This window comes from Stomoxys calcitrans, chromosome 1, assembly GCF_963082655.1.
Source record: "Stomoxys calcitrans chromosome 1, idStoCalc2.1, whole genome shotgun sequence".
Lineage (NCBI taxonomy): Eukaryota > Metazoa > Arthropoda > Insecta > Diptera > Muscidae > Stomoxys > Stomoxys calcitrans.
The window spans coordinates 253694314-253982671 of NC_081552.1; the positions used below are offsets into that span (position 1 = coordinate 253694314).

General features: G+C 39.6%; 5 protein-coding genes and 1 long non-coding RNA gene across 6 annotated transcripts; 4 read left to right on the top strand and 2 right to left on the bottom strand.

The window, feature by feature from the left end:
- The first annotated feature begins 5009 nt into the window (after positions 1-5009).
- On the top strand, positions 5010-10518 carry LOC106084658 (dynein regulatory complex subunit 2). The gene is made up of 5 exons (XM_013248520.2): positions 5010-5235; positions 5301-5414; positions 5475-5613; positions 5669-6291; positions 10014-10518. The coding sequence occupies exons 1-5, from the start codon at positions 5104-5106 to the stop codon at positions 10455-10457; spliced, it is 1452 nt and encodes a 483-aa protein (XP_013103974.2). The 5' UTR covers positions 5010-5103; the 3' UTR covers positions 10458-10518.
- Positions 10448-16668, bottom strand: LOC106084659 (uncharacterized). The gene is made up of 3 exons (XM_013248521.2): positions 16286-16668; positions 10899-11097; positions 10448-10838 (listed from the first exon to the last, which is right to left on the bottom strand). Exons 1-3 carry the CDS (start codon positions 16613-16615, stop codon positions 10516-10518), a joined length of 852 nt encoding a protein of 283 aa, XP_013103975.2. The 5' UTR covers positions 16616-16668; the 3' UTR covers positions 10448-10515.
- A 29669-nt stretch (positions 16669-46337) lies between these two features.
- Positions 46338-220779, top strand: LOC106084663 (probable serine/threonine-protein kinase DDB_G0282963). The gene is made up of 8 exons (XM_059370834.1): positions 46338-47141; positions 172996-174014; positions 201204-201399; positions 214359-214617; positions 214695-214906; positions 214976-215200; positions 217949-218100; positions 218170-220779. Exons 2-8 carry the CDS (start codon positions 173880-173882, stop codon positions 220225-220227), a joined length of 3237 nt encoding a protein of 1078 aa, XP_059226817.1. The 5' UTR covers positions 46338-47141; positions 172996-173879; the 3' UTR covers positions 220228-220779.
- LOC106084665 (uncharacterized) lies at positions 61389-107976 on the bottom strand. The gene is made up of 3 exons (XR_001220850.2): positions 107604-107976; positions 80354-80505; positions 61389-61556 (listed from the first exon to the last, which is right to left on the bottom strand). It is a non-coding gene; the product is annotated as an uncharacterized LOC106084665 (long non-coding RNA).
- LOC131998515 (uncharacterized) lies at positions 208242-210140 on the top strand. The gene has a single exon (XM_059370835.1). It carries the CDS (start codon positions 208388-208390, stop codon positions 209858-209860), a length of 1473 nt encoding a protein of 490 aa, XP_059226818.1. The 5' UTR covers positions 208242-208387; the 3' UTR covers positions 209861-210140.
- A 42049-nt stretch (positions 220780-262828) lies between the features above and the next one.
- On the top strand, positions 262829-264533 carry LOC106084660 (uncharacterized). The gene has a single exon (XM_013248522.2). The coding sequence runs from the start codon at positions 262975-262977 to the stop codon at positions 264358-264360; it is 1386 nt and encodes a 461-aa protein (XP_013103976.2). The 5' UTR covers positions 262829-262974; the 3' UTR covers positions 264361-264533.
- The last annotated feature ends 23825 nt before the right edge of the window (positions 264534-288358 follow it).

Below are 288358 nucleotides of genomic sequence, written 5' to 3' on the forward strand. Positions count from 1 at the left end.
GACAACTCACTGTCCCAAATTTCAGCAAAATCGGATAATAAATGTGGCTTTTATGGGCCTAAGACCCTAAATCGGCGGATGGGTCTATATGACAGCTATATCCAAATCTGGACCGATCTGGGCCAAATTGATGAAGAATGTCGAAGGGCCTAACATAACTCACTGTCCCAAATTTCACCAAGATTGGATAATAAATGTGGCTTTTATGGGCCTAAGACCCTAAATCGGAGGATCGGTCTACATGGGGGCTATATCAAGATTTTGTTCAATATAGCCCATCTTCGAACTTAACTTGCTTATGGACAAGAAAAGAATGTCTGCAAAGTTTCAGCTCGATATCTCTATTTTTGAAGACTGTAGCGTGACAGACGGACGGACGGGCATGTCTAGATCGTCTTAGATTTTTACGCTGATCAAGAATATGCATACTTTATAGGGTCGGAAATGGATATTTCGATGTGTTGCAAACGGAATGACAAAATGAATATACCCCATCCATCGGTGGTGAGTATAAAAAAGTACCAAAAATGTACGAAATAGGAGAACTTTGAGCAGATCGTATGAATAGATCTACAATTTTGAAATTTTACCACATCTCCTGCAAAATAATATGGGTGAAAAGAAAAAAAATGAAAAATAGTACTGGTAACTGGTAAAAAAACGTACGTTTAGTACCGCAACTGGTACCATTTGGTACTTTCTTTACAGTTTGAGCTAGGGACCTACAATTTGGCTTGTGGGTACAATTAGAAAATATATGATGGATGTTTAAATGATCTTTTCACACTTCGTACATTTTGAACCAATATTGGTACCATTTGGTACTTTCTTTACAGATGCTGCTAGAGGTCTGAAATTTGGCATGTAGGTACAACTAGGAAATATACAATGGGTGACTAAATGATTTTTTCGGAATTCCTGCATTTTGGTACCAAAATTGCAAATTGCAAATTTTGCCCATGAACATTCCACTAAGGAACAGGGGCAAACTTCTCACATATCAATGAGGGCAGTCCGATTCAAGTTTTAAGCTCAATGATAAGGGGCCTCCTTTTTATAGCCGAGTCCGAACGGCGTGCCGCAGTGCGACAGCTCTTTGGAGAGAAGTTTTACATGGCATAGTACCTCACAAATGTTGCCAGCATTAGGAGGGGAAAACCAACGCTGAAAATTTTTTTCTGATGGTCTCGCCAGGATTTGAACCCAGGCGTTCGGCGTCATAGGCGGACATGCTAACCTCTACGGTGGCCTCCAAAATTGGTACTTCCTTCTTTTCAGATGGAGCTAGAGGTCTGAAATTTGGTATGTAGATACAACTTCAAAACAAATGATGGGCGACTAAATGATATATTCACAATTTGTACATTTTGGTACTGAAATTGGTACCATTTGGTACATTCCTTGCAGATGGAGCTAGAGATTTGGTATGTAGATACAACTTCAAAACGAATGATGGGCGACTAAATGATCTATTCACAATTTGTACATTTTGGTACCGAAATTGGTACCATTTGGTACATTCATTACAGATGGAACTAGAGATGTGAAATTTGGTACGTAGATACAACTTAGAAACAAATGATGGGTTACTAAATGTTCCACGCACAATTCTTTCATTTTGGTATCAAAATTGGTATCATTTGGTACTTTCTTCCCCCCAACCCCAAAACTCCTCCAAACAGATATATTCGAAGTTCATGCCAATATGGGACTCAAATGAAAAGCAGATTACAAATATGACATAAAAAATTAGATCCATGTAACGGGAGGTCGCCAAATACCCCCAAATGGGCATATAAGACGACCACGGCTATATGGGACTCAAATGAAAGGTATTACGGAGTGTATTACGGATATGACATTAAAGTTTGCGTTTAAGTCTAGGTGGCGCTTTTCCTCCTAAAGATACGTCAAATGGGTTATTTGACCCATTACGACAATATGGAACTCAAATTAAAGGTATTTGAGAGTTGAAAATGAATTTGATATCCAATTTTGGAGCCAAGTGTTTTGGGATACGCCCTAAAGCACTTCACTAATTGAACTTTATTTCCGTTGAGAATATAGAACGAATTTGATATCTATTTTCAGTGCAAACTGCCGGTGGCAGCCCCAGCCCCAAAAACACCCTCCAAACGATTCATATTCACCGGCCATGGCAATATGGGTCTCAAATTAAAGGGCAAAGTGCAGCACGAATTTGATATCCATATTTGAGTTGAAATGTCTGAGGTACCATCCCTCCCCCAATGAGAACATTACCACCTGGAATAGAGAAGGGGCAAATTCTCACACATCAATGAGTGTTTTCCGATTCAAGTTTAAACTCAAAGATAAGGGACCTTTCTTTATAGCCGAGTCCGAACGGCGTACCGCAGTGCGACATCTCTTTGGGGAACATTTTTTTAATGACCATGCACGACATTATACCACGCAAATGTCGCCAACATTAAGAGGGGATAAACACCGCTTTGTCCAATGTTCTCGCCAGGATTCGAACGTGTTCAGCTTCATAGGCTACAATGGCACGAATTCGATATCCCCATTCAGGGCGAAGTATCCCCACCCTAGAAAGATATTAGAGAGTTAAAGAAGACGCAGCTGAGCGGGCCCGGTTCGGCTAGTATTTTTTATACCCTCCACCATAAGATGGGGGTTATACTAATTTCGTCATTCTGTTTGTAATTACTCGAAATATTCGTCTGAGACACCATAAATTATATATATTCTTGATCGTCGCGACATTTTATGTCGATCTAGCCATGTCCGTCCGTCTGTCCGTCCGTCCGTCTGTCCGTCCGTCCGTCTGTCTGTCGAAAGCACGCTAACTTCCGAAGGAGTAAAGCTAGCCGCTTGGAATTTTTCACAAATACTTATTATTAGTGTAGGTCGGTTGGTATTGTAAATGGGCCATATCGGTCCATGTTTTGATATAGCGGCCATATAAACCGATCTTGGGTCTTGACTTCTTGAGCCTCTAGAGTGCGCAATTCTTATCCAATTGGAATGAAATCTTGCACTACGTCTTTTGTTCTGATATCCAACAACTTTGCCAAGTATGGTTCAAATCGGTCCATGTTTTGATATAGCTGCCTTATAAACCGATCTTGGGTCTTGACTTCTTGAGCCTCTAGAGTGCGCAATTCTTATCCAATTGGAATGAAATCTTGCACTACGTATTTTGTTATGATATCCAATAAATGTGCCAAGTATGGTTCAAATCGGTTCATTACCTGATATAGCTGCCATATAAACCGATCTGGGGTCTTGACTTCTTGAGCCTCTAGAGTGCGCAATTCTTATCCGATTGGAATGAAATTTTGCACGACGTGTTTTGTTATGATATCCAATAAATGTGCCAAGTATGGTTTAAATCGGTTCATAACCTGATATATCTGTCATATAAACCGATCTGGGGTCTTGACTTCTTGAGCCTCTAGAGAGCGCAATTCTTATCCAATTGGAATGAAATTTTGTACGACGTGTTTTGTTATGATATCCAATAAATGTGCCAAGTATGGTTCAAATCGGTCCATAACCTGATATAGCTGCCATATAAACCGATCTTGGGACTTGACTTCTTGAGCCTCTAGAGTGCGCAATTCTTATCCGATTGGAATGAAATTTTGCACTACGTGTTTTGTTATAATATCCAATAAATGTGCCAAGTATGATTCAAATCGGCCCATAACCTGATATAGCTGCCATATAAACCGATCTAGGGTCTTGACTTCTTGAGCCTCTAGAGTGCGCAATTCTTATCCGATTGGAATGAAATTTTGCACGACGTGTTTTATTATGATATCCAACAACCTTGCCAAATATGGTTCAAATCGGTCCATAACCTTATATAGCTGTCATATAAACCGATCTTGGGTCTTGACTTCTTGAGCCTCTAGAGTGCGCAATTCTTATCCGATTGGAATGAAATTTTGCACTACGTGTTTTATTATAATATCCAACAACCTTGCCAAGTATGGTTCAAATCGGTCCATGTTTTGATATAGTTGCCATATAAACCGATCTTGGGTCTTGACTTCTTGAGCCTCTAGAGTGCGCAATTCTTATCCGATTGGAATTAAATTTTGCACGACATGTTTTGTTATGATATCCAACAACTGTGCCAAGTATGGTTTAAATCGGTTCATAACCTGATATAGCTGTCATATAAACCGATCTGGGGTCTTGACTTCTTGAGCCTCTAGAGTGCGCAATTCTTATCCGATTGGAATGAAATTTTGCACGACGTGTTTTGTTATGATATCCAACAACTGTGCCAAGTATGGTTCAAATCGGTCCATAACCTGATATATCTGCCATATAAACCGATCTGGGGTCTTGACTTCTTGAGCCTCTAGAGTACGCAATTCTTATCCGATTGGAATGAGATTTTGCACGACGTGTTTTGTTATGATATCCAACCACTGTGCCAAGTATGGTTCAAATCGGTCCATAACCTGATATATCTGCCATATAAACCGATCTTGGGTCTTGACTTCTTGAGCCTCTACAGGTCGCAATTATTATCCGATTTGCCTGAAATTATGTACTACGGATCCTCTCAGGACCATCAACATACGTGTTTATTATGATCTGAATGGGTCTATAGCCCGATACAGCTCCCATATAAATCGATCTGTCTATTTTACTTCTTGAGCACCCAAAGGACGCAATTCTTATTCGAATTGGCTGACATTTTACACAGGTCTCCAACATGTAATAATATGATAATAGCAGAGCAAATCTTTTCGTATATCCTTTTTTGCCTAAGAAGAGATGCCGGGAGAAGAACTCGGCAAATGCGATCCATGGTGGAGGGTATGTAAGATTCCGGCCCGGCCGAACTTAGCACGCTTTTACTTGTTTAAAACTAGGGATTTAGTAGAGTTATAAAATAGGACAATAAATTCATGTTGGTGGATGTCCAAAGTTCGGCACACCCCAACTAATACTTTTTTTACAAGTGGAATATACCTTACCATGTATAAAAAAATTTTATCTTATTTTTTTCTCAAAATCCTGTCAAATTTTTGAAGAAATATTTTATTTCTTATTCTCGAAACGATTTATTTAAATATTTTTCCTCTCCTTCTTTTGATCAAAATGAACCACTTGGCTGATGAAGTGCCCAAAGAAGATGCAACTGTCAAAAAGCAGAAGAAGAAGCTCAGCAAGAAAGAACGAAAAGGGGTTAAGCGCGGAGAGGATACGGAGTTTCATAAGCTAAAACTTTATGTAAGTCGCTGAAAGTAGATGAAACAACAACAACAACCGTGCGTTATTTCCATTTCTATTTAAAGGATGAATTACGGCGGGAATCGGCATTGGCCAAAAAGACATCCATACGCAATGAAGAAAAATGGTTGGAGATGTGTCCAGAAATCAAATTGGCTGAAATGAGAGAAGAATTGACAGTAAGTTGAGGAAAATTTTTATGCTTTATAAAAAATGTTCAGCAAGATATCTCCTTTTAGTCCTGGCAGGACAAAACCAATCGTATTTTAGTTCAAAAAGATGAAAAGATTCAATTGATTTTGGAAGAAATCAAGGAGACCGAAGAAATGCAAAAACGTAACTTTGGCATGCAGTTACAGATTATGGACTATTTAAGTGGTAAGCTATGGACTATTGACTAAAGTATTCCTTTGTTGAAGAATTCTCTTCCCAGACACCTTCAAACTATTTCAAGAAGTTGCCCGTCAACGCTACGAAGAGCAGGCTCAAGAAATGATTCATGACTTTTTTCACCAATTTTTCGAAAGAAAGGCCATTGACGCTGGTTGTCAAAGGAAATGCGAAAATGTTATGCATGCCACAAATTTAATAGTGGCCCATACTCTTAGAGAAGATTATGACATATATCTGGATAAACGTGAAGATCGTGTTAGTACAGAAATTGTTAAACGTTACGAGTTGCGTGATGCAGTTGCTAAAAAAATGCAAAAGCTTCAAAGCCAATTGGTGGAGTTTGTAGAACGTTTGCGAAATACCTCCTTGGATGATCATAAATATAAACGCTTCAAAGGTTTAATGCAACGCCAGCGTACTTTCGTAATAAAATCACGGAGACTAAGCAACACTGAAGCGCATCACACACGCCTCTATAAGGAATTGCAGAAAGAGTTGAATCGTGTGGAAATTGAAGATGGACGCAAAATTCAATATTTAAAATTGCAGCAGACATACTTTGTGAATCTGCGCCGGAACATTGAGGAGCAAATGAGTATGCATGGAGAGTTGACGCATGAGAAGTTGAAAATCTTGACCTTAGAGTGTTATCGTCTGAGCAAGGTATGAAGTGACAAGTAACAGGTAAAAGCGTGCCAAGTTCAGCCGGGCCGAATCTTATATACCCTCCATCATGGGTCGCATTTGTCGAGTTCTTTTTCCGGTGTCTTTTTTTAGGCAAACAAAGGAAAGGAAAGGATACAAGAAAATAATTGCTATGCTATTTGAGCTATATCCGATTCGGACCACAGTAGAAGACTTGTGTAAATTTTCAGCCAAATCGAATAAGCATTTCGCCCTTTGCGGGCTCAATAAGTAAAATAGGGAGATCGTTTTATAGGGGAGTTGTATGAGGTTATAGACCGATTCAGACCATATTTGACATGTATTTTGAAGGTCACGGGAGAAATTTCATCCAAATCAGATAATAATTGCGCCCTATAGAGGCTCAAGAAGTCAAGACCCCAGATGGGTTTATATGGAAGCTATATCACCCGTACTTGGCACAGATGCTGAAAGTCATAACAAAACACCTCATGCAAAATTTCAGCGAAATCGGATGAGAATTGCGCACTCTAGAGGCTCAAGAAGTCAAGACCCAAGATCGGTTTATATGGCAGCTATATCTGGTTATGGACCGATTTCAGCCATACTCAGCACAGTTGTTGGAAGTTATAACAAAACACGTCGTGCCAAATTTCAGCCAAATCGGATAGGTATTGCGCCCTCTATAGGCTCAAGAAGTCGAGACCCCAGATTCGTTTATATGGCAACTATATTAGGTTATGGACCGATTTGAACCATTCTTAGCACAACAGTTGGAATTCACAACAAAACACCACGTGCAAAATTTTAGCTAAATCGGATAAAAATTGCGCCCTCTAAAGGCTGAAGAAGTCAAGATCCCAGATCGGTTTATATGACAGCTATATCAGGTTATGGATCGATTTTAACCATACTTAGTACACTTATTGGAAATTACAACGGAAAACTTCATGCAAAACTTCAGCAAATTGGATGAGCATTGCGCCCTCTAGTGGCTCAAGAAGTCAAGTTGCAAGATCGGTTTATATGGCAGCTATATCGGGTTTTGAACCGATTTGAACCATACTTAGCACAGCTGTTGAAAGTCATAACAACACACGTTGTGCAAAATTTCAGCCAAATCGGATAAGAATTGCGTCCTCTAGTGGCTCCAAATTTTCCAAAATTGCTCCCTGTAGTGAAGTACTATGCCATGTAAAAACTTCTCCCCAAAAAAGGTGTCGCACAGCGGCACGTCGTTCGGACTCGGCTACAAAAATAAAGCCCCTTCTCATTGAGCTTAAAACTTGAATTGGACAGCACTCAGTGATATATAAAAAGTTTGCCCCTGTTTCTAAATGGAATTTTCATGGGCATATTTGCAGTTGCATATATGAAATAGACAGATTATTGGATATGAGGGCTGATTTAATATAACAAGGCTACGTCAATATTTGGGGGATTTTTCAAGATATGATCCGATGTAGTACATCTTCAAATTTTCCCTGCCTATGGGTAAAACAAATTATCTGGGCAAAGTTTCAGGCGAAAATCGTTTTTAAGGGCTATTCTACACTTTTATACCCACCACCGTAGGATGGGGGTATATTCATTTAGTCATTCCGTTTGCAATACATCGAAATATCAATTTCCGACCCTACAAAATATTTATATTTCGGATCGTCGTAAAATTCTAAGACGATGACCGTGTGTCTGTCCATCCGTCTTTTGTAATCACTCTACGGGCTTCAAAAATTGAGATATTGAGCTAAAATTTGGCACAGATGCGTTTTTTTGATGCACGATGGTTAAGTTATTGAATGGATCAAATCGAACTATATTTGGATATAGCTGCTATATAGACCGATCTCCCGATAAAGGATCTGAAGCCCATAAAAGTTTTATTTCTCGCCCGATTTCGCTGAAATTTGCAACAGCGGGTTATTTTAAGCCTCCCGACATCTGACCTAAATATGCATTAGATCGGTTCATATTTATATATAGCTGCCATATAGACCGATCTCCCGATAAAGGGTCGGAAGGCCATAAAAGCTTTAATTATTACCCGATTCCGCTGAAATTTGCAACAGTGGGTTATTGTGAGCCTTCCGACATCTGATCTAATTATGGACTAAATCGGTCCATATTTAGATATAGCTGCCATATAGACAGATCTCCTGATAAAGGGTCTGAAGGCCATAAAAGCTATAATTATTAACCGATTTCGTTGAAATTTGTAACAGTGGGTTATTTTAAGCCTCCCGACATTTAACCTAAATATAGATTAGATCGGTTAATATTTAGATATAGCTGTCATATAGACCGATCTCCCGATAAAGGGTCTGAAGACCATAAAAGCTTTATTTCTCGCCCGATTTCGCTGAAATTTAAAACAGTGGGTTATTTTAAGCCTCCCGATATCTGACTTAATTATGAATTAGATCGGTCCATATTTAGATATAGCAACCATATAGACCGATCTCCCGATAAAGGTTCTGAGGGCCATAAAAGCTTTAACTATTACCCGATTTCGCTGAAATTTGCAACGGCGGGTTATTGTAAGCCACCCGACATCTTACCCAATTGTGGATTAGATCGGTCCATATTTAAATATAGCTGTCATATAGACCGATCTCCCGATAAAGGGTCTGAAGGTCATATAAGAATTAATTATTACTTGATTTCGCTGAAATTTGCAACAGTGGGTTATTTTAAGCCTCCCGACATCTGACTTAAATATGGATTAGATCGGTCCATATTTAGATATAGCTGCCATATAGACCGATCTCCCGATAAAGGGTCTGAAGGCCATAAAAGCTATAATTATTACCCGATTTCGCTGAAATTTACAACAGTGGGTTAATTTAAGCCTCCCGACATCTGAACTAAATATGGTTCAGATCGGACAATATTTAGATATAGCTGTCATATAGACCGATCTCCCGAAAAAGGGTCTGAAGGCCAAAAAGCTTTAATTATTACCCGATTTCGCTGAAATTTGCAACAGCGGGTTATTGTAAGCCACCCGACATCTTACCTAATTATGGATTAGATCGGTCCATATTTAAATATAGCTGTCATATAGACCGATCTCCCGATAAAGGGTCTAAAGGTCATAAAAGATTTAATTATTACTTGGTTTCGCTGAAATTTGCAACAGTGGGTTATTTTAAGCCTCCCAACATTTGACCTGAATATGGTTCAGATCGGACTATGTTTAGATATAGACCGATCTTATAAACCAATCTCTCGATAAAGGGTCTGAAGCTCATAAAAGCTTTATTTCTTACCCGATTTCGCTGAAATTTGAAACACTGAGTAGGTTAAGACCTCTTAACATCTCACGCAAATATGATTCTGATCGGACTATATTTAGATATAGCTGTCTTATAGACCGATCTGCCGATAAAGAGTCTGAAGCTCATAAAAGCTTTATTTATTACCCGATTTCGCGGAAATTTTGAAACAGTGGGTTTTTCTGAGCCTTAATATGGTTCAGATCGGTTTATAATTGGATATATCTGCCATAGATCACGATATTTTGTTCTACAAAATTGAATAGTGACATATATATTAGACCACCCAATGTCCATGCCGAATTTGGGTGCTTAAGTTATCCAATTTTCACCGCATTGTGACAAAATGGGGTTTACATGCATACTCGAGGTGGAGGGTATCCAAAGTTCGTCCCGGCCGAACTTAATGCCTTTTTACTTGATTGTTCTCTTTAAATACTTTTTTTATAATCTTTCTCCTTGTAGCATTTTAATAAACTGGAAAAATATGGTGAGCTTTTGCTCTCTCTTGTGGCAAATTGTCGAAAACTGCAGACGGAATCTGAGAAAGTTGTGCCATGGGGTGATTTTAGTGAACCCATTAACTATGAGAATTCAGATGAAAAAGACGATTTCACCCTAAAAGTTTTAGATCTAGAATCCCATGTCGATCAAAGTGAAAAACAGCTTAAATCACAAATGGAGCTAATGAAAAACTTTTGGCGTCGCCAAGCCTTGGCAGAAGCCCAAATTGTGTTGTTAGAAGAGAGGAAAAGAAAATTATTGGAAGAAAAAGAGAGTTACATTAACAAAATTAAATCACTAAGTAAAGCTGATGATGTCAATGAAGTTCGAGAGACCTTACAAGTTAAAGGCGTTTTGGATGAAAAGCCCTTCAACGGTTATTTGAAACCTAAATGTCATTTGTAAGAAATGTTTTTTATTTGATTGCCATTTTTAATTTTTTTGAGAATATACATCAAATTTCCTATTTTTCTCTCTGATTATAATTGAAAACATCAAAGGAAAGTATTTTATAGAAACCCACAGCCCAATCCTTATCATTGGCCTGTCCCTGACTTTCAATCTGGTCATCTTTGCCGCCATTAGTGGTGCATTCCCTTCGAAATCGTATGAAAATCTCAGCAAATACTATGCGATGAGATATCGAGGATACTTCATGAGTCATGTTAAGATCCGCTTGCAGATTATTTAGGATGCTTTTTATCTCCAGAATCTCTTCAATGGTTTCAAAGTCTTTGGTATTACGTAGACCCACAAATAAGACATCAATCAAACAATATTTGCGTCCTTAAACGAAATGTTTTTAAATATCTTGTATATGTGTGTGTTTTTAAAGTGAAAACTCACCATTATTGAATTTCGTCACTACTTTTATGGGTATGGTCCGCCTAAAGTGTTCAACTTCGAAACGCACCAACTTTAATCGCGTATCCTCGCGGGAGAGCAGCATATCTTGGGTGATTTGTTTATAGCCTCTAGGGGTGGTGAATTTACTGATGCCATCGATATTTTGATTTCGAATGGTGTTTGTAACCACCACGGCGGCCTGCAAGAATATACGAAAGTTTTGACTTTAAGTAAATCAAATGAAAACAAGTAAAAAGGCACTAAGTACGGCCGGGCCGAACTTTGGATACCCATCACCTCGGGTATATATGTAAAACCCCTTTCGTCACAATCCGGTGAAAATTGGGTTGTTTATGCACCCAAATTCGACACGGACATTGAGTGGTCCAATATATATATGACACTACTCAATTTTGGAGAACAAAGTATTGGTCTTTTGGCAGATATATCCAATTAAAAACCGATCTGAACCATATTAAGGTTGGATATCTTGAGGCCCAGAAAAACTCACTGCTTCACATTTCAGCAAAATCGGATAGAAAATAAAGTTTTTATGGGCATTAGACCCTTTTATCGGATAATCGGTCTAATGACAGCTATATCTAAATATAGTCCGATCTGCACCATATTTGGATCGGATGTTGGGAGGCTTAATACTGCGCATTATTCTAAATTTCAGCGGAATAGGGTAATAAATAAAGCTTTTATGGGCATTAGACCCTTTTATCGGATAATCGGTCTAATGACAGCTATATCTAAATATATTCCGATCTGCACCATATTTGGATCGGATGTTGGGAGGCTTAATACTGCGCATTATTCTAAATTTCAGCCAAATAGGGTAATAAATAAAGCTTTTATGGCTTTCAGACCTTTTATCGTGAGATCGGTCTATATGACAACTATATCTAAATATTGTCCGATCTGAACCATACTTAAGTCCAATGTCAGGAGGCTTAAAATAACCCACTGTTTCAAATTTCAACGAAATCGGGTAATAAATAAAGCTTTTATGGCCTCCAGACCCTTTATCGGGAGATCGGTCTATATGGCAGCTATATCTAAATATAGTCCCATCTGAACCATATTTAAGTCAGATGCAAGGAGGCTTAAAATAACCCACTGTTTTAAATTTCAGCAAAATCGGGTAATAAATAAAGCTTTTATGGTCTTCAGACCCTTTATCGGCAGATCAGTTTATGTGGCAGCTATATCTAAATATAGTCCGATCTGAACCATACTTAGGTCAGATGTCGGGAGGCTTAAAATAACCCACTGTTTTAAATTTCAGCGAAATCGGATAAAAAAATAAAGCCTTTATGGCCTCCAGACCCTTTATCGGGAGATCGGTCTATATGGCAGCTATATCTAAATATAGTCCCATCTGAACCATATTTAAGTCAGATGCAAGGAGGCTTAAAATAACCCACTGTTTTAAATTTCAGCAAAATCGGGTAATAAATAAAGCTTTTATGGTCTTCAGACCCTTTATCGACAGATCAGTTTATGTGGCAGCTATATCTAAATATAGTCCGATCTGAACCATACTTAGGTCCGATGTCGGGAGGCTTAAAATAACCCACTGTTTTAAATTTCAGCGAAATCGGATAAAAAATAAAGCCTTTATGACCTTCAGACCCTTTATCGGGAGATCGGTCTATATGACAGCTATATATAAATGTAGCCCGTTCTGAACAATATTTACGTACGATGTTGGGTGGGTTAAAATAACTTGCTGTTCCAAATTTCAGAGAAATCGGATAAAATTTAAAGCTTTTATGGGCTTCAGACCCATTATAGGGAGATCGGTTTATATGGCAGCTATATCTAAATATATTCCTATCTGAACCATATTAAAGTCAGAAGTCGGGAAGCTTAAAATAACCCACTGTTGCAAATTTCAGCAAAATCGGGTAATAAATAAAGCTTTTATGGCCTTCAGACCCTTTATCGGGAAATCGGTCCATATGGTAGCTATATCTAAATACATGCCGATCTGAACCATATTTGGATCAGTTCTTGGAAAGCCTTAAACTACTCACTTTTTCAAATTTTAGCAAAATCGGATGAAAAATAAAGTTTTGTGGGCATTAGACCCTTTATCGGAATATCGGTCTATATAGCACATATATCAAAATATGATCCGATTTGCCCTGTTCAAGAACTTAACCAGCGTGCATCAAAAAGACATATCTGTGCCAAATTTCAGCACAAAATCTCAATTTTTGAAGGCTCTAGAGTTATTACAACAGATGGATAGAGAGACAGACGGACATCGTTAAATCGTCCTAGAATTTTACGACGATCCAAAATATATATACCTTGTAGGGTCGTATATTGAAATTTCGATGTGTTGCAAACGAAATGACTAAATGAATATACCCCCTATCCTACAGTGGTGGGTATAAAAAAAGTAAAAAAACGGAGGCGATAACAAGTAAAAGCGTGCTAAATTCGGCCGGGCCGAATCTTATATACCCTCCATTATGGATCGCATTTGTCGATTTCTTTTCCCAGCATCTCTTTTTAGGCAAACAAAGGTTAAAAGAAAAGAATTGCTATGCTATTGGAGCTATATCAAGTTATGGTCCGATTCTCACCATAGTTGAGTTGAAAGTTAGAGACCATAGAAGAAGTCATTGTGTAAAATTTCAGCCAAATTGAATTTGCGTCCCTAGCTCAAGAAGTAAAATAGGGAGATTGTTTTATAGGGGAGGTGTATCAGACTATAGACCGATTCAGACCATATTTCACACGTATGTTGAAGGTCATGGGAGAAGCCGTTGTACAAAATTTCAGCCAAATCGGAAAATTATTGCGCCCTCTAGAAGCTGAAGAAGTCAAGATCCAAGATCAGTTTACAGCTATGTCAGGTTATGGACCGTTATTGGAAGTCGTAACAAAACACGTCATGAAAAATTTCAGCTAAATCGGATGGGAATTGCGCCATCTAGAGGCTCCAGAAGTCAAGACCCCAGAACGGTTTATATGATAGCTATATCAGGTTATGAACCGATTTGAATCATATTTAGCACAGTTGTTGGCAGTCACAACAAAACACGTCATGCAAAATTTCATACAAATCGGGTGGGAATTTCGCCATCTAGAGCCTCAAGAAGTCAAAACCCGAGATCGGTAAATATGACAGCCATACCAGGTTATGGACCAATTGTAACCAAAATTAGCACATTTGTTTGATGTCATACTAGAACGATTTGTGCAAAATTTCAGCCAAATCGGATAAGAATTGCGCCCTCTAGTGGCTCAAGAAGTCAAGACCCCAGATCAGTTTAAAGGGCAGCTTTATCAGGTTATAGACCGATTTAAACCATACTTAGCACAGTTGTTGAAAATCATAACAAAACTCCTAATGCAAAATTTCAGCTAAATCGGATAAGAATTGCGCCATCTAGAGGCTCAAGAAATCAAGACCCCAGATCGGTTTATAGGGCAGCTCTATCAGGTTATGGACCAATTTTAACCAAAATAAGCACATTTGTTTGATGTCATACTGAAACGATTTGAGCAAAATTTCAGCCAAATCGGATAAGAATTCCGCCCTCAAGTGGCTCAAGAAGTCAAAACCCCAGATCAGTTTATAGGGCAGCTATATCAGGTTATGGACCGATTTCAACCATAATTGGCGCAGTTGTTGGAAATCATAACGAAACACGTCATGCAAAATTTCAGCTAAGTCGGATAAGAATTCCGCCCTCTAGTGGCTTAAGAAGTCAAGACCCCGATCAGTTTATAGGTCAGCTCTATCCGAAAGGACCGAATTCAAATCGTAAGATCGGTTCATATGGGAGCTATATCATGTTATAGCCCGATTCGTACTTAACATAGTTTTTAGGAGACTTAACAGAACACCACGTGCAAAATTTCAGCCAAGATGTCAAATCTGGCGATCGATTTATATGGGAGCTTTACTACTTTATGGACCGATTTGGGCCGTACTTGGCACAGTTAATGGAAGTCAAAGCAGAGCACTACGTGCAAAATTTCAGCCAAATCGGAAAAAATTGCGGCTTCCAGGCGCTCAAGAAGTCAAATCGGAAAGTTTTTACATGGCAAAGTACTTCACAAATGTCACCAGCGTTACGAGGGTTGACCACCGCTGAAAAATTTTCTGATGGTCCTGCCAGAATTCAAACCCAGAGGTTCAGCGTCATAGGCGGTCATGCTATCCTCTGCGTTGTTATGGCCTCCTGCCACTCTAACCTAACCTTTATCCGAATATGAACCGATTTTTCCCATTTGCAATCCCTGACAACCTACACTAATAAAAAGTATCTCTGCTAAATTTCAAGCGCACATCTTTATTCGTGCGGGCGCTATTGTGTTTTTAACAGACGGACGGACGGTCAAGTCCAAATTGACTAACAAAGTCAAGATTATCAAGAATACACATAAATATATACTTTATTGGGCTATAATATTGGGTTGCCCAAAAAGTAATTGCGGATTTTTCATATAGTCGGCGTTGACAAATTTTTTCACAGCTTGTGACTCTGTAATTGCATTCTTTCTTCTGTCAGTTATCAGCTGTTACTTTTAGCTTGCTTTAGAAAAAAAGTGTAAAAAAATTATATTTGATTAAAGTTCATTCTAAGTTTTATTAAAAATGCATTTACTTTCTTTTAAAAATCCGCAATTACTTTTTGGGCAACCCAATATAATAGTAATAATAATAATATTTTCAAATTATTACAATCGGAATGATGAAATTAGTATGCTTCAACATTTTCATAAATTAAATGGAGTCTCTACATTTTAAATTTGATAAAAAATATATTTGGCTGGTTATTTGAAAGACTTGTTGTCATTGGTGGTATGGCCCATACACGGCAAAACCACACAATTAAATGTTTTAGACGAACAACCGAATATAATATATTCGGCTAGCAGTATTACAATTGTGATTTGAAATGGGTTTGATTCATGCTAAGAAATTACTTAGCAAGTAACACAACCATGGTAAATTGTATAACTATTGTGAATGATTGATTAATGATTCAGCATTCCAAACTGTTATAAATACAGGGTGGCTGATGAAAGCCGCTACCAAAAAAAAATGTAATAACTTTTTTTCTATTTAATAATAATAATTTAATAATTAATTTAATTAATTAATTAATTAATTTAATTAATAATAATTTAATAATTAATTTAATAATTTAATTTAACATGAATAAAAGAAAAATGTATTCCATACACCGAAAAAAAAATGTAGCAATATTCATCATTGTAGCAATATTCATCAGCCACCCTGTATAACACTTTGTCGCTGTGTCATATTTTAGAGAAAATGCAGCCTATTTTTTTCTTTTTTCCGCGAAATAAGATTTATCCTAATCTCGAATTCTGACACCAAATTTAAAATTTACCTGTTTGGCTCCTCTAATAAATTCGGAAGGACTAAAATTTCTATCCCAGAACAGCTGATAACGCAACAGATTGAATTGTGTAACTAAATAAATCCAAGGATTATGCAGATACACCAACTTGGGAATAACTTTTCGACGTCTATTGCTATACTCCATGTGACGTTTCCAATTGTGATTTTGTCGAAAGCTCAAGAGGACAGTTGATGGAATTGGTTGATTTGTGGTAGTAAATCGCTTGCAAACAGAGAGTAATTTGAAAGTTTGTATGAGAAATGATGAGGGGAGTTTCCGAAAGGTCGAATAGAAGTTACTTGGAATTTTTATTAACATTTTTTAATTTTTCAATGTTTTTTTTTTAATAATATTGTGAAATGTTTGTAAGAAATAATTGATAAATCAAAGAATACTTGTCAACATTTTATTTTAAGAAATCTTGAAAGCAAAAAGAACAAGTAAAAGCGTGCTAAAGTTCGGCCAGGCCGAATCTTATATACCCTCCACCATGGATGGCATTTGTCGAGTTCTTTGTGCGGTATCCCTTTTTAGGCAAACAGAGAATATTGAATAAAAACTGTTATGCTATTGGAGCAATATCAAGATATAGCCCGATTTGGACCATAAATGAATTGAATGCTAAACACCGTAGAAACCATTGTGTAATATTTCAGTTTATTCGGATAAGAATTGCGCCTTGTAGGGTCTCAAGAAGCAAAATCGGGAGATCGGTTTATATGGGAGCTGTATCAAGCTATGGATCGATTCGGACCATATTAGACACATATATGGAAGGTCATGGGAGAAGCTGTTGTACAAAATTTCTGCCAAATCAGATGAGAATTGCGCCCTCTAGAGGCTCAAGATACAAGATCGGTTTATATGGCAGCTGCATCAGGTTATGTACAGTTGTTGAAAGACATAACAAAACACCTCATGCAAAATTTCAGCTTGGAATTGAATGGGAATCGCGCCCTCTAGCGGCTCAAGAAGTCAAGATCCAAGATCGGTTTATATGGCAGCTATATCAGGTTATGAATCAATTTCAACCATACTTAGCACAGTTGTTGGAAGTTATACCAAAACTTCACGTGCAAAATTTCAGTTAAATCGGATGAGAATCGCGCCCTCTAGCGGCTCAAGAAGTCAAGATCTAAGATCGGTTTATATGGCAGCTATACCAGGTTATGAAACGATTAGAACCATACTTAGCACAGTTGTTGGAAGTGATATTAAAACACTATGTGCAAAATTTCAGTCAAATCATAAGAGAATTTCGCCCTCTAGAGGCTCAAGAAGTCATGATCCAAGATCGGTTTATATGGCAGCTATATCAGGTTATAAACCGATTTTAACCATACTTAGCACAGTTGTTGGAAGTGATATTAAAACACCACGTGCAAAATTTCAATCAAATCGGATGAGAATTGCGCCCTCCAGAGGCTCAAGAAGTCAAGCTCCAAGATCGGTTTATATGGCAGCTATACCAGGTTATGAACCGATGTGAACCATACTTGGCACAGTTGTTGGAAGTGATACCAAAACACCACATGCAAAATTTCAGTCAAATCGGATGAGAATTGCGCCCTCTAGAGGCTCAAGAAGTCAAGATCCAAGATCGGTTTATATGGCAGCTATACCAGGTTATGAACCGATGTGAACCATACTTAGCACAGTTGTAGAAAGTGATACCAAAACACCACGTGCAAAATTTCAGTAAAATCGGACGAAAAATGCGCCCTCTAGAGGCTCAAGAAGTCAAGATCCAAGATCGGTTTATATGGCAGCTATACTAGGTTATGAACCGAACCATACTTAGCACAGTTGTTGGAAATGATATTAAAACACTATGTGAATGTCATGCAATGCAGCAGAACTATTAACGTGGATTTGGAGATAATTCCCTCGAAGGAGTGTTCTCGCGGATTTTGTGCAACCTTGGTAAATGAAGTTCTATTGGATTTATCGAGATTATCGTATATGCTGACGATAACGTGCTACTGATCCAAGGAAAGTTTCTGCAGACGATGAGAGGCAAGTTTCTGCAGACGATCAGAGAGATAATGGATGACTTTCAAGAAGGGTTAAGAGAAAGACGAAGCTGGCGTTGTTCCCTCAGAGATATTCGATATCGGATTTCAGACTACTGCAATTGGACGGGACTACTATTCAAAGGAGACGTTATACTAATAGGCATTGTCCTCGTTTCGAAACTGCCCTTGAATACGAAAAGAAGCCCGAAAATATTGAACGCTTTCTTCTCTAGCATGAGAATTTTGGTACTATGTGGGGAATCTACCCGCAGATGATTTATTGGATGTTCACGTCTAACGTATGGGGTCAGGCAGTTCGAGAAGCTTCAAAATCTGGCTTGCTTTGGTATCATGGAAGAGTTGATATTCACACCGCTTCAGGACGATGATAGATATTCAACCCATTCTCTAGTCGGAACTGTGCCACCAAGGTTGCACTTATAATGAGGGAACTCGGCATGCTGAGGACGACAGGTACATCTCTGGTTGCACCGTCCCTGATTCACGACAGGATCTTCAGCATTTGAAGGGAAGGAAAGATTAAAAGACTGGTGTTGCGTTTTAGGAATATGAGATAACTGTCTTCACTCTCAGCCACTCGATGTCGGTAAGTCGCTGAGATTGTTTGTTCGACATTTTAGGCAGATATCTAAGCCTTCGAAGCTCCGGATTTATGTGGACAGAATGGAGGTTTTGAATTCGAGGACGGTGAGGTCGAGGTGCGTGGCGAAATGTTTGGAATCCCTGAATGAACTCTGGGCTCATGACATAACGCTTGATTGGGTTTCCGATAACGATGGTAATTTTGGGAATAAGACGAAGGGCTAGTCCACGGCGCAAACCTGAACAGCCTTCGGAGCAAACCTGAAAAACCTTGAAAGCTCAGGATTTATGTGGACAGAATCGAGGTTTTGAATTCAAGGACGGTGAGGTCGAGGTGCGTGGCGGAATGTTTGGAATCCCTGAATGAACTCTGTGCTCATGACATAGCGCAGACTTGGGCTACCGATCACGATGGTAATTATGGGAATAAGACGAAGGGCTAGTCCACGGCACAAACCTAAACAGCCTTCGGCGCAAACCTGAAAAGTCTTCGAAGTTCAGGATTTATGTGGACAGAATGGAGGTTTTGAATTCGAGGACTGTAAGGTCGAGGTGCGAGGCGGAATGTTTGGAATCCCTGAATGAACTCTGGGCTCATGACATAGCGCTGACTTGGGCTACCGATCACGATGGTAATTATGGGAATAAGACGAAGGGCTAGTCCACGGCGCAAACCTGAACAGCCTTCGAAGCTCAAGATTTATGTGGCCAGAATGGAGGTTTTGAATTTGAGGACCGTTTATAATCCCTGTATGAACTCTGGGCTCATGACATAGCGCTGACTTGGGTTTCCGATCAAGATGGTAATTCTCGAAATAAGACGAAGGGCTAGTCCACGGCGCAGACCTGAACATAAAGAGTGAATTTTTAATTTTTTTACCGATCTCCCGATTTGACTTCTTGAGCGCCTGGAAGTCACAATTTTTGTCCGATTTGGCTGAAATTTTGCACATATTGTTCAGTTGTGACTTCTAATAACTGTGTCAAGTACAGTTCAAATCGGTCAAGAACCTGATATAGCTCCCATATTAATCGATCTCCCGATTTGACTTCTTGAGCCCATTTTTTGTCCGATTTGTCTGAAATTTTGCACATAGTGTTCTGTTATGACCACCAATAAATGTGTCCAGTCTGGTCCAAATCGGTCAAGAACCTGATATAGCTCCCATATAAACCGATCTCCCGATTTGACTTCTTGAGCCCCTGGAATTTTTTGTTCGATTTGGCTGAAATTTTGCATATAGTTTTCTGTTATGACTTCCAGTAACTGTGCCTAATATGGTCCAAATCGGTCAAGAACCTGATATAGCTCCCATATAAACCGATCTTCCGATTTGACTTCTTAAGCCCCTGTATACCTCAATTTTAGTCCCATTTGGCTGAAATTTTGCACATAGTAATCTGTTATGACTTCCAATAAATGTGTCTAGTATGGTCCAAATCGGTCAAGAACCTGATATAGCTCCCATATAAATCGATCACCCGATTTGACTTCTTGAGCCCCTGAAAGCCGTAATTTTTGTCCGATTTCGCTGAAATTTTGCACATACTAATCTGTTATGACTCTCTACAACTGCGCCAAGTACGGTCCAAATCGGTCTGTAACCTGATATAGCTCCCATATAAACCGATCTTCCGGTTTGACTTCTTGAGCCCCTGTATACCTCAATTTTAGTCCCATTTGGCTGAAATTTTGCACATAGTATTCCGCTATGACTCTCAACAACTGCGCCGAGTACGGTCCAATTCGGCCTATAACTAGTCTTACATAAACTTTTTGCAGAATCCATGGTGGTGGGTTCCCAAGAGTTGGCCCGGCCGAACTTAACATAATTTTTCTTGCTTTTATACCCACCACCGTAGGATAGGGGGTATATTCATTTAGTCATTCCGTTTGTAACACATCGAAATATCAATTTCCGACCCCACAAAGTATATATATTTCGGATCATTGTAAAATTCTAAGGCGATGTAACGATGTCCCTGTGCCTGTCCGTCTGTCATTCCGTCTGTTATAATCACTCTAGAGTCTTCAAAAATTGCGATATTGAGCTTAAACTTAGCACAGATACTTTTTTTTTGTTGCACGTTGGTTAAGTTCTTGAACGGGCCAAATTGGACCCTATTTAGATATAGCTGCTATATAGACCGATTTTCCGGTAAAGGGTCTAATGTCCATAAATACTTTATTTTTCATCCGATTTTGCTGAAATTTGAAACAGTGAGTAGCTTAAGGCTTTCCGACAACAGACTCAAATATGGTTCAGATGGGACTATATTTAGATATAGCTGCCATATAGACCGATCTGCCGATAAAGGGTCTGAAGCCCATAAAAGCTTTATTTATTACCCGATATCGATGAAATTTAAAACAGTCGGTTATCTCATGCCTCCCGATATCTGATCCAAATATGATTCAGATCGGACTATATTTAGATATAGCTGCCATATAGACCGATCTCCCAAAAAAGGGTTTGAAGGCCAAAAAAGCTTTATTTATTACCCGATTTCGCTGAGAATTGGAGTAGTGCGAAATTTTAGGCCTCCCAATATCCGACCCAAATATGGTTCTGATCAGACTATATTTAGATATAGCTGCCATATAGACCGATCTGTCGATAAAGGGTCTGAAGGCCATAAAAGCTTTACTTATTACCCGCTATCGCTGAAATTTAAAACAGTCGGTTTTCTCATACCTCCCGATGTCTGATCCAAATATGGTTCAGATCGGACTATATTTAGACATAGCTGCCATATAGACCGATCTGTCGATAAAGGGTCTGAAGGCCATAAAAGCTTTACTTATTACCCGCTATCGCAGAAATTTAAAACAGTCGGTTTTCTCATACCTCCCGATGTCTGATCCAAATATGGTTCAGATCGGACTATATTTAGATATAGCTGCCATATAGACCGATCTGTCGATAAAGGGTCTGAAGGCCATAAAAGCTTTACTTATTACCCGCTATCGCTGAAATTTAAAACAGTCGGTTTTCTCATACCTCCCGATGTCTGATCCAAATATGGTTCAGATCGGACTATATTTAGATATAGCTGCCATATAGACCGATCTGCCGATAAAGGGTCTGAAGCCCATAAAAGCTTTATTTATTACCCGATATCGCTGAAATTTAAAGCAGTCGGTTATTTCATGCCTCTCGATATCTGACCCAAATATGATTCAGATCGGACTATATTTAGATATAGCTGTCATATAGACCGATCTGCCGATAAAGGGTCTGAAGCCCATAAAAGCTGTATTTTGTAGCCGATTTCGCTGAAATTTGCAACAGTGGGTTATCTTAAGCCTCCTGACACCCGAGTTACATATGGTTCAGATCGAACTATATTTAGATGTAGCTACCATATAGACCGATCTCCCGATAAAGGGTCTGAAGCCCATAAAAGCTTTATTTATTATCCGATTTCGCTGAAATTTTAAATAATGCGCAGTTTTAGGCCTCCCAATATCCGATTCAAATATGGTACAGATCGGACTATATTTAGATATAGCAGCCATATAGACCGATCTGCCGATAAAGGGTCTGAAGCCCATAAAAGCTTTATTTATTAACCAATTTCGCTGAAATTTGAAAAAGTGAATTTTTCTGAGCCTCACGATATCCGACAATAATATGGTTCAGATCGGTTTATAATTGGATATATCTGCCATAGAGACTGATATTTTGTTCTACAAAATTGAATTGTGACATATATATTAGACCACTCAATGTCCTTGCCGAATTTGGGTGCTTAAGTTATCCAATTTTCACTGGATTGTAACGAAATGGGGTTTACATATATACCCGAGGTGGTGGGTATCCAAAGTTCGGTCCGGCCGAACTTAATGCCTTTTTACCTGTTATCTAACAAAACACTGACATTTGCATCATACATATATTCAAATTTTTTTGTTTAGATAGAAGAAATACCAAATTTTTATAAAAATTTAAGATCAGCTCATCTTTATTTCGCATGAAGTTAAACAAAATAATCAATTATTTATGCATATCGATTTCAAGGCGCAACGAAATGATTCACTTCTTTAAAAACGCAATCACTGAAACTCTAAAAGTCCTATCAAATTTAAAGCCTTCATCAAAAGATTACTAAGCCTAAGGCAAAGTGAGTAACCACCTTCAAAAGAATGAATAGAAGGAGAATAATCTCAGAAAAAAGTTCACACATTCACACAGACATACACAATTGCACTTTGATCCTAGTATCCTATAGGAATTTCGTTTCATTTTCTTGTTTTTGTCCGTCTGTCTATCTTCATTCCCATCATGAGTCATGGATAGCCTTGAATGGTTATATTTTTAGAGACGCCACATTGAGCGCTTATTACACGACTAAACGCTAAGGCTGCTGCCAACTTCATTGACTACGATGATGATGATGATGATGGTGGGGATATTGGTTATGGTGGTGGACAAGACCTAGTCCATGTTGTTGGCACTCTCTTACAGTTCCCACCACTGCCTCACTGGAATTGGGAGCATCAACACGCCTCAGAGTCAGAGTCACAGTCAAAGTCACAGCCCGATCTTAACTCAAACCCAGAAGATGACATCCAAGAAGAAGAGAAGGAAGAGCAACCAAACAAGTTTGTCTTAGGTTTTTTGTTTTTACCCCGCGGAGAAGTTTTTGTCTGTCTTTGGGTTTTTAAGGTGGCCAAATGGTTAAGCATGGCCAACAGGATCCTTTTCGACAACCGAGCTTATATGGATGGCGTTGCACAGATTAGCTTTAAGAACAAAACTCTCACAGCAAGGCAATTGAAGAGGCAGAGAGGCAGCTGAAGGCGTAACAACGTCACTGAGACAAGTTTGGCCGGACCAGCCATGGCTAAAACTCAAATTCAAAAACAACAAGTAAGAAGGCGTTAAGTTCGGCCGGGCCGAACTTTGGATACCCACCACCTCGGGTATATATGTGAACCACATTTCGTCAAAATCCAGTGAAAAATGCATACCTTATGCCACATAGCAGCTCTATAGATATCATCCGATTTAGCCAAATGCTTATAAGTACAAGTCATTGTTCAACCGAGAGATCGGTCTATATGGCAGCTATATCCAAATCTGGACCGATCTGAGCCAAATTGAAGACAAATATCGAAGGGCCCAACACAAGTCATTGTCCCAAATTTCGGCGACATCGGACAATAAATGCGCTTTTTATGGGCCCAAAACCTTAAATCGAGAGATCGGTCTATATGGCAGCTATATCCAAATTTGGACCGATCTGGGCCAAATTGACGAAGGATGTTGAAGGGCTCAACGCAACTCACTGTCCCAAATTTTAGCAAAATCGGATAATAAATGTGGCTTTTATGGGCCTAAGACCATAAATCGGAGGATCGGTCTATATGGCAGCTATATCCAAATTTGGACCGATCTGGGCCAAATTGACGAAGGATGTCGAAGGACTCAACGCAACTCACTCTCCAAAATTTTAGCAAAATCGGATAATAAATGTGGCTTTTATGGGCCTAAGACCATAAATCGGAGGATCGGTGTATATGGCAGCTATATCCAAATTTGCACCGATCTGAGCCAAATTGACGAAGGATATCGAAGGGCTCAACGCAACTCACTGTCCCAAATTTCAGCGAAATCGGATTATAAATGTGGCTTTTATGGGCCTAAGACCATAAATTGGAGGATCGGTCTATATGGCAGCTATATCCAAATCTGGACCGATCTGGGCCAAATTGACGAAGAATGTTGAAGGGCCTAACACAACTCACTGTGTCAATTTTCATCCAAATCGGTTATAAAATGTGGCTTTTATGGGCCTAAGACCCTAAATCTGAGGATCGGTCTATATGGCAGCTATATCCAAATCTGGACCGATCTGAGCCAAATTGACGAAAGATGTCGAGGGGCCTAACACAACTCACCGTCCCAAATTTCAGCAAAATCGGATAATAAATGTGGATTTTATGGGCCTAAGACCCCAAATCGGCGGATCGGTCTATATGGGGGCTATATCAAGATATAGTCCGATATAGCCCATCTTCGAACTTAACCTGCTTATGGACAAAAAAAGAACCTGTGCAAAATTTCAGCTCAATATCTCTATTTTTAAAGGCTGTAGCGTGATTTCAACAGACAGACGGACAGACGGACGGACATGTCTAGATCGTCTTAGATTTTCACGCTGATCAAGAATATATATACTTTATAGGGTCGGAAATGGATATTTCGATGTGTTGCAAACGGAATGACAAAATGAATATACCCCCATCCTTCGGTGGTGGGTATAAAAATCCAGTTTGTCCACCAGACGCGAGTAACTCTTCTCTGTCGTTCGCGACTTTGTTCTGTTATATGGAAGTTTCCTTTTTTTTCTTCACTTGAATTTGAATCCAAAAATAACGCAAATATTTATTCATGCAAGAGCCTTTGTTTTATGGCCTCTTCTTCTAAATTCAACACACGTGTAGCTTGCTGGATGCCGTGTTCGATTAAAATGATTCGAAAGCAATAGATGACAATTGATAATTTTTATAGAAAAGAGAAATGAAGTCCTCAATGAAATTTTTATAGAAAAATTTGAGAAAAAAATTTTTTTTTTCAAAAATTTTTTATCCTCAGAAAAAGTTGATAAAGTTCTAATGCCATCGAAACTTAATTTTTTCTTCTCATTAAAATTTTTTTGAGTTTTTATTTAAATTTTGTCTCTATGTAGAATTTCGACCAAAATCCCTAGAGGTTTAAGGAGTCATAGAGGATATAGTTGTGTTGACAAGATCGGCTGATAAATGCGCTTGCAAAGGCACCAGAAATGAAAATCGGGCGACACATATACAGGGGAGCTAATATTGGGTTGCCCAAAAAGTAATTGCGGATTTTTCATATAGTCGGTGTTGACAAATTTTTTCACAGCTTGTGACTCTGTAATTTCATTCTTTCTTCTGTCAGTTATCAGCTGTTACTTTTAGCTTGCTTTTAGAAAAAAAGTGTAAAAAAAGTATATTTGATTAAAGCTCATTCTAAGTTTTATTAAAAATTCATTTACTTTCTTTTAAAAAAACCGCAATTACTTTTTGGGCAACCCAATACAATACCCTACACTTACCTTATAAATACAATGTGGGACCTATATGCAATTCTGAACCAGTTTTGATGGACCTCTGTGAGTAAATATGTTCAAGCTGTAAAAACTAAGGTTGAAAAATGACAACATTATGGCAAATTACCCAAAATCTGACGAACGTATATATGGGAGCTATATCTAATTCTCAACCGATTCCGAGCAAACTTCTCAGACAATATGGCAGTCGTCGAGAAAAGCGTTGTGCAAAATTTTGGCAAGATTGATCAATAAATGCGCTTGCTGTGACTCTAAAAGTGAAAATCTGGCGATATACATATATGAGAGCTATATCTAAATCTGAACCGATTTTCATGAAATTCACCAGTAATATTGAGAGTCAAGAGAAAATCCTTTCTGCTAAATTTCAAGAAAATCGGTTAAAAAAAGACCAATATTACTGCAAATCGGACGAACACTTATATGGGAGCTATATCTAAATCTGCACCGATTTTGAGCAAACTCTATGTATTTTGTGGTAGTCGTCAAAGAAAGCGTTGTGCAAAATTTTGCCAAGATTGGGCAATAAATGTGCTTGCAGTGGTTCTAGGAGTGAAAATAGGGCGATATATATATATATATATATGAGAGCTATATCTAAATCGGAATCGATTTCCATAAAATTCACCAGTAATGTCGAGAGTCGTAAAAATCTTTCTCCCAAATTCCGAGAAAATCGGTTAAAAAATGACCATTTTATTGCATTATTACTGAAAATCGGACGAACATATATATGGGAGCTACAACCAGATTTAAACCGATTTTTTTCCAATTTCAATAGACTTCGTCTCTAGGCCGAAAAACATGCATATACCAAATCGGACAATAAATGCGCCCCTTAAGGCCCCAAAACCTCACAACGAGAGATCGCTCCATATGGCAGCTATATCCGATCTGGGCCAAATTGAAGAAGGATATCGAAGGGCCTAACACAACTCACTGTGCTAAATTTCAGCAAAATTGTATAATAAATGCGCCTTTTATGGCTCCAAAACCTTAAATCGAGAGATCGGTCTATATGGCAGCTATATTAAAATCGAGACCGATCTTCGCTAAATTGCAGAAATATGTCAAGAGGCTTAACTTAACTCACTGTCCCAAATTTTGGCGAAATCAGGCAATAAATGGGCCATTTATGGGCGCAAGATCTTAAATCGAAAGATCGGTCTATATGGCAGCTATATCCAAATCTAAACCGATCTAGGCCAAATTGAAGAAGAATGTCGAAAGCCCTTACGCAACTCACTATACCAAATTTCGTCGATATCGGACAATAAATGCGCCTTTTATGGACGCAAGACCTTAAATCGAGAGATTGGTCTATATGGCAGCTATTTCCAAATCTAAACCGATCTGGGTCAAATTGAACAAGAATGTCGAAAGCCCTTACGCAACTCACTGTACCAAGTTTCGGCGACATCGGACAATAAATGCGCCTTTTATGGGCGCAAGACCTTAAATTGAGGGATCGGTCTATATGGCAGCTATATCCAAATCTGGACCGATCAGGGCCAAATTAAAGAAGGATGTCGAAGGGCCTAACACAACTCACTGTGCCAAATTTCAGCGAAATTGGATAATAAATGTGGCTTTTATGGGTCTAAGACCCTAAATCGGAGGATCGGTCTATATGGCAGCTACATCCAAATCTGGACCGATCTGGGCCAAATTAAAGAAGGATGTCGAAGGGCCTAACACAACTCACTGTGCCAAATTTCAGCGAAATTGGACAATAAATGGGCCTTTTATGGACCTAAGACCCTAAATCAGCGGATTGGTCTATAGGCAGCTATATCCAAATGTGGACCGATCTAAGCCAAATTGAGTAGGAATGCGAAGGACCCAACACAACTCACTGTCTCAAATTTCAGCAAAATCCCATAATAAATGTGGCTTTTATGGGCGTAAGACTCTAAATCGGCGGAACGGTCTTTATGGGGGCTATATCAAGGTATAGTCCGATTCAGCCCATCTTCGAACTTAATCTGCTTATGGACAAAAAAAAAGAATCTGTGCAAAGTTTCAGCTCAACATCTCTATTTGTAAAGACTGTATAGTGATTACAACAGACAGACGGACGGACATGGCAAGATCGTCTTAGATTTTTACGCTGATCAAGAATATATATACTTTATAGGTCGGAAATGGATATTTCGATGTGTGGCAAACGGAATGACAAAATGAATATACCCCCATCCTTCGGTGGTGGGTATAAAATGTTCAAATTCAATTAAAAATACCCACCATATTTCGGTGGTGGGTATTAAAAATAATTGAATCAATAAATATTTTAATTGAAAATTTCAATCACGATCGTAATTGTACAAAAAATGTTCCGATTCGATAAAGAAAATGATTGAATCAATGAATGTTTTAATCGAAAATTTCAATCACAATCGTAGTTGAAAAAAAAAGTTCAGATTCAATTAAAAAATGATTGAATCAATTGATTTTTCAATTGAATAATGGCAAAATTTAAATCACGATCTTTATTGAAAAAAAAACCGGATTCAATTAAAAAATGATTGAATCAAATAATTTTTTATTGAAAAATTTAGTATTTTCAATTAAAAAATTAATTGAAAAAATGTTCGTGATATTTTTTTCTGTGTAGGATCGCAACTGGATATTTCCATGTGTTGCAAACGGAATCACTAAATGAATATGACCCCTATCCTATGATTGTGGGTATAAAAATACAATTTCGATTAAAGGCTACCAAAATCGCCGTTCATTCGTCTTAACCGTTAAAATTCAAAGTAAATCCTACCAAATTTGGCAGAAGAAGCCCAAAACGGCAATGGGGTAAAAATAGCTCGACTACGCAGCCCTGATAAAAACTCAGGCTGGTGGGTATCCAAAGTTCCTAATAGATATCCAAAGAACGTAATGTCGCTGTATTTGTTCTTTTTTAGAGATCCTAGACGTTTAGAGATCTTAGGCGTTTTCGTCCACTGTGATACCACAGGAACAGAAGAAGAAAAATACCTTCTAGTTACTACCGTTGAACCCTCCAGATCGCTTTAAAAAACCCAATAACTTGTGAATGTTCACATCCGCTAAATCAGATAGGTTCTCAAAGAAATGAGAACTTAACGTGGAACTCCTTCTAACTGCTAGTGCGGGACAAACACACAGAAGGTGTTCTTCTTCTTAATCGATGTCCTCACAGCTTCTGCAAAAGTCGTTGCTGACAACCTTCAGTATGCCAGCATGTTTTCCGATTAGACAGTGGCCTGTCATGAGGGACACAATGAATGAGACGTCTGTTCTAGCCATAGACAGCAAAGCAGTAGACCTCTTCAAGTCTAGATTAGACCACATAGTATAGGAATGCTCACAACTCCCTCTTTGTGACTATCTATTATTCGTTGCCCTTCGGACCTGGCGCTGAAAACTTAGCTTACATGTCGGTAGAGGCATTACCACAGATTCCAGTATCCTTGTTATCAAAATCATAATCTTCAACGGATTCTAAGAGCTTTTGCATGATTCTAAAATCAATCATATGTCATATTTTCAAGCATGTTCTGAACTGAACACTGCTCAGCTACTGAACCCAAATCAGAGGCGTTGTCTAAGATCATCATTCATCGCCAAAGTCACTCTAAGCCAGCTGCGAGCTGTCTTCATTCAACTTTAACTGTGAGTTGCCTTTTATATAATAGATGTATTATTTATTTTATTACCTTATGACGAATACTTTTGCATTTCACTGTTGCAGTGAATGCTAATCCATTTCCGTGAACCACATACATACATAAATAAGTTTTTAGTTCGGGCGCATATTTCACTATCCAATGTGATATGGGATTCAAATGGGACAGAGCTAATGCAATGCGGCGCATGAACGGACAGACAGACAGACAGACATACATATGTATATAGACAATAAAAATGGAACTGCAATTGAAATGAAGTTGTGTCTGATTTGGGATTGTTCGCAAATAGGAATGGGGTTAATGGGTGTATGAGATTGCCGGCATGGCAAAGGGAGTTCAGTTGGGGGTGGATGAATGAATGAATGATGAGGATGAGCTAGCTGTACTCATTGGAATTGGAGATGACCCATTGATTACCGGCTGTGTGGGCCATTGTTGTTGTTAATAAAATTATTTGGCACATTGTTAAATAAACACAATGAACAAATGAATTTTTATCGTCTCATCGAGTCAGGCTGATGATGCTAAGCCGCCAGCGTTGTTGTTAGTGTTGTTGTTATAATTACTCCCTCCCCTCTCCTTGGCTATTGTTTGTTTGGTAAGTAATGCAAGCACATAGCATGCCATACAAGAGTACAGAAGTATGTTGAATTGTATCCTCTCAATGAAAACCGACAGTACAACATACGAGACTTAGTAGTTTGTTCATTCTATTGTTTATTTGTTTTCATCTCATGTCGATGATATAATATGGGAAACGTGTACACCACTTACCACCGTCACCGTCACCGCCACCACCACCCGCACCCTAGCACATGCCACCGGTTAGACACCCCAGCCAACTCTTAAAATGCATTCCTAAGTTATTCTTGCTGCGACTACGGCTGTTGATGTTATTGTTATTGTTTCTCTTCGTCTTCTTCTTCTTCTTTCTTGCTCATCTTGTTGTAATGCAGATATGTGTGGTGGTGTTGTGCGGTGGTTTGTGTGGTGGTGTTCTGTGGTAGATAAATAAAACGATGCTCACTCATTCTAATGGTGAGTAGGAGCAAATGGAATTTCTAAATGGATTCTTTTGTGTATTCCAAACGTAAGAACAAATGAATTTCCATTCTTGTAATTGTAATTGAAGAGTATAAATGGTTATATTTAGTATTCTATTTATGTAGAGTAAGTAACAATGCCATACAGTTCATCAAACTCTAGCATGATAGAATTAATTCGTACAAAATTTAGTAGGTACCATAATTAACAAATTTGTTGTTCTCCACATTCATTGATGTTCAGAAAGGCGGGAACAAAGTTTCAAAAAAAGTAAAAAGGCGTTAAGTTCGGCTGGGCCGAACTTTGCATACCCACCACCTCGGGTATCTATGTGTAAACAAACCACCTTTCGTCAAAATCCGGTGAAAAATGCATACCTTATGCCCCCATAGCAGCTATATCGCAATATTTTCCGATTTGGACCGGTGTATATGGCAGCTATATCCAAATTTAGACCGATCTGAGCTAAACTGAAAAAGGATGTCGAGGGGCCTAGCGCAACTCTCTGTCCCAAATTTCAGCAAAATCGGATAATAAATGTGGCTTTTATGGACCTAAGACCATAATCGGCTAAGCGGTCTATATAGCAGCTATATCCAAATCTGGTCAATATTAAAAAAGGATGTCGAAGGGCTTAGCACAACTCACTGTCCCAAATTTCAGCAAAATCGGATAATAAATGTGGCTTTTATGGGCCCAAGACCCTAAATCGGCGGATCGATCTGTATGACAGCTATATCCAAATCTGGGTGGAGATATCGAATTCGTGTCATTGTAGCCTATGACGCTGAACGCGTTCGAATCCTGGCGAGAACATTATACAAAGCGGTGTTTATCTCCTCTTAATGTTGCGACATTTTTGAGGTACAATGCATGGTCATTCAAAAAATTTTCCCCAAAGAGGTTTCGCACTGCGGGACGCCGTTCGGACTCGGCTATAAAAAAGGTCCCTTATCATTGAGTTTAATCTTGAATCGGAAAGCACACATTGATGTGTGACAAGTTTACCCCTGCTAGGTTCCTTGTGTTTTTATAAATTAGAGTAATGAGAATTGCCTTTTAGGGGAGGTATGACACCTCAGACATTTCGACTCAAATATGGATATCAAATTCGTGCTGCACTTCCAAATCCCTTTCATTTGAGCCCTATATTGGCCGGTAAATATGAACCGTTTGGATGGTGTTTTGGGGCTGGGGCGGCCACCGGCACTTTGCACTGACAATAAATATTAAAATCGTTCTTTATTCCCAACGGAAATAAAGTTCAGTTTAGGGGGTGCTTTAGGGCGTACCCCATAACACTTGACGCCAAAATTGGATATCAAATTCGTTTTCTACTCTCAAATACCTTTCAACATAACCCATTTGTCGTACATTTAGGAGGAAAAGCGCCACCTTGACTTGAACGTCATATTCGTAATCTACTCCCAAATATCTTTCATTTGAGTCCCATATTGAAATGAACGTCCAATATGTCGGTTTGGGGAGTTTTGGGATAAGGCGGCCCGATGGGTAGTTACACTCAAATTTTAATACCATATTCGTATTCTACTCTTCAATACCTTTCATTTGATACCTATATTGTCACGCTCGGTCTACTTTTGATTTTGGGTTGTGTTTTTGGCATATAGGGGAAGGTCCGTCCCCCTTCCAATGTCAAAAAATTATAAAGCCTATGTTTCCTTCCAGACCAACCTACACAATATGCGAACATTTCGATAACAACGGTTCGCCCGTTTTGCAGTCTATACGGAACAAACAAACCACGTCCCATATATCCGTGATTGGCTAATGTGCCCACTATGGGCGTTTTGTGGGGGTGGGGTGACCCCCTATACTTCGACATGAATTTGTATGCCAGATTCGTTATCTATTTCCGCATACTTTTCGTTTGACCATATTCGTAATCTACTCCCGAATACTTTTCATTTGAGTCCCATATTGTCATGATCGTCAAATAAATCTATTTTAAGGGGTTGGGGCGGCCCCCCAGGCACTTGAGCCAAACTTTTATTATGAAATTCGTACTCTACTCTTGAATACCTTTCATTTGAATCCCATATTATCCCTATCGATTCACTTTTATTTTTGGGTTGTACAATACTTTTGGGGTAAGGGGAGGGTCCGCCCCCCTGCCGATATCAAAAAGTTATATAGCCTATATTTCCTTCCAGACCAACCTACATAATCTGTGAAAATTTTAAGGTAATCGGTTTAGTTTTTGAGTCTATACCGAACAAACAAACAAACTCAAATTGAATTTTATATACAAGATGTGGTCTTAGACCAATATTTCGATGGGTTGCAAAAGGAATGACTAAATGAATATACCCCCTATCCTAAGGTGGTGGGTATAATAACACAACTCCCCTTCTAACATATGCTTACATTTTCCATGCTAAATTTGACAAATATTATCTGGCATCTCTGTAATAAAATATGAACTCTTCCCACTACTCTCGAATGCCGGCAAAACACTTGTGTAACTACACACATCCATGGGTATGAGTTACATATGAACATGCATTCTACCAACTCCATACAAATGGGAGTGAACCATGAAAACGAATATACAGACTCGGCCAAGTTCAAACAATATATCTTCGGTTGAACTCAAAAGGCCAATTCTCATTTTGGGGGAGTTCTGAGTCACAATGCAATGAGATTACAATTGTTGAGATTACGATGAGGTCAATGAGAGTAAAAAGTGTGAGAGAAATAGAACTGAGAAACTTCATTTGTAGCTATGAATTTGATTTGTACTGTGAACGATGGATAGATGGAATGTTGTGTGTGAGATGAAACATATGATTTCAAACATATGAGACATTTTAATTAAAAGATAGAAAGAATTGTTGCTGAACAGATGTTATCTTACAATTAGTAGAATGCATATATGTATATTAGACAATGGTATTGCCTTTTGGAAAAAAAACAAGTAAAAAGGCGTTAAGTTCGGCCGGGCCGATACCCACCACCACGGTCGGTTACCCACCACCTCGGGTCGATACCCACCACAAAACGAGATATCGGTCTACATGGCAGTTATATCAAATCTCGACCGATTTCGTCCAAGTTGAAGAAATGCAAAGCAAAGAGGAGGATCTTCGACTACCTGGCACCAGTGCTGACTCGGGTGAGGCCATTCGCGATTCGTTTCCCTGAGAGGGACGAATAAAGGGCGGATGGTGTACTTGAGGAAGATGGACCTTGATCTACACAGATGGTTCCAAGATGGAGTCAGGGACTGAATTAGGGGTCTACTCTGATGCATTCAATATCAGTATGTCTCTGAGACTGCCGGACGAGTCTACGGTCTTTCAGGCAGAGGTCTGTGCCATTGCAGTGACAGCAAGAGAAATTCTGGCAAGGTGCTTACCGCCCTCGAAACTCAGAATTTATGGGGACAGTATGGCGGAGCTCAATGCCATGGGGTCGAGGATGGTGAGGTCGAGATGCGTGGTGGACTGTTTAAAATCCCTGAATAAGCTCCGGGCCCACGATGTGACGCTGACATGGGTTCCTGGGCATGGGGGGATTCCAGGGAATGAGAAAACGGACGAGTGCGCCAGGGGTCTTGTCTGCGCCGAGCGGACCAGTCATCGGTCTTGCCTACGTGCCATTTGTCGAGCTACTGAACACAGTAGATGGAATAGCCAGGGCGGCGTCGGTGGCGAGTTGGGACTCGATAGATGGTTGCCGGACTGCGAAGGCGCTATGGCCGGTCATCGACCGAAGGAGGACGAGGGAATTGCTGGCGTTTGATAAAAGGTCGATGAGTACTTTGACAGGGTTCATAACCGGACACTTTGCCAAAGGAACAATGACTTCTGTAGGAGTTGCCTAGGTGAGGATGAGGAGGATACTATTGAGAACTTGCTGTGTTCCTCTCCGGGTCTGCTGAGACGTAGGCTCTTCTTTCTGGGGAGCCGTTTCTTCTGTGGTCTGGGTGAACTTGCAAATGCACCTCTGGTATCTCTCCTGAGGTTTGTTGAGGGAACAGCATGGATCTCTCCTGAGGTTTGTTGAGGGGTAGTAGAGATGGGCGGTTCTTCACCCCCCGCTCGGGTTTCCCCACTCCTCCAGTCTTTTTCTTTTATTCGTGTATAACCTCTAATACGAGGTCTCACGTTTTATTTTTCTTTCCTTTCTCTTTCTACCACAATGGGCCAAACTGGCCTCCAAGTGAACTCACCTTTGGTGAGCTACCCATTCAACCTAACCTAACCACTATGAGAGGAATCTTCGCGCTGTTTTTATACCCTCCACCATAGGATGGGGGTATACTAATTTCGTCATTCTGTTTGTAACTACTCGAAATATTCGTCTGAGACCCCATTAAGTATATATATTCTTAATCGTCGTGACATTTTAAGTCGAACTAGCCATGTCCATCCGTCTGTCCGCCCGTCCGTCCATCGGTCTGTTTGTCGAAAGCAAGCTAACTTTCGAAGGAGAAAAGCCAGCCGCTTTAAATTTTGCGCAAATACTCTTTATTAGTGTAGGTAAGTTGGGATTGGAAATGGGCTATATCGGACCATGTTTTCATATAGCTGTCATATAAACCGATCTTGGGTCTTGACTTCTTGAGCCTCTAGAGGGCGCAATTCTCATCCAATTTGACTGAAATTTTCCACATAGTGTTTTTATATTACTTCCAACAACTGGGCGATGTATGGTTTAAATCGGTCCATAACCTGATATTGCTGCCATATAAACCGATCTTGGATCTTGACTTCTTGAGCCTCTAGAAGGCGGAATTCTTATCCGATTTGGCTGTAATTTTGCTCGTGGTGTTGTGGTATCACTTCCAACAACTGTGCGAAGTATGGTTAAAATCGGTATATAACCTGATATAGCTGCCATACGGCAGCTATATCAGCCGATGTTGGGTCTTGATTTCTTGAGCCTCTAGAGGGCGCAATTCTCACTCAATTTGACTGAAATTTTGCACATAGTGTTTTGATATCACTTTCAACAACTGTGCGAAGTATAAACCGAATAAACCGATATAAACCGATCTTGGGTCTTGATTTCTTGAGCCTCTAGAAGGCGGAATTCTTATCCGATTGGAATGAAATTTTGCACGACGTATTTTGTTGTGATATCCAACAACTATGCCAGGTATGGCTCAAATCGGTTCATTACCTGATATAGCTGTCATATAAACAGATCTGGGGACTTGACTGCTTGAGCTTTTAGAAGGCGCAATTCTCATCCAATTTTTGATATCACTTCCAACAACTGTGTGAAGTATGGTTTAAATTGGTTCATAACCCCATATATCTGCCATATAAACCGATCTTGGGTCTTGACTTCTTGAGCCTCTAGAAGGCGCAATTCTTATCCGATTTGAATGAATTTTTGCACGAAGTATTTTGTTATGATATCCAACAACTATGCCAAGTATGGCTCAGTCAATCGGTTCATTACCTGATATAGCTGTCATATAAACAGATCTGGGGACTTGACTTCTTGAGCTTTTAGAGGGCGCAATTCTCATCCAATTTGACTGAAATTTTACACATAGTATTTTGATATCACTTCCAACAACTGTGTGAAGTATGGTTTAAATTGGTATATAACCTGATATAGCTGCTATATAAACCGATCTTGGGTCTTGACTTCTTAAGCCTCTAAAGGGCGCAATTCTTATCCGATTGGAGTGAAATTTTGCACGACGTATTTTGTAGTGATATCCAACAACTGTGCGAAGTATGGTCCAAATCGCTCCATAACGTGATAAAGCTGCCATATAAACCGATAGGGGATCTTGATTTCTTAAGCCTCTAGAGGGCACAATTCTCATCCGATTTGAATGAATTTTTGAGCGAGGTATTTCGTTATGATATCCAACAACTATGCAAAGTATGGCTCATATCGGTTCATAGCCTGATATAGCTGCCATAAAAACCGTTCGGGGATCTTGACTTCTTTAGCCTCTAGAGGGCGCAATTCTCATCCGATTTGACTGAAACTTTGTACGACGGATCCTCTCATGACCATCAAAATACTTGTTTATTATGGTCTGAATCAGTCTATAGCCTGATACAGCTCCCTTACAAATCGATCTGTATATTTTACTTCTTGAGCCCCCAAAGGGCGCAGTTCTTATTCGAATTGACTGACATTTCACACAGGTCTCGAACATATAATTTAATTGTGGTCCGAACCGGACCATATCTTGATATCGCTCTAATAGCAGAGCAAATCTTTTCTTTTAACCTTTTCTTGCCTTAGAGATGCCGGCAAAAGAACTCGACTAATGAGATCCATGGTGGAGGGTATATAAGATTCAGCCGGCCGGATTTAGCACGCTTTTACTTGTTTTGAGTAAATTTTATTTGATTTTTTTTTTACCCCGAATATCAGTATACACTCGAATTTTTGTGAAGAAGTTATATCTCTTTTCGAGCAAAAACAGAAGGAGTTATTATTGTACAATATTATACATCAGATACATGTTATTTTGTGACACATTTCATGTAAATTGTGTGCACACAAGTAGTATGATATTGCTAAAAATATTTGTGTATAGAAACCGCAGAGATGTATATCGCATTAATTTTTTTCAATGCAGTAGCAGAAAACTAATACATCATCAATGTATATTTTGCAATAAACTGATAAAATTAATACCAGAATTTAACCACTGAATCAATCAATTTTCCAACCATAACGTGGTCAGAGTGTTTTTTGCATTATGCTTAAACTTGTAAATGCCAACAATTGGAATGATTGATGATACATAGGGAATAAATAGCTTTGACATGTTTCTAATGGGATTTGCATTAGAGAAAGCTGATTTGGATAATTTGCATATGATTTGAACTAGGAGATTAAAAAAAAAACATAATTTAATATTGCTAGCGAAATTTAATCTTTTAAAAATTATTTTCTATGATGAGTTTCATTAAGATTGCTTCATTTTTAATGCGATTAACTATAAGCAAAGATTTTTTTTTTTCAAAAAATATGTTGTTGACCAAATTTTTCCTTTATTTTATTCACAATTCTTCTACCTTTAAAAAACTTGTTCTTAGTTTTTGTTGCTGTCATGAAGCCATTCAGAGATTTCTTCCATTCTTTCCTTTCATCTTAATGTGATTTTTCTCTAATTATGGAAATTTACATCGTAAACGTCAATCTACAAATGCGTATTCAATTATAAATTGAAATGTTTTTATGTCATTACCCTCGCTATGTTAATTACATTGCAATGAATGGTACAAAAAAAATCGAAAAAAAATAATGCCTGCATGAATATGTATTAGCAATCAATTATCGTTTTCAGTTGAATCTGGTTAGCTTCTCGCTAAGAGAGATTTGGTCAAACAAGTGCTACTCTGGGTAAACACAGTGGCAGATATGACATTATTTGTCGCAGTGTCCTATTAATATGTCATAGCATGTTGTAGCTAACGAAGTTATACCAAGTTTACACTGATATACCTGTCAAAGAGAGGTATATGATCATGGTGAAATCAAATAGAAGGTAGCGTCACTAACCCTGCCGAATAAAAAAATTTAGGAATTTCAGAGTTGTATTGTCCACTGAGTTGTCGCATACATTTAAAATAAATGACATATGAATGACAAACTGTACTTAAAATTAAAATCAAAATTGAAGACATTTAAAGAATTGAAACAAGTAAAGAGGTGTTAAGTTCTATGGAGCCAAACTTTCGATACCCACCACCTCGGTTATTTATGTAAACCACCTTTCGTCAAAATCCTGTGAAAAATGTCTACCTTATGCCCCACAGAAGCTGTATAGAATTATATTTCGATTTGGACCAAATACTAATAAGTACAAGTCAAACAAAATATTGATCTTTCTAATAGATAGTATATCTAAAAATAAACCCATCTGAACCATATACGACACGGATGTCTAAAAGCCTAACATAAGTCACTGTGTCAAATTTCACTGAAATCGAATTATAAATGCTCCTTTTATGGGCCCAAGACCTTAAATCGAGATATCGGTCTATATGGCAGCTATATCTAAATCTAGACCTCAAATCAAGAGATCGCTCTATATGACAGCTATATGCAAATCTGGACCAATTTGGGCCATATTGCGGAAATATATCGAAGAGTCTGACACAACTAACTGTTCCAAATTTCGGAGAAATCGGTCAATAAATGGGCTTTTTTGGGCCCAAAACTTTAAATCGAGAGATCGGTCTATATGGCAGCTATATCCAAATCTGGACCGATCTGGGCCATATTTCAGAAGTATGTCGAGGGGCTTATTTTAATTTACGTTCCAAATTTCGGCGACAGTGGACAATAAATGTGCCTTTTAGAGGCCCAAAACCTTAAATCGAGAGGTAAGTCTATATGGCAGCCATATCCAAATCTAATCCGAACTGTACCATATTGCAGAAGTATGTCAAGGGGCTTAACTTAACTCACTGCCCCAAATTTCGGCGAAATCGGACAATAAATTTACCTTTTATGGGCCCAAAACCTTAAATCGAGAGATCGGTCTATATAACAGCTATATGCAAATCTGAACTGATTTGGGCCAAATTGAAGAAGGAAGTCGAAGAGCCTAACACAATTCACTGTCCCAAATTTCGGCGGCATCGAATAATAAATGCGCCAATTATGGACCCAAAACTTTCCATCGAGAAATTGGTCTATATGACAGCTATATCTGTCGAAGATGTATCGAAGATGTAGCCCTTCTTCGAACTTAACCTGCTTGTGGACAAAAAAAGAATCTGTGAAAAGTTTCAGCTCAATATCTCTACTTTTATACCCATCACCGAAGGATGGGGGTATATTCATTTTGTCATTCCGTTTGCAACACACCGAAATATCCATTTCCGACCCTATAAAGTATATATATTCTTGATCAGCGTAAAAATCTAAGACGATCTAGTCATGTCCGTCCGTCTGTCTGTTGAAATCACGCTACAGTCTTTAAAAATAGAGATATTGAGCTGAAACTTTGCACAGATTCTGTTTTTTTGTCCATAAGCAGGTTAAGTTCGAAGATGGGCTATATCAGACTATATCTCGATATAGCCCCCATGTAGACCGATCCTCCGATTTAGTGTCTTAGGCCCATTAAAGCCACATTTATTATCCGATTTTGGTGAAATTTGGGACATTGAGCTGTGTTAGGCCCTTCGATATCCTTCGTCGATTTGGCCCAGTTCGGTACAAATTTGGATATAGCTGCCATATAAACCGATCCTCCGATTTAGAGTCTTAGGCCCATAAAAGTCAAATTTACTATCCGATTTTGCTGAAATTTGGGACAGTGTGTTGTGTTAGGCCCTTCGACATCCTTCTTAAATTTAGCCCAGATCGGTTTGGGTTTAGATATAGCTGCCCTTGACCGATCTCTTGGTTTTAGGTTTTGCGCCCATAAAAGTCGAATTTATTGTCCGATGACGCCGAAATTTGGGACAGTGAGTTAAATTAAGCCCCTCGGCTAATTTCTGCAATATGGGACAAATCGGTCCGGATTTGGATATAGCTGCCTATAGACAGATCTCTCGATTTAAGGTTTTGAGCCCATAAAAGGCGCATTTATTGTCCGATGTCGGCGAAATTTGGGACAGTGGGTTGTGTTCTCAAGAACTCAAGATTCCAGATCGGTATGTGGCAGGAAGTGATACAAAAACACCTCATGCATAATTTCAGCCATGTCGGATGATAATTGTGCCCTCTAGTGGCTCAAGAAGTCAAGACCCAAGATCGTTGTATATGGAAGCTATATCAAAACATTAACTGATATGATTCATACTTAACGCAGTTGTTGGAAGTAATACAAAAACACCTCATGCAAAATTTCAGCCATATCGGATAATAATTGCGCCCTCTAGTGGCTCAAGAAGTCAAGACCTAAGATCGGTTTATATGGCAGCTATATCAAGACATGGACTGATATGGCCCATTTACAATCCTAACCGACCTACACTAATAAGAAGTATTTGTGCAAAATTTCAAGCGGCTAGCTTTACGCCTTCGAATGTTGGCGTGCTTTCGACAAATAGACGGACGGACATGGCTAGACGGTCAAGAATATATATACTTTATGGGTTCTCAGATGCATATTTCGAGGTGTTACAAACAGAATGACGAAATTAGTATACCACCACCCTATGGTGGAGGGTATAGAAACAGAGGAAACAAAAGTTGTGTAATTAGTTCCAACTATTAAAAGGATTGTGAAATTGTATTCATAAAACTATATTTCATCTTCGATTACAAAAGTGAAAAGTGCTTAACTAATCGCCATATCCATCATAAACCCCCCATAAACCATATTAAACCTTGCTTTTACTTTCGTTGCAAAGTTTCAAGCTGCGTGAAACTTTCCTAAGTTCAAAAATTAATCAACACGAATTACTTCACCAATGCAAATAACGTTGATCCCAAAAATGTAGAGCAAATATCTCTACGACGAAGAGATTATTTGACAAATTAACCGCCAACAATCAACTGGACAACTAACTACTACAACAAACAACAACAACAACAACAAATATAATGAAGTGAGATGAGTCTGGTGTAAAAATTGGTTCATTTTCGCTGATCGTTTAATCGTTTTTCTCCACACAGTTTTCTCCTATGGCATTTCAAAATTTTGAAACCATACGTTTTTCGAGTTGTTTTTGTGGTGGTGTCATTGAGGTTGTTGTTGTTGTTTTTGGTGGTGGTAGTGCAGTGCAAAATTTCCAAAGATTTAAATAATTTGAGTTTTGCTTTATTTTGTTGGTTATTATTTGCGAAATAACCAAAATAACAAAAACAAAAAAGTACTCCAAGTGGTGGTGACCTTTATTCAATAGAGCTCTGACTTACTGGCTGGCTGGCAGGCAGTCAGGCTGTCATTGTTTCTCATGCTGCATAGCTGGATGGCTTGCTGCAACAGCCAAACAACCAGTCAGCCAGCCAGCAAGGCAGGCAGGCAGGTAGACAGACAGGAGTACGGGTAACACGAGTGCGATTGACTTAGTACATGCCATAATAAATACACATAGCCAGACACACACACATACATACTACTACACTCAAAGAATTTCCTGTTTCGTGGACAAAAGTGACAAGTATGGCGATGGTTCAAAATTCTATTGGATCTTAAACCTTACTAAAACAAATAAGATAAGAGGCGCCCTGGTAGCCGAGTTGGTAGCGTGCTTAGATTACCAGTGCAGGGGTCGTGGGTTCGATTACCGCCAGAATCCTTGGTCTGTCGCTACTGTGGTATCACAATGGACTTGAAATTGTCTAGGTTAGGTTAGATTGAAAAGAGGGTGCAGATATTAATCCGCCCCATGCCACTATGGACATACACCCATGCCAGTAATCAATTTTGTATAACAAAATATTGGTCTTTTTGGCAGATACATCCAATTATAAACCTATATTATAATCTGAACCATATTAAGGTCGGATATATGAAGGCCACCGTAGCGCAGAGGTTAGCATGTCCGCCTATGACGCTGAACGCCTGGATTCGAATCCTGGCGAGACCATCAGAAAAAATTTTCAGCGGTGGTTTTCCCCTCCTAATGCTGGCAACATTTGTGAGGTGCTATGCCATGTAAAACTTCTCTCCAAAGAGGTGTCGCACTGCGGATGTTGGGAGGCTTAAAACTGCGCACTGTTCCAAATTTCAGCGAAATCGAATATTTCGAATTTCAGCGAAATGGAATAAAAAATAAAGCATTTATGGGCTTCAGTCCCTATATCGGTAGATCGGTTTATATGGCAGCTATATCTAAATATGGATCGATCTAATCCACATTTAGCTCAGATGTCGCGAGACCTATAATAACCCATTGTTGCGAAATTTTAGCTAAATCGGGTAATATATAAAGCTTTTATGGTCTTCAGACCCTTTATCGGCAGATCGGTCTATATGGCAGCTATATCTAAATATAGTCCAATCTGAACCATATTTGGATCAGTTATCGGGAAATGTTAAACTACTCAGTGTTTCAAATTTTAAGCGAAATCGGATGAAAAATAAAGCATTTATGGGCATTGGACCCTTTATCAGCAGATCGGTCTAAATAGCATACATCAAAAAGACGTATCTGTGCCCAATTTCAGCTCAATATCTCAATTTTTGGAGGCTCTAGAGTGATTACAACAGACTGACGGACAGACACACGAATATCGTTAAATCGTCTTAGAATCCGACGACCCGAAATATACATACTTTTTAGGGTCCGAAATTGATATTTCGATGTATTGCAAACGGAATGACTAAATGAATGCACCGCCTATCTATCCTACGGTGGTGGGTATAACATAACTGCAAATTTGCCTATACACATGACATTATGGAACAGCTGGGATACTGAAATGGTAGATTGACTTAGAATGCCAAGGCGAATATAAATGTATCAATATTTCGAGGTGTTGCGAATGGAATGACTCGACTAGTATTAGCCCCCTTCGTCACTCGATAGTGGACATAAGGAGTTATTTCCATATCAAGAGAAATATCCCGAATTACCACTTTTTTATTGGAAGTTTTAGTTCTAAGAATTGTCATTATTAACTCTTGAAAAACTACCTTAGCGCAGAGCTTATCCCCAAATGATGCTGAATGTTAGGGTTCGAATCTTAGCGAGATCATCACAAATAAACACTGAGATGGTTCACTCCTCTTAATGCTGTTGTCATTTGCGGGTTACTATGCCATGCATAGAACCCATGTAGAGACTTCTCCCAAAAGAGGTGTTTCACTGCGGCACACCGTTCGGACTCAGCTATAAAAAGGAATCCCGAATCATTGAGTTTAAACTTTAAACGGACAGCACTCATTGATATATGAGAAGTTTGCCCCTGCCCTTATGGAATGTTCATGAGCAAAATTTGCCGATTTGAATATCATTACCACCTTGCTTCTCGTCCTTACTTTGCAAATTTACTCTACGGAAGAATTTTTGAATGTCATTACATCAACTTGTTTCTCTTCCTTTCTTTTGGTTGTACTTGTTTTTTGCCTTGAGTGTATGCACATCGAAACTTGCCTTCAAAAGTATGTGCCTAAATATGTAAGGTACAACTAACTACTCTGCCATCCATGTTGATATCGGCTACCCGCCCCAACTCCTCCAACCAAATTGGCTAATTCTGCATGTTGCGTTCGTTTATGCCGTTTGTTAGTCCATTGGTCGTCATCGTCGTTGTAGTCGTTCATTGTCGGTCGGCCATCCGACGTTGTCGATTCATAACAAAGTGATAAATCTTGTTTATTGTGTTTATGAAGTAGAAGTTGTTAAAAACAGAATCAAAACAGCAAGCGGCAGCAATAACAAAACAACAACAACTGCAACTACAACTACAACAATGACAACGACTCCACCATCCAAACGTAGCTTTATCCTGTTTTGGAGTAAACATGATATGGAGTAACTCATCCCCACTTTTTCATATTCTCGCTCTCTCTTTCGCTCTCTCTCTCTTGTTTGACTCTCACAAGGTGAAACTTGCTCTTATGCCTTAAGATTCGCTTCGAATTCTTTCCCTGCGACCCTTGCATAGCAAGAGCGTGTGTTTGTGGATTTTGCGAGATTCGGATGCCTCAACTCCTTTTTTCTGATAACCCAACAAACATAAAAAAGAAGAATTGTCAAATGGTGGATAAAATATTGATAAAACACTTGAAGAATTAAGCAAGCAACAACTAACAGTACGGTCTGGTTGAGTTTTATATACCCTCTCTATGGTGGACGGTCCACTGTCTATCTTCGCCAATTTCTAGGTACGATTTTTTCAATGGTTACTCATTTTAGCAAACCTGATATAGATGTCGGACATCAAAACAAAATTGTGGCCAAACCAGATTATTTTTTTCGGTTGTTTGCACCGCATTGGCCAGAAATCGTCACCTGGGCGCTACGCGTAACTTCGAATGCTACTGGTCCATGCAATGATCGACATAACAATGGATCTGTTCCGATTGTCGAAACTGAATTTATCATTGGCAGGGATCTAACCGAAATCTGTGGAGGCTCCCTATTTGAATGTTATTCGTGGGAATATGTAAATCCTTTTTCATTTATCACTGGTAATAGGCGCACTATTGCCAATATTGTGATAGCACTGTCAGAAAATGCATTGGTTTGCTTTTTATTGGCAATGGTCAACATGACATGTTAGACGAGACTTTGGACTGCTTGAGTCCGTAGAGAAAAATTAGCGCAGGAGACGAAGCTACGTAAAAAAAAAAGAATCTGTGCAAAATTTCAGCTAAATATCTCTATTTTTAAAGACTGTAGCGTGATTTCAACAGATAGACGGACGGATATGACTAGATCGTCTTAGATTTTTACGCTGATCAGGAATATATGGATATTTCGATGTGTTGCAAACGGTATTACAAAATGAATATAGCCCCGTCCTTCGGTGGTGGATGAGTATAATTATGACTTGATTTCACCACTTCTCATAGTTTTGACCTTAACCCTTTATATTTTCAGGATACTCTAACTCATAGATGGGCAATATACGGATCACATCCTCACATGAATTACTATGCCCGTGGACCAGAAGCTAACGCACAGTGTAAACAACATAATGTGGCTTCGTTCAGCTGACTCTATTTCTAAGCAAAAATGCAAATTTTGTCCATGAACAATCCACTAAGGAATAGGGGCAAACTTCTCACATATCAATGAATGCAGTCCGATTAATATTTGAGCTCAATGATAAGGGGCCTCCTTTTTATAGCCGAGTCCGAACGGCGTGCCGCAGTGCGACACCTCTTTCTGATGGTCTCGCCAGAATTCGAACCCAGGCGTTCAGCGTCGTAGGCGGACATGCTAACTGCTGCGCTACGGTGGCCTATTTCTAAGCTCTTTCATTTATTTGATGTTTTTTATGACACTCACACAAACACATTTTGGTCTTTACAACAGTATTAATGTCACTGCTGTAGCTAATTAAATTACAATCATCGCCAATTTTCCAAACCATACATATTTGCAAAATTCGCAAATCAAGAAGTATTCATGAATTACTCCACATTGTTATCTGGGCAATGTCTGCAAAATGGTTAGTGGCCATAGTGCGTGTGTATGGCTTGCTGTCTGTCTGTCTGCTCTTGTGTTGCGATGTTCAACAAACAATCGTAACATAGCGAAGAGCTGTGTGGCAGCCGCAACAACGAGCGACACAACAAACATGCATTGCACTTCTTTCTCCCTTCTCTCTATGCAGTACATTCCCAACTGGAATCGCTTGAATCTGCTTTGATGGGTTGGTTAGTTGGTGGCAGCGAGTTGATTCAGTTGATTTTTGGCTTCAGACGCAAACGGTCGTGTGTTGTCTGTGGCACTGTAAATGGAATACGAACGGACAGACGGACGAAAATGTAATGTAACACACCGGGAAAACGGAAGAAACTGTTGTTTTAATGATTTGTTTTTGTTCAACATACAAAGTAATGAAAGAAGTGTGCTCGCTTTATTCTCTCTCTCTCTCTCTCTCTGCCTCATAATAGAGACTTTGAGTAGTTGTGTTTTATTACTCCACCATGCCGGGAAATGGTCAATGTAAGGCAAACAACAACAAAGGAATTGGATTAATTACAAAACACAAGTTAAACTGTCATAATCCCCAATAAAAAAAGGGAAGACTATCCCTGAGTGTGGGGAGCGAAGCAAAAGAAAAATCGAAAAACGAATTGCGAAAATGCTGAAATTGTAAACCAAACACCACCACCTTACCACAACCCTCCCCCGGGGGGCCAATATTCACATACATGTAGTTAGTCAATCTTATGCACGTAGTTAAAACGTCTTTAATGAACGACCAAGACAAAGTTGTTTTTGTTGTTGTTTGGCCTCCTCAAGTACAACACCACATACGGATGCGGTGGAGTTTGTGTATCGGGATGGCATGGATGCATGCATAACTGATGCAGCCAGCGCCAGTCTGCTCATAATTCCAGTTTTGTTTTTGTGTACAAAAAAAAAAAAACAAAGAAGAAGACAACTGATTTTGTTGCCTCCCCAATCCGCAATTCAATCGGTTTACCATTCGGACGCTTGCCGCTTGGTCTCGAGTGTTGAATATTTTGTTGTTGTTGTTTTTTTTTGCTCTTCACCAAAAACAAGCAGAATCACACATACTAAGTAGACAAAGCCTGGAGAAGCACAATAACCAAGAGAAGAAAAAGAAAGAAGACATCGATGCTGGCAAAGTGGATGGCAAGGCCTTTTGTTTTTGTGAAATCGAACTGAGAGGCCGACAGACAGCCGCATTTACTTATTGAGTGCGAGAGTTTACTTACCTACATACTGTCAGTACTACATGCATGTGCCCAATGCAAGGCTGGATGTGTGTAAATGCTGTTGTTGCCTAGAGTACTTCAACAACGTTCGTAAATGTGTAAACACATAAACACACGCTTATAACACATTTTCAAGACAAAAGGTATGACAAGCTATAAAATTAAAAAAAAAATGAAATAAAATGTAATTGTATCTTCTACGTCATTTGAGATTTGTGGTGGAACAATGTCCCAATATGTTCATATAGACCCCCCCCCAATCCTCCCATAAATACTCACTCATCACTTTACTTTCCTGAGTAGGTAGATGTTGCCTTTATTTTGTCATCCCCCTGCTGATGTCTGCATTATTGGGGTTGTGCAGTAATGAAATCTCAATCTTGGTGTGGATTTACTACTTCACTGTCTAAATTATGAATGTTTTAAAGAATTTTCTTAAGCTTTTAAACATTAAGAAATGGTATCAAAAACTGAGACAGGATAAAATTATGCTTATGATATTATTAGCAGGATTTTAACTTAGAGGAGGTGTGACTTTGATTTTTTTTGTACATTCATTGACTTTATCTTAAGCAACTTCACAAATAATTCCCCATTTCTTCTTTTTTTAGAAATTCTATACTTAAACTTGGGTTAGGTTTGGTTGAAAAGAGGGTGCGTATATTAATCGGCCGGGCCGAACTTTGGATATCCACCACCTCGTGTATATATGTAAACACCCTTTCGTCACAATCCAGTGAAAATTGGATAACTTATGCTTCCAAATTCGGCACGGACATTGAGTGGTCTAAAAAATATAAGTCACTGTTGAATTTTGTGTTCCGAATTTCAACAAAATCGGGTAATAACTAAAGCTTTTATGACCTTCAGACCCTTGACCAGCATATCGGTCTATATGACAGCTATATCTAAATACATTCCGATCTGTACCATATTTGAGTCGGATGTTGGGAAGCGTAAAGCTATTCACTGTTTCAAATTTCAGCGAAATCAGTTAAAAAATAAAGCTTTTATGGGTTTCAGATCCTTTATCGGGAGATTGGTCTGTATGGAAGCTACATCTAAATATAGTCCGATTTGATCCATATTTAGATTAGATGTCGGGAGGCTTAAAATAATCCACTATTTTAAATTTCACGCGAAATCGGGTAATAAATTGAGCTTTTATGGGCTCAGACCCTTTATCGGCAGATAGATCTAAATGACAGCTATATCTAAAAATATAGTCCGATCTAAACCATATTTGGGTCCTATGTTGGGAGGCGTAAAAATACTCACAGTTTCAAATCTCAGCGACGTCGATTAAAAAATAAAGCTTTTATTGGTTTCAGACCCTTAATCGATAGATCGGTCTATATGGCATCTATGTCTGAATACGGTCCAATCTGAACCAAATTCAGGTCAGATGTCGGTATCGGTGTCGGTATCCTACGGTGGTGGGTATAAAAAGTAACTACGAAAAAGAAAATTAATTTAAGGCATTCCGTGCTGCTTACAAAATCCCTGATTCTTTTCCATACCACGCCACTTAGTTGGTTTATGTCTGTTAGCCGCGGAAGCCGGGCAATGACATAGGAAATGCTCCAACGTCTCGTCATCTACTCCACATGCTAACACTTGCCGCACGGATTTCGCATAAGTGAGCACGTAGTCCTATGTGTCCTGTTACGATACCGAAAGCTTTGCCTACCTCCTGCTTGCTTCCTTTCAGTAAAAGCCTCATCTTCTCACAATCCTGATCTCCCTACCAACCAAGTTTCTTGACTCCAGTCCTCTGGCCTTCATTGCCAAATCGTCCGCTTTTTCATTCACCCTTACTCGGTTATGGCCCGGCACCCAAATGATGCGGATCGTGCCATTCTCAGAGAAAGCGTTAATCTTTTTCTTACACTTTTCTTGGAAGGCAATGCTTCCAACGGCACGGCCTTAAAAATTGGCGTTACTCTGGTAGTGCTATATGGATATTCATTCTGCACGGATGAGATCGAAGCTTGAGAATACGGTTCTGTAGGCGAAGATCCGGGCGATCATGGAATGTGTGTAGGGGTATGGTGGACGTCGAGCTTGAACATCATTACGGTCAGTGAACATGCCATTAAACCTATAAAAATCAGGACGGTCCTTTATGCCTTCTCTGAAGGCGGCACGATCTGCATCTCTTGGAGTCGGAATTGTGCGTAAGGACCAGGGGATTACAGCCAGTGAACTGGTTGGTACAAATAAAGGGCGTGGCCGACGACAGCCCATGAAGCACTGTTAAACGGTGAGGATAACGGTAGGACTACAAAAACCCTATTGCGATCTGTTTTTATACCCTCCACCATAGGATGGGGGTATACTAATTTCATCATTCTGTTTGTAACTCTTCGAAAAATTTTTCTAAGACCCCATAATGTCTTGATCGTTATGACATATTAAGGGAAATAGACCTTAAACCGTGACTCCATCAAAAATCCATTAAAAATCGAAATTTCACTTGGAAAAATTAAAATGGCTGTATCTCCTGAACTACACGTCGTAGAGGGAAATGGACCTTAATTCGTGACTCCATCAAAAATCCATTAAAAATCGAAATTTCACTTGGAAAACTTAAAATGGCTGTATCTCCTAAACTATGCTCCGTAGAGGGAAATGGACCTTAATTCGTGACTCGATCAAAAATCCATTAAAAATCGAAATTTCACTTGGAAAACTTAAAATGGCTGCATCTCCTAAACTATGCGTCGTAAAGGGAAATGGGCTTTAATTCGTAACTCCATCAAAAATCCATTAAAAATTAAAATTTCACTTGGAAAACTTAAAACGGCTGTATCTCCTAAACTATGCGTCGTAGAGAGAAATGGGCCTTAATTCGTGATTCTTCGAAAAATCCACCCATGTCCGTCCGTCTGTCTGTCGAAAGCACGCTAACTTTCGAAGGAGTAAAGCTATCAGCTTGAAATTTTGCACAAATACTTCTTATTAGTGTGTGGGGATTGTAAATGGGTCATATCGGTCCATGTTTTGATATAGCTGCCATATAAACCGATCTGGGATCTTGATTCTTGAGCCTCTAGAGGGCGCAATTCTCGTCCGATTTGGCTGAAATTATACATGAGGTGTTTTGTTATGATTTTCAACAACTGTGCCAAATATGGTTTGAATCGGTCCATAACCTGGTATAGCTTCCATATAAACCGATCTGCAGTATTGATTTCTTGAGCCGATTTGGCTGAAATTTCGTATGACGTATTTCGTTATGACTTCCAACAACAATGCCAAGTATGGTTTAAATCGGTTCATAAACTGGTGTAGCTGCCATATAAACCGATCGTGAATCTTGACTTCTTGACCCACTAGAGGGCACAATTCCAATACGATTTGGCTGAAATTTCGCATGATGTGTTTAGTTATGACTGCAACTGTGCCAAATATGGTTCAAATCGGTTTACAACTAGATATAGCTGCCATATAAACCGATCTGGGATCTTGACTTCTTGAGACTCTAGAGGGCGTAATTATTATCCGAGTTTGCTGAAATTTTGTACAACGGCTTCTCCCAAGACCTTCAACATACGTGTGGAATGTGGTCTTTAGCCTGATACAGCTCCCATGTAAACCGATCTCCCTATTTTACTTATTAAGCCTCTGAAGGTAAAATTCTTATTCAATTTGGCTGAAATTTTACACATAGACTTCTACTGTGGTCTCCAACATTCAATTCAATTATCTTAGCAATTCTTTTCTTTTATCCTTTATTTGTCTAAAAAGAGATACCGGGAATGAACTCGACAAGTGGGATCCATCATGGTGGAGGTTATATAAGATTCGGCCCTGCCGAACTTGGCACGCTTTCACTTGTTTTCTATACAAACGATGAGTATGTCAGAATCGGCCTGGCCACACTTTTACAGAGTCAGCATACTATCTATGGATTCCATCCCCATTTCGTCAACATTAATATTTGCATAGGTATATATTGTCCCTTTTTGCTCTCCGTTTTTGCGAGTTTGTTTGATTTTCCTGCTATTTTGCCTTTTAACAAAACAAAAATCCATCTCTTGTGTGCAGTAAAGTAGAACAACTACAGTGCAAGGGTATTTTAAACAGGGAAATGCCGCAAACGCAACGCACAGTCGCCTGTGCTCAGATATCTTTTACAAACAGCGTGTACAATAAACAACATCAACAAAAGGATAGCATCAGTGTGGGTGTATGACCAAAATCAATTTTTTGCATAAATACTGCTGTAATAGTAGAGCTATTGCTGTAACAGCACCAAAATCAACAACTTACAGTCGGCAGACAGTGTTTGCTATTTTCAGCAGTCTTTTTTCTATGAGTCCATGATCAGACCAGTTATTTACTGCATCTGATTTTGACAATATTTTCCTGACAAGCGTGGGTGCTTGTATTGACCTATTTTCGTATTCGGGTTGACGTTGCTACCCCTCAATCCAGCTTAGTTGTATGCCATTCCAGGACCCTCTCGGCATGCATAAATAGAATATTTGGATCCCCTCATCTTATATCTGCTACGAATTTAGTCTACATCGGCTTATAATTGATATAGCTGCCCTATATACTGATCTCCCGATTTGAGGTCTCGGGTCCATAAAAGTGGCATTTAATTACCGATTTCAATGAAATTTGGTACAGCGAGTTGTGCACCTCGATATGCGTGGTGAGTATGGTCTAAATCTTACTATAATTGGATATAGCTGCCATATATATGCCAATCTTTCGATTTTACCTCTTGGAGCCATAAAAGGCGATATATGAACAAATTCGCCTTCATTCGACAACCTTACTGTCATTATCTCCTGCACACACAGGACTGTAACGAACGAAATTCAATTAATATTCTCAACATGCATATGCATTTCACATATTTTTTCCCCTTATAGAAAAGTTCCATGATATACAGACAAGGTGACCATTCACTCTGAAATCCAGTTACGAGGAGATACCATTTGGAAGTGGGAAAGTTGAAACGGAATAAAAATCCAATAAAATTAAATGAAATGAAATCTACTACATACATCAAAACAATTACAAGGTGATGGGATTTAACGATGAATTAGCCTGAAAAAAAGCTGACAATGCACCCCAGCCAGCAATCACAGAGCCGGCAACTGCTGCAGCTGTGCAAAAAGTGGTAGCTATTGTTGCCGACTATGACGACTGCGACAGCATTTTTGGTTTGTTTTTGTTTTCATTTTCCATTTCAACTAAAACTGACGTAATTTGCACTCCACCACTACATTTCGCATTGCACTCCATTCTCAGCGTAAAGCATGATGTTGTTATTGTTGTTGGGGCTGTCACAAGCGGTTTGCACAATGCAACAAACACACCATGCTTAGTGTTGCTGGTGGTGGTGGTGGTGGGAATGGGGGTGTGTTGTATGGCAAAGGAGGAACATGATCTTAGATTTAGTTTTTTTATGATTTTTTTGCTTGGTATTGTATGTTTGGCATGCCAACCGAAAGTGTTATCATGGCCAACGATCATCATGCGAAATTTTCGTTTGTTGTTATTGCTTTTGTTTTCTTTTTGAGAAAAACACCAAAATGTTTCATTGCAAACAAGTAGACCCCAAAAAGGTAAAGTAAGTGTTGTGGTTGTTGTTATGACTTGTGTTGTGTGATGTGCATAAGCAAACATAACAACAACAACTTTAACTGCCATCAACAGTTGTAATCCCACAATTGCAATAACATCTCAACAAAGTTGCATCCAGCATCTTTGGTGTTTCCCCACCTCATACTCCGACACACACTCTTTCTCTCGGCCTCTCTGCCACCCTCTCTTGCTGAGATCTTTGTTTGATGTTTACACGAGTCAAAAACCTGCTCATGTTAAATCAATCGACATCGTTATTCAGTCAAACATATTTACGCACGTACTTAAACACACGATTTCAGCCAAATGCATTACAAAAAACCAAAACATATTCAAACACACTGGCATATGAGCCAGCTTACATATTAATAGACATGTGTGAGTGTATAATTGAAATGACTTCTACTTCGATTTGTTTTTTTTTTCTGTACGCACTGCTGTAACTTTCTTTCTTAATCTTCAAGCTGTGAGTGTGTGTGTGTGTGGAAGTTTTTTTTTAATTATGCGAGGCTTAATCGATCAGTTGGGGAAATTATCAACAACTACAACCGCTCAGTGTAACACCTTGCCTTGTTACGCATGACCCTCATGAGAAAGTGACTGAGATGATAGGTGGAGATAGGCTTTGTTTAACATGAAAATACACACACACACACACACCATGTTTAGGGATGTCGTCATACCCCTCCACCGCTTTGAAATTATAATTAACTCATTATTTTTGGGATATTTAGAGATGTGGCTTTGTGGTTTCCCAGCCGAGGGATATTGTTGATTAATTTTTACAATTGTGTTGTTTCAGCTGCATTGATGTAAAATATTTACAACTTAGTGTTAATTTGAAATACACATTGTGCTAAAATTTTCCAGAGCAAGAAAAATGACAAAGGCATTGTTGCTAAATAAAAACTGCAAATATCTGTTAATAATTGCAATGTAAATTGCATTTAAAATCCCATTTAGTGTTAACGGTGATGGGGCCTGTATGACTTTTGTGGCAAAGGCAAGCTACGTTCAATCGTGGCGTCTTCCAGGGGCTCAAGACACCAAATCGGGGGATCGGTTTATATGGAAGCTATATCCAAATCTGAATCGATACTGCCCATTTCCAATCCCCAACGTCATAGAAGTCTTTATTTCTTTTTCCCTTCGACCGCTATCTTGATTTCAACAGACGGATAGACTGCCGAACATGCGTAGTCCGACCTAGAAAGTCAATAAGATCAAGAATATATAGGTGTTACGAATATTTGACCAGATATTTCCCACCATATGTTGATGGGTATAAAAAAAAGGAAACATTTCGAAAACCTTCGAATGCCTTCACCAATATTTTAAGATTTCCATTTATCGCTATAAACTGATAAATTTGGCAACGGCGACGGTTCTCACTGTTGCTCCGTGTGCCCAGGTTCGAATCCCGGTGGGCTCTGCCGATTTTTTTTAATTCAAGTTTTTTTTGCCTGTTAGGGCGAACATCATTTAATTTCACAATTTTTGTTTGGTTCTGTTTCGAGACGAGCTCAATTATCTGAGAATTTCTTTACAAATGGAAAAGGAAAGTCAGGAAAGTCGCAACACACACCAACCACTATTGGATGCTTTTCGTCTCTGGTAAGAAGACTTTTTCGGCAGCGCCCGTCCGGGATTCGAACCTCAGCACACGACGCAACCGCGAGAGCCGTTGTCTAGCGTTCGAAGCCTTCAATGCAACTTCCAACAGATGCACTAAATCATGTGTTACCATTGTTGCAGACAAAAAATCTGTAATTACGCTAACACATGCATTGGGAAATGTACAGCTAATAGACAGGGTTGTCGAGCGTGGTTAATGGTGTATTTGTATTATAGAGGCGTTTTCGCAGTAAATACGATACAAGTGCAACATATCAACATACGACCCTTGAAGCCATCACACTTAACGTGTTTGGTGCAATCTCTGGCTTTCCTTTTCTATTTGCAAAGAAAATCTATGATCTTTCAGTACGAGGAAAGAGAAACAAACAAAAATTGTGAAAGTTAATGATTTTCGCCCCAACAGGTAGCCATATCCAAATATAGACTGATCTGAACCATAAAAGGCACGGATGTCGAAAAGCTTAACATAAGTCACTGTACCTTTTACGGTACTTAAGACAAAACTTAAAATCGAGAGATCGGTCTATATGGCAGTTATATCCAAAACTGAAACGATATGGGCCAAATTAAATAGGGATTGCCAAGGGCCTAATACAACTCACTGTCCGAAATTTCGGGAGATCGGTCTATATGGCAGCTATATCCAAATCTGGGCCGATCTGGGTTAAATTGCAGAAGTTGTCGAAGAGCATAACGCAACTCACTGTCCTAAATTTCGGCGAAATCGGGCAAAAAATGCGCCTTCTATGGGTCCAAAACCTTAAATCGAGAGATCGGTCCCATAAAAGCCACATTTATTATCCGATTTTAATGAAATTTGGCCCAGATCGGTCAAGATTTGGATATAGCTGCCATATGGACCGATCTCTCGATTTAAGGTATTGGGCCAATAAAAGGCGCATTTGTTGTCTGATTTCCCTAAAATTTGGGACAGTGAGTTGTGTCAAGGCCTTCGGCATCCATCTTTAATTTGGCCTCGATCGGTCCAAAATTGGGTATAGTTGCCATATGAACCGATCCACCGATTTAAGGTTTTGGGCCCGTAAAAGGCGGATTTATTGTCGGATGTCGCCGAAATTTGGGACAGTGAGTTGTGTTGGGCCTTTCGACATTCTTCTTCTATTTGGCCCAGATCGGTGCAGATTGGGATATAGCTGCCATATGGACCGATCCGCCGATTTTAGGTTTTAGGCCCATAAAATGCGCATTTATTGTCCGTGTCGCCGAAATTTTGCGACAGTGGGTTATGTTAAGCCTCTCGACATTCTTCTGCAATATAGCACAGATCGGTCCAGATTTGGATATAGCTGTCATATAGACCGATCTCTCGATTTAAGGTCTTGCGCCCATAAAAGGCGCATTTGTTGTCGGATTTCCCTAAAATTTGGGACAGTGAGTTGTGCCAAGGCCTTCGGCATCCTTCTTTAATTTGGCCTCGATTGGTCCAAAATTGGGTATAGTTGCCATATGAACCGATCCGCCGATTTAAGTTTTTGGGCCCATAAAAGGTGGATTTATTGTCAGATGTCGCCGAAATGTGGGACAGTGAGTTGTGTTAGGCTATTCGACATTTTTCTGCAACTTGGCCCAAATCGGTCCAGATATGATATAGATCGATCTCTCGATTAAATGTCTGGCGCCCATAAAAGGTGCATTTATCGTTCGATTTTACCATAATTTGGGATAGTGAGTTGTATTAAGCCCTTCGACGTCTTTCTTAAATTTGGTCCAGATCGGTCCAGATTTGGATATAGCTGCCATATAGACCGATCTCTCGATTTTAGGTTTTGGGCCCATGAAAGGGGCATTTATTGTCCGTGTCGCCGAAATTTGCGAAAGTGGGTTATATTAAGCCCCTCGACATACTTCTGCAATATGGCACAGATCGGTACAGACTTGGATAAAGCTACCATATGACCGGTCCTCCGATTTAGGGTCTTAGGGCCATAAAAGCCACATTTCTTATCCGATTTTGCCAAAATTTTGGACAGTGGGTTATGTTAAGTCCCTCGACATACTTCTGCAATATGGCAAAGATCGGTACAGATTTGGGTAAAGCTGCCATATGGACCGGTCCGCCGATTTAGGGTCTTAGGGCCATAAAAGTCACATTTATTATCCGATTTTGCCAAAATTTGGGACAGTGAGTTGTGTTAGGCCCTTCGGCATCCTTTTTCAATTTGGCCGAGATCGGTCTAGATTTGGATATAGCTGCTATATGGACCGACCCGCCGATTTAAGATTTTGGGCCCATAAAAGGCGCATTTATTGTCCAATGTCGCCGAAATTTGGGACAGTGACTTATGTTAGGCTTTTCGACATCCGTGTCGTATGTGGTCCAGATCGGTTTATTTCTCGATATAGCTACTAAAAAGACCAATATTTTGTTATATACAGTTGAACAATGACTTATTAGCATTTGGTCCAAATCGGATCATATTTCGATAAAGCTGCTATGGGGTTTAAGGTATGCATTTTTCACCGGATTTTGATGAAACTTTGGATACCCACCGAGGTGGTGGGTATCCAAAGTTTGGTCTGGCCGGTTTTCGGTTATCGTTAGACAGGCGGACGGCCAAGACTATTATATTTCGAATATTTCTACTTTATGTGGCCTTAAACCCTTATTTTGAGGAATTGCAAATGGAATGACGAAGTTCGTGTGGTCTTCTCTATCGTTTAACTGCATTCAGTTTTCCGGAGGAAGAAGCTTATGTCCCCATTCGTTTATCGTTATTATTGTGCGCAGCTGCACATATTTTATGACTGACAGTGGAGGTGCCAAATGCGTAGTGACAACAAATGTAAATTTGTCTTACCTGCAAATGTTTTCACATAGAAAATATGAAATAATCAGGGATTTCCTTTGTCGCAACCCAAAGTTTTTCTTTATTTTAGCCGATATTAGTATCAACACACCCATTGCTACATAGTTTATACATAATTCATTTCATTCATACTTAACTGTCTATTTCCGACTTTTCCCATTGTCTTTGTTCAAAGTCCAGTTGGCATTAAAATTCCCCATAAGTTTATTAATAAAACTTGCTAATAGGTGGTGCTCACACAATTTTTGTCAAGATAATCATCATCAACACGCATTTAAAACAAGTGCAAACGTTTTTGTGATTTATAATTAGGCAGTACGTTTTCGGACGTGCCTGACAGACTATGAAGCATCAAACGATCAGTGCACGGACGAAAACGTTTTCCAAAAAATTGTTTGTTAGTGCTGTGGCATAAGAGTGTTGGATGACAATGACACTATGAAAACTTGAGCGGCATATTAATTGGCAGCTAAAGAGGCCAGCAATCAAACTGACGTTGTATGTAAAAGAAAAAGAAATGTTTGTATAGTTTTGAATAGTTCTGGGCTTCATGAAAGAAGTGATATATGGCAAACCGTCCATCTACTATCTCTTCATATCGGGGAATAGGCTTATATGGCTGCTAATCTAGCTGAGAATCGATTTGGCCAGTTTGCAATTCCCAACTACCTACTTTAATAAGAAGTAGGTGTGCAAAATTTAAAGCAGGTTGCCTTGTTCCTTTGAGTTCCATTGTGGTTTCGACCCATGGTACAAAGGAAATGACACAAGCTTATATTTCCATCCTAAAGTGGCGGGTATAACAACGTATGTCTGGGGACATCATCATTGACCATCAATAAACATAGATAATCGATTATTTTTACAACCCTCCACCATAGGATGGGGGTATACTAATTTCGTCATTCTGTTTGTAACACCTCGAAATATGCTTCTGAGACCCCATAGAGTATATATATTCTTGATCGTCATGAAATTTAAAGTCGATCTAGCCATGTCCGTCCGTCTGTCTATCGAAAGCACGCTAACTTTCGAAGTAGTAAAGCTAGGCGATTGAAATTTTGCAAGAGTACTTCTTATTAGAGTAGGTCGGTTGGTATTGTAAATGGGCCAAATCGGTCCATGTTTTGATATAGCTGCCATATAAACCGATCTTGGGTCTTGACGTCTTGAGCGTCTTGAAAAGTGTCTACTTTTCCCGAATATTGATATCAGTTTTGTGTTTTACTACCAAAGACCTTTCATTTGAGCCCCATGTGGCTATGGTCGTAAATGTGTCCCCTTTGGGGGAGGTTTTTGGGGAGAGGCGGCCCCCCAAACACTTGTTCTCATATTTGGATATCAGATTCTAAGTCTACACTCAAATACCTTTCATTTAAGCCCCATATTCCCATGGTCAGTAAATAAGTCCTGTTTGGGGGTTGTGTTTTGGAAAGGGGTGGACCCCCAGAAACGTGCTCCCACATTTGGATATCAGATTCGTATTCTACTCGCAAATACCTTTCATTTGAGTCCCATATTACCATGATCGGTAAATATGTCTGATTTAGGGGTGTTTTGGGGCCTGGGATGGTCCCCCTAGCACTTGGTCCGACAATTGGATATCAGATACGATTTCTTATCCTAAATACCTTTCATTTGAGTCCCATATTGTCGTGATTGGTCTAAATATATGTTTGGTAGGTTTTAGGGTGGGGCAGCCCACCTAGGTACCCCATCTGAAATTAGGATACCAAATTTTTATTTTTAGGGTACTATATGAGAGCACACAAATTTTCGCTTAAATCGCACCACCCATCTCCGAGATCTGGCGTTTCTGAAGATAAGGTTAAGGGGGGAAGGTCCGTCCCCCCTTCAGATATTAGAAAATGTAGTACCCTATTTTAACCATGGGATTATTATGCACCATCTGTGAAAATTTCAAGAAAATCGGTTCAGCCGTTTCTGAGTCTATAAGGAACACACACAGACATACAAACAAACACAAATTGATTTTTATATATAAGATAGCTGCCATATAGACCGATCTGCCGATAATGGGCCTGAAGCCCATAAGAGCTCTATTTATTACCAGATTTCGCTGAAATTTGAAATAGTGAGTAATTTTAGGTTTCCCGACATCTGACTTAAGTATGGTTCAGATCGGATAATATTTAGATATAGCTGCCATATATACCGATTTGCCGATAAAGGGTCTGATGCCCATAAAAGCTTTATTTATTACCCGATTTCGCTGAAATTTGAAACAGTGGGCTATATTAAGCCCCGCGACGTCTGACGTAAATATGGTTTAGATCGGACTATATTTATATATAGCTGCCATATATACCGATCTGCCGATGAAGGGTCTGATGCCCATAAAAGCTTTATTTATTACCCGATTTCGCTGAAATTTAAAACAGTGGGCTATATTAAGCCCCCCGACGTCTGACGTAAGTATGGTTTAGATCGGACTATATTTATATATAGCTGCCATATATACCGATCTGCCGATAAAGTGTCTGATGCCCATAAAAGCTTTATTTATTACCCGATTTCGCTGAAATTTTAAACAGTGAGTAGACCGATATATAGACCGATCTCCCGATAAGGAGTCTGAAGCCCATAAAAGCTTTATTTATTACCCGATTTTGCTGAAATATTAAACAGTGAGTAGGTTAAGACCTCCCGACATCAGATCAAAATATGGTCCAGATAGGACTATATCTAGATATAGCTGTCATATGGACCGATCTCCCGATAAAGGGTCTGAAGCTCATAAAAGTTTTATTTTTTATCCGATTTCGTTGAAATTTAAAACAGTTAGTGGTTTAGGGCCTACCAATATCTGACCCAAGAATGGTCCAGATCGGACTATATCTAGATATAGGTGCCATATGGAGCGATCTGCTGATTAGGGCTCTGAAGCCAATAGAAGTTTTATTTACTACCCGATTTTGCTGAAATTTGAAACACTGAGTAGGTTAAGACCTACCGACATTAGACCCAAACATGGTCCAGATCGGACTATATCTAGATATACCTGCCATATGGACCGATCTCCCGCTTAAGGCTCTGAAGCCCATAAAAGCTTTATTTTTTATCCGATTTCGCTAAAATTTTAAACAGTAAGCTGTTTAAGGCCTCCCGACATCTGACCCAAACATGGGACAGATCGGACTATATCGAGATATAGCTGGCATATGGACCAATCTCCCGCTTAAGGCTCTGAAGCCCATAAAAGCTTTATTTTTTAATCGATTTTGCTGAAATTTGAAGCAGTGTTTAACTTTAGGCTTCCCAGTATAGGACCAAAATATGGTCCACATCGGACTATATTTAGGTATAGCTGTCATATAGACCGATCTGCCGATAAGGGGTCTGAAGCCCATAAGAGCTCAATTTATTACCCGATTTCGCTGAAAGGTGAAACAGGGAGTAGTTTTAGATTTCCCGACAACCATACCAAATATGGTTCGGATCTGACTATATTTAGATATAGCTGCCATACAGACCGATCTCCCGATAAAGGGTCTTAAGCCCATAAAAGCTTTATTTTTTAACCGATTTCGCTGAAATTTGAAACTGTGAGTAATTTTACTCTTCCCAACATCCGACCCAAATATGGTACAGATTGGACTATTTTTAGATATAGCTGTCATATAGACCGATGTGCCGATTAAGGGTCTGAAGTTCTTAAAAGCTTTGTTTATTGTACGATTTTTTTGAAATTTGAAATGCAAAATTCAACTGTGACTTATATTTATTAGACCACTCAATGTCCGTGACAATGCATAAGTTATTCAATTTTCACCGGATTGTGACAAAAGGTGGAGGGTATCCAAAATTCGACCCGGCCGAACTTAATGCCTTTTTACTTTTTTATGTATCGCATACTAATCCCATGGGATTAGCTAGGGTGCCACAATGTGTGACAAAATTAGAACAACCATTTTATTATGAAGGCCATTCAAATTTGAAGACAAGCAACAAAAACCAAAAAGGGTCCATTAAAAATGCATTCAATCAACAAGTGACCACAAACTAGCGGCTATTACAACCTTTTGTATGCTTTATATGGATTAGACATGGCCTAATCTATTGATTCGTTGTAATCCAAGTCCATTGAAATAAAAGAAGAATGCCCTATCATATGTCATTATGGATAAATCAAATCAATAATCACGGGTCCCAAATGCATCCAACCACCATAATGGTGGTCTTGGGCTTTGAAAACCCTCTTGACAAGATTTGATTTATGACCTGAAAAGCAATTTCATAAAATTTAATAATTTTTGATGGAATTTTCATGTTAACACTTGACCTTGGGTAAGAAAAATAAACAAAACTAAGGCAAATTTGTATGCATTACAAAATTTAAAACTAAATTATCTTAAATTTCAATTTGAAATGATAGTGGGAGTAGATAGAGCCAACAAACACCATGAATTACATGGATTTGAACATTTTTTTATAATTCCACCATTGTTTTGGGAACTCCTCCTCCACCTAAATCAAAAAAAAAAAAAAAAAAACTGTTACACATGCTTGCAGCAAACGCTTAAATGGCCATAAATCCATGGTATTCGTATTACAGAGTTTTTTTAACATTCGTGGGTGCCCCCCCCCCCCCCCCCACAAAGAAATGTGGAGCCATGGTCATTATCTGCCACTATTAATTTCAAAGAAAAGTTGTGATAACCTTCATAAATGGTTGAAAACAATCATCACCTGTCATATGGAATTTTAATTAATTTCAACTTCTTTGGCATTGAATTGAGAGTGTAATGTACACTGAAAAAAAAAGTTGGCCCAAAAGAAGCCAAAGAACCAAAACTTTAAAATAAAGACATTTTTTTTATACCCACCACCGAAGGATGGGGGTATATTCATTTTGTCATTCCGTTTGTAACTCATCGAAATATCTATTTCCGATCCTTTCAATTCTTGATCAGCGTAAAAATCCAAGACAATCTGGGCATGTCCGACCGTCTGTCCATCCGTCTGTCTGTTGAAATCCCGCTACAGTATTTAAAAATAGAGATATTGAGCTGAAACTTTGAACAGATTCTTTTTTTGTCCATAAGCAGGTTATGTTCGAAGATGGACTATATCTTGATATAGCCCCCATATAGACCGATTCGCCGATTTAGGGTCTTAGGCTTCTAAAAGCCACATTAATTATCCGAATTTGCTGAAATTTGGGACAGAGAGTTATGTAAGGCCAGTTGACGTCTTTGATTAATTTGGCCCAGATCGGTCCAGATTTGGATATATCCGATCCGCCGATTGAGGGTCTTAGGCCCATAAAATCCACATTTATTATTCGATTTTTCTGAAATTTGGGACAGTGAGTTGCGTTATGTCCTTAGATATCCTTCGTCAATTTGGCCCAGATCGGTTGAGATTTGGATATAGCTGCCATATAGACCGATCCTCCGATTTAGGGTCCTAGGCCCATAAAAGCCACATTTATTATACAATTTTGCTGAAATTTGGGATAGTGAGTTGTCCTAGACCCTTCGACATCTTTCTTCAATTTGGTCATGATCGGTTCAGATTCGAATATAGTTGCCATATAAACCGATTTCTCGATTTAAGGTTTCGGGCCCATAAAAGGCGAATTTATTGTCCGATGTCTCCGAAATTTGGAATAGTGAGTAAAGTTAAGGCCCTTGACATACTTCTGCAATATGGCACAGATCAGTTCAGATTTGAATATAGCTGCCATATAGACCGATCTCTCGGTTTTAGGTTTTGGGGGCCATAAAAGGCGCATTTATTGTCCGATGTCGCTGAAATTTGGGACAGTGGGTTAAGTTAAGCCCCTTGACATATTTCTGCAATATGGCAGAGATCAGTTCAGATTTGGATATAGCTGTCGTAAAGACCGATCTCTCGAGTTAAGGTTTAGGGCCCATAAAAGGGGCATTTACTGTCCGATGTCGCTGAAATTTAGGACAGTGGGTTAAGTTAAGCCCCTTGACATACTTCTGCAATATGGCTTAGATCGGTCCAGATTTGAATATAGCTGCCATATAGACCGATCTCTCGGTTTTAGGTTTTTGGGGCCATAAAAGGCGCATTTATTGTCCGATGTCGCTGAAATTTGAAACATTGAGTTTTGTTAGGCTTTTCGATGTCTTTCTGCAATTTGGCCCCAATCGGTCCAGATTTGAATATAACTGCCATGTAGACCAATATCTCGTTTTAAAGTCTTGGCCCCATAAAAGGCGCATTTATAATCCGATTTCATTGAAATTTGACACAATGACTTATATTAGGCTTTGCGACATCCGTGTCGTATGTGGTTCAGATTGGTTTATTTTTAGATATAGCTACTGTAAGTATAAGTATGGTCAAAATGGGAACATATTTCGATATAACTGCTATGGGACATAAGGCACGCAATTTTCACCGGATTTTGATGAAAGGTGGTTTACATATATACCCGAGGTGGTGGGTATCCAAAGTTCGGCTCGGCCGAACTTAACGCCTTTTGACTTGTTTTTTTTTTATTTAAAAATGTGTTTTTGTAGAGTTTTTCTCCGAAAAATGTATTTTTACTGTTTTTTTTTATAATTTTCTTTTCCTTTTTAAAAATTTTGGTGAAATTTTTTTCTCACCCCCTTGGGGCAATTAAATTTCTACGCTTTTAAAGTTGCTCGAATTCAAATTGGCACAATTAGTTGCAATATGCGATGTCACTATTCATTTGTCATTCCACATTCCTTCTCATTTGAATATGACAATTTCACCTTTTTTGATTATAGCTTCTGGGAGTCCATGGGTTGGTTGGTTGGTTGCTTGCTTGAGCTGCAACACCAGAAGACTGCCCTCGTTAGTCTATCTCTGTGCAAAGAGTGTCGCCTGTAGACTAACGCCTGATGGCTGTTTTGCTAACCAGATTGTCACCACAAAACGGGTATATTGTTAAAATGCCTGACAGATAGTCAGCAGACAGACAGACAGACAGATAAACATGTTGTTGCGTATATAACGTTGGAGAGAAAAAAAATGAAAATTATTTTTTGAATGCATCAAACGATTTTTGACGTCTCGTCAAATGACAATTTAATGTGCGATGAAAGTCGACTGCTTAACCATTCACTTGCGGCCCCCTTGCGTTTTTTGTTTCTCTGTTGTGCGCAAGTTTTTTTTTTCCCCCAATTGAAATGAAAATGAAAAGTGCGTAAAAGTTTTCAACATCAGACAGTTAGTCAACAATAACAAAAAACATTGAGCATCACTATCATTATCATCATCATCGAATGCATTTTGTACAGCTAGGTCATCGATATTCATTCGCATCATCAGCTACTGTCTATGGGACAGCAACTTATGTTTAAACTTAAAAAGGTAGTTTTGTTAGATAATAAGCAAAATAAGATAACTAACTTAAAATTTACGTAGATAGATATATTATAAAGGGAGCTCTTTGGAGATAGTAGTAACTTTTATGCTTGGGCAATGAAAATATGTTATAAAGTTGGGCTGAGAACCCCAACTTTATATCGCACTCGAAGAAGAACTCGAAGGGTTTTCCCAGTTTTCTTATGTAAAATATGCCAATATTGTACTTCACAGATCTCCTATGAGAGTTAACACAATCTCTAACAAGTAATGGTTTATTTCGGACAATAATTGAACTGAATATTGGAGACCATAGTAGAATTCATTGAGTAAAATTTCAGCCAAATCTAGTAAGAATTGCGCACTTTAGAGTCTGAAGAATTTATATATGGAGATCGGTTTGCAGGGGAGCTGTATTAGGCTATAAACCGATTCATGCCATATTCGACACGTATGTTAAAGGTCATGAGAGAAGCTGTTGTACAAAATTTCAGCCAAATCGGGTAATACTTGCGCCCTCTAGAGGCTCAAGAAGTCAAGACCCCAGATAGGTTTATATGGCAGCTATATCAGGTTATGGACCGAATTGAACCATTCTTAATACAGTTGTTGGAAGTCATAACAAAACACATTGTGCAATATTTCATTCAAATCGGTTGAAAATTGCGCCCTCTAGACGCTCAAGAAGTCAAGACCCCAGATAGGTTTATATGGCAGCTATATCAGGTTATGGACCGAATTGAACCATTCTTAATACAGTTGTTGGAAGTCATAACAAAACACCTCGTGCCAAGTTTCAGCCAAATCGGATAATAATTGCGCCCTCTATTGGCTCAAGAAGTCAAGACCCCAGATAGGTTTATATGACAGCTGTACCAGGTTATGGACCGATTTCAACCACACTCAGCACAGTTGTTGGAAGACATAATAAGACACCTCGTGCCAAATTTCAGCCAAATCGGATAAGAATTGTGCACTCTAGCTGCTCAAGAAGTCAAGACCCCAGATAGGTTTATATGACAGCTGTATCAGGTTAAGTACCGATTTCAACCATACTCAGCACAGTTGGCGGAAGTCATAATAAAACACCTCGTGCCAAATTTCAGCCAAATCTGATAAGAATTGCGCACTCTAGTGGCTCAAGAAGTCAAGATCCCAGATCGGTTTATATGGCAGCAATATCAAAACGTGGACCGATATTGCCCATTTACAATCCCAACCGACCTACACTAATAATAAAGTATTTGTACAAAATTTCAAGCGGCTAGCTTTACTTCTTCAAAAGTTAGCCTGCTTTCGATTTGTAACTCGCATAACTGTTGGCTGAAGAATCGGACTTCAGCATATATCGCGACAAAAATATAGTAAATTTTAGTAGCTTTCCAAATTAAATCCAAATTTGAAATCGGTTCAGCAATGCTTTCACAAGCTACAAAATAAGAGACTAGCCTTTGCGAAAATTTCTATGAAAAAAAAAGTTGTTGGTCAAATTCCTTGGACGCCATAAAAGGTATCCCGCACAATAGGCCTGTTGTAGGGTTTTAAAGTACTTTACATAAAAAAAATTAAATCTGGCCATAAATGCGCTTTGGACAGCCCGAACAAAATTTTGTAGGGCCGAGGTGGCCAACTTTAAAGGCCCACCAATGGAGCCCTGGGACTTCAAGGGCCCTGAAATTTTGCATATAGCTGGGTAACACAGCTATAACCATGTCAAATTTCATGGAGATATCTGTGTCCGTTTCAACATGGCAAACTTATTTCCACTTATTTTTTTTTTGCATCCCACTGTGCGACGGAAGAAAAGAAGGGTTTAACCGGCTCCCAGGGGACATAAAACCAAAAAAGTTATTTGGGCTTTATGACCAACCTTTAGGCGGTCGTAACGTCCAAACGTTTTTTGGGCATTGTAATCGCTTTGAAAACGTTCAGATGTCCGTGAAGATAAATTTGAATATAACTTAGCCAAGACACAAACCTGACATTTTTACAGAGCTATGTTAAGTGATTAACAGAGCTGGACTGTGCTGGACTGGTCATAGACAGGTGACACAAACTAATACCAGAATTAGCCCGCACCAATCAGAATCAGAAGCTCCCATATTAAAATTATGTTAAATTCAAATAAAACTTTTGGGGCGAAAGGCGTCTAATAACTCCTCACTTCCCCACCTTCTATAAACAGAAACTTAATTGCGCTAAGATTCTTATTAAAAACACAAACTGTTGTTACCGGACAACAAATTTGCACATTCTTATTCTGTAATACTGAACCTCAATGACACGAAATATTTGACACATTTTCTTCTTTATTACATGGTCACTATGGTGACATTCTTATACCATTTTCTAGGTGTTTTCTTTGGAAATTTCACACTGCTCTCACTTTTGGTGTGTCATGGTCGGCAGAGTGAATGAAATGTCTCTTCAAAGAATTTCTATAAAAAAATTCATAAGAGGCGTAAGAAATAGCAGTCATGATGAAAGAAAGAATTTCTAAGTCATTCTTGGAAAAGCCCCTAGCCTTAACATATGAAACTCCTTACGAAAGGGTTAGGTTACTTGGCAATTTAGCTGATCACATATAACTGTCAACTTTACTAAAATTGGAAAAGTCGAAGGCTGTTGGCTATGACGCCGGTGTTGGTGATGGCGATGACGATGGTGGCAAACAAGTGGCTTGACGAGATATAAGTCAGAAAAACATTTTTAATGGCTTTAAGCTATCGACAGCAATTGCCGGCAAATAAGGTTGGTGGTGGTTGACAGCAACCAACAGCCAAGACAGCCACCATCAGCCAACATCAGTACCAGCCTAAAGACAACCAAGAAACCCCATACGAAATAAGGCCAAAAGGGGGACGATGAAGGAGAGGGGACGACATTGATTGAGAAGAAAACATTACTCCATCATAATTATCCATCAGTACTGCCAGCCAAGTTGTTGGAGAAATGAAAAATAAACCAAAGCACTGCACTGCAGAGCGACAAAAGGTGAGGTGAGGTTTGATATGGAAAAAAAAAACCTTGAAGTCATTTAAACCAGTACAAGTCTGCAAGTAAAACGAATGAATTTAAGTACACTTTGATTGGGTGTAATCGCCGGCGTCACCGCCATCAAAGTCCGTGGTCGTCGTGCTGGGTTTGTTATGACTGTGGCAGGCTTATGCGCGTTGCAGCCATCACATCACCCAAGCCACCTCAATAATGGAGGCTGCCTTCTGCTGATCTGTTGCTCTGGTGTCGACCCCAAACGAATTACTATGAATGGAGAAACTTTTATGGGTTTTAAAAAAATAATAAAGAAATAATAACATCCAATAACAGCATTCAACGCGCGTCAATACAAACAAGCAGCCAACACCAAATCGAAGGGGAAAAAAATAGAAAACCTTAAATAATGAGAAATTCAATATCATCACCCCCAAACAAAGCATCGCTGAAGTATCTGCCAAGTACCAATAATAATAATAATAAAAATGTTACTTTGGGATTTGATTAAATTAAACTCTTTTTTTTGTGTGGTAGTTTCCTCATGATGGCCCCAAGCAGGTATTTGATTAGTTTTGAAATACAGTTGCCATAAATTCATAATAGCCATAATTAATTTCTCCAAATTATTTGACTTAAAGAGTTTTTTTACCTTGGATATATGGTACATGTATGCGACTGATAAAGTTGGAGTCGATTATCTTCTATCTTGAGGTGACGACTGTTATGTGGCAATGCTTGTTTCTTTAAATGGACAAATATGAGAGAGAGGGGGAATATGACCACTAACCCGCCCTTGATATTAAAATCGTTTTGGTAGATTTTAATGCGTAAATAGGGAGGAACAAGTAAAAGCGTACTAAGTTCGGCCTGGCCGAATCTTATATACCCTCCAACATGGATTGCATTTGTCGAGTTCTTTTCCCGGTATCTCTTCTCAGGCAAACAAGGGATAAAATATATTGCTATGCTATTGGAGTTGTGGTCCGATTCGGACCATAACTGAACTGAAATTTCAGCCAATTCGAATAAGAATGGCACCCTTTAGGGGCTCACGAAGTAAAATAGAGAGATCGGTTTATATGGGAGCTGTACCAGGCTATAGACCCATTCAGACCATATTTAACACGTATGTTGAAGGTCATGTTAGAAGCCGTTGTACAAAATTTCAACCAAATCGGATGATAATTACGCCCTCTAGAGGCTCAAGAAGTCAAGATCCCAGATCGGTTTATATGACAGCTATATCAGGTTATGGACCAATTTGAACCTTACTAAGCAAAGTTGTTGGAAGTCGTAACGAAATACATCATGCCAATTTTCAGCCAAATCGAATAGCAATTGCGCCCTCTAGAGGCTCAAGAAGTCAAGACCCCAGACCGGTTTATATGACAGCTGTATCAGGTTATGGACCGATTTGAATCACACTTAGCATGGTTGTTGGAAGTCAAAATGAAATATGTCATGCCAAATTTCAGCCAAATCGGATAGCAATTGCGCCCTCTAGAGGCTCAAGAAGTCAAGACCCCAGATCGGCTTATATGACAGCTATATCACATTATGAACCGATTTGAATCACACTTAGCATAGTTGTTGGAAGTCAAAATGAAATATGTCATGCCAAATTTCAGCCAAATCGGATAGCAATTGCGCCCTCTAGAGGCTCAAGAAGTCAAGACCCCAGATCGGTTTATATGACAGCTATATCAGGTTATGAACCGATTTGAATCACACTTAGCACAATTGTTGCAAGTCAAGATGAAATACGTCATGCCAAATTTCAGCCAAATCGGATAGCAATTGCGCCCTCTAGAGGCTCAAGAAGTCAAGACCCCAGATCGGTTTATATGACAGCCATATCAGGTTATGAACCGATTTGAACCACACTTAGCACAGTTGTTGGAAGTCGTAACGAAATACGTCATGCAAAATTTCAGCCAAATCGAATAGCAATTGCGCCCTCTAGAGGCTCAAGAAGTCAAGACCCCACATCGGTTTATATGACAGCTATACCAGGTTATGAACCGATTTGAACCTTACTAAGCACAGTTAATGGAAGTCGTAACGAAATACGTCATGCCAAATTTCAGCCAAATCGAATAGCAATTGCGCCCTCTAGGGGCTCAAGAAGTCAAGACCAAAGATCGGTTTATATGACAGCTATATCAGATTCTAAACCGATTTGAATCACACTTAGCACAATTGTTGCAAGTCAAGATGAAATATATGTCATGCCAAATTTCAGCCAAATCGGATAGCAATTGCGCCCTCTAGAGGCTCAAAAAGTCAAGACCCCAGATCGGTTTATATGACAGCTATATCAGGTTATGAACCGATTTAAACCTTACTGAGCACAGTTAATGGAAGTCGTAACGAAATACGTCGTGCCAAATTTCAGCTAAATCGGATAGCAATTGCGCCCTCTAGAGGCTCAAGAAGTCAAGACCCCAGATCGGCTTATATGACAGCTGTATGAGGTTATGGACCGATTTGGACCTTACTAAGCACAGTTATTGGAAGTCGTGACGAAATACGTCGTGCCAAATTTCAGCCAAATCGGATAGCAAATGGGCCCTCTAGAGGCTCAAGAAGTCAAGACCCCAGATCGGCTTATATGACAGCTATATCAGATTCTAAACCGATTTGAATCACACTTAGCACAGTTGTTGCAAGTCAAAATGAAATACGTCATGCCAAATTTCAGCCAAATCGGATAGCAATTTCGCCCTCTAGAGGCTCAAGAAGTCAAGACCCCAGATCGGTTTATAGGACAGCTATATCAGGTTATGAACAGATTTGAACCATACTTAAAAATGATAAGAAAATCCCTCATGCAAAGTTTCAGCCAAAGTAACCTTGCAATCGGTAGGTGCCGGGAGGAAAGGGGTTAGGAGAAACATATATTTCCTAGAAAGAAAAAGAAAATGGAAAGACGTGAGTGTGAGTGAGTTGAGATGTTGAGGAGTCAGAATGAAATCCAGAAATTTTACCAAAGAATCCAACACCAAACCAAACCAAGTGTTTGGGTGACCACCCCACTGCCCAAAAAACCCCTAACTCGGACATATTTATCCACCGTGGCAATATGGGGTCCAAATGAAAGGTCTCTGGGAGTAGAGCACGAATCCGATATCAACATTCGGGACAAAGTGTCTATGGGCCCACACCCTAAATAGGACATATTTACAGACTATTTTAATATGCGGGTAAAAAAGTGGTATTTTAGAGTAGATCATCAATCTGATATAAATTTTCAGGGCCATGTCGCTAAGTGGCCGTCCCATCCCGCAAAACACCCCCATTGTCCTGCATACCTAGAGCGTGAAGGGAGGTCAGAGTGGTGTTTATCCCCAAGGCGCGAAGAACAAACTACAGTTCTGTGAAGGATTATAGGCCAATCTGTCTATCATCGTTTTAACTTAAAGCACTGCAAAGACTGGCTGACCTGAAGGTGAGCGAGGGACTAACAGCAGAGAATTTCAGTTGGACACAAAATGCATAGCATAGGTCGCTGGAGACGGATATACATAAAGTTGTAAGAGAGGTTGAGATGTCATTCTAGCAGAACGAGTGGTCTTCCTGTTGGAACGATTGTGGCCTTCCTCGATATTGAGGGGGCATTTAATAATGTGGATATAAGGCTAGCTAGTCGCCATCCTGGACGTCGGGGATCCATCCGAGTGTCTCCCGGTGATGGGTAATATACATAGCCGCAAGATTATTAATGCTGAGAAAGGATGGTCAGAAGGCAGGTGACAAGGGGAACGACTTAAGGCTAGGGGGAGTGTGGGGGTCCGGTTCTCTGGAACCTGGTGATGAGCGAAGTCCTATTGGATCTCAACGAAGATGGTTTAAAACCGATCGCATATGCGAACGACTTTGTCCTATTGATTCGAGGCAGATTTCGGTCGACGTTTAGCGAGATTATGGAAAGGTCACTATGGAGTCTATCACGATCTGGTATGAGAAATGGCTTGAGGACCAACCCAAGGAAGATAGAGCTGGTGCTCTTCACTCGCATATATAAGATACCGGATTTCAGACTTTCGTCTTTGGACAGTTCAAGGGAGGTGAAATTCCTTAGCCTAGTCTTTGATTGAAGACTATCCTGGAAAAGGAATACTAAGAAAGGTGCCGAAGGCAATGTGCGCTTTCTACTTCTGCAGGAGGATGTAAATTTTGGTAGTTAGTGGGAAAATGTACACAGCCAGGATGAGACCAGTGCTGACATGTGGAGCACTGGAATGGTAAAAGGCTGTAGAGAAGAGTACACGATGCTGCATTTAGAGGCTGTTGAGGTATGTATTGGGGGCTGGCAGCTTAGGTAGCGCTAAGACTGAGACATCTTGGCATGCTGAGAGAAGGCAGGCACTGGATGTTGAAGATGACAAGGCTATAAATGTGGAGCCGTAAATTTTTAATAGTCTTCTTAGGATATTCAAATAATATTGAATGGTATGAAGGCCACCGTAGCACAGAAATTAGCATGTCCGTCTATAACGCTGAATGCCTGGGTTCGAATCCTGGCGAGACCATCATACAATTTTCACCGACGATTTTCCCCTCCTAATGCTGGCAACATTTGTGAGGTACAATGCCATGTAAAACTTCTCTCCAAAGAGGTATCGCATAGCAGCACGCCGTTCGGACATTGAGCTTAAACTTGAATCGGACTGCACTCATTGATATGTGAGAAGTTTGCCCCTGTTCCTTAGTGGAATGTCCATGGGCAAAATTTGCATTTTTACCAAATGGTATTAAAATTAATGTGAATAAAATAATGGCATTAGTAGGTATTAGGCAAAGTACCATTTTTTCTATCAATGTATACTGTGAGGTATTCAAAGATCGGCTCTGCCGCAATCAATGCATTTTTTATACCCACCACCATAGGATGGGGGTATACTAACCTAGTCATTAAAGCTAGCCGCTTGAAATTTTGCACAGATACTTCCTATTGATGTAGGTGGTTGGGGATTGCAAATGGGCCATGTCGGTTCAGATTTGGATATAGCCCCCATATAAACCGATCTCCCGATTTGACTTCTTGAGCCCCTGGAAGCCACACGTTTTGCCCGATTTGGCTGAAATTTTGCAGCTAGTGTTCCGTTATGACTTCCAACAACTGTGCCAAGTACGGTCTAAATCGGTTGACATCCTGATATAGCTCCCATATAAACTAATCTCCCGATTTGACTTCTTGAGCCCCTGGAAGCCGCAATTTTTGTCCGATTTGGCTGAAATTTTGCAGCTAGTGTTTAGTTATGACTTCCAACAACTGTGCCAAGTATGGTTCGAATCGACCTATAACCTGATATAGCTCCCATATAAACCGATCTCTCGACTATCGTTGTTCGGTTCCTGGAAGCTTTAGTTTTTGCTGGTTTGAATGAATTTTGGTATGTGAAATAAAATTCTGCCCTTCAACTAAATGTAGTTTGTATAAATTTTTAGCAAAAGCCATAGTGGTGAGAGATGTTAACGTTTTTGACTTCTTAATATATAAAATTGATATAATTGAGAACTTTTTTTTTCTAATTTTTATCCGACAAATAAACATTTTCCATTTTATTTTTCTTTATAGGTAATGATTCTGAAATATATGGAGAGTAAGTTGAAAATATGCTTATATACCCTCTTTTGGACGTTGGAAGGCCTAATGATTTCATTGCGTCGACAGACCATTAAAATTGTCATCAAAACCTCTAGGATTTCCTTATAAACCTTACTGAACAAACATTTTAATCTCATACCATTTAAGGAATTTGCCAAAGTTGCATAGTTTTGCTTCTCACTGTAACTAAAACATGTGTTCTACTTCCTTTCTATGAAAGCCATTTATTTATTTCTTAAAGAACATTGCAAATCCACCAGCTCCTTATATGGGAAATTTAATTCACAGGAAACACATTCGATTTAATTTATGATTGTACTTGGAGCAACTTTCTAGCCAACATTAGATTGGCTAGATGGCTAAATCGTAAACGGAAACAAGCAGGAAATTGTCTACGTAGAAGCATATTTTCCTTGGTTTTTCTACACATGCTACCTTCATTCTCTAATTTTCTTAGTTATTATGCTTCGTGGCTTGATTTAAAGTTCAAACTACAACGGATGTATGATGCCCTCTGGAACATAAGAAATCTCACCTTAAGATGCTGGTTGTTTGTTGTTATCTGCCTTAGAGATGATCTAATTTGGAAGAGCTGTCAATAACAAAAGATCAGTTGCTCAATCATCAAAGAGGTGATAACCAACTCCAACGCTCTTTCAGTCATCATGACAGCTTCTCAATTTGCATATGCATTGGCTTGATGTTGTCGACGATGCTAATGAAATTAGACGGCTTATACCAAACTTGAAAAGTTAATCATAGTTTAGAAAAATATTTATGGCTATGGTTTGATACAAAGCGTGCGAGTATTTATAGTCTCTAACGGCAATGTGGCTTAATTACTGTATTTGGGGACAAATGACGACTATATTTGGCTATGGCAGATCTTTTGTATCCTTGAAATATATCCAGCATTTAGCATTATTTTTGCCATTGTTAATACCAACTGGCCTAAATAAACAAAAAGTATTTGGCAATATTTGGAGTTGAATGGTTTCTTCATTAGATAGACGTACTGATTTTGTTTGATCTTCTTGATCTAGATATGTTTAGCCTTAGGTTAGGTTAGGTTGAATGGGTCGCCCACCAAAGGTGAGTTCACTCGGAGGCCCGTTTGGCTCATTGTGGTAGCCTAGAGAGAGAAAGGGAAGAAAAAGGTCGTCGAAGGGCCTAACACAGTTCACTCCCCTGAATTTCGGCGACATCGGGCAATAAATGCACTTTTTATGGCCCCAAAACCTAAAAATCCATAGATCGGTCTATATGACAGCTATATCCAAATCTGATCCGGTCAGGGCCAAATTGAAGAAATATGTCGAAGGGCCTAATGCAACTCACTGTCCCAAATTTCAGCAAAATCGGATAATAAATGTGGTTTTTATGGGCCTAAGACCCTAAATCGGAGGATCGGTCGATATGGCAGCTATAACCAAATCTGGACCAATCTGGGCGAAGGATGTCGAAGGGCCTAACACAACTCACTGTGCCAAATTGCAGCAAAATCGGATAATAAATGTGGCTTTAATGGGCCTAAGACCCTAAATCGAAGCATCGGTCTATATGGCAGCTACAACCAAATCTGGACCGATCTGGGCCAAATTAACGAAGGATGTCCAAGGGTCTAAGAAAACTCACTGTCCCAAATTTCAACAAAATCGGACAATAAATGTGGCTTTTATGGGCCTAAGACCCTAAATCGCTGATCGGTCTGAATGGCAGCTATATCCAAATTAAGACCGATCTGAGCCATATTGACGAAGGATATCGAAGGGCCTAACACAACTCACTGTGCCAAATTTCAGCAAAATCGGATAATAAATGTGGATTTTACGGGCCTAAGACCTTAAATCGGCGGATCGGTCTATATGGCAGCTATAACCAAATCTGGACCGACCTGGGCGAAGGATATCGAAGGGCCTAATACAACTCACTGTGCCAAATTTCAGCAAAATCGGATAATAAATGTGGCTTTTATGGGCCTAAGACCCTAAATCGGAGGATCGGTCTGTATGGCAGCTATATCCAAATTTGAACCGATCTGAGCCAAATTGAAGATGTCGAAGAGCCTAACACAACTCACTGTTCTAAATTTCAGCAAAATCGGATAATAAATGTGGATTTTATGGGCCTAAGACCCTAAATCGGAGGATCGGTCTGTATGGCAGCTATATCGAAATCGGGACCGATCTGAGCCAAATTGAAGAAAGATGTCGAAAAGCCTAAGGCAACTCACTGTTTCAAATTTCAGGAAAATCGGACATTAAATGCGGCTTTTATGGGCTCAAAACTTTAAATCGAGAAATCGGTCTATATAGCAGCTCTTTCCAAATCTGGACCGATCTTGGCCAAATTGACGAAGGATGTCCAAGGGCCAAACACAACTCACTGTACCAAGTTTCATCAAAATCGGATAGTAAATGTGGCTTTTACGGCCCTAAGACCCTAAATCGAAAGATCGGTCTATATGGTAGCTATATCCAAATCTGGACCGATCTGGACCAAATTAACGAAGGACATCGAAGGGCCTAACGCAACTCATTGTTCCAAATTTTGGCAAAATCGGATAATAAATGTGGCTTTTACGGGCCTAAGACCCTAAATCGGAGGATCGGTCTATATGGCAGCTATATCCAAATCTGGACCGATCTTCGCCAAATTGACGAAGGATGTCCAAGGGCCAAACACAACTCACTGTACCAAGTTTCATCAAAATCGGATAATACATATGGCTTTTATGAGCCTAAGACCCTAAATCGCGGATCGGTCTATATGGCAGCTATAACCAAATCTGGACCGATCTGGGCGAAGGCTGTCGAAGGGCCTAACACAACTCACTGTGCCAAATTTAAGCAAAATCGGATAATTAATGTGGCTTTTATTGGCCTAAGACCCAAAATCGGCCGATCGGTCTATATGGGGGCTATATCAAGATGTAGTCCCTGTTCGAACTTAACCTGTTTATGAACAAAAAAAGAATCTGTGCAAAGTTTCAGCTCAATATCTCTATTTTTAAAGACTGTAGTGCGATTTCAACAGACAGATGGACAGACATGTCTAGATCGTCTTAGATTTTTTCGCTGATCAAGAATTTATATATCTTATAGGATCGGAAATGGATATTTCGATGTGTTGCAAACGGAATGACAAAATGAATATACCCCATCCTTCGGTGGTGGGTATAAAAAGACAAAAGACAGGAGGAGTGGAGAAAACCTGAGCTGGAGGTGATGAAACGCCCTTCGCTATGCAAGCACGGACCTACCTACGCCGGAGCCTGTGTTACCCCTCCGTCGGAACCATCCTGTTCCCTCAACAAATCTTAGGAGAAATTCCAGAGGTGCGTTTGCAAGTTCACCCAGATCACAGAAGAAACGGCTCTCCAGAAAGAAAAGCCTACGTCTCTCCAGAAAGGAAAGCCTACGTCTCTCCAGAAAGGAAAGCCTACGTCTCTCCAGAAGGAGAGCCTACGTCTCTCCAGAAGGAGAGCCTACGTCTCTCCAGAAAGGAGAGCCTACGTCTCTCCAGAAAGGAGAGGCTACGTCTCTGCAGACCAGGACAGGAACTAAGCAAGTGCTCAACAGTCTCAGCCTCATCGAGGCAACTCCTACAGAAGTCATTGTGCGGTATCCCCATGCGCGCCGTCAAGTGGTCTATGGCGCAGTGTCCGGTTATGACCCCTGTCAAAGTACCCATCGACCTCTTATCGAACGCCAGCAATTCCCTCGCCCTCCTCTGGTCGATGACCGGCGCCTTCACAGTCCGTCGACCATCCACCGTGTCCCAGCTCGCCGCCCTGGCCAACCCCTCTACTGTGTTCAGTAGCTCGACAAATGGCACGTAGGCAAGACCGATATCTGGTCCGTCCGGCGCAGACGAACCCCTCCATGCCCAGGAACCCATGTCAGCGTTACATCGTGGGGCCGTAGACTTTCCAGTCCGCCATGCATCTCGACCTCACCATCCTCGACCCCAAGGCCTTAAGCGCCGCCATACTGTCCATATAAATTCTGAGTTTCGAGGGCGATAGGCCCTTGCCAGAATTTCTCTTTCGGCAACTGCAATGGCACAAACCTCTGCCTGAATGACCATACACTCGTCCGGCAGTCTCAGAGACATACTGATATTGAGTGCATCAGAGTAGACCCCCAATCCAGTCCCTGACTCCATCTTGGAGACATCTATGTAGATCGCGGTCTTATCTTCCTCAAGTACACCATCCGCCCTCTATTCGTCCCTCTCAGGAAAACAAATCGCGAATGCCCCCACTCCAGTTGCCACTAGTGCCAGGAAGTCGGAGATCCTCCTCAGTCTATCCTCCTTATCCATAACACCTAAAATCCAACTGTGGCCGCAATCATTCTCCTGCAGCATGCCGAGCTCTCTCAGTCTAAGCGCGACCCTGGCGGCGCAGTTCCAAACATAGGCCCCAATGGGCTGCATATCCAGCATCGCTTCCAGGCCTGCCTGCGGTGCGGATCGTAGCGCCCCTGTGATCCCGACGCAGGCCAGTCTTTGGACCTATTGAACTCCTTCGCACGCGTCCTCTTCCCTACGGCGTCCCACCATACCAGTGCTCCATAGACGAGTACTGGTCTCACGATGGCCGTCTACATCCAATAAATAATCTTCGGAGTCACCCCCCACTTCCTACCGAACAACCTCCTGCAGGAATAAACAGCGCACAGTGCCTTATGGCTTCTTTCCTCGGTGTTCCTTTTTCAGGACAGTTTCGACTCGAGGATTATGCCTGGGTACTTCGTCTCCTTCGACAGCCGCAGGGTGACCCCGTCCAAGAGACGGGAGTCTGAACTCCGGTATCTTATATCTAAGCGTAGCACACACCAGGTCCGTCTTCCCTGGGTTGGTCCTCAACCCATTTCTGGTAGCTCATCGCGACAACCTTCTCAGTGACCCTTTCATGATCTCGCTGATCGTTGACATAAACTAGCCTCGGAGCAAAAGCACGACGTCGTTTGCATTAGCGATAATCCTCGTACCGTCCCCACTGAGATCCATCAGGATTTCATTAATCACGAGGTTCCACATCATCGGCGAGAACACCCCTCCTTGGGACATTCCTCTCGTCACCCACCTTCTGACCACACAATCTCCTAAGTTTGTATTAATAATCTTGCCATAAAGCATATCCCGCCATCCTGCCTTAATCCCCGAGCGATGCAGTGCGGCGACTATCGCCCCAATCTCCAGATTATTGAAAGTCCCCTTATATCCAAGAAGGCCGCCAAAGTGTAATCCTTCTGTCGGAGAGATGTCTCGACCTGCTGTACCACTTTGTGGAGGGCCGTCTACACCGACCTGCCTTTGAGGTATGCGTGTTGTGCCCTACTAAAGTTCTCCAGCGTCAATCCCCCTCTCACCTTCAGGTCAATCAGTGTTTCCAGTGTTTTCAGCAAAAACGATGACAGACTAATAGGCCTATAATCCTTCATCATACTGTGGTTTATTCTTCCCGCCTTGAGGATAAAGACCACCTTGACTTCCCTATATTCCCTCGGTATGTAGGACCATGCGTGGTGGACCGTCTCCACCGACCTACCTTTGAGGTATGCGTGTTGTGTCCCACTAAAGTTCTCCGGCGTCAGTCCCCCTCTCACCTTCAGGTCAATCGGTCTTTCCAGTGCTTTCAGCAAAACTGATGACAGACTAATATGCCTATAATCCTTCGTCATACTCTTCCAGCCTTGGGATAAAGATCACTTTGACTTCCCTCCATGCCCTCGGTATGTAGGACCATGCCAGACTTTCCCTGAAAATCAGCTCAAGCCATGTAAGGGGGACACTAAGGCAGCAGTGCCGGGATAATTCCATCAGGACCGGCCGACTTTAATGGCCGAAAATTGCGCACCGCCCATGCTATCGTCTTCTCGTCCACGATGTCCCTGATGAGATCATCCGTTAAGGCCACATGTGTAGGTATTGCGATGTCCTGATTGCCGACCTCTTCCTGGCCGCCCATCAGAAGTTCCACCGTCTCCTGACCACTCTCAGTGTAAGTCCCGTCCGTAATGGGATCCTTTGAGAGCACCTTGAGCAACCTAGATGCCAGACTAGTGCTCTCCAATTCCCCAGAAAAGTTCGCCCAGTAACTCCTTTTTGCTTTTCTCGTCTCCTTCTTGAACTTGCCAAGGGCATCACGATACTCGTCCCAGCCCTCTGTCGTGTTCTCCCTCTTGGCCTTGCTAAGAAGTCTTCTGCTCTCCCTCCTGAACACCTTCAGCTCAGGTGACCACCATGACAGGCTAGTTTTGCGTGGCGTTACTCAGTCGGGACATGCCTTCAAAAAGACCTCGATCAGGCATCCCGTGACGAGATCGACTGCGGTTTCCAGTTCCCTTGCGTCCTCCAGAGGCTCCCTAGGGGGTCCAAATTTCTGCACCATGCCAGACTCGCCCTGAAAATCCGCTCAAGCCAAGGCAGGGTGACTCCAAGGGACTCCTGCAGCAGGGCCGGGATAATTCCGTCAGGATTGGCCGACTTAAATGACCGAAAAGTGCGCACCGCCCATGCTATCGTCTCCTCGTCCACGATGTCCTTGATGAGATCATCCGTTAGATATTGCGACATGTGTAGATATTGCGATGTCCTGATCGCCGACCTCTTCTTGGCCGCCCATCAGAAGTTCCACCGTCTCCTGACCACTCTCAGTGTAAGTCCCGTCCTCCCTCCTCTGGGAGCTAGGCATAATGGGATCCTTTGAGAGCACTTTGAGCAACCTAGATGCCTGCCTAGTGCTTTCCAATTCCCCACAAAATTTCGCCTAGGAACTCCTCTTCGTTTTCTCGTCTCCTTCTTGAACTTGCCAAAGGGCATCACGATACTCGTCTCAGCCCTTTGTAGTGTTCTCCCTCTTGGCCTTGCTAAAAAGTCTTCTGCTCTCCCTCCTGAACACCTTCAGCTCAGGTGACCACCATGATTGGCTAGTTTTGCGTGGCGTTACTCAGTCGGGACATGCCTTCAAAAAGGTCTCGATCAGGCATCCCTTGACGAGATCGACTGCTTTCTCCAGTTCCCTTGCGTCCTCCAGAGGCCCCCTAGGGGGTTCCAATTTCTGCATCTGTTCCCTGAACTTCTCCCAGTCGGTCCTTCTCGGGTTTCTGTATGGCACTCTCATCCCCCTCTTGTGCTCGACGCGAAAACATATCCTAACGTGATCCGAAATGGAGCACCCGGTGGAAACGTTCCAGTCCAACACCTTCACCGAGTCACTATTCGTCTCAAGCGTTATCTCTATAACCTGTTCCCTGATCCGGTTGTAGAAAGTAGGGGCATTTCACCCTTTTGCATACGACTAGGCCCGTGGATAAAATGTCATCAAAAAGTGACTCACCTCTTTCATTGGTATCCGTGCTTCCCCAGAGACTGTGGTGGGCATTGGCCTCGCCCCCTAGCACAAGGTCATGCCCCTTCTCCTTGCACCAGCTGACCAATCAATATCTCCAAGTCTTTGCAACAGATTGACGCATATACCCCCATTTTAAGCTGAAAGTTATACAAATTAAAATCGCAATAACACCATTTTTGTCTTAAGTGTCACCCGTTTGACTTTATACGGTCTGCAGTTGTGAACGATGGAATTGTAGCCAAATAAAAATCAAAATTAGGCAATTGCCATAACTGCTGCCACTGAACAAAACGAAACGCCTTTGTTTTGCATCTAAAAACGGCTGCTGGCAGTTAGCTAAATTAGTAGCCCAAATGCATTCTTAAATTCCTCACGAGCAAGCATTTGTGGCCACCACTAAGCCATTCCATTTGTGGCAAGTGCGTGTAGCTGTCTAAATGGTCATATATCCATCTGTCTGTCTGTCTGTCAGTCTCAGCCAGAGCATTCGTCGATTTATTCACGGGCCTAATAAATCAACCCCTTTGACCTGTGATATCAATTCCAGGCTTGCAGCGATAAACAACAATGCTCATGCGGTCGGATCATAGCCCATTTAGTCTGCATCAGGCAGCCAGCATTGGTAAAAAGAGTTCCCATGCCAAGGCATTGGAGGCCTTTGGAGGCATGACAGCAGTGACCAACCAGAAAGCGGTAGATTTTGTTTAATCTCAGCCAAGTGTTTTGCATTCAATTCTACGTGAGTTGAGTTTTGGCGTTAAAGGTCTTTGTTTTTCAACAACATTTCATGTTGTTAATGTCGGTGTTGTTGTTGTTATTGTTGATGTTGCCTATGCTGTTGCCCATGTTGTTTTGCATTATGTTTTATTATCGCTCTGCACTGTGGCATGGAATTTTGTTAAGCTTTTCAGGTTTTGTTTTGCTTAGCATGGCATGGCACCTTTTTTTCTCTTCTTGGTTAGATTTGACCCAAGGCTGTTTTTCTGCGAATCCTCTGGTGGTTTGTTTGTGGCTCTAGTATTTTTAAATACACATAAATTATAATAAATTTAAAGCTTAAACAAATTTTAACAAAAGATAATGAAAATGAAACTTTGAATATCAAAGCATATAACATTGCGTAATTTTGGTTTGTGGTTAAAATCTTTGCAACATTTTATTACAAATTAGGTTTTTGGACAAAAATTGCAAGACAATGCGGATGAAGGTTGGCCCACTCATAACGTCAAGTGGCAAGAAATGCATAGGGAAAAAAGTTCTAAGATACTGGGAGCTTTCTACTTCGGCGGGAGGATCTCCGCTAGAAAGTGGGGAGTTAACCCAGAGCTGGTTTACCGGTTGTAAAAAGCATCTCTGAGTTAAATGCTGTCATCTGGAGTACTGGTGTGGTGGAAGCCTGTGAATAGGAGGACACATACGTGAAGGTTCAAAATCTGGGCAGCATCGAATTTATGGGAGCAATTAGGTCCAGGTTGCTGTCAGGTTTGTCATAGAGCTGACAAACTATCGTTTAAATAGAAATTGCGCCCTCTAGAGGCTCAAGAAGTCAAGATCCCAGATAAGTTCGTATGACAGCTATATCAGATTATGGTTCGATTTCCACCATACTTAGCACCGTTGTTGGAAGTCTTAACAAAACACCTCATGCAAAATTTGAGCTAAATCGGATAGGAATTACACCCTCTAGAGGCTCAAGAAGTAAACTAGGGAGATCGGTTTATATGGGAGCTGCATCAGGCTATAGACCGATTCAGACCATATTTAACTCGTACGTTGAATGTCATGGGAGAAACCGTTGACCAAAATTTCAGCCAAATCGGATAATATTTGCGCCCTCTAGAGGCTCAAGAAATCAAGCTCTCGGATCGGTTTATATAACAGCTATATCAGGTTATGGACCGATTTCCACCATACTTAGCACAATTGTTGGAAGTCATAACAAAACACGTCAAGCAAAATTTCAGCCAAAACGGATAATAATTGCGCCCTCTAGAGGCTCAAGAAGTCAAAATCCCAGATCGGTTTATATGACAGCTATATCAGGTTATGAACCGATTTCTACCATACTTAGGACAGTTATTGGAAGTCTTAACAAAACACTTCATGCAAAATTTCAGCCAAATCGGATAATAATTGCGCCCTCTAGAGGCTCAAGAAGTAAAATAGGGAGATCGGTTTATATGGGAGCTGTATCAGGCTATAGACCGATTCAGACCATATTTAACACGTATGTTGAAGGTCATGGGAAAAACCGTTGACCAAAATTTCAGCCAAATAGGATAATAATTACGCCCTCTAGAGGCTCAAGAAGTCAAAACCCCAGATCGGTTTATATGACAGCTATATCAGATTATGAACCGATTTCTACGTACTCAACACAGTTTTTGGAAGTCGTAACAAAACACTTCATGCTAAATTTCAGCCAAATCGGATAGGAATTACGCCCTCTAGAGGCTCAAGAAGTAGAATACGGAGATCGGTTTACATGGGAGATGTATCAGGCGATAGACCGATTCAGACCATATTTAACACGTATGTTGAAGGTCATAGGAGAAACCATTGACCAAAATTTCAGTCAAATCGGATGACAATTGCGCCCTCTAGAAGCTCAAGATGTCAAGATCCCAGATCGGTTTATATAACAGCTATATCAGGTTATGAACCGATTTCCACCATACTCAGCACAATTGTTGGGAGTCTTGACAAAACACTTCATGCAAAATTTCATCCAAATCGGATAGGTTGGTTTATATGGGAGCTGTATCAGGCTATAGACCGATGCAGACCATATTAAACACGCATGTTGAAGGTCATAGGAAAAATCGTTGACCAAAATTTCAGCCAAATCGGATAATAATTGCGCCCTCTAGAGGCTCAAGAAGTCATGATCCCAGAGCGGTTCGTATAACAGCTATATCAGGTTATGGTTCGATTTCCACCATACTTAGCACATTGTTGAAAGTCTTAACAAAACACCTCATGCAAAACTTTAGCCAAATCGGATAGGAATTACGCCCTCTAGAGGCTCAAACAATAATATAAGGAGATCGGTTTATATGGGAGCTGTATCATGCTATAGACCGATTCAGACCATATTTAACACGTATGTTGAAGGTCATGGGAAAAACCGTTGACTAAAATTTCAGCCAAATCGGATAATAATTGCGCCCTCTAGAGGCTCAGGAAGTCAAGACCCCAGATCCGTTTATATAACAGTTATATCAAAACATGAACCAATTTCAACCATATTCAGCACAGTTGTTGGAAGTCTTAACAAAACACGTCATGCTAAATTTCAGCCAAATCGGATAGTAATTGCGCCCTCTAGAGGCTCAAGAAGTCAAAACCCCAGATCGGTTTATATGACAGCTATATCAGGTTATGGACCGATTTAAACCATACTCAACACAGTTGTTGGAAGTATTAATAAAACACCTCATGCAAAATTTTAGCCAAATCGGATAAGACTTCTTGACTTCTTGGGCCACTAGAGGATTGTGCCCTCTAGTGGCCCAAGATCCAAGATCGGTTCGTATGGCAGCTATGTCAAAACATGGATCGATATAGCTCATTTACAATTCTAAACGACCTACACAAATAAGAATTATTTGTGCCAAATTTCAAGCAGATGGCTTTACTCATTCGAAAGTTAGAAAGTTGACAGACGGACAGACACTATACCACATTTTTGGCTTGTAGAACATCTTGGTAGGTTTTGGTCTGGTTTAGTAGGATGTTTATTATTAAATTTTGGTAGGAAATAAATTTCTCGAGTGGCAACACTGCCTCCCTGCAACTAACAGCACCAGCTGACGCCTCGCTAGCGACCACCCTACCAAGTAGCTCGCTCAGGAAAGAAATTATTGATTCCGTAGCACGATTTGCGCCAATCTATTTCTGATTATTTTGTTCCCCGCCTTTGGAGTTCGAGGAAGTTCTTTGATCTTCAAACAACCTTTAGTGGCGTCTGGCCGTCGCTACCGCATTGACATTGTCCTCAGTGCCTTAAAGCCCGCAAAGAGCTCTGCCTGAAAGACCCTACAACCTTCTAAAATCTAATATGATTACCTCATTGCACGGAATTTGGTTAAGCTTCTTCCCCGGTGCCCCATTCAGGTACAAAGAAGGTCCATGGAAGAGCGGAGTATCCCGGCTCCACCATCAACAAGGAACAATGCCATGATATATAGTCAGTCACGCCACATCCCCTCGCAGAAAGGGGGAATGACCAATGTTTGAGAGAGAATATCTCCCTTAGTTTTAGGGCTATCTTGCAGCCAACATGCAGGTTCAAAGACCAAACATCGATAATGACATTCAGCGCTTCTCTCGGGCCTCCTTGCCCCAGAGAACAGCATTGCCGCCATTCCGTGTTCTTTCTCGATCATTTTGAGAAGGACAAAGTTGTCTAAGGCCCGATGCCATGGGTGAGAATCGGCCGAACAACCGCCATACTGTCTGGCCGAAAGGCTCAATTCATTCCTACCAAGATACGATAGGAATAGAGCCCGTTCGAGCCCTTCCCGATGTTCCTTTACTAGCATAGTTTCCGGTCAAGAACCAATTATTTTGACTCCACAGGTTCCCAGCTCAGTCTTTCTAGGGTTTTTGCCAAACCCTTTGGCCCTTGCCCATGTATTTAGATAACTTCCTCAACGCCCCTTGAACATGGTCCCATATACTAGAGAGGAAACGGTCGTCCACCATGAGGACAACGTCATACACGTAGGCAAGAACCTCCACTCTCTCTTTCCCTAAAGACCTCAAAATCCTATTGATCACCAAAAGCCAAAATAGAGGAGATAAGACCCTTTCTTGCGGTGTGTCACAATCTTCCTAATCGAACCCTCCGCTAGTGATGCGATAATAATCCGGACTTTCGTCGTCGTATCAACCCAATTCACCAAAAGAGGGCTTCATATCCATCAGGGCGAAAGTCCAACCACAAAAATCTTCATATTTTCCGATCTGGTTGAAATTTGATATGTGAAATGAACATAATGTCACCAGATTGGTCCATTTCACCAGATTGGTCCATATCATAAATAGATATAATAGACCCATGTGAACAGATCTCCCGATGTGACTTCTTGAGTCATAGTACTCACATACACACAGATTATTAGACTCAATATGTCATCTCTCTCTCTCTCTATTTACACCAAATAGCACCACCGAATTAGGGAAATAAATGCTTAAAGCCCTAATATAAACCGATTGAACTCCTTTTCATACGAGTATCAAGTTCGGATCTAGAAACTCACTCTCTTCATATAGACCGTCGAGTGAAATTAGCTTAATAATCGGCTACCCATGCAACTTAAATGAATCAAATTCCAGAACTAGCCACAAAGGTACACCACTTGGACTAACTTTGACCTCTTAATCCATTTAAGTAATCTATCGACAACCATTGACATGAAACCATCAACTCTCCATCGTGCCATGTCGTTTAAATGCCCTCCATTTTTTATACCCTCCACCATAGGATGGGGGTATACTTATTTCGTCATTCTGTTTGCAACTCTGTTTGTAACTCCTTGGGCCAAATCGGTCAATGTTCTGATACAGCTGCCATATAAACCGATCTTGGGTCTTGACTTCTTGAGCCACTAGAGGGCGCAATTCTCATCCAATTTGGCTGAAATTTTGCACGAGGTGTTTAGCTATGACTTCCGCCAACTGTGCTGTGTATGGTTGAAATCGATCCATAACCTGATATAGCTACCATATAAACCGATCTTAGGTATTGACTTCTTGAGCCACTAGAGGTCACAATTCTTATCCAATGTGGCTGAAATTTTGCATGAGGTGTTTTATTATGACTTCCGCCAACTGTGCTGAGTATGGTTGAAATCGGTTCATAACCTGATATAGCTGCCATATAAACCGATATCGGGGCTTGACTTCTTGAGCCACTAGAGGGCGCAATTCTCATCCAATTTGGCTGAAATTAAGCATGAGGTGTTTAATTATGACTTCCAACAACTGTGCTGAGTATGGTTGAAATCGGCGTATAACCTGATATAGCTGCCATATAAACCGATCTCGGGTCTTGACTTTTTGAACCACTAGAGGGCACAATTCTTATCCGATTTGGCTGAAATTTTGCATGAGGCATTTGAATATGACTTCCAACAACTGTGCTGAGTATGGTTGAAATCGGTGTATAACCTGATATAGCTGCCATATAAACCGATCTGGGGTCTTGACTTTTTGAACCACTATAGGGCACAATTCTTATCCAATTTGGCTGAAATTTTGCATGAGGTGTTTAGCTATGACTTCCAACAAATATGCTGAGTATGGTTGAAATCGGTTCATAACCTGATATAGCTGCCATATAAACCGATCTCTGGTCTTGACTTCCTGAGCCACTAGAGGGCACAATTCTCATCCTATTTGGCTGAAATTTTGCATGAGGCGTTTTATTATGACTTCCGCCAACTGTGCTGAGTATGGTTGCAATCGGTTGATAACCTGATATAGCTGCCATATAAACCGATCTGGGGTCTTGACTTCTTGAGCCACTAGAGGGCACAATTCTCATCCAATGTAGCTGAAATTTCGCATGAAGTGTTTTATTATGACTTCCGCCAACTGTGCTGAGTATGGTTGCAATCGGTTGATAACCTGATATAGCTGCCATATAAACCGATCTGGGGTCTTGACTTCTTGAGCCACTAGAGGGCACAATTCTCACCCAATGTAGCTGAAATTTCGCATGAAGTGTTTTGTTATGACTTCCAACAACTGTGCTGAGTATGATTGAAATCGGTTCATAACCTGACATAGCTGCCATATAAACCGATCGGGGATCTTGACTTCTTGAGCCTGAAGAGGGCGTAATTATTATCCGATTTGGCTGAAATTTTGTACAACGGCTTCTTTCATGACCTCCAACATACGTTTCAAATATGGTCTGAATCGGTCTTTAGCCTGATACAGCTCCCATATAAACCGATCTCCCTATTTTACTTCTTGAGCCCCTAAAAGGCAAAATTCTTATTCGAGTTGGCTGAAATTTTACTCATAGACTTCTACTGTGGCACGGATTAGGATTTTATTTTATATACATGGTTTCTTCGAAGAAGTTTCTTAGAATTTCATGTAGTTTACGTTTTTGCTATAGGATTTAAAATAAGAAAAAAATCGACCCGCTCTAATATAAATTGTTGATCGTCTGAATCGATCTAGCCATAGCACGATAGCATTTGAACGATTAAAGATATCCGCTTGAAATTTTGCAACGATTCCCAGGTTTGATTTCTGATTCATTCATAGGATGGCTTTATTTGAGATTTACAAAAAAAGAGTATTTGAGAGGTATTTATTTTGATTTTTTTTTTGTACGGAAACCCTATCCGTTATTAATTTAAGAGATTTCCTATTTGTTGATCATTGATTTCCGGTGTGCTGAAGTGCTTTCAGCTATGGCAAATCATTCCACTTTGTTTCACTGTGCTTCGATTTAAGCATTCAACCGATGTCACGCATGCGCAGTTCAATGCAATACCCATGTTGATGATGACGATAATGATGACGATGATGGTGATGCTGCTGGTTTTTCTAAGTTGTGCGCTCTTTGAACGACAATGATGAAAGCAACAACGTTTTTGACATTTGCACTCCAAAAATCTCAAGCCAAAGTTAAACTTTTGAATTAACAATCGCAAAGTGCCTGCTAAACTCATATAAAGGCAGCCATAGAGACAGTCATCAGTTGGCTCATCAGGCCGTTCGTGAGTGATAGACAAATGGACGACGACCAACAAGTCAAAACATTGCCAGTGGACGTGGATGAAAACTCTTATTTTGAAGAGAGCTCAAGTGCTTGAGGTGCTTATTTCGAGGAGGGGAATTCCCATGCTTTTAAGCTTCTTTACCTTGCGCCCCCCATCAATGACAAGTATGATTTGGCTTAATTCGCGGAAGTAAATATTTTAAATAATTTTCAATCTCTATTTTTTCTGTATATATCTTGAATAGATGAAGGAAGAGGCAAACAGACAGACAACAGTTTTTGGGGGACTTTCCAAACAGTCCCCTGTTTGGATCAATGGACTGTGGCTGTTTGTTGGTTTTCGGGGTATTTGTGTCATTCTAATCATGGTCGATGTCGTTTATTAAATTGCACATTGTTGCTTAAGTAATTTGCCCCAATGCATTCGCATCCAAAGTGGGCCATTGGTAACTGCAGGCAGAGTCGGTATAAAGCTGCGACTGTTTGGCAAATCGGCTGCAGCCGCCAGGCAACATCAATTGGTGTCTTTGTGGTGGGGTTTTTTCCTGCTTCCTCAGTACTTTGAGACTCATGGGGGTATTTAAGACAGAGCCAAAACAGCCTGCAGTAGTACGCTATCGGGGAGGTACACTTGGAAAAAATATTAAAATTGTCGTTTAATAACTGCAGCTAACTTAAAGGCAAATACTGCACTTCTGGGAATCTACCGAAGGATTGTTGGTGGATATAAAAACTTCTGGATAGAATAACTTGGTCATTCTGTATGAACTTCGTTGAATGACATAGGTGTAGCTCTGCCAAATCTAACCAAAAATTTAATTTTCTTGAGACATATACGACTATCGGGATATGGGTTTATATGGGAGCTGTAGGAGTTTGTAAATCGATTTGAAACACAATAACTACGAATGTTGGAAGTCATAACAGAAGACGAAATGCAAAATTCTAGCCAAATCGGACACTAATTTTAGCTTCCATGGGCTCAAGATCTGTAATAAAGGGGAGCTTTACCATGTTGTTAACCGATTTGGATCGTACTTTTATTGGAAGTCGCAACAGAACAATTCTTGCAAAATTTTAGCCAAATCAGAAAAAAATTGCTTGTTCCAGATGCTCAAGATCTCAAATAGGGAGACTGGTTTATATGGGAGATTAGTCGAATCGGGCCCGCTCCGCTGCGCCTTCTTTAACTCTCCAATATCTTTTTAGGGTGGGGACACATCGTCCTGAATGCGGATATTGAATTCGTGCCATTGTAGCCTATGACGCTAAACGCGTTCAAATCCGGGCGGGAACATCGGACAAAGCGGTGTTTATCCCCTCTTAATGTTGGCGATATTTGCGAGGTACAATGCCATGCATGGTCATTTAAAAAATTTTCCCCAATGAGGTCCCTTGTGACTGAGTTTAAACTTGAATCGGAAAGCACTTTTCAATGATGTGTAAGAATTTGCCCCCTTCTCGGTTCCTGGTGGTAATGTTCTTCCTTGGGGTAATGTTCTCATTAGGGGAGGGATGACACCTCAGATATTTCGATTCAAATATGGATATCAAATTTGTGCTTCATTTCCAAATCCCTTTAATTTGAGTCCCATATTGCCAAGGCCGGAAAATATGAACCGTTTGTAGGGTGTTTTGGGGCTGGGGCGGCCACCGCCAATTTGCACTGAAAATAGATATCGAATTCGTTCTTTATTCCCAACGGAAATGAAGCTCAGCTTAGGAGGTTCTTTAGGACGTACCCTAAAACACTTGGCTCCAAAATTGATTATCAAATTCGTTTTCTACTCTCAAATACCTTTCATTTGAATCCCATATTGTCATAATGGGTCAAAAACCCGATTTGAGGTATCTTTAGCAGGAAAAGCGCCACCTAGATTTGAGGGCAAATTTTAATGTCATATTCGAAATCTACTCCCTTATACCTTTCATTTGAGTCCCATAAAGCCATGGTCGGCTAATACGCCCATTTTGGGATATTTGGGGGTGGGCGACCTCCCATTACTTGGACCTAATTTTTTATGCCAAATTTGTAATCTACTGCCTAATAGTTTTCATATGAGTCCCATATTGACAAGAACTTCGAATATATCTGTTTAGAGGAGTTTTGGGGTTGGGTCTGTAATACCTTTCGTTTGATACCCTAATTGTGCCCATCGAACCACTTTCGGATATGGGTGGCGTTTTCGGTGTAAAGGAGAGGGTCCACTTCCACCCGATATCTAAAAATTATATAGCCTATGTTTCCTTCCAGGCAAACGTACCCAATCTATGACAATTTTAGGAAAATCTGTGCAACCAAGTATCATATAGTCATAATGGGTCTAATGGCGTTTTTGAGGGGTGGCGTAACTCCCTTATACCTTGATCTGATTTTGTATGCCAGATTCGAAGACTGCTCCCGAATACCTGTCATTTGAGCCCCATATTGAAATGAACGTCCAATATGTCTGTCTATTTGGGGGAGCTTTGGGGTTGGGGCGGCCCGATGGGAACCTTGACTCAAATTCGAATACCATATTCGTGTTCTACTCTCCAATAACTTTCCAGACCAACCTACATAATATGCGAAAATTTCGAGAAAATTGGTTCTGCCGTTTTGCAGTTTTGCAGTCTATATGGAACGTTTTGCAGTCTATATGATTGGCTAATGTGCTCATTTTGGGCTCTTTTTCTGGAATACCATATTCGTGTTCTACTCTCCAATACCTTTTATTTGATACCTATATTGTCCCGATCGGTCCACTTTTGATTTTGGGTAGTGTTTTTGGCATAAGGGGGAGGGTCCGTCCCCTTTCTGATACCGAAAAATTATATGGCCGATGTTTCCTTCCAGACCAACAAACACAATATGCGAAAATTTCGGGAAATTCGGTTCTGCCGTTTTTCAGTCTATATGGAACAAACAAACCGAGTCCCATATATCCGTGATTGGCTAATGTCCCCATTTTGGGCTCTTTTTCTGGGGGTGGGGTGACCTCCTATACTTCGACATAAATTTGTATGCCCGATGGGAACATTGACTCAAATTTGAATACCATATTCGTGTTCTACTTTCCAATACCTTTTATTTGGTACCTATATTGTCCCGATCGGTCCACTTTTGATTTTGGATAGTGTTTTTGGCATAAGGGGGAGGGTCCGTCCCCCTTCCGATACCGAAAAATTATATAGCCTATGTTTTCTTCCAGACCAACCTACATAATATGCGAAAATTTCGAGAAAATTGGTTCTGCCGTTTTGCAGTCTATATGGAACAAACAAACCGAGTCCCATATATCCGTGATTGGCTAATGTGCCCATTTTGGGCTCTTTTTCTGGGGGTGGGGTGACCCCGTATATTTCGACATGAATTTGTATGCCCTTTGACTCTACTCTCCAATACCTTTTATTTGATACCTATATTGTCCCGATCGGGCCACTTTTGATTTTGGGTTGTGTTTTCGTCATAAGGGGGAGGGTCCGTCCCCCTTCTGATACCGAAAAATTATGTTGCCTATGTTTCCTTCCAGACCAACCTACACAATATGCGAACGTTTCGAGAAAATTGGTTCTGCCGTTTTGCAGTCTATATGGAACAAACAAACCGAGTCCCATCCGAGTGCCCATTTTGGACTCTTTTTCTGGGGGTGGGGTGACCCCGTATACTTCGACATGAATTTGTATGCCAGATCCGTTATCTACTCCCGCATACTTTTCATTTGATACCCATATTGTCCCGATCGGTCCACTTTTGATTTTGGGTGGTGTTTTTGGCATAAGGGGGAGGGTCCGTCCCCCTTCCGATACCGAAAAATTATGTAGCCGATGTTTCCTTCCAGACCATCCTACATAATATGCGAAAATTTCGAGAAATTTGGTTCTGCCGTTTTGCAGTCTATATGGAACAAACAAACCGAGTCCCATCCGTGATTGGCTAATGTGCCCATTTTCGGCTCTTTTTCTGGGTGTGGGGTGACCCCCTATACTTCGACATGAATTTGTATGCCAGATTCGTTATTTACTCCCGCATACTTTTTATTTGATACCCACATTGCCCTTATCGGTCCACTTTTGATTTTGGGTTGTGTTTTTGGCATAAGGGGGAGGGTCCGTCCCCTTTCTGATACCGAAAAATTATATGGCCTATGTTTCCTTCCAGACCAACCTACACAATATGCGAAAATTTCGAGAAAATTGGTTCTGCCGTTTTGCAGTCTATATGGAACAAACAAACCGAGTCCCATATATCCGTGATTGGCTAATGTGCCCATTTTGGGCTCTTTTTCTGGGGATGGGGTGACCCCCTATACTTCGACATGAATTTGTATGCCCGATGGGAACTTTGACTCAAATTTGAATACCATATTCGTGTTCTACTCTCCAATACATTTTATTTGATACCTATATTGTCCCGATCGGGCCACTTTTGATTTTGGGTAGTGTTTTTGGCATAAGGGGGAGGGTTCGTCCCCCTTCTGATACCGAAAAATTATGTAGCCGATGTTTCCTTCCAGACCAACCTTCATAATATGCGAAAATTTCGAGAAATTTGGTTCTGCCGTTTTGCAGTCTATATGGAACAAACAAACCGAGTCCCATCCGTGATTGGCTAAAGTGCCCATTTTGGGCGTTATTGTGGGGATGGGGTAACCCCCTATACTTCGACATGAATTTGTATGCCCGATGGGAACTTTGACTCAAATTTGAATACCATATTCGTGTTCTACTCTCCAATACCTTTTATTTGATACCTATATTGTCCCGATCGGTCCACTTTTGATTTTGGATAGTGTTTTTGGCATAAGGGGGAGGGTCCGTCCCCCTTCCGATACCGAAAAATTATATAGCCTATGTTTTCTTTCAGACCAACCTACATAATATGCGAAAATTTCGAGAAAATTGGTTCTGCCGTTTTGGCAGTCTATATGGAACAAACAAACCGAGTCCCATCCGAGTGCCCATTTTGGGCTTTTTTTCTGGGGGTGGGGTGACCCCCTATACTTCGACATGGATTTGTATGCCAGATCCGTTATCTACTCCCGCATACTTTTCATTTGATACCCATATTGTCCCGATCGGTCCACTTTTGATTTTTGGTGGTGTTTTTGGGGTAACGGTGTAGGGTCCGACCCCTTCCGTTATCATTAAATTATAAAGCCTATTTCTACTTCCTCACCATATTCGTCATCTACTCCCGAATAGCTTTCATTAGAGTCCCCTATTGTCATGATTGTCAAATAAACCTATTTTAAGTGGTTTTGGGGCTGGGGCGGCCCCCCCCGGGTACTTAGACCAAACTTTTATTATGACATTCGTATTCTACTCTTGAATACCTTTAATTTGAATTCCATATTGTCGCGATCGGACAAGTTTTATTTTTGGATAGTACTTTTGGGGAAGGGGGAGGCCCGCCCCTTATATAGCCAATGTTTCCTTCCAGACCAACCTACACAATCAGTGAATATTTCAAAGTTACCGGTTCAGCCGATTTTGAGTCTATACGGAACAAACCGTGGAAAGAGCTCGACAAATGCGATCCTTGGTGGAGGGTATATAAGGTTCGGCCCGGCCGAATCAACGCTTATGAATTGAGTTAAAAGATGTTTTTTTTCGGTCTCTTATGTTTCTCTCAGTGTATTTGTAGCCCCACACGCAGCCCAAGATGAATAAAGAAAAACAAACGGTAACATTTGAATGGCGCAATTGTTTGGCCACTTGTGGTGGTTATTTTCTTCTCGCTTCAAGCTATTCAGAGCATGTCAATGTGGGTCTTAGTGTTCGTCTGTCTATGCGCTTGTCCGCCTGGTCGTTGTTCCAAAGTATGTCCATCCATCTATGTGCCGCCCGTTCGTCTGTCCGTCCGTCCATCCGTCCTTCTTTGGTTTGATACATATTAGATTGCACAAATCATATTTGCATACCTACATTGAAATAAGTATTCCATTCATATGCATGTTGGGGCCGCCATACAGATGTTGCAGATCTCATTTTGGTCCACATTGTTGCACTGGAATGGAGCGCAATAAGTGAGTGAGTGAGTGAGTGACTGGTTTTAATAACGGCTAACATGATATCACTGACCAACAAAACTTTGCTGCTGCGCTAGGCCACTTTGTTGACCATCACCATGGGAGGAGAGTGGCCAAAACAGCAAAACCCACCCAGTATCAATGTGCGTGCCTGATGATGGTAGCTGGTTGAGGGGACCCACCTGAGTGGGCTGGAAATTTGAAACGAGGCCCATGCAAGTCAGTGCCACCAAATTGCCCAATATCTCTCATTCATGTATTCATCCACTGAGTACCCCCGTTTATCCACCGATACTCACACATGAATGGAAAGGGTCATCTGGTGGTGTCTAAGACCGTTACTGCATTGCAGTTAGGTCCATTTATTGTTGTTGGGTGATCTCTTTTGGCGTACACGCAAAGAAACCCCAAAAAACATTTGTGGCCTAGTGCAGTGCGCATTGCAGTGCTGTGGTGTTTCTTTTCAGGTTTGCAGCCCAGCTGCCCCAACAAGTGTTCACTGTGCCCGTTCATTCAGTGGGAAGCTGTGGCTGATGAAGGAAACTTATATTCAATATGATATGACCAGGTAGTTGTTTTACTGCCAGACCATCTGGCCGCATTGGACTTATGGGTCTCCATGTGGCAAATGTGCGTGGCAAAAATTGTTTTCTTATGGCATGGAAAAAAGCCTTCGTTTGCTAAAACACATTTAATTTCCAAACAACAACTATTCATTATTCATGGTCTGTTTGGGTCTTTGGTGCGATTCAATTTAGAGTCGTGACCAGATGAAGCCTAACGAATCAAAGTGAGCTACCGCTTCCCAAGTAATTGGGAATAACTCTCATTAATTTCCACTAATGCTGGTAAAAGTGCGGAATTTGGGAATTTGAACGGCTTTGAAGCCCCTTTCTGATTCCCTTACAAATATTTTGGGGGATTTTCCGGGCAGTGAAATCCTTGTCGCTGGGGATTTCAATGTCCATAAACTCCTTCGGGCTTTCCCATTCGAGTCATACGAATCCTGAGGGCCAATACGTTGAGCGTTTCGCTGCGTACAATGGTTTGGCGCAATTAGTGAACCAACCGAAACATATCGCATGGGCCAAGGGCACCATGTGTCCATGTGTCCAAGGGCCCGGGGATTTTCCGGGTAGTGAAATCCTTGTCGCTGGGGATTTCAATGTCCACAACTCCTCCTGGCTTTCCCATTCGAGTCATATGGCTACTGAGGGCCAATACGTTGAGCTTTTCGCTGCGCACAATGGTTCGATGCAACTAGTGAACCAACCGAAACATATCGCATGGGCCAAGGGCACCATGTGTCCAAAGGCCCGGGGATTTTCCGGGTAGTGAAATCGTTGTCGCTGGGTATTTCAATATCCACAACTCCTTCTGGCTTTCCCATTCGAGTCATACGACTCCTGAGGGCGAATACGTTGAGCTTTTCGCTGCGCACAATGGTTCGATGCAACTAGGGAACCAACCAACCCATATCGCATATGTCCAAGGGCACCATGTGTCCAAGGGCCCGGGGATTTTCCGGACAGTGAAATCGTTGTCGCTGGGGATTTCAATAGCCACAACTCCTTCTGGCTTTCCCATTCGTTGAGCTTTTCGCTGCGCACAATGGTTTGACGCAACTAGTGAACGAACCGACACATATCGCATGTGTTGTCCAAGGGCACCAAAATAATTCCCTTGACCTTTTTTCAACTTCACACCCTGAAAAGTATGAAGTTATTATTCGATTATGCTGAAATTTGGGACAGTGAGTTGTGTTAGGCCCTCTCCAATTTGGTCTAGATCGGTCCAGATTTGTATATAGCTGCCATATAGACCGATCTCTCGATATAAGGTTTTGGGCCCGTAAAAGGAGCATTTATTGCCTGATGTCGCCATAATTTGGGACGGTGAGTTGTGTTGGGCCTTTCAACATTATTCTTCAATTTGGCTCAGATCGGCTCCGTTTTGGATATAGCTGCCATATGGACCGATCTCTCGATTTAAGGTTTTGGGCCCATTAAAGGCGCATTTATTCTTCAACTTGGCCCAAATCGGTAAAGGTTTGGATATAGCTGCCATATAGACCGATATCTCTATTTAATGTCTTGGCCCCATAAAAGTCGCATTTATAATCCGATTTCACTGAAATTTGACAAATTGACTTATGTTAGACTCTTCCCCATCCGTGTCGTATATGGTTCAGATCGGTTTACTTTTAGATATAGCTACTAGAAAGATTAATATTTTGTTATACACAGGTGAACAGTGACTTGTACTTCTTAGTATTTGGTCCAAATCGGAACATTTTTCGATGTTCCCCGATGCTATATGGCATAAGGTATAAATTTTTCACCAAAATTTTGACGAAAGGTGGTTTAGATGTACACCCGAGGTGGTGGGTATCCAAAGTTCGGCCCGGCCGAATTTAACGCCTATTTATACCCACCACCGCAGGAACCGGCAGGAGGTACTTACCAGGAACTGGCAGGAGGTACTTAGTGCCACCTTTCTATCGAAAGATCTAAGTGCAAGAATATGCGACTGGGAAGTGTTGGATGATCTCAGCTTCTCTGATGACTGTTATATTATTGGGTTGCCCAAAAAGTAATTGCGGATTTTTCATATAGTCGGCGTTGGCAAATTTTTTCACAGCTTGTGACTCTGTAATTGCATTCTTTATTCTGTCAGTTATCAGCTGTTACTTTTAGCTTGCTTTAGAAAAAAAGTGTAAAAAAAGTATATTTGATTAAAGTTCATTCAAAGTTTTATTAAAAATGCATTTACTTTCTTTTAAAAAATCCGCAATTACTTTTTGGGCAACCCAATATAATGAATCATTTTATTGAAATTCTTTAACATCGCATTACTAAAACAAAATCACTCCCCCAAATAATAACACACACAGGTCTCATTTATAAACACATTTCACATTTCGTAAGAGTCTAGCCACAAACCCCTCATTATGACACATATTGAACTTAAACCCAATGATGTGTGGTGCACTCAACTTAATACTCCATTAAATGGAATTATTTTTAAGAAAAAATTATGAAATAAACGTCAAATGTAAAGACATTGTTTGGTATACAACAGCATTACGTGTCTTTATTTTTATACATGTCTGTCTTTAAATAAAAAGAATTTCTTATACATATTACCATAGAGACTACATAAGACTGACTTGTTTCCATCGACAATCACTGGGAAAGGGAAAGCTCAATGGGCTGAGTCTAAGTGTAAAGTGGCATAATGCCAAGACCAGCCCAGCCAGCATCTATTCAGTTAGCGTTTTTTCTTCTATTTTTTCTAACAGCACAATGGCTGTCGTTTTTGAAATGGCTTTGAAGTCGCCACAATACATTCTTGCCCTGAACAAAAACGGAATATTGAATAGATTTCCATGGAGTGTTGAGCTGCAAGAAATCGTGCGTTCCTGTGACAGCAGTCCTCATACTCTCACATATGGCGGATGCGAATTGAGTCAATGGAATTGAAATGGATTCCATAATCATTTGCATTGTTTATGTAACGATCAAATGTTGATTGTTAATTTGCGCAAATATTTCTCGGGATTATGTAAAGCAAAAAGCAAGGCAAAAACTCGAGAAGAGGGGGGCAAAAAGAAAGAGAAAAGCATTCAGGCAGTCGGTCTAGCAGGCTGCCCGTCAGCTATGCCATGATATTTGCAAAAGTTGCCTTTGCCGCCACTACGTTTTTGCCTCCACGGACACCATCGGCTGGCTGCACGAGTGGAGATGTTGCGTTTTTATCCTGACCTATGACGGCTGCGGCCCCATCTCCAGCAGCAGCAGCAGCATCATGGCGAAGGCATGTACATGCGATTCAGGCATTTAAAATATTCATTAATTCGCATTCATTCACATGCTGAACATGCCAATCGTTTGGTCTGCAGATGAGGAGACGTTGCGCATGCGCAAAGGCTGACAATGATGAGGAGCGAATGCCGCCAATGTTGTTGCTGCTATTATTATTATTTGCCCCCTATCAATTGTAATTGTGTGAACTTACTTTCACTTTATGCCAAGTATCGAAATAAATACATTGCCGTTATTACTTAGTTAGCGAGCCTGGCTGGATGGTGGGTTATTCCTTGGTGCTGATGATGTCGTCGTCGTGGCAGTCCTCATCATCAGCTTGGAGTTTATGCCCAAAGCGTGTCTCATCACACAGCCAGGGTCTCTTGTCAGTTGGGGGTATGGATGTCAGCACATGCATCTATCCATCCATTCATCCATCCATCCCAGCAAGTTGATAATGCATCCCACCCTCCTATTTTTTTAACCTGGCTGGGCATGGAAGTGGAAGTTTTCCTTTTTGTTCATATGTTTTCATTCAAGCCTGACATGCAGGCCATTCGTTCACATTGTTTTAAGGGGCCAGCTTTTTTGCGCTTTTGTTTTCTTCTTCTTCTTCTTCTACTTATTTCATTTCGTGTTTTTCCTTGGCCAATGCGATTTTCATTTCTATTCGCATAACTAATGCGCCAATGGTTCACATGACTCAAAAAAAAACCTCAAAAGTCTTCAAGTTCGCATGAAAATAAAATTAAAAACCCAAACACCCACCACCATTAGCGCCGTCACAATGGGAGAAAAATTGGAAATTTTCTTTCGGGGGAAATTTCCATTAATTGTACTTCCGCCATTTGGAGTGGGCACAATAATTGTAAGAGATTGTGCAACAAATGCTGCTGCATCGTAATCGGGTATGAGCAATTAACTGGAGAAATTATCATTTAATATGTTAAAATATAACAAAAGTACATACAATCGGACAATCGGATATTGGCCGGCTGCAGACCATAGGGTAAACTGTTTCTATTATAAATAGAAAAAGAAACAAGTAAACGGGTGTTAAGTACGGCGGAGACGAATCTTATATATCCTCCACCATGGATGGCATTTGTCGAGTTCTTTCCCGGTATCTCTTTTTAGACAAACAAAGGATAAAAGAATATTGAATATTGGAGACCATAGTAGAAGTCTATGTGTAAAATTTTTTGCCAAATCGGATGAGAATTGTGCCCTCTAGTGGCTCAAGACGCGAGATCGGTTTATATGGCAGCTATATCAGGTTATAGACCGATTTCAACCATACTCAGCACAGTTGTTGGAAGTTGTGACAAAATACGTCATGCAAAATTTCAGCCAAATCGGATGCGAATTGTGCCCTCTAGTGGCTCAAGAAGTCAAGATCCGAGATCAGTTTGTATGGGAGCTATATCAGGTTATAGACCGATTTCAACCATACTCAGCACAGTTGTTGGAAGTTGTGACGAAATACGTCATGCAAAATTTCAGCCAAATCGGATGAGAATTGTGCTCTCTAGTGGCTCAAAAAGTCAAGACCCGAGATCGGTTTATATGGCAGCTATATCAGGTTATGGACTGATATCAACCATACTCAGCACAGTTGTTGAAAGTCATAATAAAACACCTCGTGGAAAATTTCAGCCAAATCGGATGAGAAATGCGCCCTCTAGTGGCTCAAGAAGTCAAGACCTGAGATCGGTTTATATGGCAGCTGTATCAGGTTATGGACCGATTTCAACCATACTCAGCACAGTTGTTGGAAGTTGTGACGAAATACGTCATGCAAAATTTTAGCTAAATCGGATAAGAATTGCGTCCTCTAGCGGCTCAAGAAGTCAAGATCTGAAATCGGTTTATATGGCACCTATATCAGGTTATCGACCGATTTCAACCATACTTGGCATAGTTGTTGGAAGTTGTGACGAAATACGTCATGCAAAATTTCAGCCAAATCGGATACGAATTGTGCCCTCTAGCGGTTCAAGAAGTCAAGAACCCAGATCGGTTTATATGGCAGCTATATCAGGTTATGGACCGATTTCAACTTTACTCAGCACAGTTGTTGGATGTCATAATAAAACACCTCATGCAAAATTTCAGCCATATCGGTTGAGAATTGTGCCCTCTAGTGGCTCAAGAAGTCAAGATCCGAGATCGGTTTGTAGGGCCGAACTTAACGCCTTTTTACTTGTTTTTTTTTTTTTTGGAAAATAATATTTTAGGTTAGTTTTCCTTTGGATAGTGTGGCTTTTGGACCATATTTCTACGGAAATATAGGTTTAGTAACCTCTTCCTAAGGATAGAGTAATTTGGTACCATCTTCCCTTAAGACAGCATAGTTTATGTAAAAATTTTGTTACAAGAGAAGCAGCTGGCAAACTATCGATAGTCGAAACATTCGATATTTTCGATTATTTAATAATAAATATCGATTGTATCGATACTATAGTCAATTTTCCATTACCTATATTTCAAACGAAAATGAAAGTAAAAATCAGGAAATGGATTTATATAGACGCAATATCAATACACAGACCGAATAAAACATAAATTAATAAAGTCATTTGGAAGTCATGAGAGAAATCATTGTACAAAATTTTAGCCCTATCGGGTGAAAGGGCGCCCTCTATAGGCGTAATGTATCCTATAGAATACATTCAGTGTCGGATCGCATATTTTTGTCAAATTTTGTAAATAATTGAACTTTGCCGATAATATCGATAGGAAGAAATATACTCGATATGCAGACGAGATATAAAATATCGATAGTGCCATCGATATTTTTCCAGGTCTACTTTAAGTACCATTCGAAAGAGTAGTTAAGCACCTTTGCCTAGAGAAACTGTAGTTCAGTACCATTTCTCTTGGAAAATATAAGTTTCAGTTGTTTTGCTTTATGATACAACGACTTAGAAAATAGTGTTCTTAGTTGCATTTTTCTACGAAAATAAGTGTTTTAACACAATTTTCCTTAGAAAAATACAATTTTCTCATGAAAAAGGAAGCTTACGTTCAATTTGACTTATGAGAGGAATTTTTCAATACTACTTGCGAAAAGGTAGTTTAAGTATCACTACGGCACGATTTTAACTGAGACACAATAGTGGCTCTATAACTAATGCATCGATGATGTCATAGGGCCACTTATAAGTTTTAATGGAATTAATTTAATATGTTCAACTTGTCGTCGCTGATTTCGAGTTGTTTGAATTCTCCTATATTCCAATACCGCCAAATTTGCATTTCCCTTTCACTGTTTATCTCCTCCCTACACATCTGCCTAACGAACACAAAAACTTGTTAAAATTATGGTTTTTGGCTTTGAAGAATTTTTTATTATATTTTTTTCCCCGTCTTTTTGGATCCTTTCATTCCTTCATTTAATAACCTGCTATTATGATTACTTTTTATGATGACCCCATTGTGCTCTGTGTGAGCGCCTGCGCCTGCGCCTGTAGCACCACCATAAACATAAACAACGTTCAATAAGAAAAATGCCATAAAGACCAGCTCAAAGTCTTGATGGTTGCAGTCAGCTTCTTGAGAAATTCCTCCATTGTGGCTGAGGTTGTTCAATCAGAAGGAGGTGGTAACCAGTGTTGCTTGCTGGCTCGTTGGCATTCAAACGGAAAGACTGGCGGACGGAAAAGCAACTTGTTCTCATGGCATTTTCCCAAAGACGAAGTGTCTGTCTGGAGGTTTCACTTTCGTACACGGATGACGGTGACGATGATGGTGCTGTTGCTGTTGCTGGTGCCGGTGCCGGTGCACCTCACCAAAGACTTAAGTCGAGACAATGTTGAGTTTTTGTTTTCCATCTTCTAAAATTAAAACCACTCGTCGATCAGGTACTTCTTGTTAAGAGTTTGCAAGCACTCTGAAGACTCTGGGCTTCAGTTGTTGACGGTTTCTCAGTGGGGTGGTCGCAATGGACCCATAATTAAATGTTTCCAAGCTAAAAGGTATTGACTTTTCCTTGTTTCGTGTTCAGCATTCTTAGTTGTCTCTATTGCCATAAAAATTGTGATCTGTTTCTGTTTTCCATGGCGTGGCAAAGGGAGGAGGTTCTTGGTGGTCGTGGTGGTGATTTCCATTATTTTTAGAATTTATGGCTCTGCGATAATGTGAGAAAGAAATCTTACAAAACTTTTTGCCATATCTATTGTCTGGCAATTTGGTTTGAGCAGAGCACTGGGTCTGGCCACCACCATTTGGGTTGGCCTCTCTGGCCAAGACATGCAAATCTCCTCCATCCGGTGTTAGATTGGAAATATGCGAACAAAAAAAAAAACTAAACAACACCAAACAACAGAGAATTTCACAATGCTCTGGTGCAACCCTACCCCAGAAACCTAAGAAATAAAATGCAAAGAAACAATGATTCGGTCAGTTTAACATCATTGGATGGGCGTTCGTATGGTCAGATGATGGTGATCATCTTTGTAGGAATTTTATTTGGTAATTTGCAACAGTCAGAGTGGAGCACATTAAACTTTTTGCATCAGTGTTGCCAATTGGGTAGTTTAAGTATTCTTAACTTTAATAAAGAATAGTTTAAGTACCTTTAACATTAGTTAAAGGTTGTTAAAGTATTCTTAATCTTTGTAAAAGGTTGTTAAAGTATCCTTAGCCTGAGTAAAGGGTAGTTTAAGTACCCTTAACCTAAGTAAGGGTTGTTTTAGTTCCCGTTAAGCTTTATAAAGGTTAGTTTTTGTGTCCTTAACCTTAGTAAAGGGGGTGTTTTAGTACCCTTAAATTTAGTAAAAAGAATTTATCGTAGTAAAAGGAAGTTATGGTACCCTTAACCTTAGTAAACGAAAGATAACGTACACTTGACCTAAGTAAACGGTATATATCGTACCCTTACCCTTAGTGAAATGTTGTTAAAATATCCTTAAGGTTGTTAAACTACCCTTAACCTGGGCAAAGGGTAGTTTTAGTAACCTTAACCTTAGTGAAAGGTTGTTAAAATACCCTTAACCTTAGTAAGAGGTAGTTTCAGTACCTTTAAGCTTAGTACAGAGAAGTTAGTAACCTTAAGATTAGTAAAGGGAAGTTATCGTACCCTTAACGTTAATATACGAAAGATATCGTACACTTAACCTTAGTAAACGGTAGATATCGTACCTTTAACCTTAGTTAAGGGTAGATTTAGTACCCCTAACCTTAGTAAAATATTGTTAAAATACCCTTAACTTTACTGAATGGTTATTAATGTATCCCTAACCTTAGCAAAGGGTAGGTTTAGAATCCCTAACCTTAGCAAAGGGTAGATTTAGTAACCTTAACCTTAGTAAAGGGTAGTTTTAGTATCCTATCCTTAGTAAAGTGTAGTTTTAGTACCCTAAAACTTAGTTAACGGAAAGTTATGTAACCTCAAGATTAGTAAAAGGAAGTTATCGTACCCTTAACTTGAGTAAACGAAAAATATCGTACACTTACCCTTAGTAATTGGTAAATTAACCTTAGTGAAGGGTAGTTTTAGTCCCCTTAACATTAGTTGGTTAAATAAAGGGTACTCTCTATCTTAGTAAGTGGTACCCTTAACTTTAGTAAAAAGTACCGTTAACCTTAGTAAAGTTTTAGTAACCTCAACCTTAGTAAAGGGCAGTTTTAGTACCCTTAACCTTAGTAAAGTGAAGTTTAAGTACCCTTAAACTTAGTAAAGGGAAGATACCGTAACATTAAGATTTGTAAAGGGAAGTTATCGCACCCTTAACCTTAGTAAACGAAAGATATCGTACACCTACCCTTAGTAAACGGTAAATTAACCTTAATGAAGGGTAGTTTTAGAACCCATAACCTAAGTAAAGGGTAGTTTTCTTTTCAATACACTTAACCTTACTAAATGGCTCCCCTAACCTAAGTAAACAGTACCGTTAACCTTAGTAAAGGGTAAATTTAGTAAAGGGCACCCTTTACCTTAGTAAAGGGTATCCATCACCTTAGTAAAGTTTAGTTTTAGTAGTTTTAACCTTAGTAAATGGAAGATATCGTACACTTACCCTTAGTAAACGGTCAATTAACCTTAGTGAAGGGTAGCTTTAGTACCCTTAACCTTAGTAAAAGGTAGTTTTCGTTTAAATACACTTAACCATAGTAAATGGTATTGAAATACCCTAAATCCTAATAAATGTTACTCTCTTCTTTAGTAAATGGTACCTTTAACCTTAGTAAAGGGTACATTTATCCTTAGTAATGGGCATCCTTTAGCTTTACTAAGGTGATGGATACCGTAGTAAAGGGTATCCACCACCTTAGTAATGTTTAGTTTTAGTACTTTTAACCTTAGTAAAGTGTAATATTGTTACTCTTAACCATAGTAAAGGGAATTTTTTGTACCCTTAGCCTTACTACAGGATAATTTTAGTACCTTTAACCTTAGTAAAGGGTAATTTAGTACCTTTAACCTTAGTAGAAGCTAGTTTTAATACCCTTAGTATAGGTTAGGTTGAAAAGAGAGTGCCGATATTAATCCGCCTCATGCCACTATGGACATACACCTAAGCTAGTAATCTGTTTATTGTTCGCTCCAAATACTAAACAAGTAAGAGCGTTCGGCCGGGCCGAATCTTATATACCCTCCACTCTGGATCGCATTTGTCGAGTTCTATGCGCGGTATCACTTTTTAGGCAAACAAAGAATATTGAATAAGTAATGTTATGCTATTGGCGCTTTATCAAGTTATAATCCGATTCGGACCACAAATGAATGCTGAACGTTGTAGAAGTCATTGGGTAATATTTCAGTTCATTCGGATAAGAATTGCGCCATCTAGAGGCTCAAGAAGCAAAATCGGGAGATCGGTTTTTATGGGAGCTGTATCAAACTATTGATCGATTCAGACCATATTGAAGACGTATGTTGAAGGTCATGAGGGAAGCCCTTGCACAAAATTTCAGCCAAATCGGATGAGAATTGCGCCCTCTAGAGGCTCAAGAAGTCAAGATCCCAGATAAGTTTATATGGCAGCTATATCGGGTTATGTACCGATTTGCGCCATAGCTAGCACAGTCGTTGGATGTCATAAGAAAACACCTCATGCTAAGTTTCAGCCAAATCGGATAATAATTGCGCTCTCTATTGGCTCAAAAAGTCAAGATCCAAGATCGGTTTATATGACAGCTATACCAGATTACGAACCGATTTGAATCATACTTAACACAGTTGTTGAAAGTGATACCAAAACAACACTTGCAAAATTTCAAAAAAAAAAATTCTAGAGGCTCAAGAAGTCAAAACCAAAGATTGGGTTATATGGCAGCTATATCAAAACATGGTCCGATTTGGCCCATTTACAATCCCAACCGACCTACACTAATAAAAAGTATTTGTGTAAAATTTCAAGCGCCTAGCTTTACTCCTTCGATAGTTAGCGTGCTTTCGACAGACAGACGAAAAGCCGGGCAAGACAAAGGAAATGCTCCAACATCTCATCATCTTCCTACCATGCTCGACACATGCTATCACTTGCCGCACCGATTTTACATAAGCGAGCTCGTAGTCCTATGTGTCCTGTTATGATACCGAGAGCTATACTGACCTCATTCTTGCTTTCTTTCAGCAATAGTCTCGTCTTCTCACGATCTGAATCTCCCCATTATATTTTCGCTGTCCTACCGACCGTTTCGCTGCTCCATTCGTCGCCCATACCCTTAACTCGAACTGCGTCGATCCGAAGCGCTTCGGGTTTACCAAGTTTATTGACTGCAGTTCGTTGGCCTTCACCGCCAAATCGTCTGCCCTTTCATTCCCCCTTACACCGTGATGGCCCGGCACCCAAACGACGCGGATTTTGCCATCCTCAGAGATGGCGTTAATCTCCTACTTACATGCCAAGACTGTTCATGATCTTACCGTCCTAACAACCAGGACGTCCTTAGGGCAATTTCACTGTCCGTAAACCTTAGTAAAGGGTAGTTTGGGTATCCTCAACCTTAGTTAATTGTAATTTTAGCACCCTTAACCTTAGTAAAGTGTAGTTTGAGTGCCCATTAACATTAGTAAAGGACAGTTTTAGTACCCTTAACCTTAGTAAAGGGTAGGTTTAGTACCCTTAATCTTAGTAAAGGGTAGTTATAGTGCCTTAAACATTAGTCAAGGGTAGTTTTAAAACCCTTAACCTCAGTAAAGTGTAGTTTTAGTTTCCTTAACCTTAGTAAAGTGTAGTTTTAGCATCCTTAACATTATTAAAGTGTAGTTTTAGTACCCCTAACCTTAGTAAAGGGTAGGCTTAGTACCCCTAACTTTAGTAAAGGGTAGGTTTAGTACCCTTAAAGTAAAGGGTAGTTTAAGTATCCTTAACATTAGTAAAGGCTTGTTAAGGGTAGATTTAGTACCTGTAACTTTAGTAAAGTGTAGTTTTAGTACCCACTAACATTATTAAAGGGCAGTTTTTGTACCCTTAACCTTAGTAAATGGAAGGTTTAATACCCTTAACCTTAGTAAAGGGTAGTTTTAGTAAACTTAACATTAAAAAGGGTAATTTTAGTTCCCTTAACCTTAGTAAAGGGTAGTTGAAGTACCCCTAATCTTAACCTTAACCTTAGTTAAGGGTACCCTTTAACTTAGTAAAGGGTAGTTACCTTAGTAAAGAGTATTTTTAGTACTATTTACCTTTGTAGAGGGTAGTTATAGTACGCCTATCCTTAATAAAGCGCAGTTTAAATACCCTTGACCTTAGTAAAGAGGAGTTTAGTTTTCTTAGTAAATGGTAGTTTTAGTACTCCAAAGTGACCTTAACCTTAGTAAAGGTTAGTTTTAGTGCTCTTGACCTTAGTAAAGTTTAGTTTTAGTACCTTTAACCTTAACAAAGGGTAGTTGTAGTACCCTTTACCTCAGTAAAGGGTAGTTTAAGCAACTTTAACCTAAGTAAAGGGTAGTTTAAGCAACTTTAACCTAAGTACTGTGTAGTTTAAGTACCCCTAATCTTAGTCAAGGGTAGTTCATCTACCCTTCACTTTAGTAAAGGATAGTTAAAATATCCTTAATCTTAGTAGAGGGTACTTTGAAGATTTTTTTGCTTAAGACAAAAAAACTTTTTCAATGGCAACTCCAATCGATTTGGTCCAGAGCATCAAAGGTTTTTGTTTTTTTTTATGGACCTTTCAGATATTTTAAGTCGGCTATGGTGTGTCTACAATGATTTTCGTGGTGCTGCCAATGATGATGTTGCTCCTCTCATTTTGATCGCTAGCGGCCTAAAGATGGTGCTGGAGTTGTTGTTGTTGCTGCTGCCGCCACGGCTTCTGCCATGTGCAAATGAGCTATGCTTTCCGCATCGCTAGTTGAGGTAGTAAGTCAGTCAATCAGTCAGTCGCCCAAGTTTGTTTTTAACCTGCCTTTATGTTTTTGTGGTTTGTTAGCCGAGTTTGCCGGTTGCCTGGCTGCTACATTTGTTTGTTGAGTTTGTTTTATGACCATCAGCACCAACATTCAACATTCGAGCACCTCCAGCTTGGCCAGCCATATCTAAGGCTGAAGCTAAATCCAACCATCAGCAGGTTGGCTTTGCCAACCATGCTGTTACAGGTCGGTGTGTTTGTTTTTTGTTGTTTGTTCGCTGTTTGCTTCAGTACGCAATTAATTAAATTTGTTTTAATGAATGTTAATAAAGCGTACGGATGGTGTTGTTGCTGTTGTTGTTGCTTCTACTTACTTAGTTTGTTGTTTTAGTTTTTTTTCTTCTTCTTGATTTGTAATGACGTAATTTTGCGGTTTTAAAAACTACTCCATTATCGACGACTCGTATAGTGGATGCATGCCATCAGACGACGAACAGCCCAAAGGTTATTTGTAGACGAGCGATGTTCGCAGGAAATCAGTCTGTCCCCTTGTGTGGCTTATTGCCTTCCTACTGCCTAGTTTTCAGGTCAGTAGTGGCTAATTTGCGCTGTGTCTTTTAATCTCTCTCTCTGTAATTGCGATAATCCATTGAATGATGATCAGGTTGTAATGGAAGGTTTGTTCAAAATGATGAAAATCAAACGAAAATCTATGGTTCCATTAAAAATAATTTTTAATGCTTAATATTCAAATTAGTTTGATAGACTTTAAAATGAAGGCTATCATAATATCATAGGGGTAATATGGTAACCAACATATCACAATTAACAAGAAGCAAATTGGGATGGTGATAAGAAAATGAAACAACACCCAATAGCTTTCCAATTACGCTAGACCAAGTTACAAAACAGTGACTCTACAGAGGCTGCCTGCAGGGCATGCATGGATTCTGAATGAATTTGAACTGTTTAATGATTTGAATAAGATAAGACCATTTTGTCTATCATGTTGAATAGTTCAATAGCGTTAAGTTCGGCCGGGCCGAACTTTGTATACCCACCACCTCGGGTATATATGTAAACAACCATTCGTCAAAATCCGGTGAAAAATGCATACCTTATGCCCCATTGCAGCTATATCGAAATATGTTCCGATTTGGACCAAATACTAAAAAGTACAAGTCTTTGTTCAATTGTGTATAAAAAAATTAGTCTTTTAAGTTGCTATATCTAAAAATAAACCGATGTGAACCATATACGACACGGATGAGGAAAAACCTAACATAAGTCACTGTATCAAATTTCAGTGAAATCGGATTATAAATGCACCTTTTATGGGGCCGCGACTTAAAATCGAGATATCAGTCTATATGGCACCTATATCCAAATCTGGACCGATTTGGGCCAAGTTGCAGAAGAATGTCAAAGAGCCCAACACAACTCACTGTCCCAAATTTCGGCGATATCGGAAAATAAATGCGTCTTTTATGGGCGATAGACCTTAAATCAAGAGATCGGTCTATATGTCAGCTATATTCAAATCTAAACCGATCTGGGCCAAATTGAAGAATGAAGTCAAGGGGCTGAACGCAACTTACTGTCCCAAATTTCACCCAAATCGGATAATAAATGTGTCTTTTATGGGCCTTAGACCCTAAATCGGCGTATCGGTCTATATGGCAGCTATATCCAAATCTGGACCGATCTGAACAAAATTGAATAAGGATGTGGAAGGGCCTAGCACAACTCACTGTCCCAAATTTCAGCAAAATCTTCTATGGGCCTAAAACCTTAAATCGAGAGATCAGTCAATATAGCAGCTATATCCAAATCTGGACCGATCTGTGCCATATTGCAAAAGTATGTCGAGGGGCTTAACCTAACTCACTGCCCTAAATTCCGGCGACATCGGACAATAAATGCGCCTTTTATTTGTCCAAAACCTTAAATCGAGAGATTGGTCTATATGGCAACAATATCCAAATCTGGACCGATCTGGACCAAATTGAAGAAGTATGTCAGGATGTCCAAAGGCATAACATAACTCACTGTCCCAAATTTTAGCAAAATCGGACAACAAATGCGCCATTTATGGGCTCAAGACCTTAAATCGACAGATCGGTCTATATGGCAACTATATCCAAATCGGGACCGATCTGTGCCATAATGCAAAAGTATGTCGTGTAACTTAACCTTACTTACTGTCCCAAATTTCAGCAAAATCGGACGATAAATGCGACTCTTATGGGCCCAAAACCTTAAATCAGAGGATCGGTCTATATGACAGCTATATCCAAATCTGAACCGATCTGGACCAAATTGAAGAAGTATGTCCAAGGGCATAACGTAACTCACTGTCCCAAATTTTAGCAAAATCGGACGATAAATGCGCCTCTTATGGGCCCAAAACCTTAAATCGGAGGATCGGTCTATATGGCAGCTATATCCAAATCTGGACCGATCTGGGCCAAATTGAAGTAAGATGTCGAAGGGCATAACACAACTCACTGCACCAAATTTCAGCACCATAGGCATTGTTTTACCTCCACCTATCCTCCATTCTAGCCCCCGCAAGAAAATAAACCTTGTTGACCATGTACAAAGCAATTGGCCGGTCTGTAGTAAGTTATGCAGCGCCAGTGTGGTCTCATCAACTCTGTGACATGCAGTGTAATAATATTCAGATCTGCCGCTTTTCGAACTGCGACGGGATGTCTCCTCAGTTCTCACATAGACCATCCCCATCAGGAGACAAAGATTCTACCCGTGCGAATAAATATCCACATGCTGTCTAAGCAATACATTTCTAGGATGTTATCGCAGAGACCATCTTGTGGATAGGAATCCACCGCCCAGAAGCCTTAAGGTAGGCCTTTAGATCTTGAGCGTGAGGTCCAGCGCTGCAAGAGAGAACCTCGCGATCAAGCAGCATATCAAGCCGGTCTAGACAATATTCATGCAGACACGGTAGCAAACAGGTTGAATGTGGTTCTTGGAGAATGACCGCCTCCCATTGGACCTATATCAGGTTATGAAACAATTTAAACCTTACTTAGCACAGTCGTTAGAAGTCAAAATGCAAAACGTCGTTCAAAATTTCAGCTAAATCGGATAGGAATTGCGCCCTTTAGACGCGAAGAAGTCAAGACCTAAGATCGATTTATATGCCAGCTATATCAAAACATGGACCGATTTCAACCATACTTAGCGCAGTTACTGGAAGTGTTACCACGTGCAAAATTTCAGTCAAATCGGAAAAAATTGCGCCCTCTAGATGCTCAAGAAGTCATGACCCAAGATCGGTTTATATGGCAGCCATATTAAAACATGGACCAATTTGGCCCATTTACAATTTCAACCGACCTACACTTATTAGAAGTATTTGTGCAAAATTGCAAGCGGTTAGCTTTACTCCTTCGAAAGTTAGCGTGCTTTCGACAGACAGACGGACGGACATGGCTAGATCGAATTTAAATGACATGACGATCAAGACTATATCTACTTTGTAGGGTCTAAGACGCATATTTCGAGGTGTTGCAAACGGAATGACGAAATTAGTATACCCCCATCCTATGGTGGTGGGTATACAAATGAGGAATCTTTACCAATTTCACAGTTACAGAATTTTGTCATTTTTCGATTTTGAAAAATGTGGGGTAGCCCCCCCCCAAAAATAAAATCCTGGCTACGTCCCTGTGGCAGCTACAATATATACTTTATGGGGTCTCAGACGAATATTTCGAGTAGTTACAAACAGAATGACGAAATTAGTATATCCCCCCATCCTATGGTGGAGGGTATAAAAATGTGTGTTTGTTTATTTGTGTGTTCCCTACAGACTCAGAAATGGCTGAACCGATTTTCTTGAAATTTTCACTAATGATGCATAATGATCCCGTTGTGAAAATAGGGTACTACATTTTTTGATATCTGAAGGGGGAGTGAACCCTCCCCCTTACCTAATTTTCAGAAACACCAGCTCTCGGAGATGGGTGGTGCGATTTAAGCAATATTTTGTGTGCTCTCCTAACCTACAAACAAAAATTTGATATCCAAATTTCGGATGGGTTACCCAGGGGTAGCGCCCTACCGCCAAAACCTATCAAATATATATATACACCAATCACGACAATATGGGACTCAAATGAAAGGTATTTAAGGTTAGAAAACGTATCTGATATCCAATTGTCGGACCAAGTGTTTGGGGGACCACACCAACCCCCAAAAGACCCCTAAATTGCACATATTTACCTACCATGGCAATATGGGACTTTTAAAAGATATTAAAGATATTTGCAAGTAAAATACGAATCTGATATCCAAATGTGGGACCAAGTTTTTGGTCCCAAAAACACCCGCCAAACAGGACATATTTACTGTCCATGGCAATATGGGGCTTAAATAAAAGCTATTTGAGTGTAGAATACGCATCTGATATCCAGAGGTGGGACCAAGTGTTTGGCGGGCCGCCTCTTTCCAAAAACATCCCTCAAAGGGGACAAATTTACGACCATAGCAACATGGGGCTTTAATGAAAGGTCTTTGGGAGTAAAGCATGAATCTGATATCAATGTTCGGGAAAAGTGTCCATGGGGCCACCCCACCCCCCACAACACCACCCAAATACAAAGTATTTGCTGACCATTGCCATATGAGGTATTTTAGAGTAGAACACGATTCTGATATATATTTGCAAAGCCAAGTTACTGAGTGGCCTCCCCATCCCCCAAGCTGGTCATGTTTGCCGACTATTGAAATATGGGGCTCCAGTGAAAGGTATTCGGGAGTAGACCATAAATCTGATATCACTATTCGGGACCAACTGCGTAGGGGACGTCCAACCACCATAACAAATCCCAAATAGGATGTATTTGCTCACCAAGTCAATTTGGGTCTTCAAGGCAGTGGAGCTCAATATTGATGGTTTTTAGGGCCCATACCCCAAACCAGACATATTTGCTGGCTTTTGCAACAAGGGATTTAAATGAATGTTATTTGAGATTAGAAAACGAATTTGACATCCAATTTTGGCAATATGGGGTTCAAATAAATGATATATAAGAGTAGAGCACCTTGCTGATATATTTTCAGGGCTTAGTGTTTGCGGGACCACAAACACCCCTACATCGGGCATATTTACCGACCATGTCCATGTGCGGCTTAAATGAAAGTTATTGGGGGATAGAGCAAGAATTGATACTCACTTTAGGGACCAATTTTCTGGGGGTCCCCAGAATTTCCCAAAAATACCCCACAGCAACAGCAATTTTTTACTGACCATCGCCATATAGGGCTCAAATAAAAGTATTGGGTTGCCCAAAAAGTAATTGCGGATTTTTTAAAAGAAAGTAAATGCATTTTTAATAAAACTTTGAATGAACTTTAATCAAATATACTTTTTTTACACTTTTTTTCTAAAAGCAAGCTAAAAGTAACAGCTGGTAAGTGACAGAAGAAAGAATGCAATTACAGAGTCGCAAGCTGTGAAAAAATTTGTCAACGCCGACTATATGAAAAATCCGCAATTACTTACTTGGGCAACCCAATATTTGGGAATAGAATACGAATTTGATATCAAATTTAGGGCATCACCCCTTCCTCAAAACACCCCTCAAAGGCTATGACTTTTTCAATCATACCAATATGTAGCTCAAATGAAAGCTATCTGCGATTAGAAAACGAATTTGATAACCAATTTTGGGGCCATGTGTTTGGGGGACGTCTCATCGTGTAAACTCCCCCCTTAACCCAAGGGAATATGGGGTTTAAATAAATGGGATTTGAGAGAAGAGCACAATGCTGTTATTTTTTCAGGGCCAAGTGTCTGGGGGACCACCTTACCCCCGAAAACATCCCTAAATCAGACATCATGAGAATATCGGGCTGAAATAAAATATTTTAAGAATGGATTAAACCTTGCATTCAAACTTAAATTCGAAGCATGGTATTTCAATAAAAGCTCTTTAATTGTCGAAAATAAATATTGAAAAAAAAAAACAAGTAAAAAGGCGTTAAGTTCGGCCGGGCCGAACTTTGGATACCCACCACCTCGGGAATATATGTAAACCACCTTTCATCAAAATTCGGTGGAAATTTCATACCTTATGTCCCATATCAGTTATATCAAAATATGTTCCGATTTGGACCAAATACTAAAAGTACACTAGCTATATCTAAAAATAAACCGATCTGAACCATATACGACACGGATGTCGAAAAGCCTAACATAAGTCACTGTGTCAAATTTCAATGAAATCGGATTATTAATGCGCCTTTTATGGGGCCAAGACCTTAAATCGCGATATCGGTCTATATGGCAGCTATATTCAAATCTCGACCAATCTGGGCAAAATTGAAGAAGGACTTCGAAGAGCCTAACCAAACTCACTGTCTCAAATTTCAGCGACATCGGACAATAAATGCGTCTTTTATGGCCCCAAAACCTAAAACGTAGATATCGGTCAATATGGCAGCTATATCCAAATCTGAACCGATCTGTGCGATATTGCAGAAGTATGTCAAGGGGTTTAACTTAACTCACTGTCCCAAATTTTGGCGACATCGGATAATATATAAGCATTTTATGGGCCCAAAACCATAAATCAAGAAATCGGTCTATATGGCAGCTATATCCAAATCTGAACCGATCTGTGCCAAATTGAAGAAAGATGTCAAAAGGCATAAAACAACTCACTGTCCCAAATTTCAGCAAAATCGGATAATAAATGTGGCTTTTATGGGACTTAGACCCTAAATCGGATGATCGGTCTATATGGCAGCTATATCCAAATCTGGACCGATCTGAGCCAAATTCACGGAGGATGTCGAAGGGCCTAACACAACTCACTGTCCCAAATTTCAGCGAAATCGGATAATAAATGTGGCTTTTATGGGACTTAAATCCTAAATCGGATGATCGGTCTATATGGCAGCTATATCCAAATCTGGACCGATCTGAGCCAAATTCACGGAGGATGTCGAAGGGCCTAACACAACTCACTGTCCCAAATTTCAGCGAAATCGGATAATAAATGTGGCTTTTATGGGCCTAAGACCCTAAATTGGCATATCGGTCTATATGGCAGCTATATCCAAATCTGGACTGATCTGAGCCAAATTCACGAAGGATGTCGAAGGGCCTAACACAACTCACTGTTCCAAATTTCAGCAAAATCGGATAATAAATGTGGCTTTTATGGGCCTAAGACCCTTAATCGGCCGATCGGTCTATATGGGGGCTATATCAAGATATAGTCCGATATAGCCCATCTTCGAACTTAACCTGCTTATGGACAAAAAAAGAATCTGTGCAAAGTTTCAGCTCAATATCTCTATTTTTAAAGGCTGTAGCGTGATTTCAACAGACAGACGGACAGACGGACGGACATGTCTAGATCGTCTTAGATTTTCACGCTGATCAAGAATATATATACTTTATAGGGTCGGAAATGGATATTTCGATGTGTTGCAAACGGAATGACAAAATGAATATACCCCCATCCTTCGGTGGTGGGTATAAAAATATTGTTCCATACAAAGCAAAAAAAGGTGCAGCGGAGCAGGCCCGGTTCTTCAGCTAGTCGGATAATAAATTTAGCTTTAATGGGCCTTTGACCTTAGACCTTGTCAGATGGGTCTATATGGGGACTATATCAAGTTATAGCCGATATATATTCCATCTTCGAACCATACTGCCTATGGAAGAAAAAAGAATCACAGCTAATATTTAGCTCAATATCGCTATTTTGAATGACTGTAGCGTGATTTCTATGTTTCAGTTATGACTTTACTTTACTTGGTGGTCTATGCCCCATCGATTTCCATGTGGTCATCACAACAGATTTTATGGATCTTTTATTTTCGCACGTTAAACTTAAGGCCAGCATACTTTAATAAATAATTTCATCTGTTTTTAATGCTCGCTAATGGGCACCTTTATGGCACAATGCAAAACATAATTGAAAACCATGAGAAAGATCGCTGCGGACGGCAAAGGAAATATGCAAACCATCATAAAAATGTAGAATAGTTTTTTAATAGACAAGTTGTCGTTGCCGGCGTTCAACGACCTTTGGCTTCAACACGCACACACACACACACACACACACAGAGGCCAATTAGAACGGAAGTAAACAAAAAGGCAACAACTCTTCTTTGCTTTTTGGTTGAGTACTTAACCTTTATGAAATTTAATTTTTTTTTTTTTTTTTTTTTTGAGAAAACGTAAAAAGCTTTTTTTTTAATTTAATGAATGTCTCGAAATAATCGCATAATGCGGTGGGGGGTCATTTACACCAACGGAAAGCGTTGAGAATTAAACATTTCGCTTCAGCATTAGATGATGGCGGAGTTGGGTTTTGCGGCTGCTGGCCCCTTTGGTAGGATGAATGGATGAATGGCTGGTTTGTTCATTAACTCATGGCTTAGATGGATGAATGGTTGGATGATGGCCGGTGTGGATCGCTGGTTTTTGGAGTTCACCATCATCATCATCATCTTTGCCAGTGTAATCATCCTTCCCGTGTTGAGTGTCGCTGAGTCGCCGTTGTTGTTTTAACCCACATTTGAGAAAATATTTTTTTTTAACCACTTTTTCCTAATTCAAAATTTCCAAAAGATGACGAAATAGAAAACAGAACACATTCATTGTTTATTTTGTATTTATCATCTGAAGGGAATGCTTTTTTATTTTTGTTTTCTTTTTTTCGTTTTTTTTTTTAAAAAAAGCAATTACCCCTACTACAAGAAGCAGTTAGCCAGCCAGCAGTTGAATATGGAAGCAGAGCGCATGCGCAGCCCCACACTCTTTTAAGTTTTCCCCCCCCATAATGTTGCACAATAAGCACGCAAGTGAGCCACAGCGACTTAGTTTTTAGCTCTTAACTCAAGCCCCTACTTGGAAGACAATTTCCCATAATTAATTTCAATTAAGTCACAATGGCTGACTTTTGGAGCTAGAAAAATTGGAACATACTTTATGCTGAGCACTTGCAATCTACGAAAATAAATTTAGAAATTTTTTTTTTTTCAAATTTTCTTTCATTTGATGGAGAAGAACTTTTACGCTTTTGTTGAGTGACTTCCTCCACTTATTTATGGAATAATCATGGACAACAATGCAAAGGGTTTCTCTGTGTAGACCAACTCTAGGTCTTCTTCAGCTTTCCTTAACTGCCTCTAGCAGCAGCAGCAATCATTGCCTGCCTTGCCATTTGTAGTGATGTTGGCGATATAAAATGAAAGTTTTTGTCTCTCGCGGCCGCACTTTTGGAAGTACTTGCACGTTATTGAGTTGGAAAACTGTCATTATGCTAATCTCTGGCAATTGATGATGATTTTCGACTTTTTCTTCAGCATCGCATTGGCAAAGCCATCACTATTGGCTTCTTCGACATCAACTCAGTCCATTTGGTTGCCTTCTCTACTTTGGGGTTTCGATTTAATAATCAGTTTTCGTTTTTTCTTTCTTTCTTTCTTTTTATAGCCCACCTCAGTGGTGGCGGTGGTTTTGTACTTAACAGCTTTTTCTTTCCAATTTGGGTTGTTGCTTTGATGCCTATGGAAGCAGATGATCATCCTGTCGTTGCCATCAATTCAAGATACACTTACAGATTTGTTTCATAGATTGTTAACGATCTGTCTATGACTTGGGTGACTTTGAGTGAATGACTGCCAGTGAGTCCATGGTTTGATGAGGGAGTTTGATATGCCAGCTATAAACTTTGACATCAACATGAGAGGGAAATATGAGTGGGAAATATTCACACCTTTTTTAATAAATGTTAGAGAGAAAAGTGGTGATATGCCAACTTTCGTGATGACTTGGGGGCAATTCACTTAATCAGCATACAATTTTCCAAAGAAATTATTTTGGTAAAGTTAGGTAAGGTTGACTAAATAATTGTCTCGGTATCAGCTTGGTATCTGAATATGTATTCACCAATGTCAAGTTCACACTGGCATATCAATCAAACTAGAAATGACAGCTCATTATATTGTTTACAAGCCACCAAAAGCATTTGCTTTTGAGTTTATTTAAAAGGGAAAACAAGTAAAAGCGTGTTAAAATCGGCCGGATCGAATCTTATATACCCTACACCATGGATCAAATTTGTCTAGTTCTTATCCCGGTATCTCTGTTGTGCTGCTTCAGGCTATAGACCGATTCAGACCATATTTGATACCTATGTTGGATAATAATTGCGCCCTCTAGAGGCTTAAGAAGTCAAGATCCCAGATCGGTTTATATGACAACTATATCAGGTTATGTACCGATTTGAATCATACTTAGCACAGTTGTTGAAAGTCATAACAAAACACGTCGTGCCAAATTTCAGGCAAATCGGATAGTAATTGCGCCCTCTAGAGTCTCAAGAAATAAAACAGGAAGATCGGTTTATATCGGAGCTGTATCAGGCTAAAGACCGATTCGGACTGCATTTGACGTACGTACGTTGGAGGTTATGGGAGAAGCCGTTGTTCAAAATTTCAGCCAAATTGGATAATAATTACACCCTCTAGAGGGCGTAACCAAATCGGTTTAATAATAACTACGCCCTCTAGAGGGCGTAATTACTATCCAACCAAATCGGTTTATATGACAGCTATATGAGGTTATGAACCGATTTCCAACATACTTAGCACAGTTGTTGAAAGTCATACCGAAACACGTCATGCCAAATTTCAGTCAAATCGGATGAGAATTGCGCCCTTTAGAGGCTCAAGAAGTCAAGATCCAAGATTGGTTTATATGGCAGCTATATCAGGTTATGTACCGATTTGAGTCATATTTGACACAGTTGATAGAAGTCATAACAAAACACCTCGTGCTAAATTTCAGCCAAATCGAACGAGAATTGCGCCCTCTAGAGGCTCAAGAAGTCAAGACCCAAGATCGGTTTATATGGCAACTATGCCAGATTATGAACCGATTTGAATCATACTTAACACAGTTGTTGAAAGTAATACTGAAACACTACGTGCAAAATTTCAGTCCAATCGGACTAGAATTGAGCCCTCTAGAGGCTCAAGAAGTCAAGACCCAAGATCTAATCTCAAATGCCTTTCAATTAAACCCCTTATTGCAAAAGTCAGCAAATATGTCCGGTTTCGGGTATGGGCCCTAAAAACTAACAATATCGAGCTCCACTCTCTTTAAGACCCAAAGTGTCATGGTGAGCAAATACGTCCTAGTTGGGGGTTGTAATGGAGATGGGACGTCCGCTAGATAGGTTGATCCCGAATTTTGATAACAGCTTTATTGTCTACTTCCAAATACCTTTCATTTGAGCCCCATATTTCGACAGTCGGCAAATAGTGATTTGGCCCTGAAAATATGCATCAGTTTCGTGTTCTTTTCTAAAATACCTCTTATTTGAGCTTCATATTGCAACTGTCAGCAAATACGTCCTATTTGGGTGGTGATATGATGGGTGGGATGGCGTCATAGACACTTTTTCACGAACATTCTTATCAGATTCGTAGCGCAGAGGTTAGCAGAGGCAGAGGCCACCGTAGAGCAGAGGTTAGCATCTCCGCCTATGACGCTGAACGCCTGGGTTCGAATCCTGGCGAGACCATCAGAAAAAATTTTTCAGCGGTGGTTTTCCCCTCCTAATGCGGGCAACATTTGTGAGGTCCTATGCCATGTTAAACTTCTCTCCAAAGAGGTGTCACATTGCGGCACGCCGTTCGGACTCTGCTATAAAAAGGAGCTTAAAACTTAAAATCGGACTGCACTCATTGATATGCGAGAAGTTTGCTCCTGTTCCTTAGTGGAATGTTCATGGGCAAAATTTGCAATTATCCTTAGCAGATTCGTGATTTTCTCCCAAAGACCTTCCATTTGAGCTCTACATTGCAATGGTCGCAAATTTGTTACACTTGGGGGGTGTTTTGGCGAGAGGGCGGCCCCCAAATACTTAGCCCCACATTTGGATATCAGATTCGTGTTCTACACTGAAATACCTTTTATTTGAGCCCCATCTTGCTATGGCCAGCAAAAAAGTCCTATTTGGGGGGTGTTTTGGCGAGGGGGTGGACTCCAAAAAATTGGTCCCACATATGGATATCAGATTCGTATTCTATTCGCAAATACATTTCATTTGAGTCCCATATTGCCATGGTCGGTAAATATGTCCGATTTAGAGGTGTTTTGGGGGGTGAGGTGATCTCCCAAGCACTCTCTCTGACAATTGAATATCAAATAGGTTTTCTACTCTTAAATACCTTTCATTTGAGTCCCATATTGTAGTACTTGGTCTATATATATATATATATTTGGCGGGTTTCAGGGGTAGGGTGGCCCCCCTAAGAGCCCCGCCCAAAATTTGAATACCAAATTTTTGTTTTTAAGTTACTATAAGAGGGCGCACAAAAACTGTTGTTTAAATCGCACCACCCATTTCCGAGATCTGAAAATTGTGATAAGGGGGAGGGTCCGCTCCCCCCTCTATGGGAAGCATTTTCGAAATCATTGGAAAGTTTAAGATATTTCAAAATTTCCTAGGTGCACATAAAAATTTTGATGTTTGCCACCTGTTTCCTCAGTAGCCGGGACTACTGAGCGCCGATAAGGATTTTGACCAAGCGGCCGCTGTCCACGAAAAAACCTCGACTTTGTTCACTGCCAGCACATGATTCCTAACTACTTTTAGTGGATACTTTCAAATATCCACTAAAAGCGATCAAAAATAATCTTTATGAAAATTTTTGCATCTTTTCTGAAGTTGTAATCGGACTTGCAACATTCTTACCAGTTGCCTCTGGTCTATCAATTTTTGTGTAATTTTCTTGAAATGTTGCATGTTAAGCCTCTCAAAGACACGTTCCTTATACAAATTTGCGAAAACTGCCATCTATTGCCATTTTTCTATAACACATGTACTTATAAAGTTTTTCCTTCTCTTACAGGTATGACATGTATGCTGAATCTATATTCTCGTAAAATTGTAAGTAATATGTCCTCAATAATTTTTCCAAGTGTATCCATTCATTTCCCACCTCTTTTGCCTTTGACTTGTTGTTGTTGTTTTTTATGTGTTGTGGTGCAATGCAAATAAAATATTGCTACGCTTGTTCAATTCACAACTCGAAATGTTCCAAGTCGAATATCGAAAGATCACATCGCGTATTGCGCATCGTCGTGACACGTCACGACAATCATTGCAGCTCGAAGCATGGTATGGAATGGAATGGAATCCATGGAAGGCAGGCATACATACAGCAGACTCTGTCAATCGGCAATTGACTCAATTAGCAGCAATAAATAGGCGAGTTAACCAAGATTTTCTTGAAACCGCACCACACCGAAGCCTCTGCCACACACAGTCTAATCCACAAAGTCTTAGAAGAAATGCTTTACCATTTTGGAAGTCATTTCTTGATGTACAATAGTTGAGGCATGTTATCGCTGAAAAGTTGGTGTTTTGAAGCGCACCGCAATTCAAGGCAATTTTCTGTCTCTTTAGCCGCAATCTGCCATGGCCCAGCCACACAATTTTGTCTAAGCGTTTGAAATTTGAAAACAAAAAAAAGACAAATAAACGAACTCTTCCCGTTCTCTCTCGAAAAAGACTTGTAAAGGGAAAAATTTGAACATTTGAACGATGCTTTGCGGCATTGAGTTTTGTGTTTTTTTTTTGGCTTTTTTTCTTCTTTCGTTTTCGTGAAAATAAGAATGTTTGTGTCAGTTGTTTGGCTCTGTTGACTGTGTTACGAGGTTATGAGAAATATTTTCATTTAATGGGAAAAAGGCTTTGCTTCGATGGGGTGTTATTTTCGTTTGTGTGTGTGTGATACCCCAAATACGTGTCAATTCAAATGGAAAGTGAAATAAAAGGTCTATGAGCTTTAGAGAAACAGAAAATTTTGCAATAGATCGTTCAGTTTATGCCACATGATTTGGTATTTCAATTCGAAATATTTCAAAATGTCAATGGAAGAGACATTAGGCACAACGACCAAAAATATGTACCGTCAAAGGCCTTCGCCAATTTGTTTAGACCATAAAATACGAGTAAATTGAAGACACCAGGTGGGGCAATGCAAATGTTGCATCCAAGCCTTTCATTATTCACCCTGCAAAACGTGAAGCCTTCTATCTGCTCCTCCAAAGATAAGCCCACTGATTATTCTCGAGAGAATGTAATGACGCGTAATGAGATTGAAGTCTGTGGCATTAGTTTGACTTATCTTCTCAGGATGCAACTTAAGTTCCTTGAGGAAGTCTGAAGTCTGCACGATGACAAGTGCTGTTACAACTTTCAAAATCCATGCCAAAAATAGTACGAATGGGTCCACAAACTGATATAGCTCTAATTTAAACCAAACTTCTGAGTCACAACGCTACCTTTTCAACCATAACAATATGGGGCTGAAAATGAAAGGTCTTTGGAAGTAAAGCAGAAATCTGATATCATATTCGGTAAAAAATGTGTATGCGGCCACCCCCATAACAGAACACCCCCCAAACAGAACTTCTTAACTGACCATGGCAATAGAGAGCTTAAATAAAAGGTATTTGGGTGTGGAATACGAATCTGATATCCAAATGTGGGGCCAAGTGTTTGAGGGGCCGCCCCTCCCAAAAATATCCCAAAAAAGAGGAAAAACTTACGACCATAGCAATATGGGGCCCAAATGAAAGACCTTTGGGAGTAGACCACGAATCTGATATCAAAATTCGGGACCAACTGCCTAGGGGACATCCCACCCCCCCCCCCCCCAAAAAAAAAAAAAATAAAAACAACTTTCAAATGGAACGGATTTACTCAACATGACAGTTTGGGTATCAAAGGGAGTGGATCTCGATATTGATAGTTATTAGGGCCCATACCCCAAACCGGACATATTTGCTGGCATTTGCAATAAGGGGTTAAATGAAAGGTATTTGAGATTAGAAAAAGAATTTGATATCCAATTTTGAGGACAATGACATTATGCGGTTCAAATAAATGATATTTGAGAGTAGAGCACGATGCTGATATATTTTCAAGGCTAAGTGTTTTGGGGGACCACCCCACTACCCAAAACACCCCTAAATCGAGCATATTTACCGACCACGTCAATGTGGGGCTCAAATGAAAGGTATTGGGGAGAAGAGTACGAAATTGATACCAACTTTCGGGACCAATTTTTTTTTGGGTCTACCCCTTTCCCAAAACACCCACCAAAATCAATTATTTATTAACCATCGCAATATGGGGCTAAAATAAAGGTATTTGGGAGTAGAATAAGAATCTAATATCCAGATGTGGGACCATGTGTTTGGGGCACCGCCCCTTTTTCAAAACACCCCCCAAAGAGTGCAAATTTTGGGGCCAAATCTTTGAGGACGCCTCATCCCTTAAACAACCCTTAAACCAATGGCAATATGGGGGGTATTTGAGAGTAGAGCACGATGCCGAAACACCTCACCGCCGAAAACACCTCCAAATCGGACATCATGAAATAAAGATTTCTAAGAATGGAGTATACTTAACACCCAAACCTTAATATAGGTCCGATCTGAACCATATTTGGGTCAGATGTTGGGAGGCCTTAAACTGCTCACTGCTTAAAACAAAGCATTTATAGGCATTCGACTCTTTATCGGCAGATCGGTATATATGGCGGCTATATATAAATTCTGTCCGATCTGAGCCATATTTAGGTCAGATATCGGGAGACCTAACACTACTCACTGTTTCAAAGTTTAGCGAAATCGGTTATAGAATAAAGCTTTTATGGGCTTCAGACCCTAATCGGGAGATCGGTCTATATGACAGCTATATCTAAATATAGTCCGATCTGAACCATATTTTGGTCCAATGTCGGGAAGCCTAAAACTACTCACCGTTTCAAATTTTAGCGAGATCGGTCCATATGGCAACTATTGGGTTGCCCAAAAAGTAATTGCGGATTTTTCATATAGTCGGCGGTGACAAATTTTTTCACAGCTTGTGACTCTGTAATTGCATTCTTTCTTCTGTAAGTTATCAGCTGTTACTTTTAGCTTGCTTTAGATAAAAGTGTAAAAAAAGTATATTTGATTAAAGTTCATTCTAAGTTTTATTAAAAATGCATTTACTTTCTTTTAAAAAATCCGCAATTACTTTTTGGGCAACCCAATATATCCAGATATGGTCTGATTTGGCCCGTTCAAGAACATCATTGCATCAAAATGTGCCAAATTTCAGATCAATATCTCAATTTTGAAGGCTGTAGAGTGATTACAACAGACGAACGGAAAGACGGGCAGACGGACAGACATACGGACATCGTTCAATCGTCTTAGAATTTCACGACATTCCGAAATATATATACTTTGTAGGGTCAGAAATGGATATTTCGATGTATTGCAAACGGAATGACTAAATGAATATACCACCTATACTAAGGTCGTGGGTATAAAAAGGGGTCGTAAGGTCAGGTAAAAGAGATATTTAATTTCGTCATTCTGCTTGTAACAACTCGAAATATGCGTCTGGAACCCCATAAAGTATATATGATCGTCATGTCATTTTTTTAAGTCGATGTAGTCATGTCCGTCAGTCTGTCTGTCGAAAGCACGCTAACTTTTGAAGGAGTAAAGCTAGCCGCTTGAAATTTTGCACAAATACTTTTTATTAGTGTAGGTCGGTTGGGATTGTAAATTGGCTATATGGGTCCATGTTTTCATATAGCTGCCATATAAACCGATCTTGGGTCTTGACTTCTTAAGCCCCTAGAGGGCGCAAATCTTATCCGATTTGACTAAAATTTTGCACGTGGTGTGCTGGTATTACTTCCTATAACTGCGCTAAGTATGATTCAAATCGGTTCATGTTTTGAAATAGCTGCCATATAAACGGATCTTGAGTCTTGACTTCTTGAGCCTCTAGAGGGCGCAATTCTCGTCCCATTTGACTGAAATTTTGCACATGGTGTTTTAGTATAACTTCCAACAACAGTGTTTAGTATGATTCAAATCGGTTCATAATTTGGTATAGCTGTCATATAAACCGATCTTGGATCTTGACTTCTTGAGCCAATAGAGGGCGCAATTCTCATCCAATTTGGCTGAAATGTAGCATGACGTGTTTTGTTATGAGTTCCAACAACTGTGCCAAGTATAATTCAAATCGGTTCATAACCTGATATAGCTCTCATATAAACCGATTTTGGGTCTTGACTTCTTGAGGGCGCAATTTTCGTCCGATTTGACTGAAATTTTGCACGTGGTGTTTTGGTAGCGCTAAGTATGACGGAAATCGGTCCAGGTTTGGTATAGCTGCCATATAAACCGATCTTGGGTCTTGAATTATTGAGCCTCTAGAGGGCGCAATTCTCGCCCGATTTGACTTAAATTTTGCACGTGGTATTTTGGTACCACTTCCAACAACTGTGTTTAGTATGATCCAAATCCCTTCAAAATTTCGTATAACTGTCATATAAACCGATCTGGGATCTTGACTACTTTAGCCAATAGAGGGAGCAATTCTCATCCAATTTGGCTGAAATGTAGCATGACGTGTTTTGTTATGAGTTCCAACATCTGTGCTAAGTATGGTTCATACAGCTCCCAATAAACCGATCTCCCTATTTTACTTCTTGAGCCTCTAGAGGGCGCAATTCATATCCGATTTGGCTGTAATTTGGCACAACTTGTTTTGTTATGACTTCCAGCAACTGTACTAAGTATGGTTCAAATCGGTCCATAACCTGATATAGCTGTCATATATACCGATCTGGGTTGTTGACTTCTTGAGCCTCTAGAAGGCGCAATTCTCATCCGATTTGGCAGAAATTTTGTACAACGGCTTCTCTCATGACCTTCAACATACGTCTTCAATATGGTCTGAATCGATCAATAGCTTGATACAGCTCCCATATAAACCTATCTCCCGATTTTGCTTCTTGAGCCTCTAGAGGGCGCAATTCTTATCCGAATGAACTGAAATATTACCCAATGACTTCTACAATGTTCAGTATTTATTTATGGTCCGAATCGGACTATAACTTGATATAGCTCAAATAGCATAACAGTTTTTATTCAGTATTCTTTGTTTGCATAAAAAGAGATACCGCGCATAGACAAATGCGACCCTTGGTGGAGGGTATATAAGATTCGGCCCGGCCGAACTTGGCACGCTCTTTTTGTTAGAAATATCCTCGTCTTCTCATGATTCGTATCTCCCCATAAGATTTTTGTCGTCCTACTGACCGTTTCGCTGTTCCACAGTGTTAAATGAACGGTCGTCACCAAGTTTGTTGACTGCTGCCCTCTGACGGTAACTGCCAAAACATCTGCTCTTTCATTCCCCCTTACTCCGCTATGGCCCGGCATCCAAACGATGCGGATTGTGCCATCCTCAGAGAAGGCGTCGAAATCCTTCATACACTCATAGACTGTTGGTGAAAATATCAACGAGATCAACTCCTTCTCTGAGGAGGATGGCACCTGATATACAAACCTCCCATAAAAGCTGATCTTCCGGCCACACTTGTTGTTGACCTTTTGGGAAATTCCTAAATATTTTTTTAGAAGATTTTATTGACGGCTGCCCTCTGACGGTCATTGCCAAATCATCTGCTCTTTCATTCCCTCTTACTCCGCTCTGGCCCGGCATCGAAATGATGCGGATCGTGCCATACTCAGAGAAGGCTTCGAAATTCTTCCTACACTGTTTGTGAGAATATCAACAGGATCAACTCCTTCTCTGAGGATGGCACCTGATATACAAACCTCCCATAAAAGCTGATCTTCCGGCCACACTTGTTTCACTTGTTATTGACCTTTTGGGAAATTCCTAAATAATTTTATTGGGAGATTTCGATCAACATCGCATCAGCAAGAGGTGATATAATTTTGTTTATTTTTCAGACACTCAGTGAGCATTGAAAAGGAAGCTTCAAGTGGCTGCACTACATGATACGGCCTTCATAAATTTCCCAAGTCCCTCTTATTTCGATGCTTCTCAAGCTGGACTGAACTGAAAGACCACCCTGGTTGCTGAACTTGGCTGGTCTAAGTACATGCCCGTTGACGCCTCTAGTTTTTCTAGCCAAAGCTAAGGTTAACGACAGGGAAATGCTACCACCGTTCAATGTCCGTGTGCTTCTACTTGCCAATGCAAACCATTCGAAAGATGATGATGGAGGGGGCACTTAAATACTTGACTTACTTCTGTATGTTTACATTGGAGATCGACGAGTGCTACGTTTCTGGTTAATGGCGTTTTCTTTTTGCTGCTCTGCTCTGCTCTGGTCTGGTCTGGGCTGGCTGGTTGACTTGCTGACTAACTCCCCATATCCCCAATGTGAGTATTTCTGTTGCTGTTGTTGTTGCTGCTGCTGTTTCTCTTTGGTTTAACGTTTTCAATGTTGTACTGTTGGTTGGCTGTTTGATTTGTTGTTTTCTTCTTCTTCTTCTTGTGCTTCTTTTGTTGCCACAGTAATTCATTGCTGTCAAATTAAAAAGCCATTACCGGGTTAAATGACAGCACAGCACACTCGAATTGTTGGTGGGGTCCGGTTTGGTTTTTGTTTTTTTTGGAAGAGTGTGGTGGAACATAACTAGATCTCCTCAAAGTCTTTGTGCATGTGCCTCTGATCCAGTTGCACACAAAAAGTCCCACAGAAGAAAGAGTGCCCAGAAAATCTTTGGCTTATGGCCTCGCCTGCCTTGTGCATGCTCAGCCCAATAATCGAACATTTCATCTGGTGCGCATGCGTGAAGATTTTGTTTTTAGAGGTTTACAACATCTTTTACATGTGTAAACCAAGAGAATTTTGTACGAACCTAACACCCTGAGGAAATGGTAAGGGTGAGGAAAAGGGGACCTTACTTTCATCACCCACCATCATTAACAAATTAAGAGAAATACAGACAGACAGACCCACAAACCGATTGAAGACTTTTCAATGCATTTTTTTATTCATAGCCATGTCATCGATAGTTGGCCATCTTCAGTGCATTGCTTCAAGTTTGGGGCAGTGTGTTAGTCGTTTACTTCTGCGTTTGCCTTAACAACAAGAAAAGATTGCTCAGGTGTTAGACAAATAGGCAGACATGGTGCATTTCTCACATATCTTGTCGGCTTTTTTTTTCTCCTGCAACTGTTGTCTGCGCCTATCTTGACAAACGATCTGTGTGTGTGTGTGTGTGTGTGTAAAACACAACATTACGCAATCGAAACAAAAGCGATAAGCGTTTAGGTGTCTTTATTGTATCATCATTAAGCGCGCTCGCTTGCTCATAATTACCAACGTGAAATGCTTAAAGCGTAACAACGCAGCTCACAACACAACCAACATGACGTGCTCGCCTGGCTCTACCTAGACCATCTCATCATCAGCGGCCCAATAACTTTTTATAATTTCTGATGTTATAAACATGCCACCAGAAAAGTCGAAAAGGAAAATTACCAAAAAAAAAAAAAAAACTTCAGCAAACAGGTAGTTTATGAAAATCGGCAAAAACAAAAGGTACGCATATTGTGTTTCTTTGGAAAATATAAATGCATATGACAATAGGGTGGGGTTTTGAAAATTGTTACTTGTAGAATTTTTACACCCTCCATGGGGGATGGGGGTATACTAATTTCATCATTATGTTTGTAACACCTTGAAATATGCGTCTGAGACCCCTTAAAGTATTGGGTTGCCCAAAAAGTAATTGCGGATTTTTCATATAGTCGGCGTTGACAAATTTTTTCACAGCCTGTGACTCTGTATTTGCATTCTTTCTTCTGTCAATTATAAGCTGTTACTTTTATCTTGCTTTAGAAAAAAAGTGTAAAATAAGTATATTTGATTAAAGTTCATTCTAAGTTTTATTAAAAATGCATTTACTTTCTTTTAAAAAATCCGCAATTACTTTTTGGGCAACCCAATATATATATTTTTGATCGTCATGTCATTATACCCACCACCGTAGGATAGGGGGTATATTCATTTAGTCATTCCGTTTGCAACACATCGAAATATCCATTTCCGACCCTAAAAAGTATATATTCTTGATCAGCGTAAAAATTAAAGACGATCTAGACATGTCCGTCCGTCTGTTTGTTGAAATCACGCAACAGTCTTCAAAAATAGAGATATTGAGCTGAAACTTTGCACAGATCCTTTTTTGTCCATAAGCAGGTTAAGTTCGAAGATCGACTACATCGGACTATATCTTGATATAGCTCCCATATAGACCGATCCGCCGATTTAGGGTCTTAGGCCAATAAAATTCACATTTATTATCCGATTTTGCTAAAATTTAGGGCATTGAGTTGTGTTAGGCCCTTTGACATCCTTCGTCAATTTGCCTTAGATCGGTCCAGATTTGGATATAGCTGCCATATGGACCGATCCTTCAATTTGGGGTCTTAGGCCCACAAAAGCCACACTTATTATCCGATTTTGCGGAAATTTGGGTCAGTGAGTTGTGTTAGGCCCCTCGACATCTTTTGTCAATTTGGCCTAGATAGATCCAGTTTTGGATATAGCTGTCATATAGACCGATCCTCCGATTTAGGGTCTTAGGCTCATAAAGGCCACATTTATTATCCGATTTTGCCGAAATTTTTGGCAGTGAGTTATGTTAGGCCCTTCGACATCCCTCGTCAATTTGGCCCAGATCAGTCCAGATTTGGATATAGCTGCCATAAAGACCGATCCTCCGATTTGGGGTCTTAGGCCCACAAAAGCCATATTTATTATCCGATTTTGCTGAAATTTGCGACAGTGAGTTGTGTTAGGCTCCTCGACATCCTTCGTCAATTTGGCTCAGATCGGTACAGATTTGGATATAGCTGCCAAATAGACCGATCCTCCAAATTGGGGATCTTAGGCCCACAAACGCCACATTTATTATCCGATTTTGCTGAAATTTGGGACAGTGAGTTAAGTTAAACCCCTTGACATACTTCTGCATTGCGGCACAGATCGTTCAAGATTTGGATATAGCTGTCATATAGACCGATCCTCCGATTTAGGGTTTTAGACCCATAAAAACCACATTTATTATCCGATTTAGCCGAAATTCGGGACAGTGGGGTAAGTTAAACCCCTTGACATACTTCTGCATTGCGGCACAGATCGTTCAAGATTTGGATATAGCTGCCATATAGACCGATCACTCGGTTTTAGGTTTTGGGGCCATAAAAAGCGCATTTATTGTCCGATGTCGCCGAAATTTGGAACAGTGAGTTGTGTTAGGCCCTTCGACATCCCTCTTCAATTTCACTCAGATCGGTCCAGATTTGGATATAGCTGCCATATAGACCGATCCCTCCATTTAATATTTAGGGACCATAAAAGGCGCATTTATTGTCCGATGTTGCCGAAATTGGCAATTTGGTCTAGATCGATCATGATTTGCATATAGCTGCCATATAGACCGATATCTCGATTTAAAATCGTGGCCCCAAAAAAGGCGCATCTATAATCAGATTTAACTGAAATTTGACACATTGACTTATGTTAGGCTTTTCGACATCCGTGTCGTATATGGTTCAGATCGATTTATTTTTAGTGAAATCTACTAAAAAGACCAATATTTTGTTATACATAATTGAACAATGAACGTTTTGTCCAAATCGGATCATATTTCGATATAAATGCTATGGGATATAAGGTATGCAATTTTCACAGGATTTTGATGAAAGGTGGTTTACATTCATACCCGAGGTGGTGGGTATCCAAAGTTCGGCCCGGGCGAACTTAACGCCTTATTACTTGTTTTAGGTTGATCTAGCCATGTCCGTCCGTCTGTCTGTCGAAATCACGCTATCCTTGAAGGAGTTAAGCTAGGCGCTTGAATATTTGCACAAATATCTTTTATTAGTGTAGGTCGGTTGGGATTGTAAATGGGCCATATCGGTCCATGTTTTGATATAGCTGCCATATAGACCGATCCTCAGATTTAGGGTCATAGGCCCATAAAAGGCGCATTTGTTGTCCGATGTCGCCGAAATTTGGGACAGTGAGTTAAGTTAAACCCCTTGACATACTTCTGCATTGCGGCACAGATCGGTCCAGATTTGGATATAGCTGCCATATAGACCGATCTCTCGGTTTTAGGTTTTGGGGCCATAAAAAGCGCATTTATTGTACGATGTCGCTGAAATTTTGAACAGTGAGTTGTGTTAGGCCCTTCGATATCCCTCTTCAATTTCACTCAGATCGGTCCAGATTTTGATATAGCTGCCATATAGACCGATCCCTCCATTTATTATCTAGGGCCCATAAATGGCCCATATAAACCGATCTTGGCTCTTGAGCCTCTAGAGGGCGCATTTCTCATCCGATTTAACTGAAATTTTGCACTCCTGTTTTGCTATGACTTCCAACAACTGTGCTAAATATGATTCAAATCAGTTCATATTCTAATATAGCTGTCATATAAACCGATCTTGGGTCTTGACTTCTTGAGCCTCTAGAGGGCGCAATTCTCGTCCGATTTGACTGAAATTTTGCACGTCGTGTTTTGCTATGACTTCCAACAACTGTGCTAAGTGTGGTCAAAATCGGTTCATAGCCTGATATAGCTACCATATAAACCGATCTCGGGTATTGACTTCTTGAGCGAATAGAGCGCGCAGTTCTCATCCGATTTGGATGAAATTTTGCAGGAGTTGTTTTATTATGACTTCCAATAACTGTGCAAAGTATGGCGCAAATCGATACATAACCTGATATAGCTGTCATATAAACCGATCTGGGATCTTTACTTCTTAAGCCTCTAGAGGGCGCAATTCTCATCCGATTGGGCTGACATTTTGTACAACGGCTTTTCTCATGACATTCAACATACACGTCTAATATGGTCTGAATCTATCAATAGCTTGATACAGCTCCCATATAAATCTATCTCCCGATTTTGCTTCTTGAGCCCCTACAAGGCGTAATTCTTATCCCAATGAACTGAAATATTACACAATGACTTCTACAATGTTCAGCATTCATTTATGGTCCAAATTGGAGTATAACTTCATATAGCTCCAATAGCAAAACAGTTCTTACTCAATATTCTCTGTTTGCCTAAAAAGAACTCGACATATGCGATCCATGGTGGGTATATAAGATTCTTCCCGGCCAAACTTAACACTTTCTTATTTGTTTTTGCTATAATTGGTTTAAAAAAGCTTTATGTGACGGTGCTGAGTGTTATTGGTATGTCCATTGTCTACGATCTAAACCTTTGCTTGCTCAAGGTTCCAAAGCAGCTTCCAAACTGTTTTCCCGATGCCGGTAACACTTCGTGTCAGCTTCTCTCTTGTCAGCTTCTCCTCTTGTCACCCGCTTGACCATAACGCCACTTTTCAAGCTTATATCGATAATTAAGTTTCTGTTTCCATAAAACACAAGCCTTATACTCTGTGTCTTTGGAACCACCCTAATATTTTATTAATTTATGATTTTTCAAGTTTTTCACAAATACCCGCGAAAATGGTTGGCATGTGGTGACGTTTATGGTAACGGGCGCAGCAATTACAAAGAGGAGCGTAGGAGCGCTACCGGCGTGCATATGAATTACGAACGTAACGCCAACATCAACATCATTAACTACACACGACTACTGGGTTTGTATCACCCCAGTAGTTGTCAAGTAATTACAGCCGATCTGTGTCAAAACCCATGGAGCCTTTGTAACTGCGGGCTTTTATAAAGTTTGCCTACATTTTTGCTTTTTTTTTTGGAGATGTTAGAAGAAGCATGGAAAGCAGAAACAAATTTATGAACAAGACAAAGTTGAGTCGGTTATTTTTTTAATGGTGATCTTGCTGCCTTGCTGGCTTATCAAATTCAATCAAATTTCTAATTATGTGTTTCTTGGATAATTCATCATTAAATGTCAAAGAGTCAAGGGTTATATCATTAATCTTAAGATGGGAGTAAAGCGGAGATGGCCTCAAGCTAACACACCGAAGCTGTGATAAACTAAAATTTAAATATTTTCTAAATTTCTAAGATCAGGGCTTCAAAAAAGCCTCTCATCTCACATTGTGAAATAGTTGCCTCAGGCTAAAGTGAAGGTACCTCTATAAATAGATCAAACTTTAATGGCAATTTTAAAATTTTTGGATGAAATTAATCATTAATTTTATATTTCATATTCGATTACTATTAACTTAACATATTTATACTTTCCCTCATAGGAAAGAAGTGTACAAATTTAGTCACTTCGTTTGTAATCTGTTAAAATATTTTTTTAAATCATGACATTTTAAGTCGATCTAGCCATGTCCGTCCTTCCGTCTGTCTATCGAAAGCACGCTGACTGTCGAAAGAGTAAAGCTAGCCGTTTGAAATTTGGCTCAAATACTTCTTATTAATGTAGGTCGGTTGAGAACAATCTTAGGTAGAGATGGGTGATGGGTAAACACCCAAAAGGTATTTACCCGGTAAATTGGGTAAATACCTGAGTATTTACCCATTTATACCCAAAAGCTGGGTCTTTATAAGTTTGCAGATATCTTGGGTATAAAAATATTTTCTAAAGAATTTTTGATGATTTTGTATTCTTTGTAGCTAAACCTGGTCTTCTGATCTTATAAAATCGGATTTTAGTTAGCCGCTATATAGACCGATCTCCAGACTTAAAGTCTTGAGACAATAAATTGGTAATTTTTCATACAATTTCGAAGAAATTTGGCACAGTGAGTTTTGGTGGACCCCTACACAATTCTCTGAAGTGTGGTTCAGATCGGACTATATTTGGATATAGCTGCCCTTAGACTGAACGCCCGATCTTGATGATATATGGTATTGAGACCATAAAAGATAAATTTTTTACCCGAAATTTATTAAGGTTTGCACTACCCAAAATTGCAAATTTTGCCCATGAACATTCCACTAAGGAACAAGGGCAAACTTCTCACACATCAATGAGTACAGTCCGATTCAAGTTTAAGCTCAATGATAAGGGGCTCCTTTCTATAGCCGAGTCCGAACGGCGAGCTGCAGTTTGACACCGCGAGAAGTTTTACATGGCATAGTACCTCACAAATGTCGCCAGTATTAGGAGGAAAAACCACCGCTGAAAATTTTTTCTGATGGTCTCGCCAGGATTCGAACCCAGGCGTTTAGCGTCAACGGCGGACATGCTAACCTCTGCGCTACGGTGGCCCCCATTCCCTACCCACTCCTGTCAAATGTGGTCCAGATCGGACTATATTTGGATATAGCTGCCATATAGACCGATCTCCCGGTAAAGTGTATTGAGCCTATAAAGGAAGCATTTTTCATCCGAGTTCAATGAAATTTGGCACAGCGAGTTCTGCTACCCCTCTTAACCTTATTGTGGAATATAGTCAATTTCAGACCATATTTGGATATAGCTGCCATATAGACCGATCTCCCGATATGGAGTATTGACCACATAAAAGGAGCATTTTTATACCCTCCACCATAAGATGGGGGGTATACTAATTTCGTCATTCTGTTTGTAACTACTCGAAATATTCGTCTGAGACCCCATAAAGTATATATATTCTTGATCGTCGTGAAATTTTATGTCGATTTAGCCATGTCCGTCCGTCTGTCCGTCCGTCCGTCCGTCCGTCCGTCCGTCCGTCCGTCCGTCCGTCCGTCCGTCCGTCCGTCTGTCTGTCGAAAGCACGCTAACTTCCGAAGGAGTAAAGCTAGCCGCTTGAAATTTTGCACAAATACTACTTATTAGTGTAGGTCGGTTGGTATTGTAAATGGGCCATATCGGTCCATGTTTTGATATAGCTGCCATATAAACCGATCTTGGGTCTTGACTTCTTGAGCCTCTAGAGTGCGCAATTCTTATCCGATTGGGATGAAATTTTGCACGACGTGTTTTGTTATGATATCCAACAACTGTGCCAAGTATGTTTAAAATCGGTTCATAACCTGATATAGCTGCCATATAAACCGATCTTGGGTCTTGACTTCTTGAGCCTCTAGCGTGCGCAGTTCTTATCCGATCAGAATGAAATTTTGCATGACGTGTTTTGTTATGATATCCAACAACTGTGCCAAGTATGGTTGAAATCGGTCCATAACCTGATACAGCTGCCATATAAACCGATCTTGGGTCTTGACTTCTTGAGCTTCTAGAGTGCGCAATTCTTATCCGATTGAAATGAAATTTTGCACGACGTGTTTTGTTATAATATCCAACAACTGTGCTAAATATGGCTCAAATCGGCCCATAACCTGATATAGCTGCCATATAAACCGATCTGGGGTCTTGACTTCTTGAGCCTCTAGAGTGTGCAATTCTTATCCCATTGAAATGAAATTTTGCACGACGTGTTTTGTTATTATACCCAACAACTGTGCCAAATATGGTTCAAATCGGTCCATAACCTGATATAGCTGCCATATAAACCGATCTTGGGTCCTGACTTCTTGGGCCTCTAGAGGGCACAATTCTTATCCGATTTGAATGAATTTTTGCACGAAGTATTTCGTTATGATATCCAACAACTGTGCCAAGTATGGTTAAAATCGGTTCATAACCTGATATAGCTGTCATATAAACAGATCTGGTTATTTGACTTCTTGAGCTTTTAGAGGGCGCAATTCCTATCCGATTTGGCTGAAATTTTGCATGACGTATTTTATTCTTACTTTCAACAACTGTGTCAAATAAGGTTCAAATCGGTTCATAACCTGATATAGCTGCCATATAAACCAATCTGGGATCTTGACTTCTTGACCCCTAGAGGTCGCAATTATTATCCGATATGCCTGAAATTTTGTACGACGGATCCTCTCATGACCATCAACAAACGTGTTTATTATGGTCTGAATCGGTCTATAGCCCGATACAGATCCCATATAAATCGTTCTCTCTATTTTACTTCGTGAGCCCCAATGGGCGCAATTCTTATACGAATTGGCTGAAATTTTACACAGGTCTCCAACATATAATTTAATTGTGGTCCGAACCGGACCATATCTTGATATCGTTTTAATAGCAGAGCAACTCTTTTCTTATATCCTTTTTTGCCTAAGAAGAGATGCCGGGAAAAGAACTCGACAAATGCGATCCATGGTGGAGGGTATATAAGATTCGGCCCGGCCGAACTTAGCACGCTTTTACTTGTTCTTCTTTTTGTTTGTCCGTATAGACTCAAAAACGGCTGAACCGGTTTCCTTGAAATATTCACAGATTGTGTAGGTTGGTCTGGAAGAAAACAAAGGCTACATAATTTTTAGATATCGGGAGGGGAGCGAACCCTCTCCCTTACCCAAAAAGTTCTACCCAAAACAAAAAGTGGACCGATCGGAACAATATGGGATTCAAATGAAAGCTATTCAAGAGTAGAGTACAAATTTCATATTAAAAATTGGGTCCAAGTACCTGGGGGCCGCCCCAGCCCCTAAACCCCTTAAAATAGGTTTATTTGACGATCATGACAATATGGGACTCAAATGATAGGTATTCGGAAGTAGATAACGTATATGGTCATGAAGTAGGAATAGGCTTTATAATTTATTGATAACGGAAGGGTGCGGACCCTCCACCGTTACCCCAAAAACACTACCCAAAATCAAAAGTGGATCGATAAGGACAATAGGGGTATCAAATGAAAAGTATGCGGGAGTAGATAATGAATCTGGCATACTATTTCAAGTCGAGGTATAGGGGGTCACCCCACCCCCACAATAATGCCCAAAATTGTCGCATTAGCCAATCACGGTTGGGACTCGGTTTGTTTGTGCCGTATGGACTGAAAAGCGGCTGAACCGATTTTCTCGAAATTTTCGCATATTGTGTAGGTTGGTCTAGAAGGAAATATAGGCTATATAATTTGTTGGTATCGGAAGAGGGACGGACCCTCCCCCTTATGCCAAAAACACAACCTAAAATCAAAAGTGGACCGATTCGGACAATAAAGGTATCAAATGAAAGGTATTGGAGAGTAGAATACGAATATGGTATCAAAATTTGAGTCTATGTACCCATCGGGCCGCCCCAAACCCAAAACTCCCCCTTTTCAATATGGGGCTCAAATGAAAGGTATTTCAAATGAAAGGTATTTGGGAGTACATATCGAATCTGGCATACAAAATCAGATCGAGGTATAGCGGATCACGCCGCCACTCAAAAACGCCATTAGACCCTATATGATACTTGGCTGAACCGATTTTCTTAAAATTTTTATAGATTATGTACCTTTGTCTGTAAGGAAACAAAGGCTATATAATTTTTAGATATCGGTTGGAGGTGGACCCTCCCCATTACCACAAAAACGACACCCATATCCGAAGGTGCTCCGATGGGCACAATAAGGGTATCAAATGCAAGGTATTGGAGACCAGAAAACAAATATGCTATTAAAATGTGGGTCCAAGTACCCAGCGGGCCCCTCTCCAACACCAAACCTCCTCTAAGCAGATATATTCGAAGTTCATGTCAATATGAGACTCAAATGAAAAGTCTTAGGTAGTAGATTATAAATATGGCATAAAACATTAGGTCCAAGTAATGGGAGATCCCACCCCCAAATACCCCCAAATGGGCATATTAGCCGACCATGGCTATATGGGACTCAAATGAAAGGTATTTAAGAGTAGACTACGAATATAACATTAAAATTTTAGTTCAAGTCTAGGTGGCGTTTTTCCTCCTAAAGATACTTCAATTGTGTTATTTGACCCATTATGAGAATATGGGACTCAAATGAAAGTTATTTGAGTATAGAAAACGAATTTGATATTAAATTTTCGAGCCAGGCGTTTTGGGGTACGTCCTAAAGCACCTTCTAAGCTGAACTTCATTTCCGTTGGGTATACAGAACGAATTCGATATCTATTTTCAGTGCAAATTGACGTTGGCCGCCCCAGCCCCAAAACACCCTACAAACGGTTCATATTTTCCGGCCTTGGCATATGGGGCTCACATTAAAGGGATTTGGAAATGAAGCACGAATTTGATATCCATATCTGAATCGAAATATCTGAGGTGTCATCCCTCCCCTAATAAGAACATTACCATCAGGAACCGAGAAGTGGGCAATTCTCACACAGCATTGAAAAGTGCTTTCCGATTCAAGTTTAAACTCAGTCACAAGGGACCTTTTTTATAGCCTTTTTTTCCAAAAATTGAATTAAACTCCCATAAAATCGTTGTCATATCATCTCATTGAGCCACTTGGATACTTCCACCTCATCCATACATCCATATCATCGTTGATAGTTAAAGTAGAAAATCGATTGAAACGCAAATGATATTTTGTTACACGTCTTAAATTACCATTTCCATTTGTCACACCCCATCTTGGCCCGCATTCATCTTGAATGCCTAAACGAGCAACGATCACAATTTCAGTAGCCGCCAAGGAAACATCGGCAACACCTTGGCCAAAATGAAAACAGAAAATTAAATATTTGCCACACCGTGAGATAGGTGATGGTGGCGGCGGTGGCTGTGGCTTTGGCTATGGCTATGGTTGCTATTCGCAACACATAACAGACATATTTTACTTAGTCGGGAAATGCCACTCAGCATTTGCAGTAGCAGCGGCCATAGATGTCCAAAGGAAACCAGGCAACCGGAAAAAAAACTCCAATAGCATACTCCACCATTTGCCATTGGGGGGAAAAACAGCAAATTTAGAGACTCTGGGGAAATGATAAACACAAAAAAACAAAATTACAATGAGCAACATGCAAAAATTCTGCAGACTAAAACCATGAGAATTTGCACAATGGGGGAATTTTCCAAAAATGTTTTATAGAAATGGAAATTTCTATAAAACAGGTCAGGTAAGGTTCAGCGAAATCGTTTAAAAAATTCACTTTACATAGCTCCAAGAACTTAATCGGGAGATCTGGAGATTGGTATATGGATATGCCAGCTATATCCAAATTTAGACCGATCTCAACCATATAGGGATTTCAAAAGCCTTACATAGCTCACCGTGCAAATTTCAGCGAAATCGGACAGTAAATGTGCTTTTTATGGGTCCAAGACCTTACATCGGGAGAGCAGAATTAATGGCAGCCATACCAAAATATACACCGATCTAAGCTACAATGAACACGGATGTCGAAGAGCCCAACGCAGTTCACTATAACAAATTTCAGCGAAATCGGACAGTAATGGCTCCTATTATGGCTTCAAGACTTAAAATCGAGAGATCGCTATATATAGCAGCTATACCCAAATGTGGACGGATCTGGGTCATATTTAACATGGGTGTAAAAGAGCCTAACATAGCTCACTGTGCCAAATTGCCAAATTTAAGCGAATTAGTGGTAATCGATGTTTTTATGGACCGATGAACATAAATCGGGAGACCGGTATATATGGCATCTATATTCGAATATAGACCGATCTCAACCATACTAGGTACGAACTGCAAGGAGTCTAACACAACCCATTGTGCTAAATTTCAGTGAAATTGGCTAGTCAATTCACGTTTAATGGGCTTAAAACCTTAAATCTGGAGATCGGCAATTATGGCAGCTATACACAAATCTGGATTCATATAGACTCAAAAACGGCTGAACCGATTTTCTTGAAATTTTCACAGATGGTGCATAATAGTCCCGTGGTGAAAATGGGGTGCTACATTTTTTGATATCTGATGGGGAGCAGACCCTCCCCCTTACCCTAAATTTCAAAAACACCAGATCTCGGAGATGGGTGGTGCTATTTAAGCGAAATTTTGTGCGCCGTCTTATAGGAACCTAAAAACAACCTAAATTTCGGATGGGGTACCTCCCACCCCCAAAACCTATCAAATATATATAAACACAAATCACGACAATATGGGACTTAAATGAAAGGTATTTAAGATTAGAAAACTTTTCTGATATCCAATTGTCAGACTAAGTGTTTGGGGACCATCCCAACCCCCAAAACACCCCTAAATCGGACATATTTACCGACCATGGCAATATGGGACTCAAATGAAAGATATTTGCGAGTAGAATACGAATATGATATCCAAATGTGGGTCCAAGTTTCTGGGATTTCATCCCTTCCCCAAAACACCGTTATACAGGTCTTATTTACTGACCAGAGCAATATGGAGTTCAAATAAAAGGTATTTTTTTGAGTATGGAATACGAATCTGATATCCAAATGTGGGACCAAGTGTTTGGCGGGCCGCCAATCAGTGCAATATGGGTCTTTGAGAGTAAAGTACGAATCTGATATCAATGTTCGTAAAACATTTTCTATGGGGCCACCCCACGCCCATAACACCTCCCAAATAAGACGTATTTGCCGACCATTGCAATATGAGACTCAAATAAGAGATATTTTAGAGTAGAACACGAATCTGATATATATTTTCAGGGCCCAGTCACTGAGTGGCCGTCCATCATCACCCAAAACACCCCCAAACCGGATATGTTTACCGACTATGGAAATATTGGGCTCAAATGATAGGTATTTGGGAGTAGACCACGAATCTAATATCAACATTCGGGACCAACTATCTAGGGGACGTCCCACCCCCATTATAACCTTGAAATAGGACGTATTTGCTTACGATGACAATTGGGGTCTTAATGAAAGTAGAGCTCGATATTGATAGTTTTTAGGGTCCATACCCCAAACCGGAAATATTTACTGACTTTTGCAATAAGGGCTTTAAATGAAAGGTATTTGAGATTAGAATAATGAAAGAAAATCTGTTAAAAATTGAAAATATTTGTTTCTTTAAAGCAAAATTTTCTAGCCTTTGTCCCATTGTGACTTTTGTTGTTGTTATTGTTACATTGTGTTATGGGACTGCAACAATGAGACAAACAACACAGTCGTCTACCATCAGACTGACTGACACTTAGAGGCAACAAACAACAGCTCTACCAATAACAACAATAAGCCATGCGAGTATTACCACCATTCAGCATGGTAGCAGCAGCAACATTTGCTCTGGTTTGGTATTTAACAACTTCGTGCTGAGTTAGATGGCATGGCCTAATGTGGATGTCGTAGTTGCTGCCTGCCTGCCTGCTGATGATGTTGTTGTTGTTATTATTACTGACTGATATTTAAACGCTGACTGTGGCACTTTAGCAACACCGAATGAACACCGGCAAGCCATAATAAATCAGACAGATCAGACTTATCTCCCAAGTGTGAGTGAATGTGTGCACGAGAGTCCATATGTGTTTGTGTGTATATGAGTGCTATGTTGGTTGATTGCAGCCATAAACTTTGCTCTAGTCGCATTTTCATACTCCACTACAGCAGCAGCAGCAGCAGAGGCAGCTTTATTAATAGCTAGTGTGGTTGTTAATGCTGCTGCGCCGCAGCTTCCATAAAGTCAGCAGCACTTCATGTCACGTTGTTTGTGAATGAAATCTCACAGCACGAAGGAAAGACTCTTTGCCATCTTAGGATACTTTGTGATGATACTCCGCAGTAGTATTTTTGTTGAAAGGAAGGCATGCATTAGGGCGGAACACAGTGTAACGAGGGTAATGAGGTTTTTCCTAGGGGTTGTGCTGAACAAAACAAAAGAAGCCTTTAACTAAAAAGGGTTTCAAAGTTTTCAGGTAAAAAAATCCATTAATGGTTTGGTTTCTACATTTAAGACATACTGAGGTACATCGTTGTCCTTGTCCTAGCCAATTTCCTGAAGCTGAAACTTTGCACAGATTATTTTTTTGTCATAAGCAGGATAAGTCCGAAGATGGGCTAAATCGGACTATATAGCCCCCATATAGACCGATATAGCCCCCCATATAGACCGATCCGCCGATTTAGGGTTTTAGGTCCATACAAGCCACATTTATTATCCGATTTTGCTGAAATTTGGGACAGTGTGTTGTGTTAGGCCCTTCGACATCCTTCTTCATCCTTCTGGACCCGATCGGTCCAGATTTGGATATCGCTGCCATAAAGACCAAACTCTCGATTTAAGGTTTTGAGCCCATAAAAGCCGCATTTATTGTCCGATTGTGCCAAAATTCGGGACAGTGAGTTGCATTGGGCACAGAGAGTTGTGTTAGGCCCTTCGACATCTTTCTTTAATTTGGCCCTGATCGGTTCAGATTTCGATATAGACCGACCCGCCGTTTTAGGGTCTTAGGCCCATAAAAGGCCCATTTATTGTCCGATTTTGAAGAAATTCGGGAAATTGAGTTGCGTTAGGCCCTTCAACATCCTTCTTCAATTTGGCTCAAGTCGGTTCAGAATTGGATATAGCTGCCATATATAGACCGATCTCTATATTTAAGGTTTTGGGGCCACAGAAAGCGCATTAATTGTCCGATTTTTGTCAAAATTTGGGGGCAGTAAGTTGAGTTAGGCCTTCCGACATCCTTCTTCAATTTGGCCCTGATCGGTTCAGGTTTAGATATATTCCCCATATAGCTCGATCCGCCGATTTAGGGTCTTAGGCCCATAAAAGCCACATTTAATAACCGATTTTGCTGAAATTTGGGACAGCGAGTTGTGTTGGGCCCTTCAACATCCTTCTTCAATTTGGCCCAGATTTGGATATAGCCCCCATATAGGCCAATCCGCCGATTTAGGGTCTTAGGCCCATATATGCCACATTTATTTGCCGATTTTGCTGAAATTTGGGACAATGAGTTGTGTTTGGCCCTTCGACATATTTCTGCAATGTGGTCCAGATCGGTCCAGATTTGGATATAGCTGTCATATAAACCAATCTCTCGATTTAAGGTTTTAGGCCCATAAAAGACGTATTTATTGTCCGATGTCGCCGAAATTCGGGACAGTGAGTTGGGTTAGGTCCCTCGACAGTCTTCTTCAATTTGGCTCAGATCGGTTTAGATTTGGATATAGCTGCTATATAGACCGATCTCTCGATTTAAGATTTTGGGGCCATAAAAGGCGCATTTAGTGTCCGATTTCACTGAAATTTGGCACAGAGACTTATGTTAGGCTTTACGACATGCGTGTCGTATATGGTTCAGATCGGTGGTGAGTAACCAAAGTTCGGCCCGGCCGAACTTAAGGCCTTTTTCTTGTCTTTTAAACATTTAAAAATTAAATTTTAACAACACTTCCCTCATTCAATAGAATTTTACAAGTTTCTTAAAATTTTTTTTTTTTTTAATGTTTAAAAATACCTTCCATTTTTGATTCAATTTACTGTGCCTGAGGCAACACGACGACATTTTAAATTGTTTCTTCTTTTTTTTTTTTTTGAGTGGCATTCAATTTCAGTTGGTTTTGCTACAAAGTCTTGTTTTTCCCTTGGTCGTCTTTTGAGATTTTTCATTCACGCTAATGATGAAATGCTGTCCCATTGTTTTCTGTTGTTGGTTGCCTTTGTTGTTTGTTGCTGGTGGTGCTACTGCTGGTGGTGGAGGTAAGTGATGTAAAAGATTCCAAAAACATGGCAAATTGTAGCAAAAATGCAAATTTTTCCCCATTTTTTTTTTTGTTTGTGCCATAGCATTTGAACTATGCAATGTGAGGCAGTATAAAGCACTACTTGCAGGATGGAATGATGAGGTTCCAACTAGCCAACCATTCAAGTATGACTGCTCCAGCAGCCGGAGTGTAAAGCACTAGCCATCAGTCGTTTAATAACCTATGTTGCCTTAGCCCGACTATACTTTCTTCAGCTGATTTGTTGCAGTGCTAGTTTGGCTTTGTGGCTTATGAAGATGATGATGATGATGATTCTGTTTCCGATGAAGAAAGTCTTGTTACCCCTAGAGGTGATGAAGGTGGAAAAAGAGTTGGAGATGAAGCAGGACGCATAATAACACTGCTGCTGCTGCAGATGATGACGATGGAGATGACGACAATGTTATCTTAACTTGTATCACATATGATGCGAAAATCCGACATATTCATATGAAAATGAAAGTAGTACCCACTCTTGAATTCCATGTGTGGAAGAGATTGGTACTACTATCGTAGTACTTGCCACAATGAGGTGGTTGTTGTTGATGCCTAGGTTTAACACTGAACAAAATGTGAGTCTTATTGAAATAAAATTCAAGATTTAATAGATGACTCAAACAATTTCTTCTTTGGGAGGAAAGATCCCAAATTTTTTTAAAAGCATATTTCTATTTAGAAACATTTCTTTCAGGACCAAGTCGGCCACTCAGTGACTTGGTCCTGAAAATATATATCAGATTCGTGTTGTACTCTGAAATACCTCTTAGTTGAGTCCCATATTGCAATGGTCAGCAAACGTCCCATATGGGTAGTGTTATGGGGGTGAGGTATCCCCACAGACACTTTATCCCGAATATTGATATCAAATTCATGATTTTCTACCAAAGACCTTTCATTTGAGCCCCATATTGCTATGGTCGTAAATTTGTCCTCTTTGGGGAATTTTTTTGAGGAGCGACAGCCCCCCAAATACTTGGTTCCACATTTAAATGTAGGATTTGTAATCTACACTCAAATAGCTTTTATTTAAGTCCCATATTGTCATTGTCTGTAAATAAGACATGTTCTGGATGGTGTTTTGGGGAAGGGGTGGACGCCCAGAAATTTGATCGCACATTAGGATATCATATTTGTATTCTACTCGTAAATACCTTTCATTGAAGTCCCATATTGCCATGGTGGGTAAATATGACCGATTTAGGGGTGTTTTGGAGTTGGGGTAGTCCCCCAAACACTTGGTCCTACAATTGGATATCAAATACGTTTTCTAATCTTAAATACCTTTCATTTGAGTCTTATATTGTCGTGATTGGTCTATATACATATTTTGAAGGTTTTGGGGGTGGGGCGACCCCCCAGGTATCCCATCCGAAATTTGGATACAAAATTTTTGTTTTCAAGTTACTATAAGAGAGCGCACAAAATTTCGCTTAAATCGCACTGTCCATCTCCGAGATCTGTCGTTTCTGAAAATTAGAGTAAGGGGGAGGGTCCGCCCCCCTCCAGATATCAAAAATGTAGTACCCTATTTTCAGCACGGGATCATTGGACAATGCAGTGTTTATCCCCTCTTAATGTTAACATGCATGGCCAGCGTCCCGCTGGGTACTTGGACGAAAATTTAATTGTCTTATTTGTTTTCTTGTCTCCAAAACCTTCAATTTGATACCCTTATTGTGCCCATCGACCATGCGCCACTCGGATATGCGTGGCGCATGGCATGACCCCCTATACTTCGATCTGATTTTGTATGCCAGATTCGAAATTTTCTCCCAAATACCTTTCATTTTAGCCCCATATTGAAATGAACTTCCAATATGTCTCTTTGGGGGAGTTTTGGGGTTTGGGCGGGCCGATGGGTACTTAAACTCAAATTGTAATACCATATTCGTAGTCTACTCTCCAATACCTTTCATTTGATACCTATATTGTTCCGATCTGTCCACTTTTGATTTTGTGTTGTGTTTTTAGCATAAGGGGGAGGGTCCGTCCCCCTTCCAATACCGAAAAATTATATAGCCTATGTTTCATTCCAGACCAACCTACACAATATGCGAAAATTTCGAGAAAATCGGTTCTGCCGTTTTTCAGTCCATACGGCACAAACAAACCGAGTCCCATGCGTGATTCGCTAATTTGGGCGTTTTTGTGGGGGTGGGGTGACCCCCAATACTTCGACATTAATTTGTATGCCAGATTCGTCATCTACTCCCGCATACTTTTCATTTGATACCCATATTGTCCACTTTTGATTTTGGGTGGTGTTTTTGCGGAAACGGGAGAGGGTCCGCCCCCTTCCGTTCCAATATATTATAAAGCCTATTCCTACTTCCTGACCATATTCGTTATCTGCTCCCGACTACCTTTCATTTAAGACCCATATTGTCATGATGGTCGAATAAACCTATTTTAAAGGGTTTTGGGGTCGGGGCGGCCCCCCAATTATTTGGACCCAATTTTTAATGTGGAATTCGTACTCTACTCTTGAATACATTTCATTTAAGTCCCATATTGTCCCAATCGGTCCATGTTTATTTTTGGCTGGTACTTTTGGGGTAAGGGGAAGGGTCCGCCCCCAATGCGATATCAAAAAATTATATAGCCTATTGCTCCTTCTGGACCACTCCCTACAATCTGTGAAAATTTCAAAGAAATCGGTGCAGCCGTTTTTGAGTCTATACCAGGATTCACTAATAGAAGGTTAGGTCACATGCAAAACACAAAGTGGATAGGCCCCATAAACATCATTAAGGATGTCAAATCTGACGATTGAAAATGTCATCATATAGGAGAAAACGTAAACAAAGAATGAATGTAAAAAGAGAACAAGTTGACATCCTCAATGCCAAGTACTGCCAAATATTAAAAAAAAGTATATCGGCTGATCGCTTGGCTTAACCTTATTCAGTGAATCCTGAGTCTATACAAACAAACCCACAAACAAACAAACATACAAACAAACACAAATTTTGTCAAAATGTCATTTGTATAGGAAATTGTGTCACAATTTCATTTCAATTTTGTCAAAATTCCATTTCTGTAAGAAATTTGGTCAAAATTCCATTGTAAATTAAAAATGTAAATTTGCCCATTGACATTCCATTAATGAACTGGGGTCCGATTCAATTTTAAGCTCAATGATAAGAGACCTCCGTTATATAGAGTCCGACCGGCGTGCCGCAGAGCGACACTTCTTTGGGGAGAAGTTTTTACATGGCAAAGTACCTTACAGATGTCGCCAGCATTAGGAGGGGATAACCACCGCTGAAAATTTTCTGATGTTCCTGCTAGGATTCGAACCCAGGCGTTCAGCGTCATAGGCAGACATGCTAACTTCTGCGCTACGGTGGCCACCGGTCAAAATTCCATTACTATAGAAAATTTTGTCCAAATTTCACTTCTCTGGGAAATTTTGTCAAAATTTTATTGCTTTAGGAAATTTTTTTCAAAATTTCATTTCATAGGAAATTTTTCCAAGATTCAAGAATATTCATTCCTATAGGACATTTTGTCAATACTACATTGCTATAGGAAAAAATATTCATTTCTAAAGGACATTTTTTCAAAATTACGAATTTAATTTGTATGAAAGATTTATTTCAAAATTTCATTTTGATAGGAAGCTTTTTTTGTTCCCCGGTGCCAACAAATCTACATTTTAGGAAAACCATGTGTGATGCACATACCATTTTTATACCCTCCACCATAAGATGGGGGGTATACTAATTTCGTCATTCTGTTTGTAACTACTCGAAATATTCGTCTGAGACCCCATAAAGTATATATATTCTTGATCGTCGTGACATTTTATGTCGATCTAGCCATGTCCGTCCGTCTGTCCGTCCGTCCGTCCGTCCGTCCGTCTGTCTGTCGAAAGCACGCTAACTTCCGAAGGAGTAAAGCTAGCCGCTTGAAATTTTGCACAAATACTTCTTATTAGTGTAGGTCAGTTGGTATTGTAAATGGGCCATATCGGTCCATGTTTTGATATAGCTGCCATATAAACCGATCTTGGGTCTTGACTTCTTGAGCCTCTAGAGTGCGCAATTCTCATCCGATTGAGATGAAATTTTGCACGACGTGTTTTGTTATGATATCCAACAACTTTGCCAAGTATGGTTCAAATCGGTCCATAACTTGATATAGCTACCATATAAACCGATCTTGGGTCTTGACTTCTTGACCCTCTAGAGGGCGCAATTCTTATCCGATTGGAATGGAATTTCGCACGACGTGTTTTGTTATGATACCCAACAACTGTGCCAAGTACGGTTTAAATCGGTCCATAACCTGATATAGCTACCATATAAACTGATCTTGGGTCTTGACATCTTGACCCTCTAGAGGGCACAATTTTTATCCGATTTGAATGAATTTTTGCACGACGTGTTTTTTTATTATATCCAACAACAGTGCCAAGTATGGTTCAAATCGGTCCATAACCTGATATAGCTACCATATAAACCGATCTTGGGTCTTGACTTCTTGACCCTCTAGAGGGCGCAATTCTTATCCGATTGGAATGGAATTTCGCACGAAGTATTTCGTTATGATATCCAAAAACTGTGCCAAGTATGGTTCAAATCGGTTCATAACCTGATATAGCTGTCATATAAACAGATCTGGGGATTTGACTTCTTGAGTTTCTAGAGGGCGCAATTCCTATCCGATTTGGCTGAAATTTTGCATGACGTATTTTATTTTTACTTTCAACAACTGTGTCAAATAAGGTTGAAATCGGTTCATACCCTGATATAGCTGTCATATAAACCGATCTGGGATCTTGACTTCTTGACCCCTAGAGGTCGCAATTATTATCCGATATGCCTGAAATTTTGTACGATGGATCCTCTCATGACCATCAACAAACGTGTTTATTATGGTCTGAATGGATCTATAGCCCGATACAGATCCCATATAAATCGTTCTCTCTATTTTACTTCGTGAGCCCCAATGGGCGCAATTCTTATACGAATTGGCTGAAATTTTACACAGGTCTCCAACATATAATTTAATTGTGGTCCGAACCGGACCATATCTTGATATCGTTTTAATAGCAGAGCAACTCTTTTCTTATATCCTTTTTTGCCTAAGAAGAGATGCCGGGAAAAGAACTCGACAAATGCGATCCATGGTGGAGGGTATATAAGATTCGGCCCGGCCGAACTTAGCACGCTTTTACTTGTTTTTTTTCACCATGTTAGCTCACATGGCATTGTGGCATGCCGCTTGTTGTTGCTATTTGTATGACTCCGACAGATGTTATTGCTACTGCTGCTGCTGCTACCATGCATGTCACTGGTAATGCAAGGCAATCATGCCTCACTTTCTAAGATGCCTAATCAAGCGGCGTAATTGCGAATAAAATTTACATGAATTTTCTTGTACAAATTAGAATTTCCTCATTCCGAATTGAATTTACGGCAAGTCGTTGGGGTCTTTTTGTTGCCTTTTTTTTCAATATATTTTCCAAAAGATATACCTGAATACATATTTTAAGTTGATCAACTACAACAAAGGCCAATACGAGGGTGGTGTCGTTTTGTGTCTTTCTCTTTTTTTGCTCTTTCAAAAGGGCATTGATAAAAGGGGAATTTGGCATTAAGCAACCAAACCACCGCTGGCAAAATGTTGTTGGTGAATGAGAATATTCAAATTTATTAAAATTTAAAGTCAAGGTGCTAAACATATTTCAGAGAGATTTCTCAAAGAAGCAGCAGAGTGAAATATTATACCCTATACCATTTCATTGTAATGTTGGGCAAATAGCACAAAAGGGTTTGACTTGACTTTAAGCACATAAAGGGCATATGTCATAGACCAAAAGCAGAGAAACAAAATTTGGGGTTTCAGAAAGTATACATGACCTAGGTGAAGGTATATGGCCATAATAAGTCCTATAAGCTGAGTGCACAAAAAATCTGTTTATTATCTTTAAACATTGTTTAATTATACCCTCCCCCATAGGATGGGGGTATATTCATTTTATCATTCTGTTTGCAATACATCGAAATACCCATTTCCGACCCTATCTTCTTATATAGGGTTGCCCAAAAAGTAATTACGGATTTTTCATATAGTCGGCGGTGACAAATTTTTTCACAGCTTGAGACTCGGTAATTGCATTCTTTCTTCTGTCAGTTATCAGCTGTTACTTTTAGCTTGCTTTAGAAAAAAAGTGTAAAAAAAGTATATTTGATTAAAGTTCATTCTAAGTTTATTAAAAATGCATTTACTTTCTTTTAAAAATTCCGCAATTACTTTTTGGGCAACCCAATATATAAAACTAGCTGGACAGGTCCCGCTCCGCTGCGCCTTCTTTACCTCTTTAATATCTTTTTAGGGTGGGGACACTTTGTCCTGAATGTGGATATCGAATTCGTGCTGATGTAGCCTATGTCCGCCTATGACGCTGAACGCCTGCGTTCGAATCCTGGCGGAACTTTGGACAAAATTTAAAGTGGTGGTTATCCCCTCTTAAAGCTGGCGATATTTGCGAGGTACCATGCATGGTCATGTAAAAAATTCTCCACAAAGAGGTGTCGCACTGCGGCTCGCCGTTCGGACTCGGCTATAAAAAAGGTCCCTTATCGTTGATGAACTCAACTTGAATCGGAAAGCACTCATTGCTGTGTGAGAAGTTTGCCCCTGCTCAGTTTCTGGGTAAATGTTTGCTCTACTTCCAAATGCCTTTCTTTTGAGTCCCATATTACCGTATTGGAAAATATTTCGGGTTTAGGGGGTATTTCGGGGTTGGTCACTTGCCCATTAAAGTAAATATGAGATTCGTGCGCTACTTTCCGAAACATATCATATGAGTCCCATAATGGCATGATCGGTAAATAAATTGTGATTGACGGTCAATAAATTTCCACCCCAAATAGCTTTTATATAATAGGGAGGAATTTTGGGGTGGGTCGGCTTCCCAAACACATGGCTCTATATGGTCGTGATTGGTCGAACGAACGAATTACCAATCTCCGAGATCTGGTATTTTTGAAATAAGGGTGATGAGAAGAGCTTTTTAGAGCAGACATTTCGACCCAAATGTGGATATCAAATTCGTGTCCACCCCCAAATTCCTTTACTTTGAGCCCCCATGGTATGAACCGTTGGAGGGTGTCTTGGGGCTGGGGCGGCCACCGGCACTTTTTCCTGAAAATAGATATCAAATTCGTTCTTTACTCCCAAATACCGTTAATTTGAGCTCCATATTGCTTTAGTCGGAAATAAAATTCAGTTTAAGGGGTGATTTAGGGCGCACCCCCAAAATTGGATATCAAATTCGTTTTCTACTCTCAAATACCTTTCATTTGAGTCCCATTTTGCCATAATGGGTCAATTAACCTATTCGAGGTATTTTTAGGAGGAAAAGCTCCACCTGGGCTTGAACGCAAATTTTAATATCATATTTTTAATCTACTCCCAAATGTCTTTCATTTGAATCCCATATAGCCATGGTCGTCTGATATATCCATTTCGAGGGTATTTGGGGGTGGGGCAACCTCCCATTACATGGACCTAATTTTTTATGCCATCTTTGTAATCTACTGCCGGATACTTTTCATTACTTTTTGATTCTACAGAACAAACAAACAAACCGAGTCTCATATAGTCATGATAGGTCATATGCCCATTTGGGGCTCTTTTGGGGGGTGGGGTGACCCTCTACACTTCGATCTGATTTTGTGTGCCAGATTCGTAATCTACTCCCGAATACCTTTCATTTAAGCCCCATATTGATATTGACGACAAATTTGTCTGCTTTTTGACATTTTGGGGTTAGGGCAACTTTCTGGGTACTTGAACCCAATTTTTATACCATATTCGCGTTCTACCTTTCAATACTTTTCATTTGACATCCATATTGTCCTTATCGGTCCATTTGTGAAGGTTGGTTTGAAAGGTAACATAGCCTATATATATTTTTTTTAAAGCAGGAGGGAGGGTCCGCCCCCTCCCCCCTTACCACAAAATAATACCCAAAAATAAAAGTGGACCGATCGGGATAATATGGGATTCAAATGAAAGGCATTCAAGAGTAGAGTACGAATTTAATAACAAAAGTAGGGACCATGTACCTGGGGGCCGTCCCAGCCCCAAAACCCCTCAAAATAGGTTTATTTGACGATCATGACAATATGGGACTCAAATAATAGGTATTCGGGCTTTATAATTTATTGATAGCGGAAGGGGAGCTCAAAAACATCACCCAAAATCAAAAGTGGACCGATAAGGTCAATAGGGGTATCAAATGAAAAGTATGCGGGAGTAGATAACGAATCCGGCATACAAATTCATGTCGAAGTATAGGGGGACATTAGCCAATCAAGGATATATGGGACTTGGTTTGTTTGTTCCGTATAGACTGAAAAACGGCTAAACCGATTTTCTCGAAATATTCGCTTATTGTGTAGGTTGGTCTGGAATGAAACATAGACTATGTATAATTTGTCTGTATCGGAAGGGGGACGGACTCTCCCCCTTATGCCAAAAACACAACCTATAATCAATAGTGGATCGATCGGGACAATATAGGTATCAACTGCAAGGTATTGACGAGTAGAATACGAATAGGTATTAAAGTTTGAGTCTAAGTACCCATCGGGCCGCCCCAACCCCAAAACTCCGCCAAACAGACATATTGGACGTTCATTTCAATATGGAGCTCAAATGAAAGGTATTCGGCAGTAGATTTTGAATCTGACATACAAAATCAGATCGATGTATAGAGAGTCATGCCACCCCGCAAAAACGCCATTAGCCCCATTATGACTGTATGATACTTGGCTGAACCGATTTTCTTAAAACTTTCATAGATTGTGTACGTTTGTCAGGAAGGAAACATAGGATATAAATTTTTTAGATATCGGGTGGAGGCGGACCTTCCCCTTTATGGGAAAAACGCCATCCATATTCGAAAGTGGTCCGATGGGCACAATAATTGGTTTTGTAGATCAGAACACAAATATGATATTAAAATTTGGGTTCAAGCACCCTGCGGGGCACGTTCAAGACCAAACCTCTTCTAAGCAGATATATTCGAAGTTCATGTCGATATGAGACTCAAATGAAAGTGTTAGGCAGTAGATTACAGATATGGCATAAAACATTGGGTCCAAGTAATGGGAGGTCGTCCACCACCAAATATCCCCAAAAGGGCATATTAGCCGACATTGACTATGTGGGACTCAAATGAAAGGTATTAGGGAGTAGATTATGAATATGACATTAATTAATATGCGTTGTAGTCTAGGTGATGCCTTTCCTCCTACAGATATGTCAAATGGGTTGATTGACCCATTATGACAATATGGGACTCAAATGAAAATTATTTGAGAGTAGAAAACGAATTTGATATTCAATTTTCGAGCCAATTGTTTTGGGGTATGCCCTAAAGCACCCCTTAAACTGAACTTCATTTTCGTTGGAAATAAAGACCCAATTTGATATCTATTTTCAGTTAAAAGTGCAGGTGGCCGCCCCAGACCCAAAACACCCTGCAAACGGTTCATATTTACCGGTCATGGTAATATGGGTTTTAAATTAACGGGATTTGGAAATGAAGCACGAATTTGATATCCATATTTGAGTCGAAATGTTTGAGGTGCCATCCCTCCTCTAATGAGAACATTACCCTAAGGAAGAACATTACCACCTGGAACCGAGGAGGGGCAAATTCTCAGACATCAATGAGTGCTTTCCGATTCAAGTTTAAACTCCATGATAAGGGACCTTTTTTTATAGCCGAGTCCGAACGGCGTCTCGCAGTGCGACACCTCTTTGGGGAAAATTTTTTAAATAACCATGCATGGCATTGTACCTTGCAAATGTTGCCAACATTAAGAGGGGATAAACACCGCTTTGTCCGATGTTCTCGCCATGATTCAAATGCGTTCAACGTCATAGGCTACAATGGCACGAACTCGATATTTGCATTCAGGGCGAAGCCAAAAGAGATATTCGAGAGCTAAAGAAAGCGCGGCGGAGCGGGCCCGGTTCGGCTAGTAAAGTATATATATTCCCGATCAGCGTAAAAATCCAAAACGATCTAGACATGTACGTCCGTCTGTCTGTTAAAATCACGTTACAGTCTTTAAAAATAGAGATATTGAGCTGAAACCTTGCACAGATTTTTTTTTGTCCATAAGCAGGTTAAGTTCGAAGATGGGCAATATCGGACTATATCTTGATATAACCGATCCGCCGATATAGGGTCGTAGGCCCATAAAAGCCACATTTATTATCCGATTTTTCTGAAATTTGAGATAGTGAGTTGTTTTAGGCCCTTTTATACCCTTCTTCAATTTGGCCCAGATCGGTTCAGATTTGTATATAGCTGCCATATAGACCGAGTTCTCGATATAAGGTTTTGGGCCTATAAATTGCGCATTTATTGTCCGATGACACCGAAATTTGGGACAGTGAGTTGTGTTGGGCCCTCCGACATCCCTCCTCAATTTGACTCAGATCGGTTCAAATTTAAATATAGCTGCCATATAGACCGATCTTTCGATTTAAGGTTTTGGGCCCATAAAAGGCGCATTTATTATCCGTTTTTGCTGAAATTTGGGACAGTGAGTTGCGTTAAGCCACTCGACATCTTTCTTTTACTTGGCCCAGATCGGTCCAGATTTGAATATAGCTGCCATATAGGCCGATCTCTCGATTTAAGGTTTTGGGCCTATAAATGGCGCATTTATTGTCCGATGTCGCCGAAATTTGATACAGTGAGTTTTGTAAGGCTTTTCGACATCCTTCTTTAATAATGCCCGGATCGGTACAGATTTGAATATAGCTACCATATAGACCGATTTCTCGATTTAAGGTTTTGGGCCCATAAAAGCCACATTTATTATCCGATTTTGCTGAAATTTGGAACATTGTGTTGTGTTAGGCCTTTCGACATCCTTCTTCAATTTGGTCTAGATCGGTTGTGATTTGGATATAGCTGTCATATAGACCGATCTCTTGATTTAAGGTTTTGGGCCCATAAAAGGCGCATTTATTATCCGATTTTGCTGAAATTCGGGACCGTGTGTTGCGTAAGGCCCTTCGACATCCTTCTTGAATAAGGCCCAGTTCGATCCAGATTTGAATACAGCTGCCATATAGACCGATCTCTCGATTTAAGGTTTTGGGTCCATAAAAGCCACATTTATTATCCGATTTTGCTGAAATTTGGAACAGTGAGTTGTGTTAGGGCCTTCGAGATATTTCTAAAATATGGTACAGATCGGTCCAAATTTGTATATAGCTACCATATAGACCGATATCTGTATTTAAGATTTGTGCCAATAAACGGCGCATTTATTTCCCAATTTTGCTGAAATTTGGGACAGTGAGTTGTGTTTCGCCCTTCGACATATTTCTGCAATATGACCCAGATCGGTTCAAATTTGGATGTAGCTGCCATATGGACCGATCCGCCGATTTAAGGTCTTGGGTCCATAAATGGCGCATTTATTGTCCGATGTCGCCGAAATTTGGGACAGTGAGTTGTGTTAGGCCCTTCGACATCCTTCGTCAATTTGGCTCAGATCGGTACAGATTTGGATATAGCTGTCATATTGACCGATCTCTCGATTTAATGTTTTGGGCCCATAAAAGGCGCATTTATTGTCCGATGTTGCCGAAATTTGGGACAGAGAGTTAAGTTAAGCCCCTCCAAAAATTTCTGCAATTTTGTTTAGATCGATGAAGATTTGCATATAGCTGTCATATAGACCGATATCTAGATTTAAAGTCTTGTCCCCAAAATAGGGGCATTTATTTAACTGAAATTTGACGCATTGACTTATGTTAGGCTTTTCGACATCCATGTTGTATATGGTTAAGATCGGATTATTTTTAGATATAGCTAGTAAAAAGCTGCTATGGTTCATAAGGTATGCATTTTTCTGCGGGTTTTGACGAAAGGTGGTTTACATATATACCCGAGGTGGTGGGTATCCAAAGTTCGGCCCGGCCGAACTTACGCCTTTTTATTTGTTTTTTGATTCATATGTTGACCGAAAACCTTTTTGAAGGATTTCAATCAATTGAGTTTAATTATTTTTTTTTTACTCATTTGGTAGCGACTTTCATCATGTTCAAATATTTTTTGTTTTCTTTTCTCAAATTAATGGTTAATACAGCATTTTAATGTTAGCACTTTATTTAAACTCACCACAATATCATGCGTTTGATTTCTCTCATTTCCGTTGAATAAACATCAACGACTTATATGCTGAGTACTCATCATTAACAATTTCATTTAAAATAAATTCCAATGAAGGTTTTTGAAGAAAAAAAAAAATCCCCTGAAGCTAAAAAATGCCTTAGAGACCACAGTACAACATAACCCATTTTTGCAAAAATTATCACCACATTTAATAACTTCATATTGTGGTTTCCACAGGGCTTATGTTCGTGTCGTTGAGTCAATTGAGTTGAAGTAATTTAAGAAGATTTTCGGATTATTATCATTATTTTGGCTCAAGAAGAAGAAGAAGCAGAAAAACGACGACAACGAATATGAGCCACTTCCTCTGAATGTGATTTCATTTCATTACGTTTCTCATACTTTCACTTCTTTACATTTCTATTGAAATCTAATGCTAGACACCTTAAAATATGTCAATTCTTTGTTTATTCAACTATTTTGCAGAACTTCACAGCAGGGGGGAGGGGTGGGGTGTTGGCTGCCAAGTCACTCTGTCATGTCGAGTTTTTTTTGGGATTAATGTCAAACATGTGAAAGGGAGTTGTTAAGGCGTATTTGTCATTGCGCGAGGGACAATGGGGATTTGAACGAGTTGGCCTAGGGCTAAATTATGACCTACACCTTTACCATGGTACAATGTATAATTGTTTGCAATGCCTCAAAGGTGGGGTATTAGATATGTTGAATGCCGTACGAGAATTAATAGTCATTTCCGTCTGGCAATTCGTTGGAATCTTAACTGCCTTTGGCGGAGGAACGATTGTAATTGCTTTAGATTTACATAAATACATCTGATATTCAAAAGTATCTCAGGTGCTACAAATATTGGCAACGCTTGTCTCATGTTTTAGTTGTATTAAAAATTTGATCAGAATAGGGTTGCTATTTGGAAATTTGAATTGATATTCATTTCTATTCTACAACTACACTAGCCGAACCAGGCCCGCTCCGCTGCGCTTTCCTCAACTCTCTTATATCTTTTTAGGGTGGGGACACTTCGCCCTGAATGCGAAAATCGAATTCGTAGCCTATGACACTGAACTCGTTCGAATCATGGCGAGAACTTCGGACAAAGCGGTAAGAGGGGATACCCTCTTAATGTTGGCTACATTTGCGAGGTACAATGCCGTGCATGGTCATTTAAAAAATGTTCCCCAAAAAGGTGTCGCACTGCGGCATGCCCTTCACACTCGGCTATAAAAAAAGGTCCCTTATCATTGAGTTTAAACTTGAATCGGAAAGCATTTTTCAATGATGTGTGAGAATTTACCCCTTCTCGGTTCCTGCTGGTAATATTCTTCCTTAGGGTAATGTTCTCATTAGGGGAGGGATGGCACCTCAGATATTTCGACTCAAATATGGATATCAAATTCGTGCTTCACTTCCAAATTCCTTTAATTTAAGCCCCATATTGCCAAGGCCGGTATATATGAACCGTTTGTAGGGTGTTTTGGGGCTGGGGCGGCCACCAGCACTTTGCACTGAAAATAGATATCAAATTCGTTCGTTCTGTATTCCCAACAGAAATGAAGTTCAGTTTAGGGGGTGCTTTAGGAAATACCCGAAACACTTGTCTCGAAAATTGAATATCAAATTATTTTTCTACTCTCAAATACCTTTCATTTGAGTCCCATATTGTCATAATGGGTCAAATAATCCATTTAATATATCTTTCGGTGGAAAAGCGTCACCTAGATTTGAAAGCAAATTTTAATGTCATATTCGTAATCTACTCCGTAATACCTTTCATTTGAGTCCCATATAGCCATGCTCCATAAGCAGGTTAAGTTTGAAGATGGGCTAAATCGGACTATATCTTGAAATAGCCCCCATATAAACCGATCCGCCGACTTAGGGTCGTAGGCTCATAGAAGCCACATTTATTATCCGATTGTGATGAAATTTGGGACAGTGAGTTGTGTTAGGCCCTTCGACATTCTTCTTCAATTTGGCATAGATGCTCCATAAGCAGGTTAAGTTTGAAGATGGGCTAAATCGGACTATATCTTGATATAGCCCCCATATAAACCGATCCGCCGACTTAGGGTCGTAGGCTAATAAAAGCCACATTTATTATCCGATTGTGATGAAATTTGGGACAGTAAGTTGTGTTGTGTATTTTAACATTCTTCTTCAATTTGGCCGAGATCGGTCCAGATTTGGATATAGCTGCCATATAGACCGATCTTCCGATTTATGGTCTTGGAGCCATAAAAGGCGCATTTATTGTCCGATGTCGCCAAATTTGGGACCAGTGAGTTGTGTTAAGCCCTTTGACATCTTTTTGCAATTTGGCATAGATCGGTCCAGATTTGGATACAGCTGTCATATAGACCGATCCGCCGATTAAGGGTCTTAGGCCCGTAAAAACCACATTAATTATCCGATTTTGCTGAAATTTGGAACAGTGCGTAAAATTAAGCCCCTCAACATCCTTCTGTAATTTGGCTCAAATCGGTCCAGATTTGGATATAGCTGCCATATAGACCGATCTCTCAATTTAAGGTATTGGGCCCACAAAAGGCGGTTTTATTGTCCGATTTTGCCAAAATTTTAGACAGTGAGTTGTGTTAAGCCCTCTGACATCTTACGGCAATTTGGCATAGATCGGTTCAGATTTGGATATAGCTGCCATATAGACCGATCCGGCGATTTAAGGTCCTAGGCCCATAAAAGCCACATTAATTATCCGATTTTGCTGAAATTTGGGACAGTGCGTTAAATTAAGCCCCTCAACATCCTTATACAATATGGCTCAAATCTGTCCATATTTAAATATATAGCTGCCATATAGACCGATCTCTCGATTTAAGGTGTTGGACCCATAAAAGCCACATTTATTGTCCGATTTTGTTGAAATTTTAGACAGTGAGTTATGTTAAGCCCCTTGACATCCTTCATCAATTTGGTCCAGATCGGTCCAGATTGGGATATAGCTGCCATATAGACCGATCTCTCGATATAAGGTCTATCGCCCACAAAAGGCGCATTTATTGTCCAAAGTCGCCGAAATTTGGGACAGTGAATGGTGTTAAGCTCTTCGACATTTATCTGCATCTTGGCCCAAATCGGTCCAGATTTCATCAATATTTCATTTCCATGGAAATTTTGGCGAAAATTATCTTCAAAATTTGTCATATATAGTTTAAGGAGTACCTTATATATTGGTCCTGGTCTGGATATCATATTGCTTTCTTCCAAATTTTGTGCAAAGATTTAAACTTTCTACTTCACCCTCGTAATCGCCGTATGCAATCACCTTTCCGGCAATGTTGTTAGGTTGCATTTACAATTAAATTGTCTGATTTATGCGGGGGCTGACTTGATGCTGCAAGTTGATGTTATGGAACTGCCACCTTCAACAGCGCCACTAATACTCCTTACCACATTCGTTGCTGCTGTTGCAGTTGATGGACCTGTTCCACAACATGTCTTTGGGAGTACTTTGGTAAGGTCTGTTTTTTACCATTTCTTGCGGAAGGTCGTTCATTGACACCAGACTTGAGCAATGGAATGGAAAACACCAAACGACTTTGGCTGCAAATGGCCCAACTCGTACATAAACTATTTGCAACTTTCTTCTTTTGTGTGGCAGAAATAGTTTAAGTTTGACTTGTTGTGTATGATCTGGCCAAGGAAGCAGCGAGTGGGCCACCCGTTTTACAGTCAAAATAATTATGGCCAGTAGCAGACGTCTTGATGGCAGCTGGCCCCAAAGGTAATTGTTTGATGTTGCTGTTGCTGTTGTATTCATTACCACCATTACCCTAAACATGAATTTTTTTATAGAAAGTCAACAAGAAGCCACAATCACGGACAGACGGACAAATCGGCCGACAGCTTTAATAATCATTTTCCCCCCTAAATGGCCCAAAAACAAAAAAAAAAAACACACGCACACACACACAAATAGACAACCACAAAGTAGTGTCATCAGCATGCGTCTTGTTTTGGGCCTTAAGATGACTTTGTGTTGTATGTACGTACATCTCACACATTGAAGACGCACGAGGCACTATGATCTAAAGATGACAAAGTGATGCACGTCCAAAATAGAGCTTAAGCATACGAACGTAAGACACGATGTTGTTAGCAGTGGCCAAGTACCAAGCGTATAAACTTAGCCTAATGCCTCATACGAGATGGATGGTAAATCAGCGGCGAGTACCTTATGTGGTGTTGTGGTGGGGCCAACTATTCACGTGAGGATGAACTGCCAGACGGACAGACAATTTACTTACTAGCATACCTCCAAGCGATGTAGGTTAAGATGTTTTACACAAAAATGTAAATTAACACTTTTTCTTCATGATGACAATGCTGGAAAAAAATAAAAACTGAGGAAAATAAAACTCTCACAACAATGTTAGAAAATAGTCACCGCAGATAAACATTCCATTGCTGTTTTTTCTTCTTTGGCGATGGTCGGTTAGAAAGCCAGCCTCATCGTAGCTGAGTCATATGCCATATGCAAAAGTGGGTACTTTTTTATGTTCTTTTGCGAGAAGTTGAAGCCAAAACTTGAGAGAATATGTTACTCACCGACAGGCTTTGTAGTCACTAACTTCCGCATAACTCACTAAGTGGCAGTAATTTTTGAGGGTGTCAACTTTTCTGCACAAAAATGTTGGCAATTTGTCTTATATTCCAGGAATTTGTTCTGACTGATGCAAGCATGAATGCATCATTGCTATGTGGCATATGAGAGCAGAACAGTGGCTGTTGATGTTATGAAATGAGTAAGAACATCATAACACATAAATCGAGAGATCGGTGGCAGCTATATCCAAATCTGGACCGATCTAAGCCATATTGCAGAACTATATTGAAAGACCTAACACAACTCACTGTCCAAAATTTCAGCAAACTCAGATAATAAATGTGGCTTTTATGGGCACAAAACCTTAAAACGAGAGATCGGCCTTTATGGCAGCTATATTCAAATCTGGACCGATCTGGGCCTTGGTAAAGAAGGGTGTCAAAGGGCCTTACACAACTCTCTGTCTTAAATTTCGGCGACATCGGACAATAAATGCGATTTTTATGGGCCCATATCCTTAAATCCAGAGATCGGTCTCTATGGCAGATATATCAAAATCTGGACCGATCTGGGCTAAATTGAAGAAGGATGTCGGGGGGCTTAGTTTAACTTACTGTCCCAAATTTCGGCAAATTCCCGTAAGTAAATGTGGCTTTTATGGGCCTAAGACCCTAAATCGCAGGATCGGTCTATAGGGCAGCTATATCCAAATCTGGACCGATTTGGGCCAAATTAACGAAAGATGTCGAAGGGCCTAACACAACTCACTGTCTCAAATTTCAGCAAAATTGGAAAATAAATGTGGCTTTTATGGGCCTAAGACTCTTAATCGCTGGATCAGTCTATATGGCAGCTATATTCAATTCTGGACCGATCTGGAAGAAGGATGTCAAGGGGCCTAACACAACTCACTGTCCCAAATTTCAGCAAAATCGGACAATAAATGCGATCGATGAAGGCTTGGATATGGCTGCCATATAGGCAGGCCGAATCTTATATACCCTCCACCATGGATCGCATTTGTCGAGTTCTTTCCCGGTAACTCTTTTTAGACAAACAAAGGATAAAAGAAATGAATTGTGCTAATTGAATTGAATGTTGGAAACCAAAGTAGATGTCTATGTATAAAATTTCAGCCAAATCGAATAAGAATTTAGGAATTTTGCCTTTAGGGGCTCAAGAAGTAAATTAGGGGAATCGGTTTATATGGGAGCTGTATCAGCCTTAAGACCGATTCACACCATATTTGAAACGTATGTTGGAGGTCATGGAAGAAGCCGTTGTACAAAATTCCAGCCAAATCGGATAATAATTTCGCCCTCTTGAGGCTCAAGAAGTCAAGATCCCCGATCGGTTTATACGGCAGCTATATCAACTTATGGACCGACTTGAAATATATTTGGCACAGTTATTGGAAGTCGTAATAAAACATCTCGTGCAAAATTTCAGCCAAATCGGATGAGAATTGTGCCCTCTAGTGGCTCAAGAAGTCAAGACCCGTGATCGGATAATATGGCAGCTATATCAGGATATGTACCGATTTCAACCATACTCAGCACAGTTGTTGGAAGTCATAATTAAACACCTAATGCAAAATTTCAGCCAAAATGGATAAGAATTGTGCCTTCTAGTGGCTCAAGAAATCAAGACCCGAGATCGGTTCATATGGTAGCTATATCAGGTTATGGACCGATTTCAACCATACTCAGTACAGTTGTTAGAAGTCATAACAAAACACCTCATGCAATTTTGCTTGAAATTTTTCGCAAATACTTCTTATTTGTGAAGGTCAGTTGGGATTGTAAATGAGCTATATCGGTCCATGTTTTGGTATGGCTCCATTTAAACCGATCTCGGGTCTTGACTTCTTGAGCCTCTAGACGGCGCAATTCCTATCCGATTTGGCTGAAATTTTGCATGAGATTTTTTGTTATAATTTTCAATAGCTGTGCTATGTATGGTTGAAATCAGTCCATGACCTGATATAGCTGTCATATACACCGATCTTGGGTCTTGACTTCTTGAGCCTCTAGAGGGCGCAATTCCTATCCGATTTGGCTGAAATTTTGCACGTTGTGTTGTGGTGTCACTTCCAAAAACTGTGTTAAGTATAATTCAAATCGGTTCATAATCTGGTGTAGCTGTCATATAAACCGATCTTGGATCTTGAATTCTGGAGCCAATAGGGCGCCCAATTCTCATCCGATTTGGCTGAAATTTTGCATGAGGTGTTCTGTTATGACTTCCAATAACTGTGCTTAGTATGGCGCAAATCGGTACATAACCTGATATAGCTGCCATATAAACCGATCTGGTATCTTGACTTCTTGAGCCTCTAGAGGGCACAGTTATTGTCCAATTTGGCTGAAATTTTGTAGAACGGCTTCTCTCATGACCTTCAACATACGTGTTTAATATGGTCTGAATCGATCAATAACATGATACAGCTCCCATATAAACAAATCTTCTGATTTTGCTGCTTCATGAGCCCCTACAAGGCGCAAATCTTATCCGAATGAACTGAAATATTACACAATAGCATATTTTTATTCAATATTCTTTGTTTGCTAAAAAAAGAGATACGGTGCATAGAACTAGACAAATGCGATACATGGTGGAGGGAATATATAAGATTCGTCCCGGCCAAACCTAGCACGCTTTACCTTGTTTATCATACTATTTTCCTTTAAAATCGATAACATTCATGAATAATGTCAATGGTATTGATATAAGGTTTTAAGCCAATTACCTATCTATCGATCTCCCTATTTGAAATTTTTACACTCTGGAGAGGTCTATTCTTATCTGATATGACTGACATTTTGCATGATAATTTCTGTTATGACATTCAAAATGGCGGGAATCGATTCATAGCCTGATATAGTTTTTAGTTCCCTTATGTATAAGCCCACCTTTCGATTTGACTTCTGACCAACGAAAAGATTTGATATGGATCTAAATCACAAGCAGTCGCAGGCAGTACTGGGAGAGTTAAGAGGAAAAGTTCTTAAGAAATTGCTTAAACATCTTTGATAGGGTTAAGGTGTGAACCCAAAACATGGAATCTAGATCTCTTTGCCAGTAATGAATGATCGTAGGCGTCAGTAAATGTATCAGATACACCACAAAGGTATCAGCTCAAGCCAGAGCATAGATCAAAAACAGTCATTGAAAATGTTTTCACATAAAGCGGTTGTTGATATTAAACAAATCTGTCTTTTGACTACAATACAGTACAAGAGCAGGGAATGACTACAACCGCCAGCGAAGCGATTTTTTTTTTTTTTTTTGAATTTTTTTTTTTGAAAAAAAAAACATTTTTTCCAACGAGCATTGGTTTTTTGTTAACCATATTAAAAGAAATATACCGTTCTTAGTTCTTTGGCTTTACACAATTTCCATAATTAATTAAAGCTGCACTAATTGTACCACTGTGATGAGCATTTCATACCCCACCAGGTAGGGTCAACAACTTCGAGTGATTATTGCGAAAAAAAAAACGCACAAAACAACTTCACAATGAGATATATCTGGCCCCAAAACAATATGTTTTTATACCCACCACCGTAAGATAGGGGGTATATTCATTTAGTCATTCCGTTTGCAACACATCGAAATATCAAATTCCGATCCTACAAAGTATATATATTTCGGATCGTAGTAAAATTCTAAGACGATTTAACGATGTCAGTGTGTCTGTGCGTCTCTCCGTCTGTCTGTTATAATCACTCTAAACCACTGTTCAAAAATTGAGATATTGAGCTGAAATTTGGCACAGATACGTCTTTTTGATGCACGCTGGTTAAGTTCTTGAACGGGCCAAATCGGACTATATTTGGATATAGCTGCTATATAGACCGATTTTCCGATAAAGGGTCTAATGCCCATAAAAACTATATTTTTCATTCGATTTTGCTGAAATTTTGAACAATGAGTAATTTAAAGCTTCCCGACGTCTGACCCAAATATGGTTCCGGTCGGACTATATTTAGATATAGCTACCATATAGACCGATCTCCCGATAAAGGGTCTGAAGCCCATGAAAGCCTTATTTATTACCCAATTTCACTGAAATTTGCAACAGGGGGTTATTTTAAGCCTCCGGCCATCTGACCAAAATATGGTACAGATCGGGCTATATTTAGATAACGCTGTCATATAGACCACACTGCCGATAAAGGGTATGAAGTCCATAAAAGCCTTATTTATTAACTGATTTCGCTGAAATTTAAAACATTGGGCTATTTTAAGCCTCACGACATCTGATCTAAATATGGTTCAGATCGGACTATATTTACATAAAGCTGCCATATAGACCGATCTCCCGATAAAGGGTCTAAAGCTAATAAAAGCTTTATTTATTACACAATTTCGCCGAAATTTAGAATATTGCCTAGTTTTAAGCCTGCCAACATCCGAACGAAATATGATACAGATCGGACTATATTTAAATATAGCTGTCATATGGACCGATCTGTCGATAAAGGGTCTGAAGCCTATAAAAGCTTTATTGTTTAACCGATTTTGCTGAAATTTGGAACAATGAGTAGTTTAAGGTCTCTCAACACAGGACCCAAATATGCTTCAGATCGGACTATATTTAGATATAGCTGCCATATAGACCGATCTCCCGATAAAGGGTCTAAAGGCCATAAAAGCTTTATTTTTTATCCGATTTGTCTGAAATTTGGAACAATGAGTAGTTTAAGGTCTCTCAACACAGGACCCAAATATGCTTCAGATCGGACTATATTTAGATATAGCTGCCATATACACCGATCTCCCGATAAAGGGTCTAAAGGCCATAAAAGCTTTATTTTTGATCCGATTTCGCTGAAATTTGGAACAGTGGGTTATTTTAAGCCTCACGACATCTGGTTTAAATATGGTTCAGATCGGACTATATTTAGATATAGCTGCCATATAGACCGATCTCCCGATAAAGGGTCTGAAGGCTATAAAAGCTTTATTTGTTAACCAATTTCGCTAAAATTTGAAACAGTGAGTTATTTTTAGCCTCCTGACACCAGATCTGAATATGGTTCAGATCGGACTATATTTGGATATAGCTGCCACATAGACTGATCTACCAATAAAGGGTCTGAAGGCCATAAATGCTTTGTTTTTTACCCGATTTCGCTAAAATTTACAACAATGGGTTGTTTTAAGCCTCCCAACATGTGACCAGAATATGGGACAGATCGAACTGTATTTAGATATAGCTGCCATATAGACGGATCTCCCGATTAAGGGTCTGAAGTCCATAAAAGCTTTATTTTTTAACCGATTTCGCTGAAATTTGGAATAGTGCGCAGTTTTAAGCATATGACCCAAATATGGTACAGATCGGACAATATTTGGATATAGCTGCTTAAGTTATCCAATTTTCACCGAATTGTGACGAAATCGGATTTACATATATACCCGAGTTGTAGGGTATCCAAAATTCGGCCCGGCCGATCTTAATGCCTTTTTACTTGTTTTTTCTCGTTCTTTGTTGTGCTAATTTCATTTCATGCTCAAAAGCCTTTCAAGTACCTACCACTCTTTTGATGATGAAATTTCATAATCAGTCACAAAGTCATTGACTTTTCGATGTATGTATCGATGGAGGAGCGATTCTAATGTGTCTTAGATCATAGTCAACATCATCATAATGACCGGCAAAAATCAATCTGCTTATGCGACCAAGAAGAATGTTGCAATGGCACTCCACCCTAAGGTAGATATTGTATGTTGGGTTAATATCACAACATTATACAATCAGCAACTACAAGTTGCCATCAATTTTCCGGTGTTGTCTCTGTGTCATAAAAGAAAAAAACCAAAATTAAGCGAAAGGGAGTGGCATACATGGTCGAAGGAAGCGACACTGTTGCTTAAACTTTTCAACACTTTTTCAATGATGTTGGCCCCAAAAAAAAAAAAAAAAAATAAATAAGAAAAGTTTTTGACATGCCTGGGAGGCTGCTTGCTGGAACATGCTAGAGTTCTGTTCTGATTCTTGGCCAAATTGAATGGCCATTGGGATACACATCCCAATGCCAAACAATTGAAAGACATTCCAGATACGACTACAAATACTTTTAGTGTTGTATGTGAGAGCAAAGTGCTGGCCACGATGATGATGATGATGCGTTCCTTGTTTCTGCGTTTCTTTTAGCAAAAAGTTTCACTTAAGAATTATTGTGAGATTTTTGTTTTGTATTTTTTGGGAGATTTCTTATGTGCGGGCATTGTGTTCTTCATTGTCCAGCATGGGGTTTTTAAGTTTTGATAGGTTTTTGTGAGATTTTATTTTGGGCTGTTTTTTGCTTATAAATTGGCTTAACTCTGGCCGCAAGAATGTTCAGAATAAAAACCTTACAATTTGTGGCCAGCATTTCACACACATTCCGGCTTTTGTTTTTCGTCTTCTTCTTCTTCTTCTTCTAGGCAAAGCCTTTTTGCCGTGCTGCTGTGCGTCTTTTTTTGTTTCGCCAACTCTTTGCAAAGGTTGACGGCGTCGGCGACCAGCTAGGGCCTGGTGTGGTCTGGTCTGGTCTCGGTTTCGGTCTTTGTGGTAGGTTTTTTGTGTGCTACTCCCGCTTTTGGTGTGTGCTGTCTGGCATTTACCCCATAATGGATAGAATTAAAAGCAACACACTTACAGACGGACGGACATTGGCATAGACAAAGAAGTGGCCAAAGCCGAGACCATAGCTCTTGTGATATACCACATAATGAAATGGAAGTGGTGGAATAAATAAATATTAAAAAAATACCATGGTACATTAATAAATAACAGCTTTTTGTGAGATAGTCGCGGCAAGGTATGTAGGTGATGAGATCATAGCTTTTATTTTCATAACCATGCTCGAAGGTCTAATTGTGGGATATTATTGGTGTGTGAGTGTGATTTCACATTTATTGATGAAGGATGGGGTTGAACTTAGGAAAACTTCACTAAAAACATGCTGGTTTTCGTGCTTGGGGCGTTGGGCTGTTTGGCAACAATATCAAATGGGCATTTTGCGCAAATACGATTATTAAAATTATTAATCCACTTCATCTACTTTCTCCTAAAAAAGAGTTCGTATTAGTATTAAACTAAAACATCACAATGAAATTTAAGATTACTGATAAGGTAAATTGGAGGAATTTGGAAGTCATCATAGCGCAGAGCATGTCCGTCTATGACGCTGAACGCCTGGGTTCGAATGCTCGCGAGAACATCAGAAAAAATGTTCAGCGGCTGTTATCCCTTTCTAATGCGAGGTGCTAAGCCATTTGTGAGCTACTATGCCATCTTGAAACTTCTCCCCAAAGAGGTGTCGCGCTGCGGCACGCCGTTCGGTCTGGGCTATAAAAAAGGGCCCCTTATCATTGAACCTACAATTTGAATCGGACAGCACTCAGTGATATGTGAGAAATTTGCCACAGTTTCCTTGTGGCATGTTCATGAGCAAATTTGCATATGCAAAAGGAATAAAAACCGAAATGAGTCTTTCCAGGTCAACAACTATGGATCTGCTAGGATAAAAACGAATACTGATATCTTAATAAATCTTTTTGAGTTTTGCAGATAAAAGTGTCCTTCACAATGCAATAATGCCCCAATTTTTTTACGAAAATCCCCAAAATATCCATTTCGGGCAAAGCTGATTTCAAAGACGGCATTATTTTTGGGAATTTGCAGTGGAAGCTACGTTTGGTGCAAAAAATATTTTCCAAGGTAAACTTAGGGGACATGACGTAAAACAAGTAAAAAGGCTTTAAGTTCGGCCGGGCCGAACTTTGGATACCCAACACCTCAGGTATATATATAAACCACTTTTCATCAAAATCCGGTGAAAATTGCATACCTTATGTCCCATAGCAGTTATATTTAAGTATGTTCTGATTTGTCCCACATTGTAAAACCCAACTAAACTAACTGTCTCAAATAACAGCAACATCAGACAATAAATGTGCCTTTTATGGCCCCAAAACCTAAAACCGAGAGATCGGTCTATATGATAGCTATATCCAAATCTGGACCGATCTGGGCCAAATTGAAGAAGGTTGTTGAGGGGCCTAACACAATTCACTGTCTCAAATTTCGGCGACATCGGACAATAAGTGCGCCTTTTATGGGCCCAATACCTGAAATCGAGAAATCGGTCTATATGGCAGCTATATCCAAATCTGGACCGATCTGGGCCAAATTGAAGAAGGTTGTTGAGGGGCCTAACACAATTCACTGTCTCAAATTTCGGCGACATCGGACAATAAATGCGCCTTTTATGGGCCCAAAACCATAAATCAAGAGATCGGTCTATATGGCAGCTATATCATGGCCAAATTGAAAAAGAGTGTGTGTTTGTTCGAAGGAACAAACACAACTCACTGTCCAAAATTTCAGCAAAATCGGATAATAAATGTGGCTTTTATGGGCCTAAAACCCTAAATTGGAGGATCGGTCTATATAGCAGCTATATCCAAATCTTGAGCGATCTAAGTCAAATTGACGAAGGATGTCGAACGATCTAACACAACTCACTGTCCCAAATTTCAGCAAAATCGGATAGTAAATGTATCTTTTTTGGGCCTAAGACCCTAAATCGGAGGATCGGTCTATATGACAGCTATATCCAAATCTGGGCTGATTTGGGCCAAGTTGCTGAAAAATGTCGAAGGGCCCAACACAACTCACTGTCCCAAATTTCGACGACATCGGACGATAAATGCGTTTTTATGGGCCCGAAACCTTAAATCGAGAAATTGGTCAATATGGCAGCTATATTCAAATCTGGACCGATCTGGGCCAAATTCAAGAAGGACATCGAAAAGTCTAACTTAACTCATTGTCTCGGATTTCAGCAACATCGGACAATAAATGCGCCTTTTATGGGCCCAAAAACCTAAAACCGAGAGATCGGTCTATATGACAGCTATATCCAAATCTGTAGCGATCTGTGCCATATTGCAGAATTGTGTCAAGGGGCTTAACTTCACTCACTGTCCCAAATTTCGGCGATATCGGACAATAAATACGCCTTCTATGGCCCCAAAACCTTAAATCGAAAAATTGGTCTATATGGCAGCTATATCCAAATCTGAACCGATCTGGCCTAAATTGACGAAGGATGTTGAAGGGCCTAACACAATTAACTGTCCCAAATTTCAGCAAAATCGGATAATAACTGTGGTTTGAATTGGCCGAAGACCCTAAATCGGCGGATCGGTCTATATGGGGGCTATATTAAGATATAGTCCGATATAGCCCATCTTCGAACTTAGCCTGCTTATGGACAAAAAAAGAATCTGTGCAAAGTTTCAGCTCAATATCTCTATTATTAAAGACTGTAGCGTGATTTCAACAGACAGACGGACAGACGGACGGACATGGCTAGATCTTCTTAGATTTTTACGCTGATCAAGTATATATATGCATTATAGGGTCGGAAATGGATTCGCATCATCTTTGAAGAAGTGCGGTCCAATTATGCCCCCATCCTTCGGTGGTGAGTATAAAAACTCACAGCTTGGTGCGGTTTATGGCGGCTGGTGGCATCATTGGACCGCACTTCTTCAAAGATGATGCGAATCGTAACGTAACAGTGAATGGTGAGCGCTAACATGAGATGATATCCAACTTTTTTTTTCTTTTAGTGTTTTTAGCATAACAACCTTTTGTCGTAATCTTTACAGCCCGCTATGTTTTCACGAACGCAATTACCCTTCTTTGGTATCCCTGTTTGTAGCTCTAAAAAGCCTTGTTTTATTGACGATATTATTCCCTCGAGCTTACTAAGTTGGTAAACTTAGAATCTACTTTAGTAGAATTCGAATTATCGTCCCTCTCCAATAAGAACGCTTATCTAACACCAAATCTTCTTCTTATTCTAGTTAAAATTACGCCTCAAAACTACTCAGCGAGTCCAGGCATGCTCTTGAACTCCCATTAGACGTCAATTACAAAACAAACAGCCATATTTACAAAATCATTTAAAACGATTTGCATTTGAGTCAGCTACAGCTAAGCTGAGACGTTTTGCGTCTATTATTTTACCTCATATCGAATGCAAGCATTTGACATATGAGCAAATAGCAAGCACCGATGTAAATGGTCTGACACTTTTTAAGGGAATCGATCCAGGCCTCTCCATACATTATGAATGAGACGATCAATTTCCTAGTTGTTGCGGTGCCTTTAGCCAATTTAACACCTTTGCCCGGGTGTTTTTTTTTTTCGCTGGCTTTTTGGTATGTCATTATCGCAAGCAAGCAAGCGTTCATTATACGTATTAATAACATCAACATTTGAGTTTAATATATTTGCAGTGTTTATTGGCCATTATGATGGCTTTACATACAACAAGACGCACACATACATTTGCACACACTGGTACTCATTATGTTGTTGCTTTATTATTATTTGTGTTGTCTGATTTAGTGAGCACCGGTACATACTTAGATGTGTACTTACTCACTCGCTCACTCAATCGGCCAGTCACTCACTCATTACCGAAGACGAAAAAGACTAGACGGCTACATTACTCTTTATTGCTCATAGGTTCTCAGGTTACCGTTGTGGAATGGCGACAATGAAGACAGCGGCGTACAACGCATATTGTCAGATACAGATTTGCATTAAGATCACCGTTCACTTTGAGGTTTATTTGCATAGGGCTATGTATGGATTGCATGGGTGTTTCCAAGCATTTTAAATAACAAACAAGTAAAAAGGCATTAAGTTCGGCCGGGCCGAACTTTGGATACCCACCACAACCTTTTCGTCACAATCCGGTGAAAACAGGATAAGTTATGCACCCAAATTCGGCAAGGATTTTGAGTGGCCTAATAAATATAACTCGCTGTAGAAGTCTGTATTTCAAATTTCTGTCTGTATTTCAAAATCGGGTAATAAATAAAGCTTTTACAAGCTTCAGACCCTTAATCGGCATATCGGTCTATACGACAGCTATATCTTAATACAGTCCGAACTTTACCATATTTGGTTCGGATGGCGGGTGGTCTAAAACTACTCGCTGTTTCAAATTTCAGCGAAATAGGATAAAAAACAAAGCTTTTATGGGCTTCAGACCCTTTATCCAGAGATCGGTCTATATGACAGCTATATTAAAATATAATACGATCTTAACCATATTTGGGTCCTATGTTGGGAGGCGTAAAATTACCCATTGTTTCAAATTTCACTGAAATCGGTTAAAAACTAAAGCTGTTATGGACTTCAGACCCATTATCTGGAGATCGGTCCATATGGCAGCTATATCCAAATCTGGACCAATCTTGGCCAAATTGCAGAAATATGTCGAGGGGCCTAACACAACTCACCGCCCCATATTTCGGCTATATCAGACAATAGATGCGCCTTTTTTGAGCCTAAGACCTTAAATCATAGGATCGGTCAATATGGAGCTATATCCAAATTTGGACCGATCTGATCCAAATTGAAGAAGGATGTCGAGGAGCCAAACACAACTCACTTTCCCAAATTTCAGCAAACTCGGATAATAAATGTGGCTTTTGTGGGTCTAAGACCCTAAATCGGCGGATCAGTCTATATGGGGGCTATATCAAAATATAGTTTTATATACTCCACCTTCCAACTTAACTTGCTTATGGACAAAAAAAAGAATCTGTGCAAAGTTTCAGCTCAATATCTCTATTTGTAAAGACCGTAGCGTGATTTCAACAGACAGACGAACGGACGCGGCTAGATCGGTGTAGTTCCCATATAACTCAATGTCCCGAATGAAATTCTTGAGCCTCTAGAGGCAGCAGTTCTTATCCGATTTGACTGAAATTTTGCTCGATGACTTTGCCTATGAGTTCCAACAGAACTTCTAAGTAAGGATGGAATCGGTTCAAAACCAGATATATCTCCCATATAAACCAATCTCCCGAACATACTTCTTGAGCCTCTAGAGAGCGCAATTATTATTCGCTTTGGCTGAAATTTTGCACGATGAGTTTTCCTGTAACCTCCAACAGATCTACAAAGTATGGTTTCAATCGGTTCAAAACTTGATAAAGCTCCCATATAAACCGAGCTCCCACATACACTTCTTGAGCCTCTATAGGGCTTAATTCTTTTCAGATTTGGCTGAAATTTTGCACGAGGACTTTTCCTATGACCTCCAACAAATCTACGAAGTATGGTTCCAATCGGTCCAAAACCTAACTTCCATGTGAACCAATCTCCCGAATTAACTTCTAGAACCTCTAGAGGGCGCTATTCTTATCCAAACATATACAAAATCAATGGGGATTTCTTGTTGTTACCTCCCATTATCCATTTTTAGTTTCTGCTTATAAAGAGAATTGTTTTGCCTATAAAGGGATACTGGGAAAGAACTTGGGAAATGCGATCCATGGTAAAGGGTATATAAGATTCGGCCCGGCCGAACTTAGTACGATTTACTTGTTTTTGTATACCCTCCACCATAGAATGGGTGTATACTAATTTCGTCATTCTGTTTGTAACTCCTCGACCCCTTAAGTATATATATTCTTGATCTAAGTGAAATTTTATGTCGATCCGTCCGTCCGTCTGTCGAAGCACGCAAACTTTCGATAGCCGCTTTAAATTTTGCACAAATACTTCTTTTTAGTGTAGGTCAGTTGGGATTGTAAATGGGCTATATCGGTCCATGTTTTGATATAGCTGCCATATAAACCGATCTCGGATCTTGACTTCTTGAGCCTCTAGAGGGCGTAATTCTTATCCCATTTGGCTGAAATCTGGCTTGACGTGTTTCGTTATGACTTCTTACAACTGTGCTCAGAATGGTGGAAATCGGAAATAGTTGTCATATAAACCGATCTGGGATCTTGACTTCTTGAGCCTCTAGAAGGCGTAATTATTATCCAATGGCTTTTCCCATAACCTCCACCGTACGTGTCAAATGCGGTCCGAATCGGTCTATAGCCTGATACAGCTGAAATTTGGCATGCATTTTTTTTGCTACGACCTGCTATATATGGCTGCCATATAAACTGATCTTGGATCTTGACTTCTTAAGCCTCTAGAGGGCGCAAAATAAAATTTGCAACAAATTACCTCCTTTTATATGGTTACCCAATCTTGTTACGTGATTTTTTACGCAAGTTTTCGAGGAACGTGTCTCTCGCGTAAAAACAGAATTAGGTGAACATTTTTATCCTTCAAAACTCTTACCAATTACGGTCATTCAATCCCATGGCAGCCGGTTGTATGTACTGGATTGACCCGATGAATTCCTTCATCGGCAAGGGCTGCCGCCTCAGTGTACCACACACTGCTACTACAACAACAACAACGGTCATTTAAACGGATCCCCCGATTTAATTTTTTCAGCCTCAATTTTTATTCCAATGGTTTGACATGTTCTTGTAAAGTACACTAATGCCCTCTAGCATATATACGAAATTCCGCCCAGATAGGGCCCAAGATATATATAGACCCCATATAAACCTATTTCCTATTAAGACTTTATGGATCCCCTGGAAGCCCTTCATTCATATAAACTTAGTCATTTTTTCATTGAAACCATGGTAAAGCGTAACCAAATCGCGTCTTCTAAGTGCGTTTATAATTTTCAACATTAGTTATGGAACGACCCATATTGCAAATTCACCTTTGTCTTATTGGGGGCTTAGACATTAAGTGTTTTTTTATTTGTTCTCTTTTAAGTGTGTAACTATGTTGCTCGTATTTGCTTTTGATAAAAACCCCACACTCATGATGTTCTCTTTTTTATGGTTGTCTCATTGCAGCAGAGCTGTCCGCAGCCGCCAATGGGGAATGAATGCAGAGGCAGAATTGAACGCAGACAGCATTGAAGAAAGAGTAAATGAAGTTATTGAGAGTACAAGAAAACATATGAGCAGCAAGCAAAATACTACAACATCAACCGACAATTCTCCCAGCTTGGTGGAAAAAGCAACAGAGAGCTGTTATGCTGCTTACAACTAAAGTCTAGGCCGAGAACGACTCGAAACGAATAACATCGGTCAGTAAAACGATTTGCCAAAGTAAACGAAGAGCTGCAGCCGCAACAACGACGACGACTTGGCCAAAAGGAATCCCAACCGGGTTTCGTCAGTTGATTACCGTCTGTTGTCGTTGTGCGTTGTTTTGCGAAAATCTCTGGAATTTCGTAGCCGTTCCGCCGCCGCTGTTGTTGTTTAGTGTAGAGTGTGCGCGCGTGATGTCAAGGTGATGTTGGTGCGCGCGCGTGTGTGTGCAAGTACAACGACGCGTCAATACTTGCCGATTATAGAGTGTGAGTGAACAAAAATAACAGAAAAATTTAGAAGAAAATAAAAATAGCAATAAAAAAAGATCACCCGTTTGACAAGTTGTAGTGTTTCGACATAACCCCGGAAGAATAGTAAAAAAAAAAAATTAAAGCGTCTAACGTTTAACGCCCGGGCCTAACAGCAAAGTAAAGAAAATCAAAAAACAAGAATAGAACAACAAATTAGCCACCGGCTTAACACCAGCCAGTTGGCCATACAGCTTTACCATTCCACACTTTACCCAAGACCGGCTTAAAGTAAACTCTGTGGCGTCGTGGTGGCCAGCAGTGACAACTATACCGGCAACATATAACAGCACCATTGGATTTAACCTGAAACCTGCAAATAATTCACAAATTATGGGTACCAAATCGCCAGGTGGACCCCAGCGCTGCCGATTAATTCTCAAGCAGTGCCTGGCCATACAGTTGTCTAAGCCCGGTCACACTTTGGATGACTTTTGGATGTATGACTCAGGCTATATGATTTTCCAGGTAAGCTAAGACGCCAAGTGGTGATAAAATTGCTAACGCATAAAACATGCTAATGGGGGATATTGTGTGGCGTCGTTCCAAGTCATTATCGATGACGCCACCCTCTTACCACCCGATCTGGTTTGTGGGCAAGGTTAGGTTCTCACACTAATTTGCAGTGTTTGCATTTCAATTTGAGTGTGCATGTGTGTGTGTGTGTCTCTACGTGCATGTGAGCGAGTATTTGGCACAACACTACTTTGCTAGAGGTGCGTCAGTATTACTAATTGTTGATCAGTGGCTTGAGACGAGTGGGCATACGTTACACTACTTGCATTGAAGTTGGTCTGCATATTCAGCAATTTGTGGGAAACTTAATAGCCTGGAGTCTCCAAAAGCCAAGACCCTTTGCTAAGCGCAAGTGAATTTAGTAGTAAACTGGAATTACAAAGAATTTCTTAAATTTTGTTAATGACAAGTATTCAACGCAATATTATGAAATACAAAACTTCGAGTCATGTTGCAATATTTTGAGAAATTTTTTGTTATGTCTGGAAGTGACTGTTATTTAGAATTTTTTGAATTGGCTGAAATCTTAAATAAACATAAAAGAAATTCAAATAAGAATTGCGACTGAAACGGGCGTTTTGGCTTAAATATAAATAAAACAATCGTTATTTTATTTTAAATTTTCGAGTTTTATCGTTTGTTGGCTGGTTTCTCAGATGTTTTATTACACCATTAAATTACCGTGGTACATTTTATTAAATCTTGGGGCAATTGTTTCCAGATCCTATTGCTAAGCATTCAAATGGACTTTCCAAAGATTCTTCTATGTCCATAAAAGCCATATTTATTGCGGAATTTTGCTTAAGTTTAAAAAAGTGCATTTTGTTAAGACCATCGATACTCCTGTTAAAAACTCTTCAAATCATTCTATATTTGGATATAACTGTCATATAAACCGATCTCACGATTTAAGGTCTTATTTATCCATAAAGGGTATTTATTGCCCGATTTTTCGGAAGTTGTAATTTCCTCTACAATTCCTTTTCGAATATCGTTCAGATCACCATATTTTGATATATGTGACTGCCTTATAGACCGAAATTCCAATTAACAGGTTTGTGTCCATATAAGGTTCATTTATTACCCGATTTCGCTGAAATAACTGCTTTAAAATACCACTCAAAGGAAGAAGCTTTTCCACTTCCTTTTATAGAAAAAATTGAATTAAACATGTAATTCAAAATAAAAACCTTTTCAATTTAAAAACCAGTAAGGAAAGGTAAAAGTCGGGCGGAGCCGACTATATAATTCCCTACACCTCCAAGTATACGTAATACTTTTAATAGATAGCACTTATATCCAAATTTAGTCAGACTTTTATTTTGCATACCTATTAAAATATCGAATAGAACCTTTAACGATTTTCTTACGATGGTACGAAAATTGTGGTTTCCACAGCCTTAAAAGTCAAAACGCATAAAATATATATATATATGGGAGTTTTATCCAAATCGATTTTGATGAAATTTTGCACACGGGAGCTACATCTAAATCTTGACCGATTTTTATGGAACTTTGCACACATATGAGGACGTTGAATAAAACGGCCCATGCCAAATTTTGTAAAGATTGGACCAAATTTGTGGCTTTTACAGCCTTAAAATGCCATATCGGATGAAAAATATGTATGGGAGCTATATTTAAATTTGGACCGATTTTTATGGAACTTTCCGCACATATGAGGACGTTGAATAAAACGGCCCATGCCAAATTTTGTAAAGATCGGACCAAATTTGTGGCTTCTACAGCCTTAAAAGGCCATATCGGATGAAAAATTACATGGGAGCTATAGCTAAATCTGGACCGATATTTATGAAACTTTGCACACATATAAGGACTTTGAATAAAACGGCCCATGCGAAATTTTCTAAGGATCGGACCAAATTGTGGCTTCTACAGCTATATATAAATCTGATCCGATTATGATGAAATTTTGTACACATATTGGGACATCACAAACAGCACTTCGTGCCAAATTTTGTAAAGATCGGACCAAATTTGTGCCTTCTACAGCCTTTACAGGTCAAATCGGACGAAAATTATATATGGGAGCTATATCAAAATCTGTACCGATTTAGATGAAGTTTTGCACACATATTGGGAAGTCACACGAAACATTTCATGCCAAATTTGGTACAGATTGCACCAAAATTGCGGTTCCTACAGCTTTAAAAGGGCATATCGGATGAAAAATATATATGAGAGCTATATCTAAATCTGGACCGATTTTTATGGAACTTTGCACACATATGAGGACGTTGAATAAAACGGCCCATGCCAAATTTTGTAAAGATCGGACCAAATTTGTGCCTTCTACAGCCTTTACAGGTCAAATCATACGAAAGTTATATATGGGAGCTATATCTAAATCTGGGCCGATTTTTTTTCAAAATCAATAGCGTTCGTCCTTTTACCAAAATAGACTCTTATGCAAAATTTTGTGAAAATCGAACATCAAATGCGACCTGTACCTTGATTACAAGAATACATGGACAGTCAGACAGACGGACGGACGGACAGACGGACATTCTAACCCGATCCGTATACTTATCGATGGGTCTAGCTCTTCTCCTTCTAAGCGTTGCAAACAAATATATAATACCCTGTACCACTGTGGTGGTGCAGTGTATAATTAATCGAATTTATCATTTTTATACCCACCACCGTAGGATAGGCGATCATTTAGTCATTCCGTTTGCAACACATCGAAATATCAATTTTCGACCTTGCAAAGTATATATATTTCGAATCGTCGTAAAATTCTAAGACGATTTAACGATGTCCGTGTGTCTGTCCGTCTGTTTTAATCACTCTAGAGCCTTCAAAAATTGAGATATTGAGCTGAAATTTGGCACAGATCCGTCTTTTTTAGGCACGCTGGTTAAGTTCTTGAACGGGCCAAATCGGACCATAGCTGCTATATAGACCGATTTTCAGATAAAGGGTCTAATGCCCATAAGACCTTTATTTTTCATCAGATTTTGCTGAAATTTGAAACAGTGAGTATTTTTTAGGCTTCCCAGATACTGACTTAAATATGGTTTAGATTGGACTATATTTGGATATAGCTGTCATACAGACCTATCTCCCGATAAAGGGTCTGAAGGCCATTATAGCTTTATTTTTTGTCTGATTTCGCTGAAATTTTGAATAGTGCGCAGTTTTGAGCCTACTAACATCCGACCTTGGGTGAGATATATATATATATATATATATATATATATATATATAGTATCAATCGGACTATATTTAGATATAGCTGTCATATAGACCATATGTATATATATATATATATATATATATATATATATATATATATATATATAGTATCAATCGGACTATATTTAGATATAGCTGTCATATAGACCGATCTGCCGATAGAGGGTCTGAAGCCAATAAAAGCTTTATATTTTATCCGATTTTGCTGAAATTTGAAACAGTGAGTAGGTTAAGACCTCCCACCATCCTACCTAAATATGGTACAGATCCGACTATATTTAGATATAGCTGCTTTATGGACCGATCTCCCGATAAAGTGTCTAAAGGCCGTAATAGCTTTATTTTTTATCCGATTTTGTTGAAATTTAGAATAGTGCACAGTTTTTAGCCTCCTAATATCCCACTCAAATATGGTACAGATCGGACTATATTTAGATATGGCTGTCATATAGACCGATCTCCCGATAAGGGGTCTGAGGCCTGTAAAATGTTTAGTTTTTTACCGATTTCGCTGAAATTTTAAACAGTGAGTATATTAAGACCTCCCAACATCCTATCTAAATATGGTCCTGATCGGACTATATTTAGATACAGCTGTCATATAGATCGATCTACCGATAAGCGGACTGAAGCCCATAAACCTTTATTTATTACCCGATTTTGCTGAAATTTGAAACCGTGAGTTTTTCTGAGCCTCACTATATCCGCCCCAAATATGGTTCAGATCGGTTTATAATTGGATATATCTGCCAAAAAAGACCAATATTTTGTTCTACAAAATTGAATAGTGATATATATATAATAGACCACTCAATGTCCGTGCCTAATTTGGATACTTATTATTAGTTATCCAATTTTCACCGGATTGTGACGAAATGGGTTTTATATATATACCCGATATGGTGGATATCCAAAGTTCGTCCCGGTCGAACGTAACGCCTTATTTACTTGTTTTTTTTCCAGTGTTTTAGCAGTGTTATGCTCTTCGGGAGATCTGATTTTCCTACCAGCTTCCGTAGAAGTGCTTGGAATGTCAGTTCTACCCCTTCCATCATCCTACACTTTCGCTCGATTGTGCTGCTAGTCTCGCATCCTCAGTCCTCATCTCTCTATTCGGCTGCGATAACTCATTGACACTGTTGCTGTCTGAGTCTGAATCGGAAACACCATCTTTAGTAAGAGGCTGCGGATAAACTGCGCATGCCTCTGGTTTATCCGTCTCTTCCACATTTGTTAGTCTGATGACTGGTTGTGTGTATTCTTAAGGTTTATTCGATTTGGCTGGAAATATTCGTTTCTATTTATAGCTTTCAATGTTTAAGAGATCTTGGACTACTCATACCTTAATTAATGCTATAAACGATTTGGCACGGTCTAACTTTAGGTCCCTGTATGATAACCCATTTAACTGCGGTTTAGTTCTTGTTGACCGCAAAAATCAGTATAAAGATATTTATATTAAAGAATTTCTATAAAAAAAAACATCATATGAACTAGATTAATAGCTGTTAATAGCAATTATATTAACGATATGACTGAATTAATATGTCTGAGTTTTATATAGCAATATATACTTAAAACTTTTGTATATATGTGTGTCGATTATAATAATTGCAAAGAAATAACAATTCGCTTGAAAAATAAATAAGGAAGACAACTATTTTTGTTAAACGTAGAAAGCGGTTGTATATCAGATCCGCTTGAATTCTATTTAAAAGGTCTTATAAAAACAACCATAACGGAGGGTAAAAATTATAGTACCCAAGAGGTTTCAAACAGTTTTGTTGAAATGCAATGCGATCTCTCCTACGACTATATCGAGTACCTTACAAATCGATCCTCATAAATGGTACAATTCTTATCCAACTTGGCTGCAACTTTTCATGTTGAGTTTTTTTCGTGACTTCTACTAAGAGTTTCTATAGCAGATATGTACCAAATTCTTTCCTTGTTATAGAAAACAATGATAAGTTCGGCCGGGCCGAATCTTATATACCCTCCGCCTTGGATTGCATTTGTCGAGTTCTATGCGCGGTATCTCTTTTTAGGCAAACAAAGATTATTGGATAAGAACTGTTATGCTAATGGAGCTATATCAAATTATAGTCCGATTCGGACCATAAATGAATGCTGAACATTGTAGAAGTCATTGGGTAATATTTCAGTTCATTCGGATAAGAATTGCGCCTAGTAGGGGCTCAAGAAGCAAAATCGGGAGATAGGTTTGCATGGGAGCTGTATCAAGCTATTGATCGATTCAGACCATACTAGACACGTTTGTTGAAGGTCATGAGAGATGCCGTTGTTCAAAATTTTAGCCAAATCGGATGAGAATTGTGCCCTCTAGAGGCTCAAGAAGTCAAGATACAAGATCGGTTTATATGGCAGCTATATGAAAACGTGGACCGATTTCCGTCATACTTAGCGCAGTTGTTGGAAGTGATACCAAAACACCACGTTCCAAATTTTTAGTCAAATCGGACGAAAATTGCGCCCTCTAGAGGCTCAAGAAGTCAAGATACAAGATCGGTTATATGGCAGCCATATCAAAACATGGACCGATTTCCGTCATACTTAGCGCAGTTGTTGGAAGTGATACCAAAACACCACGTTCCAAATTTTTAGTCAAATCGGACGAAAATTGAGCCCTCTTGAGGCTCAAGAAGTCAAGATACAAGATCGGTTTATATGGCAGCCATATCAAAACATGGACCGATTTCCGTCATACTTAGCGCAGTGTTTGGAAGTGATACCAAAACATCACGTGCAAAATTTCAGTGAAATCGGACTAAAATTGCGCCCTCTAGAGGCTCAAGAAGTCAAGACCCAAGATCGATTTATATGTCAGCTGTATCAAAACATGGACCGATTTGAAAAATACTTAGCGCAGTTGTTGAAAGTGACACCAAAACGAACGAACGGACGAAAATTGCGCCCTCTAGAGGCTCAAGAAGTCAAGACCCAAGATCGGTTTATATGGCAGCTATACCAAAACATGGACCGATATTGCCTAAACCGACCTACTCTAAAAAGAAATATTTCTGCAAGATTGTAAGCGGCTAGCTTTACTCCTTCGAAAGTTAGCGTGCTTTCGACATACAGACGGAGGGACGGACAGGCGGACGGACATGGCTAGATGGACTTAAAATGTCGTGACGATCAAGAATAGATATACTTTATGGGGTCTTAGACCGATATATCGCGGAGTTACAATTAGAATGACGAAATTAGTATACCCCCATCCTATGGTGGAGGGTATAAAAAGGCCTCAAATCATACCACAACTCTTCCCCTTAAAAAAAATATTTCGATTAATTTTCAAGGTCGTATGTAGATTATTTTTGCGTTTCTCTTTAATGTAAGTCCATAAAAAAGAGTTTTTATTGCCAACTTAACACTTGAAGTCTTATCAACGTCCTCATATCATGCCAAATGTTTTCAATTTCAATTTAATTGGTTTTTTTTGTTCATTGAAGTAAGCTAGCTGGTACTTGCATACATTTTTGCAATGCTTCCCAAAAAAAGATAAAAAAAACGACAATTTGTTAAAGTCCGTTAATTGCAAATGTTGTTTTTCCACTGTAAATGCTGTGGGTAAATTTGAATGTTTTCAGCTGAAGTAGCTTTTCAGTTCCATGCAATGGAATTTCCAGTTGGAAGTAGTTGATTATTTTGGCAATAAGTTGGCATGTCTTACACCAGGACATTGGGTAAAACAAAGCTAAAGAGATGTGATTAAAAAAAAAAACTTTAACAAGTAAAAAGGCGAACTTTGGATACCCAGCACCTCGGGTATATATGTAAACTCCATATCGTCACAATCCGGTGAAAATTGGATAACTTAAGCACCCAAATTAGGCAAGGACATTGAGTGGTCTAATATATATGTCACCATTCAATTTTGTAGAACAAAATATTGATATTTTGTCAGATATATCCAATTATAAACCGTTGTGAACCTTATTAAGGTCGGATATCGTGAGCCTCAGAAAAACCCACTGTTTCAAATTTCAGAGAAATCGGGTAATAAACAAGGCTTTTATCGGGAGCTATATCAGGTTATAGACCATATCAGAACGTACCTGGCACAGTTATTGGAATTCATAAATGAACACTACATGCAAAATTTCAGCCAAATCGGATGAAAACTGAAGCTTCTAGGGGCTCAGGAAGTCAAATCGGGAGATCAGTTTATATGGGAGCGATAAAAGGTTATAGACCTATTCAAACCGTAGCTGGCACAGTTGTTGGAAATCAAAACAGAAAACTACGTGCAAAATTTCAGCCAAATCGGACAAAATTTGCGGCTTGTAATGGTTCAAGAAGAGAAATCAGAAGACCGGTTTATAAAGGAGCTATATCAGGTTAAAGACCGATTCGGACCGTATTTGGCACAATTGCTTAAAGTCTAAAAGGAACACTACGTGCAAAAATCGGACATTTAGACAAATCTGACAAAAAATATGGCTTCCAGAGGTTCAAGAAGTCAAATCGGGAGATCGGTTTATATGGGAGCTATATTAGGTAATATAGGTAATAGGTAATAATTTAGACCATACTTGGCACAGTTGCACGAAGTCATAACAAAACACTACGTGCTCTATTTCAGTAAAATCGGACAAAAATTCAGGCTTGTAAATGCTCAAGAAGTCAAATCGGGAGATCGGTTTATATGGGAGTAAACCCCAACGACCTACATTAGTATTAAGTATATGTGCAAAAAATTTCAAGCGGCTAGCTTTACCCTTTCGCTATCTGATTTCGCCAAACGGACGGTCAGATGGATCGACATGGCTAGATCGACTCAGAAAGTCGAGGTGATCAAGAATATATATTCTTTATGGGGTCTTAGACGAATATTTCGAGGTGTTACAAACGGAATGACTAGATTAGAATACCCCTATCCTATGGTGGTGGGTATCAAAACCAAATAATGACTATATTTTCCCACATTTCGACCAACTTATGGCGACCGGATAAACCAGATGTAGTCCTTCATCAGCCAAAAACTGCCACCTCAGTCTATAACACACTGCTACGACAACAACAACATATCTATAGGGGGCCCCTACCAGATACCCGGCATTTTTTGTAAAACCCCCGCGGAGGAGTTTTTTTTATAGAAGTGCCCTAGGACCTTTGGCCAAGCAACGCATCTCAAGTTCATGTTCCAGGCAGATAACATCTGTGTACCATATATCATAGAAAGTAATTGATATTTTCAAAAAATATCAATCACTTTTTTAATTGGATCAATTGAAAAATTAAATGAAGATTTAAAAAACATTTCAATCACTAATTCAATTGGATCAATTAAAAAATAAATTGAAAAATCCAAAAATGTAAATTATTTTTTAATTGGATCAGCTGAAAAATTAATTTAAACTGTAAAAAATTTCAATAATTTTTTTAATTAAAAATGTTCTCAAGTGCTTCTTCATTAACGGTGATTGCTATCATTTTCGTGATTCAAGCAGTTTCTATTAAAAAATTAATTCGATCAATTAACTACGTGATTGAAACAGATTTTTATACCCTCCACCATAGGATGGGGGTATACTAATTTCGTCATTATTTTTGTAACACCTCGAAATATGCGTCTTGATCGTCATATATATCGGTAGACGTTTTGATATACCTGCCATGTAAACCGATCTGGGGTCTTAACTTTTTGAGCCTCTAGATGGCGCAATTCTTATCCGATTTGGCTGAAACTTTGCATGACGTGTTTTGTTATGACTGTCAACAACTGTGTTAGGAATAGTTCAAATCGATCTATAACCTGATATAGCTGTCATATAAACCGATCTTGAATCTTGACTTCTTGAGCCACTAGAGGGCGCTATTCCTATCCAATTTGGCTGAAATTTTGCGAGACATATTTTGTTATAACTTCCAACAACTATGCTGATCATGGTTGAAATCGGTCCATAACCTGATATAGCTGTCATATAAAACGATCTGGGGTCTTGACTTCTTGAGCTTCTAGAGGGCGCAATTCCTATCCAATTTGGCTGAAATTTAGCATGACGTATTTTATTATGACTTTCAACAACTGTACCAAATAAGGTTCAAATCGGCTCATAACCTGATATAGCTGCCATATAAACCGATCTGGGGTCTTGACTTCTTCAGCCACTAGAGGGCGCAATTATTATCCGATTTGCTTAAAAATTTGTACGACGGCTTCTCACTTGACCTTTAACATACGTGTTCATTATGGTCTGAATCGATCTATGGCCTGATACAGCTCCCATATAAATCGATCTCTCTATTTTACTTCTTGAGCCGCCAAAGGGCGTAATTCTTATTCGAATGAACTGAAATATTACACAATCAATTCTACAATATTCTGCATTCATTTATGGTCGGAATCAGACTATAACTTGATATATTGGGTTGCTCAAAAAGTAATTGCGGATTTTTTAAAAGAAAGTAAATGCATTTTTAATAAAACTTAGAATGAACTTTAATCAAATATATAATTGCCATTTTGTTCGATAACCTTTTGCCATCTTCCTGGCAAATTTAGTATTCCACACTCATAAAACTTCTGGCCTTTATCTGCAAAAAACTGAACCAAGTGCGATTTTATAGCCTCATCATTGCCGAAAGTTTTACCATTTAAGGAGTTCTGCAAAGATCGAAATAAATGGTAGTCTGATGGTGCAAGGTCAGGGCTATATGGTGGATGCATCAAAAGTTCCCAGCCAAGCTCACTCAGTTTTTGGCGAGTGACCAAAGATGTGTGCGGTCTAGCGTTGTCCTGGTGGAATATGACACCATTACGATTGACCAATTCTGGTCGCTTCTCCTTGATGGCTGTATTCAATTTGTCCAATTGTTGACAGTAAACATCCGAATTAATCGTTTGGTTCCTTGGAAGCAGCTCAAAATATACCACACCCTTCCAATCCCACCAAACAGACAGCATAACCTTCTTTTGGTGGATATCAGCCTTTGAAGTGGTTTGAGCTGGTTCACCATGCTTGGACCATGATCGTTTTCGACTAACGTTGTTGTAAACAATCCATTTTTCATCGCCAGTTATAATTCGTTTTAAAAACGGATCGAATTCATGGCGTTTAAGGTGCATGTCACAAGCGTTGATTCGGTTTGTTAAATGAATTTCTTTCAATACATGTGGTACCCAAATATCGAGCTTTTTCACCAGTCCAAGATTTTTATGTGATAATGAACGGTTGATTTTGGTATATTTAGCTTCTCTCCTATCTCACGCTCAGTTACATGACGATCCAATTCGATTAATGCTTTGATTTGGTCATCATCAACTTTATTTGGCCGACCGAAAAATCTGCAATTACTTTTTGGGCAACCCAATAGTTCCAATTGTATAGGAGTTCTTATTCAATATTCTTTGTTTGCCTAAAAAGAGATACTGCGCTTAGAACTCGACAAGTGCGATCCATGGTGGAGGGTATATAAGATTCGGCCCGCCCGAACTTAACACGCTCTTACTTGTTTTAATTGAAAATGTGTTCAAGTGCTTCTTCATAAACGGTGATTGAAGCAGTTTCTATTAAAAATTTAATTGAATCAATTAACTTCGTGGTTGAAACAGATTTTTTATATTTATCTGTTTACAAATTGCTTCGCTCTGAGACACTCCATTCGTAGTCGGCAATAAGAAGAAGGTCCCTTATCAATGAGCTAAATACTCATTGATGTGAGCGAAGTATTCCCGCTATTCCTCAATGGAATATTAATACGAAAATTTGCCAAATTGAAAAATTGACCCACCCTAATGCACATGCATATATTGTTTGTATGAAAGAAGAAGCTCTGCGGAAACTACATCTACCAACAATCTTTAGGCTCATTGTGCAACAATTTAGTCCGGGGAAACTCAGTGTGTTTTCAGTTGATTTAATTGGATCTGCCACAACATCTTTATTATTATTGTCAATATTTTTATTGTAATCATAAGAATATTTGTTACTGTAATATATTATTTTTCATAACCAAAATTTGAAAATTTTTTTCTTTTTTTTTAGTTTTTTTTTTTTTCTCGAAGACATTTTGACTTAGTTTTCTTCATATTTATGCTCCATGTCAGCATTAAACAATTTTGGAGTATTTAATTTAAAGTTCCGGTTTCTTTTCAAACTTTTGTCACGAAGTGTAATTTTTTTTAAGGCACATAAAGGTGCGATCATAGTCTCACGAAAAATGTATGTTAACCAAATAAGCAGGTGTAACTGTCATTTGAAGAGAACGTTTCATTGTCACTGAAACACATTTTAAAAAATCAGAATACTCGGGTGTGAAGTCAAATACTAATTGGCGTTTTTTTTCCACTCGCTTTTGTTGTAACGACAAACATTAGCTTCACATGGCAAGCAAGTGGAGTGTCTTGAACTTTGAGCTTAAACTTCGGTTTGGTAATGAACTGTCATTACGATCCAATCCCCTTCATCCGCTTACAGCCGACCGGCATCGATTACAATGGAGTTTGTTCTTCAAGTTTGCCAACACACAACACACACAAAACAATCGAAAGTGATTTTTGAATCATCAGCATGTGCTTGAGAGCAGAGCAGCGGCAAGCATTTAATGAATCGTTAGCGGCGGATATAGAATCTCTTACGAGAGACGAGGCTAAGCCATCACAATTCCCATTAAAAGACCGCGGAAAACAATGAATTTGTGATTTTTTTATGCTTAAATCACATTTTTGTTTTGTTCTGTCTTGTTTCATTAACAAATTTGAAAGCAAAAAAATGACTTTTTTTAATGATTCCTCCACACAAAAAACGTATTGAAAAACAATGTCATAGAGAATTATCACGAGCAACTATTCATTTGAATTTAATTTAGCATTTTTTTAAGTTTTTTTTTCAGTAATCGCCACATTTCACACCTCCAACGCCGCCGTGAGAGATCCATTGCCGGCATAAAGTGTAATGTTTGAATAACGAGCAAATCGAATGTGACCAACTCGTTCTCACCGATTTCGTATTTTAGAAATATACCAAGTTACGCATATCTATTGCTCTGTTATGGAAAGGCCAAGGTCGGGGCTGTTTGTTTTATTTCTACTACCTGGTGTCCGTTAACTTGAATAGTAAAGTTTATTGTTATTTACTTCATTTTTTTTTTTTTTGAGTGCTTTAAATAACATTCATTAGGTAATGGACAAAAATAAACTACAACTTTATTAACAAATGGTGTGATCATTGGAGGTGAACTTTAGTATTTAAATATAGAGGAAAATCTACGAGGTAATAATAGCCTATCCTTAGCTGTGTATTTTTATACCCAACACCATAGGATAGGGGGTATATTCATTTAGTCATTGCGTTTACAACACATCGAAATATCGATTTTCGACCCTACAAAGTATATATATTTGGGATCGTCGTAAAATTCGAAGACGATTTAACAATGACCGTGTGTCTGTCCGTCCGTCTGTTGTAATCACTCTGAAGCCTTCAAAAATTGAGATATTGATCTGAAATTTGGTACAAACACGTATTTTTGATGCACGCTGGTTAAGTTCTTGAACACGCCAAATCAGACCATATTTGGATATAGCTGCTATATAGACCGATTTTCCGATAAAGGGTCTAAGGCCCATAAAAACTTTACTTTTCATTCGATTTTGGTAAAATTTGAAACAGTGAGTAGCTTAGGTCTTCACGACAACTGGCCCAAATATATTTTAGATCGGACTATATTTAGATATAGCTGCCATATAGACCGATCTCCGGATAAAGGGTCTGAAGACCATAAACGCTTAATTCATTACCCGATTTCGTGGAAATTAGTAACAATGAGTTATTTTAACCCTTCCGTCATGTGTAAATTAGCAACAATGAGTTATTTTAACCCTACCGTCATCTGGCATAAATATGGATTAGATCGGTCCATATTTAGGTATATCTGCCATGTAGACCGATCTTCCGATAAAGGGTCCAAAGCCCAAAAAAGCTTTAATTATTACCCGATTTCGCTGAAATTTGCAACAGGGGATTATTTTAAGCCTTGCAACATCTGACGTAAATGTGGTTCAGATTGGACTATATTTAGATATAGCTACCATATAGACCGATCTGCCGATGAAGGGTCTGCAGCCCATAAAAGCTCTATTTACTACCCGATTTCGTGGAAATTAGCAATAATGAGTTACTTTAACGCTCCCGTCATCTGATCTAAATATGGATTAGATCGGTCCATATTTAGGTATATCTGCCACATAGACGGATCTCCCGATAAAGGGTCCGAAGCCCATAAAAGCTTTATTAATTGGCCGATTTCGCTTAAATTTGCAACAGGGGATTATTTTAAGCCTCCCAACATCTGGCGTAAATGTGGTTCAGATCGGACTATATTTAGATATAGCTGCCACGTAGACCGATCTCCCGATTAAGGGTCTGAAGCCCAGAAAAGCTTTGTTTTTTATCCGATTTCGATGAAATTTAAAACAGTGAGTAGCTTAAGGCTTCCCGGCATCTGACCTAGATAAAGATCAAATCGGACTATATCAAGGTATAGCTGTCATATAGACCGATCCCCAAATATAGGGTCTAAAACCCATAAAAGATTTATTTTTTAACCGATTTCGTGGAAATTTGAAAAATTGAGTAGTTTTACGCCTCTTAACATAGGACCCAAATATGATTCAGATCGGACTGTATTTAGAAATAGCTGCCATAAAGACCGATCTCCCGATCGCTGAAATTAAACCTCTTAATATCTAACCTAAATATGGATCAAATCGGACTATATTTATATATAGCTGCCATATAGACCGATCTCCCGATAAATGGTCTGAAGCCCATAAAAGCTCTATTTATTACCCGACTTCGCTGAAATTGGAAACAGTTGGTAGTTTAAGGCCTCCTGACATCCGACTTAAATAGAACTGTATTTACAATAGATATATTGGGTTGCCCAAAAAGTAATTGCGGATTTTTCATATAGTCGTCGTTGACAAATTTTTTCACAGCTTGTGACTCTGTAATTGCATTCTTTCTTCTGTCAGTTATCAGCTGTTAATTTTAGATTGCTTTAGAAAAAAAGTGTAAAAAAAGTATATTTGATTAAAGTTCATTCTAAGTTTTATTAAAAATGAATTTAATTTCTTTTAAAAAATCCGCAATTACTTTTTGGGCAACCCAATAGCGGTCATATAGACCGATATGTCGGCTAAGGGTCTAAAGCTTATAAAAGCTTTATTTATTATCCGATTTTGTTGAACTTTGAAATACAAAATTCAAGAGTGACTTATATATATATGAGACCACTCAATGTCCGTGTGTCCGTGAATTTGGGTGCATAAGTTATCCAATTTTCACCAGATTTTGGCGAAAGGAGGTTTACATATACACCCGAGGTGACAAGTATCCAAAGTTTTTTATTTGTTTTTGGTTGGGTAGTGGATACATGGTCTTTTTAGTAGCTATATCTAAAAATGAAACGGTCTGAACCATATACAGCATGGATGTCGAAAAGCCTAACATAAGTCAATGTGTCAAATTTCAGTTACATCGGATTATAAATGCGCTTTTTTTGGGGCCACGGCTTTAAATCGAGATATCGGTCTATATGACAGCTATATGCAAATCTTGATCGATCTAGACCAAATTGCAGAAATATGTGGGAGGGCTTAACTTAACCCTTTGTCCCAAAATTTCGGCAACATCGGACAATAAATGCGCCTTTTATGGGCCCAAAACATTAAATCGAGAGATCGGTGTATATGACAGCTATATCCATTTCTGGACCGACCTGAGAAAAATTGACGAAGGGCCTAACACAATTCACTGTCCCAAATTGCTGCGATATCGGACTACAAATGGCCCCAAAACCTAAAACCAAGAGATCGGTCTATATGGCAGCTGTATCCAAATCTGGGCCGTCTGTGCCATAATGCAGAAGTATATCAAAGGACTTAACTTAACTCACTGTCCCAAATTTCGTCGACATCGGACAATAATTATGGGCCTAAGACCCTAAATCGGAGGATCGGTCTGTATGGCAGCTATATCCAAATCTGGACCGATCTGAGCCAAATTGACGAAAAAAGTCGAAGGGCCTACCACAACTCGCTATCTCAAATTTCAGCCAAAAACGATAATAAAGAAAGCTTTTATGGGCCTAAGATCCTAAATCGGAGGATCGGTCTATATGGCAGCTATATCCAAATCTGAACCGATCTGAGCCAAATTGACGAAGAAAGTTGAAGGGCCTCACACAACTCGCCATCCTAAATTTCAGTAAAAACGTATAATAAATGTGGCTTTTATGGGCCTAAGACCCTAAATCGGAGAATCGGTCTATATGGCAGCTATATTGAAATCTGAACCGATCTGAGCTAAATTGACGAAGAGAGTCGAAGGGCCTAAAACAACTCCCTGCCCCAAATTTCAGCAAAAACGGATAATAAATGTGGCTTTTATGGGCCTAGGACCCTAAATCGGCTTATCGGTCTATAGGGCAGCTATATCCAAATCTGAACCGATCTAAACCAAATTGGCGAAGAAAGTCGAAGGGCCTAACACAACTCGCTGTCCCCAATTTCAGCAAAATCGGATAATAAATGTGGCATTTTTTGGGCCTAAGACCCTAAATCGGAGGATCGGTCTATATGGCAGCTATATACAAATCTGAACCGATCTGAGCCAAATTGACGAAGAAAGTCGAAGGGCCTTACACAACTCGCTGTCCTAAATTTCAGCAGAAACGGATAATAAATGTGGCTTTTATGGGCCTAGGACCCTAAATCGAGAGATCGGTCTGTATGGCAGCTATATCCAAATCTGGACTGTTCGCGCCAGATTGACGAAGGATGTCGAAGAGCTTAACTTTACTCACTGTCCTAAATTTCAGCAAAATCGGACAATAAATGTCGCTTATATGGGCCTAAGACCCTAAATCGATGGATCGGTCTATATGGGGGCTATATCAAGATATAGTCCGATACAGCACATCTTCGAACTTAACCTGCTTATGGACAAAGATGTAATCTGTGCAAAGTTTCAGCTTAATATCTCTATTTTTGAAGATTGTAGCGTGATTTCAACAGACAGACGGACGGACATGTCTAAATCGTCTTAGATTTTTACGAAAGGATCGGAAATGGATATTTCGATGTGCTGCAAACGGAATGACAAAATGAATATACCCCCATCCTTTGGTGGTGGGCATAAAAAAGTTCGCCATAGTTTCAGTTTCCTGCATTTGAAGTTTAAGTGGTCTCTGTGAAAAATTAATTCATTGCAAATTGTTTTAAATAGAGGTTTAATCTGATAAACTCAATAATCCCATGTATATTACACAGTGTAATGAAGTTTATGCAGTGTGTTTTTGTTATCTCAAAGCGGCTTTGTTTTGAAATCTTATAGGCCTAATTCTCAAGATAATATAAAGGTGTTGTTGAGAGACACCATTATCATATAAATTGTATAAAACATTTCATTTGCTTGGGAATTATGCGAAGAGTGGGCAAGTTTATGCCAACTAGATAGAATTGTCGTGACTACTTAAGCCAATGGCTCAACAAAAAACAAAACACAAAATGAAGAAAAAAAAACTTAAAAAAAATATGCAAATAATTCATTTGATTAATTTTGTGTTGGACGGCAACACACGAGTTGAAATAAATTTCAAATAAATTGTGTGAATCTAGAAAAAGTTTATTTCCATTTTATGGCTCACTATTTAGAGTTTCTTTCGAAAGGCGGTCGTTGGCGATTCATGATTTAGAAATCGAGAATAGCAGCTTAAGCTTAAAAAATTAAGAGAAAAAAATCTAACCAGTTTGGGCCGCTACAGAATCTCAAGTCACAACATTCCCATAAAGTGGGAGTAGGTACAAGCAAAATTTTGTTATAACCATAATGAATATATTAGTAATTATGAATAGCCGTTATTTTTGGTGCTTTTATTTTTGTTTTTGTTTATTTTATCATTAGCTAGCTGAACATAGTAAATGAAACTTTGTTGACTTTGAAACATGATCTTATCGGCTTTCTGTTTCTTTTAAACCCTCCACCATAGGATGGGGGTATACTAATTTCATCATTCTATTTGTAACTCCTCGAAATATTCGTCTAAGACCCTATAAAGTATATATATTCTGGATCGACATGATATTTTATGTCGATCTAGCCATGTCCGTCCGTGTGTCCGTCCGTCTGTCTGTGTGTCGAAAGCAAGCTAACTTTCGAAGGAGTAAAGCCAGCCGCTTAAAATTTTGCACAAATACTTGTTATTTGTGTAGGTTGGTTGGGATTGTAAATGGGCCATATCGGCCCATGTTTTCATTTAGCTGCCATATAAACCGATCTTGGATCTTGACTTCTTGAGAGGGCACAATTCTTATCCGATTTGGTTGTGCTGAGTATAGTTGAAATCGGTCCATAACCTGATATAAATTTTCAAATTTTGCCCGTGAACATTCGAACTTCTCACATATCAATGAGTGCAGTCCGATTTAAGTTTATGCTCAATTATAAGGGGACTTCTTTTTACAGCCGAGTCCGAACGGCGTGCCGCAGTGCGACACCTCTTTGGAGAGAAATTTTACATGGCATAGTACCTCACAAATGATGCCAGCATTAGGAGGGGAAAACCACCGCTGAAAATTTTTTCTGATGGTCTCGCCAGGATTCGAACCCAGGCGTTCAGCGTTATAGGCGGACATGCTTACCTCTGCGCTACGATGGCATCCCCATAACCTGATATAGCTGTCTTATAAACCTATCTGGGGTCTTGACTTCTTTGGCTGAAATTTTGCACAACTTGTTTCGACATGATTTTCAACAACTGTGCTAAGTATGGTTGAGATCGGTTCATAACCTGATATAGCTGTCATATAAACCGATCTTGGGACTTGACTTCTTGAGCCTCTAGAGGGCGTAATTCTTATCTGATTTGGCTGAAATTTTGCATGACGTATTTCGGTATGACTTCCAACAACTGTGCTAAGTATGGTGGAAATCCGTCCATAACCTGATATAGCTATCATATAAACCGATCTTGTGACTTGATTTCTTGAGCCTCTAGAGGGCGTAATTCTTATCTGATTTGTCTGAAATTTAGCATGACGTGGTTTGTTATGAGTCTCAACAACTGTGCTAAGTATGGTTTAAATCGGTTCATTACATGATGCAGCTGTCATATAAACCAATCAGGGATCTTGACTTCTTCAGCGTCTAAAGGGCCCAATTCCTACCCAATTTGGCTGAAATTTTGGCATGACGTATTTCGGTATGACTTCCAACAACTGTGCTAAGTATGGTTCAAATCGGTTCATAACCTAATATAGCTGTCATATAAACCGATCTGGGATCTTGACATCTTGAGCCTCTAGAGGTCGCAAATACTATCTGATTTGGCTGAAATTTAGTATGATGTGTATTATTATGACTTCCAACAACTGTGCTAAGTATGGTTCAAGTCGGTCCATAACCTGATATTGCTGTCATATAAACCGATCTGGGATCTTGACTTCTTAAGCCTCTAGAGGGCGCAATTGTTATCCGATTTAGCTGACCTTAACATACGTGTCAAATATGCTCTGAATCGGTTATAGCCTGAAACAGCACAACAGAGACACCGGGAAAAGAACTCTACAAATTTGATCCATGGTGGAGGGTATATAAGATTCGCCCCGGCCGACCTTAGCACGCTTTTTCTTGTTCATTATTGAAACATTGTATTTCCATTCATTCTGCCTTAGTAATTGTGTGAAACTTGGCTTTGTGGGAACTTTTCGAAATGGAAAATAAATTCCGATTTTTCATTCTGTGAAGCAGTCAGTCTGTGTCATTTGTGCCATCAGACTACTTTTGCAAATGTTGCCGTTACACTTTTCGCCGTCGACAGCGGCGCAACGCGATGCTGTTCAGTTTCCCCGCCTCACGCCATATTTATCTCAAAATGATTTCATTTCGTATAAAAAAAAAACTTCCGTTTGATAGATCTCACACAGCAAAAGCACGTTCAATTAATTGCTTGTTTTGTTTTTTTATTTACTTTTTTAGTTCAACCAACCAAGTGAACGAGTGGGGGTTTTTATTACACCGGCCACGTTCCTTACAATTGTGGGACGTGATTTTGTGATTTTGATATACCTTTTTGCCTTCAACTTCAAAGGAAGCTCAATTAGTTTTATTACACCAGGTTTAATGGCAAATTGTTCGAAAGCCTGTTTTGTGGGCTATTCAAAACTTTCGAATTGATTATGCTGACATTTGAGAATCTATTTAAATAAATTAAATAAGAGAGACAATAGCAACAAAATTAGCATCGCGTATTTAAGCAAAAACAAATGTAGCCTTTTTTTTAAATGCTTTTATTTATAAGATAGGTTGTTTTTTTGTGTCAAACATTTGAATTTCTCTTGAATTCAAATTTTTTAAAAATGACAAATAATGGCATAGCTGTTGTGAATTTCATTCGCATTAGAATAGAAAAATACTTCTTCATCTTTCGTTTCTAAAAGGTGAGATGTGTCTACAAAGACGGCAGTCTGTTGGCGTCTCCATTGTTTCAAACCTCCATCATGATTGCAATGTTACAGCTTCGTTTAAGGATACTCTTGCGTTCCGCAATGATGTTACACTAAAGAAACCGTTGTCATAACAATTATGTAAAATTGTTGATGTTTATAGTCGTAGGGTCACTGATGTCAGTGGTAGTTGTAGTGGTAGTGTTAGTGGTAGTGGTAGTGGTAGTGGTAGTGGCAGTGGTAGTGGTAGTGGTAGTGGTAGTGGTAGTGGTAGTATGAAATATGGGTCTAAGACCCCATAAAGTATATATATTCTTGATCGTCATGTCATTTTAAGTCCTTCTAGCCATGTGCGTCTGTCCGCCTGTCTGTCTAAAGCACGCAAAACTTTCAAAGGAGTAAAGCTAGCTACTTGAAATTTTGCCAAATACTTTTTATTAGTGTAGGTCGGTTGGGATTGTAAACGGGCTATATCGGTTTAAGTTTTGATATAGCTGCCATATAAACCGATCTTGGGTCTTGACTTCTTGAGCCACTAGAGGGCGCAATTATTACCCGATTTGGCTGTAATTTTGTTTTGGTATCACTTTCAACAACTGCGCTAAGTATGATTCAAATCGCTTCATAACCTGGTTTAGCTGCCATATAAACCGTTCTGGGATCTTGACTTCTTGAGCCTCTAGAGAGCGCAATTCTCATCGGATTTGGAAGATTTGAATTTTGTACAACGGCTTCTCTTCTACGTGTCTAATATGATCTGAACAGTCTTTAAAAATAGAGATATTGAGCTGAAATTTTGCACAGAATCTTTTTTTTGTCCATAAGCAGGTTGAGCTCGAAGATGGACCATATCGTACTATATCTTGATATAGCCCCCATATAGACCGATCCGTCGATTTTGGGCCTTAGGTCCATATAAGCCACATTTATTATCGGATTTTGCCGAAATTTGGGACAGTGAGTTGTGTTAGGCCCTTCGCCATCCTTTGTCAATTTGGCCCGGATTGGTCCAGATTTGGTTGTAGCCCCCATATAGACCGATCCGTCGATTTAGGGTCTTAAGCCCATAAAAGCCACATTTATTATCCGATTTTGGTGAAATTTGGGACAGAGAGTTGTGTTACGTTCCTCGACATTTTTCTTTAATTTGGCCGTGATCGGATCAGATTTGGATATAGCTGCCATATAGACCGAACCGACGATTTAGGGTCTTAAGCGCATAAAAGCCACATTTACTATTCGATTTTGTTGAAATTTGGGACAGTGAGTTGTGTTAGGCCCTTTTACTTCCTTATTTAATTTGGCCCAGATCGGTTAAGATTTGGATATATCTGCCATATAGTCCGATCTCTGGATTTAAGGTTTTGGGCCAATAAAAGGCGCATTTATTATCCGATATTATCCTATCGATGTCGCCAAAACTTGGGACAATGAGTTGAGTTGGGCCCTTCGACAGTTTTCTTCAATTTGGCTTAGATCGGTCCACATTTAGATATAGCTGCCATATAGAATGATCTCTCGATTTAAGGTTTTGATCCCATAATAGGCGCATTTATTGTCCGATGTCGCCGAAATTTTGGACAGTGAGTTGTATAAGGCCCTTTGACATCCTTCTTTAAAGGCGCATTTATTGTCCGTTGGCGCCAAATTTTGGGACAGTGAGTTGTGTTGGGCCTTTCGACATTGTTCTTCAATTTGGTTTAGATCGGTCCAGATTTGGATATAGCTGCCATATAGACCGATCTCTCGATTTAAAGTTTTGGGGCCATAAAAGGCACATTTATTGTCCGATTTCGCCGAAATTTGGGACAGTGAGTTGTGTTAGGCCATTCGACATTATTCTGTAACTTGGCCCAAAAACGGTACAGATTTTGATATAGCTGCCATATAGACCGATATCTCGATTTAAAGTCTTGGCTACATAAAAGGCGCACTTATAATCCGATTTCACTCAAATTCGACACAGTTACTTATGTTAGGCTTTTCGTCATCCGTGTCGTATATGGTTCAGATCAGTTTATTTTGAAATTTTTTATTGAAATTTTGAGCTTAGAAAAATTTCATCCAAAATTTTGTCTTTGGAAAAGATTTCATTTAAATTTTGTATTAAGAAAAAAACTTTATAAAAAGTTTGTGTTTGAAAAAAATTTTATTGCAATTTTTTCTTTCAACACCTGTTCTTTGGTTCAAATAAAACCCATGCTCCGATTTGAATTCATGAACTTCTGTGTGACCAATCTACAGGTCGCAATCCCAATCAAATTAGAAAAAAGTTTGAAAGCGCGTGAACTTGGTGAACCTTGTTTTCATAACTATTTCACTGCCTCCTTATAACTTTCTAAACATATTTCTAGTTTTAAGTTAAATAAACGAATTCGCCTGCGAAACAAGTCGCATTAAACAAGGATTTTAATAATTATCCACAGAAACAGCTTTCTTGAGCTTTAGTAACAATGTATGAAGTTATAAAAAGTCTCGCTTCATAGCTGAAACAAAAATAGATTACCATTTGAAAGATATGCGAAAAAAATTATGCAAATTCCTTTTAAAGCAAACCATTTCACATATACATCCATCTTTACTAACTTGTTCAAGTCTTATATGTACTTTTTTAAAATGAATCAGGTTCACCGTAAGTACATACGTACGTTCGTACGGTATGGCTAAGGCTATATCAAGATTCATAGAATTGACAGAAAATCGCCAAGTATTTTATGTGGTCAGGTTATTTATCATAATTGTTAATGGACATTCGACTCCAACTGCAATAAATCATAGCTATGAAATGCCAATATATGCACATAGAGAGGTGTATACACAGTGATTTGGCGAAATGACATTTGGGACAACGCCTTAACATTATCTCTAATGTATTTTGCAATGGCCATTGTTAATGTGCTAATTTGAAAGTTTTTGCTTAGCTATATGCAAACTTTATGAAGCAGCAAAAAACCAACATACAAACTGTTGCAGACAGTTGTATGATTGGTTGAAACTAATTGCGTTCATTATGCGGAAAATAATTAATACAAATAACAATTGTACCAGCGTACGACTATGGCAAAGAACAAAAATTAATCAATCATTTAAAGGTACTTGAAATGTCGATAGTTCTATTCACAAATATTTTGAATAATAATTTTTATACCCACCATTGTAGGTATATTCATTTAGTCATTCCGTTTGCCACACATCGAAATATCAATTTCCGACCTTACAAAGTATATATATTTTGGATCGTCGTAAAATTCTAAGACGATTTAACAATTTCCGTGTGTCTGTCCATCTGTTCGTCTATGTGTCTGTCCGTCCGTCTGTTGTAATCACTCTACAGCCTTCAAAAAATGAGATATTGAGCTGAAATTCGGCATAGATACGTCGTTTGATGCACGCTGGTTAAGTTCTTGAATGTGCCAAATCAGACCATATTAGGATATAGCTGCTATATAGACCGATCTGCTTTTGTTTACAACACTAACGAGTAAAAAGGCATTAAGTTCGGCCGGGCCGAACTTTGGATACCCACCACTTCGGGTATATAAGTTAACCCCCTTTGGTCACAATCCGCTGAAAATTGGATAACTTAAGCATCCAAATTCGGCACGGATATTGAGTGGTCCAATATATATGACACTATTCAATTTTGTAGAACAAAATATTGGCCTTTTTGGCAGATTTATCCAATTCTAAACCGATCTGAACCATATTAAGGTCGGATATTGGGAGGCTCAGAAAAACTCAATGTTTCAAATTTCAGTGAAATTGGGTAAGAAAGTTTTTATGAAATATAGTCCGATCAGAACCATATTTGGGTCCTGTGGTAAGAGGCGTTAAGCTACTCACTGTTTCAAATTTCAGCGAAAACGCATAAAAAAATAAAGCTTTTGTGGACTTCAGACCATTTATCGTGAGATTGGTCTACATGGCGGCTATAAATATATATAGTCCGATCTGAACCTTACTTAAGTCAGATGTCGGTAGGCTTATAGTAACCCACTGTCCCAAATTTCAGCGAAACTGGGCAATAAATAAAGCTTTTATGGGCTTCAGATCCTTTATCGGGAGATCGGTCTTTATGACAGTTATATCTAAATAAAGTTCGATCTGTACCATATTTGGTACCGATCTGTACCATATTTGGTATTATTCGGATGTTAGGAGGCTTAAAACTACGCACTGTTCCAAATTTTAGCGAAATCGGATAAAAAATAAAGCTTTTATGGGCTTTAGACCCTTTTTTTGGAGATCGGTCTACATGACAGCTATATCCTTATATAGTCCGATTTGATCCATACTTAGTTCAAATATCAGGAGCCTTAAGGTAACCCTCTGTTTTAAATTTCAGCGAAATCGGATAAAAAATAAAGCTTTTATGGTTTTCAGACCCTGTATCGGGAGATCGGTCTATATGGCAGCTATATCGAAATATAGTTCGATCTAAACCATATTTAATTCAAATGTCGGGGGGGCTTAAAATAACCCACTGTTTCAAATTTTAGCGAAACCGGACAATAAATAAAGCTTTTGTGGGCTTCAGTCCCTTTATCGGCAGATCGGTATATATGGCAGCTATATATAAATATAGTCCGGTCTAAACCATATTTGGATCCTATGTTAGGGGCCGTAAAACTATTCAATGTTTCGCATTTCAACGAAATCGGTTAGCAAATATAGCTTTTATGTGCTTTAGACCCTTTTTTTGGAGATCGGTCTATATGACTGCTATATCTTGATATAGTCTGATTTGATCCATACTTAGTTCAGATATCAGGAGGCTTGAAGTAACCCTCTGTTTTAAATTTCAGCGAAATCGGGTAGTAAATAAAGCAATTGTGGGCTTCAGACCCTTTATCGGCAGATCGGTCTATATGACAGCTATATCTAAATATAGTTCGATATGGGCCACATTTGGGTCAGATGACGGGAGGCCTAAAACTGCTCACTGCTTCAAATTACAGTGAAATCGGATAAAAAATAAAGCATTTATGGGCATAAAACTCAAGTAGCTGTGACCCGACTAAAGAACAACAAGGCAGCAGGTGCCGACGGGTTAACCGCTGAACTATTTAAGACCAGAGGCAACACGCTGATAAGGCGTATGCATCAGCTTATCTGCGCAATCTGACTAGAAGAACGCATACCCGATGATTGGAACCTCAGCATACTATGTCCCGTACACAAGAAAGGAGACAAGACGGAATGTGCCAACTACAGAGGAATAAGTCTCCTCCCCATCGCATACAAGATACTCTCGAGCGTACAGTGTGAAAGATTAAAACCTAAAGTCAATGAGATGCGGCTTTAGACCTGGTAAATCCACCCTGGACCAGATATTCACAATGCGCCAAATCCTGGAAAAGACCCGAGCAGAATAAATCAACACCTACCATCTCTTTGTTGACTACAAAGCCGCAAAACGGGAAGACCAAAAGCCCGATGGAAAGATCAAGTTGTGGGAACACCTCGAAACTTGGTGTCAGAGATTTTAGAATGAGCGCAGAAGATTGAGGCGCTTGGAACGCTATTCTACGTTCGGCTAGTAGAACAAATATTCTGTCATAGCCAATTAAAGTTAAGTAAAGGACATAAGACCATTTATCGGCAGATAGGTCTTTAGACCTTTTATCAGAAGATCGCTCTATATGGCAGCTATATCTAAATATGGACCGATCTAATCCATACTTAGGTCAGATATCCGAAGTCTTAAAATAACCATATTTGGGTCAGATGTCGGGAGGCCTAAGACTACTCACTGTTTAAAATTTCAGCAAAATTCAGAAAATAAAGTTTTTATGTGCATTAGTCCCTTAATCGGAAAATCGGTCTATATAGCGGCTATATCCAAATATGGTGCGATTTGGCCCGTTCAAGAACTTAACCAGCGTGCATCAAAAATACGTATCTGTGCCAAATTTCAGCTCAATATCTGCTTTTTTAGAGGCCACCGTAACGCAAAGGTAAGCGTGTCTGTCTATGACTCGGAACGCCTGGGTTCGAATCCTTTCGAGACCATCGGAGAAAATTTTTCAGCGGTGAGGTACTATGTCATGTAAAACTTCTCTCCAAAGAGGTGTCGCACTGCGGCACGCCATTCGGACTTGGCTATAAAAAGGAGGACCCTTATCATTGAGCTTAAAACTAAAATCGGACTGCACTCATTGAGATGTGGGAAGTTTACCCCAGATCCTAAGTGGAATGTTCATGGGCAAAAATTGCATCTCATTTTTTTATAGCCTATAGAGTGATTACCACAGACGGACGGACATGGCTAGATCGTATTCGATTTTTACGCTGATCGAGAATATATATACCTTGTAGGGTCGGAAATTGATATTTCAATGTGTTGCAAACGAAATGACTAAATGAATATACCCCTTATCCTACGGTGGTGGGTATAAAAAATTGAATTCATATGCGTAAGGTCAACTTGATAAAAATGCCTTCATTTTTTTTATTATGTTTGCGTTGTTTCTTTGTTGCGTATGTCAAAAAAGTTGTAATTCCAACATGATCTATGCATCTTGTTTTGCACATGAAAGGACATGCTCGTGAGACGTTGGCTTTGTTATCGCTCGCTCGCTCGCTCGCTCACCAACAAGGCAATCGTGTGTATGACAAAGTTATTCAACTTTTTGCCTCTGAATCATTTGGCTTTGACATGTCGAAAACAAGTTGTCACAGAACATTTGAACTGGAAGAAAAAAAACATACAAAACATATGTATGAACACATTTTCAATACAAAATGACACCAATTTTTTTTTTTTTCATTTTTTGTGGAATATTCTGCAATATGACCAAATTGCAGCAAAGAACTTTAATATATTATTGCATGCAAGCATGTGTTTTACCATGTAACGCTAAGACATGAAATAAAATGCGTTTCAAACAAAAATCGTGACATACAACTAAGTTTTGTGAGAAAATTTGCGTACCGAATTTTACAGAGCAGAAGTTGGAGCGACTTGCAACGTGCCTAATTCACATAATTCATTGTGTTGTTGACAAATGCAAAGTTTTGCCTTTGGCTATTACATAAAATTGCGTTGAGGAAGAGACTTGGCAATAGCAAGCAACTCTAAACATGGTTCTTGATATTCAAACCAAATTTTGGTTAAGTGTTGTAAGGTCTTTACAGTTGACTGGTATTACAACATACCTCCATACAAGTAAATCACCCAAAAAAAGACCTCCATGGGTGGCTGTATTTGGTAAGAGGGTTGGAGGGGGGTACAATGTTTACCCCACTCATAATAGTGGACGTGTTAAACGTGTCGTTCCCTTATCTTTATATACCCATTTGTAATGTTATGTTTATTTATTTGTTTTTCATTTTTGCGGATTTTATTTTCTATTTTTAAGACTCTTGTTTGACTCAATTTTCGACTTGTTTATATTGATGATTAATTTGACTTGTGTGTGTTTTCCGTTTCGAATCTTTTTCAGAATTTCTTATCGGCCAATGCCCAATGCTGGTGGAATGCCCCACTGACTGCAGCTACTCGTGCTTTACGATATGCCGGCCATGTTGCACCCGGTATGCTGTTGGTATGCGGCGAGCCTTGCGCCCTGGAGGTGGTGCGAGGAGCCTTTGCACGTAGTGTCCTTAAGCCACCAGCGACGTATATCATCAGTTCTGTGGGTGAGTGCTACAAAAAAAAATCCGGATTGTTGAATGTCTAAGTAGCAAGTAAAAGCTAGTAAAGTTCGGCCGGGCCAAATCTCACAATGGATCATATTTGAAACGTTCTTTGAATTATTTTTTCAAACATATAGAAGATACATCTACAGATACAGATGAACCGTACTTTTATAATTGAATTGAAGTCATAAACAAGTAAAAAGTTCGCCCGGGCCGAACTTTGGATACCCATCACCTCGGGTATATATGTAAACCTCGTCAAAATCCGGTGAAAAATTAAAACCTTATGCCCACATACCAGCTATACCGAAAAATGGTCCGACTTTGATTAAATTCGACACGGACATTGAGTGGTATAATAAGTACAAGTCATTGTTCAATTTTGTTGAACAAAATATTGGTCTTTCTGATAGCCATATCCAAATATAGACCGATCTGAACCATATACGACACGGATGTGTCAAATTTCACCGAAATCGGATTATAAATGTGCCTTTTATGGCCGCAAAACCTTAAATCGAGAGATAGGTCTATATGGCAGCTATATCCAAATCTGGGCCTATTTGGGCAAAGTTGCAAAAAAATATCGAAGAGCCTCACACAACTCACTGTCCCAAATATCAGCAAAATCGGATAATGTGACTTTTATGAGCCTAAGCTATATCCAAATCTGGACCGATCTGAGCCTAATTAAAGAAGTATATCAAAGGTCCTAACACGACTCATTGTCCCAAATTTCAGCAAAATGGGATAATAATTGCGCCTTTTATGGACCCAAACCTTAAATCGAGAGATCGGTTTATATAGCAGCTATATCCAAATCTAGACCAATCTGGGCCAAATTGAAGAAAGATGTCGAAGGGCTTAACACGACTCACTGTCCCAAATTTCAGCAAAATCGGATAATAAGTGTGGCATGTATAGGACCAAGACACTAAATCGAAGGATCAGTCTATATGGCAGCTATATCCAAATCTGGACCGGTTTGGGCCAAATTGATGAAGGATGTCGGAGGCCCTTACACAACTCACTGTCACAAATTTCAGCAAAATTGGATAATAAATGTGACTTCAATGGGCCAAAGACCCTAAATCGGCGGATCAGTCTACATGGCAGCTATATCCAAATCTAGACCGATATGAGCCAAATTAAAGAAGTATGTCGAAAGGCCTAACACGACTCACTGTCCCAAATATCAGCAAAATCGGATAATAAATGTGGCTTTTATGGTCCCAAAACCCCTAATCGACAGATCGGTCTATATGGCAGCTATATCCAAATCTGGACCGATCTGGGCCAAATTGAAGAGAGATGTTGAGTGACCTAACACAACTCACTGTCCCAAATTTCAGCAAAATCGGATAATAAATTTGGCTTTTATGGGCCAAAGACCTTAAATCGGAGGATCGGTCTATATGGCAGCTATATTCAAATCTGGACCGATCTAGGCCAAATCGAAGAGGGATATTGAGTGACCTAATACAACTCACTGTTCTAAATTTCAGCAAAATCGGATAATAAATGTGGCTTTTATAGGCCTAAGACCCTCAATCGGCGGATCGGTCTATATCACAGCTATATCTATATCTGGACCGATCTGAGCCAAATTGAAGACGAATGTCGAAGGGCATAACATAACTCGTTGTCCCAAATTTCAGCAAAATCGGATAATAAATGTGGATTTTATGGGCCTAAGACCCTTAATCGGCGGATCGGTCTATATGGGGGCTATATCAAGATATAGTCCGATATAGTCCATCTTCGAAATTAATCTGCTAATAGATAAAAAGAGAATCTGTGCAAAGTTTCAACTCAATATCTCTATTTTTAAAGACTGTATCGTGATTTCAACAGACGGACGGACGGGCTTAGGTTTTAGGTTTTTACGCTGATCAGGAATACTTTATAGGGTCGGAAATGGATATTTCGATGTGTTGCAAACGGAATGACAACATGAATGTAACCCCATCCTTCGGTGGTGGGTATAAAAATACCACGTTTAAAATTTCAGCCAAATAATTGCGCTCTGTGTAGGTTCAAAAAGTCAAATCGGGCGATCTTTCTGGGAGCTATATGAGGTTATAAAACTATTTGGCCGTTGGAAGCCACAACAAAACTTGACGTGCAAATTTTCAACCATCGGGTGGTAGTTTCGCCTTCTAGAAACTCAAAAAGTTAAATCTGAAGAACGGGTTATATGTCAGATCTTGAATCGATTTGGACTATATTTGGCACAATTGTTAGAGGTCAAAACATTTTGCAAAATTCAGCCAAACCGAACTGCGCCCTCTAGATGCTAAAGAAATCTAGATCCGAGATCGGTTTATATGGCAGCTATATCAGGTTATGAAATGATTTAGAACATTCTTGGCTCAGTTTTTGGAAGTCAAAACAAAACAGCTCATGAGAAATTTCAGCCAAATCTGATAAGAATTGTGCCCCATATAGGCTCAAGATATCAAGATCCGATATTGGTTAATAATCTGATAAAAATTGTGCCCTATAGAGACTCATGATGTCAAGATCCCATATCGGTTAATATGGCAGCTGTATCAAAACATTGGCCGATATGGCCCATTTACAATTCCAACCGACCTACACTTATAGGATGGGTGGTGGGTATAAAAATTAAAAAAGCCATCTCTACCATCTCTTAAGCGTCATTTTTTTATACCCACCACCGTAGGATGGAGGTGTATTCATTTTGTCATTTTGTTTGCAGCACAGCGGAATATTTAACCCTATTATCATATACACACGAGATCTTTGTAAAAAATTTTTTCTACAACTTTTTGTCATGAATTCAGGAGCCCCTATTGCGGAGTTGACACCGTGCCAGTACGGGGTAGTGGGTTAGATGCTCAGTAGTCGGTCGCTGCTGTGGTATCACATTGGGCTAATGATTGTCTAAGTGAGTCTGCAAAGGACTGTCACCATTACCTAACCTAACCTTTGTCATGAATTTGTTTTCACAAAAATTTCGTTAAAAATAACTTTTTCTATTTAACTATATCCCCTTAGTAAAATGATTATTATACCGACCATTTAGTCATTCCGTTTGCAACACATCGGAATATCAATTTCCGACCCTACAAAGTATATATATTTCAGATCGTCGTAAAATTCTAAGACGATTTAACAATGTCCGTGTGTCTGTCCGTCTATCCGTCCGTCTGTTGTAATCACTCTACAGGCTTCGAAAATTGAGGTATTGAACTGAAATTGGGCACAGATACGTCTTTTTGATGCACGCTGGTTAAGTTCTTGAACGGGTCAAATCGGATCATATTTGGTTATAGCTGCTATATTGACCGATTTCCCTAATGCCCATTAAAACTTTATATTTCATCCGATTTTGCTGAAATTTGAAGTAGTGAGTTATTTTAAGCCTCCTGATACCCGACCTAAATACGGATTAGATCGGTCCATATTTGGATATAGCTGCCATATAGACCGATCTCCCGATAAAGGGTCTGAACACCATAAAAGCTTTATTTATTACCCGATTTCGCTGAAATTTGCAACAGTGGGTTATTTTAAGCCTCCCGACATCTGACGTAAATATAGTTCAGATCGGACCATATTTAGATATAGCTGCAATATAGACCGATTTTCCGATAAAGGGTCTAATGCCCATAAGAACTTAATTTTTCATCCGTTTTTGCTGAAATTTTAAACAGTGGGTAGTTTAAGGCCTCTCAACTTCGAACCTAAATATGGTTCAGATCGGACTATATTGAGATATAGCTGCCATATAGACCGATCTGCAGATAAAGGGTCTGAAGCCCATAAAAGCTTTATTTTTTAACCGAATTCGTTGCAATTTGAAACAGTGAGTAGTTTTAGGCCTCCCGACATCTGACCCAAATATGGTTTAGATCGGACTATATTAAGATATAGCTGCCATATAGACCGATTTCCCGATAAAGGGTCTGAAGCCCTTAAAAGCATTATTTTTTATCCAATTTCACTGAAATTTTAAACAGTGAGTAGTTTTACGCCACCCGCCATCCCGACCCAAATATGGTTTAGACCGGACTTTATTTAGATATAGCTGTCATATAGACCGATATGCTGGTTAAGGGTCTGAAGCTTATAAAAGCTTTATTTATTATCCGATTTTATTGAAATTTGAAATACAAAATTCAACAGGGACTTACAATATATTTGTGAGACCACTCAATGTCCGTGCCGAATTTGGGTGCATAAGTTATCCAATTTTCATCGGATTATGACGAAAGGCGGTTTACATACATACCCGAGGTGGTGGGTATCCAAAGTTCGGCCCGGCCGAACTTATGCCTTTTTACTTGTTATTATTACTATTAGTTATTTTGCCATGCTTATCAGCGAAGCCGCATTTAAAGACGCCTTGGATCCTCCTTTCAAGTTTTGTCAAACTTTTTTCTACACCATTATTATTTGTTTTATAATTGTTGGCTCTTTTATAAATTTTGTGATATATTTTATCAATTATCGAAATGAACAAACCAATATCAAAATCTTCAAACCCATTTCTAATATTTATGCATGAATTGCGCCAGGACCTTGCCGAACGTGGCGTGCCTATGAGGACGACTAAGATGGCTCGCATGGCCGCTGAGAAGTGGCGAGAAATGTCTCCAGATGAGAAGTCACGCTATCAAATGGCGGCATATAAAAACAAACAACAAAAGAAGGCATTGGCAACGAAAGAAACAAGAGCAAGGGAAGAGATTTCATATATTAGTTAAAATATGTATATTCCCCGAGTCAATGAGCAGCCACAATTCCAAAATTTTATATACACTGAATTGAATATTTGATATATTTTTCCCTTTGAAATATAAAACCTTTTGAACGATAATATTTTCAAATATTTTTTTTATAACCACCACCGTAGGATAGGGGTATACTAATATCGTCATTCCGTTTGCAACACATCGAAATATCCATTTCCGACCCTACAAAGTATTGGGTTTGCCCAAAAAGTAATTGCGGATTTTTCATATAGTCGGCGTTGACAAATTTTTCACAGCTTGTGACTCTGTAATTGCATTCTTTCTTCTGTCAGTTATCAGCTGCTACTCTTAGCTTGCTTTAGAAAAAAAGTGTAAAAAAAGTATATTTGATTAAAGTTCTTTCTAAGTTTTATTAAAAATGCATTTACTTTCTTTTAAAAAATCCGCAATTACTTTTTGGGCAACCCAACATATATATTTCGGATCGTCGTAAAATTCTAAGACGATTTAACGATGTCCGTGTGTCTGTCCGTCTGTCTGTCGTAATCGCTCTAGTGCCTTCATAAATTGTGATATTGAGCTGAAATTTGGCACAGATACGTCTTTTTGAGGCACGCGTTCTTGAACGGGCCAAATCGGACCATATTTGGTTATAGCTGCTATATAGACCGATTCTCCGACAAAGGGTCTAATGCCCATAATAACTTTAATTTTCATCCGATTTTGTTGAAATTTACAACAGTGGGTTATTTTAAGCCTCCCGACATCTGCCTAAATATGGTTTAGATCGGACTATATTTAGATACATCTGTCATATAGACCGATGTCCCGATAAAGGGTCTGAAGCCCATAAAAGGTTTATTTTTTTACCGATTTCGCTAAAATTTGCAACAGTGAGTTATTTTTAGCCTCCTGATACCCGACCTAAATATGGTTCAGATCGGAATAATTTTAGATATAGCTGCCATATAGACCGATCTCCCGATTAAGGGTCTGAAGGCCATAAAAGCTTTATGTTTTATCCGATTTCGCTGAAATTTGGAATAGTGCGCAGTTTTGAGCATCCAACCCAAATATGGTTCAGATCGGACTATATTTAGATACAGCTGTCATATAGACCTATGTCCCGATAAAGGGTCTGAAGCCCATAAAAGGTTTATTTTTTTACCGATTTCGCTAAAATTTGAAACAGTGAGTTATTTTTAGCCTCCTGATACCCGCGCTAAATATGGTTCAGATCGGAATAATTTTAGATATAGCTGCCATATAGACCGATCTTCCGATTAAGGGTCTGAAGCCCATAAAAGCTTTATTTATTACCCGATTTCCCTGAAATTTGAAGCAGTGAGTAGGTTAGGACCTTCCAACATTTGACCTAAATATGGTTCAGATATAGCTGCCATATAGACCGATCTGCCGATAAAGGGTCTGAAGCCAATAAAAGCTTTATATATTACCCGATTTTCCTGAAATTTGAAACAGTGAATAGGTTAAGACTGCCATATAGACCGATCTGCCGTTAAGGGGACCGAAGCCCATAAAAGCTTTATTTTTTAACCGATTTCACAAAAATTTGAAACAGTGAGTTTCACGTCTCACGATATCCGACCTTAATATGGTTCAGATCGGTTTATAATTGGATATATCTGCCAAAAAGACCAACATTTTGTTCTACAAAATTGAATAGTGACATATATATTGAACCACTCAATGTCCGTGCCGATTTTGGTTGCTTAAGTTATTAAATTTTCACCGGATTGTGACGAATTAGGATTTACATATATTTCAGAGGTTGTGGGTATACAAAGTTAGGCCCGGCCGAACTTAATGCCTTTTTACTTGTTTTCATTTCCCGATTCTTGGACAGCGTGCTACCCGAACGAAGAAATGTATGGTCCCAAATATACACAACCATTTTGGAAGATGTTATTAGGTTAGGTTAAAAACTCTATTTTGATGACAATTTTAAGGTCTAAATTTTAAATAAGATTCCTCGGATATTTTATTGCCTTGTCGAAGTTTTTCAACTTTATGTCAGTGCACATAACAACTCTCACACAGTTCTAGGCCTATTTTTGGACTCTTCGAAAAGCATGTTTTTAAATTTATGTCAATTTAAAAATTCCATACCAAAATTCAATTAGCATATTAAGTTTTATTTTATAGCATCGTTCAAAACGAGATTCGCTTTAAACAGCCTTAAAAAATCATTTCGAAATTAACCAAATTTTAAGTTTGCAAACAATTTTTTCATTTATTTCCGCAATATGAGTACACCGAATCCAAAAGCCCAATCTCAGTGCGCTGGTAAAAATTCTCTGGCTGCCGAAGAAGAGTTTTCAGAACTTACCAAAAATGAAATTGTGTATTGGTGCCGAAAATTGGCCATAAAACCCTCAGAACTGTTTACAATGCCCAAAGATGAGTTGGAACAACGTTTAGAAGAAATACAAAAACAACAGCAGTTGGATGAGCAGGGACGTCAGCGCTACTATGAACGTTGGGAAAAGATGTCTCAAATGAAAGATAAGCTGCTTGAAAAGCAATCACTTGAACGTATGAGGGGAGGAGCTGCTCGTACAATATGGGATATTTTAGCGGATGCTGCCGCTCAAATTGAAGAAGTGTATGGGGATGCCAGTTATTACAACCAATCGGGTCAGGAGACTTTGGCATCTTATGGATACGAGGATCCCACCATGGAATCCACAACCTATGATACTTATAACTCTTCGAGATCTTGTCCATTTCCCACCGATATGACTTATACTATAAGCGAGGGTGAGCCGACGATGGAAAGTACATTCGAAGATTCATTTCAAATTGATCCCAATTTGGCTTCCACACCTCAAGTTCCCCATGGTGCACGCAAACTACCGACCAACAATACTTTTGCTATACCCACCACAAAGAATGCGAATGCAAATGCAACTTTTGAAGCTGCCAGGGGAAGTCCGGGAAAAGCCACAACCAGGAAATATCCCATGGATGCCACCTTCGATGTTGGGGCCAGTACGAGCTACAATAGGCGTCAATGTCCTCGCAATGATACCTATAACATACCTTCTCCCATATATTTGGATGAATCCAGTGGCTGGTCACCTCAATCTCTGGCCTATGTGGATGAATCTTATGCCAACCAATCAAGTTTTACTCCCCGCATACCAGACCAGAAATCAACTCTCAATCAGTCAACTAATTTATATTCATTACGTAATTTCACAGACTACTCAATTAAATTTGGACCGCAGGGTACCGAAGAGACAGCCAATAGCATAACAGTGGAGAACTATGATGAAAACTCAGGGGTGATAAAGGCCTCGTCTGAAAGCCATCGCCTGCCACCATCAACTGAGGCAGGGAATTTAACTTTTGATATATCGAAATTAGCGGCTCAATATGGGGCCCGTAGTCCTACCAGAAGTCCAGCCCAGTCATTGAATAAGTCAAAAAAATTAAATGTTGAAGTGCCATTACAGACAACGCAACAAAGTGCTCGTAGTCCAAGAAATGTAACTTCTGAAGTACCCACAACGTATGCAGATCCTAGAAATCTAACCTACAATATAGCTACCACATCTAAGCAACGTAGTGCTCGTAGTACAAGACAATGTCCCGCTCCAACTCCAGTTGCCACTACGACTTCTGAAATGCCTGTTGACCAAACTCCGGCACGTACTCCTCCCAATCCTAGGCGTTATATACCAAGAAAGATATCTGATAATTTTGAAGAAGAGTGATATACTCATATAACGAAAAACTCATTGCACACAAGGAAAATTGGGAAGTTCCTTGCGATGCCGAAATTAAATGCCATCTAAAATAGCTGATATTCTTATTGTCTGACCACTGCAAGTGGCCTTTTTCAAATCCATGATTATCTTTTCACACCGACCAAATTTTATAAAAATGTCTAGAAAAATGTTGTAGGGAAAAATATTTTTTATCACTGAAATAAATTAGCAATGATACTTAGATTACATAGGGAATCCCCTTTGTATTCTAAGCTTAAATACCATAGCCAATAACTTTGAGCCGGCTGACGGGAAGCTCAGTGACCACGATGGGGCTGATGATGGGGCCTAATCAGGCATTCGAAACGTCGCTAATGGTGTGTTGTCTGTATCCATTTCGCCTCTATGTCTGGTAATTTCTTTTCTGTAATCAATAAAAAAAAACCTTCCATTCTAGTGATCTTTATTCTCATTTTCAACAGCCCGTGTCCCTCCCCTTTGGGAATTAATAAAGAATATATGAAATCAATGACCAAGCCGTAATAGGCAACCACAACAAACAATAAAAGAGAAATCATTGAAAACATTTTTAAGAAACTTTGAGATCTTCTGAATATGAAGGGGTTATAGACCAGTTTAAGATTTTTAAACCCACCATCTTTAGTCTTGCCAACGCCTTTATTAAATCCACCACCTTTATTACACCCATCACCTTTATTAAACCCACCACCTTTTTAATACCCACCATCGGTATTAAATCCATCACCTTTATTAAATATACTGCCATTATTATATCCACCACCATTATTTGTCATACCCACCACCATTATTGTATAAACCACTATAATTACCACCATCACTATTATTATTTTACCCACCACCATTGTAATTCATACCTTCATTATTATATCCACCACCATTATAATAGCCATCATCAGTATAATACCCTCCACGACAATTATACCCATCACCATTATATTATTCACCATAATTATTATACCGATACCATTATTATACCCACCACCTTTAACGCATCCTACACCATATTTATATCAACTGCCATATTCATAACTACCACCACTCAATTATTATACCCACCACCAGTATCATACCTTACTTTTACTTTAATTGGCTATGACAGAATATTTGTTCCACCAGCCGAACGTAGAATAGCGTTCCAAGCGCCTCGATCTTCTGCGCTCATTCTAAAATCTCTGACACCAAGTTTCGAGGTGTCTCCCACCACTTGATCTATCCATCGGGCTTTTGGTGTTCCCGTATTTGCCTTCAAGAGACTTCTTTGCTGGAGTTTCTTCATCCATTCTGACAACATGACCTAGCCAACGCAGCCGTTATATTTTGATACGTGTAACTATGCTATCGTCCTCATACAGCTCGTGGTTCATATGTCGCCTATATTCTCCATTAACGCAAACAGGTCCATATATTTTACAAAGAATCTTTCTCTCAAATACTCCAAGCACTGCCTCATCTGCTTTCACAAGTACCCATGGTTCAGAACCATATAACAGCACGGTTAGTATCAGTGTCTTGTATAGCGCAATCTTCGTCTGTCTTGAGGTGGCCTTGTTTCTAAACTGCTTGCTTAGTACAAAATAGCATCTGTTTTTCCAGTATTGTTCTTCACTTAATCTCAAAACTGGTGTCATTCGTTTCGGTTAGGACGGTGCGGAGGTAGATAAACTTACTGACTGTCTCAAAGTTGTGGTTCCCAACTTTCTCCATTTTCTTTATCTGCTCGGTTCTGCAAGGCTTTTTGGGAGTTGAAACCATCCATTTCGTCTTATATCCAGACCCATTTTCACTGACTCTCTTTCGATTCTTTCAAAGGCAGCAGTTACTACTTCCGGTGACCGACCTATGATATCGATGTCGTCGGCATAGGCGAGTAGCATGTGTTCTCTTGTGATTAGTGTGCCATATCTATTCACATCTGCATCTCGTATAATATTCTCCAGCAGGATATTAAAGAGATCACACGATAGGCTGTCTCCTTGTCTGAAATCTCGTTTGGTATTAAATGGTTCGGAGAGATTCTTTCCTATTCTTACTGAGGAACGCGTATCTGCAAGTGTCATCCTGCAGATTTTTATTAATTTTGCAGGGATACCAAACTCAGACATGGCTTGAAATACCTTTGAACGTAAAGGAGTATCGAAGGTGGCTTTGTAGTAAACAAAGAGATGGTAGGTGTTGATTTGTCCTTCTCGGGTCTTTTCCAGAATTTGGCGCAGTGTGAATATCAGGACTAGGGTGGATTTACCAGGTCTAAAGCCGCATTGATAGGGTCCAATTACCTCATTGACTTTAGGTTTTAATCTTTCACACAGTACACTCGAGAGTATCTTGTATGCGATGGGGAGGAGTTGTTATTGCCCTGTAGTTGGCACATTCCGTCTTGTCGCCTTTCTTGTGTGTGGGACATAGTATGGTGAGGTTCCAATCATCGGGTATGCGTTCTTCTAGCCAGATTGCGCAGATCTGCTGATGTATACGCCTTATCAACGTGTCGCCTCCGATCTTAAACAGTTCATCCGGTAACCCGTCGGCTCCTGCTGCCTTGTTGTTCTTTAGTCGGGTCACTGCTACATGGACCTCATTCTGACTAGGAGGTAAACATTCTATACCATCATCAGGGATTGATTCTGCGGTATCTATCCTCTTCGCCGCCAACGTCGGACACTAGCAGTTGGGTAAAATGTTCTCAGCATGTTATCTGTGTCAGTTACCAGATTTCCTTCTTTGTCTCTGCAGGAGGGAATAGACGTTTCTCCTCTCTCCTTTTCTCCCGATACCGCTCCTTCATCTGGCGCGTTGCTACTGATTGCAGGGTTGCTCTATATGCCGCATTCTCAGTAGCATCTTGACACTCTTGGTCGTATCATGGGTTTCTTGGAGGAGGCTTCCGATACCCAAGTACGGATTTCGCGGCATTTCCCATGGAGTGGGAAATAGTTTGCCACTGCGTCATTATATCATCGGAACAAGGAGTGCTTTCATCAAACAGTTGGGTCAGTCGAGTGGAGTATGCCGCTGTCATTTGTTGTGTTTGCAGCTTTTCAATGTCCAGCTTCCGTGCATTGTCAGATCGTTCTTTCCTCGCCATGTTCAAACGGGTGCGAACCTTTACTGCAACAAGGTAGTGATCCGAATCTATATTCGCTCCACGGATCGATCGTACATCTAACACGCTGGATGAATGCCTTCCATCTATCACAACGTGATCAATTTAGTTCCTCGTGTTTTGATCGGTTGACAGCCATGTGGCTTTGTGAATATTTTTATGTTGAAATCTGGTGCTACTAACTACTTTTTTTTTTGCCGCGGCGAAATCTATCCCCCCACAACCCATTACTGGACGTTATTTCGTGGAGGCTAAACTTTTCGACTGTTGGATCAAGAATGTCTTCCTTCCCTGTCTTCGCAATAAAATCTCCCAGAACGATTTTAATATCATGGGCGGGGCAGCGGTCATATTCTCTCTCTAGGCGTTCGTAGAAAATATCCTTGGTCTGCTCGTCTTTGTCTTCCGTCGGGACATGGGCACAAATAAGGCTGATGTTGAATAATTTGGCTTTTATGCGGATTGTGGTTAGCCTCTCATCCACTGAAGTAAAGCTGGAGACAAGGTGTTTCAATCTCCGGCTAACCACAAATCCACAGCCAAATTTATGCCCCATTATTTTACTCACCACCACTATTATACCGACCCACACTATCATACCCACCACCAATATTTTAAACACCACCATTATTATATCCCTATTTCCTAATGTTGGTGCAAATTTGAATTTATCCATCGCTATTTAGTCTAGTTTGACCATTATTCCCATATAAGTTACAAACCGCAGAACTTTACGATTTTTTACTTGATTTTGTTTGTGTTCGAAAAAAATCCAAAATTTTTAAAAAGTGATTATCAACTTCTGTTGGTGATAAGCATGATATTCGATTTAAAAAGTTGTTTTTAAGTAAATTTTTTCTGCAAACGCTATACCAAATATGGTTGAAATCGGTGTATAACCTAATATAGCTGTCATATAAACCGATCTGGGATCTTGACTTCTTGAGCCTCAAGAAGGCCTAATTATTATCCGTTTTGGCTGAAACGGCTTCTTCCATGACCTCCAACATACGTGTCAAATATGGTCTGAATCCGTCTATAGCCTGATACAGTTCCCCTATAAATCGATCTCCCTATTTTACTTCTTGAGCCGCTAAAAGACCAAATTCTTATTCGATTTGGCCGAAATTTTACACATATACTTCTGCTGTGGTCTCCAACATTCAATTCAATTAGCCAAGCAATTCTTTTCTTTTATCCTTTGTTTATCTAAAAAGAGATATCGCACAAAGAACTCGACAAATGCGATCCATGGTGGAGGGTATGTAAGATTCGGACCGGCCGAACTTAGCACGCTTTTACTTGTTTTTCGTACACTTTGACTAATTTTTCTTTGGTTTGAAATTTTTTCCCTTACAGGCGACATTGAAGACTGCATTGTCACCCCCATTATGCAAGGTCAATTTACACCTCTGCCCGAAGCTTTATGTGATGTCATTATGGACCTGACAGCCGATGGTCATTCGGCTACCATGGAAAATATACGCACAAAAATTCAAGTACGTTTTCCCCATATGACAGCACCCTCAGTAGATGTGATTTATGATTCGTTGGCCCAACTGATGCAGGATCAAAAAATCTATCAGACAGCCAAGGGATACTTCATACTAACACCAGAGTAAGTTATAGAAATGAAATCGCATAGGAAAATAAACAATAATTGAATAATCTCCTTTGGTTTCTTTTTAACAACAGACGACGCCGTTCTCGTTCTCGCCCCCGCAGTCATCACAATGGTTATGACGATTTAAATGAATCGGCTGAAAGTGTACCCTCGGAGCCACGCACCATGTTGATGACAAATGAAGAGGCTCTCCATTCGTTATATGGAGAGATCTCAACGGAACGTGATGGCGATTTAACGCATCAATGCATACAGACCAATTTGGCCGATGTCATATGCGGCGGTTAGTCGCTTTTCCTTTACTTGAGAAGAACGTGTTTCATTGAACTTTATTTCTTTTCTTCATTCATAGGTAATCCAAGTGATAAAATCCTATATCCTCGAACCTCAAAACGACGCAGTTCTTCCTTCCCCACCCCTAGAAGTTTAGAACGAAGGCATAGTTTGCGACTGTTCGGTTCATCGAAACGTCTGCAACGTTGTGCCTCCACCCGAAGTCTATCAAAGACCTATGCACAGACCTTAAATACGGATAGCAGCAGTTCGGAGTACCAAAGCACAGATTCTTCGTCACCAAGTAAGTGAAGATCCACATATGCATGAGATGATAAAAAAAACGTCCACTTTGCCCAAGTTTGTTAAGAAAATATTGATCAAAAAAGATGATTAATCTATGCTCGATGTAATCGATAGGTGTAATGGTGTACAATCTACGATGTATGCAAATTTGCTCATATGTACTCATCAATGAGTACTGCCCGATTTATGCTTAAGCTCAACGATATTGGAATCCTTTTATAGACCAGTCCAAACGGCGTGCAAATGTCGTCAGCATTTAGAGGGGATAACTACTTTTTTTCTAATGTCTTCGCCAGTATTCGTACCCAGGCTTTCAACGTCATAGGCGGACATGCTAATCTCTGCGCCACATTGGCCTCCAACAAAGTACCATTCTTGTTTTACTTGAGTCTTTAGACCTAGGAACTGTGCGATTTCGGTGGAATGCTTCTAGTCTAATTTGGTTTTAGCTTGAACTGGCGGCCACCGTACCGCAAAGGTTAGCATAACCGCCTTTGACGCTGAATTGCTAAGTTCAAATTCAGCTGAGAACATCATAAAAAAACTTCGGTGGTGGTTATCTCCTCCAAGTGCTGGCAACATTTATGAGATAATTACCTCAAGTAAGGTCGCCCCGGTAGCTGTATTAGTAATGTGCTCTGATAACCAGTGCCGGGGTCGTGGGTTCGCTTGCCCCCGAGGACTACTCTGTCGCTAGTGGTATCACAATGGATTATAAATTGACTAAATGAGTGTGTAAAGGACTGCCACTATTACTTAACCCGCTTTAGTAAATCAGCCCTGTAAACTTCTCTACTAAGTGGAGTCGCTCTGCAGTACGCCGTTAGGACTCGGCAATAACAAGGAGGCTTCTTAGCACTTTCATCATGGCGCCGAGGTTACCATGTCCGTATATGACGCCAAACGCCTGAGTGGTTATCCCCTTACTAATGCTGCCTACATATGTAAGATATCCTGCCATGTTAAAACTTCTCTACCAACACAGAAAAAAAATGTCAATTAAAAATGTAATTGAAAATAAAATCATTTTCAATTAAAAAATTAATTCAAACATTTTTTAATCGAATACAATTTTTTTCAATTACAGTCGTGATTGAAACTTTTATCATTTTCAATTTAAAAAATTTATTGATTCAATTAAATTTTTTAGTTGAATCTAAAAATTGTTTTCATTCACAATCGTGATGTAATTTTCAATTAAAATTTTTATTGATTCAATGATCTTTTTAATCGAGCCTTAAAACTTTTCCAATATGACGCATAAGTAAATTCAATTAAAGGAAATTTGGTACCCCACAATATAAAGAGAAGGAGATTTCAATGACCCAACGCCCCACATTTCAACAAATCTATAGTAATACCATGGCAGCTAGCTCAACGTAACGGATTAAGCCGATGGAATCCTTCATCTGTCTTGGCCCGTAAAAGCCACATTTATTATCCGATTTTGCCAAAATTTGGGACAGTAAGTTGTGTTAGGTCCTTCCACATCCTTCTTCAATATTGCCCAGATCAGTTCAGATTTGAATATAGTTGCCATATAGACCGACCTGCCGATTTAGAGTCTTAGGCCTATAAAAGCCTCATTTAATATCCGATTTTGCTGAAATTTGGGACAGTGAGTTGTGTTAGGCCTTTCGATATCTTTCTTAAATTTGGCCCAGATCGGTTCAGATTTGGATATAGCTGCCATATAGACCGATCTCTCGATTTAGGGTCTTAGGCCCATAAAAGCCACATTTATTATCCGATTTTGCTGAAATTTGATACAGTGAGTTGTGTCAAGCCCCTAGACACCCTCCTTCAATTAGGTGTAGATCGGTCCAGATTTGGATATAGCTGCCATGTAGACCTATCTCTGGATTTAAGGCTTTGGGCTTATAAAAGGCGCATTTAATATCCGATTTTGCTGAAATTTGGGACAGTAAATTGTGTTGGGCCCTTCGACAATCTTCTTTAATTTGGCCCAGATCGGTTCAGATTTGGATATAGCTGCCATATAGACCGATCACTCGATTTTGGGCTTTGGGCCGATAAAAGGCGCATTTATTGTCCGATTTTGCCGAAATTTGGGACAGTGAGTTGTGTTAGGCCATTCGACATTTTTCTGCGCCTTGGTCCTAATCGATCCAGATTTGGATATAGCTGCCATATAGACCGATCTCTCGATTTAAGGCTTTGGGCCCATAAAGGGCGTAATTATTGTCCTATGTCGCCGAAATTTGGGACAGAGAGTTAGGTTAGGCGCCTCGACATACTTCTGCAATTTGGCTCAGATCGATCAAGATTTAAATATAGCTGCCATATAGACCGATATCTGGATTTAAAAGACGCATTTATTGTCCGATTACGCGGAATTTTCGGACAGTAAGTTGAGTTAGGCTATTCGACATTTTTCTGCAACTTGGCCCAAATCGGTCCAGATTTGGATATAGCTGCCTTATAGACCGATATCTGGATTTAAAAGACGCATTTATTGTCCGATGGCGCCGAAATTTGGGACAGTGAGTTGTGTTCGGTCCTTCGACATCCGTGTCCTATATGCGTTACGCCATTCAGACTCACCATAAAAAAGGAGGCCCCTTATCATTGAGCTTGAACTTTAATCAGACAACACTCATCGATGTAAGAGAATAATCCCCTGTTCCTGAATGTAATGTTCATGGGAAATTAAGTAGTATAGCATTAAACTCAGTACCATGAATGATAAGGTAATTAATTTCATATCTTTTATCTCATTTTTTAGAAAAAGGATCTTTGTTATCGCGTCTCTTTCGTCGTAGTGGACGAAATAAGACGCGCCAACTGGAAACATACTCTGCACAATTCCCTCCAGCTGAATGGTTCAACTCTAAAGCAGTGCATCTACATAGTGTGGGTACACAGACCCAAGATCATGTAAGTAAAGCCATAAAATTTCAAATCGTTAAATTTCTGTTAAACCTTTCTCTCTCTCTCTGCCTCCAGGACCTGCCTACCATTCACACTTTGTCCAATTCCACATTTTATGATGGCTCAGAGCTCAGTCAACGTTCAATGACTCTACCGAGGCGTCATCGGCGTAATTTATCCAGCGAATCCACGTTTGTGATATCTTCAAGGGATTGTTCGCCCATAAGAAGACGATCGCCTGCCTATAGCAGCAGTTCTTTGCCAAGATCCACGCAATCCATACCTGCCACAGCTAACAATAGTAACAGCAACACTAACAGCGGCAATGGAGGTTTTACGACTACCAACACAACCTCAAGCAGTGTCAATAAACCGCCGGTCACAATGACCGCACGGGCCAGCACTCCTTATCGTAGTTCACAAAAGTCCATACAAAGTGGTTCGGTGGCTAGACACATGCTGGAGCATTCCCCATCGCGGAGTACCACGAATTCTTCACAGAAGGTAATACCAACTCTAAGGAATCAGGAGCCAAGGCCAGATTACCGTATGTGGCAGAGTGGACCCTCAAGCTTGGAATCAGGCAAGACTTCCGTGTTTGCAACATCTGGACCCTCCAGCATAGACAGCGGCAAGGTTTCATATATACGAACCAGTGGTCATTCTAGTCTAGAATCGCAGCGTTCAACAGGTTCTACGGTCATACAGCCTAGGTCGATTATAATGCTGAATGGCTCGCCAAGAGGTACACCCAGACATCAGGTGTTAAGGGCACGCAATGCAGAGCAAGTAATGAGAAATCATCAATCATCGTCCACCACACCTCCCTCTTCTATGAATGCGGCACCCAGCTCCATTGAGTCACGCTTTAGTGCCAACAGCAGAGATAGCTCACACACGGAGAACGTGGAGAATTGTTCACCCATATCCAATTCACCTTCCAGTAATTCCATAACCCTCAAGCTGACCACCTCGAATGATGGCCAACACTGTTTGCCCAACACAAAGATTGTGGTGCAAAACTCACCCGCTCAAAGTGTTATAACATTTGAGAATAGCAAGCTGAATGAGAATTCCAATGTGTTCATATTCAATAATGAGACGACAATGAACGAAAAGGGCCAGATCCTCAAAAAGACTTTGTCGAAGCAGCATATGGGAGTGGGGGCCGCCAAGCAAACATCAAGTGTGGTGAATAATGCACCCCCAGAACTTGCACCCACACCCGAGTCTCAATTTAATGGGGAAAATGGCTCCAATCGAGGATCGGACACCGAGACCTGTGACTCCATGTCCTACATGAGTTCATTGTCTTCGGATAAACCTCCAGATTCGCTGGAGTTCAGCAAGCCACCCAAGAACTTTCTGGCAGATAATGCCAACTCCAGTAGCATCCCAGCGGCAAACACTGCCATGAACAATAGCCGCAAGCTATGCCTTACGGTACCACCGTCCAACAGTGGTCATTTGATATTCAAGAATAATGTACTCAAAAGCAGTGACTCCCAGCCCAGTACTCCCTGTGATGACAAATCGATGCCTGGCAACGATTTAACCAAAGCCAAAGTGGAAATGACCGGTTCCGTGGGAAATCTAAGATTCTATGAGAAAACCTCCAAGGACACCTTGAACAAAACCATCAACTCCAATTGTGAGTTGAACAACTTGCGCTATGAGTCATCCACGCTGTTGGCCAAGAATGATAATCTGAATTCGAATACATCGCTGAGTGGAGGAACCGGTGGCAGTTTGGTACAGATACTGCAGAAAAATCTCAACTCCATTGGCAGTGAACCCAATTTGGCCCAAAAGGATACCAACTGCGGCAGCACGGTGGACAAGTCAATAAAAAAGGATACTTTGGATCGACGCCTGAGCCTTTCTAGGGAACACCAGGCAGAAGCTGAAGATTTGTACAACTTTCCCAGCCTAACTGACCTCTCCTTTAATTTTACCTCATTGGCGGCGCAGAAAATTCTGCAAGGCGTGAGTTTGAATAGCATTGACACCTTGGTGGAGTTGAATATGGCCGCTGCAGCAGCAGCAGCTGCGGCCGCCAATGCCTCAGTAGCATTGGACAAACCTCAGAATAATCAACCCACACCAGTGTGTACAGATTATGGACTTATTTAGGCGCCGGCCATTGATGTCTGACATAAGGTGAAATTGGAGACCGTTGTGGAACTTGGAATGTAATTCCCTCCCCCAAAACATCAACATCATCGTCCATCGTCCAGTGCCAAAATAATTAGTTCAAAATAGCAATAGCTCTTAGTTTACTATAAATCCCCCCACACTCTCACACACACACACATACACAAAGAAAGAAACAAGCATTCACAGACTCAACACTTGAAATATTTGTAGAGTTCCACAAATACGGTTTAGAATAGCATACGAGTATAGTAAATCCTTACGATACCCTTACTATAGGCGCAAAGCCATTGAAAGGTCGAAGCGACTTTTTCTAAAGAAAAAGATGATCCTTTTGAATGGCTTAAACGCTTCTTAATATGAATTAGACTCAGGAATTTATTATTGACTTTTCGCACTATAACCAGCACAGCACAGACTATGAGCCATCCATCCTATCTGTGCCTTTTTTCCCCATAAAACCAACAGGAGCATTATTATTGGACAATAACCTAGAGCCAGTTGATACTAAATAACAAAAAAAAAGAGTTTTTTTTATACATTGTATATGTCTAGGCGTCTATGTGTAATATCATTAATTATTAAAAATATTTTTATTATATTTATATTAAGAATGTAATGTAGAATATCTGTACTGTACTCTCTCTCTCTTCCTTCATATTTCTTGATAATTAAGTGTTTTTTTTTTTTGTAAATAGTATCTAAATATCTATTGAAATACCTACGGGCATATATATACAACAACCAACATATATCGAATATCTAGTTATAATGCTTGCATTAAATATCGAAATAAAAATATACATATAATCATTATCCAACATGATGTGGTGGTTTTTGTTTGGATCTTATTTAACTCACCACCATAGGAACTCACCACGGGTGGTAACACCTGGAAACACATAGTGAGTATCGATATTCTGAATCGATCTAGCCATGTCCGTAGTTCCGTTCCTCTGTCTGTTCAAATCACGATGGCGGTCGAACTCGTAAAGCTGGAAAAATACAGTTATGTAAGGCTAGCCCCTCGGTCGTTGGAGATTACAAATGAGCATTATTGGCTCAGATGTGTGGCTGAAATTCGGCACAAAGGCTTCTTTTGTGGCATCCAACATCTGTGCCAGATATGATTTGAATCGCTCTACATACTGATACTAGCTGAACTGAGTCCGCCCCGCAGCGCCTTTTCTTACTTTGTATGGAACAAAATTATCCTTTGAATTTTTATTTTCGACAATTCAAGAGCTTTAAGTGAAAATCATGCTACGAAAATAGTAAATGTATATCGCTTAAATAACGGTGGAACAATATAAATGCCTTAATCTAATCCCATATGATCTTTATTGGTCTATGAATTCGCTCGAAGGGTTTTAGTTTGAATGTTAGATGTACTCCACTCCTAAAATCCGATTAATGTTCGATTTAGGAGTGTTCCGGGGGTGAGATGGTCCCCCAGGCACTTAGCTCTGATAAGAATATAAGCATCGTGCTCTAGCCTCAAATACCATTTATTAAAACCTGATATTACCACTGGCCCCCCTGCAGATATCAAAAAATGTAGTACCCTTTTTTCACCACGGGATCATTATGCACCATCAGTGAAAATTTCAAGAAAATCGGTTCAGCCGTTTTTGAGTCTATAAGGAAGACACACAAACATACAAACCGACAAACGAACACAAATTGATTTGTTATGTATAAGACTAGCTGAGCCCAGCCCGCTCTACTGCGCCCGATTATGCTATGTTGAAGAGAAGTACTCTAAATTTGAAAATTTCTGCGCAATTGTAGTTGAAAATGTATTCAAATTTTCCTATGTATTTTTCCACACTCAAGTACCTCGTTGCCGAGCTTTGGGGGTGGGCGGGACTTCTAGGCTCCTCACCCCAGAATTTGATACCAAATTTGTTGTTTTTAGGTCGCTGTAAATTTGCTACCCATCTCCGACCCTACCCATCTTCCATCAGTCGGTCGCTACCCATATCCGAGATTAGTCATTTTGGAAAATTAGGGTAAGGGGAAGGGTACCACGCGGAAAATATGTTTCTTATACTTACTCTAAAATTTTGACTACACTTTAACTATAAGATAATACCGCAAACAACCGCAACGAAATTCCTATATTTTATTTTACTTTATTCAAAGGACCGATAGGTTGTCATAACAAAGATACATGCTGGATGATTAATTTTTACCACTCTGCCCTATCTCTGTTCATGTTGGCTTTTCCATATTAGCGCCATATAATGGCTGTTTTTGGATCAACTAAATCCAATTGGATCAAGTAAATTATATGTTAGAGCTACTCGCTTAGAGTGGAGCATCATGTGGTGGTTGTCTATGAAAAGTCATTCATAGACAATCACCATACCATATGACTACCTATTAAATAGTCATCATTAATTCTTTTTTTATCAAATCCAATATTAAACGATTTTCTGTGGTAAAGAACTAACTCGTCGGTCTATACATTTGGTGCGGTGGCGAAAGTTCTTACTATTAAACCATGTAAAACTTTTGAACAAAAAAGTGTTGCCCAGCAACACGTCGTTTGGTGTTGTCTATCGATGAGCTAAAAATGGTTGCAACCTTGACGTTGAGGTTTGCAACTCCTCTTATCACGCAGAAGGTCACAATTTTGGGGCTATGGCGGCCTGCATTTATTTGTGTTCCCACACATAAATTAAATCACAGAGTGTCCCGTTAGGTCATTATAATTGATCGACTGTTTTGGGGTGAGGTTGAGAAGTTGAGGTTAAGATTGGTGTATACAGCCGTATTTTACTCTCCAATATCATTCATTTGATACTCATATTGTTCCTATCGGTCCACAATTGATTTTGGGTGGTGTTTTTGTGGTAACGGGGGAGGGTCCGCTCCCTTCCAACATCAACAAATTACATAGCCTATATCTCCTTCCGGACCATATTTGTAATCTACTCCCGAATACCTTTCATTCCAGCCCCATATTGTCATTATCGTCGAATATACCTATTTGGGGGGTTTTGGGGTAGAGGCGGTACCCCAATTACTTGGACTCAATATTTAATATGGAATTCGTACTCTACTCTTGAATACCTTTCATTTAAGACCTATATTGTCCCAATCGGTCCACTTTTATTTTTGGGTGGTACTTTGGGGAAAGGGGGAGGCCCGCCCCCTTCTTCCGGACCACTTCCCACAATCTTGACAATTTCAAAGAAATCGGTTTAGCCGTTTTTGAGTCTATACGGATCAAACAAATTTACGAACTCAAAAAATAAACAAACACAAATTAATTTTTATATATATAGATAGATAGATAGCCTCCCTATAAACCGATCCTAGGATTTGACTTCTTGAAACCCTAGAAACCTCAATATTCATCCGATTTTGCTGACATTTGGCGCAAAGACTTCTGTTCTATTTTCCAACATCTGCGCCAAGTATGATTCGAATCGGTCTATAAATTGATATAGCCGTCATTTAAACCGATCCCCGTATTCGACCTCTTGAGTCCATGGAAACCTAAATTTACACCTGATTTGGCAGCAATTTTGAAAAAAGACTTCTTTGGCGACTTCCAACATCCGTAGATTCGAATCGGTCTATAAACTGATATAGCCTCCATATAAACCGATCCTTCGATTTAAACTCTTGACGCTTTAGAAGCCTCAATTTTTATCCGATTTAGCTGAATTTTTCCACAAAGACTTGCGCTATGAGTTTGAACATCCGTGCCAAGTATGATTTAAATCGATCTATAAACTGGCATAGCTTTCATATAAAACGATCTCCCGATTCGAATTCTTGAGCTTCTGGAAACCTCAATTTTCCTCCGATTAGGCTGCAATTTGGTTCAAAGACTTCTGTTCTGACTTGATCCTTGAATTTGACCTCTTTAGGACTTAGAAGCCTCAATTTTGATCTGATTTAGTTCAAATTTCCACAAACACCTCCGCCATGAATTTAAACATCACATATGATTGAAATTGGTTTTTACACTGATATAGCCCCCATATAAACCGATCGCTCTATTGTTCTGTTTCCCAACATCCGTTCCAAGTATGATCCCAAGCGGTGTATAAACTGATATAGCCCATATATAAACCGATCCCCGTATTTTACTTCTTCAGCCCCTAGAAACTTTAGGTAAATGGAATGGCCCCGCAAACATTTGGATACAAATTTCAATCTTAGATTCGTATTCTACTCCTAAATACCTTTCATGGGCTTCACACGATTGGTTTTCATGACCGTTTAGGACTGTTTTTGTGTGGGGTGATCCCCCAGACATTTTGTCCCATACATTATTGTCAGATTGCTATCCTACTCCCTTTCTTTTGAGTATTATACCGTGCGTAATGAGCTATATGGCCATGGTGTTTAAGTGGACCATCCCCCCGACACTTGGTCCCAAATCCGCATTTTAAATTCATATTCTACATAAAAATACCTTTCATTTGTTTTCCATAATGCCTTCATTATGTCAGTTAGTTATGTTGTTAGTTATTAAAAGAGATCTGGCGTTTTTGAAAATTATGTTTAGGTTATTTATGTAGTGTGGTGAATCCATTTAGTTAAACTCACCCCAGTTTCATTTTCATAAATAACACACCACTTGCGGTTTAAGTCAATAAGTATTTGCGGTGTGGTGTGAATATGGTTGAGTATGAATGCGGTTTAAGTCCGCAATAAGTATAATTGTGGTGTGAATCCATTTAGTTAAACTCACCCCAGTTTCTTTTCCATAAATAACACACCACTTGCGGTTTAAGTCCACACTAAGTATTTGCGGTGTGGTATAAATACGGATGAGTGTGAATATGGTTGGCAACATTGGGAATTAATTGAGCTCAACAGATGTCGCTGTTGAATGTGATGTGTTCATTTTTTTTTCTCACGTAATTCACAATGAGGAAGGTAACCAAAATTCCTGCTATTTGTTTCTATGCCCCACAGCGCATTTTATCCAAACCAATGTACTTATGTCAGCGGTGGGCACACTAAAACATGTACACACAAGTGCGTAAGCTTATGTTCTTGCTCACGTATATAACAATATGTATATTGAATGCATATGCGATATTGGGTGCATATTGAGATCATCTGACTATCGGACCGATTTCGGCCCCTCAGACACCGAAAAATAAATTTTTGTGCCAGATTTGTATTTTACTTTTATATATTTTTCATTTGATACCTATATTGCCCAAAGCGGTAAGTGTCCCGTTGGGTGGTGTTTTTGGGGGTGGGGACCCCCCACACTAAAGGTAACATTTTAATGCCAAATTCGTACTCTACTCTTAAAAACCTTCCATTTGATACACATATTGTCCCGATCGGTCCACTTTTGATTTTGGGTTGTGTTTTTGGCATAAGCGGGTGGGTATGTTCTCCTTCCAAAAATGTCGAGAAAATCGTGTCTGCCGTTTTTCAGTCTATACCGAACAAATAAACCGAGTCCCATATATCCGTGATTGGCTACTACCCTAATACTTTTCATTTGAGTCTCATATTGACATGAACTTCGAATATATCTGCTTAGAGGAGGTTTGGTTTTGGAGAGGGGCCCGCTGGGTACTTGGACCAAAATTTGTATACCATATTCGTTTTCTGGTCTCCAATACCTTTCATTTGATACCCTTATTGTGTCCATCGGACCACTTTCGGATATGGGTGGGGTTTTTTGGGTACGGGGGTGGGTCCGCCTCTACCCCATATCTAAAAAATTATATAGCCTATGTTTCCTTCCAGACATACGTATACAATCTATCATATAGTCATAATGGGTCTAATGGCGTTTTTGAGGGGTGGCTTTACCCCCTATACTTCGATATGATTTTATATGCCAGATTCGAAATCTACTCCCGAATACCTTTCATTTGAGCCTCATATTAAAATGAGCGTCCAATATGTCGGATTGGGGGAGTTTTGGGGTTGGGGTGGCCCGATGGGTACTTAGACTAAAATTTTAATACCATATTCGTATTCCACTCTCCAATACCATTCATTTGATACCTATATTGGCCCGATCGGCCCACTTTTGATTTTGGGTTGTGTTTTTGGCACAAGGGGGAGGGTCCGTCCCCCTTCCGATACCGAAAAATTATATCGCTTATGATGGCTTCCAAACCAACCTACACAATATGCGAAAATTTCGAGAAAATTGGTTCTACCGTTTTTCAGTCTATACGGAACAAACAAACCGACTCCCATATATCCGTGATTGGCTAATTTCCCCATATTGAGCGTTTTTGTGGGGGTAGGGTGACACCGTATACTTCGACATGAATTTGTATGCCTGATTCGTTATCTACTCCCGCATACTTTTCATTTGATACCCATATTGTCGTTATCGGTCCACTTTTGATTTTGGATGGTGTCTTTGGGGTAACGGTGGAGGGCCCGTTCCCTTCCGTTATCAACAAATTACATTATAAGGCCTATTCCTACTTTCCTGACCATATTGCCAAGATTGTCAAATAAACCTATTTTAAGGGGTTTTGGGGCTGAGGCGGCCCCCAGGTACTTGGACCCAACTTTTATTTTGAAATTCGTACTCTACTGTTGAATACCTTTCATTTGAATCCCATATTGCCAAGGTCGGTAAATATGTTAGATTTAGGGGTGTTTTGGGGCTTGGGGTGGTCCCCCTAACACTTGGTCCGACAATTGGATATCAGATACGTTTTCTTATCCTAAATACCTTTCATTTGAGACCCATATTGTCGTGATTGGTGTAAATATATGTTTGGTAGGTTTTAGGTTGGGGTGGCACCCCTAGATACCCCTTCCGAAATTTTAATACCAAATTTTTATTTTTAGGGTACACACAATTTCGCTTAAATCGCACAAAATTTCGCTTAAATCGCACTACCCATCTCCGAGATCTGGCGTTTCTGAAAATCAGGGTAAGGGGGAGGGTCCGCCCCCCCTTCGGATATCAAAAAATGTAGCACCCTATTTTCGCAATGGTATCATTATGCACTATCTATGAAAATTTCAAGAAAATCCGTTTAGCCGTTTCTGAGTCTATAAGGAACACACAAACAAACAAACAATCAAACAAACCTACAAACAATCACAAATTGATTGTCATACCCTCCACCATAGGATGGGGGTATACTAATTTCGTCATTTTGTTTGTAACTACTTGAAATATTCGTCTGAGACCCCATAACGTATATATGTTCTTGATCGTCGTGACATTTTATGTCGATCTAGCCATGTCCGTCCGTCTGTCCGTCCGTTCGTCTGTCCGTCCGTCCGTCTGTCCGTCCGTCCGTCCGTCTGTCTGTCCGTCCGTCTGTCTATCGAAAGCACGATAACTTCCGAAGGAGTAAAGCTAGCCGCTTGAAATTTTGCACAAATACTTCTTATTAGGGTAGGTCGGTTGGTATTGTAAATGGGCTATATCGGTCCATGTTTTGATATAGCTGCCATATAAACCGATATTGGGTATTGACTTCTTGAGCCTCTAAAGGGCGCAATTCTTATCCGATTGGAATGCAATTCTGCACGACGTGTTTTATTATGATATCCAACTCTGCCAAGTATGGTTCAAATCGGTCCATAACCTGATATAGCTGCTATATAAACCGATCTTGGGTCTTGACTTCTTAAGCCGCCAGAGGGGGCATTTCTTATCCGATTGGAATGATATTTTGCACGACGTGTTTTGATATGACTTCCAATAACTGTGCTTAGTTAGGTTCAAATCGGTCCATAACCTGATATAGCTGTCATATAATCCGATCTGGGGACTTGATTTTTTGAGCTTCTAGAGGGCGCAATTCTTATCCGATTTGGCTGAAATTTTGCATGACGTATTTTATTATGACTTTCAACAACTGTGCCAAATAAGGTTCAAGTCGGTTTATAACCAGATATAGCTACCATACAAACCGATCTGGGATCTTGACTTCTTGAGCCTCCAGAGGTCGCAATTATTATCGGATTTGCCTGAAATGTTGATACATCTCCCATATAAATCAATCTCTCTCCCATATAAATCAATCTCTCGTCGGCCCAGTACTTCTCCAATACATCCGCCAGTGTGTATGCTTCACCCTCTCTTATAAGAGTTCGGAGATTCCAGGTGCAGATACGCAAATCATGGTCCTATCGCCGTGACACCGCGGGGAGGTTTGCCTCCACATTTGAGATCAAGGAAGAGCAAGAAAAAATTGGATTTTGCCGTAGTGCAGAGGTTAGCATGTGCACCTATGACGCTTAACGCCTGGGTTCGAATCCTGGCGAGACCCTCAGAAAAAATTTTCAGGAATGGTTATCCCCTCTTTATGCTGGCGACAATTGTGAGGTATTTTTCCATGTGAAAACTCTTCTCCAAAGAGGTGTCGCTCTGTGGCACGCCGTTCGGACTCTGCTATAAAAAGGAGGCCCCTTATCGTTGAGCTTAAACTTGAATCGGACAGTACTCAGTGATATGTAAGAAGTTTGCCCCTGTTCCTTATTGGAATATTCCAAATTGTGGAAACATGTTTCTATCCTTGTCTTTCTCAATGTGTAATTTTTGAGCAGATGTTTACAAAATGTTCTCCAAAGTTTTTGTTTAATAAGTATGAAAAATTTTATTAAAATCGGATTGGAATACAATATCAATGCACACTTTCTTTCCCACAATTATGTCAACAAATTCCCTTAGTATTTAAATCAAAATAAAATCATTATCACCCACAAAGTGTTTACATGTGGATGTTGTGGTATTTGCTCATTTCTTGCATAATCTTCTACGAAGGACAATAACTTCAACTACATCCTGTCCATTAACAAATACTTTCCGATAGCAATCTTGAGCAAATGCTTGGAAACTTCATATAATGATGTGTTGTGTTCCAACATATTTGTACATAAATATTTAATTATCCCTACATGTTTGTCCGCAAATACATATGCAGGCCAAAGCAAGTCCTTCATTTGCTGAGGATTATGTGTTGGTGGGTATGTGTGTGTGTGTGTGTATTTGTGTTCTTGATCCTTTTACATATTTTATTACAATCACGTTCTGGGTTTTTGGCAAAACTAACAACTGTGGACATCTTGCTGAGGTTACTAATTTTCATATGTCCTCAGATTGACACCCAAGAGTTGACAAACAGTTTAACGCTTCAGCACGTTTTCAATTCAATTTGGCCCAAACCAACACTCTAACAGTAGCGCACACAGTTATGCCCCCACACTTGATGGGATATCATTCCTTGGGCTGGGGGAGGCAACAAACATGTCACATTAGCAGATGTACAGGCGGCATACCTTAACACACACACACACACACGCGCAGACAGCAATAACATGAAAATTGATAAGATGGGCATACACTCACACCCACACTTACTTTCTCACATACATATACAGTCTCCCACTCGGGCATTAAAGCAAATGATAGAGATACTTGCGTACGTGTTTGGGTGTTGTTGTATAAAATGTGTGTTAAACTTGTCAGAATTTTGGTGTTGAGAGGGCAGAGGAAGTGCTCACTCCATCATCAATTTCATCTCTCTCTCTGTATCTGAGTTTATGTTGTAAAGGCGCTGAAGCGTTCAAAAGGAAACAAATTATCGCCATAGTCCATTGTGTGAAAGAGAGTGATTTAGAAACTTTGTGAAAAGTTGATTAAGTGTCTGTCGGTGATTTAATTACAACTTCAAGAAAAACCAAAGCAAGTCACCAATAAAACAAAGAAAAGTACAAAACAAACAAAATGGCTAAGAAAATATTTAAAGAATAATAGGGTGTGTAAAAGCGAAGGATAATACTTTGTATGGGGTATGGATTAACTGTATTGTGTATAAATTCATAAAATTTTTTTTTCAGATAAAAATTTCTGAACAATTTCTGTAAAAATAAAAACAGTGATACAAATTTCTTCATATGCATATTTGTCCATGAACACTCCCTTAAAAAACAGGGGCAAACTTATTAGAAACAAGTAAAAAGGCGTTAAGTTCGCCCGGGACGAACTTTGGATACCCACCACCTCGTGCGTATATGTAAGCCACCTTTCATCAAAATCCGGTGAAAATTCCATACCTTATGCCTCATAGCAGTTATATCGAAATATGTTCCGATTTGGACCAAATACTAATAAGTACAAGTCATTGTTTAATTGTGTATAACAAAATATTGTTCTTTTTAGTAGCTATATCTAAAAATAAACCTATCTGAACCATATACGGCAAGGATGTCGAAAAGCCTAACATAAGTCACTGTGTCAAATTTCAATGACATCGGATTATAAATGCGCTTTTTTGGGGCCATGACTTTAAATCGAGATATCGGTCTATATGGCAGCTTTATCCAAATCTGGACCGATATGGGCCAAGAACGTAACGAAACGAACTGTCCCAAATTTCGTCGAAATCGGACAATAAATGCGCCTTTTAAGGACCCAAAGCCTTAAATCGAGAGATCGGTCCATATGGCAGCTATATTCAAATCTGGAATTGAAGAAGGAAATCAAATTGAAGAAGGACGTCGAAGAGCATAACACAATTCATTGTCTCAAATTTCAGCGACATCGGACAATAAATGCGCCTTTTATAGCCCCAAAACCTAAAACCAAGAGATCGGTCTATATGGCAGCTATATCCAAATCTGTACCGATCTGTGCCATATTGCAGAAGAATGTCAAGGTGCTTAACTTAACTCACTGTCCCAAATTTCGGCGACATCGAACAATAAATGCGCCTTTTATGGGCCCAAAACCTTAAATGGAGAGTTCGGTCTATATGGCAGCTATGTCCAAAGCTGGACTGTGGTTTTTATGGGCCTAAGACCCTAAATCTGAGGATCGGTCTATATGGCAGCTATATCCAAATCTAGACCGATCTGGGCCAAATTGCCCAATTGTTTGTTTGTTTGTTTGTTTGTTTGTTTGTTTGTTTGTTTGTTTGTTTGTTTGTTTGTTTGTTTGTTTGTTTGTTTGTTTGTTTGTTTGTTTGTTTGTTTGTTTGTTTGTTTGTTTGTTTGTTTGTTTGTTTGTTTGTTTGTTTGTTTGTTTGTTTGTTTGTTTGTTTGTTTGTTTGTTTGTTTGTTTGTTTGTTTGTTTGTTTGTTTGTTTGTTTGTTTGTTTGTTTGTTTGTTTGTTTGTTTGTTTGTTCCATATAGACTCAAAAACAGCTGAACCTATTGCCTTGAAATTTTCAAAAATTGGTTCCAAGTAACTGGGTGGCCGCTCCAACCCTAAAACACGCTAAAATAGAGTGCTTTCGGTATTCAGGAGTAAATTAAGAACATAGTCAGAAGGGATACGCTTTATAATTTGTTGATAACGGAAGGGGGCGGACCCACCGCCTTACCTCAAAAACGCCACCCAAAATCAAAAGGGGTCCGATATGGACAATGTCTCAAATGAAAAGTATGCGGGAGTACATAACGAATACGCCATACAAATTCATGTCGAAGTATAGGGGGTCACCCCATCCCCACAAAAACGTCCAAAATGGACACACGAATATATGGGACTCGGTTTGCTCTGGCGTTTTTCAGTATATACGGAAAAATAGACTGACGTCAGAACCGATTTTCTCAAAATTTTCGCATATTGGGTAGGTTGGTTTGGAAGGGGTCATAGGCGATATAATTTTTCGGTACCGGAAGGGGGACGGACCCTCCCCCTTATGCCAAAAACACAACCCAAAATCAAAAGTGGACCGATCGGGACAATATAGGTATCAAATGAAAGGTATTGGAGAGTTGAATACGAATATTAAAATTTGAGTATAAGTACTCATCGGGCCGCCCCAACCCCAAAACTCCTCCAAATTGACATATTGGACGTTCATTTCAATATGGTGCTCAAATGAATTGTATTCGGGAGTGGATTTCGAATCTGGCATACAAAATCATATCGAAGTGTAGGAGGTCACGCCACCGCTCAAAAACGCCTTTAGAACCACTATGACTATATGACATTTGGCTGAATTGATTTTCTTAAAATTTTCTTAGATTGTATACGTTTGTGTGGAAGGAAACATAGACTATATAATTTTTAGATATAGGGTCGAGGCGAATGTGCGAAGTGTTCCCACCCTAAAATGATATTAGAGAGTTAAAGAAGGCGCAGCGGAGCGGGCCCCGTTCGGATAGTTTTCTATAAAAATAAAATTTAGAAAAAAATTTCCATAAAAATTAAATTTTGACTCTATTTTCTAAAGAAAAAATTTTAACAAAATTTTCTGAAAAAGATATTTATAAAAACTAAATTAAATTAAGGCATAATGTGAAAAAAACTATAACAGTTTCGACACCGTGATTAAATCACCCTATTTGTATTGCCAAACTCTTTAATTCATTCTACCAGCTAAGATTCTGTAGCTGGTGCTGCTGTTTAAATTTAAAGAAGCATAAATCAGCTACGCTATGCTACTATTGCTATTTCTGCTGGTGGTCCTTCGAAAGGGGTCCTTGTCCCCCAACGCGTCACAAAACTCCGAACGATTTATTGCTAGAAACAATAAGCAACTCTTAAAAATGCATAAATCATAAACAAAAAATCCAAAACCTAAAAGACGACAAGTGAAAACAACGCAAAAACCCCAAATCACTACAATGGACCAAGAATCGAAAGCCTGGCATGGGGAAACAGCCAAGCGAACTGTCAAAATGATAATCGCAAACAACTGCTTTTCAGGCGAAAGCGGGCATATCACTTCTTGGACCCCCTTCTCAGGCCATTAGAGGCACATCTTCATCGTGGACACCTTCCCCGCCCCCTTTGCCGGAGACCAGTTGAACAAGTATGATATTTTGCTTGCCTGGCAGCCAGTCTAACCAAGCCATGCGACCATCATCCACAGTCTGCTAACAAACATAGGGTGTTCGAGGAAGCGTACCATGCAAACAAGAGAGTTAGTCAGTAGTGATTTAATTATGGCCACCGCACTTTCAATGAAGAAAGCAAGAAAATCAATTCAACTGACAAGGCAAAACGCATTTCGCTGATTAGGAAGCTGGAGCTTCTGTGGTGCGACTAGAAAAACATTATTCGATTTGTATGACATCGCACAGTGGATAATGAATACAAAAAATCGCCTGATTAAAGAACAAAATTAGAAAATCAAAATTGTAGAAAATGGAGTTTATTCACCTCACAGAAAACAGGGTACTTAAATGTTTGACGCCCCAATGCCATTTTACTACGAAGCTCATTTGTGGCTCAATGGGTATGTAAATAAGCAGAATTGTCGATTTTGGAGTGAAGATCAGCCCGAAGCATTGCAAGAGCTACCAATGCACCCAGAAAAGTCACAGTGGATGCAATTTATAAAGATGATGCGGATCGTTATGTAACTGTGAATTATGAGCGCTACAGTGAGATGATATCAAACTTTTTATACCCACCATCTTAGGATAGGGGATATATTCATTTAGTCATTCCGTTAGCAACACATCCAAATTTCCATTTCCGACCCTACAAAGTATACATATTCTTGATCAGGGTAAAAATCTAAGACGATCTAGCCATGTCCGTCCGTCTGTCTGTTGAAATCACGCTACAGTCTTTAAAAATAAAGATATTGAGCCGAAATTTTGGACAGATTCTATTTTTTGTTCATAAGCAGGTTAAGTTCGAAGATGGGCTATATCGGACTATATCTTCATATAGCTCCCATATAGGCCGATCCGCCGATTTAGGGTCTTAGGCCCATAAAAACCACATTTATTATCCAATTTTGCTGAAATTTAGGACAGTGAGTTGTGTTAGGCCCTCCGACATCTTTCGTCAATTTGGCCTTGATCGGTTTAGATTTGGATATAGCTGCCATATAGACCGATCCCTCGATTTAGGGTCTTAGGCCCATAAAAGCCACATTTATTATCCGATTTCGCTGAAATTTAGGACAGTGAGTTGTGTTAGGCCCTTCGACAGCCTTCTACAATTTGGGCCAGATCGGTCTAGATTTGGATATAGCTGCCATATAGACCGATCCTCCGATTTAGGGTCTAAGGCCCATAAAAGCCACATTTATTATCCGATTTTGCTGAAATTTGGGGCAGTGAGTTATTTTAGGCCACTTGACATCTCTCTTTAATTTGGTCCCGATCCGTCGTAATTTCGATATAGCTGCCATATAGACCGATTTTAGGTCTTGCGCCCATAAAACGCGCATTTATTGTCCGATTTAGACAAAATTTGACCTAATGAGTTGTGTTAGGCCCTTAGACATCCTTCTTCAATTTGGCTCAGATCGGTTCAGATTTGGATATAGCTGCCATATAGACCGATCTCTCGATTTTAGATTTTGCGTCCATAAAAGGTGCATTTATTGTCCGATTTAGCCAACATTTGAGAGAGTCAAATTTCGACATCCTTCTTCAATTTGGCCTAGATCGGTCCAGATTTGGATATAGCTGCCATATAGACCGATCTCTCGATTTAAGGTATTGGGCCTATAAAAGTTGTATTTATTGTTCGATTTCGTCGAAATTTGGGACAGTAAGTTGTGTTAGGCTCTTCGACATTTTTCTGCTACTTGGCCTAAATCGATCCAGATTTGGATATAGCTGCCATATAGACCGATATCTCGAGTTAAACTCGTGGCCCCATAAAAGGCGCATTTTTAATCCGATTTCACTGAAATTTGATACAGTGACTTATGTTAGGCTTCCGTGTCGTATATGGTTCAGTTCGGTTTATCTTTAGATATAGCTACTAAAAAGATCAATATTTTGTTATACACAATAGAACAATGACTTGTGCTTAGTAGTATTTGGTCCAAATCGGAACATATTTCGATATAACTGCTATGGGGCATAAGGAATGCATTTTTCACCGGATTTTGACGAAAGGTTGTGGGTATGCAAAGTTTGTGCCGGCCAAACTTAACGCCTTTTTGCTTGTGTTTTCTATATTATAGGGAAATATACGTCTGCGCATATTTCAGAGCTCGGTGTCAACTAAAACTATTTTTGTCCAACGAATAATCAAAGAGGCAACTCATACCGGGCTGGAGGCAAAAAAACGTCTACAGCTCATAAATTGTTTGACAATATTCTGTGCCATAAACAAATTCTTGCATTTACGATAAACAAAGTCTTAACGTTTTTCATAAAAGAAGTTTACTTGTCGAAAAGTTCGTTTATATGAAACGAATTATTTTTTGCATGTAAGTACAACTTTATGAAGTTTCAAAAATTTGCTAGAATTTATTTTAATAGCTTTAACTTAAAATACTTGTAAATCCTTAAAGACAGAAATTAAAAAAATTTCACTCGCTCAAAAACTACTGTGCTGGGCCGCCTTGGTTCAAACGAGTTTCAAGCATTGCCAAAAGGACAGCTTGGGCATGGGAAACGCAAACAACGATTATGAGAATGATGACAATAATCATAAAAACAAATGTACACCATCACGAGGGGGAATATGGAGTGGCGGCAAGTGGATGGTGGTAATGGTGGCGCAAAGATACTTTTGCCATTTCACAAGTGCCACAAAATACAACCACAATTTGCCCACTCTACAAGAAGACCCCATCGCCCCATACCAAATCTCTCGATGCGAGAATATCCACTTGTTTTTGTTCATTTAATGGCGTTTATTATGGTGGCAACTTTGGCATGATGATGATGATGGCGATGGCATGGCATGGCAATGTTATAAAATATGAGGTCATAAATTGACCCGATATGAATACTGAATATCTGTCTCACCTACCCCTTCCCTTTCGCTTTTCCAGTGTTGCTTTAATAGTTTGCCTTAAATGTATTCAATCTATTACAACTGTTCGAGAGTTTCATGATGCTATGCTGCCTTTGTTCCTTCTGGCCAAATTCATTCATTCGTAGTCCCCTTTGGCAATGGGTTTTGGTTTGCTGCCATGGTGGCTGGTTTGTCAGTGGTATTCAGAGTTCTTGTTTGCCGATTATCGAGCAATAAAAAAGGGATGATTTTGATTACAACAACACAACACAAAATTTGTTTAAGGAACTCTGGGCAAACATAAATTATGATGAACACAACAAATTTTTTTTGCACATGCATACACACAGCCAGAAACGTTTCCCATTTTCACTTGCAACATAAAGGACATTCGCATATTAGAATCCTTAACTCTTACCCATACAAGTATTAATGACAATTTTCAATTAATGCCATAACATCATTATGCTCATGTCCCCCTTCCCTTTTTTCCCCCACAGCCTGCTGAACTCCTTGGCCTTGTCAATTGAATAGCTCTTTGGCAAACTATTTATATAACCATATGCAACAATAACAATAACTTTGGGAAACACCCACTCTGTGTGGCTTTATCCTACGAAACAATCGCTATTTACGGATTCATATGTTCTACAATAGGATTTGAATTTCCACACATTTTTATACAACGACATCTGTTGGTTGGCAAACTTCTCCAAAGTTTCCGTCTCCCCCATTACAATATTCTCAACACATTGACATTTGTTTTGCCCATTGGCAGCTTAACTTTGCTATTAGGTCGGAATTTATGCAGAATTAATGGATTTATATAATTAAAACTGTTCCAAATGCTAATGATGGATGTCATAATCCCTCTTTCCACACACACACTCGCTTATATGTATCAGAAGATTAGTTTTAAATAAATTATTTTGCCAAAAATACAATGCAATTAAAATAGTAGATTTCTGTTAATTAAATTTAAAATTTTTAAATCATAATTTTTTTCAAAACGAAAAAAATTTAAACTGAAATTATATTGCTCTAAATTTGGGTAGCCCAAAAAGTAATTGCGGATTTTTCATAGTCGGCGTTGACAAATTTTTTCACAGCTTGTGACTCTTAAATTGCATTCTTTCTTTTTTCAGTTATCAGCTGTTACTTTTAGCTTGCTTTAGAAAGAAAGTGTAAAAAAAGTATATTTGATTAAAGTTCATTCTAAGTTTTATTAAAAATGCATTTACTTTCTTTTAAAAAATCCGCAATTACTTTTTGGGCAACCCTATATTTGAGTTTCTTAACATTATTAACTTTTACTAGCCGAACCGGGCCCGCTCCGCTGCGCCTCTTTTACTCTCTAATATCCTTTTAGGGTGAGGACACTTCGCCCTAAATGCGGAAATCGAATTCATGCCATTGTAGCCCATGACTCTGAACGCGTTCGAATCTTGGCGATAACATCGATCAAAGCGGTGTCTATCCCCTCTTTATGTTGGCGACATTTGCGAGGTACAATGCCATGCATGGTCGTTTAAAAACTTTTCCCCAAAGAGGTTTCGCACAGCGGTACGCCGTTTGGACTCGGGTATAAAAAAGGTCCCTTATTTTCATTGATGTGTGAGAATTTGCCGCTGGGTACTTGGACCCAAATTTTAATACCATATTCGTTTTCGGCTCTTCAATACCTTTCATTTGACCACTTTCAGATATAGGAGGCGTTTTTGGGGTAAGGGGGAGGGTCCGCCTCCACCCGATACCTACAAATTATATAGCCTATGTTTCCTTCCAGACAAACGTACACAATCTATGAAAATTTTAATGAAATCGGTTCAGCCAAGTATCAATTAGTCGAAATGGTTCTAATGGCGTTTTTGAGGGGTATTATGATCCCCTATATTTCGATCTGATTTTGTATGCCAGATTCGAAATCTACTCCCGAATACCTCTCATTTGATCCCCATATTGATATTACCGTCCAATATGTCTGTTTGGGGGAGTTTTGGGGTTGGGGCAACCCGATGGGTACTTGACTCGAATTTTAATACCATATTCGTATCCTACTCTACAATACCTTTCATTTGATACCTATATTGTCCCGATCGGTCCACATTTGATTTTGGGTTGTTTTTTTGGCATAAGGGGGAGGGTCCGTCCCCCTTCCGATACCAAAAAATTATATAGCCTATATTTCCTTCTAGACCACCCATCTTGTCCTTATCGGTCCACTTTTGATTTTGGGTGGTGTTTTTGGGGTAACGGTGGAGGGTCCGCCCCCTTCCGTTATCAATTAATTGTAGAGTCTATTCCAACTTTCCTGACCATATTCGTAATCTACTCCCGAATACCTTTCATTTGAGTCCCATATTGTCATAATCATCAAATAAACCTATTTTAAGGGGTTTTGGGGCTGAGGCGGCCCCCCAGGTACTTGGACCCAACTTTTATTATGAAATTCGTACTCTACTCTTGAATACCTTTCATTTGAATCCCATATTGTCCCAATCGGTCCACTTTTATTTTTGGGTAGTGCTTTTGTGGTAAGGGGAGGGTCCGCCGGCTCCGCTGCGCCTTCTCTTACTTTATATGGAACAAAATTATCCTTTAAATATTTATTTTCGACAATTCACGAACTTTAAATGAAAATCATGTTACGAAAATAGTAAATGTATATGGCTTGAATAACGGTAGAACAATATAAATGCCTTAATCTAATCCCAAATGATTTTTATTGGTCTATGAATTCGTTCGAAGGGTTTTAGTTTGAATGTTAGATGTACTCGACTCCTAAAATCCGATTAATGTTCGATTTAGGAGTGTTTTCGGGGGTGAGGTGGTCTCCCAGGCACTAAGCCCTAATAAAAATTTATGCATCGTTCTGTACCCTCAAATACCATTTATTTTAACCTGATATTACCATTGGATTAGGGAAATTTTATGGGATGAGGAGTCCCCAAATATTTGGTCGAAAATTTGGTTATCGAAAATTAGGGTATTATAAAGTCGGCACAGCCCGACTTTTGCCTTTCCTTACTGCTTATATATAAGACGATGGGGTCTAGACCAATATATCGAGGTGTTACAAAAGGAATGACTAGATTAGTATACCCCCATCCTATAGTGGTGGGTATAAAAAGTTGCTTCGACAGCAGCACGTGGAATGTCTACGGAGAAATCGTTCACACCGTAAGTACTCAGCGCTCTAGGGAAGAATGGTGACACTGCCCTTCTCACTTATATCTTTCATCCTTTATATACTTCGTGGGCTGTAGAATCCAAATTGTCATTCGAGTTTCTCCAAATTTACACGCACGCAAAAGAATAATTCATCCGCCATAGAAAACTTTAGGACTTTGGTTACGATAAAATTGAAAGAATTTTTGACGAATGCAAAGGATTGATATTGAAATCATCGACCTATTGGTATGGTGGATGATTCGAAGTCTTCTAAACACAAATTCACCGTCGACATTTTGTCAAAATGTCAATCAATATGAACTAGTAGGAGACTAGATTCACTTAGATTTGTTGGCAACAAATTAAAGGTTTTACCAATATCACATGGGGAAGAGTTTGCAAATATTCAATTCAATAAATCTCAGTTATTTATGAATTCATAAAAGCTCAGTAATTTGATTTGAAACTTCTCTCTGAAATACTAAAATTCTTAAATTACACAACTCATACTTCGAAAAAATAAGACTATGTGAAATTTAATGTAACCCATGTGTAGTGGGCGGACTTCCAATCAAATGTGGTGTGCAATGAGGTGGCTCTCAATCAAACATCAGTGACAGTTGTCAGAAGCGTACAGGCGTGAAATTGGTTTTGTGTCAAATGATGGCACATTTTGAGTAAAACCTCCTTCTAAGAAGAAGATGGTTGATGTTGAAGACACAACCATGTTATGGGCATGTCACTCAAGGAAAATCCTTAGACACAGTGTTGTTGGTAATTACCGAGAATCAACATAAAACACTATCACTATAACATTAAAGTGACTCGATGGTATGAATCCATGGCATCATAAGGCTTCGTGAATAATAACAACATTCTTTCTTTCTTTGGCCCTAAAGACTTAATTAGTTTGGGAGTAATTTGTTTCTCTCCTTTTATTCACTTAGTCATACCTAAAAGACTGCTGTGGAAAGGCGAGCAAGGGGTCCTGGATGATAGCAATTCCTTTGCTGCGGTGCGGTGCCGTGCGTACATTCCGAATCAATTACAAATGCCAAGATAAGAAAAATAAGGTTATTATGCAAATGTGGTCTCGTTTTTCTCTTTGTTCGTACTCGTCGCAGCTCATGATAAGAAACATCTTTGAACGGTTGTTCCACAATGAATGTTCGCCGAGTGAATGTTATTGTTAAAATTGTTATCCTTACATTTCGTATTGAGTTCTGGGATTGCTTTCATTGCGTCGGTAATAAAGCCAAATGGAGTATATCTCGATACATATTTGACTATAACAATGGTGCGTATCTTTATGGCGCTACTAAATGCTGGTATTGATTTACATCAATATTTCTTTCTTTCCTTTTGAAATGCTTTAAATATGATCGTTTTATAGGCTGATTAAGAATTTTGCATATGGTGGAGAGGGAAGATTGTTTTGAAATTGAATTTGCAATTTAAGATATGAACTGCTGAAGCCATTTGGCAATTTCAAATTCCATGTAATTCCATGTAATTAAAGGTTTCATGGACCGAAATCTAAGACACTTCAAATTCTAACAATTGCTTTATATTGTCCATGATTAGAGGGATATTTCATATGCAGAAACAAGTAAAAAGGCGTTGAGTTCGGCCGGGCTGAACTTTGGATACCCACTACCTCGGCTACATATGTAAACCACCTTTCATCAAAATCCGGTGAAAATTGCATACCTTATGTCCCATATCGAAATTATATCGAAATATGTTCCGATTTGGGCCAAATACTAATAACTACAGTAGCTATATATAAATATAAACCGATCAGAACCATATACGACACGGATGTCGAAAAGTCTAACATAAGTCACTGGGGGCCAAGACTTTAAATCGAAATATCGGCTACATCCAAATCTGGACCACGATGCAGAAAACTTTTGAAGAGCCTAACACAATGCACTGTCCCAAATTTCGGCGACATCGGATAATAAATGCGCCTTTTATCGGCTCATAACCTTAAATCGAGAGATCGGTCTATATGGCAGCTAAATTCAAATCTGGACCGATCTGGGCCAAATTGAAGAAGGACGTAGAAAAGCTTAACTAAACTCACTGTCTCAAATTTCAGTGACATCAGACAATAAATGTGCCTTTAATGGCTCCAAAACCTAAAACTGAGAGATAGGTCTATATGGCAGCTATATCCAAATCTGGACCGATCTGTGCCATATTGCAGAAGTATATCAAGGGGCTAAACCTAATTCACTGTCCCAAATTTTGGCAAAACCGGATAATAAGTGCGCCTTTTATGGTCGCAAGACCTAAAACCGAGAGATAAGTCTATATGGCAGCTATATCCAAATCTGGACTGATCTGTGCCATATTGCATAAGTATGTCAAAGGGCTTAACTTAACTCACTGTTCCAAATTTCGGCGACATCCGACAATAAATGCGCCTTTTATGGGCCCAAAACCTTAAATCGAAAAATCAGTCTATATTGCAGTTATATCGAAATCTGAACCGATCTGGGCCAAATTGACGAAGGATGTTGAAGGGCGTAACACAACTCACTGTCCCGAATTTCAGCAAAATCTGATAATAAGTGTGGTTTTTATGGGCCTCAGACCCTAAATCGAAGGATCGGTCTATATGGCAGCTATATCCAAATCCGGACCGATCTGAGCCAAATTGACGAAGGAAGTCGAAGGGCCTAACACAACTGACTGTTTTGAATTTCAGCAAAATCGGATAATAAATGTGACTTTTATGGGCCTAAGACCCCAAATCGGACGATCGGTCTATGTGGGGGCTATATCAAGATATGGTCGGATATAGCACATCTTCGAACTTAACCTGCCTAATGGACAAAAAAAGAATATGTGCAAAATTTCAGCTCAATATCTCTATTTTTAAAGACTTTAGTGTCATTTCAACAGACAGGCGGACAGACGGACGGACATGTCTAGATCGTCCGTCTAGATCGGAATGATAAAATGAATATACCCCCATCCTTTGGTGGTGGGCATAATAAACCGATCGGAACCATATACGACACGGATGTCGAAAAGCCTAACAAAAGTCACTGTATCAAATTTCAGTGAAATTGGATTATAAATTCACCTTTTATGGGGCCAAGGCATTAAATCGCGATGTCGGTCTACATGGACCGATTTGGGCCAAGTTGCAGAAAAATGTCGAAGAGCCTAACACGAACGAAATCGGATAATAAATGTAGTTTTTATGGGCCTAAGAACCTAAATCGAAGGATCGGTCTATATGGCAGCTATATTCAAATATGGATCGATCTGTGCCATATTGCAGAAGTATTCCGAAGGGTCTAGGGCAACTCACTGTCCCGAATTTAAGCAAAATCGGATAATAAATGTGGATTTTATGGGCCTTAGACCCTAAATCGGAGGATCGGTCTATATGGCAACTATATCCAAATCTGGACCGGCCTAGGCCAAATTAACGAAGGATGTCGAAGTGCCTAACACATCTCACTGTCCCAAATTTCATCAAAGTCGGATAATAAATGAGACTTTTGTGGGCCTAAGACTCTAAATCGGAGGATCGGTTTATATGGCAGCTATAACTAAATCATGACCGATCTGGGCCAAATTAAAGAAGGATGTCGATTGGCCTAACACAACTCTCTGTCTCAAATTTCAGCAAAATCGGATAATAAATGTGACTTTCATGAACTTTAGACCCTAAATCAGCGGATCGGTCTATATGGGGGCTATATCAAGATATAGTCCGTAATAGCCCATCTTCGAACTTAACCTGCTTATGGATAAAAAAAAGAATCTGTGCCAAGTTTCAGCTTAAAATCTCTCTCTATCTTTTTATCGACAAAAAAAAAAAATAATCCGTGCAAAGTTTCAGCTTAATATCTCTATTTTTAAAGACTGTAGCGTGATTTTAACGGACAGACGGACGGACATGTCTAGATCGTCTTAGATTTTTACGCTGATCAAAAATATATATATAGGGTCGGAAATGGATATTTCGATGTGGGTATAAAAATGTGTCCTTAAAGAATACTTTTCATTGAGCAATAAACAAAATGCTTACAGTTATCCTGCCTTTGCTACTTTCCAAACACCTTGAAGAGAAACAAAAACACAATAATCGATGTTCAATCGGCAAATGGGATTACAATGCCAGAACAATACGACAGCATTCGAAAGAACATCAAACAAAACGTCTATGGTAATGGGAGCTTATCTTGAATGTTTCCGCTTGAAGTCATATTCGCTTAAATGATTTCACACCTTTGCAAAGAATGCAAATCGCCCATTCCTTCTCACCCCTTAGCATTCTGTACATATAAATACCTAGAAATATGTGAATGCTTATAAAGGGCTTTGCTTAGTACTTATGGACAAATCCTCCTTATCCAATGTACCCACACCCACAAACTCACACCGCCAGTCTAAAGTCAAATGGAAATCTAAACATCGAAGTAGGAAAAGGAAACCTACCCCTCAATCTCCTCTTATTCGAATTGGAATGTTACAAAAACTTCCTTTTTTCTTTTTCTGCACATACGAACTTAATTGGGCGCACTTAATGTTGTGGTGGTTTTGTGGTGGCCATCCCGAGAGTGATGCATAGAAATAATGAAGAAAATCGGCATATTGCTGAGCATACTCGACAATAATGACGATTGAATTCTCTCCGGCATACACTTGACAATGGGAATACAACACCGTATGCTCGTCTTTGCTGTTTACGGGTATTAAATACTCTATTGTTACACCCATACACCCTACACTCAAAGGCTAGAAAATTTCGCATAAGCAAAACATTAGTAACATAAGCTCTAAAAAGTGTAAAAAGTAAAAGTGAATGAAAATTTCTTCTTTAAGAAGATTCGTAACAGTAATGCTTATGTTAATCTCTTCTTGCATTTGCTTACATTCTCCGATAGAATAATCTATTAGTAATGTTTCCTGTCACTGTTCGGCATTAGCTTCTCAATCATTCCAAACTTTTGTACCCACCACCATGGGATGGGAGTACACTAATCTAGTCATTCCGTTTGTAACACTTCGAAATATTGATCTAAGACTCCATATACTATATATATTCTTGATCGTCTCTACATTCTGAGTCGATCCAGCCATGTCCATCTGTCGAAATCACGATAGCGTTGGAACACGTGAAGCCAGCTGCTTGAAATTTTGCATAAAAACTTTTTATACCCAGTACCGAAAGATGGGGTTATATGCATTTTGTCATTCCGTTTGCAACACATCGAAATATCCATTTCCGACCCTATAAAGCATGTATATTCTTGATCAGCGTAAAAATCTAAGACGATCTAGATGTCCGTCCGTCTGTCTGTTGAAATCACGCTACAGTCTTTAAAAGAAAGAGATATTGAGCTGAAACTTTGCACAGATTCTTTCTTTTTTGTCCATAAGCAGGTTAAGTTCGAAGATGCGCTATATCGGACTATATCTTGAAATAGCCCCAATATAGATTGATCCGCCGATTTAGGGTCTTAGGCCCATAAAAGCCACATTTATTATTCGATTTTGCTGAAATTTGGGACAGTGAGTTGTGATAGGCCCTTCGACATCCTTCTTCAATTTAACGCAGACCGGTTTAGAATTGGTTAAAGCTGTCAATAAACCGATCCGCCGATTTAGGGTCTTAGGCCCATAAAAGCCACATCTATTATCCAATTTTGCTGAAATTTTGGACAGTGAGTTGTGTTAGGTCTTTCAACATCCTTTTTCAATTTAGCCCAGATCGGTTCAGATTTGGATACAGCTGCCATATAGACCGATCTCTCGATTTAAGGTCTTGCGCCCATAAAAGGCGCATTTATTATCCGATTTTGGGAAAATTTGGGACAATGAGTTGTGTTAGTCCCTTTGATATCCTTCGTCAGTTTGGCCCAGATAGGTCCAGATTTGGATATAGCTGCCATATAGACCGATCTTCCGATTTAGGGTCTTAGGCCCACAAAACCCACATTTATTATCCAATTTTGCTGAAATTTAGGACAGTGAGATGCGTTAGGCCCTTCGACGTCTTTCTTCAATTTGGCACTGATCGATTCAGATTTGGATATAGCTGCAATATAGACCGATTTTTCGATTTAAGGTTTTGGGTCCATGAAAGGCGCATTTATTGTCAGATGTCCCCGAAATTTGGGACAGTGAGTTAAGTTAAGACCTTTGACATTCTTATGCAATATGGCACAGAACAGTCCAGATTTGGATATAGCTGCCATATAGAAGGATCCTCCGATTTAGGGTCTTAGTCTTATAAAAGCCACATTTATTGTCCTATTTCAACGAAATTTGGGGCACTGCGTTGTCTTAAGCTCTTCGACATTTTTTTTTAATTTGCCTCTGATCGGTTCAGATTTGGATATAGCTGCCATATAGACCGATTTCTCGATTTAAAGTTTTGGGCCCATAAAAGGCGCATTTATTGTCCGATATCGCCGAAATTTGGGACAACGAGTTAGGTCAAGCCTCTTGACATATTTCTGCAAAATGGCACAGATCGGTCAAGATTTGGATATAGCGATGTCTCGGGTTTAGGTTATGGTGCCATAAAATGCGCAGTTATTCTCCGATGTCGCTGAAATTTGAGACAGTGAGTATAGTAAGGCTCATGGACGTCCTTCTTAAATTTGGCCCAGATTGGTCTAGATTTAAATATAGAAAGATCTCTCGATTTATGTCTGGCCTTTCGCCGAAATTTGGCGGTTAGTTGTGTTACGCTCTTCGAAATTTTGTTGCATTGCAAATGCGCCCTATCGGTTCAGATTTAGATATAGGCCCCATATAAACCGATCGCCTGACTTGACTTCTTGTTGCCCTAAAAACCTCAATTTTCATCACATTTGGCTAAAATTCGGAATGAAGACCTTAGTTACCATGCCAAGTATGATCTGAATTGGTCCATAAACCGATCTCCGGATTTGACTTCTTGCCTCAATTTTCATACGAATAGGCTAAAATTCGGAATCAAGACTTAAATTACGACTTACTACATCCATGCCATGTGTGGTCTGAATCGGTCTATAAACTGATATAGCCCCCAAATAAACCGATCCCCGGATTTGACTTCTTGAGCCCTTAGAAGCCTCAATTTTCATCCGATTTGGCAAAAAAATTCGGAATCAAGACCTGAGCCATGTGGGATCTGAATCGGTCTATAAACAGATATCATTACAAAATTTTGGATGAGATGTTCTATTGGGTGTTCCATAATGTGTGCAAAATTTCATAAAAATCGGTTTAGATTTAAATATAGCTCCCACATATATATCTTTCATCCCATATGGCCTATTTAGGCTGTAGATGACAACATTTTAGTCCGATCTTTACAAAATCTTGTATGACATCCCCATACGTGTGCAGAATTTCATAGAAATCAGTTGAGAGACCATGTCCGTGTGTCTGTCCGTCCGTCTGTTGTAATCACTCTACCGCCTTCAAAAATTGAGATATTGAGATGAAATTTCGCACGAATGCGTCTTTTTGATGCACGCTGGTTAAGTTCTTTAACGGGCCAAATCGGAGCATATTTGCATATTTGCTGCTATGTAGACCGATTTGCCAATAAATGCTTTATTTTTCATCCGATTGCGCTGAAATTTTAAATAGTGGGTAGCTTTAGGCCTCCCGATATCTGACCCAAATATGATCCATATCGGACTATATTGTATGTAGCTGCCATATATACTGATCTGCCGATAAAGGGTCTGAAGACCATAAACGCTTTATTTATTACACGATTTCGCTAAAATTTTTAACAGTGGTTTATCTTAAGCCTCCTAACATCTGATTTAAATATGGATTAGATCGGTCCATATTTAAATATAGCTGCCATATAGACCGATCTGCCTATAAAGGGTCTGAAGCCCATAAAAGCTTAATTTATAACCCGATTTCGCTGAAACTTGAAACAGTGAGTAGGTTAAGACCTCCCAACATCCAACCTAAAATCCTAAAATTAAAATCTGATTATATTTTATTATTATATTAGTGTATTATATACAATAGATAGTCGGCTCCGCCTTCCTTACTTTTTTTTTTGTAGAAGCCTTCAATTAGTGTTCAATAAAAATTTCCAATTGAACTTAGTTTTTAAGTTTGATATGAATTTATTTTTTAATTTTCCATCAGATAGTGTGAATACGCGTCGTTATAAACCCTACTCAGCATCACCATCACCACCATTGCACCTCATCGCATATGTCCTCGTTCTGGGCAATCAATCCATCACAAGTAAGTCATAAGCAACCCTTGTAAATAGGTCGACAATACGTTTTTGGTGTGTAAATGATGCAGTCGCTTTAAATACGCTGCGTGCTAAGCGTTGAGCTATGAGTCCCCTGCTGTATGTTGCAAGCAAGCTGAGCAGAGCAGAGTGCTGAATGTACATATTGTGCAATTCTATTTGGAGTATTTGAAATTGGGTGTAATACGAGTACCAACAGGGTCGAGAATTGAACCTGTGTTTTTATGCTGCCGATCGCATCAGCAGGTTTCATGAAAATCTTATTAGAACTTTTTGCTGTTATGTGACCCAGGGACCAGCTTTTTTTGGGATTGTTATGTTGGCATTCATTTGTGAGACAGTGGGACGAAAAGTTTAAGACAAGAAAGGAAATCGCAATAGCATTTCATTTAAGCATTCATTTACCAACTTACGACTGTAATCACCATTGTAGGACGGGGTTACATTCATTCCAACATTCCATTGGCATCACATGGAATCAATCACTTCTGATCTAATAAATATATATGATCTTGGTCGTCGTAAATATTGAAGACGTTCTAGCCATGTCTGTCCGTCTGTTTATCTGTCTGATGTTATTACAAATGAAGATATTAAGCTGGAAATTTGCACAAATGTTTTTTTTTATTCCCCCATCATTGGATGGGGGTATACTAATTTCGTCATTCTGTTTGTAACTCTTCGAAATAATCGTGTATATATATTCTTGATTTTCATGACATTTTATGTCGATCTAGCTAAGTCCGTTCGTCTGTCTGTCGACAGCACGCTTATTTTCGAAGGAATAAAGCAATCCGCTTGAAATTTTGCACAAATACTTCTTATTAGTGTAGGTCGGTTGGGACTTTAAATGGGCCATATCGATCTATGTTTTGATATAGCTGCCATATAAACCGATCTGGGATCTTGATTCTTGACCCACTAGAGGACGCAATTCTTATCCGATTTGGCTGAAATTTTGCATGAGGTGTTTTGTTGTGACTTCAAACAACTGTGCCAATTAAAGTTTAAATCGGTTCATAACTTGATATAGCTGTCATATAAAACGATCTGGGGTCTTGACTTCTTGAGCGTCTAGAGGGCGCAATTCTTATTCGATTTGACTGAAATTTTGCATGACGTGTTTCGGGATGATGTCCAACAACTGTGTCAGGTATGTTTTAATCGGTCCATAACCTGATATAGCTGCCATATAAACCGATCTTGAATCTGGCCTTTTTGAGCCACTAGAGGGCGCAATTCTTATCCGTTTTGGCTGAAATTTTGCATGAAGTGATTTGTTATAACCTCCAACAACTGTGACAAATATGGCTCAAATCGATCTATAGCCTGATATAGCTACCATATAAAAAGATCTGGGATCTTGACTTCCTGAGCCTCAAGAAGGTCTTATTATTTATTATCCGATTAGGCTGAACAACCGCTTCTTTCTCCAACATACGTGTCAAATATGGTCTGAATCGGTCTTTAGCCTGATACAGCTCCCCTATAAACCGATCTCCCTATTTTACTTCTTGTGCCCCTAAAAGGCCCAATTCTTATTCGATTTGGCTGAAATTTTACACATATACTGCGACTGTGGTTTCGAACATTCAATTCAATTAGCAAAGTATACCGACCGACTCAGAATCACTTTCTGATCCAATGAAGCTATGTCCGTCTGTCTTTGTTAGTTCAAATATTTGGGATATTGTTGATTTCTTTTCTTACTGCGGTCTTAGAGAGTTACCCTGATATGATCCAATATTCGTCAGAAAGAGACATGCTTCTACCATTACATAGCTCACTAATTAGTGAGTAGGTAAGTGGAAGCATGTAATCTTTTTAGTTCTTATTGGACTGATGACGATGCTTTGGTCAGCGATGATGCGAAATCGCGATCTCCGTAGCCTGCCCAATTCATTTCTAGCGCACCGCATTGGCATAAATTTTTTATAAAATGTTTATATTTTACTTTATATTCCAAATAGAAGCAAAATCAAAGGATATTGTAGGATATTGTCCGGCTATAGGCCAGTTCGTTCGCTGTGATATTCTTTGAATAGAAAGCATTGAACGAAATGGCCAATAGACGGACAATATCCTGCAATGGAATCTAAATGAATTAAAAAACAAAATAAAAAAAGGCGCAAACAGACAAACCAAAGGGAAGGCACGACGCATGTGGTGTAGGCATTACTGCCTATACACAAAACAGCACTGGCAGCATCAACCGATTGCTGATCTCAGTGCAGAGAACAAATAATTCCGGTCTATATGGCTAGCTGCCATATCTAAATATAGTCCGATCTGAACCATATTTGAGTCCTATGATGGGAGGCCTAAAGCTAATCAGTATTTCAAATTTCAGCGAAATCGGTTTAAAAATAATTCTTTTATGGGCTTCAGACCCTTTATTTGGAGATCGGTCAGCTATATCTAAATATTGTCCGATTTAATCCATTTTTAGGTCAGATGTCGGGAGGTCTAAAACTACTTACCATTTAAAATTTCAGCGAAATCGGTTAAAAAAAAAGCTTTTATGAGCTTCAGACCCTTAATCGGGAGATCGGTCTATATGGCAGCTATATTTAGATCTAGTCTGATCTGGACCATATTTAGGTCAGATATTGGGAGGCTTAAATAACCCACTTTTTCAAATTTCAAGGAAATCGGATGAAAAATAAAGCATTTAAGGGCATTAGACCCTTTATCGGCAGATTGACCTATATAGCAGCTATATCCAAATGTGGTCCGATTTGGCCTGTTGAAGAACACAACCAGCGTGCATCAAAAACGCGGATCTATGCCAAATTTCAGCTCAATACCTCAGTATTTGAAGGCTGTAGAGTGATTATAACAGACGGAGGGACAGACGGATAAAGGGACAGACACAGGAACACCGTTAAATCATCTTAAAATTTTACGACGATCCAATATATATATACTTTGTAGGGTCGGAAATTGATATTTTGATGTGCTGCAAACGGAATGACAAGAAGTCAAGACCCAAGATCGGTTTATATGGCAGCTATATCAAAACATGAACCAATTTGGCACATTTACAATACCAACCGACCTACACTAATAAAAAGTATTTGTGCAAAATTTTAAGCGGCTAGCTTTACTTCTTCGAAAGTTAGCGTACTTTCGACAGACGGACGGACGGACAGACAGATGGCCATGGCTAGTTCGACTTAAAATGACATGACGATCAAGAATATATATACTCTATGGGGTCTTAGACGAATATTTCGAGGTGTTGCAAACAGAATGACGAAATAAGTATACCCCCATCCTATGGTGGAGGGTATAAAGAATAGAAAAAGGCAACATTACACACACAGGAAATTTGTTTTCTATAGAATTTTGTCAAATTTGATTTTTAAAGAAAAGTATGTTAAAAATTATTTCTTGAGAACATTTTGTTAAAAATTATTTCATTTTTATAAAGATTATATTTTGTCATTATTAACTTTTATCGATTATTTATCCAAAATTGAATTTCTATTGAAATTTTTTGTCATAGTTTTGTTTCTATAGAAAATTTTTTAAAAATGTTGCACTTTTTGCCTCTCTGTGCGTTAAATACCAAAACCATTTTATTATCGTTTTTGTATTTATTTTTTGTGTGAAGAACAATGTTGTTGTAATCAAAACTACCCTTTAATGGAGTGAGTTGCAAATGCACCACCAGCAGCAACAGCAGCAGCAGCAGCATCAAAACACTCGACACTCCTTATTGCAAGAGGACGAGAAGATGACATCTGTGCATATTCTGCTCACAAAGGAAGAACAACAAAGAGTTTTGTTTGTTAAACATGCAACATTGAAAGTTCCATAGAGCGTTTCCAACATTCGTTCGTTCATTCATCCATGTCCTGCACTGATGGAATGGTTAACTTTTGGACCACTGATAATGGGTAACAAGGGATGATTAACATCGAGAGAAGCGGCAAGATGGACAGGATTCAAATGGTTTTTGGTTGGTAATTATAATCAAACCACAATCGAGTTTCTGATTTGAAATTCCAATTTCACTTTGTTAATAGCGAAAAACTATTTCGTTTGAAGGCAATGACAAAAGGGGGTGGGTGGTGAAGGGACAAAGCAGCTTGGAACAAAATGTGGGCATATGTGTGCTAAATACCGACTGTTTTGCTAGCCTTATGTTTCTGAATCTGATTTGAATCCTCGATGAGGCAATGCAAGGGCGGCCAACACATATCTGCACTAGCAGCAGAGTCCTCATGGAGTGACAGGTCTTAAATGCTGATTGGAATCTTCGAAAACATTGAAAGTGGGTTGAATGGTGTGAGCTATTAATTTTCACGGTATGTGTGTATTTAGCTTAGCCAACGACAACGACAATGTTTATCTAATGTGGCATCAACATATGCTGCTCCTTTGAAATGTTGAATTTGTGGCTTGTCTGTAGGTTTAAATTTCGGGGTTGTTGAGTCAACTCATTAATCGATGAATGCACCACCAACTACCTTAGGCCATCACCATTACCTTCATCAGCATTGAGCTGATGAGCAAAACCATGACATTGTGGTTGTTTACCATGTGCTTGTTAAAATTCTTGATCCTTAAAGCAAAACAATGCAAACTGCCCGAAAAGAGAGTAAAGTTAGCTTATGCTCCTTTTGGCTCCCCACACATACTCACTTTCGTTGTAAGACGAAATGTAAATATGTCAATGGCTAATTTCCTTTTCCGATTAGCAATACATTTTATCTGTGTCAATCTTTGGACACTCATCCCCTTTTATCCATACTTCGAAGAGCCAATATTTTGTGATGACACCATTTGCGTGTTTGTCCACAATCTTAGGAAGCCAACTTCCTGTCCCATATTCATGTTCACATTCGTAAGCCATGTTTGCCTTAAAGCCAAATGCCAATCAATCTCTAATTCGTATGTTTTGCCAATGATGGACTAGGAAAACATTTCCATAATCTATGCTAAACTTCATTGTGTGTTTGACAGAGAGAGAGAGAGTATGAGTGGAAGTCCTTTGCTCGTTAAGCAAAAATAGTCGCCGCATTACCATAACTAACGACTTCGTTGCTGAATGGCAAATAGTGATTTTCTTCGTTTGTTGATTTCTTTTTTTAAGGGCAGTTTGAAATATTGATTGATATTTACCAATCATTTAAACAAATTGGAATTTTCCAATGAGTTTCGTAAAAGTGAAGTTTTATATGAATATCAAATCGGTGCCTATGGAGGTATGAGTAAGGCCTTATTTATAATCTAGAGGTGGACGGACGAAGCTGACTATATAATACCCTATGCCAATCCTATAAGTGTAAATTTTGGCAAAATTTGTACAAAATTGTAATAACTTCTGCTTTATAAGCGCCAATCGAGCGATGCGTATATATAATAGCTATACCTTTATCTCAATCCATTTCCATAAAATTCAATTAAAAATATGAGCAGTCGTAAGAGAGTGCTTTGTGCCAAATTTAGTAAGAATTACACATACCTGGGTATTTTGTTGGACAGGAACTTCAAATCCAAACAACCATGAAAAGGGCACGAAGAGAACTATTGACAAATGTTGGGAGTTTAAGTCGCGTGTTATGCACAGGGTATGTATTGCAATTGTCAGACCTATAATGCTATATGGTGTTGTAGTTTGGTGGACGGCGCTTCAAAAGTCCACCTAGAGTACATCTTGAAACATGAAAATCCTTTTGTGTTTGTTTGTTTCATTATTATACCCTCCACCATAGGATGGGGGTGTACTAATTTCGTAATTCTGTCTGTAACACATCGACAAATGCGTCTGAGACCCCATAAAGTATATATATTATTGATCGTCATGTCATTTTAAGTCGATCTAGCCATGTCCGTCCGTCTGTCTGTCTTAAGCACGCTAACTTTCGAAGGAGTAAAGCTAGCCACTTGAAATTTTGTACAAATACTTTTTATTAGTGTAGGTTGGTTGGGATTGTAAATGGGCCAAATCTGTCCATGTTTTGATACAGCTGCCGTATAAACCGATCTTGGGTCTTGACAATTCTCGCCCGATTTGACTGAAATTTTGTACAACGGCTTCTCTCATGACCATCAACATACGTGACTAATATGGTCTGAATCGATCAATAGCTTGATACAGCTCCCATATATATCTTTAACCCGATTTAGCTTATTGAGCCCCTACAAGGCGCAATTCTTATCCGAATGAACTGAAATATTACACATTGACTTCTACAATGTTCAGCATTCAATTCATTTGAATGTAGCTGCGATATTGACCGATTTTCCAATAAAGGAAAATTTTACTTTTCATCCGATTTGGTTTAAATTTTAAACAGTGCGTTATTTTAAGCCTCCCGACATCTGACGCAAATATGGTTCAGATCGGATTATATTTAGATATAGCTACCATATAGACCGATCTCCCGATAAAGGGTCTGAAGGCTATAAAAGCTTTTCTTTTAATCCGATTTTGCTCAAATTTGGAATATTGCTTAGCTTTAATACTCCCAACATCTAACCGAAATATGGTACAGATCGGACTATATTGAGATATAGCCGTCATATAGACCGATCTGCCTATAAAGGGTCTGAAGCCCATAAAAGCTTTATTTTTTAACCGATTTCGCTAAAAATTGAAACAGTGAGTTATTTTTGATGATACCTGACCTAAATATGGTTCAGATTGAACTATATTTAGATATAGCTGCCATATAGACCAATATCTCGATAAAGGGTCTGAAGCCCATAAAAGCATTATTTAATACCCGATTTCGCTGAAATTTAAAATAATGGGTTATTTTAGGCCTCCCAACAGCTGACCTAAATATGGTTGAAATCGGACTATATTTAGATATAGCTGTCATATAGACCGATCTGCCGATAAAGGGTCTGAAGCCCATACAAGCATTATTTAATACCCGATTTCGCTGAAATTTAAAATAATGGGTTATTTTAGGCCTCCCGACAGCTGACCTAAATATGGTTCAGATCGGACTATATTTAGATATAGCTGCCATATATACCGATCTCCCGATAAAGACTCTGAAGGCTATAAAAGCTTTTCTTTTTAACCGATTTTGCTAAAATTTTCAACGGTAAATTATTTTTGGCCTCCTGACACCCGACCTAAATATTGTTCAGATCGGACTATATTTAGATATAGCTGCCATATAGACTGATCTGCCGTTAAGGAGTCTTAATCCCATAAAAGCTTTATTTACCAGATTTCGCTGAAATTTGAAACTATGAGTTTTTCTGAGTCTAACCCGACCTAAATATTATTCAGATCTGACTATATATAGATATAGCTGCCATATAGACTGATCTGCCATATAGCCGGAGTCTGAAGCCCATAAAAGCTTTATTTACCAGATTTCGCTGAAATTTGAAACAGTGAGTTTTTCTGAGCCTCGCGGTATCCGACCTTAACATGTTTCAGATCGGTTTATAATTGGATATATCTGCCAAAAAGACTAATATTTTGTTCTACAAAATTAAATAGTGACATATATGCTAGACCACTCAATGTCCTTGACGAGTTTGGGTGCTTAAGTTATCCAATTTTCACCGGATTGTGATGAAATGGGGTTTACAAATATACGTAAGGTGGTGGGTATCCAAAGCTCGGCCCGGCCGAACTTAATGCCTTTTTACCTATATGCACTATAAGCAGATTAAAGATATTTTTTTCACATAAGAAAAAAAATCATACCTTTTAATTGAAAATTGCTTAAATATGTAGCGTTTACAACGCAGGATTCACCCATATCTATGGTGATGGGTACCACAGTTCAGCCTGGCCGAACTCAAAGCATCTTACATGTGTTTCTTCTCTTTGTTAAAATACTAACTGGAACTGAAGCTTTGCATTTGGCTCTAAGATCTGATATAAATATTTTGAATCGTGAATAAAACATTTCAAATATCGAAAAGTTCTTACATTAACGTAATACATTTATGCATTTACATGTGAGTGCACACGCAACACAAAAAGCAGGCCACAAATGAATTATTATAATAATAACAACAACAATAAATTAAATTTAGTATGCATCTCATATGTTTGCTGAACAATTATCACCTGAAAATATGCAGAAATTAGGAAAAATCTTCACAAAAAAAAGCTACTCACTTGAACACACACATACAGATGTTCACACATGGGCCATATGTGTACTAACACAAGCACATATTCACATATTTGTTGGCGACGAAGGACCAGCGCAAAAACTAATTTAAATAAAATGAAAACGAGAATGAAAATGGAAAATATGAACATTTATATTAACACTACATATGTTTGTAGACGACGTACATACAATCGAATCACATATACAAACACTCACAAGCATATACTACAAGGCGAATATGTTGTTGCCCAAACCAAAAATATGTATATGAAACCAAACACACGCTCACACTTACTTGTGTACATATGTTTCTATACCAGCACACATATTCAAAAGGATCTCACATACTCACACACTCGCACGCTCAGCATGCCATTACAAAAAAGGACATTCATTGTCGGACACGCGCTGGACACATGAACATAACGTTTTGATAATAAAATTCGCACATATTTTGTATCTGCTTGAAATGAAAGGATAAAGAAAATAAACCAACACACACATACCCACATACTACTAACTCTACATCTACTTTATATACTAAAACATTTATTACACAGATATTCTACATTCATGCGAATTACAGTATGTAAATACTGATACACAGTGCCACTAGAAAGTATATACTTTGAAGGAGGGAGGGGGGGGGGGGGGGGGGGGGGGAGCAAATTGGGGAGGTCATACAAAATGCTCTTGCGTTGGTTGGTGCTGAGCTACCCATATTGTTTCCCCATCTTTTGCTGGATCTCTCACTCTTCCCCATTCCACAAATGGCATGGATAAATACTGACATGTTGTAAAAGGCTGTTGTCCCCCCACACCCCAAACTTCCACTTGCTGCTCCCTTCAATGATCGCTCGTATTAAGTGTATGGCTTGGTGGTCGTTGTGGTGGTGCTGGTGGTGTCATGGCCTCTCATACTCCTCGCTTTTAGCCATTATGCCATCCATTGCCAATGCCTGTGCCTTGTGTTGTAGTCTTGACACAATCAACCTGTTACTACAACAATTGATGAGAGCAGTGCAGCCAGACAGACAGACGTACAGAGCTCGGTTGCCTAAATGCCTGGCTGGCTGGGCTACCCGTATATAACAGACATAGACTTGGGTAGCATGGTGCTCCGCCTTTTTCGACTTCGCACCATGTTGATGTGAGCGTCGTGTATGCGCGCATGTTGCCTGGATTTTGTTTCAGGGTAGTTTTAGGAGCATATTTTTAGTGTCTTTTTGTGCACATGTTGTTCTATTTATATGCACAGTGGTAACATTAAGCTTTGATGTTTGCAGATGAAGCTGCCTGAGAAGAATATTTTCTTTAAATGGGACTGAAATAGGAAAATTTTTTTCATTAATGAATCCAAATACAGTTTTGAACAAACAACAACATCACCATGGTAGGTATTTCAAACTGGAGATAGGTCAGTACAGCTTCACTATCTGATTATCATTAGTTTTGGACCATTTTCTGTGTGACTTACCCTTCCAAACTAGAGTGAAATCGGATACAAAATGCTCCTTTTATGGGATCCAAGTATCCAAATATGGTCTTGTCCTGATTATATTCAGCACGGATATAAAGTGTGGTAATATAACTCAATCTTCCAATTTTGTAAAATCGAACCCTAAATCCGAAAACGACTCTATATAACAAATTGAATTCAAAATATATGTTCTATGAACTCCATAGCATAATCGAATTTTATCTGCCTACACAGGAAAAAAATCAATAAAAATTTTAATTGAAAATAAAATCGTTTTCAATAAAAACCAGTATGGAAAGGCAAAAGTTGGGCGGTGCCGACTATATAATACCCTACACCACCGAGTATACGTAATACTTTTAATAGATAGCACTTAAATCCAAATTTAGTCAGATTTTAATTTTTTGATTTTGATTTTTTCTAAATTGATTTTGATTAAATACGTATTGGGATGTCAATTATTAAAAATCTCATGCTAAATTTTGTAGAGATCAGACCAAAATTGTGGCTTCTACAGCCTTAAAAGGCCATATCGGATGAGAAATATATATGGGAGCTTTATCTAAGTCTTGACCGATTTTTATGAAACTTTGCACACATATGAGGACGTTGAATAAAACGGCCCATGCCAAATTTTGTAAGGATCGGACCGGAATTGAGGCTTCTACAGCCTTGAAAGGCCATATCGGATGAAAAATATATATGGAAGCTTTATTTAAATCGGAACCGATTTTTATGGAACTTTTCACATATATGAGGACGTTGAATAAAACGCTCCATGCCAAATTTTCTAAGGATGGGACCAAAACTACTACAGCTTTAAAAGGCCATATCGGATGAAAGATATACATGGGAGCTATATATTAATCTGATCCGATTACAATGAAATTTTACACACATATTAGGACGTCACAAAAACTACTTCGTGTCAAATTTTGTAAAGATCGGACCAAATTTGTGCCTTCTACAGCCTTAATAGGTCAAATCGGACGAAAGTAATATATGGGAGCTATATATAAACCTGATCCGATTAAGATGAAATTTTGCATACTTATTGGGACGTCACATGAAACATTTCATGCCAAATTTGGTAGAGATCGCACCAAAATTGTGGCCCCTACAGATTTAAGAAGGCATATCGGATGAAAGATATATATGGGACCTATATCTAAATCTGAACCGATTTTTATGAAACTCTGCACACATATGAAGACGTTGAATAAAACGGCCCATGCCAAATTTTGTAAAGATCGGACCAAAATTGTGGCTTCTACAGCCTTAAAAGGCCATATCCGATGAAACATATATATGGGACCTATATCTAAATCTGGACCGATTTTTATGAAACTCTGCACACATATGAGGACGTTGAATGAAAAAGCCCATGTCAAATTTTGTAAAGATCGGACCAAAATTGTAGCTTCTACAGCCTTAAAAGGCCATATCGGATGAAAAATATATATGGGAGCTATATCTAAATCTGAACCGATTTCAATAATATTCTGCAAGCATTTTGGGTCGTTAAAAAAAACACTTCGTGCCAAATTTTGTAAGGATCGGACCAAAATTATGGCTTCTACAGCTATAAAAGGGCACATCGGATGAAATATATATATGGTAGCTATATCTTAATCTGAACCGATTTTTTCAAAATCAACAGCGTTCGTCCTTGGACCAAAAAAGACACTTATGCAAAATTTTGTGAAAATCGGACAACAAATTCGACCTGTACCTTGAATACAAGAATTCATGGACGGACAGACAGACGGACATAGCTAAATCGAATCAGGAAGTGATTCTAAGCCGATCCGTATACTTATCGATGGGTCTAGCTCTTCTCCTTCTTAGCGTTGCAAACAAATGCTCAAATCTATAATACCTTGTAACACAGTGGTGGTGTAGGGTGTAATTAATTGATTCAATCATTTTTATACCCACCACCGAATCATTTTTATATCCGACCCTACAAAGTATATAAATTCTAGATCAGCGCAAAAATCTAAGACGATCTAGCCATGTCCGTCCGTCTGTCTGTTGAAATCACGCTACAATCTTTAAAATAGTTATTGAGCTGAACCGTTGCACAGATGCTTATTTTGTCCATATGAAGGATAAGTTCGAAGATGGGCTATATCGGACTATATCTTGATATAGCCCCTTAAAGACCGATCCCCCGGTTTGGGGTCTTAGGCCCATAAAAGCCACATTTATTATCCGGTTTTGCAGAAATTTGGGACAGTGAGTTGTGTTAGGCCTTTCGACATCCTTCATCAATTTGGCCTAGATCGGTCCCGATATGGTTATAGCTGCCATATGGACCGATCTCTCGATTTAAGGTTTTGGCCTCCTAAATGGTACATTTATAATCCGATTTCACTGAAATTTTTCTCAGTGACTAATTTTAGACTTTACGACATCCGAGTTGTATATGGTTCGGATCGGTCTATAATTGAATATGGCTAGCAAATAGACCAATAATTTTTCCTACAAAATTTAACAATGACTTGTACTTTATAGACCACAAACATCCGTGTCGAATTTGGTCCAAATCGGACCATATTTCGATAAAGCCGCTATGGGGACATAAGTTAAGCATTTTTCGCCAGATTATAAGGAAAGGTGGTTTACATATATACCCGTAATTCTTATTCGATTTTGCTGAAGTTTTGCACAATGACCTCCACAACTTACGAGACAAATATAGTTTCATACGGTGTAAAACCTTATATAGCTCCCATATAAACCGACCTCCCGATTTGACTTCTTCAGGCTCTAAAGGGCGCAATTCTTATCGGATTTGGCTGAAATTTTGTACTATGCCGTCTTCTACAACATTTAGTGGATGTACCAAGCAAAGTTCATATCGCTCTAAGACCTGATTTAGCTCCTGAATCGGTGTAAAACCTTATATAGCTCCCATATAAACCGATCTCCCGATTTGACATCTTCAGGCTCTAGAGGGCGCAATTCTAATCGGAAATGGCTGGAAATTCTTGGCTGAAATTTTGTACTATGTCGTCTTCTATAACATTTAATGTACATCCACATCCAAGCAAAGTTCAAATCGCTCTAAAACCTGATTTAGCTCCTATATAAACCGATCTCCCGATTTTACTGAGTCTTTAGAGGGCGCAATTCGATATTGCTGAAATTCGGCATAATCTCTGTATCCATGACCTGATACTGCTCCCATATAAACCGATCTTCCGATTTTGCTTCTTGGGCCTCCAGAGAGAGCAATTATAATCCGATTTGGCTGAAATTTTGTACAACGGCTCCCATGGCCTTTAACATTCATGTACAATATGGTCTGAATCGATTTATTGCTTGACACAGCTCCCATATTAACCGATCTCCCGATTTTTCTTCTTGAGCCGCGAATCGTACTATAACTTGATATAGCTCCTCCTCCGTCCTTATTCATTATTCTTCGTTTGCCTAAAAATAAATACTGCTCAAAGAATTCGACCGATGCGATCCATGGTGGAGGGTATATAAGATTCGGCCCGGCCGAACTGCACTTGTTTTTATTTCTAACATCGACACCATAGAAACATTCTGCATTCACCTCAAAATGGCTTAAATCCTATGTGGATACCGATCTTTGGATTTATCTTCTTAGGGTCCTGTAGACGGAACTCAAAGCAGTTTGACTAGGATTATGCATATGGCATTTGGTATATCAGTATGTTGGTATGTAGATACCCACGTCGTGCCAACAGTCATCGCAAACGATTTTAGGATAGCACTCCTATGCTCTTGAGGAGTAACACAGGGATACCGAAAAGTGGACCGATGTGCATCTTCGTTGTCATTGATACTAGAGGTGGTGGTTATATAACCCACTATGCCAATTTAATTATTATAGAATGAAATATTCAATATCTAAATTTCAAATAGGTTAGGTTGAAAAGAGAGTGCGGTATACAACAGTAATCGGCTTGTTGTGCGCTCTATATACAAAAAAAGTAACCTCGAAAAAGAAAATCTAAGCTAGGAATTCCGTGCTACTTAGAAAATTCTTAAGTTTTTTCAATACCACTCCCCTAAGTTGGTTAATGTCTGGTATTGCGTCTCCACCTAAGTGCCGGTATCTGTTGGACGCGAAAGCGTTGAAATGCTCCACCGTCTCATCATCTTTCCCTCATGCCCTACACATGCTATCACTTGCCGCTCCGATTTTACATAAGTGAGCTCGTAGTCCTATGTGTCCCCGTTTATGATACCAATAGCTATACTAACCTCCTTCTTGCTTCCTTTCAGTAATAGCCTCGTCTTCTCACGACCTGGATCCCCCCATAGGATTTTCGCCGTCCTACCGACCGTTTCGCTGTTCCTCAATGTTGCTGTTCCTCAATTCGTCGCCCACTCCCTTAACTCGGACTGTGTCGACCCGAAAGGCTTCGGGTTAAACAAGTTTATTGACGGCAGTCCTCTGGCCTTCACCGCCAAATCTTCTGCCCTTTCATTTCCCCTTACTCCGTTATGGCCCGGCACCCAAACGATGCGGATTTTGCCATCCTCAGAGAAGGCGTTAATCTCCCTCTTACACTGCAAGACTGCTCGTGACCTTACCATTCTGGTTGTTATTGCCCTTCTGGCAATTTTATTGTCGCTAAAGATGTTCACACTCGAAGTCCTAGCGTTAGCACGACACCACTTCACGCATTCCGCGATCGCCCGAATCTCCGTCTGCAGGACCATATTATGGTCAGGCAGTCTAAACAGATCTCAGTTCCTGGGTTCTCAATGTAGAACCCCAGGCCAACTCTGTCCTCTAGCTTTGATCAATCCGTGTAACATGATCTTCCAGATGGCAATACTACTAGGGTTCCGTCAATCCAAGACTGTGCTGATGGCAGCAGTGCTTTGCATTCGACTTCAAGGTTCATCTCAGGTATCCGATCGGAAACCTCTTCCCTGCCTTCCAGGTTTCCTGTCGTCGCCTCGATTATACTGCGATGGTATGAACTGCTCCCATCCTCAATGCATTCCCCCATCGCCTTAAGTCTCATAGCCGCAGTGGCTGCTTCACACTTAATCTATGTCAATTGGTCGGGTATCTAGAATAGTTTCCAGTGTCCTATTGGGCGTGGTCCTCATCGCTCGGCCTATGCCAAGACAACATGTTCTCTGAACCTGTTGTATGCTCCTTATGTTGCCCTTTTTCTCCATAGCGGTCCACCAAACTACTGAGGCATAAGTAAGTATTGGTCTAATCACGCTCCTGTAGAGCCAGTGGATTATTCTCGGATCCAAGCCGTAGCATGAACATTATTTTTCATGCAAAATTCTCGATTAAAACTTATTGAATTACTTTTGAATTGAATTATAAACGCGACTGGCTTGCCACTGTGCGATGGCATTGCTCGGCTTGTGTAAATTAAAACAATTCAACCAACCAGCGTACGTTGTGTGCCCACTCCATTCTCTCTCTTCGGCAAGGAATAAAGCAACAAAATATGTTCGCAACATTCAAAGCAGATGCAGCACTTTCAAATGAATCCAACAACGATGAGGACAACAACAGCAACAAGCACAATGCTGTAGCACGAGACATGCGGCAGAGAACAAGATGCAGAAGGCACAACCATAAAGAACATAAGGGGTGTCCTTAAACGACAGCAGCCAGAAGAGAACATCGAACGAAGGACCAAAGGCACTCGCACAGGCAACAAAACAACACAGCACACAAAATCAGCACAGATGTGTAAGTGGTGGTCGCAGTCATAGTCAGTGTTGAGCTGGTGGTATGGGTGGAGAGGATAAATGGATGGATGGATGGAGTGCAACAATTTAAACAGGATTCCAACTAGATTTATATAAATGTTCTTGTTCTCAATCTCATTGCTGAGGTGGCGGGCTGGCGGTTGGTTGGTGGATGTATTCAACAACCCACGACAATCCAACCAGAAAAAAGGAGTCTACATAAAGCAGAACAGATTGTGATGAGCGACCAGTTTACGTTTAGACGTCACCGGAGTCGGAACTACAAGTGCTTGGAATAAAAATTCGCCGCGAACAAAGTGTTATAAAAATCAAAGACTCAGTGCATTTAGTGGATAAGTTAACAAATCCAATGAACATGATTATGGATAGTGGACACTCGCTTCCAATGCAGCAGCGGACATCGCCACTGCAGGATGCTGCTTCGAAACCATCGCCTCAGCATCATCATCATAATGTAAAGGATTTACAAATATCAACAACACCACCGACGCCACCGAATGAGGATAGCCAGCCATTGTCGCCAACCAGAATACCGACGGCGACAAACACCAAGACCACATTGAAGCGTTCCTTTGATGTGGCCTTTCTCATGATGCCCGATGAACGGTTGAAGGGCTCACAGCCACAAGTGCAGGACAAACAGAAATTCCCACAGCAACAGCATTATCAGCCTCCTGCCAGTAAGCAAGCCAATTTGCGTCAATATCCCCAGATTACAGTAAGGACTCCACGTATCTATGATGATCCCACTTTGGTGATATCCTCCGCGGATTGGGAGTCGCATCCTTTGAAGAGTGCTTTCACCAAGGTCTCCTCACGTTTGGAGTCTCCAGGCCAACCAGCTCCGCCCTTAAGTCCAGATCAGTTAAGCTGCTCCTCCATGAGTCCGCCGGTGGCCACAACACCTCCACGCTCGGCCAGTGGCAGCAGCAACGATATCATATCCATTGACAGTTTGCCCTCCTCACCTGCGGCTCTTTCACCCACCATGGGCTATCAGAATTTTCGACCGGAATACTCTTCGCCCAACGGAGCTTTCCAGTCTGTGCAGCAACTACAAACACAACGCCTTAAACAGCATTTCTTATATCGCGGCCCGGTAATGAGTCCCGAACACCCGTCAGGGCCTCCACCACCCTCGAGTCCACCAGGATTTATACCAGTCTATCCAGGATTTCCATTTCATCCGAATCCAGCCGTCGGCATGCCTCATCCCTTTGGAGGCCTGCCGCCGCCGGAGATGATGCCAAGAATGGTACAAAGTCCAGCCGCTGCTGCCATACTCTCCACTCTGATACCACCTACACTGGCTTCCACCTTTACCTTGACCGCCCAGAATGTCTGCGCCAAATGCAACATCAGCTTCCGCATGACCAGTGATTTGGTCTATCACATGCGTTCGCATCACAAAAGTGAAGTGGCCACAGATCCGAATCGGCGTAAGCGCGAGGAGAAACTCAAGTGTCCCGTATGCCAAGAGACTTTCCGGGAACGTCATCACTTGACGCGACACATGACCGCTCACCAGGACAAGGCCAGTGATCAGACCGGCGGAAATTCAAGCAACGCAGCGGCCAGCAACAATGACAGCAATAACAGCAACGGCACCATGGGAGGCGGCAGCAACAACAACTTTCATCATCAGCAAATCGGAGGCGGCAACAACAGTGGATCTGTGGCGGCAGCGGCGGCTCGTTTGAATTCTCAGCGCTCATCGTCCACCTATTCGAAATGACTAAGGAATGAATTCAATTATTTTTGAATTCACCAACCTGCATACCATGATTGAAGAAGAGAAAGAGAGAGAGAGGGATCTAACATCGCATTTCCCAAGTGTTGTGTTTTTTGTTTTGTCATTACTGCTATTATTTAGTATTTTAAATTAATTGTGCATTTGTGATATTAAATTAATATAGAACCATATTTTCTGTCTGCCCTTCCCCCCGCACCCCATTTAGCTCTAAGCCTAACAAAGAATGTTCTTTACAAAGTTTCTTACATTTTTTTTTTGTTTAAAACTAGTCTATGTGTGTATTTAAATTTTAGCTTAAGACTATAAAGAATTAACTTTAAATGAATAAATGAATTGAAACAAAATTTATATTAAAGTGTTCATGCAAAAAGTTTCGTGGAGAGCCTACACTTGCAAGAAAGGTTTGTGCACCGGTAATAGAAATTCAAATTTTTACATCCATCCCGGAACCACCCTAACACATAAAAGTACCAAATTACTTCAAATATTGGGTTGCCCAAAAAGTAATTGCGGATTTTTCATATAGTCGGCGTTGACAAATTTTTTCACAGCTTGTGACTCTGTAATTGCATTCTTTCTTCTGTCAGTTATCAGCTGTTACTTTTAGTTTGCTTTAGAAAAAAAGTGTAAAAAAAGTATATTTGATTAAAGTTCATTCTAAGTTTTATTAAAAATGCATTTACTTTCTTTTAAAAAATCCGCAATTATTTTTTGGGCAACCCAATATAATGCAAACCAATCGGACGCCATCGTAGTGCAGATATTAGCTTGTCCGCCTATAACGCTGAACGCCTATCCTGGCGAGAACATCAACAACAAGTAAGAGTGAGCTAAGTTCGGCCGGGCCGAATTTTATATACCCTCCACTATGGATCGCATTTGTCGAGTTCTATGCGCGTTATCTCTTTTCAGGCAAACAAAGAATATTGGATAAGAACTGTTATGATATTCGAGCTATATCAAGTTATAGTCCGATTCGGACCATAAATGAATGCTGAACATTGTAAAGCTCATTGTGTAATATTTCAGTTCATTCGGATAAGAATTGCTTCTTGTAGGGGCTCTAGGCACAAAATCGGGAGATCGGTTTATATGGGAGCTGTATCAAGCTATTGATCGATTCCGACCATATTAGACACGTATGTTGAGGGTCATGAGAGAAGCCGTTGTACAAATTTTCTGCCAAATCGGATGAGAATTGCGCCCTCTAGAGGCTCATGAAGTCAAGATCGCAGATCGGTTTATATGGCAGCTATATCAGGTTATGTATCGATTTGCGTCATACTCAGCACAGTTATTGGAAGTCATAACAAAACACCTCATGCAAAATTTCAGCCAAATCGGATGAGAATTGCGCCCTCTTGAGGTTTAAGAAATCAAGATCCCAGATCGGTTTATATGGCAGCTACATCAGGTTATGTACCGATTTGCACCATACTATGCACAGTTATTGGAAGTCATAACAAAACACCTCATGCAAAATTTCAGCCAAATCGGATGATAATTGCGACCTCTAGAGTTGGGTTGCCCAAAAAGTAATTGCGGATTTTTCATATAGTCGGCGTTGACAAATTTTTTCACAGCTTGTGACTCTGTAATGGCATTCTTTCTTCTGTCAGTTATCAGCTGTTACTTTTAGCTTGCTTTAGAAAAAGAGTGTAAAAAAAGTATATTTGATTAAAGTTCATTCTAAGTTTTATTAAAAATGCATTTACTTTCTTTTAAAAAATCCGCAATTACTTTTTGGGCAACCCAATATATCAAAACGTGGACCGATTTGGCCCATTTACAATTCCAACCGACCTACACTAATCAAAAGTATTTGTGCAAAATTTCAAGCGGCTAGCTTTACTCCTTCGAAAGTTTGCGTGCTTTCGACAGACAGATGGACCGACAGACGGAAAGTTCAGGCGGACGGACAGACGGACGGACATGCCTAGATCGACTTAAAATGACAAGACAATCAATAATATATATACTTTAAGGGGTCTCAGACGCATATTTCGAGGTGCTACAAACAGAATGACGAAATTAGTATACCCCCATCCTATGGTGGAGGGTTTAATAGTTGGCCTTTTATAATTGAGCTTAAATTTAAAACGGACAGCAGGAATGTTTATGGGCCAATTTGCAATTGCCTAGCGCAAGCAAAAGCTTAAATGCATTTTTTTTGGGCAAATTAGCTAACCAACATTCCGTTAAGGAACATCGTGGATACTTCTCTCATATCAGCGGGTACTGCCCGTTACAAATTTTAAGCCCAATGGCACTGCACAATGCAAACAAAAGCTAAGACCTTCATATTACTCCCCTATAAGGGGACTATACTATTACGTGGTCCGACATCTTCCATTTTCGATCTTAAAGACACTGAACAGAAGAATGTCATAGTCAAATATGATAATGCAATCTTTGTCTCATTTTGGCGAAAAATATTTCAGATCCTTCATCTTAGTTAGAGGTTATATAAATAAATGAAACTTAACCATTTTGGCGTGAGAACGCAAAACCCCTTTGACATGTTACTTTCTTAGTAAGTACATTCACCCACACTTCATAATCCCCTCACCTAAAATTGCCTTAGTACAGGGTAATTATTTAACTTATGTTTAAAAATCTCCTGTCTCACTAGGCAATGAGAGGAAACTTTATTCCTTCTATGACATCCTTTCCAGAATTAAGTTTGAACGGGGGATCGCAGAGCAGAGCAGTTTTACAAGACCGGTAACATATGCCAGAAGAAAATATCTTAAAAGAAAATTGGATCACGAACACTCCATTTAAGAATATGAAGAAGATTACTTCCTCACCAATAAGTTCTGATTTAGTTTTGCTTTATTGTTTGTCTCAAAGGAAAGTGACCACCATTTTTGAACAGAGCCCGAACGATGAACAACTGGAAAACTCTTCAATTAATTGGATTCGGTCTTGGACCTAAAACTTACTCTACTTTAATTGGCTATGGCAGAATATTTGTTCCACTAACCGAATGTAGAATAGCGTTCCATGCGCCTCGATCTTCTGCACTCATTCTAAAATCTCTGACACCAAGTTTCGAGGTATCTCCCAGCACTTGATCTTTCCATCGGGCTTTTGGTATTCCCGTGTTTGCCTTCAAGAGACTTCTTTGCTGGAGCTTCTTCATCCATTCTGACAACATGACCTAGCGAACGCAGCCGTTGTATTTTGATGCGTGTAACTATGGTATCGTCATCATACAGCTCATACAGCTCGTGGTTCATATGTCGCCTATATTCTCCATTAACGCAAACAGGTCCATATATTTTGCAAAGAATCTTTCTCTCAAATACTCCAAGCACTGCCTCATCTGCTTTCACAAGTACCCATGCTTCAGAACCATATAACAGCACGGTTAGTATCAGTGTCTTGTATAGCGCAATCTTCGTCTGTCGTGAGGTGGCCTTGTTTCTAAACTGCTTACTTAGTCCAAAATAGCATCTGTTTTTCCAGTATTATTCTTCGCTTAATCTCAAAACTGGTGTCATTTGTTTCGGTTACGGCGGTGCCGAGGTAGATAAAGTTACTGACTATCTCCCAACTTTCTCCATTTTCTTTATCTGCTCGGTTGCGCAAGGCTTTTTGGAAGTTGAAAACAATCCATTTCGTCTTATCTCCATTTACTGCCAGACCCATTTTCACTGACTCTCTTTCGATTCTTTCAAAGGCAGCAGTTACTACTTCCGATGACCGACCTATGATATCGATGTCGTCAGCATAGACGAGTAGCATGTGTTCTCTTGTGATTAGTGTGACATATCTTTTCACATCTGCATGTCGTATAATCTTCTCCAACAGGTTATTAAAGAGATCACCCAGTAGGCTGTCTCCTTGTCTGAAACCTCGTTTGGTATTAAATGGTTTGGAGAGACTCCTTCCTATTCTTACTGAGGAACGCGTATCAGCAAGTATCATCCTGCAGAGTCTTTTTAATTTTGCAAGGATAACAAACTCAGACATGGCTTGAAATACCTTTGAAAGTAAAGGAGTATCGAAGGCGGCTTTGTAGTCAACAAAGAGGTGGTAGGTGTTGATATGTCCTTCTCGGGTCTTTTCCAGGATTTGGCGCAGTGTGAATATCTGGTCTAGGGTGGATTTACCTGCTCTAAAGCCGCATTGATAGGGCCCAATTATCTCCTTGACTTTAGGTTTTAATCTTTCACACAATACGCTCGAGAGTATCTTGTATGCGATGGGGAGGAGACTTATTCCTCTATAGTTGGCACATTCCGTCTTGTCTCCTTTCTTGTGTACGGGACATAGTATGCTGAGGTTTCAATCGTCGGGTAAGCGTTCTTCTAGCCAGATTGCGCAGATAAGCTGATGCATGCGCCTTATCAGCGTGTCGCCTCCGATCTTAAACAGTTCAGCGGGTAACCGGCACCTGCTGCCTTGTTGTTCTTTATTCGGGTCACTGCTACTTGCACCTCATTCTGACAAGGAGGTAAACATTCTATACCATCATCAGGGATTGGTTCTGTGGTATCCTCTTCGCCGCCAAAGTCGAACACTAGCATTTGGGTAAAATGTTAAAATGGATATGGAAAGATCCTCAGTATGTTATCTGTGTCAGTTACCAGATTTCCTTCTATGTCTCAGCAGAAGAATGTTCCTGCACCAAAGCCATTGGTTTGATGTTTAATTCTTTGGTAGAATTTCCGGACTTCATTCTGACTCCTGTACATCTCAATTGGCTAACACCACGTCTTTCCATTTCCTTTTTCTTTCTGCTACTGATTGCAGGGTTGCTCAATATGCCGCATTCTTGGCTTCAATAGCATCTCAGATATTAAAAAATTTAGTACCCTATTTGCACCACGGGATAATTGTGCACCATCTGTGAAAATTTCAAGGAAATCGGTTCAATCGTTTCTGAATCTATAAGGAACACACAAACAAACAAACCTGTAAACAAACACAAATTGATTTTTATACCCTCCACCATAGGATGGGGGTATACTAATTTTGTCATTCCGCCTGAGACCCCAAAAAATATATATATTCTTGATCGTCATGTCATTTTAAGTCGATCTAGCCGTGTCCGTCCGTCTGTCTGTCGAAAGCACGCTAACTTTCGAAGGAGCAAAGCTAGGCGCTTGAAATTCTGTACAATTACTTTTAATTAATGTAGGTCGGTTGGGTTTGTAAATCGGTCCATGTTTTGATATAGCTGCCATATAAACCGATCTTGGGTCTTGACTTCTTGAGCCTCTAGAGGCGCAATTCTTATCAGATTGAAATGAAATTTTGCACAATGTGTTTTGTTATGATTGCCAACAACTGTGCAAAGTATGGTTCAAATCGGTCTATTTTTCGATATAGCTGCCATATAAACCGATCTTGGGTCTTGACTTCTTGAGCTTCTAGAGGGCACAATTCTTATCCGATTGGAATGAAATTTTGCACGACGTGTTTTATTATAATTGCCAACAACTGTGCCAAGTATGGTTCAAATTGGTGCATAACCTGATATAGCTGCCATAAAAACCGATCTTGGGTCTTGACTTCTTGAGCCTCTAGAGGGCGCAATTCTTATCCGATTGGAATGAAATCTTGCACGACGTGTTTTATTATAATAGTCAAGTGCCAAGAATGGTTCAAATCGGTCCATAGCCTGATATAGCTGTCATATAAACCGATCTGGGGACTTTACTTCTTGAGCCTCTAGAGGACGCAATTCTTATCCGATTGGAATGAAATTTTGCACAACTGTACCAAATAAGGTTCAAATCGGTTCATAACTTGATATGGCTGCCATATAAACTGATCTGGAGACTTTACTTATTGAGCCTCTAGAGGGCGCAATTCTTATCCTTGAATAAGAATTCAAGGATCCTCTCATGACCATCAACATACGTGTTTATTAAGGTCTGAATTGGTCTATAGCCTGATACAGCTCCCATATAAATCAATCTCTCTACTATACTTCTTCAGCCCCAAAGGGCGCAATTCTTATTCGGATTGGCTGACATTTTACACAGGTCTCCAACATATAATTTAATTGTGGTCCGAACCGAACCATATCTTGATATCGCTCTAATAGCAGAGCAAATCTTTTCTTTTATCCTTTTTTTGCCTAAGAAGATATGCCGGGAAAAGAACTCGACAAATGCGATCCATGGTGGAGGGTATATAAGATTCGGCCCGGCCGAACTTAGCACGCTTTTACTTGTTTTTACTATATCTAGTTTTACTATATCAGACGTAGAAGATTGGTCCAAATTGGACGAACATATATATGGGAGCTATATACAAATCTGAACCGATTTTTTTCAATTTCATTAGGCTTCGTCTTTTCGGCAAAAGAAAGTGTATGTGCCAAGTTTAAAGACGACAGGTTGAAAATTGCAACCTGTAGTTTGAACACAAATTAACATGGACAGACAGCCAGGCGGACATAGCTAAATTGGATCAGAAAGTGATTCTGGGTAAATTGGTATACTTATCAATGGGTCTATCTCTCTTCCTTCTGGGTGTTGCAAACAAATGCACTGAGTTATAATACCCTGTACCACAGTGGTAGTGTAGGGTTTAAAAAAATAAAAGCGTGCTAAGTTTGGTCGGGTCGAATTTAATATACCCTCCACCATGGATCACATTTGTCAAGTTCTTTGGCCGATATCTCTTTATAGGCAAATAAAGATTAACGGATAAGAATTACTATGCTATTTGAGCTTAATCAAGTTAAGAACCAATTGGAGCCATACTTGGTTCGGTTGTTTAAGACCAAAGTGGAATTCATTGTGTAAACTTTCAGACAAATCTGGTAAGAATTGAGCCCTATAGTGGCTCAAGAAATAAAATCGATCTGTTTATATGCTATACCAGGTTAATGGCCGATTCGGACCGTATTTGACACGCATGCCGACGGTCATAAGGAAATCGAATAAGAATAGCTCCCGTTATAGGCTTAAGAAAAATAATCGAGATATCGGCTAAAATCGAGAGATCTATAGAAAGAGAAAATCAAAAATGCGATGTTCTGCTACCTTTTTTTGCACAGTGGTATTAAAAACTGTGTCTTAACTTTTGTTTACTATTTTAATAATTAGAAACTTCTACTTATTCGATTCTTTTATTACACTACAACATTCTCATCTGCAGTTCTCTCTGGAAATGCGGATGAATTGCTTATTCCCCAGGATTACATATCGGGTCAGTAGAGGCTCGTGGCATTTGCTCAAAATATTCCCATTGGCAAACAAATCTCATTGAGGATTTCCAATCCCTTTAGGATGTAAATTTCAATTTTGATATGCCAAATTATGGAAATTCGTCAAGGCTCATCAGAGAGAACAAACCACCCCAATTTCATTGGTTTGGATGGATGCTGCATCACTTCTTGTTTCGGAATTCGTTACAGTCTGATAGAATTTGCAACGCTCGACTATGAAACAATAACTAAACCACATAAATTGTTTCAATATCCTGGGAACCGTTTTCCTATTCGTTCTTGATTCAATCTTCAAGAGAGACAAGTTAATAAGGACGATGTCAATGATTGGAACAAAGCGTAACAGGGAAATGGTGGGAACAGGAAGAATTAATGGTGACAACAAGATAATAAGACCATGCAAAAACATATAGACGAACGTATGTTACTCCTGCCATTGGCAAGGGAAAGACGACCATGGATGGTGACTTTATGAATGACTTGCATAGCATGGCGAAGTGTTTTCTCCTTTTTGGAATGCATAGAAATAAAATATGTAAAATGCTATACGCTTCATATTTATTGTAGCGAATTGCATTTGCTGAAGGATTTTGATAAAAATTGAATATAATTGATTTAAAGATTTTGAAGCTCAAGTTGCTAGGTTTTTGCTAACGAGAAAGTTTAAAAGTTTGAGTTCATAAATAAATAGGACGCATTCTCGACCCATCCAATTGCGGATATTATAGATATAGCTGTCATATATCGATTGCCCGATTTAGCATGTTGGCTTCATACGGTGTACTTTTAGCATAGGGCAATATGTCAAACTAACTAAATATGGATAAAGGCTGGATTATACATATTTGGTTAGTTTGACATAGGTGTGGTGCGAAGGTTAGCATGTTCGTTTGGGTTCAAATCACTGCAAAAACATTACACAGTCAAACAACGCACAGTGGAAGAAAATCAAAAAAAAAACATCTATTGTAGTAAAAAATATGCCATTTGAGAAGGGATTGAGATATCTCTCGGCAATGTGAAATGTTTAGTGCTGAGGTGCAGGTGAGATCGTGTGCAAAATTTCAAGGGCCTAGGTTGTACGGGCGCCTCTTGGCAGGCCCTTAAAGTTGGTCACCTTGGCATTTCGAAATATTGTTCAGGCGGCCAAATCTTTATTTGTGGTCCGAGTTTTTCGAAATGTCGAGGTGATCAATTTTAGGGAGCTCTTAAGAGGCGCCCAGACAACCATACGATGTCGCTAACACCTCTGCTCTAACCATTTCGTATTTCAACAAGTAAAAGCGTGCTAAGTTCGGCCGGGCCGAATCTTATATACCCTCCACCATTGATCGCATTTGTCGAGTTCTTTTCCCGGCATCTCTTCTTAGGCAAAACAGGATATAAGAAATGATTTGCTCTGCTATTAGAGCGATATCAAGATATGGTCCGGTTTGGACCACAATTAAATTATATGTTGGAGACCTGTGTAAAATGTCAGCCAACTCGAATAAAGATTGCACCCTTTGGGGGCTCAAGAAGTAAAATAGAGAGATCGATTTATATGGGAGCTGTATCGGGCTAGAGACCGATTCAGACCATAATAAACACGTATGTTGATGGTCATGAGAGGATCCGTCGTACATAATTTCAGCCAAATCGGATAGGAATTGCGCCCTCTAGAAGCTCAAGAAGTCAAGTCCCCAGATCGGTTTACATGGCAGCTATATCAGGTTATGAACCGATTTGAACCTTATTTGGCAAAGTTGTTGAAAGTAAGAATAAAATACGTCATGCAAAATTTCAGCCAAATCGGATAGGAATTGCGCCCTCTAGAAGCTCAAGAAGTCAAGTCCCCAGATCTGTTTATATGACAACTATATCAGGTTATGAACCGATATAAACCATACTTAGCACAGTTGTTGGATATCATAACAAAATATTTCGTGCAAAATTTCATTCATATGGGATAAGAATTGCGCCCTTTAGATTCTCAAGAAGTCAAGACCCAAGATCGGTTTATATGGCAGCTATATCAAAACATAGACCTTACTTGATACAGTTATTGGAAGTCATAGCAAAACACGTTGTGCAAAATTTCATTCCAATTGGATTAGAATTGCGTCCTCTAGAGACTCAAGTAGTCAAGACCCAAGATCGGTTTATATGGCAGCTATATTAAAATATGGACCGATATGGCCCATTTACAATACCAACCGACCTACACTAATAGGAAATATTTGTGCAAAATTTCAAGCGGCTAGCGGACGGACGGACGAACATGGCTAAAACAACATAAAATATCGCAACGATCAAGAATATATATGCTTTATGGGTTCCCAGACGAATATTTCGAGTAGTTACAAACAAAATGACGAAATTAGTATACCTTCCATCCTATGGCGGAGGGTAAAAATAAGTCGACCCGAACTATATACGACACGGATGTCGAAAGCCTAACATATCTCACTGTGTCAAATTTCAGTGACATCGGAATGTAAATGCGCCTTTTATGTGGCCAAGACATTAAATCGAGATATCGGTCTACATGTCAGCAATATCCAAATCTGGACTGATTTGGGCCAAGTTGCAGAGAAATGTCGAAGAGCCTAACACAACGCACTGTCCCAAATTTCGTTGAAATCGGACAATAAATGGGCCTTTTAAGGACCCAAAACCTTACATCGAGAGATCGGTCTATATGGCAGCTATATCCAAATCTGGACCGGTCTGTGCCATATGGCAGAAGTATGTCAAGGGGCTTAACATAACTCACTGTCTCAAATTTCGGCGATATCGGACGATAAATGCGCCTTTTATGGGCCCCAAACCTTAAATCGTGAGATCGGTCTATATGGCAGCTATATCCAAATCTAGACCGATCTGTGCTATATTGCAGAAGTATGCCAAGGTGCTTAACTTAAATAACTGTCCCAAATTTCGGCTATATCAAACAATAAATGCGCCTTTTATGGGCCCAAAACCTTAAATAGTGAGATCGGTCTATATGACAGCTATATCCAAATCTGAACCGATCAGAGCCAAATTGACGAAGAATGTCGAAGGGCCTAACACAACTCTCTGTCCCAAATTTCAACAAAATCGGATAATAAATGTAGCTTTTATGGGCCTAAGACCCTGAATCGGAGGATCGGTATATACGGCAGCTATATCGAAATCTGAACCGATCTGGACCAAATTGACAAAAGATGTGGAAAGGGTCAATACAATTCACTGTCCCAAATTTCAGCAAAATCTGATGATATGTGTGGCTTTTCTAGGCCTAAGACCCTAAATCGGAGGATCGGTCCATATGGCAGCTATATCCAAATCTGGACCGATCTGGGCCAAATTGACGAAGGATGTCGAAGGGCCCAACAAAACTCACTGTCTTAAATTTCAGCAAAATCGTATAATAAATGTGGTTTTTATGAGCCTGAGACCCTTAATGAGCCGATCGGTCTATATGGGGGCTATATCAAGATATAGTCCGATATAGCCCATCTTCGAATTCAACCTGCTTATGGACAGAAAAAAGAATCTGTGCAAAATTTCAGCTCAATATCTCTATTTTTAAAGACTGTAGCGTGACAGACAGACGGACGGACATGTCTAGATCGTCTTAGATTTTTACGCTGATCAAGAATATATATACTTTATAGGGTCGGAAATGGATATTTCGATATGTTGCAAACGGAATGACAAAATGAATATACCCCCATCCTTCGGTGGTGGGTATAAAAATGTAAGGTGCTAAAGCATGTGTTTTTTAATAAGGACTAATCAATGAAAATAGTTTTTTTGGCCAAAAATTTTAAAAATACACTTTTTTAAAATTTTTTGACTTTCAAACTGTATAACTTTTAACTGATTTATCAAATCTGCGCATTTTTTGCAGCAGAGCCGTTGTAAATTTTGTCATAATTCGAAATCATACATAAAATTGAAAATCTAACCATAAATGCCATGGTAAGTGAAGCCAATCTCGCCCAAAATTACAACAAATAAAAATTAAAACTCGTATATCCCCGACACCAGTTGATGAAGATTTGGCAGTCGAAATGCCGAGGTGACCAATTTTAGGGGGCTGTCAAGAGGCGCCCGGACAACCACGCGATGTCTCTGACACCTCTGCTCTAGCCATTTCAAATTTGAAAAAGATGTCTCTTCCCCTTCCCACACGGCATATTTTTTACTAGCTTTTTTTCGATTTCTCCCACTGTGCAACGGCACGCCAATAAAAAAAAACAAGTAAAAGCGGGCTAAGTTCGGCCGGGCCGAATCTTACATACCAAATACCCGGTATCTCTTTTTTGGCAAAAAAATGATATAAGAAAAGATTTGCTCTGCTATTAGAGCGATATCAAGATATGGTCCGGTTTGGACCGCAATTAAATTTATAGGTTAGAGACCTGTGTAAAATGTCAGCCAATTCGAATAAGAATTGCACCCTTTTGTGGCCTCAAGAAGTAATATAGAGAGATTGATTTATATAGGAGTTGTATCGGGCTATAGACCGATTCAGACCATAATAAAAACATATGTTAATGGTCATGAGAGAATCCGTCGTACAAAATTTCAGGCAAATCGGATAATAATTGCGACCTCTAGAGGCTCGAGATGTCAAGATCCCAGATCGGTTTATATGGCAGCTATATCAGGTTATGAACCGACTTGTACTTTATTTGACATAGTTGTTAAAAGTAACAATAAAAAACGTCTTGCGAAATTACAGCCAAATCGGATAGAAATTGAGCCCTCTAGAAGCTCAAGAAGTCAAGTCCCCAGATCTGTTTATATGACAGCTATATGAGGTTATGAACCGATTTGAACCAAATTTGGCACAGTTGTTGGATATCATAACAAAATACTACGTGCCAAAATTCATTCAAATTGGATAAGAATTGCGCCCTCTAGAGGCTCAAAAAGTCAAGACCCAAAATCGGTTTATATGGCAGCTATATCAGGTTATGGACCGATTTGAACCATACTTGGCACAGTTGTTGGATATAATAACAAAACACGTCGAGCAAAAGTTAATTTCAATCGGATAAGAATTGCGCACTCTAGAGGCTCAAGAAGTCAAGACCCAAGATCGGTTTATATGGCAGCTATATCAGGTTATGGACCGATTTAACCATACTCGGCACAGTTGTTGGATATCATAACAAAACACGTCGTGCAAAATTTCATTCTGATCGGATAAGAATTGCGCACGCTAGAGGCTCAAGAAGTCAAGACCCAAGATCGGTTTATATGGCAGCTATATCAGGCTATGGACCGATTTGAACTATACTTGGCACAGTTGTTGGATATCATAGCAAAACACGTCGTGCAAAATTTCATTTCAATCGGATAAGAATTGCGCACTCTAGAGGCTCAAGAAATCAAGACCCAAGATCGGTTTATATGGCAGCTATATCAAAACATGGAGCGATATGGCCCATTTACAATACCAACCGACCTACACTAATAAGAAGTATTTGTGCAAAATTTCAAGTGGCTAGCTTTACTCCTTCGGAAGTTAGCGTGCTTTCGACAGACAGACGGACGGACGGACAGACGGACGGACATGGCTAGATCGACATAAAATGTCGCGACGATCAAGAATATATATACTTTATGGGGTCTCAGACGAATATTTCGAGTAGTTACAAACAGAATGACGAAATTAGTATACCCCCCATCGTATGGTGGAGGGTATAAAAAATTATGGAGTTTCGTTTTTTGAGTTTCATATTAAATTTCATTACAATTTTATTTGCAATCAATTTTAAAATTTTTTTGAAGTTTTGATTTGAAAACTCAGTTTTTAAGAATTTCGTCATATGATCAGATGATCGAATTGTCTTGAACAATTTTAAATTTTGATTAATATTTTCTAAATTTTCGTTGAAATTTCCTAGATTGCATCAGGATGATGATAATTCCACTTTGCTCCTAGATAATTATAATGGAAGGGACTATATGCTTTAAATGGACTTTCAATGCAATAAATTAATAAAATGCCCCCAAAACTAAGTGCTAATAAAGGTACTGGCCATGTTCTGCTCCCATATGTGGCGAAAACGTTAACCCCGATAAAAATCAAAGCTAAGAGTATAAAACGAAAAAAAATCAATAAATTTCTTTAACCATTTTATTTTGGAAATTCACAGTCACCCTGAAAAAGCTGTCTTCCTTTCACATACTTTTGTTCCACCGCTTCCCCGCAAAGACCAAAAAACCCTCTCAAAGTTAGTGTAACAACATGGAAGTGATTGTTTATATGAATGTACAATGTGCCAGTATTCTGAGTGTTGGGAGCTCTGTATATAAATATAAAAGTCATTCCGGCTGTTTGGCAATGGAGCACCCGTTTAAAAAGCACTTACACTTGCACACAATAAACAATACGGCCTCGGGTTATTTAATATCCTGCAAAAACAACTAGGTCAACCAGTCATCCACTCTGTCATTTCACTTGTGCGTTCGTCCGTCTTTCTATTCATCCATCCCATCCAGCGAATTTCCACATACAGCAGCAATTGTTTCCCACAGCTGCCCTTGTGTGTTGGCATAATGAAGCCACTTTTAATGGTACCCCTGGAGTCACCTTGTACGGCAACGCCTTCTTCCTTCTTTGCAATGGTGGAGGAAGGTTGTAAAATACACTCCATTTAACGTTAGCAACAAAGAGTGTAAAAGTGTGGTATCAGACATTTCAGGAAAATGCTAATAGCGTTATAATGGCAAACAAATTGCCACAATGGATCAGGCCGTTTTGGGGGCGGCAGTCCTTAGCTACTGGCAAAAACTCCCCATCTCCCCACAAAACTTCCTTGTGCTCTTTCACCTTCAGGCTGATGTGATTGAAAACCGAGAAACCGCACACAACCTATGGAGAAATAGACAGGCAGCGATTTTTCAGTCAGCCTGCTAAGACCTTCATTTTTTAAACCAACAGCCACAACAACAACAACAAAAGGAAACTAATTTTTACCCACGAGCTTGGTTTCCGTTAACGAGTATGCAAATATTTTGACTCTATTTAAGCATAAATATCATAAATGTGACGCTTGAAGCACTTTGACTTCCTCCATGTTTTGTGAAGTTCCAGAAATGAGGGACCCCAAAAAGGGTACTTTCCGCATCATAATTTTATTAGTTTCATTTGTTTTATGCGAATTTGCATTTAAAACTCTTTGAAGCCTTGGGAAAGCTACTAAGGGCTGAAATGAAATTTGATGTTGTGTGGCGTTTGAAAGAAAAATCTTCCTTGGCCTTTGGGACAGGAAAACATCTTTCAAAAGTTGCTACCATAAGCAAATGGACAGATGGCAGACGAGATGGTTACATATGATGGCATGTCATAAACATACAAATCTATCTCGCATATGTATGCGAATGGAGAACGAATATCATTGCAGGGTATGTGCCATCAAAAGACAACGGAGTTGTGTGAGTGAGACCAGAACAGGAAGACTAAAATCCATAAAAAAAAAAAACAGAATTTATTTTAGCTCCATATGAGTTTTTTATGTGCTACCATGATGGGGTTTTTGAAAAGATCAGAGTATAAAATTGAAGTACCATGAGTAGACATGCTTACCTTTGCTTAAAGCGGCCTATGTATGTATATAGAAAACTAGATCTATGAGTTCTATCTAGACGCTGATATAGGAATTTTATTGGGTTGCCCAAAATGTAATTGCGGATTTTTCATATAGTCGGCGTTGACAAATTTTTTCACAGCTTGTGACTCTGTAATTGCATTCTTTCTTCTGTCAGTTATCAGCTGTTACTTTTAGCTTGCTTTAGAAAAAAAGTGTAAAAAAGTATATTTGATTAAAGTTCATGCTAAGTTTTATTAAAAATGCATTTACTTTCTTTTAAAAAATCCGCAATTACTTTTTGGGCAACCAATATGTAAAAAATTCAATTTGTGTTTGTTTGTTCCGTATAGACTCAAAAACGACTGAACCGATTTCTTTCAAAATTTTCACAGATTGTGTAGGTTGGTCTGGAAGGATACATAGGCTATATAATTTTTTGATATCGGGAGAGGGGCGGACCCTCCCCCTTACCCCAAAAGTACTACCCAAAAATAAAAGTGGAGCGATCGGGACAATATGGGATTCAAACGAAAGGTATTCAAGAGTAGAGTACGAATTTCGTTATAAAAGTTGAGTCCAAGTACCCGGTGGGCCTCCCTAGCTCCAAAACCCCTTAAAATAGGTTTATTTGACGACAATATGGGACTCAAATGAAAGGTATTCGGGAGTAAATTACGAATATGGTCAGGAAGAAGAAATATGCTTTAAAAGTTATTGATATCGGAAGAGGGCGGACCCCCTCCCCGTTACCACAAAAACGCCACCCAAAATCAAAAGTGAACCGATAGGGACAATATGGATATCATATGAAAGATATTGGAGAATAGAAAACGAATGTGGTATGATCACTTGGGTTCAAGTATCCAAGGGGTTGCCAAACCCCCAAAACTGCTCCAAATAGACACATTGGACGTATATATCAATATAGGATTCAAATGAAAGATATTCGGGTGTAGACTACGAATATGACAAAAAAAACGAGGTCCATGTAATTGATGGTCGCCCCAACCCCGATAAGCTCCCTAAATGAGAATACTACTCAATCATAGCTTAATGAAACTCAAATGAAAGGCATTTGAGAGCAGACTACGAATACGACATTAAACTTTGTGTCCAACAATCTAGGTGCTGATGACTAAATGATGACTATTTAATAGGTAGTCATATGGTATGGTGGTTGTCTATGAATGACTATTCACAGACCACCACCACATGATGATCCACTCTAAGCGAGTAGCACTAACATTTAAATTAGCGTCATCTGGCAGTCTTCAATTGAATTTGTTTGATCCTATTGGATTTAGTTGATCCAATTAAAAACATGCCAACATGAACAAAGAGAGGGCAGAGTGGTAAAAATTAATCATCAGCATGTATTTTTGTTATGACAACCTATCGGTTCTTTGAATAAAGAAAAATGGATTTATAGACCAACCACTACAATATGGGAGTTGAATTAAAGGTATTTGAGAGTAGAAAATGAATCTGATATCCAATTGCGAAACTAAGTGTTTCGTGGGTCACCCCACCACCATAAAACACCACGAAATTGACTCTCACTTTTGAGACCAAGTCTCTGGGGGTCCACCACACCCCAAGAAGGACTTTTACTTACCATTGTAATGTGGGGTTTAAATAAGAGGTTACTTGAGTGTAGACAAATCCACTGGATCTATGAGTACTATTCTTGACGCTGATATAGGAATATTTTATATTTTTCATTTTTAATTTCCCCGAATTGGATTAAAATATGCGGTTTGTTTCCTCCTATACGCCGCTCCTTTGGAGGAGATTATAACAAGTAAAAGCCACCACCATGGCATCCGCTAAAAATGTACCCTTATTAACTGTGTTTGTATTTAAATTATTTCAAGAAGTCATAGCTGTACCTAGGGGGGCCTATATACAATATCGACCGATTCGGATAAAATTTATATTGTAAGTCATAATATAGAGGTTTTGGCAAAATTTTAGCCTAATATGGTGAATATTTGCATTCTAAGGGCTGCAGAAGGCAAATCTGAGATCGGTTTACAAGGGGGCTATATCTATTTAAAGACCAATTAGGATCATACTTGGCGTGGATGTTCGAAGTCATAACTCAAGTCTTTGTTCCAAATTACAACTAAATCGGAATAAAACTGAGGCTTATAAGGGCTCAAGGAGTCAAATTTGGGAATCGGTTTATATGGGGCTATATATCTGTTTATAGACCGATTCGGGTCATACTTGGCATGGATGTTAAACGTCATAACAAAAGTCTTTGTTCCATATTGCAGCCAGATCCGATAAAAAATTAGGTTTCTAGGGGCTTAAAAAGTCTAATCCAAGGATCGCCTTATATGGAGGCTATATCAGTTTATTGACCGACTAGCATCGTACTTGGGATGGATATTGAAAGTCATAACAAAAGCCTTTTTTCCAAAGTTCATCCAAATTGGATGAAAATTGAGGCTTCTAGGGGCTCAAGTAACCAAATCGAAGAGTAGATTTATATGGGGAACATATCCACCGACAAATCCGGGGAATGGTTTATATGGGGGCTATTCTTGTTAACAGACCGATTCGGATCATAATTTGCACGGATGTTGTAAGTCATTACTCAAGTCTTTGTTCCAAATTTCAGCGAAATCGATGAAAATCGATGAAATTCCAGGGACTCGAGAAGTCAAATTGTGGTATCGGTTTATATGGGGGCTATATCCAATTCTGAACAGATATGGCCTTGCAATTCCCAACGACCTACATCAATAAGAAGTATCTGTGCAAAATTTCAAGCGGATCATGATTTCGATCGCTTTATATGGGAGCTATATCCAAATCTAAACTGATATGGCCCATTTACAATCTCCAATGACCTACATTAACAAGAAGTATCTGTGCGAAATTTGCAGCAGATTCCTTAATTCGTTCGACCGCAATCGTGATTTTGACAGACGAACGGACGTGCCTAGATCGACTCAGAATGTCGATACGATCAAGAATACATGTACCTTATGGGATTTCAGATCAATATTTCGAGGTGTTACTAACGGAATGACTAGGTTAGTATACCCCCCATCCAATGGTCATTTTTTCATCATTCTTACATACTTCCCATTAATATTCCAGTAGCTCTAAACTACATTTTCTATTTTATGAAGAAAATCATTGCCTTGACTACTTAATAACAAAAATTTACTTCAACAACAAACTCAGTTTGCCAGCTTCTACAGCAAGGACATAAATGATGAAAAATATTTGCCACAAGCCCTCCTCAACAAAGAAAGCCACAGAAAAACATAAGCCTTGCCATGAAAATGAAGGCTAACAAATTTTGAGTCCCACACACACAGTCTCACCCATACTCAACAAGAAAAAATATTCTCATGTCATACCTTCAGCCTTAGTGTTTGCAACATAAATTTTATCGTCCTCATGGCAGTGTGGCAAGCAAGCAAGTTTGCTTTTAAAACAAGCGACGTTTATCCCGCTTAAACTTTGAACTTTGTCGTTTTAATTTTGTCGACGTTTTCACAAACGGATACGCATTGTTTTTATTACAACCAACCAACTAAGGAGAGAAGTATGGAGAACAATGTTGTATTCAGCAGGCTGGAGCTGCTGCTCCTTTGGCCAGAGTCAGCCATATTCTAGTGGTAACGTAACTTTTACCGCCATTGCGGTTTATTTCCATTGCCACTCAATAAAATCCTAGTTATTACCCAGCATCAGATATAAGGACCTAAGCCAAAGTGAGGCAGAAATACCCAATACCATGCTCATATTGTCTACCATCATGCCACGCAATGGTTGTCATCCTGCAACAAGGAATTACAAATTCGTTCGTTGGCCACCACAAGGATTATGGTGATACTGTTACTGCTGGCGACGCTACCAGTACTACCGATACTGTTATGGCTTTTGGAAGTGTACATATCTCTGGATGAAAAGCTTTCTTTTGTATGCGCCGATGATATATGGAGCTGTCCCATCACAACCTGTCCCTCCATATTTCCAGCCATGGAGAACAATGACCATTACAGCCGCAACAACAGCAAGAACACAATCGATATGTAACAGAAAGAAAATCATAGAATGTGAATGGCTCTGGCTACACTTGGTAGATGTATGAATATTTTTCAAATCACTTGTAGGCAGACGTTAATCCTTGCAACAATCCTTGCAGAGTTATAATGGGAAATATCTGTAGCAGAGTTGTCCAAACTATGCAAGATTGCATGTTCTATATGCAATTGCAAAAAACAATGGCACAATGAAGCGAATAATCGTGAAAATAGCGGTTTCGTTGCAGTTTTCTAAATATGTTAGAAAATGTTATGGAAAATTTATGTATTAAGAAAATTTAGCTTAAAGTTTGTTTGGTGAAAGTTTTTGAGGGTAAGTGGCCTTCAGAATGTGGGCCCAAATTTGGAAGCAAGTTCAATTAGTTGAAGAGTACCCGAACAAAGACCCCGATTACCGGCTTTTTCATTTCGAGACCTACTGTGTTCTCCCTAGAAGAAGGTAGAAGACAAGAAGGAGAAGTGGATATAGATTTTGATGCACTAAACCGTGATGAAAGATAGCAGAAGAGACAGAACAAGTAAAAAGGCGTCAAGTTCGGCCGGGCTGAATTTTGGATACCCACCACCTCGGGTATATATGTAAACCACCTTTAACCAAAATCCGTTGAAAATTGCATGCCATATGTCCCATAGCAGTTATATGGAAATATATTCCGATTTGGACCAAATACTAATAAGTACAGTAGCTATATCTAAAAATAAAACGATCGGAACCATATACGACACAGATGTCGAAAAGCCTAACATAAGTCATTGTGTCAAATTTCAGTGAAATCGGATTATTATGGGGCCAAGACTTTAAATCGAGATATTGGTCTACATGGCAGTTATATCCAAATCTGGACCGATTTGCGCCAAGTCTAAGAGCCCAACACAAAGCACCGTCCCAAATTTCAGCGACATCGGACAATAAATGCGCCTTTATGGCCCCAAAACCTAAAACCGAGAGATAGGTCTATATGGCAGCTATATCCAAATCTGGACCGATCTGTACCATATTGTAGAAGTACGTCAAGAGGCTCAACTTAACTCACTGTACCAAATTTCGGCGACATCGGACAAAAAATGCGCCTTTTATGGGCCCAAAACCTTAAATCAAGAAATCGGTCTATGTCAAATTTCAAATTTCGACCGATCTGGGCCGAATTGATGAAGGATGTCAAAAGGCCTAACACAATCCACTCTCCCAAATTTCAGCAAAATCAGATAATAAATGTGGCTTTTATGGGCCTAAGACCCTTAATCGGAGAATCGGTCTATATGACAAGTATATCCAAATCTGGATCGATCTGGGCCACATTGACGAAAGATGTAGAAGGGCGTAACATAACTCACTGTCCCATATTTTAGCAAAATCAGCCTGCGACCCTAAATCGGAAGATCGGTCTATATGGCAGCTATATCCAAATCTGAACCTATCAGTGCCAAATTAAAGAATGATGTCGAAGGGCATAAGACAACCCACTATCCCGAATTTCAGCAAAATCGGATAATAAATGTGGCTTTTATGGACCTAAGACCCTTAATCGGAGGATCGGTCAATATGACAGATATATCCAAATCTGGACCGATCTGAGCCAACTTAACGTAGGATGTCGAAGGGCCTAACACAACTCACTGTGTCCCAAATTTTAGCAAAATCGGATAATAAATAAGGCTTTTATGGGCCTGAGACCCTAAATCGGAGGACCGGTCTATATGGCAGCTATATCCAAATCTGAACCGATCTGGGCCATATTAAAGAAAGTTGTCGAACAGCCTAAGACAACTCACTATCCCGAATTTCAGCAAAATCTGATAATAAATGTGGCTTTTATGGGCCTGGGACCCTAAATCGGAGGATCGGTCTATATAGCAGCTATAACCAAATCTGGACCGAACTGGGCCAAATTGACGAAATATGTCAAAGGGCCTAACACAACTCACTGTGCCAAATTTCATCAAAATCTGATAATAAATGTGGCTTTTATGGGCGCAAGACCCTAAATCGGAAGATCGGTCTATATGGCAGCTATAATCAAATCTGGACCGATCTGGGCCGAATTATCGCAGTATGTAGAAGGACCTAACACAACTTACTGTCCCAAATTTCAGCAAAATCTGATAATTAATGTGTCTTTTATGGGTCTAAGACCCTAAATCGGAGGATCGGTCTATATGGCAGCTGCATCCAAATCTGGACCGATCTAAGCCACATTGACGAAGGATGTCGAAGGGCCTAACACAACTCACTGTCCCAAATTTCAGCAAAATCGGATAATAAATGTGGTTTTTATGGGTCTTAGACCCTAAATTGGCGCATCGGTCTATATGGGGGCTATATCAAGATATACTCCAATATAGCCCATCTTCGAACTTAACTGCTTATAGACTAAAAAAAAAGAGTCTGTGCAAAGTTTCAGCTCAATATGTCTATTTTTAAAGACTGTAGAGTGATTTCAACAGACAGACGGGCAGACGGACGGACATGTCTAGATCGTCTGATCAAGAATATATGTACTTTATAGGGTCGGATATGGATATTTCGATGTGTTGCAAACGGAATGACAAAATGGATATACCCTCATCCTTCGGTTTTGGGTATAAAAAGAAGCGAACACGCTAGAAAAAAGGTGGGGAACTAGGAGAATCTAAAACTAATTTTCACCGGTGAGAATATGGTCCAGTCATTAATTTAGCTATCTACAGGACTCCGAAATGACAAAAGGACTATTTTCCAGGAGGAGAGGGAATTCCGGCTCGAAAAGCATTGTTCACCCTTTATCCTAGGTCATCTTCTCGAAATTGCTGTGACACAAAATGTGCTCGAACGCCTCCATCTTCTTTTTGCTTTCGCACACAGAAGTATGCTTCTTACTGCAACCACTTGACGTTGCAGTGACCTATAACCAGCAGCCCCAAATCATGCTTTCTCGGCCCAGAGTAGGCGAAATACTCGAACATATGGCCTTTGTCAATAGCGTGGTCATCGTAGACGGCGTCTACCCTACCAAGGAATTCGCACAAGGAAAACCTTGCTGACTCCGTTGCCAGATATGCGTCAATCAACTTTCCATTTCTCGTCGGTAGCCTCGTTCCCCCTAATCGTTAATGACCCGGGATTCAGCAAAGCTTGATAGCTTTTCCTATGGTTCAAAGAAGCGCTTTGCATTTTCGAACAAGTTGCGAGCTTATATTGTATGACCCGACGCCAGTGCCCTTAGCGCCGATTGACTGTTACCACATATTGTTACAGTTTAATGGGGCCGCATATGCCACATCTCCATCACCTAGCAGTACAGAAGAATAACCATGATACCTGACTCATTCAGTCTTAGGGGTACCTGACTTTCTTAGTCTTCGCTGGCACTGGGGGGAAAGGATGTATTGTTTATTGACATTTGTCTTAAATCTTTGAATGTCAAAGTGGGTGGAAAAAACATTAGCCGGAAGTCAATTCCACATACGAACGGTTCGGGCGAAATAAGAATTCTCTCTATAATGGCCAATCAATTACAAACGGGTGTGAGTTCCTGGAATGTCTAGTATCCCTGACATACATCCTTACATCAGGAATAAGAAGACGAATATCAGACGAACACACACCATGAAAGTACCGTTAGAACAGCGCCAAGCCACCCACATTGCGACGATGATGAAGGGAAACAATAGAGTTGGATATCTCACTGTCCCCAATCAACGCCATCGCTCTCCACTGTACACGGTCCAGCAGCTCCAGGGATGATTTTGAAGCTCCAGCCCATATATGTGAGTTGTACTACATTTTCGGCCTTATGAAAGTGGTGTAGATGTTAAGAAGATCAAATGAAGTGAAGTAATTTTTACACCATTTAAGGAAGCCTAAACACCTGAATGCTTCTTTCGACACTTCAAATACATGTTTAGCCCAACGGACATCACTTTGTATTTTCATGCCCAGAACATCAAGATTTTCTGATTGCTCAACATCTACACCGTTGATAGACAAAGATGATCAGCAAATCGTTTGTGTGACAACAAGCAGCACTAAGTCTTACGTGCATTAAAATCTACACGATTCGACATTCGACCCCACTCAGATATGGCCAGCAAATCCTGGCACAGTGTATCGTCCATATCCCGTCTCTTGTCCTCAATCTCTCGAAGACACGGCCTATGGTTGAACGAGTACGAATGACAGAGATTACTGTCAACCGCAAATGAGTAGATCGGATTCCATGTCTGACCCAACAGATCGTTGATGAAAATAAGAAAAGGAGAAGGAGAAAGAACAGAGCCCTGGGGTACACCTGCGGTCAATTTAAGCTTATTGGATGAGAACCCATCTTTAACGACTCGAATAGTGCGATCTCTGAGAAAACTCAAAATAAATCGAATGAAGCCATTACCAACACCAAATGCGACTAGACTTGATAGTAGTGCACAGTGCCAGACCCTATCAAATACCTTGGAGATATCCAGAGCCACAACCTTATTCTCACCAAACTGGTGGTGGTGAACGACTCCAACGTTCCGACGGAAGTGCCATGAGGTCACCCTTAGAGCAATTTCTGCGGAACCCATACTGTTGATCGCTAAGAAGGCCATTAGACTCTAAATACCTCACAAAATGGTGAATAACCATGCTCTCCATGATGGTGATGGTGATTAACCATGCATCTCCCAAGAAGGCCAATACCCTTCTTGGGTATTAGCTGAACGTTCGCAACCTTCCATCGCGCCGGGAAGACTCCTGCAAAGTTTAAAAGGTTGCCTAAGGACGAGCGAGCATCGAAGAACATTTGCGTTAGACAAGTGTTGATATGCCCTCCAGGCCTGGGGATTTATTTACGTCTAGATTCTCAAGAACCCTTTTAACTACACGAGTTGGAAAAAATATTTGGGGCATGACGCCAGATACATTTTCGATGGAGGGGAGTGGTTGATTGCTATCCCGCAGGAAAGAGTTCCCTGAAAATATATCATCCAACAGGTGAGGCTTATCAACCGGGTCAGTGAACGTTTGATCATCCTTAACAAGAGTTGGAATAGATGAAGAACTACCCTTTACTCGTTTCACGAACAACCTCGTGTAGAAGCAAGAACCTTAGTACGCAGATGCTGTTCGTAAAGAAATTTTTCGCGCTTAAGCACATTGGCACACGAAGATTTTGCCTGTTTGTGCGCAA

Coding starts and splice junctions, on each gene's coding strand:
- LOC106084658 (XM_013248520.2), top strand. CDS start 5,104: ATGAACCACTTGGCTGATGAAGTGCCCAAAGAAGATGCAACTGTCAAA. Junction 5,236..5,300: donor TTCATAAGCTAAAACTTTAT/GTAAGTCGCTGA, acceptor TTCTATTTAAAG/GATGAATTACGGCGGGAATC. Junction 5,415..5,474: donor AAATGAGAGAAGAATTGACA/GTAAGTTGAGGA, acceptor ATCTCCTTTTAG/TCCTGGCAGGACAAAACCAA.
- LOC106084659 (XM_013248521.2), bottom strand. CDS start 16,615: ATGTTAATAAAAATTCCAAGTAACTTCTATTCGACCTTTCGGAAACTC. Junction 11,098..16,285: donor TTATTAGAGGAGCCAAACAG/GTAAATTTTAAA, acceptor ATATTCTTGCAG/GCCGCCGTGGTGGTTACAAA. Junction 10,839..10,898: donor AGTGACGAAATTCAATAATG/GTGAGTTTTCAC, acceptor ATTTCGTTTAAG/GACGCAAATATTGTTTGATT.
- LOC106084663 (XM_059370834.1), top strand. CDS start 173,880: ATGGGTACCAAATCGCCAGGTGGACCCCAGCGCTGCCGATTAATTCTC. Junction 201,400..214,358: donor GTATATCATCAGTTCTGTGG/GTGAGTGCTACA, acceptor TTTCCCTTACAG/GCGACATTGAAGACTGCATT. Junction 214,618..214,694: donor TACTTCATACTAACACCAGA/GTAAGTTATAGA, acceptor TTTTAACAACAG/ACGACGCCGTTCTCGTTCTC.
- LOC131998515 (XM_059370835.1), top strand. CDS start 208,388: ATGAGTACACCGAATCCAAAAGCCCAATCTCAGTGCGCTGGTAAAAAT.
- LOC106084660 (XM_013248522.2), top strand. CDS start 262,975: ATGAACATGATTATGGATAGTGGACACTCGCTTCCAATGCAGCAGCGG.